This window comes from Labeo rohita, chromosome 5 (genome assembly GCF_022985175.1).
Source record: "Labeo rohita strain BAU-BD-2019 chromosome 5, IGBB_LRoh.1.0, whole genome shotgun sequence".
NCBI lineage: Eukaryota > Metazoa > Chordata > Actinopteri > Cypriniformes > Cyprinidae > Labeo > Labeo rohita.
The window spans coordinates 7799497-8087854 of NC_066873.1; the positions used below are offsets into that span (position 1 = coordinate 7799497).

At 35.8% G+C, this 288358-nt stretch overlaps 14 protein-coding genes and 1 long non-coding RNA gene across 24 annotated transcripts; 7 read left to right on the plus strand and 8 right to left on the minus strand.

Annotated features, from left to right (window-relative positions):
* Positions 1-894: 894 nt before the first annotated feature.
* On the minus strand, positions 895-8009 carry coq4 (coenzyme Q4 homolog (S. cerevisiae)). 2 transcript variants are annotated; one of them, XM_051110636.1, is made up of 7 exons: positions 7885-8009; positions 6249-6395; positions 5719-5815; positions 5481-5583; positions 5268-5397; positions 4890-4983; positions 895-1944 (listed from the first exon to the last, which is right to left on the minus strand). In XM_051110636.1, the coding sequence occupies exons 1-7, from the start codon at positions 7958-7960 to the stop codon at positions 1830-1832; spliced, it is 762 nt and encodes a 253-aa protein (XP_050966593.1). In that variant the 5' UTR covers positions 7961-8009; the 3' UTR covers positions 895-1829. The 2 variants fall into 2 exon arrangements, with proteins under 2 accessions (XP_050966593.1, XP_050966591.1); XM_051110634.1 differs by having other exon boundaries at positions 900-1940.
* A 4238-nt stretch (positions 8010-12247) lies between these two features.
* On the plus strand, positions 12248-32163 carry traf2b (Tnf receptor-associated factor 2b). Of its 4 annotated transcripts, XM_051109297.1 has the most exons (12): positions 12248-12542; positions 12701-12758; positions 17179-17399; positions 19088-19166; positions 19445-19543; positions 21180-21341; positions 23247-23321; positions 23527-23601; positions 25231-25584; positions 28044-28221; positions 29345-29493; positions 31186-32163. In XM_051109297.1, exons 3-12 carry the CDS (start codon positions 17179-17181, stop codon positions 31402-31404), a joined length of 1611 nt encoding a protein of 536 aa, XP_050965254.1. In that variant the 5' UTR covers positions 12248-12542; positions 12701-12758; the 3' UTR covers positions 31405-32163. The 4 variants fall into 4 exon arrangements, with proteins under 4 accessions (XP_050965254.1, XP_050965252.1, XP_050965255.1 ...); XM_051109295.1 differs by lacking the exon at positions 12248-12542 and having other exon boundaries at positions 12675-12758; XM_051109298.1 differs by lacking the exons at positions 12248-12542; positions 12701-12758 and adding an exon at positions 13201-13234.
* A 1866-nt stretch (positions 32164-34029) lies between these two features.
* Positions 34030-45466, minus strand: fbxw5 (F-box and WD repeat domain containing 5). The gene is made up of 10 exons (XM_051109294.1): positions 45358-45466; positions 42592-42787; positions 42168-42325; positions 40839-41022; positions 40612-40760; positions 40063-40392; positions 38393-38576; positions 38137-38284; positions 37437-37649; positions 34030-35804 (listed from the first exon to the last, which is right to left on the minus strand). The coding sequence occupies exons 2-10, from the start codon at positions 42776-42778 to the stop codon at positions 35534-35536; spliced, it is 1824 nt and encodes a 607-aa protein (XP_050965251.1). The 5' UTR covers positions 42779-42787; positions 45358-45466; the 3' UTR covers positions 34030-35533.
* A 62-nt stretch (positions 45467-45528) lies between these two features.
* On the plus strand, positions 45529-46636 carry LOC127166119 (uncharacterized). Its single transcript, XR_007827857.1, has 3 exons — positions 45529-45638; positions 46199-46279; positions 46370-46636. It is a non-coding gene; the product is annotated as an uncharacterized LOC127166119 (long non-coding RNA).
* On the minus strand, positions 46633-53642 carry alad (aminolevulinate dehydratase). Its single transcript, XM_051111204.1, has 12 exons — positions 53393-53642; positions 52134-52258; positions 51926-51976; positions 50907-51003; positions 50612-50747; positions 50089-50172; positions 49882-49970; positions 49740-49795; positions 49513-49600; positions 48384-48470; positions 47311-47440; positions 46633-47102 (listed from the first exon to the last, which is right to left on the minus strand). Exons 2-12 carry the CDS (start codon positions 52250-52252, stop codon positions 47044-47046), a joined length of 996 nt encoding a protein of 331 aa, XP_050967161.1. The 5' UTR covers positions 52253-52258; positions 53393-53642; the 3' UTR covers positions 46633-47043.
* A 415-nt stretch (positions 53643-54057) lies between these two features.
* Positions 54058-55559, plus strand: tmem203 (transmembrane protein 203). The gene is made up of 2 exons (XM_051108959.1): positions 54058-54222; positions 54618-55559. Exon 2 carries the CDS (start codon positions 54815-54817, stop codon positions 55235-55237), a length of 423 nt encoding a protein of 140 aa, XP_050964916.1. The 5' UTR covers positions 54058-54222; positions 54618-54814; the 3' UTR covers positions 55238-55559.
* A 1846-nt stretch (positions 55560-57405) lies between these two features.
* Positions 57406-80876, plus strand: tprn (taperin). Of its 5 annotated transcripts, XR_007827773.1 has the most exons (5): positions 57406-59552; positions 75199-75397; positions 76074-76189; positions 77189-77266; positions 77405-80876. XR_007827773.1 is itself a non-coding variant. In XM_051109943.1 (4 exons), exons 1-4 carry the CDS (start codon positions 57576-57578, stop codon positions 77213-77215), a joined length of 2319 nt encoding a protein of 772 aa, XP_050965900.1. In that variant the 5' UTR covers positions 57406-57575; the 3' UTR covers positions 77216-80876. The 5 variants fall into 5 exon arrangements, 2 of the variants coding, with proteins under 2 accessions (XP_050965900.1, XP_050965899.1); XR_007827771.1 differs by having other exon boundaries at positions 76074-77511; positions 77692-80876; XR_007827772.1 differs by having other exon boundaries at positions 76074-77266.
* Positions 80877-80933: 57 nt separating this feature from the next.
* On the minus strand, positions 80934-85840 carry ssna1 (Sjogren syndrome nuclear autoantigen 1). Of its 2 annotated transcripts, XM_051109945.1 has the most exons (4): positions 85686-85840; positions 85524-85600; positions 83769-83968; positions 80934-81270 (listed from the first exon to the last, which is right to left on the minus strand). In XM_051109945.1, the coding sequence occupies exons 2-4, from the start codon at positions 85573-85575 to the stop codon at positions 81175-81177; spliced, it is 348 nt and encodes a 115-aa protein (XP_050965902.1). In that variant the 5' UTR covers positions 85576-85600; positions 85686-85840; the 3' UTR covers positions 80934-81174. The 2 variants fall into 2 exon arrangements, with proteins under 2 accessions (XP_050965902.1, XP_050965901.1); XM_051109944.1 differs by having other exon boundaries at positions 85524-85840.
* A 330-nt stretch (positions 85841-86170) lies between these two features.
* anapc2 (anaphase promoting complex subunit 2) lies at positions 86171-95853 on the plus strand. The gene is made up of 14 exons (XM_051111215.1): positions 86171-86436; positions 86714-86969; positions 88136-88460; positions 88905-89037; positions 90594-90795; positions 90889-91008; positions 91096-91213; positions 91322-91500; positions 92377-92518; positions 93556-93631; positions 93778-93981; positions 94175-94307; positions 95188-95429; positions 95538-95853. Exons 1-14 carry the CDS (start codon positions 86371-86373, stop codon positions 95748-95750), a joined length of 2409 nt encoding a protein of 802 aa, XP_050967172.1. The 5' UTR covers positions 86171-86370; the 3' UTR covers positions 95751-95853.
* Positions 95854-98622: 2769 nt separating this feature from the next.
* npr2 (natriuretic peptide receptor 2) lies at positions 98623-140066 on the plus strand. The gene is made up of 22 exons (XM_051110623.1): positions 98623-99559; positions 108364-108551; positions 110713-110826; positions 111770-111905; positions 113613-113707; positions 114955-115078; positions 115776-115860; positions 119340-119460; positions 121031-121105; positions 123316-123393; positions 124904-125008; positions 125410-125481; positions 126893-127052; positions 127179-127334; positions 127415-127583; positions 130016-130162; positions 130746-130869; positions 134198-134266; positions 134415-134589; positions 135051-135149; positions 138901-138992; positions 139574-140066. Exons 1-22 carry the CDS (start codon positions 98860-98862, stop codon positions 139634-139636), a joined length of 3147 nt encoding a protein of 1048 aa, XP_050966580.1. The 5' UTR covers positions 98623-98859; the 3' UTR covers positions 139637-140066.
* Positions 140067-141226: 1160 nt separating this feature from the next.
* Positions 141227-144133, minus strand: spag8 (sperm associated antigen 8). Its single transcript, XM_051110725.1, has 6 exons — positions 143929-144133; positions 143609-143768; positions 143135-143180; positions 141978-142092; positions 141792-141854; positions 141227-141705 (listed from the first exon to the last, which is right to left on the minus strand). The coding sequence occupies exons 1-6, from the start codon at positions 143995-143997 to the stop codon at positions 141577-141579; spliced, it is 582 nt and encodes a 193-aa protein (XP_050966682.1). The 5' UTR covers positions 143998-144133; the 3' UTR covers positions 141227-141576.
* Positions 144134-157678: 13545 nt separating this feature from the next.
* Positions 157679-158310, plus strand: pmchl (pro-melanin-concentrating hormone, like). Its single transcript, XM_051110537.1, has one exon. It carries the CDS (start codon positions 157690-157692, stop codon positions 158173-158175), a length of 486 nt encoding a protein of 161 aa, XP_050966494.1. The 5' UTR covers positions 157679-157689; the 3' UTR covers positions 158176-158310.
* Positions 158311-173698: 15388 nt separating this feature from the next.
* On the minus strand, positions 173699-176979 carry ccnb1 (cyclin B1). Its single transcript, XM_051108717.1, has 9 exons — positions 176819-176979; positions 176217-176357; positions 176039-176137; positions 175188-175370; positions 174935-175093; positions 174567-174803; positions 174339-174479; positions 174140-174250; positions 173699-174024 (listed from the first exon to the last, which is right to left on the minus strand). Exons 1-9 carry the CDS (start codon positions 176837-176839, stop codon positions 173923-173925), a joined length of 1194 nt encoding a protein of 397 aa, XP_050964674.1. The 5' UTR covers positions 176840-176979; the 3' UTR covers positions 173699-173922.
* A 1677-nt stretch (positions 176980-178656) lies between these two features.
* Positions 178657-187838, minus strand: slc30a5 (solute carrier family 30 member 5). The gene is made up of 16 exons (XM_051111022.1): positions 187432-187838; positions 186739-186861; positions 186574-186640; positions 185760-185845; positions 185552-185639; positions 184200-184287; positions 183398-183474; positions 183068-183238; positions 182300-182582; positions 181882-182090; positions 181416-181573; positions 180276-180405; positions 179895-180144; positions 179568-179794; positions 179111-179239; positions 178657-178880 (listed from the first exon to the last, which is right to left on the minus strand). Exons 1-16 carry the CDS (start codon positions 187500-187502, stop codon positions 178710-178712), a joined length of 2328 nt encoding a protein of 775 aa, XP_050966979.1. The 5' UTR covers positions 187503-187838; the 3' UTR covers positions 178657-178709.
* A 21546-nt stretch (positions 187839-209384) lies between these two features.
* Positions 209385-232919, minus strand: pik3r1 (phosphoinositide-3-kinase, regulatory subunit 1 (alpha)). Its single transcript, XM_051108955.1, is given in 17 exon segments — positions 209385-212032; positions 212157-212327; positions 212413-212487; positions 212599-212775; positions 212865-213007; positions 213136-213261; positions 213385-213565; positions 213680-213774; positions 213868-213885; positions 213887-213975; positions 218512-218594; positions 218680-218881; positions 220359-220490; positions 221146-221220; positions 221322-221417; positions 230860-231471; positions 232585-232919. Coding segments are annotated over 16 exon segments (2184 nt in total). The 5' UTR covers positions 231191-231471; positions 232585-232919; the 3' UTR covers positions 209385-211842.
* Between the last annotated feature and the right edge of the window lie 55439 nt (positions 232920-288358).

Here is a 288358-nt window from a genome sequence, read left to right on the forward strand (position 1 = left end):
ATTATCTAATTGTGTAATTAAATTTAACAGCTGACAGCTAATTCGTTACATACCTTTTATTAAAGTTATCTGACATTATCAAGATTAATTAGTTCTGACACAGCTTAACTCTGAGTTCTTTGCATATTTTATACCATTTTCTAAACTATAGTGAATAAACTATGATAATATGAAAAATGTTGAAGGTGTCTGAATAAATTTCGGTTTGACTGTATATTAACCATGAGACTCAGACCTTTCCAATGATATGTATTTTTCACAGGATGAATTTTGAGTGTTTAAGTTTTAAAATGATATCTAATTTATTAAAATATGTGATGACTGTGATTATGATGATTACTAAAATATGTGATATGGAAAAAGGGGCAATTAAAAAAAAGAGAGAGTGTCAAGAGACACTAGCTGGGTTAAGATGTTTGAATGTGTGCAAGTCCAAAGAGTTTGGAAAAACGATAACATTTTCATCAAACAACTTTCATAATTACTGTGTGTCTTTAGAAGATATGTAATATCTTGTGTTTAGAAGATATGTAATAAATGTGCATGATTTGTATTGGCAACATTTACAGTACTTTTATGGTACTTTGTTGAAAGTTAGTTTGGACCTAAACTGTAATGTTTCACAGACACATGGTTAAGAAAGCTCTGTGATGCACTGGCCACCTGTGCAGGGTATTGTATTGCCCTTAGTTCAAGATGCTGGGATATAGGCTCTAGAATTCCAGTACTCCTGCAATCCTTCATAGACTGGAAGGGTGACTGTTAAAGCCCAAACAGAAGTCATCACCTCCTGTGGCCTTTACCAAGACAGCTGTTATCCGCTGTGTGTTACCATGGTGTTACTGGAAAACAACAGTTGCATATGCAACATAATGATTACACTTGGGAATTCTGACTTCATGTTATTTTTATCATTTCAAAAATGTTACATTTTACATTACTCCGATTTTACACAAAAATGAACCGCCTCTTAGCAGGAACCTACCGTTTAAAACACCACTGGATGGCAGCAGAGGACAATATTCACTTCCTTCTGGTTCACCAGAGAACAGACTACTCATGCTGCAGCGAATTCGAAATGAATACAAAATAGATGTATTTTATGCCAAGTTTTATTTACTGTTATATTATGCATCCTATCTGATTTACGATTCTTATTGTTATAAGAATAAGAATAACTTATTGTTATGTGAATGCAGACTACTGCACAGTTTTCACTTTGCATGGTGAACTATATTAATATTAATTTTTGAAAGACAAATGTAAAGAATTAGAAGAATATATAATCACACAAGATTTCAAACTGATTGATCATTATTTTCATTATTATTATTTATTTATTGTTTTTATTTATTTTGAGATAAAATTTAATTATAAATTGTACATCTTTGGTTTTCTTATTCAGGTTACAAAACTATGTATCCATCAAGTTGCCCCGCTTCATATTTATGAAAGTAAAAAAAAAGTTTAAAAAAAAAGTGTTCCTATAATCCGATAATTCAACAGTGAATAGATGTTTACAAAATTATTTATATTAAACTTCCTTCATTTTCTTTACTTCCTTATTCATGCCATAGTATTTTTACAATGTTACATGACATGTTTTGAGCATCATTTACCATCATAAGAGGAAGAAGGAAAATGTGATCTTTGTTACCATTAGGATGTATCCATCAAGTTGGTTCCTTGTGGGGCCCTCCCACAAGCTAAAATTTCCATCATTATTTCGGTTAGGTAGGTGAGCATACTACGAGTTTGAGGATGTAATCTTGCTGGATGGGAACAGATTGAGAGGTGGTGGCTCAATGTTTAACTCATGTCTCAGTTCATCAAGCTTCTGCTCCCAGCGCCGTTCGTAGAAGATGCTCAGAACACATCGGGCACGACCGCCATTGCGCAGAGCCCACGGTCCCAGAGACTGAACCAGCAACTGTAGACGACTGACTCCAACATATAGAGACACATATCAATTTTTACTTACTTACCCAAACTGCCACATGATTTATATGACTTTTTTTTTTAAATAAAAACAGCATAAGTTAAAGTTAATATAACAAATACTATTACAAGGTAAACATTTTGTTAAACATTAAGTGACAATTTTAAGGAAAATTACTGTAAATGACTCCTTTTGATTTTGAAACATGATTGTGAAGTATGATTGAAATATGATATGTAAGTTCATCCACATGTATTTTTTTAGAATAAATTAGAATCAAATTAATGTACTAGAAATAACATCATATTTATTCCCCAGATATAGTAATATCATACTAAGGGTCTTTACTTCAGAACATTCATTTTCTAAATTAGCTTACAAGCAGCATTTCCTCCATCAGGAGGAAATAGAAAATTAAGAAATATTTAGTAGGATGTATGTAATTTCCTTGTGGTGACACAGGAGCCAGTAAACCTATAAAACCGGTAAAGTACACAGTTGCAGTGTACAGTATTAGATGAAAGCGAAGGATGACAACACTAGGACGTCATCATAATAAAACCTTCTATAATGACCACAATAAAACATGAACATAAAAGTGGGAAATATTTAGTGAGGACAAATGTTGGTTATAATTATGGAATATTTCTGCAGATTTACTGCAATCCTGTTAAACAAGTTTTACAGTTTGAGATGGAGCAACTCCATAATTTATACTATGACTGAACACATTTCGGCACCTAATTCAAATAGTCACTGTGTTATATAAATACATTTAAATGTAGCATCTGGACCAATCAGACATACATTAATTGTTACATTTAACAAATAGTCTTTAAACCCAACAAGCCAGCTATATGCTGGAGCTCTGGAGACAACCCTCCCAAAGCAACTAACACCCCAAAAGGGCTCAATTGCCAGGACAACGATCTGATAAGAGGTTTTATTGCCCAGAGGAATGCACATTTGCCCATGCTACGTTTGCCCATAGGAAAGACACAATGCCTATAGAAATAGACTCTTTCCTATTCATTCACAGACAAACCTTTCTTTGACCTTCCTATCACACATAGCCCAGGTCATTGTGTACAGTATTACTGCATTGTATTTTAATTTTGTCTGTTGTATTTGTATTTGTCTTTCTACTGTTTTATGCATGCGTTATGATAGATGACTAGTCGTATAACCCACCTATGCCATATTTGGTCTCTTTTCGTATTTTGATTATCTAAAAGATGGTGCAAATTAGATGTTGATACCTATGCAACATATTAGTGTTTTAAGAAACCTTACTAGTTTTTGCATTAACACCCAATCGAATTACATATGCAAAATACCATGCTCACAGACAAAGAGTCGTAAACTTTCCCTCCAAAGGTGAAAGTTACCACTGGTTCGTAGACCTCCTGGAGACGCAGCCTCCAGAGAGCTTAAAGGCATCAAACGATTGATCGTCTCAGGATCCCGCTCTCTCTCTTCGCTCTCTTCTTCCAATTGCTGCCCGTGTGGAGGAACCCACAGGGAGCCTGAGCTGGCACTGGGCGTGCCCGGTGAGCCCAACAGGCCCCAACATACAGAGCTGTGGCTCTCGACCACAAGGAACACATTTTCACTCAACCCTGGAATTTATCTTCATGACTCGCCTCAGTCAGTCAGTGGTTCTTTTAGAACCTAAGAAGGTGAGCTAGAACTCTTCAGAACTTCCTTAAGCATGCGCCAGGCCTTGCGGCCTTGTCTTTCCATTCCCCAAAGATCACAGGACTTCAGCTGGGTCCCTCTCAGCTCTTGGTTCTTCTTCACATTTCACATGGGACGAAACTCCCAGTCACCATCGAGTCAGAACATCTTTGGAGTTCATCACTCTTCAGACCCGGAAGAACGTGATCACGATTCCAAAACCACCACTGCTCCAACCATCAAGACTTTCACCTGAGACTTCATTCGGACACTTGTTCAATGACCAAGGCAATGCAAGTATCGTACATTTAACTAAACAAACAGAGGTTTAATATAAGCTGTAGACAGCACTGATGGTTTCACTCAGGTGGCTAACTGACTCTTTTCATAGCTTAATTCCCTTGTCTCTCTCTAACTGCTTCTTACTGACCATCCCCCCATGTATGAGTGATTTCATGTTTGTTTGTTTAGATTAGTTATGTGTTAGTCTTTCGCTAATAAACTATTGTGCACAAATTACATGAGTTTTGATTCTGACTCTGCATTGCAAATTACTGTCCCTTTACGATTCCGATTCGGGCTACATGCTCTAATGCAATGGTACTTTAAGAAAGTTATTTTCTGTGGCCAAGAAGATATCATTTCTAAGAGTTGATATAAAAATTATACTGAATGTTCGCTGGGCGAACAGATTAGTTGATGGAAAATTTAATTCTGCTACAGTTACTACTGGCAGCTGATATAAATAATTGTAATTGATCATAATTAATTGTAATTATTTATATACATTTCCCTTTGAGCTAAATTCGCTACATAAATTATTTAAATTTGTCACTGGTTAGATATATACATAAAGGAATCTTCTGGTTTCATTACAACCTAAGCTCTACAGACCATATCTCTGTCATATTCCCAGTGACCAAAGACAATAATGTTGCCTCACAATAATGTCAATTGCTTAGACAGTATGAACTTAGTCACAGTCTATGGGGCAAGACATTCTAGAGGTTTACAATAAGATATGTGAAGCTTCCATATGAAAATGTTTTATATACTATAAGCTGTAAAGTTATCTTTTAAAACAACTTTTGATTTTGATTGCTTCCAATGTCCTATTTTTGTAAGTCACTTTGATAAAAGCGTCTCGCTCTATAGTATTCCCAATGTAAGAGCATTACTGTATATATGTTTTATGTTTGTTTGTTAAAATGATCAATTGTTTCTGCAGTAATTGACAACATGTTGCTGTGTACAGGCATATATGTTAACTCACCTGACAGACAGACGGAGGGGTCCAAGTGTTGCTCCCAGAACACACATGGGCAGACCAGTCTGTGCAGCTTCAAACAATTTTACAACAACCTCACCTGTGGGTAAGAAACAACAGGAAAATCTTTCACGATACGAAAAATGCATGCTATTATTTGATGCTTCTGGAATTTGAGATATGTACCGGCAAAATAAATTCACAAAAAGTATTTATTGATAGTGATCTAGGGGGCTCAGTGTACTTCAGTGGCAAAATAGGTCTGATGTAGCATTGTATTTACACAGAACCAAAAGCTTTTGAAGGATTGTTATATAGGTATACATCAAATGGAAACTATAAACACCTGATACTTTGACACTTGTTATGCTATCAAAGGCTCACCTAGCATATTGGTCGGCATATTAAGCAAGGTATGCAACAAGTCATGGACCTCACGATATCGTTGCATGACATACGCTAGCTCCTCATTGTCCACAAACTTCACATCAGCTCTCGAGTCAGGGGTGACTCTCTGAAACAAAGTTGAGATGATAATGGTTAATTTGAGGTATTGGTAAATGTTATGTGATAATTTGTGTTTTTCATTTGTCTTACATTTTCTTCTAGGAAACGGAGATACTCTCTTCCTAAAGTCCCATCTGGCAAAGCAGACATACAAGTGAGGTCTAACGTAGATAGACGGATCCTTGGACGCTCTCTAAACAAAATTTGAACATAAGGGTAGTAGTTAAGTTTGGCTTAGCAAGGAGATTTGGTGCCCATGATGGCCGTTATGAATGATGGATGCCATAAACAGTTTTAACAGTAGTCAAAGTAAACAAATGAGACATACATGAGAATGGTGTAACCTTCAGGGTCATTTCTCATCCGATCCCTTAACTTGATCAGGGCCTGGTGCCCTGTGGTTTCCCCAAGCACTGCAACCATATCTGTTTTGGTAAAATATGTCAATATACATGAAAGTTTTGAATCATGGGGATTACTGTCAGAATTCCATCTCAGATGATCTAGGAAATATTTTCCTCAGCATAAACAAAAATACCTTTCAACTGTTACAGGGTGATTCAATGTTTATATCTATGTAACAATAAAATGCCTCCATATTTTAGAAATTAATGTTCTAGTAAAAATTTGGAATTCCTAACTAACCTTTTCTGGCCTGTGTTATTAATGAAAACTAATGATAATAAGAGTTTTCAATAATAATCTCTTTCACCCAAACAATTTTGGACTTTCCACTGAGACTGAAAAAGAAACTGACAGGTGTTATTTAAATAACCCTTTATCAAGAAGGCAGACATCAATCAGTGTTTACTGTCAGTCTAATATTCAAACTTAATGACTATTAAATATAAGACTCACCATGTCTGTAGGGGTTCTTTAGAGCAGCCACACCAGCACCTAACGCCAAAACAGCCTTCTGGACAGAACTTGTTGGGATATGGCTTGGATACAACCTTCCATCATACTGCTTTGAATCTGAACTTGAGTACTGCTGTGCGGTGAGTACTGAATGTGGGAGAGAGAGTGATAGGTTGAACAAATCCTGAGACAGCATTCACAGACTTAACAGACTCTACTCTAGATCCATAATCCTCTGATCAACTATCATGCCTACAACCTTACTCTATGTTGTGAGTGTCATGAAGCTTAAACTTAGATTACTATAAAATGTAGCCTCAGAAACCTACTTGCTGTTGAGGGTACAGGTTTTATGCCTTAAAATGTGTTACACTATAACATATCATGTTGTTGTATGACCATTACTATATATATATATATATATATATATATATATATATATATATACACACATTACATAATTAAAGTATTTTCATGACAATTAGCATATCCTCAGAATGCCATTACTGTAAATAATAATTACAGCATAAATAAAAATAAAGAAATGTAGCCTCGGTGAGCATAAAAGGCTTCTTTCAAAAAATCTTAATTATTCTAGACTTTTGACTTACTGAGCAAATATGTATCAACAATGAAAAAGCATTTGCAAACATCAAAACAGTAAAAATTAAATACATTTTAAATTCCCCCCTTAGACATCAGAATGTGTCCTATTTATTTTTTTATTTAGCCTGTGAAAAATAAATTTAAATTTAAAATGTAATAAAATGTTGTATGATCACCTTTCTGTTTACATTTTTAATAGGTACAATTTAGAATAAGTGTTGTTTCATTTTTACATAAATATGTATATGGTATGCTAAATTACAATGTAACAATATTTCACCCATACTTTGACATTTTTACTTTCACAAAATTTGAACAATTAAAGTAGACACGCGCATTTAATATGCTTTCTATGTAGTGAAATATACTTTTGTAATTTGAAAAGCTTTATTATAGCTACTTTAAACGTACAACACTATATTTCATATAGCCATTCCAAAACTGTATCTGCAGATTCATTGTGTGGGCAAAAAAAAAAAAAACGCTTCAGACATTTCTCAAAATATCTTTTATTTTCCACATAAAAGAGAAGGGCATACAGTTTTAGAATGAAGAGATTAGGTACAATTTTAATGTTTAGAAATTTGCGATTGGAGACAAACAAAAATAAGGAAATTAAGTATTTTAATGTCCTTCACATCTTTTGCGTTTTAAACCTTTTTTTTTTTTTTTTTACTAAACCGAATTGACGTCAAAGAATGTAGAAGAACACTAGAATGTGGTCGTACATGTTGTTTGTTACTTAAAATAAATTGTGTCAGCTGCTGTATGTTGATCGGTGTAATGTCGTTTAAAGTTGTCATTTATTGACATGCAATATTTTAACCCCAAACACCGCAATTTAACTACCACATTCTGTATAAATGATCAAGGGATATACGTTGTGCTAGATGACAGATGAACATAACCGTTTTCATAGCACTGGTTAGCTAATGAGCTACTAGCAAGGTCAGACATTTTTGCCACAAAATTTTACCATGCAATTCAGCAGATTACTTCTAATTATGGAACTTTGTAAAACAAAAAATACCTCCATATGAACGTCGACAATGATATCCGCGAGAGATTTTTAAAAAGCTAAGAAAAGCACCCGATCGACCACGCATAATGGATTACAGGGTCTGCATGTGAGAGCTGTTACTCAGTAGATTACAGAGTGTATGGCAAGCCGTTTTAACATTTACTACTTAAAAGGGGTGGGCGATGGGGGGGTCTAATGCTATTTCATGCATTCTGAGTTATTTACACTGTTTACAAGAGTTGGATTCTAATGCTAAACATGGTCAAAGTTGCAAAAAAACAATTTTAATGTATGACAGAGTATTTCTTTGCCAAAAACTCTCCTTTTGGGTTTGTGTAAGTTTTGGAAAGTTTTTTCGAGCATGGAATTTCTTGTATGGGCACTTCTCCCAGCAGGGGCGCAGATGGGATTTTTTAACTGGGGGGGGACCAAGCTGTCAGCAAATGTTTTCAACTCAATTTGGGTTATAAAGGGGTCATCGGATGCCCATTTTCCACAAGCTGATATGATTCTTCAAGGTCTTAATGAAAAGTCTATGTTATACTTATATAATTCTCAATGGTTGTGTAAAACAACACTTTTTACCTTGCCAAAATAAGCTCTGGAAAAATCATCTCATTCTGGTCGAGGCTGCTTTAAATGCAAATGAGCTCTGCTCCCCACCCCTCTCTTCTCTCTGTGGAGAGAAGAGTCTGTTTACTTTAGCCGCTAAACTTGCTAACTAGCACATTAGTGAACGATGACCCCTTTAACTAATGCTCAAGTAGTTACTTTGCATAATTTGGGATAATGGTTTGCACTAAAAAATACTTATAGTGATACTTATTTGAAATCATGGATAAACAACAATGAACAAATGTAAACAAAGGCCTGTCTGATCCACACTAGCAATGCATGATCAAACTGTTATTTGTCTAGTATGCTAATCACCCACCAAAACGTCATGCCGTCTGCAAAATGTTTTATTTAGCTAAAATTTAACGTGTTCGCATTTGTGCGAGTGCATGGTCCACACTGTTCCAAAGCTTCTGCTCTATAAACAAGCGTTGCAGCAGGAGTCAGAATTCACTGATCACGTAAAGAGAGGCGCATTCAGTGCGATCACTTCGGATGTAGAGCCTGGTTTATATCACTAGCCACGTCAGGTGCAAAAATGACGTAAATATTGAGGAAACTATGGCGGACAGAGGAATTTGGTTTTTAAGTAAAGTAAAAAAAACAAATAAAAAAAAACGCTTCTTAAACAGAGATCATGTTGGTAAAAGTTAAACTTTTCTTATTGTTTTCATTTTGAAATACTGTCATTTACCTCACGTTACATTCTGGATGCTTTCTTTCAATTTTATTTGATTCCTCGGTGTTTGCTAAACGTTCCAAGTACGAGCACCCTCTGGAAATACTGCTCACTGCAGAGCCGAATGGCCTCCAGCTCCCCCTCTCTGGATGTCCAGCTCCACCTCTGTGTGAACTAATGGGTGGAGTTATGTTTAGGATAGGGTAAGGGGTAGGGTTAGGGTGTGGCTAGGTGTCTATCTCCACTCATTACCTCCAGCGAGGGGGAGCTAGAGCTCCAGCTCATCCCATTTGGCTCTGTAATTTATTAGTCGGTATAGGCTAATACAGCATGTGGTCTTATTCATCTTATTCGTTTTGTAGCCTGCTTTACTGTTGTTATGCTTTTAATAAAGAATAGGCTACCAATGAATCCATCTTTTTTTTACTCTTAAAAATTGAAAGGTGTATAAATGTAAGCAAAACAGACAATACAGGCTATTCTTGTAAAACGTGACAACATCACAAATTCGAAAGTGAAAGCGTCTGAAGCCCTACTTCCGTTCACAAAATTCAAACCAAAAATACTGAAAAAACCCCAAACAAACAAAAAAAAAATTTACAGGTTGAGAGTTAACCACTTTCGTTACCGTATAACTATAAACTATGATAAAAGTTCATCAGCATGCATTGATTAAAGTTTATGTGCTCCTGCAGCCAACTGAGAAAGTCGCAAATGAGCGACCCGTTGCGAGAATCACTGTGGGAACTCCTCCCCTTCTCCAGTTTCCTGAAACCTTATAGTTTAATAAACTGGCCAGTTGTTGCTACTTATGCAAATTGCATGCAAATACTGACAAGCTCGTGGGCAGTATAAATGCGCAGAGAGTGACATTTGCGTCAGAATCTGAAACTGAACATTGCAGTGCTGATCACGCAGCGAGCACAGTGAAATTCGCAATACCTCATTACCGCTCTCAGGGAACCATTACCACTACGACAGTAACCGGAGTTGTTCAAGCATGGGGTAGAACAACACACCATTCCCAACCAATAACGATGCTGCTAAGGAAGCCTGTGGCTGACAGGCAAAAATAAACCAATGAACATCTTAGTTGAGGTATAGCAAGTTAGCATATCTTGCCAAAATAACGAACGGCTACACTGACAACAGGGCAGAACAACAACATTAGCAAGTGCCATGAAATGTAACAAAAGCATATATACAAATGCACATAGATGTGCACAGTGTGAACAGCTAACCATGGTTACAAACTGCCTTCAACTCAACATTGCAAAAATCTGAGAAGAATAAGTAAGGTTAGTGACTGAAAGTACTTGGGGCAAGTCCAACTTTTTTAAACCTGGCAAAAGTATTCTGTGAACACCAGCCAGCTGCAAAGCATATATGCCTAATAGACATGTCTTAGGCTAGGCCTATGAAAAAGGCAATAGGCCTCAATATACAAGTTTGATTCTGAAACCCGTGAGATCAGGCCAAACCAAGACTTCACCAAACATGGGGTAGAACAACATGGGGGATGCAATCTCTTCGCTCCCCTGAAAAACCTGACCACCAATGCGTGCTTTCCAATCAATTGCTTGTCAGCCAGGGAACGTAATGAAGCAATGCCATGTAAACATTTAGCATTGGTTGTAGGCTCTTATCTAGCCTGTGCTGCAGAAAAAAGCAGAACATTAGATGCGGGGCAGTTCACCGGGTTGATATTCTCATCACAGCATAATTTCACAAACACTCCTCAATTAAGTGACTCTTTAAGTAGCCACATGTAAAGGCTCCACAGCTCCGGGCTGGGATGCCATGCCAAGTCGTCTGCTTGAGACAGCAGGTCCTTCCTGAGGGTAATTTTCTGCCAAGGGAGAGCCACCCACACGGTTCCCACAGTGATTCTTGCAATGTAAAGTAATCGTTTGATAGGGAACAACATGTTACCCTGGTAATGCAGAAGCTGATGTTTTACTTCATGACATTGATTTAATGCACTGAACTGCACTGATGCCAGTCATTGGAAATCCCTTTAAACACAGAAAGGTATGCTACGACAAAGATATTGCTTTTATCTTCTGACAACTGATGGCAAATTGTGTTTTTTTTTTTTCACAAATGTTTGACTTGTCCTGAAGAAAGACTGAGGCAGAAAATTGCACATGCTCAGCCAGTCACTGTTTAGTGCAAATCTATGGAACCTATGTAGAAATCACAATAGTAGACGTCTTAATAACGTAAAAATGAGACAGTTGGTCTAAAAACATTACTCTCTTCACCTATGAAGATTATTAACTTATTGAATATTCAATACACATGCATTAAGTGTAAAAAAGAAGGGCATAAAAGTGTTACTTCATTAAAAATGTTACCAGTAACAATACAATAGAATAGTTACTAGTCAATATTGAAAGAAGTATTAATAATATGTACTGAGAATATGTAGTATCTAAAGCAAGAGTAGCCAAACAGTCCTGGAGGGCTGGTGTCCTGCAGAGTTTAACTCCAACCCTATTTAGACACACCTGAACCAGCTAATCAAGCTCTTACTAGGCATACTAGAAACTTCCTGGCAGGTGTGTTGAGGAAAGTTGGAGCTTAAGGCCGTGGTCACACTAGACTTTAAGTCTAGTGCGAAATTCCCTCAGATAATGCAATGGTCGTGATATGACATCATGCTCTGCGGCGTCTTTTTAAAAAGTTAAATTCAACACGACAAATAATAATACATCTAAAATGTAAAAACATACGATCTACTACACTTTCCTGCAGCACTGCAGTTTAAATTTGTTTTTTTCATTCCGCTATGAGGTCATGCTGTGACGTATCGATCTGCTGCTGGTCACACGGTGTCACGTGATGCAAATTCGCAGGTCAGAGTTCACCAAGCTTGAACCAAGTTTTAGGACTGTCCTGATACTAGTATGTTTAAGATAATAATGAGTTTGAGGCTTGCCATAGGAGCGTGTTTGATGACGTGCACACTTCTTTACAGTGTTGCCAGATTGGGCGGGTTTTGAATTTGATAGGTCGGGTAAAAATTGGTTTGGACTGGTGGACAAAATTTTGGCTGGTTTGGGGTCATTTTGGCGGTTACAAACATCTTGTGTAGGCTACAGGTCATCATGACGTTACTAAACACCCATCCACTGCAGAGTTGGCAGATGCTGATGTTGAGGCGCCTTGCCTGCCGCACTTTTAGCCAATAACTAGGCATCAGCAAACAGACGTAATGATTCATGAGTGACAGATTTTTAGCACGATAAGTGATCAGATTTTGAACGTATAGCTGTATCAACTGATCACAATGCCAGAGTTGCCTAAATATACGTTACACGGAAACGTGAATTACACCTGTGGAGGCAGATGACACGAAGGCTCTATCATTGTAAGTCTGAAATCATAGCTTAATAATTTAATCGAAATATAGGATAGGATCCTGTCCTGCATCAGGACGTCATTCAAACTGTCCAGACTGGTAGATCCTTGGAAGCTGCAGAACTTGATTAGATTTTACTGTGTGAAGTTCTGTATTATGTTCTACAGTGTGTACTTCACGAAGGACATCCTTTGGATCTGTCTGAAAATAAAGTGCGACACGAAGGTAAGCACTTTATTGTTGTTGTTATTTATTTTTTTTATTGTCGGATTATCGCACAGTATGTATCAATGAATGGCACAATTTTGACTGCCATGGTACGTGCTTATTCCGATCACTTATATTGGGCACTTTTTGCATTTAAATTGGCTTATTTTGACTGTTGACTTTAAAAACGATGCATGTGTTTTTTAAGGGTATCCGTTCATTTCTTGATTGTCGTTTTGACAGGTCTGTCTTCATATTTTAGTCATATATTCTCTTTCATTTGACTTGATCCGTTTTTCTGTTCAATTTATTTATTTTGTATTATTTTATCATAATTATTTTGTTTAAGAAGTTAAAAATGGTTCATATCAACTTTGGCTGACATGGAAATAACATTCTATCGCTTTATTTTGACAGTTAACGTTTACGTTTTAAGTGGGAGGGTTTTAGTGAGCTTTAGGGCTGGTCCAATCCAATCTGGCAACATTGCACACGTAAGTTACTGACACAACCACTGACGATTAGTTTTTTCATCCTACAGTATTTTTAAGTATTTGGTGAGTAACTTTTGTATTCTTTTTGGTTGCTTTGAGAATCACGTTGATCGTAGTGTGCCGAATTTGAAATATATTGCCTGTAGTTGGTCAATGTACGCGTAGTGTGCGGGTGCTCGAGTGAGTTGCCATTTCTCATTGGGAGAGTAAGGAAGCAAACTAGATACATTGCTTTCAGCTGCTATTTGATTTTTTTTTTGGAATCGGTTTAAGATTGCTGTTTTGGTAGCTATAAAGAAAGCTGATGAATTCTTCTAGCGTAATCTGTTGGTTTTGATAATTAATAACGTTGAACGTTTTTATTGGCTGTAACTCGGTAACATATTTGTGAATACCAAGGTGAACACGCAGCCTACAGTTTAGGCCTAGACTAAATATGACTTTGGAGAAACACGGAAAACACTTGATGGCTTGAAAGGTTGAAAAAGTCTGTCAGTTGATATGTTGCGGTTTAAAACAGAGATGATCATACTTCCTGCCACCTAGAGAATTTGGCTAATACTCCATAATGAATAAAACTGAAGATTTTAAGGTTTGAAGTTTTGATTGACTGAAAGCATATTGCAACGGGTAAAAACGTACTATCCAATATACAGCCTAAGGTCTGTAGCCAACACTTCCTAAATTCTTTATATAATGATGTTATATAGACTGTATGGAAACCAGTCTCTGCCGAATGAATCCGCAAAAACCAGCCTAAGCTGGTTGGTTGGTTTTAGCTGGTTAAAGCTGGTCAGCAGGCTGGTTTTAGTTAGAGGGGTTTTGGCCACTTCCTTAGCTGGTCAGGCTGGGAGACCAGCTGGAACAGCTAAAACCAGCCTAACCAGCCTGATATTCTTAGCCAGACTGGGAGACCAGCTAAAACCAGCTACTTCCATCTTAAACCTGTTAAGACTAGTCAACCAGCTTAGGTTTCTTTCAGCAGGGGTGTTACATTACCTCAACAAATGGACTAATAGGTTAAAAAGGGTTTGTGTTTTGTGTTGAAAGGAATAGTTAAATAAAAACATCCCGCTTTCCCCAAAAGTGGTAATTTACAAATGCTTGTTTTGCTTAAAACCTGTATGAATTTCATACAGGAGATATTTTAAAGAATGTTCAAGTTGCTCTGTTACGTACAGTTGACGCAGACGCAGTTGGCTTTACTGTGAATTTAACAAATGACTCAACGATTGTTTTAAATTTCCTGAAATGAGGTGCTCTATTTTCTTAGCATGAAGAAAATGACAAATTTTACTTGAAAATGTGAACTGCAAAAGCATCATACATGAATCTCGTGTCATGTATGGTTGAAAAATTCTTAACTAGCAGAATATAAAAAGCATATGTGTTTCAGTTAGAGGCCAAACTATGTAGAATTTTTTTTTTTTTTAATGAAAAAATGTATGCTGCGTTTTTGTTAATAACTTTGCGCACCATTAGCAAACCATTGTAGATAGATTGCATATCTTTATTTAGAGCAGGTGTTTTTGATTCAAACAAGCCTAAAACAACATAAAAACAATACGTAGATCGAAATAAAATCCCCACAGAAAGGCACAATGTAATCCTTGGCTAAAGTTACTTCATGATCGCATCGCGATCATTGATCATCAATCAGGATCATAGTAGTTGTTGTTTATTCTATGTAATAATAAGTAATGCATATTTTTTAATATATATTTTATTGTGGATTTTACACATTTAAGTAGTTCTGATGTTCAGTAAAACACATTTGGGTTTAGGAGAGGCTACCTTGTTTTCAAATGAAATAACTTTAGATTGATTTGAGATATCAGTGCAAAATTTGGACCAGACATGATTGTGCACAAACCAGACTTGATTTTATGCCTAGTCACATATGCTTTCTATAGTCATAATGTTCAACATGAATAATGACAAAATAAATCAATAAATTGCATCACTTTTTCTTGGGTTTTCTGAGCAATGTAGAAACATAAGAGCTTCCAAACAATGATTTTTTTAATTTATTTTTTTAATTTATAAGGTTTTCTATCAAATGAGACTATGAACTAGGTGCTACTTTTTTGAGTTATAAACCCTTATTTTTAAGTCTGTAACTTAAAAATGAAATCTTACAAAATTAAAATAGGTGTTTTCCAAGCATGCAAACCTATGCTAGTACACACCAAAAACCAAATTAAAACTTCATAAAAGGGCATAATAGGACCCCTTTAAAGAAACTGAAACTAAAACTCTTTTGATGTCCAGGCTCACACTGCGTGTAAAGGTGCAACCACCACAGGAGTATAGGCTGTTTTGCATGCTTGGATGTTGTATCATATAACAATGCTTGGTTTATTTCATCATACTCCAGTATTGCTTGTTAGATGCTCTTTGTTGAAAACCATGCTTAAATGGTAACGTTTGACAATTGGGTTTAATTAGTCACAATTAGTTTTAGGTACTAACTTATGAACTAACAACAATGAACATTTCTTTACAGAATTTATTAGTCTAGGTTGATGTTATCCATGCTCATTTGCAATGCAATAACTATTGCTAATTTACATAAATTGAAATAATGTTAAAATATTTAACATATATAAAAATTTTGTTGTTTAATGCAATAACTATTGCTAATTTACATAAATTGAAATAATGTTAAAATATTTAACATATATAAAAATTTTGTTGTTTAATTGGCAGTTAATTTTTCAATCGAAATTTTGTTGTTCATTGTTAGCTCGTGGTACCTTAAATGTTTTTATATTGAAACTTTTATAGTGAAAGTTTTACCGTTTAAATGAAAGTTGGTGCGCTGCCCATGAGGCCATTAGCACTGACAGCATACAAATTTATATTAAATTTCAATTGCGTTAACGTGCATTATTTGTAACGAATAACAAATTGACAAAAAGATTCTGATGTGCTTATATATGTTTTGATGCTACTTGGGAGCCAAGCATCTTCTTCCGCTTGAGTCTGTGGCAGCCCATAAAACAGCTTGTAAGAAAGTTACGAAATTTGGCAATCAGATAGAGGACAGTCTCAATATTAACCATAGCAGGTTTGGAGCCTCTAGCGCAACCAACAGCTCAAATTTTCACTCATGTTTATGAGTAAACTTCTGAACCGTAAACTTCAGAAGCAAAATTCTTTATTCCTTGCCTCATGCTGAATACACACCAAAATTTTAATTTCTACTGGCTAAAATTTGTTGAAATTTTTAAATTGTAATTATTTGAAAAACCTACTTTTTTGAGTCTTATTTGTCAAAATTGGCTTAGATTATCTTCAGACCATGCTGGCACAAAGTTATGGAATTTAAGTTGATTAATCAAACAGTCCTTGAAAAACGTGTGAACGAATTTAACAAAAAGCACACCAAGATGGGCATGAGGCTTTATCTCTGCAATGTTTTAACATATTCAGACCAAATTTATTTTTTATTATGACAACCATGACTTGAGGTTACCTGCACAGTTTCGACACAGTAGCACGAAGTGGTCAGGAAGTGTGAAAAATGGCTTTTGAATGGTTTGGCCAAAAATCACAAGACTGGTCTCTTTCGATGCAACATACCGAGTCAAATGATACCCAATTTTCCCATGTCAGCCTTTGTGTTTCTTTAATTTTAATCTTACAATCTTCAAATATGTATTCAAGTCAACATGAAATTTAAAGGGACCCTATCTTAATACACCTTTCTGGTCTTACTGTGCACACAATAATTACTCTTAGTAAATAATGAATTAAAAAAAAATGATAGCAATTTCACATTCTCGACACATTCTGGTCTGACTCCATTTCCAGGTCCAACCCTACAATTTTATGTTGTTGAATATCCTCTTTCACACATAAATATGTCATATAATGGGAGTCAAATTAGTCGTGTTAAAAACATCTGTCGTTATTCTGCTTAGTTGTGCTTATTTTTACAGATGATCACCACTGCTGACCCTGTGGGTAAATGGAAGGCAATGGCACGTCCATCTTTACCATCCTCATTGGACTCCACATTACCTGGGATATCTCGAGAAGTGCTGTCTGTGTCCATGGAACCAAAATATCAGTGTCAGCAGTGCAAAGAGATTCTTAGGAAACCTTTCCAAGCACAGTGCGGACATCGATTCTGTGTGTTCTGTTTCAAACAACTCACCAGGTACCCGGGGCAACCCTCTGCCTCTTGCTCTGCATTAATTGCCACCCTCTCCATGGACAGTCCCAATCCCTTTAATCTACCACTGCACTGTAGCTAGATGGAAAAATATCCCTCCTTTTGCTTGATATTGATCCACTCTTTCGCCTCTTAACCCAAAGGGTTCACCTTCAATCTGGATATACTATCTTCACTTACCTCTGTGGATATGTCCTAGGATATTTTCAGTCTTTGGTGAGCTTTACCTTGGTGTCAGTCATTTAGTATATAGTCAGAATTATATAATGCAACTAATGTTGTGTTCCTAAACAAGTTATGTGCCTTTAAACAAAAAAACTTTTATTATTTGGCTAAATTACAATTAATTTGCTCCGCAAAAATTGCTGTGAGGATAATAAAAGACTAGGCTATTAGCTTACTCCTCGTTGAAAATGTTTTTAAAAAGTAAAAAAATAAATAAAAATAAAATAGGTCTGTTCATTTATACAGTGAATTATATACCTATAATTAAAATTATTAACACTGGAGTCATCAATGACAAATTTCATGCACCTTTTTTCCCTCATGTTTTTCACTGTACGGGCCACATAAGAAATATTAAGGGAATAATTTAAGATGGTTATATATGATTATCAGCATATGTTGAAGTAGATTCATCTTTTGTCATCTGAGAGAATATGCACAGTTAATGCAGCGTTAAAAACACAGTCATTTTCTGTATAGTGAATGAGGTGAGTACGTTCACCAGCATAACTATTGCACAAAGTTTGCACGTTACTTGTGTGATATCCATTGGCTCGCTGTCATGGTTTAAAAAAGAAATATTTCCAATAATGCGATGTGAACCCCCCCCAATATTTGTTCATGACTGAAACACCAATAAAAATTAGGCACTCTGTGGATGGCCCATGAAGGCTCTATGTGAGGCTAAGACTAGCTTGTTTTTTCTTCCATTATATGTTTTATCTCCCCCTTATGGTGAGCACAATTGCTATGAAAAGTTGTCAATACAGGCTTGTCTGTATAGTGATATGACAAATATAGATGTTTAAAAAAAAAGTTAAAATTTGTATTCTAACATTCTACAAGTCTTTAAATTTTAAGAAAAGTTTTAAATGTTATGTAATTTTCAGTTAAATATTGGCATCATATATGTATTGATAACCGTTTTATTGCCCTTACTTTAAAAAAGTTCCTGTGGCAGTAGTGATATGGGTACTTAAAAAAACTTTAACCGTTTTTTAATTTTTAATCAGATAAATGTCAGTATGCATGCGACCATTGAAGCTTTTTATATGTTAGCCAGTATAGGATGTAGTCTAAAACAGAAGATAAAATTTAGTGTAATGTTGTTTAGTAATGTGGGTAAATTGTTGTTAAATTCTTTCCAACATTTCTTGCAATACATTATCCTTCCTCGTGTTTCACTTTTATGTGTTATTGGGCACATGCTGCTTTCACTTCAATATTTCCATTATTAAAGCTCTACTTTCTTGCTGGCAATTAAGCTTAAAAGCTTTTTTTGAGTAGACTTAATAAATCGCCCTCAGGTAAGAGAAGGCTGTAGGCTGCTTTTGCAAATTTGTTGTGTTTTAGTGAGCTGCCTTTTTGAATCTGCCTTTTTTTTTTTTGCCATACTCTTCTTTGAAGACTGTACTGTTAAAGATTACAAAATCTTTCCTTTTCATTAGCTCAGGGCCCATACCCTGCGAAGCCTGTCGTGCTGAGGGTATATTTGAAGAGGCAACATCTATACTCAATATTGCAGTGGTAAGTGCAATAGTTGGTTCTCTTATCTCCGTTTATTATTGTGAAGCTGGTTTGAAACAACGATTTGTATGAATTAAAACCCTATATAAAAGCGTGACTTGACTTAACTTAATCTTGTAATTCTATTACTGTTTTTGTTTCCTGGTAACTCCTATTCAGTGTCTACATTCTTGGCACATGTACATGCACTGGTGTAATGTTTAGTAGTTACAGGAATACAGTTTCAAAAGGTACTGATTAATGAAGAAAATTCCATGGTCTTTGACAATCCCCCATAGGCATTTCCTGATAATGCAGCACGAAGAGAAATTGATAGCTTGCCTGCCAAATGCCCAAATGATGGATGTAGTTGGTCTGGAACACTAAAAGAGTATGAGGTAAGAACATTGTTCACCTGGCTTGTCATATATGTCTTAAAATGTTTCCCATTTCTAAATGCTAGCTCTTATGATTACATTTTCTTTAAACACATTTAAGTCTAACCCAGCGCTTAAGCAGATAAGCTAAACTGTACTGTCAGTTTAAAAAATAACATCCGCCCACATCCGTGAGAATGAAAGTCAGCACTAAAGATTGGGGTTGGGCGGAAAGTCCCAAGGCTGCCTGGAAAGTACCGGTGTTGCCACACAGCTTTTGAAAATAGCAATTGCAGTATTTGTCTTTCAAAACTATGTTAAAAGCATAATAATCTCATTTTACCATTTTGTGTAGTGATAATGGAAATAATTTTGTTTATTTGTACATTTTAGGCTGGGAAAGCTTTTTTTTTGCATTGCAAATAGGGTTTTGTGGTATTTCTAGTAAACTTTTCAGAATAAAACATAAAGATTTATTGAGTAGTTTAAGGATTTCAGACAGCTGGTGGTTATATACTGTTATAATAGTATGTGATTGTGTAAGATGAGAGTAATGCATGAAGTTATTTATAACCTGTGAACCTAGAGATTTTTATTGCTATCCAAACTCTTGCCAAGTTTCCATTCTGACTTTCAGTCTTGTTTCTAAATACCTGAAACATTTTCAAGTTCAACTTTGTCTTGTTTTGTTTTTTGTTTTTTTAAATTCTTTTTAGCTGGTAAAAGTACCAGCATGATAGAATTCTTCCCTTGTGACTTGTTTAGTGACTAAGTAACCTTAACCTTTACTAAGGCTATCATTGTTCTGAACCATTAGTCAGAGTCAGTGTTGATTCATCTTAAGTAAGAAATTCCCTTAAAGCCTCACAATGTTTTTGGAAGTATTTATTTATAGATTAACTTGATGCTAATCTTTTTTGCTTTTTCTGAGTAACAGATAAGAACTAAAAATATAAAGACGTAGTGAACCATAAACTAATATAGAACTTTATATTGGTTCCCTGTAATAGTTGTAGCTGTTGCATAAATGTTTATGTAAAACAAAGTAATAGAAAATAAAGCATATATATATATGCTATACAGCCATACACTAACTTAAAGGATACATAAACTAAAAGGATTAACTAGTACCTTTAAATTTCTCCTAGTCGGTCAGAAATGCAAATTATCGCTCTAAGTGGTTTCACAATTTACCCTAATTCATACTACTACTCAGGGATTTATGAAACTGTGTAAATTAGCAAAAATTCTTGTGCAGACACAGTTGTTCTGTCTTGTGACTGTCTGTTCCACAAGGTCAGTATACAGTAGTCAGCATTTGAAGTGGATTAAAACCTTTCATCAAAGTTGTCCTAAAACCAAAACAATACCCATTCTTGTCTTAAGATTAATTTTGGTTAACTTTTTTGATCCACTTCAAATGTTGACTACTGTATTCTTTCAGCCAGTGATGTCTTCTGACCATGTAGTAACGAAAAATCAGGAAATTCATCCCATCTCATGGGAATTAAGGTATGAGTGACAGCTATGAAAAGCTATTCACATTCTTAAGATAATTGTGAATGGGGCCCAATTTAAGAGTTGTCTCATTCATAATATACTAACTGGTGGTATTTTTTTAAGCTAGACATTTACTGGTACTACTTTTCTTAATTAGGGCCAACATGAAGGTCGTTGTGACTTTGAACGTGTAAAATGTGAAGCATGTCAAGGACTCATCTTGGTCAGTGAGAAAGATCGCCACAATGAGCGGGAATGTGAGGCCAGAACCCTGAACTGCAAATATTGCAAGGTCACATTCAACTTTAAAGAAATTAAGGTAAGCCTATCCTTAAGTTTACTGATTGGTCTGTGGTTTGTGTACTTTTAATGTTTGCTGTGTCAACTAAAGTTGTGGAATATAATCGCAATATAATGCATTACGATGTTGATGTGAACAATTCTGCATTAATGCATAAAAATAAAAGAACTGATTTTTAAAAATGCTATTAAATATAATTACATATATAGAATATAAGGAACACCCGCTGGTCCAAAAAGCGAAGTCCAGTGGCCTGGTTGAAAGGTATTCTGCGTGTTCGATCTTGTACTTGTGCTTCTGCAAAGTTCACATAAATTATCAGGATTTAGTTTCAATTTTAGTCTAGCTCCATGTGTAATCTGACTGCAATTTCAAGTGATCATTCAATTTGGAGTGTATTTCTAATCAAAAACTGATCACAGATATCAATTGTATATTAATTTAGATATTTGATTACCCTGGACATTCCATTCTTTCAATTATTCGTTCACCAGAGACCCGATGTTGCATTTGAATCTTGCGTGGCCTGAGAATGGGCGGCGTTGATCTTGTTCCTATGGATGAGGTCATTAAGTTTACTAACTATGCCCACAGTGATTCGCCTATCATTCATCAACCTCAAATATGGCTTATTTCAAAAGTTGTAGCAACGTTACATGGCCGCTGGCTGTAATGTTAACCTAGATAAATGTGTGCTGTTAGGCGCATATCTGAGAAACCTATTACACCGGCATGATCTTGTGAACACAACATAAAGTCTGCCATCATTTTTGCTCAGATAAGAGTAATACATCAATTGAAACAGTAAAGGGTCTACTTCTATTTGTATACACAATATTTTCGCGGTTTTGTAAAAAAAAAAGGATGACACTTTCTGCGGTCTTGGTCTCTGTAAACTGTACCGTGGCTCAAAATTTAACTGAATTTTAGCATATGGGCTACTTTCCTGACAGGCATGAGAAATATGTCTATAGATAGGTTCATTTAAAAGTAGATTCAAGCAATTCAAATTAAAAACAAATACTCTCTGATTATGTAATCCGTAAAGGTGCATTTCTCTCGAAAGGCTGTACTGTACTTTACTGCGGAGATGGCGAGCCAGCATCATCACTTTCTTCTTTGCAGCCAACACTGACTCAGAAAACACTAGTTTATTAAGAAGTAATTAAAATATCTCCTTGCTTTTTTTTTTTAATCAACACATTCATAGTCATCACTTTTGCCAGTACTTTGCGGAAAGCTGAGTGCGCTTGAGCGTGGAATAGGCAATAAAGACTTGACTACATGAAAAGAAGGACATAATAAATGTTTATGTTCCGAGGCGGATTGCCGGCAGTGGGATGGAGCAAAAATGTAGGAGTCCTAAAATTAGGACTGCCACGCCCATTATTTATCAGAGTTTCTCCTAAATTGGCAAGTTAGGGTCTACTTTTAGCCTTAAGATATTTTGTGATTATGGATGCTGATGTGTAACATTGTATTAGATGCATTAGGTCTTAATGAAATAAACCTGTTGCAGTCTGTGTCATTAATGTTAATCAAACAACAACAGAGGGAAGAAGGAATTACTCACTGATCTTGACTGAAATAACCTTTGTAGTTTTAATAATAAATCAGTTTATATAGTATATAATTAATACACTAAGGACAATGCTGTAGTTTTTACGTTTGAATATTCAGTTTCTGCATTATTTGTTACTTGAATGCTTCTGTAAAATGAAAAAAAAAAGTAAAGCATTGTTCATTTAATTTGTTTTTTATATTGTGTTAGATGTACTTTTACCTTATAAAGTAAATGTTGAATGATGATCAAGTAAATGAAATGCTTAGGGGTTGAAGCACAAAGGGTGAGCAAAATAGTTTGTTGTTGATGTATCATATCTTTGCTAATTGTCCCTCCTACACCACACTTTTCTGTCACAGGCCCATGATGAAATTTGTCAGAAATTTCCCATGCAATGTAAAGACTGTGGTAAAAAGAAAATCCCCAGAGAGAAGGTTGGTCTACTTTCTCAGCCATATATTATTTGACTATTTGATAATTTATTTGATAAGTTTGACTTAGTGTTTTGCAGTATGAATTTAAACATTGTTGAATATATATACTGGCTTTTTTTATTCACACAATTCATCTAAACATGTGTTGTCATAATCACGTGTTTATTTTTTTTTTTCTAACTCCCCCCCCCGCCTTTTTTTGCAGTTTCAAGAGCACATCAAATCCTGTGCAAAGTCCAAGTCGGCGTGCCAGTTCAGTGAGATTGGCTGCAGGGCAGTGGTGTGTATTTGTTTCTCATGAATATAGTTCAAAATAGACATAAAAAATAGAAGATGTGCAAGAGATTATTATTCAAAGTAGATCTGCCTATTTGCAGAGGAGAAGAATGCAAAGCACTTGTGAGTTGCTTAGTGAATTAGCTTCTTGAGAATTTAGTGTTACAGTGTTGGCTGGTAGAAAGTATTTTATTTCTTCTTTGGTATTTTCTGTTAGTTTTTCTGCAATGCTTCAGAACTTTCAAAAGCCTTGAAATAATTTTGGCACAACACTTAGTCAGAACTACGGCATCTACTTGAGTCTTTCAGTTTGAACTATGTCCCCACATTTGTTTAAAAAAAGAACCAAACTATTTAAATAGTCTGGAGTGTGGGTTGGAGAAGTCTCAAACTTAGTGACATAGCTGTGTGTTAAATGTATGCAGTACTGTAATATGTCTAGTTGCAAAGGTTGGTAAATCATTTGGATAAATTTGTAGACCAAAAAAACCCCTAAATCTAAAAGAGGTAGAGAACTGATGTAATATCATAAGTTCACGCCTCTGTTCTTTACTGTTAAGATCACAGTAATTTAAATTAAAGTGTCACCTACCTCTAAAGTCTTCAAGGGAAAGAGCAGAATAGGGGGTGGCAGTAAGATAAAGCACAAAATAAAATGTAAATTATTGCAGTTGCATTGTCAGGATTAACAGTATTAATGAGATTAGGCAGCAGCAGATCAAGAGACAGTACAGAGCTGTTAACATTCAGCTCCTCCTTAATGTATGTAGAGAATCTGCAATGATTTTACTTTATCATTCTTACACTACTTTGCTGAGTCTGTATGAAATCACATTGAAGGATTAGAGTGTTTAGGTGTGATTTATATCCAGCCCTACAAAATGTATCAGTGGCACAGTTTCAAACACTAGACAAACAATGATTTAGTGACAACTGCAAAACAACTTTTCAGTCAATATGGACATGACCATTGCCAACACAGTAGAGTAAACTGCAGCCTGTTTGAAGAATATAGCAAATGACACTTCACTAACCACTACCACTATCATTCAGTATTTTTAATACAGATTTTTTTGAATAAATAAATACAATAAATATTATCCTTAGAGTTCAAACTTTTCTTTAACTTTTCTAATATTTTAGGGGAAAATATATACATAATTGATAATATTTATAATCACTGTTCAATCCTTCACTTATTCACTGTTACCTGGTTCTGTGCAACAAGGTGAAAAATAATGTTGACTCTTTTTGGTATAATGGCTAGCAGTGAATATTATTTAGCTCATGCTGACTTTTCAGTGAGATGTCACCTTTATGTGTGCTTAAAACATCGACAACAAAGGACAAGCTCTGGACAAGCACATTCTTCTTTACTTATACTGCCATTCCAATCTGTGGATACATGCTTTAATCTGACAATTTGAAGATATGCACCTTTTTAGACTTAAATAATATCAGACACTGTTGCTAAAAGTATTACAAATTATAGTCCCTATCATAAATGTTACTCACCTGTAGTGTCTTGCTCTTTTGGTAACCAAAGGACATTTTTAACATAAATGAATAAGTTATTTTAACATCAAAGAAATGCTATTACATATTTAAAATATATATATATTTTTTTGCAAAGGTCGACAATGGTAAGCAGCAGGAACATGAGCAGACCAGTGTGATGGAACATTTGCGTCTCATGCTGGGTGTGCTGTCCTCTGTGCGCCTGCGGGCTGAGGGGGGTGGAGAGTGGCAGGAAGATTCCGGACTGGGATTGTATCGTGGACCCGAAGACGCACCTCCAGCGGGGGCTCATGCTGCTGCCCATAATGCAGGAAGAGGAGGTGGTCCTGGTGTGCAGCAGAAAGTCACAGCATTGGAGAACATAGTGTGTGTGTTGAACAGGGAGGTAGAGCGCTCGGCCCTCACCTTGGAGGCACTATCCCGTCAACATCGGCTAGACCAGGAAAAGATAGAGAACTTGTCAAACAAGGTACTACGCACTCTTTGCAGGAAATTATACACTAAAATAGTTCAGATAAAACGCTCGCTATGTTGGATTTATAGGATTTTTTTTCTTTCGGACAGCAGAGATGGTTTTGATGCTCTGCTGTGTGTCAGAGCATGATGCGAGGCTCTCACCTTGCAGGTAACACATTATGACGTATTGACCGGTCTTGTTTTATGATATGCTCGTGGAACATTTTACCTCAGCGGATAGTTTACACAAATTTGTCTGTCATCTTTTACTCTCCCCCATGTAGTTCCAAACCTTGTATGCTTTATTCTTCTGTGGAACACAAAGAAGAAATTCTGTACACTGAAACAAAATAGTTGCCCGAAACCTTAACACTACGTCATTCTTAAGTTACTTGTTAACTAATTGTACCTTACTGTAACTTTGTGGTTCCTGAAACTTAGCTATACCTTATCACTTTTGACAGTTTCTAAATTCTTCATATCTCAGTCTATACAAATATCATTTTTATTTTGTAATACATCCAGCGTTGAATTAGGTTAACTTAAGTGTTTTAATGCAAAAAAAAAAAAAAACAACAATAAAAAAAAATTGTCATTACACTGATTGTCGTTAGCTTTTATCCAAAGGTACATCACCTGGCAAACTATTAGGCAGTAAAGGCTTAAGAGTCTATTTGAAGGGAATGATTACTATGGCATTGATACAGAGAATAGCTGTGCAAAATCAAAGACGGGTCCATCCACGGAGCCATATAGGCTAGTGTATATGTGTACTACAATAGGATTATGCTCACTGATCTAATTATTGTGCCATCAGCCTATTTTGTGGTGTGTGCTTTTTTTTTTTTTGGTTGCCATAGAGTATGAAATATGATATTGAAAAAAATATGATGACATATGACGTACTGCCCTAAATAAAGGGACGCTTTTTTTTTTTTTTTTTTTTTTTTTTTTTTTTTACAGTATCAGTCTTTTTTTATAGACTGTCGAACTTAGCAAATAGGACAATGCACACAGCCGCATTGTGCCATCAGCCCATTTCATGTCGGTGTTTCTCTGCCGCCACAGAGGATGCATTAAATTGGACATTGGGCCTTGATATTAGACGTACTACCTGAAGGAATACCAAATTTTGAGTAAATAGATCTCTATTAAGTAATGTGCATCCATGCTGTCATTTTCTTCATAGTAAGATGGCCATGACGCACAACGGAAATAGGTTATAGTATACATAAAACTAGTAATTGTAATGTGTAAGCATGCAAAAAAAAAAAAAAAAATCCCATGCACATGTGAATAATTTCTGTGTGCGTGTGCTCTTAGGGGCTTTGTGTGTTGTCACTTTGAGAAAATCAGTGAATAAACCCCTGAAAAAAAGCTCCTGTGAAGCATTTATGTTAAATATGGTCTGAAAATCTGGTGTTTGGAAACTTGATTCTGGAAAAGTATGGAATTTTCAGATGGAAAATGTGTAGGAACCCTGAAAATAAATCTTAAATATTTAAACTTCTATTCAAAATGTATCTATTCAAAGATAAATGTGTACCAAATGTACCTAAAAGGTGCATATTAGTACCTTAGAATAGTAATATGTATCCTTAAGGTACTACTATGAACCTTTTACGGGTAAACAAGGTACAAAGATGTTGCTTTAAGTGTACTGCCCCTACAATTTTTGCACACTTGTACCGTAAGCATTACATTGTGTTGTGTTACATTTGGGTGGGACACAGTTCTGTGTTTTCCATGACAACAGTAAGTCATACAGGTTTGGAACAACATGGGGGTGTGTAAATGACGATAGCGTTTTTATTTTTGGGTAAACCATCCTTCTGATTCAACAGTGATTCAAAGTCAGTTTGTATGAAAAAGCTTTACCACAAAATAGTTGTAATATTTTCTTCCGTTCGGCTGTTATTTGTGAAACACGAACATGTGTTTTTCCTCCTGCAGAAGAGCCTCTGCTGTCTCTGCCATGAGCCTTCATTTACATGGGATATAAAGTGAAGACCATAATTAATCAGTTGATCAAAATTAAGATGAAATGTTGACAGAAATTGTCCTTCAATAGAGTAGTTCAACCAACAATAAAAATTTGCTGAGAATTTACTCACGTTTAGGCCCTCCAAGTTATAGATGAGTTTGTTTCTTGAACAGCAAAGATTTTGAGAAATTTAGCTTTACATTACTTTGCAGTGAATGAGTGGCATCAGAATGAGAGTCCAGACAACTGATAAAATCTTAAAAATAATCCACAAGTAATCCAGTTGATCAGTTAATGTCTTGTGTTTATAAGAAACAAAACTGTAAGTGTAAGAAAACAAATTTAAAACCATTAAGACATGTCGATACCAGTGTTGCAAAGGATATGTCCTTTGAATGTTAGTATGCCATTATTACATTATTACAACAACATTGCTGTTTGGCAGTTTCTTAACCATGTTTCTTGTCTGTGTTTGGTGGCTCTTGAAGGTACGACAGCTGGAACGAACTTTAACCATGCGAGATCTGCAGTTATCAGAATCTGAGCAGTCCTTGCGGGAGCTGCAGTTTTGTACATATGATGGAGTTTTCATTTGGAAAATAGCAGACTTCTCTCGTCGCAGACAAGACGCAGTGGGGGGCCGGGCACCTGCTATGTTCTCACCTGGTAAGGTTAAGATCAGATTAAAGAACTGCTGCAGGTGTAATATAGTTTAAGTTCAATTGACAGCATTTAGACAATTCTGTTTATTAATATTAATATTTTTTTCAGTATAATAATATAACTGTAAATTATTTTCAACACTGTCTTCACATGCTGATGATTGAACTTAACTTGTGTTCTGGGAATGTTCTAGGTTTAATGCAAGTTAGTCATACTTTGCTTTCGTAAATTGTAAGTTCAAGTTGTCTGGTTTCATTCTGAGGGCCTTGACCCTTTGTGCTACAATACCCTGACTTGGAAATTTTTCAAGCTTACTGAATGTAAAGATTGTTAATATAGCGGACCTATGATGTTCCTACATTCATTTTCATTTTATGAAATTTGGATCTTCCCTCTGTTTCCAGAACTGCTGACTTTCACTTTCGTAACGTCATTCAAGAGACTTGTGGTCTCTAGCCAGTCTGACATTTACTGAAAAACTTTCTGCTTACTGTCATCTGAAATCTATACAATACCATTCAAAAGTTGGTGGATTTAAAGAAATACTTTAATTTAATTGAAAAAGATGCATCACAGTTTCCACAGAAATATTAAGCAGCACAGCACTGTTTCAACATTGATAATAATATGAAATGTTACTTGAGCCCCAAATCAGGATATTAGAATCATTTTAGAAGGGTCTTGTGTAATATTTTACAATATTATATTATTATTAAAATATTATTGTAAATACCCACCGTTATTTTTCAGTGTGTGTTTGTATACACATGCGCACACTTGATAACTTGAAATGATATAATTATATCAATTAAATATTATAATGTGTATAAATTAAATTAAACTTGGTATAATTGATATAATTATTATTTTTTAAATTATGTCATTATATTTAACAGTGTAAAAACTCCTTGTCCTTTGTCAAGTTCAGTTAAATCTGTTAATTAAAACTAATTAAATCTGAGAGGCAGTTTTGCATTTTTGGGAGTCTTTGAGTTGAGGAAGGATTTTTTTCACATTCAGTGTTCAAATATTACCATTTTAGTCACCTTTGGCAATATTATTTCCTTGAGTCCCAGTTAAATTTTGACCCTGATTTTACAATCTTTTTTTTTCTTCTGTCCTCTAGCATTTTACTCCAGTAAATATGGGTATAAGATGTGCCTGAGACTCTACCTGAATGGTGACGGCACGGGTCGTGGCACTCACCTGTCTCTGTTCTTTGTGGTTATGAGGGGGAAATATGATGCACTGCTTAAGTGGCCCTTTAGCCAGAAGGTAAATGATCTGATACTATTTTACTCTCTCTTTTGGGCTTTTACTCTTTCCTTTCCATATTTTATTTATGAATGTGATACCAACTAAAGCATTACAGTATCACTTGTGTTGTTTGGATGCAAACTTTCATAGCAGGATGGAATGTTGTGGCTATTCTGTTGTACTCTATAGTTTATATAAAGATATTGCATTGAATATGACTTTTACAATGGACTATATTCATGGTTACTTGCAGGTTTTAGATAAGCCAGCTCAGTAATTTCCGGTCAAACTCAGCTGTGCTATGAGAAGCACCCTTTGGTCAGTTTCTCTACATAATTCATTCACAATCTGAAGAAAATTTTTGTTTGTATAAGAGGACCAAACATCCACATATACTGTGTCAGGAATGGCAAATGCGAGTGTAAATAATTTAAGCTGACTTGCTGCCTCGCTGCCTTATCAGTCGATGACTTTGCTGGCAGCATTTTTGCATGAAGGTACCTCATGAAACTGATTTCGGACAGGCTTCTGAGGCAGCGCCCTGCTGAGAAAAAAAAAAAAACAGTAGAAACCATCACAGAAATTCTAATGGTTTCCACTACAAATACCATTACAAACATTATAACCCATCAACTTTTAACCATTAAAACCATTTTAAAAAATTAGGATTTAGTGGTTTTAACAAGCCACCAGTAGAAGGCGACCAGTTACCAGTAGAAAACAACAGATACCATTACAGTTTCCATTAAACCAGTACAATTCCAATTATAAACAGTAAAACCATTACAAATTCTGTGAAGGTTTCTATTGGTTTCTTCAGCAGGGTGTAACGGTTTAATGATCTATAACATTTTAGAGCTTTCGGATGCAGCTTATATACCACAACATCAAATGCTTTTGTTTTATGGTTACTTGTAATTATGCTTAATTTACTGTTATTTTTCTAGCAAGTATGTGTAATGTTTAACTACGTGATCTTAAAAGTAAAGTGTTTCACACCGCATGCATAAGCAGAGCGTAAGCAATGCATATTTTTTTGACACCCATTTTAACAGGAAGTGGCATTGCTGTAATCGTTTTGGCATCGAGTCTATTTTTGCTGTGCTGCTTATGCTGAATTAAAGCCACAGTGCATTGTTCTTGGTTAAAATAGACCTCAGTTACTAAGACAAACTTCACCATAAAATCAAACAAGTCAGGTGTTCTGTCTCACAATCACTATGTGACATTCAGCTCTGTGAAAAAATGAAATAAAATCACACAAAATCTAGAGATATATCTTAATTTTAAGATTAGTTTTATCACGTAAAAAAAAATTTATACAGTATATGCATATGAGTGCAGGACAATGGGAGGGGAACACGGTCACATCACAGCAGAGTATGCTGCCCATCATAAGTCAAGACACATGACAGACTGTGGTTGGAGGAGAACACCTAAAAAACATGACCAAATGGATGATACTTATCTGTGTTTGCGGTACACAAGCTGTGGTTCAGCTGCACGCAACAAACGCTGTCAGTGTGAAAGCACAGTGTGCGGGTGCTGCTCCCGCTTTGCTGCAAACTTTACGCCTCTATGCTCTACTTGCACATCTAGTGTGAAACGGGCGTTACTCTATTCTTTCATCTGATGTCCAATATAACAGAACGTGAGCTTGGCATTACATCAGTTTTAATTTTCTGTCACTCTCCTGTTCTTTCCTTCCAGGTGACATTGATGCTGTTGGACCAGAACAACAGAGAGCACATCATTGATGCCTTCAGGCCTGACGTGAGCTCCACATCCTTCCAGAGACCCATCAGTGAAATGAACATAGCCAGCGGTTGTCCTCTCTTCTGCCCCCTCGCCAAGCTGGCAGGCAAAAGCTCGTATCTGAGAGATGACACCATATTCATTAAAGCCATAGTCGACCTCACCGGCTTATAAAGCATTGGAATTATTCATAATAATAATTGATATTATTACTATTATTATTATATCTCAGCTGCGGAAGCAATTTAAATATGATATGATATAAATAATAATAGAATATTATGATAATAACATATTTAAATATTGATTTATATTGAGGAATACAAATTCAGTGATAGTATTATGTGCACGTATGAAGTGGCAAACTACCACACCGATAATTGCACTATTTTTATATAACTCAGTAAATACAATATATATTTATATTAATATAATCATATTTATATAATACATATGTACAGTACACATTATATTTCAACTATACCTACTTCTAGTAATGTATGTAATCCAGAAATATTACATATAAGTTTTATGAGCTGAAGCTTTGGCTATCATATGCATACAGTACATGTAGCAGGATTTTCATGCTGTTAAAAGTGAGCACATTTTAGGGGCTTGAACAATTTAGTAATAAGTAATATATGTATAAATATATTATTAGTATAAATAGCTATATGTAAGTCACCAGTCTGTTTTTACCATACTAATCTGACTAGTTTAATAATAGAGAAGCTGTGTAAATCATTCAGCTCATAGAAATGAATCATTGTGCCGTTTGTACTTAAAGACAAGCTTGTGGATACAACCTGTGCGTGAGGCTACAATATTTAAAATTTAATTAAGAAAAAAAGTCAGAAACCTTAGCAGGATTGAAAAAACATCTTGACTGACCAGTGTTTAGATTCACTGTAGAACTGGCCCATTTGTAAACAACATCTGGGGCCAGTTGCATAAACTTAGCCTCTATGTTAAGACAGTGTCTTAAGAGCTTTTGACCAGCTAGCAGTTAAATGGCTTCAGTCTTGATTTAGAGATTCAACTTTTAATCTACATTTTTATGTAACTGAATTTAAAAAGGGACCAGCTTTAAAGAAAAAAATAGCTGGCTTACTTTTAAGACTAGTCTTTTTTATGCAACATCATTGTGTCTGGTTCCTTTTGTTTTGGCTTGAGCATTAAATGGCTTCACATGATTTAGAGATGAAGACCTTTAATTAGCTTCAAACCATAATAAAAGGGACCAGCATACTTATAGGTCATTTTTTTCTGTAACATCATTATGCGCTAGGTAGGGCTGGGCAATATTTCGATAACGATAATTTTCTCGATATAATTTATAAAACGATATGAGGAGTCCGATAAATGTTCGATATAACTTTTATGTGCCAAAAGCGGAACGAAACAGCACGACTCATTTGAATTGCGCCACATGGATCGTTTATCCGGCCGGACCAAAGTTCAAACTCACTAACATGCATTTATTATCTCGATGCGGCGCGGACGCGTCTGGAAAAACCGAACGCGTTGCACCGCATGCGCGTCCCTTCCGTTATGAGCGCAGCTCGTGCGCGCCGACATTTGAAATAACGAACTTCAACGCGCAAAAGACACGATATGGGAACGGCTCCGTCACTCCAGGACTGAACAGCGCTGTGAGATCCAGTGTGAAACACTTGAATTCAGCGACGAACACACATGACTCTGTGATTTAAACTAGTGTAAAGCAGTGTGCAACGAGACAGAAGCCTTTTCAGTCTACACATCGTGATCATTTACAGTGTTTTTAGACTACCGTTTTTCATACAAATAGGCTACCTATAAAACCATGTAGTTATATTTTTACCATGGTACTGAGGTACCATTATGTGTGGTTTTAACTGTTTATCATGATTTAAAATGTATGCTTGCTACTATGGGAGACCAATGCTTAATTTAAAAAACAACCCCCCCCCCAATGTTGCTGATTGATAATGAACAAAAATTGACCTCTGCATCCTCAAGCTACTATCAAATGTGCATTTCTAAGTGACAAAAAAGTGATATGACTATTAATATTATTATTATCATCATCATCATCATCATCATTATCAGACAACCCAAAACCTGTTTCTTGATTTTAAACAATATAACTCATTAGAACATGCAGAAATTAATTTTTCTGTTTAGATATTTATTTTGTTAAGGAAAATTAATGGTCTGGCTTCTACAACTTCCATTTTGGAGCAAAAATCTGACTTTAAACTGGAAAGAAATAAAGATTTGACATTTATCATGATAATTATGGATATCGACTGATCTGAAAAAAAATGTGATAATTTTTTTTGCCCATATCGCCCAGCCCTAGCGCTAGGCTAGGTTAGGATGGGTTGTTTTCTGAGTCAAAAGGTAAATCAGATGCAGTATCAATCCTACTGTTAAATACAAGTAAAGGGTAAAGGTGTAAAGGTAAACGCTTTATATTAAATTCTTTATAGTACTTGTAGTAATCCTTATAGTAGTCATTTACTTATTTATATTTTATCTGTCATTTATATAGCTGATCAATCAAGTGGTATTTTTTTGTATCATTTAGATATTAATATACCTTTTATTTTATTAGCATGATTTTACAGTACTAGACTGCTATATAATGAATGCCCTTGATGTTTATTTTCTTTTTTGTGTAAGAACAATATTGTATCTACAACAATAAACAAATTATGTGCTCTCTATAGAGGTATGTATATTTTATCCAGTTCTAGTCTTCAGTAAAAATACAAACTGTATATAAAAAGGCTAAGAAATTGACATTGCGCCTGGTAAAAGAAAAATAGTTTAATGGGTCAAACAAATTTTTACACATTCCACAATACAAAATCTACTAATGACAAATAGCTGAAGGGCAGTTGGGAAAATCAGATGCACAAGCTCAAACAAATGTCACAAAGGGAATCAGGTCCAAAAGTTAAAAAAAAAACCAACAACTGATGTTCTCGCATCTACAGAGACGAATGCTGCTCGTCATGATCCAAACCCCAACTAAAGGAGATCAAACTTAAATTGCTTTATGTGCATAAATAAAATCTTAAGGAGCCAAAATGAAATCAACAAAAAGTAATTTGCGTGAGTAACATTACAGCCGAATTTCACATATGTAAATCATATATGTGCGGCATGGGGGGAGCATTTTGTCACTTTTTCGTGATGTCTGAGATCATAACAAATGAGCACCATTGCTGAATATTTAATGCTGCTAAACAATGTGAGCTTATGACACAGGAAGGTGTATTGCTGGAGGTGACGGAAACATGCTTATGGATATGAAGTAGCAAAGCACCCTGATGCTGCATAGTATCTTAATGCTGTAAAGTCATAAAGCCCACCTACACAAACATGTAATGGAAAATGTAATGGTTGGTGTTGGACCTTTTTTTTCTTCAGATTTTGGTAGTTTTCATAAGCCAACCTACATTAATTCTCATGAAATGTCATACTAGATGTACATATAAAATAAATATTCCACCATAACAGAGGTGCAGCACTCGTGCATTGTTAAAATCAAATGATTGTATAAAGCCAACAACTAAAAGTTCAACATGAAGACTTGGAGTTTCTTTGGAACTTTTACATTTTCAATATAGTATGATCAATAGATTTCAATGATAAAATCATAGATGGGGTAGCTCAGGAGTAAACATCTGCATTGTCATTCTGTAATGATGTTAAATCAAACTGCTCCTCTACATAAAACTGGAACAGAGAAAAAACACCAGTGACACAACAGTGTTGTAAATCTGTAGCAAAATTTAGATTTTGTTAGCACTTCAAACACTCAGCCATGTCCTTGTTCTGATCATCAGGTTGCTTGTTTAACATCTACTAAAAAAGGTGCCAACAACAAAAAAATTACATAAAGTACAAACGTGCAGACATGCACAGGTGGCGCTTCATTCATTATGACAGGGTTAAATTAACTTTCAAACCACACACGTGTCACACATATATGTGAATGTGACCTTATCATCTTTCTTCAAATTCTTGGTTCTTGCTCTTGAAGTCACATAACCTGTTGATGTCAGTCTTCCATATTTTCATGTGCATCAGTGATCTTTTACAAATACAGCATACCAAGGAGCCCATTTTCTTTAGTTGTTTCTTTATTCAAAGATTGCTTTTCATCTTCACGGTACATCCTGCAAAAGGGCCACTAAGAGATAAAGACCCATGTGGAATCCTCAGTTTCTTGACCTCACACGTGTCCCTCTGCTCATGGAGTGTCTTTCCGTGGTGCTTCTCTCTTGCGTTACGCCCGCCAGGGTCTAGGTCAGGGTTTACCATTCAGATTAGCACTTCTGTGGCCAAGCAAGGAGGAGAGCAGTTTGCGAGCCCGAGGGGGCCGCTGGGGTGCCTCAGCGAGACGCACCATGCGTGGCGAGCGCCACACTTTAATGGTGGAGTCGTCGCTGGCAGACAGCAGCAGCTCCTGGTCTGCTGGGCTGAAGGCCACAGAGTTGACCACGTCATCATGTTTCAGGCGCGCCAGGCAGATGTTGTAGTGCCGGTCCCAGATGTAACCGTGCTTGTCCTCTGCACCACTACACAGACATTTATACAAAGTAGACAATTAACACTCCAAGTGCAGTTATGACTTATAAGCAATAATGCTTTTGATCTGTTCATCAAGTATTTTTTAAGATGAGTGCATAGCACGGATTTTACATTATTGTAAGCAGTCATTGCTAAGATTTAGTAGGATTAGTGTAAGACAGGGCAATTTACAATTGGCCCAATATTCTTTTGTTCAGGATATAACACTAATACTGTGAATAAAGCCATGATTTTAAAATGCTTCCAAGTGTCCAAAAGTAGGTTAGTTTCACTGCCGTTCCTTGACTGCTTGCAAGTATCCAAGATATATTTTCGATAGCATCTCAGCAGCAAAAACATGGATGAAATTAGGAAATTCATTTGTGTGAATCAATTATTCAAATTATCCATTTCAATCAATAAGTTAAATAAACAGAAATTTATTGTCATTCAAATATTGCTATATATCCTAGAAGATGCATGGCAAATGAAAAGAATGTGCTGAAAAGTAAAAATCCACCCCGACCATGATCATTGAGAATGATTTACACCAAAAATTCTCCTCTTGCAAATTATTGCAAAAAGCAAAGGGTGAAAAAAAACAAACTACTTTTAAAAGCCATTTCAAAGCCAATAATATTGACATGTAGCCTTTATATCAAATATCATCAAAATGTTATTATATATTACCTAGCTGTAGTACTATGTTGGTATGTTGTCAACTTAATGAAGTCACATATGTGACCCTGGACCACAAAACCAGCCATAAGTAGCACAGGTATATTTGTAGCAATAGCCAACAATACATTTTATGGGTCAAAATTATTGATTTTTCTTTTATGCCAAAAATCATTGGGGTATTAAGTAAAGATCATGTTCCATTAGGATATTTTGTAAATTTCCTACCATAAATATATCAAAACTTAACTTAATTTTTGCATTGCTAAGAACTTCATTTGGACAACTTTAAAGGACACTTTCTCATTATTAAGATTTTTTTGCATCATCAGATTCCAGATTCCATATTCAAATAGTTGTATCTCAGCCAAATATTGTCCTATCCTAACAAACCATACATCAATAGAAAGATTATTTATTCTAGCTTTCAGATGATTTATGAATCTCTATAAAAAAAAAAAAAAGACACTTATGACTGGTTTTGTGGTCAAATGTCACACATCACTATTATATAGCAGTGTGGATATGACTGTCTAAATTAAGAAAAGTTTCAAAGGAAAAAATAAATCAATAAATAAAAATCCCTTTTTCTTTCAGTATGCATTCATCATGTAAAAGCCTGAAGGTAATTGCAAGCTTACAATGATCTTAAAAGCTTAATAAGCCATGCAACCAACTGACAGTTAAGTAATTGTGAGCAATCAGCACTGAAAAGCTATGATGACTTTAATCTGCTGAAAGCTATTCCCACAACATAAAAACCTGCTTTTCAAAAACATTTTCCTGATGCTGAACCCTTGCCATTTGCTTGTCAGTATAAAGTTCAAGACCAGTGTCGTATCAGCCAGTGAAAGAAAAACTGACTCGTAAACCGCACATACTGTACTCCAACTGGTAAACAACCCCAAAAAAAATCAGTTTACTACTGCAAATAAAATGTGCTATGTTGGGCTGTAAGTTACCTTGCAACAAAGTCTCGGCTGACATCAAGGAAGATAAAGAAGCACTCATCGTTTGGTGTGAAGGCCCGGTGGGCTCGAAGGCTTCGGCGCTCCTCTCTAAGACTCTTCAGATCAATCACATGCAGGTCGATTTCCTCTGCGATAGGCGGAGGGGACATGGGGTCAGAGATCACACACCCTGTCGGCCACGCTCGACTGTTCACGTACAAGTACCTGTGAACAGACGAACGACAGTTGCCATTTTAATTGATAATGCGTTGATTTCAGCAGGGTTTTCATGAGTTGTTGTCCATGATTTTCCATGGCTATGTAGGCATTTTATATAAAACACTGTAGAGATTAATTAAGCGGAAATGAAAAGACTGAAATATAAAATGTACTGTATGTAATTTTTGACTGTACTAAAGCATAAAAATACCATAATGTTTGCAGATATTTAGGAAATTTAGAGGAGTGGGCAGGAGAAACAACTATCTCCAATATTTTTGAATTTGGACTGCAGTACCGATTTCAACCACTAGCTGTCAATATTGGATGCTGCACCTTTTAATAATAATAATAAAAAAAACTTTCTAAGCCTGCTTGCGCCCCCTGCAGGAAGACTGTGTGACTTTGTACTCCATAGAAACACAATAGCAACATCCTGCCAATCAGTTAAAAGCTCATGTTTGTTAGTCATCTACTGCTGCACAACACACACCTATGGTCAGGTGACAGACCCATGCCAATGATGTGGCCATGTATGTCAATCACATGATCCAGCGAGTCAAAGAATTCATCTGTACTGCGCTCCTCTCCCAACACAGGACCGCACGTTGTCATTTGATCAGGCATTATTCGCTTGATTCCTAAAACACATATAAACACATGAATTTACCATCCAGGCATGTATGAAATGAGCAGGTTAAGTAATCATTCCTACAGCGTCCAATCAAGAGACATAAACGCATGTTCACCTATTTGGTGAGGCGAGTAGGTAAGGCTGCCGGTGGTGAAGAGGAGGTAGGTCTTGTCCTCTCCTTCTTCAGGAGCTGAGGGAGACACCAGGTTTGGATCAGGAGCTTTGGTGCGTCTGCTCCCCATCAACCTGGCCACCTTTGTCTCCAACTCTCGATCACGAACAGCTATGCTCTGACGACCCTAACGCCAGCAAATACAGAAAATACATACATAAATGACACCATACAATAACAGCTGTAGAAGTGTTGTTAAAGCATGGCTTACTGAAATTGTTGTTAAATCTGTTGCTATAATTATGATTGCTGTATATTTCAGAAGTTAAGCAAGTTATTACATTTTAATTAAAGTGATTTTGGTCACACTTTAGTTGGGGACCAATTCTTACCATTAACTATGACTTTTGCCTCAATAAACTCCTAATTTGCTGCTTATTATTAGTTAGCTGTAAAAGTAACTATAGTAAGGTAGTTGTTAAGTTTGTGAATGGGGTAGGATTAAGGGATCTCAAATATGGTCATTTAAAATAAGGTATTATGTGCTTCATAAGACTAAATAAACAGCCAATATGCATGCTAATAAGCAACTAGTTAATAGTGAGAACTGGTCCCTCAACTGAAGTGTTATGACATTTTTTCTGCACAGATGAACCATTTAGGTAACATTTAAGTCAATAGTGTCAATTCAGACTTCCTGTTTGATCTTTTTCAAAAATGGGTATCCAAAAAATATCATGCATAACACTTGATTTTATCTTGCAGTATATCCAATCCAATGCTTTTTGTTGCAAGAGAGCATTTTCAAAAATGTGCAACAAAGAAAACACTTCCCATTTCCCCAGAAGATCAATGTATTCTGCATCTTTGTAAGTATGAAAAACACTAATGGCCTGTATTTCACCAAGCAGTACAGTACAGTATGGTACGCAATTACTTCCGTTTCCATTGTCAGAAGTTGTGAATGGTATCAAAATAGCAAACCGTACCACTTTTTTGATACCCTTCCATTGGGGTACCTAACACAGCAAACGGTACCAAAAGGGTGGAGCTAAACTCACTGCAGAACGTTGATTGGTTGACTATAATTGCCACTTGTGTGTGCTACAAGGGGATAAAGCATCCCGTTCACTCGGTTCCGCTATACTGTTCATGCGTGTTGGGCTTATTTAAATCAGAGTGCACAAACACAAAACAATATAACAGTGTATTTTATATTTTCACACAGACAATAGCCATTTCTCACTTGGCACTTGTGAAACGTCACCGCCCAAAATCAATGATCGCTACTTTCCAGCATACACCTAGCAAGTGAGGGTACTGTTGGCAATGAAATCGCAAGCTGGATCATGGTTCCATCCTGAAACGTACTGTACTGTACTGTTCTGACCTGTACTGCTTTGTGGAAACAAGCCATAAAAGGGGACCAGTGTCCTTTTGTTTTGACCTTTGACCTTTTGAAAATCTTTTTACTGTCTATTTTTATGACACAAACCGGTGGTTTAGTTTTATTATGAACAGTGCCGTTACATTCAGAGACAGTCAGAATTATCTAACAAAATGTAAATGCTAAATGTAAAGGCAACGCAACAGATGTCGCATTTTACTATCTAAAAATTCTCTACTAGAAATGAAAACAACGCTGTAGGTGCAGCACTTTCTATGGTGCTTACGTGTATAACGTGCTGAATCCCAGATGGGTTAAATGAGGGTAAATGTGCTGACACTTTTTTTTCCCCTCGCTCCACATTCTCCTCATCCTCTTCATCTTCATCCTCCTCCTCTTCACTGTCTGTGTTTCCCAGATCAAAGAAGAGAGGCTGGTGCTGCTGTGTCCGCTGGGCTTGAGCTTGGGCCTGTGACTGAGCTTCATAGTCAAGAAGGAGGTCAGGAGAGTCATGTCGACGGCAGTGGGCCACCATCACTGTGCGGATAGTGCTGGCATTGATGTTCTGGATCTTAAAGAGACGTTTCACAACATTCACGTTTTCGGACTCAATGTCCTAAACATGGAGAGAGGTAACACAGAGTGAGCAGTTAGGACAAAAATATCTAATAGCTACACAAATCCATAACCATTCAAAGTTTAGCTAGAAATATTTTGTGTTATTGGCATAACTTAATGTGACTAAATATTCTTTAATGGAATGAAAAATATATTTCATGTCCAATAGGTTAATTATGGACTCCACACATCACTTTAAGACCTTAAAGAACTGGACCTGGAAGGCTTTGTTGAGCCAGAGAACAGAACAGGAGGTCATGTTGCCAATCCAGTGCAGGTTACCAGAGATGAGGTGAGTCTCATTCAGCCAGCAGCCGAACACATCATATGGCTTATTTCTCACACGGGAGAGCAGAGTGTAGTTCTCTACAGAAACAACAACATCAATCAGAAATTTATTTACAGTGGGTATGTGCAATCTGTGTATGTAACAGCTGTCTCTACCCAAACTGATGACTGCAATCTCTCCAGAGGAGGAATGATGTGGGCCCAGGTAGACCCCTGACACCAGCAGGAGTGTGTCATCAGCATTAAATTGTGAGAACTGAGTGTAGCCCCAGTTAAACTGTCGCATGCTGGAGCTGTGAACCAAAGAGATGGTGCCATCTGATCGCTCCGTGTCCCAAAGCTGTGAAAGTACATGAAGTGAATTCTATTAAGTGAATAACAAAGTAAATAACATCAAATTTTTAAACATCAAGATTTTAGTTTACATGTTGTCTATGCATATGGGTAATTTGAGTTTTATTCAGGTGAATTTTTTTTTTTTTTCTTAGAAATGCAATCGGTATCGTGTTGGTTTCATCTTGCTGTAAAATCCATTCATTTAACAAACATATTAATGTAACAAATATCAAGTGAAATTGTTTCCTTACGCCCTTAAAATGTGAACATCAAAACTATTATTTTCAAAATCTTTTTAAAAATACATATTTTTTAAAGTAAAAAGTATTTTCTACAAGTATCATAACTTATGAGTTATCATAACTAAAATATCATTTTTTTGGGTGTGGCACTACATGACATTTTATAATCTAAACTACCACTGCCTGTCACATGACGGTCAAATTATGTTGTTTTTGGACCCTCAGTGATGCCAGCCTACGGAGATCCTCTCTATGATATCAACATCCTGTTTTTTCATTCATGTTTATCACAGCACATAACTGATTTAGCGGACAAAGGTTTGTCATATATTTTTTTTTACTAATAAATATTAAAAATATGCAGAGCTGTATAAGTTAGAATTTTACTTTTAATTTTACTTTATTTATTTTTTTACAATATCAGAAATTAAGTCATTATATCTATAAAATAGGGATGCCACAACACTCAATATAATATCGAACCATTCAGTACGACATCCACGGTTCAATATGCACGTGTGAATTGCGTTTTTTTTCGGTTTTGCCGAGTATGAAATTGCATCCCTAGTATGAAATGCATTTTTTTAAGAAATGTGTCTGGACAAGAAAAATTGTATGTCATGTCATACTTCTTGTTATCTGCTTTAAAAAATTATTAAATGCATAACCTATCATTTGTGCTAGAAACAGTCAATTAATCAATTAATTAATTAATGACGTCATATTAGGTTGAACATTTGTAGGCTGGAACAGTGTAATACACTACTATGATGTTGTGCCAACTATCCAGATGTTCTTTTTTTCTGCATATAACCATATAGATTGTATGTTATGACTGGCATAATCTGAAGAAAAAAAAATTCAATGTCGTTTTTATCTTTACGAAGCAAGCAGTAGGCAGTCTTACTTTAACAGTACAGTCTTTGGAGCAGGAAGAGAAGCGATGTCCACGGTGAGAGAAGGCCAAATGCAAGACCTGATCATGATGTTCCTTCAGAATCTGAACCTCCACACAGGGAATGCAGTCATACAACCGCCTGAACTCCCTGTACCATGACCCAGCCGCTGCACACATGTAGGAAACACATTATTACTTTCAGGGAGTGCCACTACAGTGCGGCATTCACACATGACAAAGAGGGGGAAAAGTGGATAACTTTAGGCACTGTCACAGTTCTTTTACTACTTGGGCCACATGTATATATTTGTTTTGTAAGATAAAAATAAATTACTTCATGCCACAGATGTGAAGGTGTGTGCTTATATATTTTACACATGAATTCATTGCCTATGATTCAGTTTAAATAAAAGTTCAGCTCCAGCTGTAGTACCAGGGTGGCGAGGCACAGAACGCGGGATGCAGTAGTAGTTGTAGAAGAGCTCCTTCCAGAGGAACTCATCCCGTGACACAGCAAACCACTGACGGCAGGTGAACCCTGCGCTCAGCACTGCCTTATGAGGGAGATGCAAGAAGATTTCCAGCACCAGGCTGTCAGGCAAGCCAGGGCCACTTGCCATCCTGACATCCTGAAAAAAACATTTACAATGACTTTCAGCGATTACATTAACAAAAGCCAACTCTGCTGTTGTTATATTAACAATGGCTAATGGAATTTTTGTGCTTCTTAACATTTGTTCATTAACTGGTAAAGAAACTTTTCTTCTGGACCTTATCTCTGATGATAACTGTGCTGTTGCTTACAGAAACCTGGCAAACACCAATTGAGGACTGTGAACTTAATCGCCTATCTCCTCCTGGTTTTTAATTTTATTTATTTATTTATTTTTTTAGGATTTTGGTCTGTGAACTTTACTTTGTTATGGATGTCTTATTTGCCTTTTTTTCTAAATTTATAAGACAACCTTGGGTTTTAGAAAGGCACTATAAAAATACAAACCAAAACAACAATGCACAGAACAAAAGCCTGTTTGTGCTTTATGAAAACCAGATATCTGAGATGAAAACAAATGTTTAAACCTTCTGATCCTGCCAAACTTGCTTTTGCAGATTCCAGTATTTCCTGGACACATGTGTCTAGACATCTTGTCTTATTCACCCAATGTAATGTGACAAATGTTTAGGTCATTTTTAGATATCAACAGGTAAAAAAACTGAGGGTTTGTTTACACTTGGCAGGTTTAGGTGGATACTCTTGAAGTTCAGCTACAATATTAATGTAGCAGGGACTAAAGATGTCAAAATTAAGAAAAACCTATTACATTTCAGTACAGGTGTCAGAAGTGCCATCTCCTTACAGCAGATTTTTGTGTGTGCAGCAGAAGAATTACTGGCACTGTTTTGACTCCTTTACACATTTTACAAGCTATTTGTATCATATTGTTAGCTGGTAAAAAATACCCCCATATGTACACAAATACAATAAGCACATTTAGCCCAGCACACAGCATGGTTTTGGTTGTTTGGCAAGTACTGTCACAAAATACGTCATCAAAGCTGTCCAATCAGGCTGTAACCTTATCTTTACACCTTTGGTTTTGTATCTTTCTGTTTGGTCAGTTTTAGTGTGAATGCAAAACAAACCAGGACTAAATGTTCCAAGTGAACTCAAACTACAAGAGTGAACCTGCCTTACACAGGACTCGGATCATCCTGGGATGAGATACTAATGAACTGTATAACCCAAATTTATTGTGCACCATGACACATAGATGGTCACCATGGTTAAACCAAGTTAAATAAAAATACCAATACACTGGTTGCATTTTATGTTTTAACTGCATGTTTCTCACTTGTGAAAGACTGGCTGTTACATAAAAAAAAGTTTACTAATTAAACAATATATTTAATTATTAAAGTTACTTTACCTATTGATCACTGTTGTTTCCTGTTGAAGGCACAGCAGTACAATGTTGTTTTTGGGTACTATTTAAAAAAGACAATCTACTAAATAGTGTCATTTATTGATGACTAGATAATAAATAATGAACTGTCTGCAAATCCATCCACTATAGTGGGTAAAAAGTGTGGCTCACCCCTCTCATTTCTCTACTCTAATTTAAGATCTGACAGCTGTAAATTATGACCGAGTAACACAGTCTCTCCTTATCCACCCATATGTTTATTTTTAGAGGTATTTTTTTAAGAGGTAAAAAGAGTAAACAGAAACTAGAAAAATAACTTATTTATAGCCATTACTAAAGTAGAATCTGTAGATTCTGTTTTTTTAATGATCTGAATCAACTGATCTAAGAGCATTTAACTCATAAAGGATACTTTCTTTATACATAAAAATAAATGAGTATGATATCCATACCCTTTCACTGCTGAATGTTAAAAGCTAACACATATGACCAAAAAATACATACATTTTTCTAGGGAAGCGCTTATTGTAGAAATTTTCGTAATTAGTTTTATAATAGATAGCTGACATGATGGTATAAATCTATATTGTTTTGTCTATTTTTTAATGAAAAAATATTTAGTTCATTTATGGAAAGTTTGATAATGAAAGATAAATTAGGTATAAATAAATAACTATGTAATGTTTGTAAGCATGCAGTGATACAGAAATTCTCGGTTATGCACATAACCAGTGTTATTATTATTTTATTTAATTTTTATTTTTATTTATTTATTTTTGTTAAATTTATGAATGGAACGTCCAAATCAGAGCAGATTTATAAAATGAGATATATTTTATTTTCTAGCAGTGCATCCATATACAAATTTGGTAACAGGTTTTGGTGATTGTTTTTATGTTATGTCAGATATTGAACAAATAAACTGTACTGCCTATTTTTAAACTAAATTTAACCCAAATTAAAGTTCCAGTCCAGTAATTTTCTTTATATAAGCGACCAAAAACATTATGATAAACATTATGATAAACGGGAAAAAAGACAGTTTTGTTCATCAATATATGTAACATCACAGATAACAGGAATATACAGTTTTAAGTGCACATAATGAGCCTGATATAATACTGCTATTTTAATATTATTATTTTTTGTTTGGAGCTAAAGCAGCTAATAACATAAGCTAAGCTCATTACCAAAGGTTAAGATAAACAAATATGGGCAAGCTTTATCAAAGTACATTATATTTCAAATACATGTTTAATTAAATTTGACATTACCTGCCAAAGGCCACAACCTGTGGAGTGCTTTGCAAGTTTATAACCAAGGAAAAGATATCATCCTCGATTTGTTTCAGCTCCGGTTAAACGACTAGCACAATCCCTAGTCTACATGAATCGAACGTCGATGCGATATGTGTTGAATAGGCCAGGTCACAATAGTCGATCACAGAAAATGTTTACGTGTGGTGTGCCGTAGGATGTCTCGAGTGCAGTAGATTATTAGAGCACCCATTTGGATAAGACAAAGTCAGCTATGTTACTATGACTGATTATGAGAGGTAAGTTTAACCATAAACTCAGCTCTCTAAAAGTCTAATTATTTTTCTGTTTAATTATTAGAAACATAATTTTACTCTTAAATTATATTATGTACACAGTTATAATTAAGGGGTTCATACAATGGAAATGTAAACAAATTACTAAGATTATTATTATTTTTTTTTATTATTGCAACATCTAATTTAATGGCTCATTCAGAACATATATGGATAAGAAAACTGACACTGGTCATATCACTTTACATGAGCAGGATCTGTAATGAGGTAATGGAGAAAAGCCATTTACTTGTAATTCTTTTTTATTGTTTAAGTCTTAAGAGATGTGTCATATTTATCAGAACCACACTACAACTTACTGTATATTGTCCCTTGGTATAATATCGTTTTCAGATTGCATCCATAATATTCCAACATTTGTTTGTTTACTGTCAGGATTGAAAGACCTACAGTATGTATGTTCATACCCAACAGTTCCATCTGTGTCCCTTTATCAAATGCTAGTATTAGCACACAGCTGCAGAAGTGTTTAGTAATGTGAAATATTATTAATGTGTTCTTAGGGCTTTCTTATCTGGCTGAGAGGTTGGCTTCGTGTCTTACATCCTCAAAAAGAGCCACAAACACAAGGTGACATGCTAACAGTAAGTAATATATGGACATTACTTTACAAAATAGTTAAACGGGATTTAGATTAGAGTTTACATACTTTTAAATTCTTCTTTCTTCTGCAGGACAGCAAGTTTGGTCAGTCTCAAGGGCAACTCTACCAAGTCACCCTTCCTCATTCAGTGTGGTTCCTATATAAGTTGCACTTTTTAAAACTCCATTAGGAATTGAAACACTTATTATAAATCCACATTTCCAGTATTTTTTATATACTGACAGCAATGATGAATTGCCTGTAAACTCTATAAAGGAGATGGGGAATTCTGATAACCTTTTCAGTAAATAAAGCACAATACAAAACTGAGTGGTCAATAATAAACAAATGATGTTTACCGTGGCTCTTGCTTTATTCTTATCTTTTTAGTTACAAACATTTTGAAGATGCACTACATGAAACAATGTAAAGCTTCCTATGTTATTAGTGCATTCATTTGAAAACTAAACAGCTGTAATTACAAACCTGAGGTCTACTTTCAGTGTTATAGAAGCACATTAAAATGACAACAACTCTGTGCTGTACTCAAACACATTTAGAAAATAAATGACCAATTTGACATCTGTAAACTACAAAAAGTTGAAAAATCAAAGCTGATTTAATGTGTTAATAACTAAATACATAAATCAAATAACAAAATTGTGGAAAAAAAGTTGTTGATTTGTGTAGTAATATTTGTTGTCAGATTTACTTCAAGTCCTAGTTTTCACTTTCAAAGTTCATTCATATGGGAAAGCCAACACATTACTCTGTTAACCATGTGAGCAATTGTGGGGCATAGTAGGTGATAATGATGTCAGCTCCTGAAAGAAAGCAAACAGTGTTAAAAATGCTTCATGAGTATTAAGTATTACCTGTAAACCATCAATTTTTTGAGTCAGTAAAGAAGACTAAGTAAAACACCAAGGTCCTGCACGAAAACAATGCAATCTTTATATTTTTGCAATTTAGAAAATCCTGGCCTTAACAGATTCAAATAATTTACTTTATCTTCTATATTCCCCTTCTCACCTGCTCGACGGAAGGCAGTCATAGACTCCATAACTGCAGTGCGCAGGTCAAAAGCTCCAGCTTCAGCTCCATGCCACAACATGGCAAACTCGCCTGACACATTGTACACTGCCAGTGGATGAGTAGGGTGCTGTTGGGAGACAGAGAACATGAAGGTATTTAGACTTGCAAAAACATTACTCACAAATTACACTGTTTAGTTTTTGCTGCAAACTATAGCGCTTTGAGACACTTTGCTTTCGGAGGGTCACTATATAGATGAGTTCTCAAGCACATCTTCCTGGCATTTTAAAGCAAATGTAAAGAAACAGTGCATCCAAAAATGCTGAAAATTGACTCCCCTCAGGCCATTAAAGATTTAGTTAAGTTTGTTTTTTCATCAGAAGACAGTTTGGGAAATGAGAATCCAAAAACCACACAGTAATCCGTAACTAATCGTCATGACTCCAGTCCATCAATTAATGTCTTGTGAAGTGAAAAGCTGCATGTTCGTAACAAATTAATCATTGAGGAGTTTCAACGGTAAACCGTCACTTCTAGCCAAAATACGAGTCCATAATCCATAATAACGCTTACTCCAATGAAAATGTCTATCCCCTTTTGTGAACTCACATCAAAATTCACAGACATATTTGTTTGAACTGTTTTTCCTTATAAAACATGCTTGATTTGTGCATTTTTCTCTCCTGATTCAGATGAGATTATTTGGAGAAAGCGATATTATGGATAATATCAGCTGTTCAGACAATTATTCTGACGTAAGCAAGTGATATAATGCTAAATTTCTAAAAAAGAAACAGACTCACCGACAGTATATTTTTGATAGCCTGAGGGTAAGTCAATTTTCTGAAAACTCTTTTATTTTTAACATTGTAAACTATAAAGCACTGCTTCAGGCCAACAGTCATATGCAGGTTTATGAGTTCATGCTTGATTAAACATCAGCAAGTTTAATTAAAGAAGTGTGACGCAAGTGCATATTGAACAATTTTCCTACAATGTAAAATAATGTTTTTCTGAGCATGAAGAAAATGATTTCTGAATACAGCATGAAGTGGCAGAAAAGTTATTACCTTATTCTTGACCTCTCTCACAATATCAAGGTATGGTAATCCAGGCTTCACCATCAGCATGTCAGCACCTTCTTTCACATCCCGGTCCTAGCAGCAAAGAAACAAATCCATATAGACCAATTTTGTGTTTGCAAACAGTGATGGCTTTTTTTTTTTTTTTTGTAACCGAAACCTACCTGGTGGCAGAAAATTACAGTTTTCAAGTAGCAATCTATGGAAGCCATGGAATTAAAGAATAAAAAAAATTAAATTGGAGTTTATATTTCAAAATTATGGCTTTATTCTCTCAGTTCTGAGATTATATTGGAACTTTATTACAATTCAGATAAGAAAAATAGATTGTCATTTTCTCTTTTCCCCTCAGCTCAGAATCATGAGTTTATATCCCACACTTCTGGATGTTTTTCCTCAGAATTAACAAACTTTCTATTGCAGAGTTAGATCTAGTTAAAAAATTCAAACTAGGAGATAAAATGCGCATTTGCGAGAAAAAACTTGTGAGAAAAAAAAAGAATTGTGAGATAAAATAGGTCAATGTTATGTAAAATGCTATAGATTTAAATTTTATTTCATGCTATAACTGTAGGGCTAATACAATAGGTCTCCTATGAAGTGCATATATGAATACTATGTAGACCTGTTGTTTAAATCAAATATATGCTTTAAAAGTAGAATGATCATAGCAGGTTTCATCCATAGTCTGTCGGTCTGCGTTTAGCTTCAAATGGCATCTTTGATGTCAGTATTCTATTGGCATTCAAATTATTTGCATTACCATTCTAACATCCAAAGGCACAATAATATTTTTTTTCTCTTATTCTATTTTTTTTTTTTTTTTTACCAGTTTCTCTCCACTTGTTACCAGTGTTCTTCTGCCACCACAATGCGTGCACAGCTGCAAGTGACATAACTATGATGTCTACTCCAAATTGGTCTATACTTCTAATTAATATACTGCTAATACTTCACTTGGAGCATCCCATACAATAGAAAAAAGACACCACTGGTCTAGTCAAAGTGCTCATTTCTGTAGTCAAAATTTAGATGATGTTTCAAAAGAAAATCTGTGAAAACTGTATTTGTCAGTCGATTTTAATTTGAGTGATAAATATAGAAGATATTCTCTTACACAGGCCCGCAGTGCTAGTCCTCTGGCACCAGGGGGCAGCTGATAACATCTTCTGTCTCCAAAAGCAGGTTTAGACTGTGCAGCATCTCTTAAAATGTTAAAAGAAATTCAGAGACAATTTTAAAATTGGCTTACCAAAAATAGTGATGTTTACATCATCTATACATTTATAAAAACTAAGAAGGTGGTCAACTATAACATTATAAAGGGAATCATTAGTACACTACCTGAATGGTCCATAGTAGCAAGAGGCAAATTTAGCACTGTAGCTCAGCACTGACACCTAAGAAAGAAAGAAGATACTGAGTCAGTATCTGCTGTTATTCGATTTAACTCTGTCGTTCACACCCAGAAGTGAGATTTCTCAACCTTGTTGCCAAGATCATTGGCAATTAGTGCTTGCTTAATGGCTGCAATTCGTCCATCCATCATATCTGAAGGGGCGATAATATGGCATCCTAGTGGGAAAAAAAAAGTGCTGACCTAATGTGATAAAGATGACTTCTGTAGACCGATTTACCAAAAATGCACATATTATGTGTAACTGGCTACAGATAAATAGAATTTAGAACTAACCTGCTCGAGCATAAGCCAGAGCTACTTCAGCCAACCTCAAACAGCTTGCAGCATTATCCAAGCTGCCATCTTCACGCAGGATTCCTTTAAGGTGCCATAGAGAAAGTCACAAATCATACACTAAAATAATATCACTGTAATGGGATCATTTAAAAAATAACAGGCAATTAGTTTATGTTTAAAGGTGTAAGGTGTATGTTTAAAATCTTAATGTAAATTTAGAATTTTAATCTTAAAATTACAATGTTACGATGCCTAAATTTACCTGATGTATTTTAGTTTTTAGTGTTTTATTCTTAATTTACTGAGACAAAGTAGAATAGAAATTTCAATATCCATTGTTTGGTTGTGAGCCATAACATGAAAATAATTTCTGTCAGGACCACCATCGTGAAAATGATTTTGGTTTGGCGGTATGGTTCTGTTCTGGGCAAAACCTCCCTGCCCATCCATGTAGCCTGTCATGAATGTCATGAAATAAATAATAATAAAAACAGTAAACAGATCCAGTACTGAAACTAACCACAGTGGCCATGAGAGGTATAGGGGCAAAGGCACACATCACATGCCAACATAAGATCAGGGAATGTGCTCCTCAGTTTCTTCACAGCCAGCACTGCAGGAGTGTCATCCGTGTCTGCCCCAGAGCCCCTCTCATCCTGAGAAAACAAACACGAAGACAAGAAAACGATCATTTTCTGACAGTGTCAGAAATTCAGCCTGATCATCACACGGTGTGTTGGCTGCCACGACTCACATTTACAGAGCAGAGACCCACATTTACTGAAACTGTAATATAACTGAAACTTCTCACCAACCTTTGCAACTTTTGCAGGAACTCCAAAAATAAGCACACACTTCAGGCCTTTATCCACAAGGGGACGAAGTAAACCCTCTATCTTATTAACACCATATCTGAAACAGACACATAAAACATCATTTGTCATAACTTGAGTAAGATGTCTTAACAATACATTGGCATTTTTTCTACACATGATATACTATCATGTGTATCAACACCTAGAGATGACCCCTATAGTCCTGAATGTCAGCAGAGACCATGTCAACTAGATGAGCCCCAAAGACGGTTTCCCAACGAAGACCTCGTCACCTAGGCGGCCATCAGATGCGATGACATGATGACTTTCTCAAATGTTGACTGGCTCTTTTATTTAGAGCTATTTTAATTAGAGCCGTATGCATGATCTTTGTCATTGAACTCATAATGCTATTTATTACGTAATGCATAATGTGCATTGTTTCACATAAATGATTTTAAAAAGTATGCAGTAACCAGAATGATAGTATTCCACTCTGAACACAATCTATATTACATGACAAAATAACCAGACACTGACTACTTATGCAATGCAAAGAGGACCTAACCACCCAGAATAAATGGAGCCTTGTTTTATCTTTGTGCTTTGTTGGCTACCTCCAGCTCCACCCTGCCTAAAGCTTATCTTAGAAAACCAGCCCAAACTTTACATGCACACACCTTTGTTATATCAACCATACACATCTTGTTAACTTATTGTCTTCCTTATAGAGACTCTTACACAAATTATATTAAAAACATCAAAATTAATATAACTGAAAGTAAAATTACTAAACTAATATATGAATTAATATATGAATGAATGAATGAATTAATTAATTGAATTTAAATTTTAATCCAGTGGCAAATTCAATGATACTTGTTACCATGTTACCAAATTACAGAAATAGTAGTACTTAAATAGACGGAATAAACACAAAACAGGAAGTAACTCAGTAAATCACAAGTCTAAAAGATCAAAGATGGAAGAATGTGTTTTGCGGCAGTGAAGAATAATACCTCGCTTGACCAGGTAGACTTGCAATTGGTTCCACTGCGTCAGGACTGTCACTGTTAAAATCATTCAGAGAGAGACAATATAACTATTTCTATTCATTCAAACAAACTGATAAATAGAAACTTTAAACCCGCCCCCTACTTTAATTAATAACATAACTCCTGAACCTATTTACCACTGTCAAATAAATATATATAGAGAAGACATTACGTAATGAAGACAGGATATATGAGGTTATTCGGTCTGAGGTCTGAAGCACAGGTCTGCCAATATCGGAGAGTAGGGTGAAAGTAACCGCTGTGTAGAATAGAGTCTGCTGGCTGTGTCATTGTCCTCTAGATTCAAATGGAAGACAAACACTTACTGACACAATCTACATAACTGCAAAATTATGAATCATAGTTACAGACCTTACAGAAAGAAAATTATTAATCAGTTCTTTTGTCTTGTTTTTCCAGAAAAACAAAACAAAAACAAAATAAATTCACCTGAAAAGCAAAACTGCAATAGAAAGCATGTTTTAGGGATTCACATATGTGGAACTGAGTAATTTTTTTTTCTTGTCTAAACAATAAACCTCAATGCATTTAATATTTTCTAAAACTAATCATTTTAAATACATTTAGACATCTTTAAAAAATAATAATACTAAATTATTATGTGCCTAAAATTATTCAATCATTAATTTTAGACTTAGACTTCTACATTATTTAAAAAACTAATAGTATTGACTTGGGAAAACCTGAATTAAAAAAAAAAGACTTATTAGGACACATTCAGAGTGGTTGAGAGTAATTATATTATTCTGTCCACTGATTTTATGAAAATAAGTCTTCTGAATGAATGAGCAAAGAGTGACATTCTAGCCATACAAAAGACGCAAGCATGCAGAAATTCTCTCTTTGCAGATTAGAAACATATTCATTCACCTGCCTAAGAAAACATATTTAAATCAAGAAAAATCTTCTTTTGTACCTAAAAATTATTTACGGTCAATCAATTACCTATAAATGTTTTGTATTTTGGATGTAAACTACGTAACACCAATCTGACACTATTGTGTGTCCGTGTTTGGTAAAAGTGCAGTAAAAATATATTTATGTAAATTAAACATTTTTATTGCAATGGTTAAGCAGGAGACCTTAATAAGCATGTGTAATGAATTAGGTTAACTCATGACTAATTTCACATAAACGTTAAAATGTCAATAATCATTCAACAGTTAAACAATCGTTTAAAAACTTTCAAAGGCAGTACTTAAATTACACCCTTGTTCTAACATCTCTAACAATACCGATACGAAATATTCTTGCCAGGTTTCTTTTAGCTAATAGTGATCGACCTTAGCACTGCATAATACTGTATATTATTAATGTTACAGAAACATGAAGCTGGTAAAATGCATAATAATTAATGCATTTCATAAATGACACAGAACATGTGAAATTATACAACTCAGATGAACTTACTTTGTGTTTAGTCACTGCTAATGGGAAACCATAAATGACCGAGATCTTGCTAACTAAAGTGCTACTCCTCGATCCTCAAATTTCTTTTTGAGAGGAAAATGTTGCTAGCTGTCAACTGTTTCCTGTTCCACGAAACTTCTATTCCTCCAGGTGGCGCTTGATGGCTCAGAAAGGCAAATTTCTTAATTTAGCTACACATTTCAATACGTTTTCGTACGTTTTTGTAAGTATAATTTTGTAAATATTTAAATGACATGCTCTTGTACCTGAGATATGAATAAAAATATCCCCCTGCAACGTTTACATAATGGATCAACCCTAAGCAGCGCGGCGAAATGTAACAGGTGCCACGTGATAGCGCTGTCTACGTTTTATTTCAGCGGCGAACTTGAAAGATCGCTCAAAGTAACCATTCAGCCATAGAATAGAAAATACTGAGTTAAAATAGGGAAATGTATGTTTACAGTGATTGCCTAACTAAGGGAGACTGGGACAGCCCCGCCCGTTGTATCATTCCTCAGTTTCATGGTAGTAGTCATTCTGGCGCTAATCCCTTTTCTGTAATTTCATTACTCTTTCTGCCTCTCGGCCACCGTAGAAAATACTCAATTTCAAGGATCTCGCGATATTTCTCACGACTCGTATTTCAGATCTCGCGATATTTCCTCGGGCTCCTATTGGAAGGTAAATAGCTCATCTCAGCTAGCTTGTGTCCATCCACCGCTGCTTATCCACCGCTGTCAACCCACCCGTTCATCAACGACCGTTTAAAGATGTAGCTTGCGGTGATATATTTGTCTTCAACCATCACTGCGAACGATATCTGTGAGGTAAAAGGTTTTTTTTTAGTATATTATTGGCATATTTAGTACTCGTCATCATATGCTAACTGACAGCTCGCTTGTTTATACTTACATATTCAATTCCGCAAAGTGATGGACGTTTCTATGACCTATAACATGTTTATCTACGTAGTGTTAACCTGGATTATGATGTATATTGAAGATACACTAGCTATAATATTATGATTAGTGAAATAAGCCATACTGACGTCTGTGTTGGTTTAAATGTTAATCATATACTCAGAGAATACAGTCAACCATAAACATGTACAATGTGACTTCATCAGTCATCATAAGTGTTTTCAATGCACTGATTTCCAAACTTGAATTGTAGTTACATTGCTTTTTGTCCTAATAATGAGATCTTGTTCTTCCTTTTCCAGGTTTTAACAGAGCCATAAGGTGGACCTAGTCCATCTGAAGAAAAACATGATGCTGCCAAAATAGTGAAACATTCATCAGTGGAGGATTTTCATAGACCTGAATACCCATTAAATGCTTCTCTTCACTTCCAGTTTCTTAGGGTAGTGTTTTGACCTTAGTCTCCCATTAAACAACACTCAGTGGTGTCCCATTAATAATGCTGTTCTCTCTGCGAGAGCTGGTGCAATGGCTGGGCTTTGCCACATTCGAGCTGTTCCTCCACTTGGGCGCGCTGCTGGTCTTCAGCGTGCTGGTGGCCCTACACATGGACGTGGACAAGCAGACTCTTGAGATGAGCTGGTGGCTCGTCTTCTCACCTTTGTTTGCTGCTGATGGCCTCAGCACTTACTTTACAGCCATCGTATCCATCCGCCTCTATCAAGAAGGAGAGAAGCGGCTGGCAGTGCTGCGCTTGCTGTGGGTGCTGACCGTGCTCAGCCTCAAGCTGGTGTGTGAGGTGCTGCTTTGCCAGAAATTGGCCGAACAGAACAAGACACAGGATTTGTGGTTTGGGCTTATAATTTCCCCACTTTTCATCCTTCTGCAGCTGCTCATGATTCGTGCTTGTCGTGTCAATTAAAGGACAAACCATCTGCACACATGCCAGTGGACTTGAAATGGACTCCTGCAGGTGTCATTCAAACAAAGAGAAGTGAATCATTGTGAACTGCAAAATCATTGTGAACTTTTTTGTATTCAAGTGGTTCAAGCATGTGAACATGGCATAATGCATCATAAACAATGCTTAAAGTAATGTGCAATTTTAATTATTATTATTGTCCTTAAGTGCTATGAGAGATTTGGTCTGGATTTTTTCTGAATACTGTCAATGTTGCTTTATGTGTTACTACATTTTATTGCTGTTTGTACAACTGTAAATAAACCATCAACATTCAACACTCTTCCTTGGTTTGTTATGACCATGCTGTGAAGTGACCTAAATGTAGTTATTTATTTAGAAAAGTTAGTAGGATGGGGCTTTTTTTTTTTTTTTTGGAAAGGAAAATTCAAAACAAGTCGATTTGTAAAAAATATTTGTACGTCCTATAATAGTCACTAGATGGCACTATATATTTAATTAACCCTGAATTTTTTATTGGTCTTATTGCAGGAGCCCCATTCAGGACAAACCATGCAATTTCAGCAAGTATATATTTACAAAATGTTTTAATGTTGTTTGGGGTACAATTATCATTCATATTCATCATATCAGTGAATGTAGTGAAACATATTCTCTAAAATACATAACTTCTAAAGAGAAATAAAAAAAATAAGCTCTAATTAAAATTAACTATTAAAAGGAAAGCAATATCTTATCTTAAACTAAAGGGATATATGACAACACTCCTGTTACAGTATACAGATAGTATAAAATAGATACACAGAAAACATTTATATTTATTTCCTGTTAGCAAGTGTGTGTTACTGTAAATAATAAGCCATGCTATTTTTGGACTTTGCACTCTGTTTGTGATAGCATAAAATAATTTCCTTGAACATATGTTTCATTTTTGAAATAATGACCTGTCTAACTGTATGCTGTACTTACTGCAAACCATTGTGGCTGTAAAAGGCAGCAACTGTACTAAAGGTCGTACAACCTTATCTTAAATGAACAAATTTTCCTGCCGTCCCTTCCTGATTATGAGGTTATTATGAGGTGCATAATAGGCTACATCCATATATTTGGATAAACAAAGTCTATAAATAACTTGACGTGCTGTACTTATGATGTCTTGGTATAATCTTTATTTCTGTGCCCTTTAATCTGATTAAAACTGGATTTTATAGAGTGACGATGACAGTAGTCGTACCACGTCATCACATGGCATAAAGAATTAAATATCAAAATTGTATGCTTGATCAAAGAAATCTAATAAAAGGTAGACTTACTTTAGATACTTATTTTAGATATTATTAGATCTCTTTGATCAAGCAAACCGTTTTGGTACTGTCAGTCACCTTTGTATTTGTTGCATTTGAAAAACAATAGGCCTACTATAATCACATATATTTACACATACATTTATTTATTTTTGTTATATTTATTTTAAATTAAATTTAAATTAAATTAAAACTGGATTATAACAGTGACAAAGCTGAATAACTTTCCAGTTTAACACTGTAAAGCTGCTTTGACACAATCTGAACTGTATAAAAGAAGGTGACTTGACTTAACCACGCCATGGTCGAGGGAACTTTCAACTACAACTTTCCACAGTTTAATTAACATAGATTTTAAAATCTTTGTTAATTTAGTAATATTTTACAGTACAGCCTTACGATATTTTAAAATGTAACTCTTTAAGATTTCTTACATTTTGTTTCTTTGCTTCTTATGAAAAACATTATGTGTAATTTAATGCAATTTACAAATTATTTATATTATTTTAACATAACGTTTAAAATAGAGAATTTGTTAAATCCAGAATTTATTAAATGAGTTTTATTCGCCAAATGTGTGCGCGCACACACGATAGAAATAAATATTTTATTTTCCACTTAATATTATCTTGGGTATTGTATTACTCCAAACAGCTTGCAGTTTTGCCCATTCATAACATAAACCATTCCGAAATAATGAGAGGGTTAAAGATATGAAATGGGCGGGTTTCGCTGTGTGACTGACAGGGCTCGCTTTAATAATTACAATAGTAGAAAGTAGGGGGCGGGGTATATGTTAAAACAAAAGGTGTGCCTCAAGTCAAAATGACCAAATGAGGTGTCCACCCTGAGACGAAAAGCTGACGTCACTTTCCGAGGGCGGGGTCGTGTCTGTAGACTGGCACATCATCATCATGCAGGATACATTGTTGCGGCTGCAATGATGTACGAGTAGGAATAAGAAGACGCGCTGCAGGTACGGCGAGAGATTCTTTGGTTTCACACGCACCCCTATAAAACCCGTGTCTCCCATAATGTCGGGCGGGGATCTTCGCGTTCTACGCCAAGAGCCAGGGCAGGAGAGCCCGAGGATGCCGGCCTGGAAACGCGAGATCCTTGAGCGGAGAAAAGCGAAGGGCGGCGGGTCCGGAGCAGGTGCCGAGTCCGTCGCATCTCGACTTAACGGCGAAGTAACGGGCAGCAAAAGCAAGGACGATATTACCAGCCCACATTCTAGCAGGAACTATACCATTACCGCTGCCAAACGCGCGACCAAAAGCCCAGATCTATCACCGGTGAAAACAAAAGAGCACTGGCCATCCGCGGACCCGAGCCGCACGGAGGAGAGAACGGCAAGAGACAACGGAGCGCAGGAGAGCCTGGTATTGCAAGAGAGCTTGGGTCCGCTGCAGGAAAACCCTTTCATTAAACTGGAAAAAGAACGCAAGAAGCGTCAGAGCCAAGACAACACGTCGCGACCTGTACAGCACATCCTCGAGTTATACGGCAGCGTTCCCGGGATACGGACTATACGCGCTGAGAATATCATCATTATTGAATCCGACCCGGAGTACTTTTCGGAAGGATGTGGTTTGAAGCATGCGTCGAAACTGCAGCAGAACGGCACCATGAGCGGATATAGCTCCCTCAACGACCTGTTAGACCGGAGAGGTAGTCCGGTTACGGAGATACGCGCGAAGGAAGTGGTCATTTACGATACTGCGCTTAGTAAAAGCGAGGAGAACCTCAGCACGCTGGGACGACCGGCTTCTGCCCCGCTGGAGGGGCAAGGAAGGGTGAGTCGCATGCTACAAAAATTTGACAGGAATTATGGCAAGTTGCAGCCCAAGTCACGCAGCACAGAAAACCTCCTGGACTTGGATTCCAGTCCTATCAGGCCAAGCTCCAGACCCAAGCCAGATGTGGTGCCAAAATGCCCAGTGTCTCCGCAAGCCGGCTCTCCACACAGCAAGGTCTTCCAAAACGTCCAGTCTTCCATGAGCAATCATCACTCCTCTCCTAGTGACTCAGGGAGTAGTACACCTGTTTCTGGATCCCCTCAGTTAATGTCTTCCACACGCAGACGTTTCGAGGGGAGCGGGGGAAGAAGCGTCACTGTGTATCCCAAGGAGGACACTGAGAGGCCTCTGTCCAAGCCTGTTAGAGAACGGGACTGGGACAGCACAGATGGGGCCTCCAAAGCCAAGGTGCCATGCTCTCCGGAGAGCCACCGTGCCCGTGCCGACTGTACTCCTAGCCCCACATCACCCCCCTTATCACCCAGCTTTGAGATCCGCCCGTCCCCTCGCCCGGATCTTTCTCTCCTTCCACCCGGTGATCTACAGGCCCGTGCACTCGCCAACTTGCGACTTCAGTCTCGCAATTCCTTCACCGTCATTCCCAAGAGTCGTGCAGCCATTTCATCACCTGGCAGCACTGCCCCATCCAGCCCTGTCCTTTCCCCCCCATCCCCACGACCCCTGGTGGGTGTGGCAGCTTCAGAGCCCGCAGTGCCAACCCCCTCGCCTGCTTCTTTCATGCCTTCCACACCAAAGCTTACAGAAAAGGTGACCATAGAAGCCAAAACAGGGTCTCCGCAACATACCCCACCTGCCACACCCACCTCTCCAACCCCAACTTCTCCACCCTCATTTGGCTCACCCGTCAAATCAGTTCCATCTCCAAAGGAACCTCCGGTTGATAAGCTGCCTGTCACAAACATTGATGACATAGTCGTGGAACCCACGTCGCACGCCCTGAGCCCTGCGGTGCAGAGGCGCAAAGGAAATACGTTTACAGTCGTTCCAAAACGGAGGCCCGAGGCCCAGTCTGGCCCTGCTGAGACACCAGAAGTTGTTAGTGAATCTCTGAGCACACCACAGGCCCCTTATGCCAATCTGGGAACCCTGATTAAAAAGCGTTACCCTGCTGCAGAGGAGATAGAGGTCATTGGGGGCTACCTCTCCCTTGGGCGATCCTGCCTCTCGAAGACTGGCTCAACAGGAAAAAAGGTAAATATAGTATCATATTTAGCATAATATCTAATGACACTTAAATTTTTGTTCTATGTTGCTCATTTACTTATTAGACATGTATTAAAGAAACATGATGTCCTTATGAAGTGGCTTAGTAGGTATAGTTTACCCAAAAACAAACATTCTGTCATAATTTACTCAGCCTGATGTCATTTAAAACCTGTATCACATTCTTTATTTTGTGGAGCACAAAAGGCAATATTAGGGGATCCCATTCACCTTTCATTTTCCTAATATCCCATTTTGTGCTCCACCAAATATATGAGTTCTTAATGTGTTTAAAATGACAAATACATTTTGTTTTTAGGTTGGAAATTTGTGCAAATACGCACGCACACGCACATGCGCACACACGCACACAAAATGCTTTATAGATGCTTTTCAGAAATAGTTGGGCGTTTATGACCTGTTCAAAGGTTCACCGTATTCTAAACCACAGCATCATTCAAGATGTGTCAGCATAGCTGGTTGGATGTTCCGCACACCTGTCATAAATCTTGTGGTTTTTGTAGTGGTCATGACACATGCAGGTTACATTGTGATACCTGCTGCTGACCTCCTGCAAGACGTCAGTCCAAACAAGTTAACTTAGTAACTTGTAACTTCCAAGTAACTTTCCAAGTTAGACTGCTGTCCGTTTTATTTCGCAACATGGAAGTAAGCTATTTTCAGTGAATGTTCAAAACTTCTGATTTATTAGCTGCTATAGGTAAATGACAAAGTACATTAAATGGTAAAACTATCTGAGCTACGAACAAGTGTGTTTATGATTATGATAATAAATACTAATTTGCAGTATCATGCAGTATAACACACTTTCAAGTTTGGCCACGCCCACTCTTAAATCAGGTGGATACAGTGAAACCAATTTGTATAATTAAGCTACACCAAAATATTTCTGAATGTTGCGTTAGATAACAAAATATCAAACCAAGCAGCATTTATTTTAAATATGAACAGTATAAGCACACTTTTGGGGTAAAATATTTCATTAAAAAATGTACCATTCAAAATAAAGGCAAAAGTTAACGGGACATGTGGTTGTCAAATGTTAGTATATCATGTTCTTATTTAATGTAATTAAATACACCTAGCTTGATTAGCTAGGGCACCTGTGTGAACTTGATGAGAAGTGAGTTAATATATCCACTAAAAATCACCAAAACATCAGGTAAAACATTAAAAAAGAAGAGTGTTATTTCTCAGAAAACAATAGAAGCCACTTGGTTTGATATTTTGTATCTAATGAAATGACGTTTACAAATATAGAAGGGCAACTTCAAAACTATAGAACACAATATAGAAAATGTGATGCCCTGTTATATACTCAGCCTGCAGTATATGATCACATTGGAACTTTAATTTATAATCAAATATAAACAGCAGTAAAGAACTTGCCAGAGAAGGTCAGGTGATTTTATGTAGGAAAATGAGTCATGTGTTCTGTTCAGAGTCAAATCTAGGAGTTACTGAGGTCTAATAAAGGTCTTTGCGAGGCCATACTTGAGATTTGTTTGACTTGTTAAATAACATTCTGCAGTTCACAGTAAAAATCGATCTCAAAACAGGAAACCAAACTAGCAGCAACAATCTGTTTCACTTCCTCTGCATAGTGGTTCTCTCAAACAGTCATTAACTTTTTGCTGATTAAATCAAACTAGGTGTAGATTCATAGCATGCTTTAAAAAGTTGGGATGAATCCGGATGTTTGACTTAAATAAAGCTTTATTTTTTTTTTTCTTATTTTTGAGTTAACTTTAAAATGTTATTTTTAATGCTAATGGGGATGAAATTAGAGACACTACTTCTCTGCATGGATTTTAAAGTGCTGACAGCTAGTTGTGTTAGACTGTCTGCACAGTAAACTCTCTCTGATAAGCATCATTAGTACTGCCAAAGCAACACTTTTGTCAAGAAAATGACTATCTGACTTTCCTGTTATTGTTTTCAGTCATTTTGCATTTGTTTATTGTGTATTTGGATGATTTGTGATGCTAAAGTCTTGTACCCTTGTTGTTTTTAAGACACTATGTCAGGTTAAAAGTAATTCATTTTCCTTTCTGTTAAAATAAGCATGCATCCTGTGACTTAAACCCTTAAAAAATGTGTCTCATTACTGTGTGGTGGATATTACCCTACATGGCCGTTTACACTGAGGACTAAATCAATAACTATAACTAGAAAGTGTTAATAATCATAATAATTCCATAAGAACAGGGAAGTCCAATCCATGGCTATAACAAAAATGATAGCAGTTAATGAATGACAAAAGCGGGAAAATCATAATCCACCAGACTTTAAAGAGCTTAAAGTTGCAGATACATTGAACATAACTACAGTGTGCTGAAACAGAGCTATTATCAGTTGTGGATGCTAATATAGTTTTGGTTGTAGTCGTTGTGCTTGGTGTGAATGGGCCTTAAAGACCTTAGGTACGCATCACTCACATTTTGTTGAATTACCTCAATTGGAAATGCGTTTGTGGGCACTCTTTTTGTGTACAATTGAATTCATAATGAAATCATGCCAAATTGATTAATGGCAGAAAGTCGTGCACTCCATTTTTGATTATGATGTATCTAATAGTTTTGTTGCCTCTCCCCTTTGAAACATCCAGCTGGTCAGGCCCAATTTGGGTTAGGTTATGTGATGCTTTTGTTCTCGCTCTCTGTTGTATATGTACTGTAGGTGATTGTTACGTGTTTGAGGATTGGCTCATGCCACACCTTTGTTTTGTTGGGCTTTAGAGGTTACATTGAAGCCCTTCCTAGTCTGGAGCTTAGTCAGGGCAGCAGCAATTATGGAAACATCAAGGTCATGTCATTTGTTTGAAATTCGCTCACTGTGTCCATGTGCATCTTGATTTTTTTCTGTCTCAGTGTTGCTCTCTTTTTGGTCTTTATTTCTACAACATTGAAAGGGGAGTCTTTATGGCCCACTTACTCCAAAAGCTCTTCTTATTCTTGAGGCCAGGGCTGTGTGTGTGTGCCCCTCCCCCTCTTTTTTTGAATGTTTGCCCATACATACTCATAAAACTATGGTTCATGTAAAAAGTTTTTCCTAAATTTTTCAGCCCTAAAAGAATGATTCGCAAACTTGGTCACACATTATTACTTTTGCTAATTTGCTACTTAATATTAGTTACTAAGGTAGTTGTTAAGTTTAGGTATGGGAAGAGATCTAAATTGTGATAATTCAAAATAAGGTAATAATCTTTGCTTCATACAGTAAGTACTAATAAACAACCAGTATGCTAGCAATATGCATGCTAATAAGCAACTAGTTAACAGTGAGAATTTGTCTTAAAAATAAAGTGTTGTATTTTCCAAAAACATCAGACTAAAAAGATTATTTCAGATACATCTACTATATATATTTATTGTTAACAAATATTGCAATTCTGATCAGAATTCTTTTTTCTGATATTGTACAGCCCTAATAATGAAATATCTTTTGTGTTATTACATAGTTATAGTACAGTGTTTTATCTTACACTTCTAGCATAATGATCTGAAACAGCCTGAGAAGCCTGGCTGAGGTCTGTCAGGGGCTTGTCTTTTCTGTTGGGGTCTTGTGTGAGCTGTGGTTGAGGGGGTTGGGCCAAAATCTCACCAGTGCTCTTAGCATATTGTCTGTGCAGGGTTTGTTCATTATGCTCTGGGGCTTGTCTGAATCCCGCTGTTGTATAGAATAGTCATGATGTTATGACCTTTAGTTTTGCTTGTGCCTTGAGGTTAAACCTCTATTAAGAATAGAGCAATGAGAGTGAATTAGTTTAAGAACCAATCTACAGACCCAAGTCTGTGCTGAACCATGGTATTATGTAATATTAAATATAATTAACATGAGCTGAGTGAGTTTCAGACAAGCTCAGATGTCTTTTGCAGCTGATATAGGTGTGTGTAGTTTAGTCAAGTCTGATTTCATGGGAAAGATCATGAGATATTCGCTGAATTGGATGCCACATTTACTCTGTAATTATGGTATGGAAGAATGTGACATAAGCCCCTTTTACACATACAGTCTTTACTGGTAAATTACTGGTAAATTACTGTTAAGAGATCATGTGTGAACAGGACCTTTTTTAAAAATACCAGAAATTTACAGGTATTACTGTTTGAAGGGGCTATAGAAAAGGGAGATAATAGCCTTAAAGTGTGTGGATTGTTGACTGGAAATGATAAAATAGCATTTTGTCTGACAATGCCTATTTGTAATACTGTTAGTCAAACATTGCATTAGTAGAGTTTACAGGAATCCAGTCAGCATGCAGAGAACATTTATAATTAGATCTTTGATCTGAAGATGAAAATGCTGATTTTTATAGTGTGTTCACAGGAAGTTAATATTTTTAACAGCCCAAGGCAGAATATGTCAGAGGATTTTAGTCATGGTTTAATATTAGCTTTTATGTCTCTACTGCTTAATCTTGAAGCCCTTGAAGAAGGAGTGTTTTAATGTCCACTGAAGGTTTAATTTGACATGGCCCAGCTTTAGAAAGTATGCTGGTGTGCATATGTGTTGGTTGTCCATTAATACACTCTAAGCTTATAACTCACCGTCTCTCTGTTTGTCTTTGGGGTTGCTGAGGATGGTTTTATTAGTGTATTATTCACTTGTAGCCACAGCCTTTCTGAACAAGGCACTTAAAATCTTACTTACACAAAAATTGTGGGCATGAGCATGATTGACACAAATCGTGTGGGTGATTGAGTAGAGGTGTGGGTTCACTTTTCTTAGCAATCAGACTTATAGTATAGGGTAGTTCACACAACAATGAACAATCATCTGTCATCATTTACTCACCCTCATGTTGTGAGTAACACCCAAAAGAGTTGTGTTCATCTTCTGAAACTTTAGTTTCTGCCCCTTCTTTCACCAAAACGTTCAAAAAGCATCAGATAATTTAAAAAGAAATTGCAAAAGCAATTCTTATTGAGCAGTTTAATTCAAGCGGTTTGTTCTTACAAGCAAGATTACTTGTTTTTGAGGGCATTATGCAACTCTCCAAATGTTACAATGAAGAAGAAAATGCCTCTTTTCAAAGGTGTTCATGAAAAGAAACCATATAAAGTAGTTTGACATAATGTACAAAAAACAGGAAGTGATGTCATAAAGAGGACCTCTGCAGACACTCACTGTTTGTCAAGGACAATATGTATCTTAAAGTGTCAAATAATTTGACCTTTTTGTATGTTCAATTCAGGTTGTAAAATGTCATGTGGTGCAACTCCCCATGCAAGAATGTAGTAATTTATACAGTTACAATTTATGATATTTGTAAAAATAATTGATCCCTTGGATTTGTCATGAAGTTTGTCATGGACCCTTTTGTTTGGTCAACTTTTATTCTGTTGTTTACAGTTATGTTTTTTTTTTAAATCCATAATTTCCCTACCGCACCAGAGGTTACACCTCTCATTGCAGATTCTTTTAGCCTGCAAAATTTATTTATGTCTGTAAAATGTCCACTTTTTATGATGTGTGTCTTACAAACACATGAGGAGGCAGATGGAAACCCTCCTCTACCCCTGTACGTCCTGCTACGAGTGTGAAAGTCCACCATGTTTAATTATTGACCAGTCAGAATGCTGTCTCCATCATGCACCACACCTCTCTCTCTCTTCTTATCCTCACTTCCTCCTCCCCCTCCCCCGCCTCTCCTCTTTTAACCTTACTGGTGCCCTCCAGGAAGTTCTTCTTGCAGACAGACACTGGCTCTTCAGCAGCTGTGTGTTTGTGTGTTTTTTACTTTGCCCTTAGTATGCACCATTGTGTTGTGGACGTTGAAGTTCAGATAATTTAATGTGTCTTACAGTCTTGACGCCATTGTGTAATCCCATATGGACCACTTTTGTGTGTGTGTGCCTGTCACATGGCTGCAGTGTCTACAATAGAGTCGATGTAATTAGAATTCAGACTGCAAAGCGCCACTGTCACTGTCATGTTTAATTCAAGAGTCACTCCAGCATGTGTGTGAGAGACAGAGAGAGGAGCAGAGAGAACTTAAGAGAGAGAGAGAGAGAAAGTTGTAGTCTGTGTGAATGTGAAAGTGTCACAGCAGTGTCATTGTTGCTTTTTAAGTTAATTATATCCTTAAAGATACAGTCCAAACCCATATGCTGTTAGTTTTTCTCTGGAACACGTTTTGAATAATGTATTGTGTGCTTTTTTTCCACAAAGTAGCAGTGAGTGGGGACCAATAATTTCAAGCTTCAAAAATAATGAAAAACTATGATAAACAGGGGGATGTACAGTGCACTACTAATCAAAAGTTTGGGGCCAGAAAGATTTCTTTTTAATAGTTATTAGTTTTATTTAACAAGGACACATTAAACCATGACATCATTTATAAAATGACTGTATAAAGACATATATATGATGTTATAAAAGATTTAAATTGGACAGTAATTGCTGTTCTTATGAACTTATCAAAGGAAAAAATGAATCAGATTTCCACAAAAATATTAAGTGGAAAAATATGAAGTGGAAACTGTTTCCAACACTAATGAAAATAATAATAAATATTCCTTTATAATTATTAGAATGATTTCTGAGGGCTCATGATTAAAATAGAACAGTTACTTTAAATTGCAAAAATATTTCACAATATTACTGTATTTTGATTTTTAAAAAACGTATCAACCTCAAACTTACTAACACTAGTGTATAAATGATATATATACACTTAAACATTTATTTCTAAAAAATATATATTTAATTAATCTCTCAAATGAATATTCATTTTTCATAAATTATAATGTTCTGATGCCTAAATTCACTTTTAACATTTACCTTGATTTTAACTTTAATTATAATAGAAGTCCAGAGACTGATGCCAGTTTCATTTTTGGGTGACCTATTTCTTGAATTTTAACCTGGAATATTCTTTTAAATGCCACAAATTGAAAGAAGAACATTTGTGTGAAATATTGGTCCTGGTGCTGACTTGCATGGAAGTTTGCACATATGCTAATTTGTTGTTCGCGAATCAGGCTTGAAATAGTCTTTGCAAATCTTATTCAAATAAACCCTGACCATAAGCTCAAGCTGCACAAAAATACCAGCTGACCACTGTTGGTCATCACAGAAAGAATGATATGACTGTATATTTATGTCATGATACAGGCAGCCTGGTTTTCCTGCTCTGGTGATAAGTCTGTTGATAGGAATCTTTTTTCTCTGTCTCTCCCCCCGTTTACCTCTGAGAGTATAGTGTACTTGTCTTCTTGCTGTTTGCATGCTCTCTTGCTCTTGCTATAGTTCCTCCTCCGCTCTTTCCTTTAAATATAGCTGTGGTTCCTGTCGCTGAGCAACAGAGACCGCAGCCTTTCTATCCTGTCATTAGAAATCCCAAATTAGGTATCTGTGCCTTTTTGTTTCCAAAACACTTCCTTCCCTCCCTTTGCCCTATACTTGCCAATGATTTATCAAACGCCCATATCAGGCAGCGTTACACACCATAACAACAGTGCTGTTCATGGGTGCTTATGTTAGGCCTGATTAATATTTCAAGCTTTCCATAAATGAGAGCATGCCTTAAATCTAGGCCCACATAGAATCTGCATGCTTTTTCACATTTTCTATACTGATTGTGAGGGAAAATCTTTGGGATTCAGTCTAGTCTAATGGTAAATTTTCATTTAGTGTGCATAGTGGGCTCAAATTTAGAATTTAATCATAACCTGTAAATATATAGTGACTTTTTTTAATGTTTTAAGTCTCTTATGCTCATCAAGGCTGCATTTATTGGATTAAAATACAGTAATTAAAAAAAACAGTAATGATGTAGAGCAGAACTTTCATCAGCCATTACTCAAGTCTTCAGTGTCACATGACCCTTCAGAAATGTTAATATGCTGATATATTATCAATGTTAAAAACAGCTGTTCAACCTGTGGTACATCTTTAAAGGGGTCATTGGATGCAAACTTAACTTTTACATGTTTGAACATTAATGTGTGTTGGCAGTATATGTACACATCTACCCTATAATGTTAAAAATCCATGCAGTGGTTTTTAATTAATTTGTAAAAATAATATCCCCTTTTTCAAATCGAACCATTCTCAGATGCCTGTCAGTGTGGGGTGACACCAACAGAAGCCGCTCCCACGATAGTTGATTGACATGAACGTCTTACCTCAGACCTGTCAGCTGTAACAGTCTGACCTCCATTGTTTCGATGCTGGAGCAAGGATGTAAGTTAGACAAGAATATCTCAGACTGAGCGATTGAGGTGTTGTGTTCCTGGATGTAATAATGAACATAGGGGTTGTCATTTACTCCCATCATCTGAGCCGCTGAAGATGCAGTGTTGTTTGTGAAGGGAATACGCCTCCCGATCTACATAAATCCATCTAATCATTCGTGTTCCAGCTTCACCTACAGCAGTATAAGGTTTTTTTCTTTTAATGAATCTCTGCAATCACCTTCCTAATAACATGGTAGTTACCAAGTTTCGCGGCTAAATGCGCTAAATGCATAAAGTAAACAATCTCTCAGAGCAGCAGAGAGAAGAGAGGGGGCGGGGTGAGCAGAGCTCATTTGCATTTAAAGAAACAATCCCTCAGAATGGGATGATTTTTGCAGAGCTCATTTTGACAAGGTAAAAAGGTGTTGTTTTACACAACCAGTGAGAATTTTTAGCCAAAGTATATTACAGACTTTTCATCAAGACCCTAAAGGATCATATCAACTTGTGGAAAATGGGCATCCGATGACCCCTTTAAAGGATTCTTTGATAAATAATAAGTTAAAAAGAACAGCCTTACCATTCAGGTTTGTTTGAGGTTAGAACTTTTTTTTTTTTTTACACAAAATAAGTTGAACAAAATTACAACTGAACATGCTAGCAACTGATCATAATGCATTTTCATTCTGTGGGAAAGAGTAGTTCTGACTTTTTTATAATACTGTAACTCCTTATGTAGAACTGGTCATGCATCCAGGGTGTTGGGATAGACTCTAGCGTCCCTGCGACCCTAAATGATATGCAAAAGCATCAGTTTAAAGTAAAAGCCAAAATCGTTAATAAAACAAAACATGTAAAGCTTTGTGGATGAAGTGGATTTGGCTTTTGTAGAAATCTGGAGATTCCATCAGACCTACTGTATTCATGTCCAATTCATTTATACTGTGACTGATGTGTAGAAACATTCTCCTAATTCACAAACAAACCAATGCGTTGTAATTTCTGATGCACACCCAGAAGCTGTGTCCTAACCAGGCATGACAAGATAAAGTGATAAAATCTCTTTCATTTCCATTTTCCATTTGTTTTTTTGTTTTGTTTTAACCAGCTGTGACCGCAACAACACACTGGCTATTTACATATCTGTCCTATATAGTATGTGAAATTACAGTTAGCGTGTCCCAATTTATAATTCACTGACTTTGGCCAAAGGCACCTGAATGCTGATATTTCAGCTAATATTACCCAAAAACCCTTACATGATGAACACAGAAACAAGAATATAACCAAGGTAGCAAACTGTGGACACGATCATTTTGGTCAATGTTTGATTTATTTTTTGTTGTTATACTGCGTAGAACACATTTACAGTGCTGTTGCTCTTGAGAGGTGCTATTCAATTTGATTTGATTTTAAAGCATTCCATTGATGAAAGCATGCAGTTATGTTATATATGATATATATTCCCTGTTGATATATTGAAGAGGAAACACCTGCACACAGTGGTAGACTTACACAGCATAGACCAAGTTATTTTGAGATTATTGACAGGAACCAATACGATTTAAAATTTTTCCCTCTTATGTTACTTTCAAAAATAGTCACTCAAAATTTGAGGGTAAATATCTCTTTTGCTATTGCATTATGTTCATTATATTTCCAAAATTGTATTTGCGCAATGGATTTCTTGCAAGCACAGTTCTTTATAAATAGTATCTCTACAGTGCAAATGACATTACTGAAATATTTAAATCCCCTATATTATATGATACACGTTTACACACATTTAATCCCCTATATTATATGATACACGTTTACACACATTTATCACCCTGTGTCGCCCAGCTTCTCACACTTATAAAACCATACGTGTGTGTGTGTATGTTTGTGTTTGTGTTTTGTAGGTCTTACCAGCTGTACTGTGCTGAGGGATTTCTAATATTAAACACCCTGGCAGCAGATTAGCTTTAATCAGGCATCTGCTCAGTCTGCTCTACACTTCATTGAGAGGCTGCAACAATCTTCCCCCCACACACAAACACAAAGACAAACAGCTTCTGTATTTACAGTCTGCTGTCAACCAAAGGTTGTAATTCTGGGAGAAACCCCCAAGATGTACTGTATGTGTGTTTGTGTGTGTGTGCAGTTACAGTCTCAAACCTGGTTCAAATCAGGATAGCATCTTTGGTATATTCTACTTTAATAGTTCTCTTTTTTGGCTCCTTTAAAATGATTAACATGAGGTATTACACAAAAGATATATAAAGATACATGGACATTTCTGAAAGTGAAAGTCTCTAGTTGAAAAATATTATATTAAAGAACTCATCCATATTTATATGTACAGACATCTGTGATAATCTGGACATTAAGAATGAAATGAGCTACTATTATAACCATTATTGCAGTTGTATATTTACAACTGTATGCTTGTGTACAACAGAAAGAAAGACTGTAAATGTGAGTTAAAGGGTTCATCGGATGCAAAGTTCACTTTTACATGTTGTTTGAACATTAATGTGTGTTGACAGTGTATGTACACATCTACCCTATAATGATAAAAACCCATGCAGTGTTTTTTAATTAATTTGTAAAAATAATATCAACTTTTTCAAATCGAGCCATTCTTCGATGCCTGTCGTTGTGGCGTCACACCGACAGAGGCTGCTCCCATGATAGTTGATTGACATGACCGTCTTACCTCAGACCCGCCTTAAATCAGCTGTAACAGTCCAACCTATATTGTTTCAATGCCGGAGCAGGGATGTAAGTTAGACAAGAATATCTCTGATTGAGCGATTGAAGTGTTGTGTTGCTGGATGTAATAATGAACGTAGTGGTCGTCATTTACTCCCATCATCTGAACCGCTGAAGATGCAGTGGATACGTTTGTTTGTGAAGGGAATGTGCCTCCCAATCTACATATATGTTCGTGCGAATCATTCGTGATCCAGCTTTACTTACAGCAGAAGTGTGTATAAGGTTTTTTTTTTTTTATGAATCTTTACGATCGCCTTTCCTAATAACGTGCTAGTTAGCAAGTTTAGCGGTTAAACGCGGCTAAATGCAGCCTCGACCAGAACAGGATGAATTTTGCAGAGCTGATTTTGGCAAGGTAAAAAGGGTGTTGTTTTACACTACCATTGAGAATTTTTAACCAAAGTATATTATAGACTTTTCATTAAGACCCTAAAGAATCATATCAACTTGTGGAAAATCCGATGACCCCTTTAAAATAAGGAGAGTCTGAAATCTACCACTGTTAAACTCATTTTTAACAATGCAAGATTTTACTGTTGTTAAAATGCATAGAGAGCAAAATATGGAGTGGATATGGAGCATCCTTTCCAGTGGTGCTTATTCTTCCAATCCCTTCATCAAGAATGTCTGTTAGATGAGAGGTCTGAAAATATTTGCTTATAATGACTGATCTGCATGAATGGAATTTGACTATTTTCTCACACCAAATAATTTTTCTTTCCAAATATACTGTATGTATAAATTGTGATGGGAAATGGTTGAAACTGCCAGCATATCATGCTGTGCTTAAATTTCTAATGCTGGCTGAGTGGTCAGGAAATATGTCAGCATGAGCCAAGAATGACCAAATAACTCCACACTGGAAACTTTGATTGTTACTGCAAGTGACTTATTCAGAGTTTGGGCAAATTGTGCCTCAGAAAGCAGTAGGTTTAGTAGCAAGAAACTACAGTAGTTGAGAGGGGAAAAGGCTATGGTCACAAGTGTTGTTTAATGTGAAGGCTAGTGCTAAATGTATATATTTATGTAAATTTGATGTAATTGCTGTTCCAAAAACCTAGTGAGTTGCCCATTGCATTTGACACACAGTAGATACTTCAGACACAAGTTTCAAAAGCTGGACATCTTAGATTCCTTAGATACCTTGCCTTGACCAATTCTGGGGCAGCATCACATCCTTTGCAAAAAAGACAATCAGAGACAAACTCAGTGAAGAAATAAATCAAGGGTGTCAGATGATTTGTTGTGCTGCAAAATCAAATAAAGATGTTTAAAATGATTTTTTTTTAGTTTTGCGATTACTATTATTTTAGGGGTTTGCTCAAATTACTAAAGTTGTTCATTTAACACAAAAATGTCATTTTTATATAATTATATAAAAATAAATATGCATTATACATCAGATTATGCAGCTTTTAAACAGAGATGTGCCATTACTTTTAGTTTTCTAATCTAATACAGAGACAGAATATTATTGTAGTGAGTTTTGCAAGGCCAAGCACCACTTTAGAAATCTGAACAACGTTGAATTAAAATCTCAGATCATCATGAAGTCCAAAATAATATTCTGTCTCTGTATTAAATGATGTCATAACTTAAATATTTTGTTAGGTGGGAACAAGCTTTGACAGCCTGATTGATAGCACTTCAGCCTGTTTGATCAGCTAGCATTTCAAGTTTTGTGATATGGTGCCTCATACTGACCTAAAAGACTATTGCATATATTTGGTGCAAAACAGATACATCTAAACAACCAAATAACAAAGCTACTTTCAACTACAGTACTGGCAGAATGAGGCTTTAGAGTTGCTTTCTAGTAGAGGAAACTGAAAAGGGTGTTGTTACCATGGTCAACTTGGACGTAGCCAAAATACAGGCAAATCTGTAAAAAAAAAACCTGATTCAGTCAGCCAGAGATATAAACTTTGGGTGGAGATTAAGTTTCCAGCTGAGCAATGGCCCAGAACACACACCAAAATCTGTGAAGGAATGAATCAAGAAAAGTTAGTATTAAGTAAATGCATGAACTCAAATCTAATTGAAAATGAGTAGTATTTTCTGAAAGTTGCAGTCCATAGATACTCAGTGTCAACTTTGGAGCTAGAACAAATTTGCATTTGCCTGTAGGATTAGGCAAAATTTAAATGCGCAAAACTCAAGGATGAATTTGCTTCTAAAGAACAGTGAACATAATTATAGACTATACACAGTGTATAATGACATAAGCTACATAAGTAACCATTAGGTATCATGCCTGTACTTGCCTGATTTATTTAATTATTTTTTTAATGTGTAGAGACTGATTTGACTACACACAGTCTATGTACATTGTGTTAGGTGACCACAAATGTTTTTTTTTTTAAAGCAGTAAGTTAATAAAAGAGAGCAAAGCTTGTACAACACCTATGAAAGCGTAATGGATAAAATGATGCTCAAAAGTCAAAGTCAAACGGCAACCCTGTTTACTGCCTTCAACATAATTAAATATGAAGATACATTTTAAAAGTAAAAGTGTCTCAAACTTCAGAATGTCTTCAAAGAGCTTTTATTAATGAAATGTACAAAACATTTGTTGCAGATACAAAAATACAATAAAAACAAATATTTGTAAATATTTTACAATAATTATTTTAATATATTTTATAATGTATTCATGTAAAGGTAAATCTGATTTTTCAGCAGCCATTATAACAGTATTCATTCTGTCACAGGCTTCACAAATCATTCTAATATAATGTATTTGTTTATTTGCTTAATGACATTTTCACTTTTTTTATACATTGACACATTTTTGTTCATTGACAAGTAAATGTATTTGATTTATTTATTTATAACAGTATAAAAGTCTTTACTGTCACTTTTGATCAATTTTTGTGTCCGTTCTAAATGAATAACTTTTGAATGTTGGAGTGTATATATATTTGAAACATATTACACCTATTGTAACACATACAACAAGGGTTTTTGGGCCAGTGACTTCAAAAGCACATGATTGTTAGCAATTAGATAATATATAATGTAATGTTTATTGCACCAAATAAACATCGCCCAATTACATGTGGCCTTTGTCCGGTTGTTTTGGTGGGTGTGCCATGTAGAGCCATGTTCATAGCCTTTGTAAATTAAGCGTGCATATATGTTATTGAGTAAGGACATGTGATTGAGATTAGAATAGATTTAGGACAGCGCTGACACGTACACAGGCCAGGGCACAGATTTTGACCAGGTGACTGTTACTAGGGTGCTTCGGAACATCACATACTTGCTAGGGTTTAATATCTTGTAGTAGTCCTTCACACTGAGTTTGAATCAGGCAGCACAGTATTTATTTGTCTGATATGTCCTTGATAAGGTTAACATGATGTTAAGGTGTTGTGAGTGGTTTCTAGAACATTGCCGTACTATGTTGCTATGTGAATGCTAGGCAGATAATAGTTTTTTCTCACTTGAGGGTTCAAGTCTATATGACAGTGTTTTTCTTTTTCTTTTTTAAACCAGGGAGCTGGGACCTATTAGGGCAGGGGTGTCAAACTCAGTTCCTGGAGGGCCGCAGCCCTGCAGAGTTTTGTTCCAAACTTGCTCCAACACACATACTATGCAGTTTTTAATTTAGCCTGAAGGACTTGATTAGTTTGATCAGGTGTGTTTAATTAGGGTTGCGTCTAAACTCTGCAGAGCTGTGGCCCTCCAGAACCGGAGTTTGACACCCCTGTACTAGGGGGTCTCAGGAAAGGCTGCAGGATACTTTAAAATTATTTTACGGGTTGTATTATTAATGTATTCCAATAACAAAGTTTAATTAAAATGCCAAAAAAACAAACAAAAAAAAAACATAAAATTAAGAAATAATATATATATATATATTTTTATATTTTCCCCTGTATAATAATAAGTGCCATGTATATAGGTACACAATAAGTGCATTGTATCAGAGATTCATTTAAATGTTAGTACATGGTAATTTTATGGTAATAATTTCAAAGTGTCATGATGCTTTGCCACTGTTACGCTACTTCCATTAGGGTGCCTTAAGTTCATTCGAGTTTCCCAGCATTGATTTGTGTGTCAGCATTTATGACCATGACTGATAGATTATCAGGCATTGTCAAAACTGGTAAAGCTTAAATTAACCATAGTAAGGAGTGAGAAACAAATAAAGCAATAAGGAAACCATGTTGTCTGTTAATGCTTAATTTTTGTCCCACCATTTCCCTTTCATTTGCATTATGCGAAGAGTCAAAAAATGTCTCTATTTGTTACCATAGATCCCCAGCGTAGATAAATATAATGTGCATAGGCCTGGTGAAGTTTTGCTAAACAAATGTTTGTTTTGGTCAGGACCTTCTAGTCTGCTGTAGTAACATAAACAAGTTTGGACACATTTGTTTAAAATGTTAAACAAATCAAAACTATTCTGTAACTTATCTTCTTCAAAGTCACCACACTTTGCCTAGATCACTGCTCACACTGATCTTGTCTTCTCATAAACAACGTCATCATTAGGTACATTCTAGGATGCATTTAAATAGTATTGAAACCGTTCACATGCATTCTGGGCACGTCCTTCACTATCCACTCCAACTCTGTGGAAATCTGAAGAGCATTAGCAGATTTCATGCTGGTGTATTTATGATTGGTGTAAAGCAAACTGTCCTCTGCTTCCACCACAGCTGAAAATATCCTTCAACGAGTCCAGCCTGCAGAGCACTTTCGAATACCCGTCCGAGAGCAGTGTGTGGGACAGCGGAGAGGATGAGGAGGAAGGAGAGGAAAAAGGAGAAGAAGATGATGGAGGGATCATTGCAGGGAGGATAAGCATTCCCCGCGCCAGCTACACCAGCTCTCCCACTCACTCCAACAACACCACGGGTCAGTAAGACGAGAAGAATGGCAGGAAATGGATAGAATGAGAGGAAGGCACAGCAACCATGGATGAGATGAACAGGAAATGAATCTATTTTTATGCACTAAATATATGGTCTTTTTGTTCTATCTTTTGGGATGCAACTCTTAGAAGTCCAGTAGTCATATGCAAATGCAGATTGTTTTTTGTGGTCTTACAGGAAGTGGGGTCAGTATGATGAAAAATCCACAGCAGATATACAGAGAAATTATTCACTTTCTATATTATAATACTGCTTGTTATAATGGTTGAACTGATGATGGTGATTGTTGGGATGATCTCACAGGGTTAGAGCAGACCACCTTCATCCTTACACTAAAGCTGTACAACTCTAGATTTGAACAGTGTTGACACCTACTGGTCAGTCATGAGGTGTTACATTTATTGCATTTAGATAGCTGTAATAAATAATATAAGCAATACTAAATTGGACTAACTTTTTTACAGGTTAAAATTTATATAAATGTACAAGGGAAAGTGTATATGAAGTGCTCAATGTAATGATATATAATTTTGTAATATTTTATTTTCATATAATTTCTTAATAATGATGTTATATAAAGCATTTTTAAATAGAGTAGAGTTCCGGAGATAGTTTTTCAGTCTGAAGTGACATTAATGCCTTTCTTCTTGTGTCCTCAGATCTTTCCAGTTACACACCCAAACACTCAGTGGAGTTTAACGCCTGGCAAGAACACAAGCTTGATGAGTCTGCTCACCAGGGGGAAGATACCTCACAGAGTACAGAAGAGGTCATGGTAAGAAATAAGAATAAGTACACAATTGTGGTGTAAAATGAGAAGAACATATTGGTTCCTGTCAATGTAAAATGAGGGCATTATGAGGTCTCTATGGAATTGCCTGCCAGTTGCTAGGGTGTTCTGGGTGTTTGCTTTCTGGCCCGAGTGAAAATATTCCTCCCTCAATTCTCTATTCCTCTATGGGAATGACACTCATTAAAATGCATTGAGTCCCATCAGTTATTATTTTTGTTCTGTGTGTCTACAGAATACAATAGTCACTCTTGAAGTCACAGTGGAATACAAGCATACAAACACTTAAGCAAACATTTAGCACATTTAGAAACTGCAAATAAGAAGCACACTTCCATTCAAAAGTTTGGGTTCAGTAAGATTTATTTATTTATTTTTTTAAAGAAATCACTTTAATTCAGCAAGGATGCATTATATTCATCAAAAGTGAATTTAAAATGTTACAAAATTACAAAATATTAATAATTTTACAAAAGTTGCTGATTATTAATGTTTAATTCGTCAAAGAATCCTGAAAAATGTATCAGTTTCCACAAAAACATTGAGTATATTAAGCAAATATTAACTTTGATAATAATACACTCTGATAATAAGAAAAAGTCCTTAGGTATAAAATCAGCATATTAGAATGATTTCTGAAGAATCGTGTGACACTGAAGACTGGAGTAATGACTGTACTGGGGTAAAGTATACATTTTTAAGTATATTAAAATAAAAAGCAGGTATTTTAAATTGTAAAAATATTGGCAAGATTACTGTTTTTACTGAAGGTTTGATCATATTAATGCACATTACATTTATTTATGCAAATAAAAATGACCATTTTTGACTCTAATATGTGAAATAGTGCATTCCTTTGAACATTTTAGGGTTTGTTATTGTCAGATATTTTTGAATGAATGAGGCATTTATGTAGCACTTTCATTGTGTGTTGCTGTACACCCAAAGCACTTTACAATCATATCTCTCCTCAACCACCACCAGTGTGCAGCATCCACTTGGATGATGTGACGGCAGCCTCAATACAGCAACGCCAGTGTGCTCACCACACACCAGCTACAGGTGGAGATGAGAGAAAGTTTTAATACTTCAAGAATAGAACAAACACTTGAGCAACAGTAATGACCAGTAAAGAACCAAATCCCAACAAAATTACATATTTCATCATGCAAACTCTCTCTCTTTTTTATTGTTTACCAGATGACTGAACAAATATTAGTGAGATGTATTACCAGTAATTTTATCAGCTTCAGATAGTTTGGAAAATAGATAGCACATCTCTCTTGAAGAGGCCAGAAAGTCTCAAGGTATTGATTACTATATTACTATATTTGCACAAATGGTACAAGACAAGTTGCACACCAAAGTTTAATACTTGGGTTCAAGAGTAGAACAAACACTTGAGAAACCGTAATGACCAGTACAGAATCAAATCCTGAAAAGTTTCCATATTTCATCATGCAAACTCTCTTTTTTTTGTTCACTAGCTGACACCTGCTGATAGCTCCTCTCTATCAGACTTCAGCAGTGAACCAGCCCTCTATTTCTAAACCTTCCAGAAGTCTGGAAAATACGGGACCAACCATTGCCTGCCAGCACGAGCCTGGATGCAAGGAAATAACTTCCAGAACAACGGGACCAGTAGCAACCAGCACGTAAACGTACATTGCATATTCCATGTCTGTACACCATCATCGTCAACAGCAGGACTGTCCTCATTACTGATCCACGCAACGGATGTGTCACTCACATTTGACCTCCTGTTGCCACCGATTGTGATTGTGATGGACTCTGTTAACATGGAAAATTCCACTCTTGAGCTTCATTCTTCCATCACGTACTTGCTTTACGTATGTAATCCTCACCTCATGAAAGTGACCAAATTTACAAAAGAGAGAACGATAAAAGACTGTTCATAAAATAGAGAAGGAACTTGAGTGTGTGTAATGGGACTCTAGAAACTCTAGAAAGAGGACAATAATAGGGTGAAGCAACAAAAAATGAAATAGTGACTTATGTATGACTGGTAAAAGGGTGCCACAATCCTTGTTCTTTGTGATGTTTTTGTATGTGCATGTGTAGGTCTGTACTGACATGACTCCCAAACTATAGAAGTCCTCCATTTTAGTTTCATATGTTTCCTTTGTATGTCTGTGTTTCATTCAAGGTAGACGTTTCTGATGCACAGACCAATAATATACAGCTGAAATACTAACAACATGTTAATGTTGACTTAGTGATTCTAGATCTGTTTTAAAGAGCAGCTCTTAATTGGTGAGCTGGAAAGCACATTCATATTGCTATTCTTTTTTTTTTATGGTAGTAGAATTTATTAATCACTCAAAATATTAATCATAATTTGGATACCAATGCAATCATAAATCCAAGTCAGTCTTGTGAAGACATGCCCAGGTTACATTTCACCCCAAAGTAAATTGCATAAATAAAATGAAAGATATTTTTAGGACTACCATTGTGACATTTTTGACATTTAAACATGTTTCCTTTCTAAGTTCTCGTTTTTACAATACATGTGAGTTTTTCCCCCAGTATTCTCAGTGATTTTCATGAACATAATCTAATGTTTTTACAGTTAAAAAAAAAAAAAAAATCCTGCAATGCAGTTTTCATTGTATTAATAAATAATTTTTCACATTAATGGTAATGATAATTTTATTGGGATGAGTTGTGATATTCACCTTGTAATAATCCTTAAAATACTCCTAAAATATCCAAAACACTTCAGTTTATTTATTCCCTCACTTTTGGAGTGAAATATGACCTGGAAGTGTTCTTGACAGGTTTTGTGAGATTTACGCTGTGCGAAATTGCACTGGGATTGACCTACATATGCTTTAGTATGTCAGTTTAAGCAAATGCATCAGTTTGTCAATATTCATGCTTAAATTTATTTACTTAATGTGTTTTGAACTGGACATTGCAGTACGAATGGGGAGCGGTCAGTTTTAGTTAAGATGGAAACATTATTTTGTGGTTTTGTGAGTGGGCACGCTGTATGCATGGGCCGTGTGTGTGCGAAACATGAAGACTACATACACACAATGCCAACTGACTAGAGTGTGTCATATCTGTTAAATGACTTTGGCGTGTCTGCTCACGTGTCTCCTCAGTCTCTCCGACCAGTATTGATGTATAGTTTGTACACTCCAGGATGAAGTTTTCTTAATTTATTCCATTCGTCTTTTATCGCTTTTTCATATTTGTAGTCACAGGGCAAACAGTAGCACTGAAGTGCTTGGGCATTTTTTTTTTTTTTTTTTTTTTTTTTTTTTTTGAATAATTTGACATCATGTACAAAGTTACATGAGTGTTATTAGGACAGCTTACATCTTAGTCCTATGCTTTTGTATTCATCCATTTGCACTGTTTTGTTTTTGCTTTATTTTGCACCTTACACAGTTCTTGGTTGGAATAATGCTTTTCAGGAATCTAATATCACTTTCATATTTGAATTTATTATACAAAAATTAGTATGTGTCCATTGCGAGCATAACATTGACTTGAAGCACCAGCTATAGCCCTTATCAGCTTAAAAACAGCTGATCAATATTTTCTGCCTGATTTCTTTGAGACACTGGCTTTTTTCACACCATGCACAATTCTGATTTGGTTTTCTAATTCAGTCATTAGGACTGACTGTCTGTACTGTTATTCTGAAGGTAGTGAATTTTGATTGATTTGTTCAAACAGTGCAGTCAATATCTAGTATATCTACATCACAGCTGATGTCAGCTTGTGGATGTCAGTGGTGATGTAGATATACCGGACATGGAGAGCTTTTATTCAGCAAGGATGCAATCAATTAAGCAAAAGTGACAGTACAAACTTTAACATTGTTACAGAAATGTCTATTTCAGATTAATGATATTTGTTTGAACTTTCTGTTGAAGTATCACAATTAAGCAACATTTTCAACATTGACAAGAAGAAGAAATTTAACTCGAAAGCATGTTAGAATGTTTGCTGACAATTCAGCTTTACCATGTTTTTACATTTTGAAATAATATTAAAATATAAAATGATTATTTTAGGTTGCAATATATCTGTTAATAATATTACTGTTTTTACTGTATTTTTGCTAAATGCAGCCTTGGTGAGTATAAGAGATGTTGCAAAAACAATGTCTTAGTGATGGTTTTTATTTTGAATTTTTTTTAATTGCTGCCTGTCTGAAAGCTTTTGAACCCATAGTTTTTTTGTATATGTCACATAATTAAGGGCAAATTTTATTCAAGAGAATGTTCTAATAAGTCTATTTCACCAAGTGTTAGAATTCAACCAAGTCTTACTGTACATTCTAATTCAGTAAGTCACTTTAGTACTCAGCTTATCCCAGTCTACCACAGAACCTCCGAATATTCTTTGCAAACGTGAAATATTCTTGAGGGAAGTATATTAGATGTTTAGAGGGTTGGGAACTATTGCTTTTGTGTCTTAAAATGTAATGCCACTTCAAGTGCTTCATTAGTTCCTGTAACTCTAGTCAAGCTGCTCATTGCTCTGGTGGTTAATGTACTGTATGTTAAAATGTCCTCATCCTTTCTGTTTTCTTCATCAAGAGAATATTAAATGTACAATTTGGTTTTGATGAATTTAGAGGGGAAAATGTCAAACACAAGAAAATGTTCAATAAACAAATTAAAGATATGAAGTGTTCACAGTTTAAAGTGGGGATATTTGCATAAAGAAATACCATTATAAAACATCAAAAATTCACAATATATCTTTATTAAAACATTTAATTTAAATAAAAGCATTACATTAAACACTAATCCATATCAAAACATTTAATAAACCTATACATTACATATAGAACTTCCAAACAGGAATGAAAAGTTACATTCTGATTTTGTTTGGTGATTACAAGAGGGAATGCTGGTAAAAATGAAAGAGAAGAAGCGAGAGAGGAGAAGAATGGAATATAGACAGATAGGAACATTCAACATTATTCAATGATCTTTGCTGCTTCTTGGTTCAGTGGCTTTAGTCAGATTCCCTGTTTCCTTCTTTAAAACACTCAAAAGTGTCTGAGAGCTTTCAAGAATCTGAGAGAGACAGAGAGGAGAGGTTTAGTCATACCATACATAGATACACACCACACAGTAAGACACACACAGACACACATAAAGAGTGTTTTAAATTATTATGAAAGTGACATATCCAAATTCCAAATTTGGTTTAAAAGAAACAAAGTGTTTATTTCTTATATCTTTTTAGATCAATTTCAGACAGGTTTGTTAAGTAGTTTGCCAGCTCTTCTTAGGTAAATGAAAAACCTACTTAAAGAGTGCATTATTAAGCAAGTCACAGTTCTCATTCAATATGGGGAGGAAGAAAGATTATTCTAAAGATGAAAATCATGAAATAGTGCAATGTCATGCAAAAAGCATGAAAACAACTAATATTTTGCAAAAACTGAATAGAGATTACCAAACTCTCAAAAGATTTGTGAGAATTCAGAGCACAGAAGAACTCTAATAAAGAATTATGGCAAGTTTCTGTTAAACAAATTAATAGTATTAATAGCTATAAAAAGCCATTGTTTAGCAGAAAACAGGTATTTGAAGCTGCTGGTGTCTCTAGAGTCTCAAGAATCTCATCATGCAGGCTGGCATTTCTGCATAGCCACCCCTAACCAAATGTCAGAGAATACTTTACAGTACATACATTTCCAAATGTGTCTTTTGCACAATGGGATAGTGTGTTGTCCTGCATGAAAATCACTGTTTCAAAAGGTACAGTCCTTCCTTTCATACTACGGCATAACGGTCAGTTAAGAACTCCACATATTCTAAAACAATCCATTTTATGCAGTGTTCGAATTGTGTCCAAGCTTTTTAGCGTTCCCCTAACCAAACACCTCCCCCATGCCTCCAAAAACTGTATTAACACTATGGTATTGTGGCAGAAATGTGGGATATACACTGCTGTTTGGGATCTGTTCTTTTTCCCCCTCACAGAATCCTAAAAAAAAAAAAGAATCACAGGCTCCAAAATAAAATATGCGGCACAACTGTTTCCGACATTGATAATCAAAATAATAAATCAGCATATTAGAATGATTTCTGGAGGATCATGTGACACCGAAGACTGGAGTAAAGGCTGAAAATTCAGCTTTGAATATAAATTATATTTTAAAATACATTAAAATAGAAAACCATTATTTTAAACTGTACAATTAAACAATATTACTGTTTCTTCTGTATTTTTGATCAAGTAAATGCAGCCTTGATGAGCATAAGATAATTCTTTAAAAAGCATTAAAAATCTTACAGATCCCAAATGTTTAAAAAGCAGTTTACATATGTCATTTTATTATTAATGTAGACATGTTTTAAAGGAGTAATGGTTGTTATTAAGCAATATCACTTGTGGATTTGTATTCATACTAAATGTATTTAGGCTAATGTTTTTCATACAAATACCACAGAAACCATATAGTTACATATAGTTACATGAGGTGCTTTGTGTGGTTTTACCTTTGGATAGTGTGATCTAATTGTGTGATACTATAGATGACCAATGGTTAATTTTAATAAAAGTAGAGACCTAACTTAAACTATAAGAATAGTTAAATTTTCCCCTATAAATATGAGGTTGTTACAATATTTAGAGATTTTACTGTTTTTGTTAATGAACATAAATTGTAGGACTGGCAAACGATTAAACGTGAGTAATCACATACAAAATAAACGTTTGAGTTTGCCTAATATATGTGTGTGTACTGTGTGTAATTATTATGTATATATAAATACACACAAATTAATGTATATATTTAAGAGAAATAGGTTTTTTATGTACAAAATATTTTTATTTGTATACATTATAAAATAACTGATAGTTACACTACATAAGACCCTTCTTCCTCGGCTGGGACCATTTAGAACCGCATATGAGATCCGTTTGAAGCCGCAATTAAACTGCATTTTGGAAGTTCAAAATCGGGGCACCATATCAGTCCATTATATGAAGAAAAATGCTGAAATGTTTTCCTCAAATGTTTTCCAACAATTTCTTTACGACTGAAGAAAGAAAGACATGAACATCTTGGATGCCAATGGGGTGAGTACATTATATGTGAAATCTTTGTTTTGGAAGTGGACTTCTCCTTTAAGATATTTTGTTAAAAAAAATGGACTGAAGAAGAATTTTTTTACATCAGTTTACTCATGCATATTCTGTTATGGTTTCTACAATATTGTCCTTTAAACTTAAAAGAAAATCAATATTGTATAAAAGATTTTATCATGATAATTTAGCGGCCATATTGCTCAGCCCCAATTTAAATATGTTATTAACAATTAGTTGTTCAGTACGGTTCCATACACACTGCATTAAATTTCTGCAAACGTGGTTGTCACTACCTTCATTTTTTGGAAGTCAGTTTGGTTGTAGAATGTGGTTGTTGCTACCATAAACTACTCAACTGTGTGTACAGAACAGGATTAAGCACTAAAAGGTGAACTGACAACCAAATTTTTTGTACGTGGCCATAATCAGCTAATAAAAAGCTAATGAAATATTAAAAACTATGTGTCCTTACCTTCATGTAAGCAGCTTCTGTCTCCGCAATAGTGCGGTCAAAGTCAGCACGGGCTGCGAGGCGTCGTGCCAGGCTCTCATTCACACGACTCAGCTTCTCTGTCAGCACACGGATATCATGCTGCAGACGATTTTTCTCTGCTTCCTCCTGCTGGATCAGCCGGTTCAGCTCTTCTCTCTTAGAACACAGTTCCTCTATGCCTGAGAAAGACAAGGAGGATGAAAAGGGACACTTCTTAAAAAAGAAATTAAAAGGCTGCTTCAGACACATGCCAAAAAATGTCTTGACAGTGTTTTCCTTGCTTTTCTTTACATTCATGTTGTTATAGCTGAAAGGGAGTGTGTATAAGCTGCAGATTAGAGCTTGCTCAGCAGTTCCTCCTACTAATTAGAGCAACAATGTGCAGGACTTTATTAACCACTCATTCAAGCAGTCAGGTCACTCTATGTGAATTCTAAAGCATCACACCATGTTCAGTGATTGTGAAACAAAAAATGTACTAATGGACTGGCCATCTGTCCAGCGTGTTTCCCAACTTGCAGCCCCAGACCGTACAGTGTCTATGTGTGTGCATATATACATTGCTGTTCAAAAGTTTGGGATAAGTAAGATATTTAATGTCTTTTACATTTCTTGAAGTCTTTTATGCTCTTCAATGCAGCCTTTATTTGATTAAAAATAGAGTAAAAACTGTAATATTGAGAAACATTGTTACAGCTTCAAACACCTTCAATTTCAGTTTTCAAAGTTTTCAATTTTAATATATTTTAAAATATAATTTATTCATGTGGAGGCCAAATTCATTGGAAACAGTTTAATATTTTTGGAACCTGTTATTTCAGGATTCTTTGATGAATAAAATGTTAAACAGAACAGCATTTATTCAAAATAGAAATATTTTGTAACAATACTGTTCAAAAGCTTGGGGTCAGCATTTTTAATTAAAAAAATAGTTATAATAATAATAATTATTAATAGTTTTATATATAATATTATATATAATATATATAATAATATATAATAATTAATAGTTTTATTCAGCAAGGATAAGTTAAATATTTCCACAATATTACAGATTTTACTGTATTTTTGGTCATATAAATGCAACTGTCATGAGCATATTAAAATCAATATGCAATACAAATAGCACTAGAATACTTTTTTTCAAAGAGGACATTTTTGCTAATTAAAAAGTATTAATTTTAAATCATTAAACTAGAACAGATATAATGTTCAAAATGAGAAAACGTTTTGTGACACTTTCTGCTTGTCATATGTTGGTAAATCATGTTCACAGTTCTTGTGATGAACTACACCTGTGGTTACTTCTGCTGGGAACCTGTGTTAACTTTAAAAGAGAACTGACTTCTGATCTGACTGACTTATTTAATGCAATGAATGACACATGTCCAAATACTTTTTTGAAACCACTGAATGAATTCTTTGCGTTTCTCCAAAAGCTTTAAAGGACATCATATGTGTGTCTCTCACAAACACACACATGTTCTTTGCAGTCAGTTAGTTATTAAAGCTGTTCTTTCAGGGAAGGAAGAAAGGCACAGGTTGTTGGGTGTCACACTAGTCTTCTAATCACTTCTAAGCTAGTATAATGACTACAAATGTCAGCGTAGACTAGCTGCATACAAGTTTCTTCTACCCATGACAAGTACATACAACTAGAAAAAAATAATATCAAAAAGAAAATCTACGTTGCTCCGACAGCAAAATGATACATCTTAGTTGATGACTACTTACACTTGACAAGTTCATTGTTGTAGGTTTGAAGTGCAGCTCCTTGCTGGGTCATTCTGATTAGCAGGCTAGCTCGCTAACTACAAGAAAAGGCCCACCTGCACTAGTTTAATCACTAAAATCGTTTCATGCAGCTTAGCGGTATAGTCTGTTTGCTGGTTGTACCTTGTGAGTTAGATTCTTGCTTGAATTTGCAAGCCACGAACTTTACCGGGCATTAAATGGCATACATCTGCGAGGGGAGTAACTTTAAGGAAAACATTCCAGAAGCGCAGAAGCGGTTAAGTCAAGTCTCCCTCCTGTTTCCATAGGAACGTTCAAGAAAGGACATCACGACGATTTCCGCTAGACTTTTATCTTAGTATTTAGGATAAATTTGTATAAAAATGGTTTTCATTATTAATAAAATAAACATAAATACCATAAACAACAACATTATAAATAAAACAACAACAACAAAAGACAATACTTTCAGATATTTATATTTTTTTGTCTGACAGTACCAAAGTATGTGCGTCCTACCTGTACCTATAATTTATTATTATTATTATTATTATTATTGTTATTATTATTATTATTACTACTACTACTACCACTTTTATTATTATTAGGAACAATTTTTAGACGATATCAACATCCGTCAACTTGTCGTCATCGGCACGCGACAGGCGTTTGAAGTAGAGCGCTATAATTATTTGGTGTAATAACTAAAGAGGATCTAAATGGCTTTGATCTTATGATTTTAGATTAAACATTCATGGAGTAAAATGAAAATTCAAGTATTGTAACGGCACAGGACATTATACTTTTGACCCAAAGTATATGACTGTTGTTTACAGTCTGAGACGGAATGAACGAGGTGCAGTTAATGCCGCAGGGACTTTCAGCAGCCTGGGACACAGTGACATCTGCACTGGTGAGTGTTAAACATACTACAGTGTAACTAGGCGGTAAAAATGGATGCTGGAATCGCTTCTGATCCAAATCCAAGCTAAGTCCAGCTCCTAATGGTAGCTACATCAACAACACACGCATATATATCTTGCTGTTCATTAAAACTCTAACATAACTTAATGTGCATAAAACTTCTAACACATTAAGTCTTTCTGCATTGCAAACCAGATTTCATGATTAATACCATTGTTGAAGTACATTTAAGTGCCAAAAGCTGAAACCCAACCATGACTCTTTAGGTATCTGCTGTGCCGCCAAATGCTTCTACTGATGAGGTTCTGTCTGAAGCCCTGACTCTGCTGGGTGTACATGGACTGGGGCAGTATGTGGAGGGTTGGCTGCTAGAGACTCTACAGGTGCGTTTGACCACTTCTGTTGCTCCAGAGTTCTGGACGGGGCTTAAGCAGCCAGAGGGGGAGTCACAGGAGAGGCACAGGGCAAAGGCTTTACTAGAAGCCTTCAGAAACCTTCTCCAAGAGCTACAACCTTTCCTCGGTATGTCACACCCTACTTGGTCGCAACTGTTTTATTAACTTATTAACAGCCTATGTGTATCTGAAAAACTGATGTTAGACATGTATAGAGTTTGCTTATTGTTACAGTTGTGTTGTAGCAGCTTTATTGGCAAATTTAATTAGAAAAACTGTTAAGCTAAACTATTGGACTTTTTAAAATGTACTAGTTTGTTTCTGGATGGAATGCAACAATCAAGATCTTTTAGCATAGTTGTTCCCAACCTTTTTGAGTCAATGTCTGCTTAACACAATATTTGAAGGCCCTTACTCATATATTGACATTGACATAAATGGGATTGTTAACATAGGTAAATAAGCCACAATTCACAGTAAAGTTTCAATTCAAGAACTGTACATTTTTCAATAAAAACAAATATGAAATAAAATAAATAAAAAAGAAATATGATTTCAGTTTACATATCCTGATTCTGTGCTTTTTTAAAATGGAGATAACTTGTTTTAATATATTACTATGTAACAATATCAATATTAAGTAAAATCAGTAAATGAAATAACTTTATGTCATCCTGTGGTGCTCGTAGAACTTTGCAGAGACCCCTATTTGGCCCTGCATGTCTTAAAATGGTCTTAAAATGTCTTAATTCACTTATTCACAAATTAAGGTCTGAAAAGGTCTTAAATTATAACTGAAAGTCATGCTGTTAAGTATTGCTTGCACCACAAAAAATGAATATTTCCTCAGTATTTTTATCTTGTTTTCAAGAACAAATATCTAAACATCCTTAAATCAAAATACATTTACTTGAGTTGCAAAATGAAGATATGAAGGCTGAGAAACAGAACAAAATTAAGTGAGTTTATGCTTAAAACTACAACAGATATGCATCTGTCAATGGGGTATGAAAACTTGATATCTAAATCGAACTTGATTAATTGAAAATGAGTAAATGTATCTTAATTCATGAATCTTTGGAAACAAGACAAAATACTGAGGAAAAACATCAAACATCATCAACATTTTTTAAACTTTTAACTTAAGTGTTGCTAAAACAATGCATTGTGTTTTTCCTTGACATTTAGACATATTGTGTTCCCTTAATTTTTTTTCCTTAATTTTTTTATTTTAAATTTCCATAATGTAGGTCTAATCTGTGTTAATCTTACTCTCCCTTTTTATATTTCAAGATGGTCTTGAGAGACTGGGCTCATGGCAGGATGAGAGCCGTGGGGGTCTGTCTGGTCCAGGGGCCCGTGGTCTGACTGAGAGAGCTTTCTCTGTCATTCGTGCCATTCTACTGTTCTCCCCCCCACCTGTGCTGCAAGAGCGTGTGTTGGAGTTCTACAGCCGCACGTTCTCTGTGCACATGAGTCAGGCAGGGGAAGCTGTGGAGGCTGAGGAGGGCACAGCGGAACATGATGAAGGCGGTTTATGCCCAGGCTGCGCCACCCTCCCTCACCTGTGTTGGTGTCAAGAAGCTCTAGAGCAGCTTCAAGAGCTCAGCCATATACTGTGAGTTGAAGAGAAGTACCATTCTGATAATACTTACTGCTTTGACACAGTCTGTATTGTAAAAAGCACTATAAATAAAGGTGATTTGACTTGACTAAAGAGAAGTATTTACAATATTTTATCTAATGAGATTAATGAACTCAGAAAGTTCACTTAAAAATTATTATGCCCTCAATAGCATAAAATATTAATATGTGTGCTAACATTCAAAGACATCCACCACAGCATTTTGGAAGAATACCAAATACATCACACAGGGGAAGCGTGCACTCTTTTGCATATTGTATGTTGTATTGTTTTGCATTGAATTGCATATTGTAAGATGTATACTTCAAAAATAGCTCAAGCAGTATGGCTGTCCTGTAAATATCCTAATGTGACTTTCTTGGAGAGGTGGATTAATAGGATATATAATGTCTTTATAAATGTCTTTTGTGATTTCAGCTCCAGACTACAGCTGTTAGAACGTGTGAGTTCGGAGGCCGTGACCAGCATCCTGCACCAGCTGATAGAGCAGAGGATGGAGCAGCGCTGCAGGGGAGAATACGAGAGTTCTTTTCTCACAGACTTTAATGATGTACGCACATTTAATTCAATTCGACTAAAATGTTGATGCTTAAAATTATGCACAAGGATTTAAACTCCTGTAGAAATTCCATTAAAAATCCAAAATGTATAACTTGATCCATGTAGATTTTAAGTGAGGCTTATTTGTCAACACAAAACCTCAGCCAACTTGACTTTAGTGTGCAAATTCTCTTATCTTAGTCTTATCTAGCGAAATGATCGGTTAATTGATATTATTTAAATATGGTTATTTAAATATTTTTTAATCTCAAACGCTCGTCTTCTCTTGCTCTCCCTGAACTCTGTGTATTCTGGCTCAAGACAGTTAGGGTATGTTGAAAAACTCAGATCGTATTTTCTCCCTCAACTTCAAAAATCATTTCAAAATCATCCTACATCGCTGCAGAAGTTCCGACCCAGTCTTTGCAAAGTGAACATGCAAACAAGATCAAACACCCTTAACAACAAAGGTAAAACAGCGATATAGGACGATTTTGAAGTTGAGAGAGAACATGAGGTGGGAGTTTTTCGACATACCCTAACTGTCATGAACCGGAAAAAAACAGAAGTCGGGAAAAGCAAGACAAGATGAGCGTTTGACATTAAAAAGTATATAAGTTGTATTATTTTTATGAAAATAACCAATCGTTTTGCTAGATAAGACCCTTCTTTCTCAGCTGGTATCAATCACATTTGGGATCGTTTGAAGCTGCATTTAAACTGCATTTTAGAAGTTCAAACTTGGGGCACCATATCAGTCCATTATCAGTCCTGAAATGTTTTCCTCAAAAAACATAATTTCTTTACGACTGAAGAAAGAGTGACATGAACATCTTGAATGACAAGGGGGTGAGTACATTATCTGTAAATTGTTGTTCTGGAAGTGGACTTCTCCTTTAATGATAAATTATTTTGTAAGATACACTTTTGATCTTTTGAAAAAAAGATACAAGAGTAAAAGCTCCACAGTGAGCATATATACATATGAACATATGAGCAGTAGCAGTATGTAACAGACACCATAAATAATATGGGCTAGGGGTTGTCTAGACTTAGGAAGACAAAATATTTAATTTCTTTATTCTGCTACGCAAATTAGTCAGAAATGTTCTATTCAAAATGGTCAGTTGGTTAACAAAACAGTAAATCATAAGAATCATAGTTGCACTTTATTTTAAATTATGTAAATACAAAGTGTTCTTTACAAAGTGTTATTTAAGGTAACTAGTTTAAGTTAAGGTAAGGTTTAAGGTTAGAGTCGGGGTTATTATATAGTTATTACCCAGTCATTGTAATAACTATTGTAAGTACATAATATGTGCCTACAAAATAGGACTGTAAAATAAAGTGCTAACATAATCATAGCATAAATTGATTAAATATATGTTTTTATATGTGAAGATAAGCAAGGTTTTGAGCTAACTGGCTTAAAGATTATAGTGAATTTGGTTTTTGTTTTTACATTTTAATATTCAAGCTTAAAATGTCCATTTAAAGTAATGTAATTAAGAAATTTTATTGATGGATGCTGAATTAAATAACACTGATAAATCACTGCATTTCCAGTGGTTGGGGCAGGTTTTGGGATGGCTGAGCAGGGTGTTTGCCAGTAAGGTGGAAGAGGTAGGGAGCAATGCCACACCTACAGGTGGCACAACGGGTCAGCCAGCCAATGCTCTCCTCCAGCGCTGGCACTGTCACATGCACCAGTTCTTTTGCCGTATCTACGTAAACATGAGAATTGAGGAGCTCTTCAGCATCATACGAGGTGAGAATGAAACTCCATTTATGTAGTATACTATGTGTAATCTCATCTTGGTTGTTTCATGGGAAATTTTTTACTTCTGCTTAATTGTTGCAGATTTCCCAGAGTCTATTCCTGCCATTGAGGATCTTAAGTTCTGTCTGGAAAGGACCAATCAGAGACAACAACTTCTTGCCTCCCTCAAATCAGCCTTTGAAACACGACTTCTGCATCCTGGTCAGTGATTCAGGCTGTTTCACATTTGCTAAGTACTAAAGTATAAAAATGTTTTGATTTTCATCACGTTTTCTTTTCCCACTTTAGGAGTCCACACATCTGACATTATCACTGTATACATTTCTGCCATCAAAGCTCTAAGAGAACTTGATCCCTCTATGGTGATCTTGCAAGTGGCCTGCCAACCCATTCGCAAATATCTCAGGTTTGTCTACTGCACTGGGGTTGCGTGTCTCAGGATAGTTGTGCTTTTTTGTAAACCAGTTCCATTAATGAGGTGGTTAATCCTTTGTCGTAATGTTTCAAATTACAGAACGCGTGAGGACACTGTGCGTCAGATAGTGGGCAGTCTGACAGGTGACGCAGAGGGTTGTACTGATCTAGCCAATGAGCTCTCTCGAGCGGACCCTGTTACCTTGGAGACACAGGATAGTGAAGATGAGGGGAGTGATCCAGAGGACTGGACCCCAGATCCCACTGATGCTCTAACAGGTAAACTGGCAACTTTTTTTTTTTGTGATACATTTTTTCAGGATTCTTTGCTAAATAAAAGTATTTATAAAATAGTAATTATAAAATATAATTCATATGTTAATAATATTGATATCTAAAGTAAATAATGCTAAATGGATTTTTATGGCCAGTTTAAAGGAGAACTTCACTTCCAGAACAATAATTTACAAATAGTTTACTCACCCCTTTGTCATCCATGATGTTCATGTCTTTTCTTTCTTCAGTCGTAAAGAAATTGTTTTTTGAGGAAAACATTTCAGCATTTTTCTCCATATAATGGACTGATATGGTGCCCCGATTTTGAACTTCCAAAATGCAGTTTAAATGCAGCTTCAAACGATCCCAAATGCGGTTGTAAACAATCCCAGCCGAGAAAGAAGGGCCTTATCTAGCGTAACGATCGGTTATTTAATAAAAATAATACAATTTATATAAGTTTTAATGCCAAGCGCTCGTCTCGTCTGACTCTGCCTGGACTGTTTTTGTTCTGGTTCATGACAGTTAGGGTATGTCAAAAAAACTCCCATCTCATGTTCTCCCTTCAAAATCATCCTATATCGCTGTTTTACTTTTTTTGTTAAGGGTGTTTGATCTTTTTTTTGTATGTTCACTTTGAAAAGACTCGGTCGGAATTTCTGCAGTGACGTAGGATGATTTTGAAATGATTTTTGAAGTTGAGGGAGAAAATACATTTTTTCGACATACCATAACTGTCTTGAGTCAGGGAGAGAAAGGCAAGACGAGCATTTGAGATTAAAAAGTATTTAAATTGTATTTTTTTAAAAGTCTACAGTCACAGAAATATTCTAACAGCTAATCCACACTTCAACTCTCTCACTGCCTTTCTCTCTGTAGATAAAACCGGCTCTAAACGGCGCTCTTCTGACATTATCAGTCTGCTGGTAAGCATTTATGGAAGTAAAGAGATCTTCATTAATGAGTACAAGACTGTACTGGCTGACCGACTTCTGCATCAGCTCAACTACAACACAGCCAGGTAACCCACTTTACACACATTAACGTATAATAAACTATTTCAACTATAGTCCTTTACTTAATGCTCTTGAATCAGCTAATTAACTTTGGTATGGTTTAAACTGGTCATATCATATACTTTTTTTCAGTTTTGCGTTTACCATCCTCTCCAATTGTTTTTGCTGCTTTAGCTTTAAGACATCCGTGAACACCCTTTGTTATTATTGGTTGATGTGAAAAAATATAAACGCTTGCTCATCGGCTGCTAATTTGTTGTTGCATTCCAAAATAGTTTGCAATGTTCCGTTCTTCAATAACAACCACTTTACAGAGCTTTACATTGTGATCAATGAGAATTCACAATATTACCAACAGTCTACAGATAAAAAAATACAATAAATAAAGAGTATTAACACAAAAAAATAATATAGAGTATTTTTCATATATAATGAAATCTCAATTTCGAAATTTCAATTTCAATATTGTGAAATCATTGAGTAAAGACCAATTTTGTTATTTATTTATTTTTTTAAAGTTTAGGTGACTGTTGATAGGATTTGTTTTTATAATTATAAAAAAAACTGTTTTTTGAATATTAAGACACGTTTGGAATTTGTATTTGATTTAATTTAAATAAAAAATAAAAGTAGTTGTTATTGACATTTAAATGTATAGTCATGATGCACATACATGTGTTTAAATTCCCAGGGAATGTATAAATTGTCAAATGTTAATAACATACACCTTAAATGAACTTTAGGTCATGTTGGATGAATATCTCCCAAATGCATAAATGTTAATGTAAATGTATGTATGTATCTGTAAGAAATTTGCAGAATTAGGAAACTGATTCATTTTTACAACCTTGTTTCAGCCTAGTAAAAATGTTGGGGAGTTGGTTTTGAGTTCTGATAGTTATTTGATGTTTTCATAGTATAATGGTTTTTACAAAAGATCATGGACACTTTAAAGCAAAAGAGAATGGGAAGTGTTGTTTACCAGGTTTTTAATATGTACACTACTTATGTACTTTAACTCCCTGTGTTTTTGTGTTTATAGAGAGATTCGCAATGTAGAGCTGTTGAAACTGAGGTTTGGCGAGTCCCACATGCATTACTGTGAGGTGATGTTAAAGGTATGCTTTGCGCTCTTCTCAGCTCTGGTTGACACATTCACTTCTCTTAGTTATCAGTCATCCTGTTATGATAATGTGCAACCTCAAATGGATTTACTTCCATCAAGTGAGCTATTTATATTGAACATGTCTATCTTTCGCTGCAGGATGTAGCAGACTCTCGGCGGATCAACACTAATATTCGTGAGGAAGATAGTCGTCTTCCTGTAGAGGAGCAGTCTACATTACCGCTGTCTGCCATGATCATCTCATCTGAGTTCTGGCCCCAGCTAAAAGAGGAGAAGATGGAACTGCCTACGGTCATATCTAAAGCCATGGAGGACTACACACACCGCTTTGAAAAACTCAAGGTACTCCCTGTCCAGTGGTTTTGTTTAGGACCCAGATGTTATGTTAAGCATCAAGTGTTTACTCAACACATTACCAAGAGTTTGTTTAGATTCTTCAGTCATGCCATTGATAATACGTGCCTGATTTTATCTTATCCCAGTGTTCTGTGGAAAATATGTAAAGCCATATATATTTTTTCTTCTTATTTTGCAGGCCATGAGGACTCTGAGGTGGAAGCCTCACCTGGGTTCTGTTACACTGGATGTGGAGCTGGAAGACAGAACAATCGCAAACCTCACAGTGACTCCCATTCACGCTGCCATTATTTTACACTTCCAGGACAAAGGTGTGGAGAATTAGTTCACCAAAATTATTTTTTCACCCTTATGTTTTTCCAAATCTGTTTGATTTTCTTCTGTAGAACACAAAGAAAGTTACTTACCTAAATATCTGTGATTTTTCCACATAAAATGAAAAATAAAATGAAAAATATAAAATGGCTGTCAAGCTCCAAAAATGAAAAAAAGTGCTATAAAGTGTTTTAAATTATTCACTGAAATCTTTTGAAATTCTTACAGAATTTCATTTTGGGTGAACAACAATACAGTCGTACTGTTTTTGACTTTTGATGCCATTAGACTTCACTAAGCTTTTAATGCTTTATGCAAAATGGGAGAAATCAATGCGATTGGACTGAAACCTAAGTAGGCCAACCCTGGTTCCTTCAATGAAAAACCCAATAGGGTTTATTAGCTCTGTGACCTACAAAAGTCCATGATTCTTGCGTGTTTTGTTCTTCATGATAATCTTCACAAATTAACATAACCTAAGTTTTGAACCCTAAATACAATCGCTTTAATGTCACCATCGCTAAGCTTTTGACAACGCTTCAAAAACATTTGCCCTGATTTAGAAAATAGTTTGCAAAACCATGATCATGAACACAAAGGGTGTAAAAGAGAACAACTGGGTAGACAGTTTTTTCTTGTTTGGTGTGATGACGTTTAATTTCCCTGACAACCTGTGTAGTTCCATTAAGCCTTGTTATTAAAACACGAAAATATTTTAATAATCTATTAACCACAGACCTTATTTTCCTGTACTGGTTTCCAGGTTTTGACCTATTAAAATATATCTGCAGCAATTTTATGCATTATAAGCATGTGCGCTACAATGACACAGTCTCAATTATTTGCTGGCCAATACTGTTTGTTTTCCCTCATTAGGCACATGGACGTTGGAAGAGCTGAGTAGTGTCCTTGGCGTACCACAAGAGATGGTGCGCAGGAAGCTAGCTCTGTGGCAGCAGCAGGGCGTGGTGCGGGAGGAAGCCGGAGGTCGATATACTGTGCAGGAGACGAGCTCTTGCAGAGAGAGGTCTGACAGAAGTGTCATGCTTATAGACAGTGATGAGGAGGGAGACTCCAACACCGCAACACAGTCTGAGCAGAGAGAAGAGAAACTACAGGTTATTTATACACTTACAACTGGTCATAACACTAATGTAACGCTCCTCAGGACCTTACTTGCCATATAATGCTAAGACAATACTGAACTGTTTTCCTTTATTTCTCAGCTGTTCTGGGCCTACATTCAGGCCATGTTGACTAACCTGGAGAGCATGACTTTGGAGAGGATCCACTCCATGCTGCGAATGTTTGTGGCTGCAGGATCTGGTGTCACTGAGATGGATGTGAATGAGCTGCAGGCTTTCCTGCAGAAGAAAGTCAGAGCCCACCAGCTTATTGTGTCCACTGGTGTCTACAGACTACCCAAGACCACTCAATAGTCAGAAACGAGTGATAATGAACTTTATTATCTCATGTCAAAGACACAAATTATTCTGGTTTGTTTGTTGTGCAAAATAATAAAATGACAAGTTTGTAATAACATCTTGCTGTCTTTTTAGCGTAAAATACAGTGCTGTGAAAATGTCTTTGCCACCATCCTGATTTCTTCTATTTTTGTGTCTATTTTATAATAAATAGTTTTAGATATTCAAACAGAATGCAAAATAAAACTATGGCAACCTAAGTAAACACACACTTTTTATCATTTGTTTATTGAAGCAAAAAAGAGTCATCCAACTCTTATTGCCCTTGTGAAAAACTAATTGCTCCTTTTAACTTAAAGTATGGTTGTGGCCCCTGTAGCAGCAATAACTGCAACCAAATGCTTCCAATAACTGTAGATAAGGCTTTCACAGTGCTGTGTTAAAATTCTGGCCCACTCTTTTTTGCAGAACCACTCTAGTTCAGACACAGACTGGTTTTTGAGCATAATCTTAAAGGTCCTATCACAGTATTTTAATTGGGTTCGAGTCATGACTTCAACTAGGCCACTCCAAAACTTTAATTTTGCTTTTGTGGAGCCATTCACACAACTTTCTCCTCTGCTTTGGTTCATTGTCCTGCTGCATAATCCAGTTGCACTTGGGATTCAACCTGCAGAATGAAGATCCTGAAAACTCTCCTTTGGGATTTTCTGGTATAGAGAGCCGAATTAATGTTTCCTTCATTTACGGGGGCTTGCTGGGAAATCTTGTCTGCACTCTGTGCTCCAGAAGTTGCCCTAAAGGTTCAAATGTTGTAATCTGGTGATTCTTGGGGCAGCAGTGGATGATCAGCACATGAACCAAAGGCCTCTTACGATTTTCTCCCAACATATGAAATAGGATGAGAGCTGACTCATCAGACCACAGTGCTTTTTCCACTGCTTAGTGTCCAAGATTGAGCTCTTGACACCAGGTTATGCATCTGGGTTGGCCTTGGATAAAAGTGGATTCATGGCAAACAACATGCCGCAGTTTCCAGCTCTTTGGAGCTCAGTGGAGTTTTTGTTGATTCTGGATCACAGACGTGCTCTTTTAATTCTTTAAAAGACATGAAAATTATGTAAGTATCTAATCCATCCGTGAACGTTGATTTCAGACTAGTGATCTAACTAGTAGTCTATTTTGTTTATATTATTTATTTGTTTGTTTATTTATTATTTATTGTTTTGTGTAGTTTATTATTTCTAAGATTTTGAGTGGTGTGTGTGCGTTTGTGTGGTAATGGTAACGGTCCTCCCTAGTTACAAATGAAGTTGTCTGACCTCTACTGGCAGTTTATAAAATGGCAACCGTTCACTGTTCAACAGGGATTTGATCTGGTTCTATTGCAAATTGTTTCTTCCACCATCGCCGTTTGATTAAATAAAACAAAACAAAAAACATTGTCACATTAACATTGCACAAATGTAATTGTCCCAACAATACTGTATAGGTAACACAGTCTGTCATATACACAATGTACTGAACAAAATGCAGAGTATAAATCTGAGTGCTAATATAGATATCATTAAATATAATAGCTAAAACAGGTAGTGTTATAATGTAGCACATTTATGTTTTAGCATGCTGTGTCTCAGACAGAGTTTTTTGGTTATATAGTTAAAACCTAAATAACTATAGCTAGATGACGTTCAGAGTTAAAGTTTACATTTTCTGCATGGATTTATTGTGGTAATCAAATTTACTTGTCCTATTGTATGGGCTATTTATGCCATCGCCCATCACCAGCCCAAAACCACCTCAATAAAAATTTTGGCATTTTAATTAAAAATGGTAAACATATTAAAAAAAACAAAACAAAAAAAAAACATTAATTAACCATTTTAATTAATTAACCCGTGGGTTTGTAACATATAATCATATACACTACCAGTCAAATGCTTTTGAACAGTACGTTTTTTTTTAATTCTCTTCTGCTCACCAAGTCTGCTTTTATTTGATCAAAAAAAACAAAAACAAAAAAAAAAAAAAAAAACAGCAAAAGCAGTAATATTGTAAAATATTTAAAGCTAATAGTTATTTTTGCTATTTAAAATAACTGCTTTCTATCTGAATATATTTTAAAATGTAATTTATTCCTGTGACCAAAGCTACATTTTCAGCATCATTACCTCAGTCTTCAGTGTCACATGATCCTTCAGAAAGCATTCTAATATGCTGGTTTGCTATTCAAGAAACATTTTGTTACTATTATTATTAGCCTATTATTATCAGTATTTAAAACAGCTGAGTACATTTTTTTTTCAGGATTCTTTGATGAATAGAAAGATCAGCATCCAAAGATCAGCATTTATCAGAAATAGAAAGCTTTGGTAACATAATGTACTATATCATTCAAAAGACTGGAGTCAGTATCATTTTATTTATTTATTTATTTTATTTGAAATGTCTTTTTGCTGTACTTTGAATTAAATAAATGCAGGCTTGGTGAGCAGAAGAGACTTCTTTAAAAAACATTTAAAATCTTGTTCAAAAACCTTTGACTGCCCTGTTGAAAAAAATAGCATATGCTGGTTAGGTAGGTTTTGATGCTGGTTTAAGCTGGTCCTTAGCTGGTTTATGCTGGTCCTACAGGGTGGTAGTTTTGTTCAACTAGACGATCAAATTATTACGCCATAGGCCGATAGCAAGGGGAATTTAGAATTGTTACCATGTAAAATTTCTTACAGTGATAAAACCCCAGAACTTAACCCTAACTGCACAGCCTACAGTAGAATATTTGACCTGCAGACAGAGGGAGCCGTTAACTAGAGTATCGGTTAGTAGCTGTCATGACGTGTAGGGGCAGTGCGAGGGCCGCGAGCGGTGAAGTTGCGCTCATCTGGATGTTCACACACGTACACACGCGCACCGAGTCTCACTGAGGAGTCGGACTCGAGAAGTCCATCAAATAAAGCACCAGGAGACTCTGCCAAGCAATTTAGTTGGGCTACAAGGAAGAAAGGCGCCACGAATGGATTGTACTCTTTATTTAACAGAGGATTTTTCTCACTGATGTTTGATTTGAGAAGAATAAATCCTCTTACCTGGCGCGCACCCTTCAGGATTTGTTTGTCAACTTAAGATGGGATCGGGACTTAGGATGGGATATAGTTTTTTCATTGTGCTGCTTATATACGTACTCATAGCGGGCTGCAGAACAGAAAAGGGGAATATTACCGTAGCGGTGATGCTGCCCGACAATCTGAAGTATTCGTGGGCATCGCCGCGCGTCCTCCCCGCGATCCGTATGGCGCAAGAGAAAATTCAGAAGAGCGGACTTTTAAGGGGACACACAATCAACCTCCTTAACTTTAGCACGGAGGATTCCTCAGGTTCCTGCTCGGAAAACGAGGCACAGATTATCGCCGTGGACACAAAACTTTACAACACACCAGATGCGTTCATCGGACCCGGCTGCACTTACTCGGTCGCGTCCGTCGGACGGTTCGCGTCCCACTGGAAACTCCCCCTGATAACCGCGGGAGGACCAGCGTATGGTTTTGATAGCTCGGACGAGTTTAAAACTATTGTCAGGACGGGCCCGACCACTACGAAACTGGGAGACTTTGTCAGTTATCTGCACGCGCATTTTAACTGGAGCACTCGCGCGCTGATGATTTATCACGACCTCAAACAAGACGACCGGCCTCATTACTTCCTCTCCGAGGGCATTTACATGATTCTGCGAGACGAAAATATCACCGTGGATGCTTTCCCTTACGAAGATCCACAGACTTTCAGTTATAAAGACATCATCACATTTATAAAGGACCACGGGAGAAGTAAGTTTAGATTCAGTTCAACAAAGATTCGATGATTCGAGCCACTAAAATAAAAAAGTACCATCGTCCTTTGATGTAAAGGTACTGAATTCATATAGCATGGTGTTTACATTTTACTCCAAAGCGCTTAAAAGATTATCATGGTACTTCCACAACGCATGTCCAAATCATTGCAATACAACTATTATTAAAAAAAAAACAAAAAAACAAACAAACAAAAAACTCAATGTAGCTATTTTAAAATACACAACGGCCAAGTAAAAAAAGCTCTGATGATGTTATTTGAAATGCCATGATACATTAATAAATGCCATCTAATGAATACTGTCCCATGCTACCCTACTGAAATGTTCAGTTATAAACATAATATATAGATATACAAAATGTGCCGGATTAACTTTATTTCCACTCAAACTGACAGTTAGAAAATGACTTTCACAAAAGGTTACCACATTAAACACCCTTTTTTATGTAAAATTCAGAATGCAATAAAGCTATAGTCATACAGAATTTATCTTGATTAACTTTCTGTTTTAAAGATACAAATATATGTTTAGATTAAGTTTATTTGCATATTTATACTGTATGTTATTGTACATTAGTACATCATATGATACTTAAAAGAAATAGTACTACCATGAGTACTACCTTGGAAAATACCATATCAAAACACCACAATATTACTATGTGGTTCAGGCATTGTTACCCCTCCTGTCCACACACACACACACATGCAAACGGATTACCTTTTTTAAATCAATAAAGCGTCTTTGTGTTATTGCATAAAGCATCCCTCCACTGCAACCACATTGATATTCTTGATCCAATGCATCTAAAATCTGCAGACTACAATGATGCATTGATCGCTTTGGTTTAAGACTGACACCACCTGTGTTCCCCCAGGCTGTATTTTTGGCCCTGTGGTGAGAGTTATTTACAGCACCACCAAAACAGGAGGGCATGCACCCTATTCACTGTTAAAAAGCAATGTAGTCAACATCTATGGACACCTTGTGTATAGTTACCTACCAATTTCCAGTTCTTTAAAACTTCTTCAACTAAAACTGATTGAAAATGTGAACACAGATTTCAGAAGAAAAATTCAGCAAAAAATTCCTTGGGCAAAAGAATAACTTAAGAACTTTTTATTTTTCTTTCTTTGGGTTCTTTGTTGAACTTAAGGGGCGGCAGAGAACCCTTGAAATTTGTTATTTTCAAGAGTGTGGCTTGATTCCTTGCTTTGTTACAGTGCTTGACATTCTCATAACCCCTTGAGCTGTCAAACACAATTATTGCAGCAGGACTGCAATAATGCATGGAATGAGGAGAACTCATGTATGTCACTGAGGTCTTTGTGTCTACACTTTGGATATATATAGTGTCTTATTTTTATTTAATTCCCTGAAGATTCATACAGTACAATATATTAAACATTACAATATATTAATGCACTTTAATTTAATTTGTAAAAAAAATATTTGAGAGTAAATAAGAGAGGACACAGCTGTTCGCTGAGTTGTAGTTCGTCAACACTGATTGTGTAACAATACTGAAGGATATGATGCATTAACTCCAAACTTTTTAGATTTTGTTTATATGCGGATGTTGAGAAAGGCCAAATGCTATTAGTCTAAAATGATGATATCACAGTTACACAAGTAAATAATGTTTTATTTCCCCTTTTATTATTTTTTTCTTTTAGACAAAAAATATTTTAGATGAGAGTACTTTTGGACAGTGGAAGAAACGCTTGGTAATAAAGGAGTGTTGCAACAAATAAGCAGATTTTCACATTTAGACTTGTATGTATCTCTTTCACTATTGTTTTCTCATATCTCTTGCTAAATATATGCGCATATAAAAAGTTGCCTTGGTCTTCTAAATACAATTTAGCCATGGAAAAAATTATTTTCACCCCTCCTGGTTATCAGATGTAATTAAAGTTTTTGTTCCCAGCATCAGGACAATTGTGAACTGATGCACAATGTATATTTGATCATAGAGCTATACCAAATAATAATGTTTTGTCTGGTGAATGTTGCTCATGTATTTTTCACTTTAAAGTAAGGCCATTATTACTGATAAGCTAAATGAGACATCATGCATTGTATTTTCAGGGAGGCACCAGTGTTGCATGTGCCTCCTTTCTATGTGATGACAAATATTTGTTAAATAAAACTTGTTGAACTTACATATTTGACATATTTGTGACCCTGGATCACAAAACCAGTCATAAGGGTCAATTTTCGAAATTGACATTTATACATCAGCTAATTATAAATAAGCTTTCCATTGATGTATGGTTTGTTAGGATAAGACACTATTTGCCTGAGATACAACTATTAAAAAATCTAAAATCGGAGGTTGCAAAAAAATCGAAATATTGAGAAAATCGCCTTCAAAGTTGTCCAAATGAAGTTCTTAGTAATGCATATTGCTAATCAGTAATCAAGTTTTGATATATTTACGGTAGGAAATTTACAAAATATCTTAATGGAACATGATCTTTACTTAATATCCTAATAATTTTTGGCATAAAAAAATCAATAATTTTGACTCATACAATGTATTTTTGGCTATTGCTGCAAATATACCTGTGCTACTTAAGACTGGTTTGTGGTCCAGGGTCACATTTAGTATACAATCCAGACACTGACATAAGCACAAGAAAATTAATATTGATAAGGTTTTTTAATCTCGGCAGTGTAGCTCTTTTGATTTCAGTGACAATTAAAATCAATAGAAGATTTTGTCTGGTTAGAGGCTAAAAACAGCTGCAGCTGGCAGGCAAGATGCAGCCCATTCAGTACGGTCAGAACGCATTTACTGGTTAGATGGTCTCACTGTTTCCCATGTTGTATTTCAGGTGCCTTAAATATGCATTTTGTGAATAATTAACTGATTACATTGTATTTGCCACAGTTAAGTCATTTTCCATGAAATATCATGTATGATGTAGGAAAATGCACTGACCTAAACACAACCTCAGACTACTCATGAACTTGCAGCTTAGTTGTTTAAAAAGTCTAAATGATTCATGATTTGGAATTCCTTATCGTTTACGAACTAGGTTTGCACAACATAAATGGCTGTCTTAAGTTTTAGTCGTTATAATGTTACAAATGCGGTCTTAAGAAGAATGTTTTTTTTATGTTCTATGCCAAGTGATGTCTTCGTCAAAAGTGTAGTATTAATGTGTGTTCGGGAGTCTTCATCCCTTAGTCTAAATAAGTCAGATCAGTGGCTTTCGTTGCTGAATCCACACTGCCATGGCAACACAAATCCATGTCTCACAGTGTCTTCTTTGAACATGCAAGGCAAAGGAAAGCCCCATGCTGCTTACAGCTTTTCACAAAGATGTTAATTGTCATTTACAGCCACGTTTTTGGCAGTGTTTGATAAAGAATACTTACAATATGCTTCTTCAACACCAGCAGATAAAAAATGAAAGAAGGTTGTTTTACAGTCATTTTAATTGTATACTCTTACTAGACTGCCCCCAGATTTCTGTTGTTATCATAACCTCACTCTCTCATGTTTGGTTTTATTAGTGCTGTAGCCTATTTACTAAAGTAAGTACGTCACAAAAATAAGCGATATCATCAGTACATGACTTTTATCTGATAATATTTACCGTATCCTTTAGTAGCCTTGGAAGCAGTTCACCATACCTAGATAGTTCTGACATTTAACTACGCTGTTATAGTGTGTGAACATTTAGAACACTTTTATGGCTAATTGCTTGCAGTTGCTGTTTTACTGTTAGCTTGATTGGCTGCTCGCAGATCCTGATTAGCCATGTCTTGTACTCATTGGTAAGATGCATTTACTAACATTTTGCAAATAAATAGTGAGAGAGCGCCATGTACAACGATTTGAGCTGGATTTAACTTCAGTAATGTTAAGGTAATAAATCCAAATCCAAATCTGAAATAAGCTTTTGTAATAATCCAAGCTGTGGCAGAGAATGTAGTGGATATGATTGTGACAGACAGAACACCTGCTATTGTCAGACTGGTGGTCTAAAAGCAGCTTAAACATTTGTCAACCCTAACCCATTCATTAATTACATTGTCATAACTAATTACTAATAAGAGTCCCCACACAACATCAATGAAAACAGCAGACATTTACGAAAATTGGGTATTGAGTAGCTGTACTAACGAATGCACCCTTTTAATGTTAATGGGCCAACTTGAAAACAGCCCACAGATATGTTAAAAGAAAATTGTAGCTTTATAACTTAGTGGAATTGTTTATTTTGATTACTAATAATATATTTGCCTTTTTATTGAACATAACTGAAAAGTATGTTTTATATTGTCATTGCAGTGTTTTATAAAAGCATGGTCACTGTAAAATCACTAACACAGTTTAGTGTGTAAGAGCCTGAGGTAAATTCACTGTAGAAATCTCCAGTGTTTGGTTTTTATATATTGGTATCATATAGGCTTTACATATGAAGAGTTCAGATGCAAAACCAGCTAAAAGCCATCTCGGTCAAAAGTGAGATAATGATACTGAGTGAATGCTCCTGACACATAGTATAAGTCCATCAAATACTTTTACTTCAAACTCGTTAAATTCCAGCCTCAGGCCAATCAGAAGTACCAGTGCTTACATAGAAACCTATACAAAGTAGCCAGAAAGAAATGCTAATTTTAAAGAAATAGGTCAGATGGATTTAGAGGCTTTTGCATCTGAACTCTTCATGTATAGCTGCATAAACCATTTTAGATGTGTAAAACCTTCAATAAGGGGATAATTATTTATTCTTTCAATAATACAGCATTTCTGTTTGATGTGCTGACGATCTTAAAGAATATTGTAAAAAGCCTCCGAAATGAATTGCAAAGCCATCTCAAAGTAATAGTGGTTTCTATCCAGAGACGTCAGAATATCTCTCTCCCCTTATTCCTCAATGAGTTTCGTTGCTATGACCCTGAGGTCAGATTAATTCATGTTTTTGGTTGTTGTTGTTTGGACTTGTTGAGTTTGTGAACTCACATTCCATGCATTGATGAGATAATGATCCGCTCTAGGCTGTGAAGTGTCATCACTTTTTCTTCCTTTTTTGTTTTTGTGGCCTTTTTCCCTCTTTATTGGTTAGACGCATAGCAGTGAGACAGGAAGTGATGGAAAAATGGGATTAGAAAATGGGATTCAAACTCTTATTGCCCACTTAAGTACCGCAATTCGTTTTTTCAAAGGACATGCATCTTTTCCCTTACTTTTGGTTTAGATGTGGGAAACATACAGAGGCTTTTGTACTTATGTCCAGCTTGGTCTTATTGTTTATACAAATATATTTGTACATAATATTAAAATGTACAAAAATATGCTTTTTATGCTTGGGTAGATGCTGAAATGTACAATATAAATGTACAGGCAGCATGTCTTTTAGTTGCCAGTCACTGAAAATCCTATCTTGATCCACTTCATGAAGGTGTGCATATCATGCATTTGATTTAATTGACATAAAACCTTTGTCATAACTCTTCTTACAGGGCCAAAATGTTTCATTTTTAGCAAGTGTGGGATTTTGTGGATGCAGTTGCTATTTAGATTAGATTCCTGAATAAAGACTTGAATTTTTTTTTACCTTTTCCTCAACATAGTATTATGGATTCTAAAAGTGCTTTTTAGCATGTTCCAGTGCTGTTGCAGTCATTCAGTGTTTAATTGTTCAAATGTCAATCCATCAGCGTGAGCAATAATAATGATGCCTTCCTGATTAATCTGTTTCTAAATCATAATTTAAATTATATTTTTATAATGGTAAAAGGTTCAGTTTGACAATTAGACGTTAGAAATCACTGAAAGCCTTGATGAGAACATTTGGGATTTCAAAATTTCTGATTTTCTAAAGGTTACGTTTCTTGAACCTACATATTTTCACCTCTCAAATGAATGAAAGCAGATTAAAACCAAATGTCCAATAGCTGAATAGGAGACAATGCCAAGCTGTGTTTGTGTGTGTGTATATGAAAGAGCGAGCATTAGGTCGCTCAAACGTTTGAACGATCTATAACAGATGCGGGGTGCTACACAAGCTCCAAACACACACCTAACGCACAAACAATAGACCAGAGTGTGCATGTTTCACTCTTAAAAAGACTGCAGTTAAGGGAATTATACAGTCCTTTTTAAAAATCCAGCTCACAGCACATCAAATTCAGATATGTCTGAAAAAGATGATAGGGTGAATCAATATATCTTTTATATTTCTTTATTTAATATAAGCATATTTTCAAAGAGTCAAAAACAGTGATGTCAGTGTTGTTTGCCACCAGTTGTGACAATTTCGAATAAACAAAGCACCACTGAGCATCTTTTGTGTAGTGCACAAAACAAACAAATGATTTTGGCACAACTAACAAAATGACCTAGTGCAAACATGCAACAAATCGCAAAAACCACATGCACATTTCAGAACCTCATCATAGACTCTTTTGAAACAAAATGTTCTCAGACAGTTTTCATGGGCTTTGTATCAGCCAGGCTCAAGCAGATCCTTATAAATTCTATAACACCGCTGAACATTTTCCTTGCCTTTTTGTACATTTGTCTTGGAGCATGTCCAGGAGACAGCAGGGCTACTTGGCATGCATTTGTCTACACTATGCTGGAAGAGCTGAGGATTTGGGGGCTGAGAAGTAGACTGGGGCCGGCTTTGGTCTAACACTTAAGGAAATGTCTGCTAACTGGGAGTCTGGCCCCTGAGCTGGCAGAAGCAGTACTGAAAGACACTGCTAATGGAAATAATGCCCATAGCGTACACGCCAAGGAAAACATACACACACATATGTAGAAGATTTCACGTGTGCATCAATATGGAGCCATGCAGCGAGGAAGAGTACACCTCTGTGCTTCGATCCATGCTCTTAAGAGCTAGGAGCAACCCACAATTTATTTTCATTTGGGCATCCAGCTTTTAGCAGTACTTGAAACCAAAATCAACGAATACAATTTTTTTTTTTTTAAAAAAAAAAAAAAAAAAAACGTAGATAGAAGTCCTGTTATCAGATCCTACTCTCCGTAATTACCAAAACCAAATCACAATCAGCCATGATAAATCAGACATACCATTTTGAATAATACAAAAATATATTTAACTTTTTAACAACATTCCATGTCATTTTACAGTAAAATATGTACCATTTTTGGAAGTAAAAAAGAACAATGGAATTTACAGTGAAAAGCATTAAAGGGGTCATCGGATGCAAAGTTCACTTTTACATGTTGTTTGAACATTAATGTGTGTTGACAGTGTATGTACACATCTACCCTATAATGATAAAAATCCATGCAGTGGTTTTTAATTAATCTGTAAAAATAATATCGTCACACCAAAAAAGATGGTGTCACACCGACGGAGGCCGCTCCTGCGAAAGTTGATTGACATGAGCATCTCACCTCAGACCCGCCCTAGATCAGCTGTAACAGTCTGACCTCCATTGTTTCGATGCCGGAGCAGGGATGTAGAGTAGACAAAAATATCTCAGATTGAGCGATTGAGGTGTTGTGGTGCTAGATGTAATAATGAACATACTGGTCATCATTTACTCCTGGCATCTGAGCCGCTAAAGATGCAGTGGATTAACGTTACGTTTGTTTGTGAAGGGAATGTGCCTCCTGATCTACATAAATGCGTCCATGTTTGCGCAAATCATTCGTGATCCAGCTTCACCTACAGCAGAAGTGAGTATAAGGGTTTTTTATGAATCTCTGCAATCACCTTTCTTAATAACACGCTAATTAGCAAGTTTCGTGGCTAAACGCGCTAAATGCGGCTAAAGTAAACAGGCTCATCACTCCACAGAGAGAAGAGAGGGGCGGGGCGAGCAGAGCTCATTTGCATTTAAAGGAACAATCCATCAGAATGGGTTGAGTTTTGCAGAGCTCATTTTGACAAGGTAAAAAGGGTGTTGTTTTACACAACCATTGAGAATTTTTAACCAAAGTGTATTATAGACTTTTAATTTAGACCCTAAAGAATCATATCAACTTGTGAAAAATGGGCATCTGATGACCCCTTTAATTGACATTCCCAGAATTCCGTTTGTGACACTTCACATTTTGTTATTTTGTTTAAATAAGTTTCTTAATATATTTTGTAATCTATTATGCATATTAAGATTTTATGTTACAACTTATGTTTAATTAATGTTTATTGCATTAGTTTAGTATGTGTTGCCATGATTGTGTTTCTGTTTTTAGTATTTAACTTGTGATGAACTTGTGGCTTTCTCTATACTACTTGTGTTATTACAGTGGATGTTAAAGTATATGTCAAAGCTAACAGATTTTAGTAGCAGCGTGTTTTATTTTTTTGTAAATTCCAAATTTAGACTAAAGCTTACCGTTTGTTCTGTAAATGTGTTTACATTTTTACAAATGTGTTAAGTATTTTAACAGAACTATTCTTGCAATTACCCCCTTTTTTAACAGCGTACTGTTGCTCATACATTTGGTAATGATTGCAAGAAACTCCAAACCCCTAAGTATTAAACTTTGCACAACTTGTCACGCACCATTTGTGTTACACACATTGATATGACATCAAACTGTGGCATTAAGGAAAGGCGTGCTATTACCTTTTTAAATTATATCATCAGACTTACATTTTTTCCCTGAACTGCAATAAAACTGGCAACTCAAATATGCTTACACTGAAAGAAAACAGCCCAGAAATGTGAATGATTTAGGATATCATAAGAATACCAGTTATATTTGTGTTTAAAAAAGTAAAAATATTGTTTCTATCGAAAATGTTTTTTGATTTTCCTTTTTTTCTACCACAGTTGTGTATGTCTGTGGGCCTCTACAGACATTTTTCCAAATAATGAAGCTCTTTGAGGATGACGTGAAGAACCCAGAGGACTACGCCATCTTCTACCTTGATGTGTTTGCAGAGAGTTTAAGTGGCGATGCTCCATTGCCCTGGCAGGGTTCAACAATGCAGTGGAATGACCCCATCAAACTATTTCAGGTATAATTAATTATTCAATAATCAATAATAATAAAATAATTCCGATAATAACTACTAAGCTTTAGCAAAGTAGAAACAGTGGCATTTGTCTGCTTTAGAGATTGATCGAGTAGGTGCTTAACACTTTAAATTGTCTTCTACCTTACATTATGATTCTTTTTTTTTTTTTTTTTTTTTAACATTAATGTACTTCTTTAATGCAGAATTTAATTTAAAGGTTTTTGCAAAGTTGTTTTGACAGGTTTTATTAATTTGACTAATACTCAGTTGAAAAGCTTTCCTGGTTGCTTTGATTGTGAATAATCCATTAGGCTTCCATTTACTTAAATGAGTGTTTTTGCAGTCATTTCTCTTGAGGTTGATTAATGCAGCTAGAATGAAGAACCATGAAATGTATGTTATATAAAAATATTACTTTTAGAAGTAACAGTAATATTGCACAGTAAAACCAAGTTACTTTTTCAGACAAAAAGGTCCAATTATGTCCCTAGAAGCATGTTTTTGGGACCAACCATCTTTCACCGACCCAACCTTATCTCACTTAAATTGGCAATGAAAAGAAGTTGTTTAATGAAAGGAACATTTTATTTTATACTTGCACTTAAATCAGCAGAGAATGTATATTATTTGTAGTAAATGTCCACATCAGCACCACATTTATTGATTGTTTTTTAATTGTCAAAAGGCTTTTGTTTTGCCATTTTTTTTCTTAAACCATCTTCAGAGTTGCCATCAAAATAATTTTGTGCCATTAAATGTACCCTTTCTTGTCATGCTTTTTAAATTTAGTCTTTACAAAAATGTTATTGACAGATAATTGAGTCTTAGGGACCATGTAGAGAAGTCTTTTAAACTTGATTTGGAGCTGTTCCTTTGGCAGTTTAATGTGCATTACACAACATCCTACTGTGATCAGCAAGTTCTAACCTTTTTTAGGTTGAATTCTGTTGCTAGAAATGTATTGAACATAATTTCATTGTTTTAAATATTGAGGACCAACTAGGACTTCACAGTTTAAGTCAATTAATATTAGTGTAGTAAACATTTTTTATCTTTACAAAATGAATGACAGAATATTAAAAATATTTGTATTTCGAACATGAACAAAAGTCTTATGCGTTTGGAACTAAATAAGTGTGATTAAATAATTTTTGGTACTATCCTGGTAATTTGATTTTGCTACCACATCTTTGAATACATTAGTTAGTCATTAATGGAGCATTCAGTGCCTGAACCTTATGTTCGAAAATGACTGACTTTAATGTGTCTTACATTTTCAACAACTCTTGTGTTTTGCCACTGAAAACTTTAACATTTGAGTATGAAAAGACAGTGACCATGTGTATGTAGTGTCAAGGTGTCAGTATCATAATGCAGTGAAGAATAAAGGTCTGTACTTAATCCTAGGGGTGGATGGTTTGACAAAAATCAAGTATTACATCATAGCATGAGTAATTTTATATCCTACATGTGTTTGTTTGTTTGTGAACTGAATGCATGCAAACTGAAATTAAACATATTAGTAAAAGATGTCTCTGGTAGAAGGAACAGCTTCACATGTAATACTTAAAACTATGAATCATAAGAGTATACGCTAAAAGTATGACCAGATGAAATATGCACAAAGACAGAAGGATGCATTTTGAATTATGTGTTTTCAGTACAATTACAATGAAAAGAGAATAGTTTAAAAATAAAGGTTTCATAAAATGGTCTATATGACTTGTTAACTATACATTAAATACTCTGAAGATATATAATACACTGTAAAAAATAGACTGAAATTTAAGTTGTTAAATGTGTAATTCATATTTTGAAGCAGTTGATTAGGTTCACAAATCCAGACTAAATGATTTGTTCACTGACTCAACGAATGAGTTTAACTGCTGTCTATCAGTAAAAAATTACTTACATTTTAATCTTCTCTTTGCACTAAGCTATCAAATGATTTGAATTACGCACAAGTCAGGAAGAAGTCGACGGGAAAGTGACAGAATTTACATTTTCGGATGAAACATCCTTTTAAAAAGTTTTTGTCAGTTGAAAAAAACAAAAAGCAAAAACCAAATGGGAAATTTCTCAGTGAATATTTGCCTGGGGGTAATCATGTTGTGTTCTTTTCTTGACTCTTAGCTATCTGCTTTTTTCTCCATCTCTCTAGTCTGTGTTCATTGTAACGTACCGGGAGCCAGACAGCCTTGAGTATACCGCTTTTCGCAAAGAACTCCACAAGAGAGCAATGCAGGATTTTAATGTAAAATTGGAACCCTCAATGGTGAGTTGCTCATAAACAAGATCAGGTTTTGGCATATATGCACAGCCATCTGTCACATCAGATTTAATCAGAACATTTGTACAGACTAGCGTAGTTCTCTTTTGGCTTTCTGTCACTGTCTTGAAAATATTGAACATTCTGTTCAGCTCTATAGGCTTCGGGAGCTAAACTGTGTTTCCTTTTACCGCAAGATCAGATATGACACTTAAAAGCGCTTGAATCATAAGTTTGGCTTCCTCATGTCAGTCCTATTTTCCTGAATCAGCTGTACCCTTTGACAAAAGTCGGAAACAACTCCCCGAAACCCTAGATCCACACGTAGCTGCCAAATTAAAACATTCAGGAAATGAATCCTTAAAGTCTTTGAGTACATACTAAAATGGACTGCAATTATCAGAAATTTATAAATCAAATTTCTGCTAACAATAATTATACCAAATATATAATACCTATCCAGTCTATCCTGAATTCTTTCGATGTCTACAGCTTCTCCAAAATATATTTGGGCACATAATCTCTTAAACACACTTAAAAATATCTCAGTGTCACTACTAAGCTATTTTTGCAATGACTTTTAACCAGCTTCTCGCAAGGTGATTTTTAGTACGTCTACAAAGTTACTTCTCCTCAAGATTACACAGAGGTGTCCTCATAGAGGAATTTTTAATATTCATATGAATTTAATTTACTTACAATGGCATTACAACTTCCAAATGTGGCTTATACTGTTTGGGGTCACTGTATGTCGGAGTAAACATTTCTAATAATGTGACAATATTTTTAATTTATGTCTATGGTTTATAATAAAATTATAATATCATTTGATTTTATAAGAAATATAAGGGTATCTTACAGTACCCTCCCCATGTCTGTACAGGATGACATGCAGTTTTAGGTTCCTTGATGTTTCCCTGTAGTAAATCTCTGTTTTGGTATTCCTCAGATGGATTTTATTGCCGGCTGTTTCCATGATGGTTTTGTGCTATATGCAAAAGCCCTCAGTGAAGCGTTAGCAGACGGCGTGTCTCAGAACGATGGAATCAACATAACTGTGAGAATGCAAAACCGCAGGATCTGGGGTGTGTTGAGTGTTTTTGATTTATGAATGCAAAGATATATGTCTGATAAAAGCATTCAGAATATGACCCTATGATGATTTGACGTTCATTTCAATAAGATGATCGTAGATTACAACATTTAAGCCCTTCACAGTTTAAGGACGTGATGACAAGTAACTCAGTTTTTAACAGCAGTGTCAAGCTGGAGTGTTTTGGCAACTCCGCACAGATTCTTTTTAAAGTGAGCAGAGGACTTGTAAGAGCTCTTCTGAGGTTGATGTCGGTAAACTCGCAGCCTCTCTTGCAGGGAGTGTAGAGGTCAGAGTCCTTGATTTAAAGCATGTCCCAACTAGCTTGTGGATGGAAAATCTGTTTCTAATACACAACCCATCTGCTGAGCCCTCTCCCTGGAGGAAACTACACACATTGTGCCAAACACATACAGGAACCAGGCAGAATACTTGAATGCACTACAAAAACAATTTTCCTTAATCAGTATTTCAGTAAAATATTCAAACATACTTAAAACAAGATAATTTTAGAGAGAACAGAATATATCTTGAATTACATATTTCCTGCTCATGTAACTGTGGCCACAATGTCTGTTTTTTTTCCTTCTGCATGTCATTTGCGGGGCTCCGTAGAAAAACTGAGATCAGTTCAAGACACATAGATGCTTCTTAACTAAATTGATCTGAATTTCAGTACATTCAAATATTTTTCTTCACAGCTTTCCCCCACGTTATGTGTGGGGCTCCGTATTTTTCTGTTTTCAAAGAAAAAACTTAATTCAAGATATGTTCAAGATAGATTCTCTTAATATTTAAAAAGTCTTAAACGAGACCTATTATTGTCATACGGCATGAGCAATAAACTAAGTTCTCTTTCATGTCTTATTGCACTTAAACTGTAAAATGTCTTCTCTGAGGCTGGAACTCTAAACAGTGTTCTGTGCTGTCCAGCCAAAGACTTTTTATCATGCTTTTGCTCAAACTTTTGCCATGGCGTTAGAACTGTTACACTGTTGTCACTCGCGAAAACAAAATTATGGCGCTGTGGGAGGAAACGTACAGATTAAGGGGCATTAATATTATAAACAAATCCCCTTCCTACGTTGGGGGGGCAAATCTGAGCAGCTCGTTTTTTTCACATTCTTGTAGATGAACTGGAGACCCGATTATAGCACTCAAACATGGAAAAAGTCTGATTTTCATAATATGCCCCCTTTAATTATTTTACACAATTTTGCTTCTTCATGTTTTTTTTTTTTTTAAATACTGTCATAATTGATATCTCAGTTACTTCTCCTAAAGAGGAGTGTAAGCTTTCACACATCTCCTTTAGAAAATCAAATGAGAGATTCCAGTGTCCACGAACATTTGAGATTTTGCAATGAACTCTAATATAAAATTCTTCCAGCAACAGAAGATCTGAGCAGTGCTACCCACATCAAATGTTTCTCTATACTCTTATTGTATATGCACAATTGTCTCTTTTAAATTTTATTTAAAATATTAGAAACAGTTCATATATAAAACAATCGAGAACTCTAGTAAGTGTCCTGTGGAAGCGCTTTCCTCTAAACAATAATTTTTTCTCTATGTCTTAGACATTTTTGTTGGCTTACAAAGAGGAAACAATGTGTGACCTTTTTACTTTATAACTTTAAAAGCAACATTCAAATAGAAATGTTTATGTGATCCCTGGGTTTGTGTTTGTTTATCACAGGGGTGACTGGCCTTGTTAGCACAGATCAGAACAATGCCAGATACACAGATTTTAGCCTTTGGGCAATGACTAACCTGAAAACTGGACAATACGCAGTAAGTAGAATGTCTACAAATTCAGTCAACTCATTAATACAGAACAGATGGATTCTTATTTAAACGTATATAACGACAAGCTACTCTGTTTTGGGAAATACATTTAAAGCTGTTGTTATATGAAATTGGCTGTTAGGTATCAGTAAATTTACTAGTGTACAAAATGTTGTTAACAAAATGTTTGAAAATGCTTTTTTTTTTTTTTTTTTTTTTTTTTTTTCAACTACAGCAAAATACTATAGTTTACCTTTGGAATCAAAAGGTCTCTGCTGTTGCCAAATAAGATTTTCAGAGCCCCTGAGTTTTAGCAATAGTAACTGTGATGTCTGCTTTTGCAAGCATCAGAAGTAACATTATGAATGATGCAGCTTTCCTGTGGAATGTTTACATAATAAAAATCTTTTTGATAGACAGGGTGACAATAAATAACAATGGTTAAAGATTTGAGCATATGTAGAACAACAGTCTTATTTAACCCACTTGCCACATTTTCCATAATTACTGTACATGTGGCTGTGGTTGGACGGCTCAGCATACCAAATAATGTGTTGCTTAAAAATGAAATCCTTTACTTGCTGTTCAGTCCTAATCAAAAGCATGTGTTCATGAGCTTGTAAGTGTTTTGTTCATTTTTCAGTTTGACTTGTTCATTTATAAATGTACCGGGAGGCTTGTTTGAGTTAGAGGTCTGTTGCAACAAAAATACGAAAAAGAAACTAATGGTCATCTAGCTGGTAACAAAGCATTTGAGTTATCTGTGCATTGTTGCTATAGTTACCCCTTATGTCACCAGTATATTCAGACTTTCTTTTCATTTGCTCACTAGACAATGTTGAAAATATGCACCGTGAATCATGTGCAGAAAAACATAATATACCATAATTATGTACTTTAAATATTTTCTATCACTAACCATAGACTAAAAAAAAAGTCTGATGGGCAGGTTTTGGTATCTTTCTTTTTAATATGTGCTGCAATACAGTATGTTGGATTACACTTTATTTAATGTATCCTTGTTGTAGTGTAATTATTTTACATATAAGTACTGATATAAAGTACTGTAATGCATTTTCTACAGTATTAGAAATAGGGTTTGGTTTAAGGTTAGTTGCATGTAATTACACATAATTTACTGTTATTACTATAGTAGGTATATACACCATGTTACAAGGACATAGAAAATGTGTTACTCTGAAATGTTTTTCCAATTACGGTAAATATACTTATGAGTATTCTTTGTTACTCAGATTGTTGGTCACTACAATGGGACCAGTAAAGAAATCCTGTGGTCCCCAACAGAGAGAATTCAGTGGCCAAAGGGTTCCCCACCCCTGGACAACCCACCATGTGGATTCTCACCATGCAAGGAAGGTAGGGACCTTTTTCACTGTAAACTCACACATCTGACACTTTTGGAGATTGCTCTGACCCTTTACTCAATTTTATTGGCTCAACTGAATTAAATTTGTTTTTAGTTTGGTTTTATTTTTGACTGATGGACTTTCTATATGATGTAGTTTTCAGCGTTCGTTGGGAGATCAAGTGCTATATTGTCTGTATTAATCAGACTTACTGTAGATTACATCACAAAACTGTATCGCTTTTTTATGTTTGGGAACCTTTTCTATTCATAGTATCAGCAGTGATTCATCAAGTGGTGTAGAAGAGTGGTATAATGTGGCATATATCCAGATGCGCAATGTCGATGAGCTCACTTTCAGCATTTTAAAGAGACGACTCAAGTGCCTGGATCACAGTGGTGGAGTGATGCTTTGCAGTCCTAGTAGAGAAATGCCTGATGGGTTTAATCTGCTGCATCCTCCACAAGCTGGCACTTAGATCAGGCCCACAAAATTGGGAACTGAACAGTGCAAGCTGCATTCAACAGATTTTGTGGGCATGTTTTCGTCTTTCAACGATTTGCATAATTTCTTAAGTGAATCAAGCATCAAGTGCAAATAAATGCTATCAGCAGGCTTGATTTATTTGTTGTCAAATCCTCCTTAGTGTACCCAACAAGTTAGTTACTGAATTAAACGTTTTATGTAATTGTTTTTCAATTCCCCAGATCATCTTCCTGTCCTTGGAATAGTGGCAGTTGGGTCTGGACTGGCCCTCATCATTTTTGGAATCTCTAGTTTTCTCATCTACAGGTACATTCTTATTAACTACAAGATTTACTGTAATTACTTTAATTTTCAAATGAATTACAATACACTGCATACCTGAGGGAGGTGTTATTTAAGGGTTCAGAGTAAGACGACTTGCTCAAACCTGCAGCTGTTTCTTTTTTCAGAGTATTTACGGGAAAGGTTTCTATAGGTGCCAGAGTGAAATTTACATGATTGTTGCCAGAGCAACCGCTCAGCAGTTGTTTGAGTGAAAACATCTTCTGAGGCAAATGCGGAGAGTCTAAATATTTCAGTGCTTGTTTCGCTTGGTCAGCCAATATTTTCAACAAATATTAAGCTGTCCTATTGACCTCATTGCCTCAATTATGACTAGACCCAGATGAAGTCTGTGGACATTGAAATCTGTGGAACTGATTTTGGAAGGCAATCTGTGGAATGGGTTTTGAAAATGTGTAAACAGTGCAGAGAATTCTGGCTTTTCATTACCTGAAATCATAATGAAATTACTATAGGCATTTTTTAGACAAAAAAGGATTTTAACTATTTTATAAATGATGGGCACTCCATTTCCGTACTAAGCTACAGATATTTCTGGAGTTGTATTGGATTATAACTGATACAAGATACACACAACTTCACATACAAATTCACTTGTAGCATTTAAAATGACTGATTTTAGTTTTTAGTGAAGTAGATCTTAAATATCTGCAGTTATCAACAGATGTATATTGATAATGATGCTTCCCTATATAATAATAATATTAATAATTATAATAATCTTATCCAAAATGTTTCAAAAGTCTTCTGCATGTAGATATATATTATATATGAATTTTTCCAACTTTTTTAACATTACTTCACTTTTTAAGGTCTTTTAAAACAGTCTAGAATTTTAACGAATTTTAGAATTTCATTTATTTTTTTTCTAAAATCAGAGAGGATACTACTGAATAGTCTGGAATGACATCTTGTGGAAAAGGGAATTGTAGAAGCTGACTCACAGGTTATATAAATGGGCTCATGTCCAGTATAGTCAACACTATGAGACAAATATTGATGTTAGCTCCTCATGGCTACTAGAATAAATATTGCAGTTGCAGCAGAGGTAGACGTATTCTTGGACTTGTCATTCTCTCATCTGAGCTTGGTTTAAAAAATGTTTCTAAAATGGAAATTATATTTAAGTGCACCCGCTCACACATGGAGCACACATTCACACACAGCAGAAGTGTATCAAGTCAGAATATAAGCCGATCGACATAATTCTGCTACGATTATGCTTTGTAACAAGAGCAGTGGAATTGTTATGCTGCTTGCCCTTGAATTGTCCACTTAATTCTTTCAAAGGAAACACCATAGATGTTAACCTTACATAAATTCATTTGACAGATTATTTTCTCAGAAGTAATATACACTGAATGTAGTTTTTCATGGCACTCCCACCATGTTTTACCAAGAACAGATTGTTGATTATTAATGAATTATTGGTTAATATTGGTGCTATAATAGTAACTGTTGACAAGGGTCAAGGGATAAAACTAAGAACGTAACATTTAGCAGGAATGGCGCCATGCTGGTGCAAATGAGAGGAACCATTGATGGTTTTTCACATGGAAATTATGACCAACTTGTGTGGAGTCCCATAATTAATATGTCATATTGCCTTAGCCTGAAAACATTTTGATGTAATATATTTGTTCTATTAATTTTTTACAAATAATTATATTAGGTAAATATTAACCACAGGGTGCTTCGGTCTATATTTATTATGTATTTGGAAAAAACCTTTATATCTCACAAAGTCAAAATAAATCTTGTGGTTTACCATCACTGAGAGCTGTTTATGTGAGGAACAGAGCAAACTTTAGGTCATTATTCACTGTAATTCTGCCCTTAGTCCTCATTTACTTAAAAAAAAGAAAAAAAAGAAGCATGTTCACATTCTCAAAGAAAGTCGTACAGATTATTAAAATGATTAATTTTTTTAATGCATAAACTATTATTTTTATTAAAAAAACAAAACAACAACAACAACAGCAATGAAAAAACACCACAAATACAATTGCAGTGAGCAATGTTTGTAGAAAAACAACTGAAAATGTAATATTCATAAGAGCTACACAGACCACAAATGTCAAAATAGAAATATGCCATTTGCATCCACTTTCCTATACACTATTGTATGGTTTATTCAGGATATTTCTGCTGCTCTGCTGCAAATCCAACTATTTCTTGCCACTCATCCAAACAGTTTCCAATCTACAACATTCCCTTAACCCGATGCTTCATAGAATTTCAGCATTTTAGAACAAGGATTTTCCTTTTGGCAAACAGCTGAGCATAAATTTTTGAACCTGGCTCTTTAATATAAAGATCCTGCCGAGGTTTTTTCCAACTCTCTGCCTCCAAAATCTGGTCTACAAAAACAAATAAAGGTGCTTGTTTTGGGGCTTACCAGGGTGGCTCTTAAATCGAGTAAAACCCTGTTGAAATGCAGACGCTGCAGTACTTACACACTACCATCTGGAAGTGTTTTACACCTTTTAGATTGTAGTGGAATGTGTGGGGGTTGCTTTATTTTCTTGTACTTTGTTTTGAGTGCTCTGAAACTTAATTACGATTCTCTTCATTGATATCCTCCTTTCGCAACTCTCAGACCACATCCGTAAAACATTCAGAGATTGATTTGTAATAAAAAAAAGCAATCTTTGCTTTGAATAGAAGCTGTTGAGAAATAGCAGGTCCTCTGAGAGCTCCTCCAGATGTGTTGATTCACTTGGAAGTTGCCCATGTATTTATCCACATGGCTGGCTGGACTGCTTGGTTTACTTGCGTTTAAAAATAATATGCTGGAAAGGGCACGACATCAGTGACCCCAAGACTGGCTCACATTTTATCGCCCCATCAAACTTCAACTCAGTCTACTGCAAAAATTGTTTCCACCTTAGTTTTATCTTACATGGACTTTTAGTGCAAGGGTTATTTAAACTAATTGTGTTAAATGAAATGGTATTTCCAAAAAATGTTCACGGTTCTTACAAAGGCACATATCACTCTTACTATACTATTTCAAAACCACTAACCCACAATATTAAAGTTTAGCCATCACTCGTCCTGCACCGTTGATGATATACAAGATCTAAAATCTTAAATCCAGCAGATTATAGCAAAACACACACACACACACAATCCCATAGATATTAAGGGAAGCATTTGAGCCACAACTAGAAACCATAATATCATAGAGACCTGAGAGTGGGGTCTTCTGGCATGGGACAAAACCATCAAGAACACCCTAGCAACCACATAGCAATGCCTTAGCAACCGCTCGGAACACATTAGCAACCACATAACAACATAAAAACTGCTCAGAAAACCTTTGCACCCACATAACAACACACTGGAAAATGTAAAAATCTAGTTCAGCATCTAATGTTGCCAAAACAGTTTTCTGTTTGCACTGGTCTTTCATAGTTTTAATCCAATCTGTTTTTTTCTAGGAAACTGAAGTTGGAAAAGGAGTTAGCTGGGATGCTTTGGAGGATACGGTGGGAGGAACTGCAGTTTGAAAGTCCTAACAAATATCACAAACGCGCAGGCAGCCGTCTCACTCTTTCCCAGGTACAAGTACTCTCTGGTATTCTCGTATTTTGGATAGAGCTGCATAAAACTGATGTGTTTTCCAGTTGGACACCTCCAAACCAGATCTAAAATTCATTTTAAAAGTACAAGGATCAAATCTATATTTAAAAGACGAAAATGTCTTTAAGTTTCTGTTTTTGTATAAACAACGTTGAATAAAAGAGGTTTCCTCCTGTTTCAGCCCATGTCCATATGGTTTTAATTTATCTCATAAAAATGCCTTTTTGGACTTGGCTGTAATTCCTGGCACTGTTTTGCCATGTCCATTTAAAACGGCATTCCTTGGGAATTACAATGATGGCTTAGTCAGTTAGCTGGCCGCAAAAGGTAGCCTGATTTAGTTAATCTGAATTCTCTTTCTTTTTAAATAGAGAAGAAACAAATTTATAACAAGCTCACAGGTTTGCTCCTATTTACAAATCTGTTTGAATGCCAAAACAATTAAAAATGGAATAAATACCCTGTAATATTTCAATTCATGTAAGATAAATGGAATATACTAGACACAGATCAGACTTGATCAAAATCTTTACAGTTTACACATTATTGACACATTGCACATTCTTCAGTTTTACAGTAACAGACTCATATTAAACAACTGTTAAAATAAGCTTCAGTTTGACTGCCTGGTCTCCTACTCAAAACACATTATGTGTCATGATCTGCTGTGGATTATTAGCAGATGTATTGTTTTCCTAGTAAACTCACACACATGCAGACACGGACACATATACAATGGTTTTTATTAGGTTCTTTTGGCCTCATACTTGGAACATGCGTTTTGAAGGCCAATGCGTTTTCCAGACCACAGTATACAGTATTACACATTTTGGAGTCCCTTTCCAATTTGTTCCACACCATTGGACTGAATGTATGATTCATTCTACTCCCATGATGTTATTCAAATTAAGCTTTTAATGCTTTCCTTCTCTTCGTAGAATAATTTTTAATGCTAAATTGTTTAATATTTCTTTTTCCTTTTTCTGTATATTAAGAAGTGCCACTCTGTCTCAATTAAGCTAATGTCAGTTTTCAGAGTCTTTGGAAAAAAAACATTTGGTGTGAAGCATTAAAATGCACCTTGTGTCTTTTAGTCAGCTAAAACTACAAAAGAGTCCAAAAGTGCTCTGGATATTTTCCATTAAACCTGGAAGTAAAATGTTAATTTCATTTTAAAGATTTGGTGTGAAATTAAGGATAATATTTATTATTGTTAATAAATTTTTTTTTTTTTTAATTATTGCAATTATTAACTGTTTTTAGGTCATCAATTTTGTGACAACTGTGACTCGGATCATGTAAGCTGTATACAAAAATAAATCATTGTTAATTTTAACAATTACATTTTAACAAAATTAAACGTTTTACTCCAAATGCTATTCTGATCATATAATTTGCAACAAACAGTATTGTATATAATTTAAAAAACAGAAATGGTTGTTTCAGACATTTGGACCCCACTATATATGTTTTCTTTTCTGATATGCATAATGAAACTACTTTGTCTTAAATGCTGGTTAGTATTGCATTCTCTTTATTTCCTTTCCAGAGAGGTTCCAGCTATGGCTCCTTGATAACAGCTCATGGAAAATATCAGCTATTTGCAAAAACAGGCTATTTTAAGGTGCGGCTGAGTTCTTCTGACATCCTCCCTCTGCTGTACACCCACACACATGTGTATTCACTGGAGAAATGGAGAGTGGGTGCACTACCAACTCAATGTGTTGCTTTAAGATCACACTTCAATGTAGCTTTGCAGCTCCAGAGTCGATCCACAATTCTAGGTGTGCTATGATGGAATAATTGGATCACGAATGTTAAAATAGCAATAACGTAAGTTACGTAAATAATGTAAGACTGCAGTGTGCAGGTGTATTATTTATAGAATTTTATAGAATTTTTTTGTCATGACATCTTCATGATATCTTTGTTGTTCATTAGTTAACATTAGTTAAATACATTAGTTAATGAACTAAGAATGAACAATACTTCTGTGATAACAACCAACTGGATGTGCATTTTCCCTCTTATTTTACATGACTAAATATTTAAATAATTAGATACACAATATGGATTTGACTTAAAATTATTTAATAGCACTTTAAACACAAAGCTTCCGCAAAGTCAAGTCACCTCTGTTTATATAGAGCTTTATACAATACAGATTATGCCAAAGCAGCTTTATGCTGTTAAACAGAAAAATAGTGTCAATTTGGCAAACAAAATTATATTTTGCTGTAAAAAAGAACAGCATTTAAAAAAAAAACAAATCCTAACAAACGGCTACAAGCCTAGACAAAAGTTCAGACAAGATGAACATTTAAGGCATAATACACAGTCCTATCTCTAATTACACAGCTTTTCTCCACATAAATAATAATGAGGACATAAATGTCTGTTTATTATCTTAAATCCAGTGTACAAAACAGACGTTCTGGCAACAAGACGAAGACTTCAACAATATTTCTACAGACCTACTATTATAACTGAGGTCCTCTGGTTTAATTTTACAGTAAATACAGTTGATAACTGAGGCGCAAGATGATATAAGTCACATTTGAATGAAACAAGAGATGTAATATGACACATGTGAAAGAAGTACCGGAATATCAGAATATTATGACTAACAATCAATGTCTCTTGTCCCCATAGTTATGTATGTGGTAAAAAGTTGTATAATAAGTATACCTATACCTCATTGTACCTATTGTACCTTACCTTTGTTTGCTGAATATATACTGTAACAAATATATTTCTCATTGTCAGTTCATATATTAACTAGTGTTAATTAATGTTACCTAAGTCATAATGCATAGTCAGCCTGTAATTATTGCAAAGTAAAACCTGACAGAGTTATGACCTTGACACAAAGCAGAGAGATTGTATCATTGGTTCTGTGTTAATTTTTTTATAATAATGACTGGCTGACTGTTCATTATCCTGCTTATTACATGACTGTTTATCAACTAAATAAATTAAGTAATAAATTAAGATTTGAATTGTTTATCAATTGATATGAATATTGTGTCAAGTATACAGTGTAGGGTCATTATCGACAACAATATAGACTGCAGACTGCCATGGCCAACCAATCACAATTAAGTATTCCAGAGAGCAATGTAATATGGCAGCATATTTTTGCTACCTGCTTGTTTGTAGTGTCTAAAACTGTTGTCTAGGTAGGAAGCTCACTAGGTTTTAGTACGTAACCCGTGTCTAAAGCAAAAAAAAAACATATTTGGTGGCTCACCCACCAAGAACTATTAGTTTTAGTTATGGGGAAATGTGAAATATTTATGTACACTGAATAAGCAAAGAAGTCACTCTCACCTCTTTTGTCCTACAGTGTAAGCTAAAACGGACACTGAGGCATCAAATGTCTACTGAGCCAGCTGAATATTTCTGCTGTCACTGTGGCCACTGCCAAGGACAAAGTGATCAAAATTGAATGATCAAATTCATTATTTTGCATGCCATTATTTCAGTATCAGTATAGACTGTCAAAGAGATAAATTTACTTTGTTCATAATACACAGTGAAAATTTTTATTGCTCCAAGGTTATTTTATAACTCATGAGCCTAAATGGAGCACTCAGTTTCACTGATGTTTCATTCAAGTAGCTTTACCTCAGATGTTCTTACCTAAAATGCAAAAAATAAATTAATTACATAATTACTTAAATGACTTAAACTTTACTTTGTTTCATAAGCTATGAAAGAGCAGCAATAATGTTTTTAAGATGTTAATTTATCGTATCAATTTTGGCAATCATGGCAGTCTGACATTACCTTTTAGGTCTGATTATCTTTAAATCTTGTTTCCTTCCACAACAGGGCAATCTGGTGGCTATCAAACATGTGAACAAGAAGAGGATTGAGCTCACCAGACAAGTGCTTTTCGAACTAAAGCATGTAAGAGAACACATTTAATCATTTACATTTGTGTTTGCATCCATATGTTTGTATTTGGGAAAAGAAGACAAGGTATGCACGTTATGTGTTTAGACCATTGTTTATGACCCCACTTGACAGCTTTGCTGCCCAAGGTGGTTAAAACACATACCCACCCTCCCCCTTCTCTGCATATATAAATACACACATGCAGAAGGGGGCTGGTTTAGATAAGGTTAGGCAATTTCTGGATTTTTACAAGGTGTTTTGGAAAGGATATACTGACTTCAAACATGGAACACGGTCATGTAATGGATGTTAAAGAAATAAAGTGAAAGTAGGAGACAATTTTTTAAAATCTGAATGATATATAGTAACTAGGGATTGTCCATCTAGTCCAACAGCCAATAAACCTATTGATATTGATTTTTTCCCACTTTTTTATGGTTTTAGCAGTTAGTTTATATGTTTTTAAATTTATGTTTTTTAAATTCATCTTCTGTAAAGCATCACCGCTACACTCATACACATTCACAAAGATGTCTTTGGCCGTTTCATGTTTTTTGAGCAGCCCACCACAAGCGTTTTAAAGATGTCATGTCAAGTTAAACATTAAAACATTTAATGTAAAGATTTAAAAATGTATTAGTATTAAAAGAAGTATAAATTATATTTATTTGTCCAATTTAAAGCTATTTTTTGATAAACCACACAGCCCACCACAAACTATCACAAACTAAATCATGGTTGAAATCAAGTACATTGCATTGTGAGATGCAGTACTTTGTTCTCAGTGCTCTGTTGTATACTTTTTGAACAAATAGAATATTCTGTGTGTACAGAAAATTCACACGCTATGCATAGTTTGTACAAAGCAGAAATAGTAGGAGTGATGTTGTAGAATGCTATTCTGGTCATCTGTTCTCTCTGTCTGTCTGAGACCACCATGATTGAGCCTGAGCCTAAAAAACCCTTAAACATGCAGTCCAGGCTTCCTATAACAGGCTATTTGAAGCCACAGTTTATTATGATGGCCTTATTCTGAGGGAAATCTGATAAGACCAGCTGATTTGTGGCCAGTTCTAACCTGCTTAGCTTTGATGGGAAATGTGGCTTGGTGCATATGTGGTAAAACAGAAGTTGTCCCTGAAGTGTCATCCCTGCAGACTGTGGCCCTGGCAGTCTGACTAGCTGTCGGGCCAAAGAGAAATAAAAGGCCAGACAAAGACAAATGGGGGTAGGGGGTAAGGATGGGGCAGTGGAAACTTCCTTCATTCCCACTGACATTTGCCCTTACTGTTATGGAGCTCAAAGGTTATACTAAGTAAAGTTTACATGACCTCATACAGATTTTACCACTGTAGCTCCATGATGTAAATATTTTACCACTCTGTCACAGACCTGGTCTGAAGAAAAAAAGCAGTTGGGAACACGAGAGTTGTCATTGAGAGTTCTAAAATAAATGGAAATCGTACTAACTGTGAGCATCATACTGGTAATAATTCAAAACTCATTTTGTTGCTACTATTAGATGAGAGATGTGCAGTTCAACCATTTGACGAGGTTTATTGGCGCTTGTATTGATCCACCGAACATCTGCATAGTGACAGAGTATTGCCCCAGGGGAAGTCTACAGGTAAACACAAGTTCATCTGCTTAAAATAACCATTAACATTATTAACCAATAACATTTTTGTTAATTATTTATTAATATTATTTGGTGATTGCAGACAGTGTGAATTGTTTATAAAAAGGATGACATTTGTATTGCTAATATTATAATGCATTTTGTTGTGTCCATTTCTGGCAAGTCGTTGGCAACTGTACATTTGTCTCTATTATGTTGTTATCGCACTTCCTTAATTTCCATATTAATGACCTTGTTTATGCTAATTATCATACCGTATTTGTGTATGACTTCTTGTTTTATACAAATTAAACACACATATATATAATTTATGTGATTCATTTGTACGAAAATAACATCTGTATATTTAGATGTTTGTCAGTGTTGAATTCCAGTTTGTTCTTTCACAGGACATCCTTGAAAATGAGAGCATCAACCTGGACTGGATGTTTCGATACTCACTGATCAATGACATTGTGAAGGTTTGTGAGACAACTGAAAAACTTTATAAATGTGCATACAGAACATACATAAGCCCTATTCGTTCACAAATATTTTATTATATTGTTTAGTTTAGTCAAATAAGGATGTCTTTTCAGTTCTGGTATTAAATGCATAAATTCAAAACAACACTTGCCATATTGTAATGGCTTTTAAAATCCAGTAACTATGGTGTGCCTTTTAAAATGTGTAATCTATTGTTGAAAAAGCCAGATGGGAAACAGAATCATAAACCAGTGTTGGTTTGATTATTTGCTTTTCTGAGAGGAGCCCCATTAGTGAAAGAAAATGGCCTGGCATCAAAGATAGCATGACATTGTTTTTGGAAAAGATGTTTGAAAATAATTCCTCTCTAAATTCTCCCTCCATTAAAGTAAACCAATCTTCTGTTCAGTGTCAAAGGTACTTGAGAGCCCAGGCACATAAAAGCATTTGGCTTTTGCTGGAAAATTGGCCTGCAACTACAACAAAGTAAACTGTCGCTTAAATGAACAAAACATATTTTTGCTATTAAGCTGGAAAAATGCTTTAAAAGCATTGTTTAAAAATAGCACTTGTCTGAATTTAGTAGGCCAAGGTCACCTGAATTTGGCTGACAGACATAATTGTCTTAAATTGTTGATCCTGAGTATTATATATATGTGACCCTGGATCACAAAACCATAAGGGTCAATTTTTCAAATCTGAGATTTATACATCATCTGAAAGCTGAATAAATAAGCTTTCCATTGATGTATAGTTTGTTAGGATAGGACAATATTTGGTCAATAAAGTTGTCCAGATAAAGCTCTTAACAATGTATATTACTAATCAAAAATTAAGTTTTGATATATTTACAGTAGGAATTTTACAAAATATCTTCATGTGACATGATCTTTACTTAATTTCCTAATGATGTTTGCCATAAAAGGAAAATCTATAATTTTGACCCATACAATGTATTTTTGGCTATTGCTACAAATACAATCCAGCGACGTAAGACTGGTTTTGTGGTCCAGGGTCACATATATAATAGATGTATGGGAAAGACAATTACCCTTTAATGTTTATTTCTGTATTGTGTCTTCCAAAAGCAATCATGAAATATGTTCTCTGGCTTCTATCAACCCAGTAATTGTCTTAAAGCTTTAAGTGTTCACGGAAGTATTGTTAAGAGGTATAATATGGAATACAGTAGTCAACATTTGAAGTGGATCAAAAAATTTCATCAAAGTTGTCCTAAGACAAGAATGGGTATTGTTTTGGTTTTAGGACAACTTTTATGAAAGGTTTTGATCGAATTGAAATGTTGACTACTGTACACATGTTTAACATTCAGTGTGTATTCTGCTCTATTTGCCCCATAAACTGTGGGTAAAGACATAATGTTCTGTTTAATGCTTGTCCTGCCAGGGGATGAATTATCTGCATAACAGTTACATTGGCTCCCATGGCAATCTGAAATCATCTAATTGTGTGGTGGATAGCCGCTTCGTTTTGAAAATCACAGATTATGGTCTGGCAAGCTTCCGTTCGTCTTGTGAAAATGAAGACTCACATGCACTGTACGCAAGTAAGAATCTGTTAAGGTTTTCTGTTTTGATGCATAAAATGTCAGTTGACATCTGGCCAGTGCTGATGAAATCCCTGTCTGACCAAATTTAGTGACTGCTTACCTAATGGATTTTTTTATTTTCAGAAAAGCTATGGACAGCTCCAGAGTTGCTTATATATGATAGGCATCCGCCCCAAGGAACCCAGAAAGGAGATGTGTACAGTTTTGGGATCATACTGCAGGAGATAGCACTAAGGAACGGCCCATTTTATGTTGAAGGCATGGATCTCAGTCCCAAAGGTAACAGCCCCGAAGATCAAGTACATTTAAACTAATTTGTTGCACACCACTAACAAGTGTTTGGTTTGGTTTTGTTACAGAGATAATCCAGAAGGTGCGGAATGGCCAGAAGCCGTACTTCAGGCCTACCACAGATAACAGCCGGCACTGTGAGGAGCTAACCATCTTAATGGAAGGCTGTTGGGCTGAAGACCCTGCAGAACGGCCTGACTTCAGCCACATTAAGATTTTTATTGCAAAATTTAACAGGTAAGCACTGCATACTGCCACACAGCACTTATATTTGTTATTTACATCAAGTAGTAGCAGCGTTGTATCTTTGATGCATCTGTCCTAGAGCTGACAGCTCACTGATAAACAATCCTTATTGATGTGAGTGAAAGCTTTATGGTTAATTCCCCAAAGGGGCACTTGACAGACATTGACAAAGTTCCACTAAAATGCCTGGTATGTTTCATGTAAAAGAAGACCTTAATGCCCAGTCTTCATTATATAAATGCATCTTGTTGATGATTTTAGACATGCTAGTGATTGGACAAAGTATATATATATATCAGATATCTAAATATAAACCAGGTTAGCATTTCCCATCATAAGCTATAAATAGATCACAGAACTGATTGTACGGGCCAATTTAAAATTATAGGCTTCACAAAAGCATAGTAACTTAAGTACCCGAAAATCGTCGTAGATCAAGTGCTCTGGAGTAATCGTAAATTACTAAAGTGCATTGTAAGGAGACAGACTTGTGCAGTCATCTGCAGGAGAACTGCTATAAATTACATCTAAACTCAATACCGTTTAGAGGTTGTCAAGGTGGGACAAGGAAACGAGGACAAGAGGGTCTAATTGCAACTAGACTTTTATTAAAACAAAGAAGCTGCTCCATAGATGGCTGGAGATCACAACAGTTTTATAAAACAAAGTCAACACCAAACAAATATTAAACCAAACTGAGGACTTATATACGCATGATAATGAGAAATGAGAGCATGAGAGCAGGTGCAAAAGATAGTCAGTGTCCGTTGCTTCAGATGGAAACGAAAGGGAACAAAAGAAAACAGGAACACAACACACGAAATGCAGGTCAAAGAAATTGAAGTCTATAAAACAGAAAATAACTGTCACCGATGCTTACCTTTTATGCACCGTAGCTATAATATAAGTGTAATATTGGGAGGCTTGTATTAATATTCTTTTACCTTAATTTAAATCAATAGCCTGGGCAGATATTTCTTTAACCAGGTGATGGAGTAATATTAGTGTCACAAGAAAAAGGCATAGCAGCATTTTTCAGCATACTAAAGGTACAGAGAGGCCAACATAAAGTGCTCTAAAAGTCTCTAAAATGTATACATGCAGAGTGAAGTTTTAAATTGGTGTAAAACATTTTATTATTATTGTTTATGTATGTTATAGTTATATCCAGGGGTACACATAAGTTTAGCCTGGTTCTCATAAGAGTACCTGGAGATTTGGTTTGGTCCATTAAATAAAACTCTAAAAAAATTTATAAATTTATAAAATTTATAACAGCGATAAAAATATCATTTGTCTTTATTTAGTTTTTTTTTTTTCTTTTTAAATAAAATAATAAGGTGTGGTAATACCATTATATATTTAAATTAAAAAAAGTATTAATAAAAATAAAATTATTTTATAGTAAATTTAAAAATAGAATGATAATATTTATTTTTATATATAAAATCACATTATTTTCAAACCTAAAATTAGCAAGCTTTTATTTTGACGGGTTTGCCGGCAAGCATGTGCTTTGAAAATGGCACCAAATAGCCTACAATTATGCTTTCAGTTCGAATAGAAATCTTATACAGTATTACAGTTTGTCGATCTAAAATGGTAATAGTTCATTAACAGCTGTCAGCCATGTTGTTATGCAAATTTAAATTTAAAATCTGAAGTTATTTACGCAGCACATTTCTTATTTTGGTCACGCATGCGGATCTGCGTACCACTTATGTGCACCTCTGGTTATATCTTTTAAGCTCATAGAGGTCCACAATAAATATATTTTCTTACATTATTAGCAAAAAACTAAGTATGACCAATATATTGTTGTCTGTTATTATTACTGTGATTAAATGAATTAATATAATTTAAAATATACATATATTACATGAATATAAATGTAATTATTAATAAATGCATTTATTTCTTCCCTATTTTCAATTGGCAAAGATTAAACTTCAAAAATTAAGCATAGAGAAGTGTGGCTCATTAGATGAATGCAGTCCTGCAGGTCTGTATGGGTGTGCTGCATGTATGTAGGAGTGAGCTCTCTGACCCCTAAATAGAACAATATGATTCAGCAAACCACACACCAGCAGCACATCATTCAACCAGAATCGACCACACTTCATCATAAGCTCTGCATTTTACTGCCTCATAAGATGCAGCTATGCTATACTATTCTTATGAAGTACATTGCATTATAGCTCTTAACTCCAGAACTGAGTACATATTCCTGTTTTCAGTACTATTCTCATGCTTTATATATATATGTAAAGCATGAGAATATTGAATTTTTAATGGGTTACCAGTGATTTCACATAATTGTAATCTTCTACTATAATCTGTCTGCTATAATTATAATCATATATATCTGCTGTAATTACACATTGTATGTGGAAGCAGGTGTCTAATGTTTTTTTCCTCAACAGAGAAGGCAGCACCAGCATTCTCAATAATCTGCTGTCCAGAATGGAACAGTATGCCAATAACCTGGAGAACCTTGTAGAGGAGCGAACACAGGCCTACCTCGAGGAGAAACGGAAAGCTGAAAATCTTCTTTACCAAATCCTTCCACAGTAAGAAATGTGTTGTGTAATATTTCCTATGCAGTTTCCAAACTTTTAATTGGAGATTGAAAAAGGGATAGCTATTAGTTCAAGAGTTCTCTTATTATGAGATAAATTGCAAATGACGTAACTTTTACCATATTTTTTGTCTTATCTAAAAATGGCTTATTGTTCTTTGAGTGTACAGTCTGTTTTTCAGATAATTATGTAAGCGGTAAGAACTTTTAAGATTGGCTTGAGATGAAGCAGACAAGCTGACTAATTATAGGGTACTAAACACTCTAAGGGAATAGCTAAGAATTAACCGAGCTCATTCATTCTTTAATTAAACTAATTCTCATACTAATTGATCTCAAAAGTGATCTTGGGTCTTATTAAGAAAAAAAAAAAAATGCTGTACAAATCTCCCATATTTCAACATGCTGTAAATCTTTTTGATTTGTTTATACCTTTGTTTAGTTTTTAGATAAGGTTTTCAACTATGAATTGTTAAAATAACTGATAGTTTGCTGCTGCATGTCTGCTATTGTGTTTGGACTTGTGTATGGAAAATAATTTCATGGTTCACATCATAACCTAATTCTTCTCACAGTTCAGTGGCAGAGCAGCTCAAGCGTGGGGAGACTGTACAGGCAGAAGCCTTTGACAGTGTCACTATTTATTTCAGTGACATAGTGGGCTTTACGTCAATGTCTGCTGAGAGTACACCATTACAGGTCTGCATATTAATTTTTAATTATCCTAAAACTTTCTGATTATTTCTAGGTTCAAATTAGATTTTGAATCATTGATTTTCAATGTATCTTCAATGCAAAGCTAATAAAAATATATATAGTATATAATATTACACACTGTAAAAATGAATGTGATTTTAATGGTGAAAGATTGTAAAAATGCTACGATAAAAACCTTAATTGATTACACTAAATTTCTGCTATGGTGAATATCTGTAATAGATCCAACATTACATTTAATGTAATTTTAAAGTAAAATGCTGTCATATGTAAGATTTTTTTGAATTGATAAAGAACTATTTTCATTGTATAACTTACAGTGAAAAAGCATAAATTAACATTCCCAGAATTCCATGTGTGACATCTCAATTTTTTTATTTATTTTTTAATAACCGTTTCTTAGTTTTTTTCTGTTACCCTTTTTTTACAGTAAGTTTTCAATACGTATTTTTTTTCTTTTTTAACAGTGATTTATATTATATTATATTTTATTATATTCGGAAATAATGTAAAGTACCAGTAAGCAAAATGAAACATTTATAAACATCATAAACATTTTATCATTTTATTTTCTTTCATAATAATGTAAAATACATTAACATATTTAAACATAAAAAAACAATAATGCAGCAGTATGTTCATAATTTTTTTTAATAAATATTATATACAGTATCTCACAAAAGTGAGTACACCCCTCACATTTCAGCAATGTTTTTAGTATATCTTCTTAAGGAACAATACTATAGAAATGAAAATTATATATATTTCAGAGTAGTCAATGTGCAGCTTGTATAGCAGTGTATTTACTGTCCCCTGAAAATAACTCAACATACAGCCATTATTGTCCAAGTTTCATTTCTCTAGTATTGTCCCTTGAGAAGATATACTAAAATGATTGTTGAAATGTGAGGGGTGTACTCACTTTTGTGAGATACTGTATGTTATTTTAAAAATCTTAGAGGCAATACACTGCCATTTAATTTGGTTATGAATAGGAAGTGGACGTTGCAGTACACTACCATGATCTGGCATATTTCACTGGGAATGTTTGCTCAACAAAAACAACAAAATGAATGATCAATGCAAATATTTCATATTGTGTCTGATCTGTTTATCTGTGGTTGGAGCGAACATAACCATATTTAGTATGCAACTATCCTACAATATTTTATGATTATCCAAGTACGTTTTGCCCCAAGATGGTCATATACTCTCACTTGATCCTCATGTATAAATTTTGTGCCAGACGTCCATAATGTTTTACAAAGAAGAGACTTTAAATTAATTTGCAAATATAAAGACAGTCACAACCTTCATTTCCCATGTAATAAATCTTGAATTATACTTTGATACTATTTTGCCTGAAACATGGTTTCTGGAATCAGTGTGAGAGCACTCAAAAAAATAATTCATTGGATGAACTCAATTTAATTAAGGGCAGGATTTCCATCCAATAAATATGTGTAACCCCAACTCATAAAATTAAATAAAATGCAATGAAAGGTAATTGAGTTGGGCCAACTCAGTTTGATCAAATATAGTTTAAATGAAATTGACACATTTATGAAGTGATTATTTTATGCTCAAACTAAAACATTTAACTGGAAAACAAATAACTAGGCAGAAACCCTTTTACACTAAAATAATTATACATTTCATGTACTTAACTTTAGGCATTAACCAACTTGTTAGGCATTAGCCATAATATGGCTTTCCATAGCATGCACAAAGTAGTTGTTTATTTTATTATTAAAACAACTTAAACTCACGTTAGCAGGTCCTCAACCCAAGCTCATGCTCTACACTTCACCACAATGGTAACCCCCAAAAACATTAACTCTCCAGAAACTGTTTTAAATACAAACATTAAAGAACAGTAAACATTAACAAGTCTCCCAATTGTATCATCTTAATTAAAAAATGCACAAAATAACATTTTATTTCAACATTGACTCTCTTTGTACAAAGCATGCAAAGCATGATGGGAAGGGGAAATCCACTTCCTAGTTACACAAGTAAAATAATTGATGTACTCTCAACTCAAATAATTAAGTAAAATTGTGTTGGATTAACTTAATTTACTTAAGTAAATTGAACAAGCATCAAATGGTATTTTTGGCCTATTTAATTGAAACATGTTCTTTCAAAATGAAAATATTGAGTTGTACCAAAACGCAACTGTTTCAAGTCAGTTTAACACAATGCAACTGTATAAATGGGAAACGTAACACAATGGTGTTAAATGAAAAGGATTTTTTAAAATAATCTGAACAGTGTTGAAGAATCATTTTTATGAGTGAGGTTAGATTAAGGCCTGAAACATTCACATGCTGTGTGCTCCTTTAAATTATGAGACATTTGAGGCTATTGTTGCAGATTTTTTTAGCCTTCTCATATGAATTCAGACCAACTGAGTTTGGAAAGTTACTCGGAAATTACACCAAATGCAGACAACTAAACTGAACCATCATGGTGTTTGGATCACAATGCAGTTTAACAGCTGTTTAAATATATAAATATGAAATCCAGCAATATTTCATTGATTAAGGATATAGCATGACAACTTCACTAATGAAGCTGGCCTACATTGTTAATTTATCATATTTTCTGCTCTATGTATGCAGATATGTCTCTCTGTAAGGCCTCTTTCTGGGCATACATCCAGGGATGGGATGGGGGAGAGGATGGGGTTGGGGGGAGAAAGTATTTTAATTTGAGGGATCCACTGGGAGTTCAAGCAGAAACACATCACAGCAGTCATTTCTAGCTTAACCTCTAAGAAACATGGCAAAGCTGCAGACACAATGGACATTTATTATACATTCAGTTTGAAATTTTTTTTGCGGGGGCACAAATGTAGAACTAATTCTGTTAGGTTCTCATCACACCTAAAAAAGAAAAAGGAAAAATTCTGGATTTGGAGGAAGTCTCGTCTGAATAGTCAAAGTAATGAATTTTAAAGAGAATGAAGAGCAACAAGTTTTGTATCTTGGCTGATTTCAAAGAAATCTTCTATTCCTCCAATCCTCCAACACTTTCATAGTACTTTAGATTTTAATTATAGACAGTGGGTTAGTGGGGATATTGTCACGTGTATTGCCTCAAATGTGTCATAATTTAAAGGAGCATGCAACTTTCTGAGCTTTGTTTTATATAGTTTAATTGGTTTAAATACAAATACAAAATTGGTAGATGGCACAACATATCACTGTACTATTCATAAGTTCTGTGAAACTATTCTAAGAATGGTTAATAAAGGCAAAATTGTGTTATTTTTTTTTAACAATTTGGTTTCTGTTACTCTGTTCAGGTGGTGACACTGCTGAATGATCTGTACACATGCTTTGATGCCATCATTGATAATTTTGATGTATATAAGGTAAGTGTCTTTTAATAGGCAGTGCAATCATTATATTTTTTCCCATAAATTATTGTATTATAACTAGTTATTTTTATTTTAATCTTTCATCATAACTTTCTTTTTTGAAAGCTTAAAATTGTGCAAAAACGTTTTTTGCTGATGGCAGGTGGAAACAATCGGTGATGCATACATGGTGGTCTCAGGTCTGCCTGTGAGGAATGGGAAGCTACATGCACGTGAGATAGCCAGCATGTCATTGGCTTTACTGGAACAGGTTAAAACTTTCAAAATCAGACATAGGCCCAACGATCAGCTACGGCTACGAATAGGAATCCACACAGGTATAGTTACACAGATTTCAATAATAATATTCATTCATTTTAGGCTGAAGGTCTTTGAAGTGTTCAGGCCAAGTAATCACTGTGGATAACAAATGCACATGAATATTTGTACAGTAACACATTAAAAAATGTTAATAGGTTTCTGTTAACTTTGTCTCTGATTTTTGTCCTAAAATTTCTTAGTAGACATAAAAAACAGGCTATTTATGAAAGACTGTTTACAACATTGATATTTTCTGTTCCACTGGAGTATCTGTATGCATCTCTTATATAAACAGATGTGCAGTTGAGATACAAAGTGCTTATGTCATGTACAGTATATGTGATCTCATTGCAGCCTGATGCTTTTCTTCAGCTGATTTTTTTCAACCTGTCAGGAAGCATTAGGACTGTGTATAAGCAGTTTCTGGATTCCTGCAGTGAATTAATCTCACTCTTTGCTGCATGTGTGTGTTGAGCAGGCCCTGTTTGTGCTGGTGTAGTGGGTCTTAAGATGCCTCGGTACTGTTTATTTGGAGATACTGTCAACACGGCATCCCGCATGGAGTCTACAGGGGAAGGTTTGTGACAGAAATGTTTTTGATCTTTATTCGGAATGCAGATCTTTTCCACACTATGACAATACAGTATGAGACTAAGTTAACTACATACTTTTGTTCAGCAAGGATGCATTAAATTGATCAAAAGTGACATCAAAGGAGAAGTTCACTTCCAGAACAAAATATACAGAAAATTTACTCACCCCCTTGTCATCCAAGATGTTCGTGTCTTTCTTTCTTCAGTCGTAAAGAAATGATGTTTCTTGAGGAAAACATTTCAGGATTTTTCTCCATATAGTGAACTTTTATGGTGCCCGCAAGTTCAAACTTCCAAAATGCAGTTTAAATGCAGCTTTAAAAGGGCTCTAAACAATCCTCTAAATGATTATCTAGTGAAACGACATATTAACACACGAGACACAAGAATAATTTTGTCGAGGGAACGACATCCTTATGTCGTGGCCACGTGATGTGAAGTCGTGGCCTCGTGATGCTATGTTGAGAGAACGACATCCATTTCTTGTGGCTACGACTTCTTATGTTGAGGGAACAACATATTTTTCTTGTGGCCACAAGTGTAATACGTAAACAAACCTGCGTGACCATACCATAGCAACCCGGTAATTTTCAGAGATGAATTTATTAATATTTTATTTTGAATTAAGAAATGATTATATTAATTATTATAGAAATTATTACATTATTAAATTATTATATTAACCACAGACTATGCTGTCTACGCGAATGCTGTCTACACATGAAAGAAGTTTATCATGAATAAATGTTACATCAAAAAGTATATCAAATAAAACTGGCCTGCAAGAAAACATTTTTATCCATCCCACAGTCTTCTAAGTCTTCTAACTGATCGTCTTTTTTGTATTATTATTATTATTATTTATCATATTATTATTGGTTATATTTATTTTTATTCATTTTTTTCCCCTTCATTTCGATCTGTTTACTTAACTTTCTGAATGTAAATGCTCGACATGACAATAATGCTTTGATTATGCTATATGACTGGGATTTTTACTGGAATTCAGTTTAAAGGTTGAATTTAACATATATTTTATTTTATTTTATTTTGTCTAATTAGCCTATATAAATACTATAGTGTCTCATTGAAGAATGAATCAATCACGTAGTTTCATTTGTAAATGAAAACACGCTGATTCATCATCACACATGGACATAAATACAATCATAAAATCAAAACTTTATTGGCATAATTGTCAGGTTTTTACAGTATTTGGAAAATATGGTAGCAAATACTAGCATATACAAAATGTTAATTAGGTATAGCAATACACAATAAATATAAAAACATAGCCCTAACCAGTTATTATATCATTTATTATTATTATTATTATTATTATTAGGCTATTATTATTATAATAACTGGTTAGGGCTATATTTTGTAAATGCCTGACAATTATGCCAATAAAGTTTTGATTTTATGATTGTATTTATGCCCGTGTGTGACGGTAAAAGACATCAAAATGAAGGGGGGAAACGAATATAAAAATAAAACTAATAATATAATATAATATAATATAATATAATATAATATAATATAATATAATATAATAATACGGAAAAAAGATAATCAGTTAATGGACGTACAAGACTGTGGGATAAAAATGTTTTCTTGTAGGCCTGTTTTATTTGATGTACTTTATGTAACATTTATTCATGATAAACTTCTTTCGAATGCTGTCTACATCGTGCATAGACAGCATTCGCGCAGACAGCATCGCCTGTGGTTAATATAATAATTTAATAATGTATTCATGTCTATAATAACAATATAATTATTTCTTAATACAAAATAAAATATTAATAAATCCAGCTTTGATAGTCCCAGGTTACTAAGGTTTGTTTACGCATTAAACTCATGGCCACGAGAAAAATATGTCATTTCCTCAACATAAGAAGCCACGACTTCACATTGCATGGCCGAATTAGGACATAAGTATGATGTTCCCTCGACAAAGAACATAAGGATCTTGTGACACTGAAAACTGGAGTAATGGCTGCTAAAAATTCTGCTTTGTCATTACAGGAATAATTACAGTTTAAAATATATTAAAATAGAAAACAGTTGTTTTAAGTTTAAATAATACTTCACAATATGACTTCAAATAAATGCAAAGTTTTGATCAGTAGTGTAAAAAAAGTTGCAACCTACAGGAAGGCACAGGCACTTGCCATTATGTCAATATTTGTTCGAAAACCTAGTGAGGTGCTTACCTAGACAGCATTTAAAGGTATCGTTGGAGTCATGATTGTCAAAAAAGATTAATTGGATACTTGAAATGGAGAGCTGAGCGAAATGGCAATTGTACAACACCGTTACCCAAGGCTGCTTTTATTTGATCAAATTAAGTACAGCTGAATTTTCAGCAGCCATTACTCCAGTCTTCAGTGTCACATGATCCTTCAGAAACATTTCTTAATGGTAGTGTATTTTAGTCAGTACTGAAAAGTAAAGATAAATCTACTTCCATGTCATTAAATTGCATCCATTATTTCTGAGTTATTATTTTTGTGCTTATTAGAGTATCACATTGTTAGTTTAGAAGCTTGTTAACGGCAGCTCTATTGGAATCACCCTGAAGTGTTGATATTCTCAAACACATCACATAATAATCACTGTATGTGTTTTACATGTGAATGCTCTGCGAGAGAGTCGCTGCTTAGAACGTTTCAAATGAGTCACTTCTGTGATAATTAGGATGATGCCTTAGAAGGTAGCTGCCTATGCGGACAGTATACAGTGATGCAGATCACTAGGGTTTGGAACAAAGCAGCTCAGTAGTGTTGTATACTTGTTCACCAATTCACAAGCAACAGCTGTTGCTCGTGGGACATACCACAAGTATCGACTCACAGTCCACTTCCTGAGGTGGGTTTATTAATAATTAATAATTAGTGACAAGGACCCAGTATTCAATATCCGGTTTGATTTATAGCATGTAATAATATGTTTACAGCTTGTTGGAGCTTAATGCACACTTAGCCATAAGGAGCCCACACTTTATGGAGCATGTTTCAGATTAAGAGCAGTATGTTGTTCCTCCTATAGACAGGACAGTTTGCTCATTGCTTCATATGTGCAGTGTGTCTGTTATCGTTCATCTTTTATCAAGGTGTCATCTCACTCACAGCTGTGCACTTATACTGATTGGCTTTGGTTCTTAAAGGGATAGTTCACTCCGAAACTGTCTTCATTTGCTCACCCTCATTTTATTTCGAACCCAGAGACTTTCTACTACTGAATAGGAAGATTTTCTTGTACAGCAACAGTACATGGTGACATAAAGTTATCATACAGTAAAAGTAATCCATACAGTTCTCTGAAATCAAACAATAGTTTGTGTGATGCAATTTCAGCTGTTATTCATTTTAAATATTCCCACATCTCTCCTCAAAACTCATTAAGCTTGCACATATTCAAACTTGGCTCATTGAGATATGTTATGCTAGGTTGTCATCTATGACAACAAAATACCTTCAGTTTGAATATGTGCAAATGTGTGAGTGAGATTTTTAAATTAGCGCAGAAGGAAAGCTTAAGCAAATAATGAATACCAAATTTGACAGCCCCTAGTCACTGTATGATTTCATTGTATGGAAACGAGCAGCATTTACTTTCTTCGAAATATCTTCTTTTTGTGTTGTACAGAAAAAACATGAGGTTGAGTAAATGATGGCATTTGTCATCTTTTGGTTGATTGTTGACTATTTATGATTATCATTTCCTCCACAGCTCTGAGGATACATGTGTCTTCAGCCACCAAAGAGGTGCTGGATGAGTTCGGCTATTTTGAACTCCAGTTGCGAGGAGACGTGGAGATGAAGGTATGAAGTTTCAGTTGTGCTTGCTTTCTGAAATGATGTACCATGTGTATATGTGAGAGAATAAATATTTTTCATGAAATTATTTTTAAAATATATTTGTTTATTTGTGAGCTATTTTGTATGCAGAATTTTTTTAAACCATGTTCCTAAAAAATCTGAGTGGTAATTTTCTTTTTCCAAACAGTTTTAGAACATTTTATAACACAATATTTAATGCTTTTAAAACTCAACCAGAATTATGATAAAGATTAAACAATATCCAATGACAATTATTTAAAATCCTGCAGTATTTTAATTAATCCAGGATTTTGTTCAAGTCTTTAGAAGATTTCTGAGAGGATACTATTTGAATCCTTGAGGATTGGCTCCACAACATGATTTTAACAGAAATTCTGTGTAAAATTCTTTAGGGTTTTTTGAATAGGCAGTAGTTTTCCCTCAGTGAAAATAAGGATTCTTTATATTCTTTAGTCATTTCATTAAGAAAGAGCATATTGCTCATTGTTGATTAGTTCCTCCAGCAAGCTGTCTTGAGTGCTCATTGATGCAGGCTATTGATCGGTGCTGTTCCTCTCTTTTAGGGTAAAGGCAAAATGAGAACGTATTGGCTTCTGGGAGAGAAGACAGATGTCTATGTTATCTGAGAGCACTGTTGATGACAGGAAGTCACCAGGATCAGAGCCACTGTTTCATATATTTGTTCTGTGTCTGAAAGAGTTTCTTGCTCTTGCATGGAACAACACATTATAAAACCTTTTGAGGGAGGTCAATTCAGGTATATTTCATACCTGCTTTAAAACTGCATAAATTGTATATTTGATTTTTTTTTTTACAGATATGTTTTCTTGTGTTCACAGTTAAGTATGTCTTTCCAGGTGAAATTTTTATTTTTTGTGCTTTCTATATTGAGATTTTTGGAAACTGGTGATGTGTATTTGACATTTTCTTAACACGTCCAAATGCATTGAATGATGGTTGTCAAGACTGAGGACAGAGTGAAGTTTTATCATAATGTGATATTTGTATATATGTATATCCAAGACATTGTAAGATATTTTGTTCAATAAACTGAATTAAAAGCAGGTTCTCATGTTGTCCTTATTATCAAAAGCTCTTGTAGATATAGTCTTGACAGTTCTAAAGAATTGTGAATATGAATGAATCCTTCCTGAAGGACTCTTTTCCACTCAATACATCTTCCCAAAGGGCTTTGTAGCTTATTAGCACAATAGAAAAAGAGAAAATTGCACACTTGAATATCTCACTTCTTCACAGAGCTCCATTAACTGTAACTCTCAAGCTTAATACTCCAGTTTTTTCCTCATCATTGTATTTTATCTCATACAGGTCAGCTTACAAATTATCCAGACTTTAAAAAGTAATAATATTAATAGACTTTAAATAAGTCTCTTATTGATCACAGCCTAAAAATATACTATATAATATTCTAAAATGTTAGAACTGCATTTTCAATATTTCCATGTCATAAAGCATTTAGAGTTACTCTTTCTTTGAAACCATATACTGTCTGCTCGTTAAAGAACTCCATGATCATTACTGCTCACTCAATAGTTGGTGGTAAATAGGGATGACGTCGTAGTCTGATCATTAAGAATCCATTTGGCATCTGTGCTTTCAGTGGACTGCATCTGTGTGTGTGTGCAAACTCATGTTCACAACCGCTTCTCACTCCCATGATTCTTAATTACCGCCCACTAGCAGCTCTGTCACAGTCAGTCCTGTTGCCAAGAGGTCATCCTGTAACGCACTGATATACTCAGTAACAAACATGCTTGGCCAGGGCTTTATGAATTATAATAGCAGCTTTCAATTTGTAATTATGGTACAAAAAGGCAATTATTAGCAACTTAACTAAAAGTAAGAATCACCTTCTGTTGGTTTCAAATTAAGCCTTTGTTTAGGAATCTGTGTAAGACAGCATAAAAACATTGATACTGTTTAGGAACTGAATTTTGGAATTTTAGACCCCCCCAAAAATAACAACAACAACATGACAGAATAGATCTAAATGAACAACTTAAAAAATAGAATTTAAACACTTTTAATGAAGCAACAGCATTAAATTGTTTAGGAATCAAGCCGGTTCAAAGACCTTCTGTCGAGTTCCTCAGAGAAAACTAATTTTGTGAAAACAAAGGGAAACACTGAATTAATGAAGTCTAAAATTACTTGTTGCCATAGTTACCCAACATTAATCCCTGCTGAAAGCATGAAGGAGGAATGCAGTGACAGAGCAGCTCTGATTGACAGCACAGCTGTGTGAAAGTAAGCCATCCTGATCCATCAGCAAATGGTTAGAGCTCTCCTCTCTCAAGGTGAAAAAAGCTGCCATCTGCACCCAAATAACTATTTTCTAATTTGGCAGCAAAGACAAGTAAATGCATTTTATTAGAGAAGAATTAACTACTCACTTGCTTTTCATTAAAACATTTGTTAAGTCAGGAAGTCATAGTTGGCACTAAAGATGTTACACAACTTTATTGTTGGTTATAAACTCAGCTAAAATTAAGACATGAATGAAGACAGGAAAAATCAAAATCAAATGAGGGCATTTCTACATTCATCACAAAGCATCATTTTCTGATGGGTACAGCATTGTTTCGTTGAGCTGATCTAGTTGTTCACTGATTGGTGTACTGAAAGTGGCATTTCTTTTAAATGGATGATCCTTAGTTTTAACTGCTGTCACACCCTGTAAAAAGAAAACATTACTCGTAAAACCACTCCAGTACTTCAATAAATAAACATTCTGACTGAAACCTCACAGTAGATGCTGACCTGAATCTTCTGATAGTTATCACTCCAAAATGTGATGGCCTGCTCAGTTGTGTAATCATGATCCTGGAGGAGATAAATGGCAGATTAACTTGGCACACAAATGCACACACACCAATATACACATATGCAAAAGTACAGTCACAGCAAAAATATTATATTTAAACATTATGGTGAATAGAAAGAGACCATGGTCAGTGGTGCACCGACAGACTTAAATCCCCCCGCCTTGTAGTCTGCTTTGGTCACAGAGCACAACTCAGGGGCTGGAGGCTCTGCGTTCATCTCTGCATGTATCTGATCACTATAAAATAGATTACAATGTTATGTTAAAAAACTGCGTAGTTGGATTGTATTTGCAATTCAGTCAAGTTCATATATACCTAGAGAAAGATATCTATTAATCTCAAAGGCAGTTCAGATGACATGTTTATCCTAGAAGTACTGCATACTGCCATGTTTGCTTCAGGCCCAGTAAGTTTTGAAGAAATTGTTGACTTCCTGCTATTGATTTTAGATATTTAATAAAGTTCATCTGCTTGAAAATGGTTAATATCGCAAAATACACAGTCACTATGATGTCTGGAGATGATGAAGTAATGACTCATGACTAAGTGAAGCAGAAAGAGTCTATCTAAATTAACAGATGGTTGAATCAAAACAGATTGAAATATATGTAGGCAAGTCTGTCTAACCATTATACGCAGTGACAGCGATCTGACATAGAGGAAGAGCCAGCTAAGTCTTGATACATTACAATTACATTAAAACGAGAAATGAATGCCAAAAAAATAGATTAAAAATTTATATCTATACTCATATCTATACTTCATGTTAGAATTACTTAAATAGAATAGTATTTAGATTCCTTTAGATTGACTGTTTCTCTAAAAAGTGAAGTGGTTTAGCTAAAATTATTTAATGTGAACTTTCTGTTGATAAATATGAAGTTAAGTACAACAGTATTTGTCTTTCCATATACCCGCCTCTACCAGCTCTATGGGTATGAGGTACTGTCTCACTTCATAATGATATTTTTCCCGTTTCTCTCTCTTTTAATTTAAAAACAATATTGCAACCACTTGTCTGGGGTCAGAGACTCGTTGTCAAGGTTATGTTCAAAAATGAAGTAAAACGTTGCATGTTAAATAAAAATTAAAATGATTTAAGTGAACTATGAATCTAACCATGACACAAACATTCTTACATCACTCCTCTCCCACTGTTTCCTCTACTGACACATGAAACAAGAAATGTGGGAGGATCATAAAATGTCATTCGTGTTTTACACACGATGAGGTTGTTAAACATTAAACTTTAAAATAAATGCTTGTTTATTTAGCTACCTTATTCTTTTGATGAGGTCATTTTCCAAAATTTCAGCTCGTCTTCCTAAAATGAAAACAACAGTGAAGTTTATTAAAAAGATTTATGCAGAAGACAGAACAGAGGGCTTTTATTTGAAAGAACCTCTGTGGAGTACTATATAAGCTGAAGAACGAAAAGGAATTTTAATAATTAACTTTAATAAGTCCAACAAATTTTATAAATACATTTTAATCCCTGGGTCAGTTGACAGAACTGCCACTATCCTCATCAGTCCAACTCTGCATTTTTACCCTGTGTTACATTTGTGTATTATGCATGTGTTTTATGTCTTTAAAACATTGATTGATTTTTTTATTTTTTTATTTTTTTTGGCTGACACATTGAACAAAATATAAACGTATCACAGAGGTAAACAAATACAATATGCTGTGTCGTTTTTAAGCAAATATTTATTTATGAATTTATAAAATCCCTGTATTATTTTAACTTACCTTTTTGTCGCACCCCAAGACTTTTAGGAGAATTGTAAGCAGCTTTGAATGTACTGATCCCCTCTATTGTAGCAGCCACGTCCATGGTAAGAATCCCTGTGTGCCCGTACTTATAAACACATGATCTGGGCCCGGTCCTGTCTAGCAACGCAGTAGCCCTCTGAAGAGTGTGAAAGAAAAGTGCAACATATAATTGTTTAGGTGAAGTGTAGTAAGAATATAAGCGTTCATGCTGTAACTATAGATGTACCAGGATTACAAGCAAAACTTTACTAAACCTCATCCTGCAGGATCATTTAAACATTCTGTGTGAAACTCACCTCCTCAACCCAGTTTCCCAGTAAACACCTTCCACACGGTTTATTTTCCTCATTAACCTCTGAAGTCATAGCATTCACGTTTGTTTGCTTTACGACGCTGTTTGATAAGCAACAGCCTGGGTTAGTCTGAGACTTTTAGTAATATAATTTAATTGCACTTGTCTATACTGTTTTGTTTACACCTCTCAACTCTGCACAGACCCTGAGAGCGCTGCTTCCGCGTTTCACCATGGTAACGTAAACAAACCCATTTTGTCATCTCGCTTTTCAAGACAAAAAGTATTTTTTTAGACAAATTTCTTTCTTTCTTTCTTTCTTTCTTTCTTTCTTTCTTTCTTTCTTTCTTCTGTAATATTAAGATCTTTTTTTTTTTTTTTTTTAATTTTGCAATTTTTTAAACGATGCATGCATTTTATTGCATTAGCCTAGGCTACCTTGTTCCCACACTTTTTTAGGTAACACTTTATTTTGATAGTCCACTTTAGACATTCTACTAACAGTAAATAACTTTGCAACTGCATGTTAACTAGTCATTAGAGTATTAGTAGACTGTCTGCTTAATATCTTCTAACACTCTTCTAAACTTTGCAAGTAAATGTCAATTTATTCTACTAACCCTAAACCTAACCTAACAGTCTGCTCTGACAGTTAGTAGACATGTAGTTGCAAATTAATGGGAATTAGTTGACATGTAGTTGCAAAGTTACTTATAATTAGTAGAATGTCTAAAGTGGACTGTCAAAATACAGTGTAACCTTTTTTATTTTTACACATTTATGAATATCATGAAATCCTAAATACATTGTGTGTTCGTGTGTTTATACTGGCTGTATGTAATTAGGATACATAAAAAAACATTAGTTATGGAATTTAAATAAAAAATTAGACAAGGTATGATAAGGTAAGATATATATTTTTTTCACAGAAATTATGTTTCACTGTAATCATTCACCAAGTAGCATGGATGAATGAATGAATGAATGAATGAATGAATGAATGAACAAACTAACAAACTAACAAATAAGAACTTATAACAAATAACAACAGAGTATAGTTGCATTGGGACACCCTTTAGCCACGTCAAATGGATAACTTCTTTTTTTGCTATAACTTTTCTCTATCCTCATCTGTGTTCCATAATCTGCCTGTCTGTACTCTACATGCTACATCTGTATGAGATATGTAATCATAAGCGCATGGTGGATTAGTTTTCACATCACTCAGTAGGATGTCACCAGGCATTTCCCCAGACGATGGATGGATAGGACTTTCTTCCAGGAATCTGGGAAACATTTGGAGAAAGTTGAACTGGTGCATTCTGTTAAGTCACTTTCAGACAGTAACTTAATGTTGTACACTGTGCTGAATGTATTCATACTTTCTCTGAACTCATCCCCAAAACCACAAACCAGTGGGCTCCAGACTGTTAAACTGAGGTTAGAATAGTTACCAAAGTCTCAAACTTACTGAAGAAATACACAGACAGACTGAGAAAACAAAACACAGAATGTGTAAAATTCTGATCAAATAAGCCTCTTGTTTATTTAGACCTAGGTTTTACATAAATCAGTATCTCATTCTGAACTTTCAAAAACAACAATCAATTTCTGGATGAAATCTACACTCTTGAAAAATAAAGGTGCTTTAAAAGGTTCTTTACAGCGATGCCATAGAATAACCATTTTTGGTTCCACAAAGAACCACTCAGTCAAAGAACCTTCTTTCACCACAAAGAACCTTTTGTGAAACAGAAAGGTTCTTCAGATGTTGAAGGTTCTTTATGGAACCATTTAAACAAAAAAGGTTCTTCTGTGGCATCGTGAAGCACCTTTATTTTTAAGAGTGTAATTTGAACTTGAAAACAAACAGATTTATTTATTTATTTATATATTTTTATGTAACTTATCGTTATGCAAAAAAATATAATTTTTATGGAATGATTTAAATTAAAAATGAAATGAAAAATAGAAGAATTTTTACTAGTGAACTCAGACACATCTCTGTGGATATTAAAAATAAAGAAACAGATTTCCAAATGACATTTTTTATTTTTTTTTTAAGTTTAAGTTGAAGCTAAACAATTTACTTTTCCCTAAGGCACAATCTGATCCTGCTGTGCCTGAGTTGAAAGAAACTGTCTGTTTGTCCACAGTTTTGACAATCTTTTGCATGCTAAAGTTGTTGTTACAAAGACAAATTTACAGCTTTTACCAGTAGGAGGAAACAGTATTGTGCCTTGAGGAACATCTTGTGGTTGTGATATGAAAAACGTCTTTTACCAGCACTTTCGTATCCAAGTTAGCAATCAGAATATTTACAGGCTTAAAACAAGACCCCTTAATTAAAACATATTATGGAAATGCAGATGGAATTCCTAATGGAATGGAAACCCAAGGTTTCATTTAAATATCACTCATCTGTGATTTTCCTTTCTCATGAGACCTTAAACAAGATCATGTAAGAATCCAATAAAGTCAAAATGGTTACAAAATACGCAAATAATTCATTTTCCCACAGTTCCAGCTTATTTAATGTCTTAGCAGATTCTTATTGGATCCCTTTAGTGCTGTTTCCAAATTGCGATAAAACTGGTGTTTCTAGGTATTTCTAGGAGAAATGTATTGTGAAGCCTAGGAGACATTGTATTGTAATAGGAAACATCCAAACTAGCTTTAGGGGCTTTGGACCTCCATGTCTTTATCTAACTTGGTGTTGTCAAAAAGTTTTCCAAGTCTCCCACCAAACACTTACCTCTGGACCACTGAGCAGCGTAAAAATGTTGATCCTCCCAGTGAAAAGGTTTTCCCAAAACACAACGGCATTACTATTTGCCCCAGTTTAAAAATAGCGTGTCTATTAGCCAAAAAGTATGTGCAAAACTTTTTTCAAACTGCACCATTTCTAACACCCACTGCTCCAGGAGCTTAAAACAACATTTCCCCACCCAGAATTCACAGTGTGTCTTATGTGTGGTCATTCATACTGGCAGGAATTGGTCAGGGATCAAATTTACCCAACCTTAATTAATTCTTCCTTTGCTTAATGGACAGACAGGTCAGATGCTGATTAAGTCTCATCACCTGACCCCCTCCTCTTTTCCTGTTAGATGCACTGCAGTTTTGAGTGTCAGACATAGATAATGATGCACACATACACACATAAATTCACCACTTACAGAAGCTGTTTTATAATGAACATTCTTACATGCTGTTTTAGTGTAAGAATCTAATCCTTACTTTGGTTGTAATTATTTTGAATACACCATGGGGTCAAAGCAGTGCATAAGCAGTCATAAATGGTAAAATTTAAAAGAATAATCCTGTAAATTCATTTTCTGAAGATTTTGTGAGTGCAATAAGCCTGCACCTTAGCAAACACTAAGAAAATAATGCTGCATTACTTTATTATTATTATTATTATTATTATTATTATTTTTGTATGCAAAAGCATTAGCTAGTTATTTAATAGTAATGATACTGATTCAACAGCACTGGAGAACTGTCAGATGAACATTTGAACTGGATTAAGCTGGATAATGACAATAACTGTGTAACATCAACACTGATATTGACCAGAATTGAATCACCACTGATCTGAATTGTGCTAAATAATGACACTATTATCTTCTATAGAGCTGTTTTACAGCTAAAATTGAACTTGTTTTATAACTGATGAATTTGGCAACATTAACACTGTTATTTTTCTGTTTATTACTGTAAAGCTGCTTTGACAGTCTGTACTGCATAAATACATGCCATAAATGCTATCTAAATAAATGTGACTTGACAGTTTTGCTATGTTGCAATAATAGTTCAGACAAGGTCTTGAGTCCGCGGTCTAGGTCTTGCCATGGATTCAAGAGCATTTGGACTCACTTTTGACTCCAGTCTCAAAGTACTACAACACTGTGGATGTGTTTTGTGGTCTGCGCTGATTTGCTCTGCCCTATCGGATCTCTGCACGAAGGAACAGTATGTGTATGCGTGCTGCGGAGGTTTGTGTGACACTGACATGAAAGAAAGCTTCATTCACCACGAAAGCTTATTCATGCTTCATTCAGACCTTCCTCAGGTCTCAGCCTTGATTCAACCTACTCAGGTCTCGACCTGGACTCAGATGATGACTCAGATCATCAATTTGATTTCTTGTTGGTATTTCTTGCTGCATGAACTTTAAAATAAATAATCTTTTTACGTGTGTTTTAATTTTAAAAAAGAAATTATTTTTTATTAATATTACAGTAAATCCAAATGTTGGGTTTGTTTCAAACCTTTATTTTGAGAAAAAAATTAGGTTTGGTTTAAACCTTTATTTTGAGAAAAATAAATAAATCTGAGTGTTTAACAAATTAGAGCATTTTACAAGTTGGCCCAAAGTATCTTTTTACTTCTCAGTGTATTAAGGATAGCAAAACTTTTTGTTGTTGACAGCAAAGGCCATGAGTCTAATTAAACTCTATGATTACGGTAAGTGTTAAATTAGGCACATTCCAATAAAGACATCATGTGTGACATTCCTTCATCCTCAAAAAATCCATCATCCACAAAAGTATTATTTATTTATTTTTTTTTTTTTAACTTTTGTACACTAAGCAATTCTTGTAGGCCTACTATGTTGAGCCCACTCTTGATGTCCAGCCATTTTTGCTACTGTGCCCAGGGAGCAGTTGGGGGTTCAGTGCCTCGCCCAAGGGTCTCAACTTAGTCATAGAGCATGCAAACTTTGGGTTACAAGTCCAATGCTCTAACCATCTGGCCACAACTGCCCTAACAAATAGGTGTCTTGTACAAAAAGCTGTTGAGTATTTAGTTGATTTTCCATCAATATAAATGGACATTTTAGTGTGATTATGCCTCCTTTTTGATTTTAAAGTCTCTGGATTCCAACAATGAAGGTTACATAAACATTATTGAGCAAACTGGAAAACCTGAAACTTGGAAAAGTATTTTATTACTTCACTAAACCACTCTGCTCTTCTCAGGCAGAGCATTACTATGTAAATTACTTTGCACCACTTTTACAACAGTATTTTTACAATTTCATTGTTTTTGAAATGTCAGAATTGACACATTTATTATTGTGGTATCAATAAATATGGTCCATAATCCAGCCGAGAAAAATACTAGGAGCTGTCAAAACACATACTTCCTATAAACATTATAACTTTTGAAAATTTCGTTCATCCTTGAACGACATGGCTGTGTATTGTGTCTTCAGATATGATCTGACAAAACGTAAAAGAATGAATTTGCTCATTTCCATCCATATTGGGTTTTAGTGAACTGCCGTGCACAGATCTGAGGAACATAATAGAATTTTTGGCTGTTGATATGTGCTATTCATCACATGAAGAAGGGAGCTCTATTATTTAGCTAGCTGGAATAACACTTCAGCTCGGACGACAGTGCAGCCGGCTTCTTCGTGTTGTTTTAACAAAGTTCTGCTGCCGTGGGCCGAGTGGTGGCTCAGGTTATGTGAGAACCACTGTCTCCTTTCCAAGTGAGGCTAAGTTGCCTTTCCTCCGGCCCCTGAGCCAGGGTCTTGTGTTTTGGTTGGCAGCTACAGGTATAGTCAGCTGGTGTGCACATTTCAGAGCAGAGTCTACGACCTCGGAGACTCTTTTCTCTGGTTGGGACGGTGAGGTGTGGCGGTAAGACTGTTAACGGGCCAATTCTATAACACACAAACACCTTCAACAGTGGTCTGTGAGTGCTCAGGGTGCCAGGGAAAGCAAAGAGTGAGAAGAACTGAGAAAGACAAACTAGTATTTGTCTAATTTGGTTGAATCCAATAAACTGGCTATGTTTTAGATTAAGAAACATACTCCATGCAAGCATTTAGAATGTGTTGTCGTATTACTGTGGTGGAGACAAACGCAACAAGCGGGTTTGGTGCTGCTAGTGGCACAAATACCACAGACGTCACTATTAAAATCTACAGTAATCAGTAACATGAGCTATTCTGATCTTTAAACAGATTGCAGAGCCCTGCTCCAGTTATGTTTAATGGAGGCAGGGTTACAGTCCAGTTGGATATAGACAAACAGAGCATGGTTAAAATTCTTCAACTGTTCCATCCTCAATTTATAGTTGTAGAAACAGCTCTGTTATGAGCATATGGCCTGCAGCTGTCTTCAAATAACCAAAAACCAACCCACAAACACCTGCCCAGGACACACACAAGAGAAACACACTCTTTTAAACATACCGAAAGCTGTTGTGACAACAGTAACCATAACATTCCTTGATACACAGGGGTCAGTACCTGTAAACCTCCACAGCTAACAAATCTATTTGACAAATGAGCCATTCGAACTAGATTATTACATTTTCGGAATAAAATGTGAATAGTGTTTGTCCCTGCAAATCACATCATGCAAAGGGCATTGCCGGAGTGTTGATATATGATTCCCAGGGCATTCTAGAAGACTGCTATAGCCCATTTCGTCAGATGTAAACAAACTGGTCCCGATACACTTCCTGTTTCTTTTTTTTAACTTTACACAAACATCACAAAAAAATACAACCAACATAACATTTGACTGGATGAAAATGTTACATTAGCACCTTTAAGATGTATTTGTATATGTGAAATAAAATAAAAAACAAAAAACAAAAAAACAGGAAGTGCTTCTGGACCAGTGTTGTTTACATCTAGCGAAATGGTCTATAGGGTGTTCTGGGTGGCTACTATGTAGTTACATACATGCTTAAGTAAAAAAGGGCCTCCCCCAAGTATATCTTGTCTCCTAGTTATCCTTCTTCCATTCAAAGTAAGTCTGTAGTTGTATCCTAAATGACTAAGGATTTTTGAATCTTATTTTGGTGCTAAAAATGTATTTATATTTGAATATTGTCATTATAATATAATTTTAGTGATTTTCACATATTTGGAAAAAATATTTAAAAAAAAAAACTCGAAAGCAATATGAACTATGCAACTGTTCAATATAAACAGTGTTTTTTTATGCTATATATGATCGATTATATGTACCCATGTATGTACAATATGTGTGTGTCCTAAATTACGTTCTATACACTGTGCCCATTAAGGGTAAAGGAAAAATATAATTACAATGTTTATAGGAAGTATATGGTTGCTAGGGTGTTCTAGGAGGTTGCTAGGGTGTCCTGAGTGGTTGCTAGGTGGTAACTTACAGGCAAAAAAGTATATTTATGTGCACACTATGCACTCTCCCATTAACTATATGAATTGTAGAATGGTAGTATTATCTCAAATAAAAGATGGACATTGTTATTGTTTTTTTTTTTCCACACAGAAACTTTTCCATGTGAAGGAAACAATGTTCAAATGGTGTTTGTAAACACTCTACCTGCAGGACTCACTCCAAAATGACAGAATAGTACAATAGTATGCAAAATTTAATGCAGGTGAGATTTTTTTTTCTCCTTCATAAGCCTCACAATTTGAGATATGAACTAAAAGACAAGTTTTACCGCTTTATTTATTGTACTTATTTAATGTTATTTAAGTGTTTTACATGTTTTTTAGTCCATTTTATTCCTCTTAACAGGAATAAGTAATGTATGGTTGGTCTGTCATGTGACTAGACACATGACAGGAAGCAAGAAGTACAACTTAATAAGAGAGCAGCATGACAAACAAACAGGACAGTCACCAAACTTACCTGGATTGAGGAGTTGCACCTTTCCAGACACCATCTACAAACTTTGGATTATGAGCTTGTACTGTAATCAATGAATACATTCTGTCATTCATTTGTGGGTTCATTTCCTGAAAATAGTTAATAAGCATCACTTGTACTATAGACACATTGTGACAAGATTCAGTGTATTAGAAATTATATTTTGAAACAGAAACAAATAATAGAGTGTTTAAGGCCAGTGCAAACCTCATCTTCAGAGGCATTTTCCATTTTCTTCAAGTAAACGAAAGTTATATCATGGTGCTGTGGTTTTGTTTCTCTCTATATTGGTGAAGGTTATCTGTCATCATGATTCGGTTCCACATTCTCCCTGATTTTTTTTTCTTCATGCTGATTATTTTTTCCATCAACAGTCAAGGGAAGACCCATCATGTTTATCTGCTTCCTGCTTCCTTTTCCTTTCTTTTCCCAATCAGAGTTCATATTGTGCCTCATAGAGTGTATAGTACGATTTGATTTTGGTTTATTGTCAGGCCAAGTCAAGTGTTAATGGACAGAGATTTAGTACAGGAGATGACTGTTAGGTTTTTTACTCAGGATTTCCCCCAAACAATCCCCATGACTCAATCAACATCTGCCACTATAACTGTACTCAGACTTGCCATTGAGTTCTGGGTAATCCAGTCAGGATCTGAAATAATTTAAAATAATTGTTGTACAAAACTGTGCCCAAATGCCAGATTTGTGCTCAAACTATACACAAAGCTCTTAAAATAATGCTTTTAAATTACTGAGAATAAAGAATAAACATAAGATTAAGTATACAGTTAAGTAAAGACTCTAAAAGTAAATGTTACATGCCCAAAAGACATTTAAAAGAAAGTATATGTTAAATAAAGAGTTTTCTTTTTTTTTTTTTTTTTTTTTTTTTTTTTTTTAAATATCCTGAAGAAAATGTAAGCGTTTTGCTTTTGCAAAACCTGGTGTTACGGTGTTGTGGGTGGTTTCCAGGTGAACAGCACATTCCAAACCCCTCTGACTGCAGCAGTGGAGAAAGGTTTGCTACATTTTAGGACTACGTGGACTAACACAAACAAATGTCCAAAATGTTGCTATCAGAAAAGGATGCTATGACAACAGCCAGAGAGCTCTTAGAGGGCAAGAAGACCTCTGGTAACAAGCCCGTGAAGGACAGAGCTTCTCATTGGTTCACATGCAGTTTCTGGCTTTCACCCATCAAAAGACTAATTCCTATGGTTTTGGCCTGTGACTACCATAAAAATTCCTTAGGACCTCAGGATGCAGCAGCACTGGATGAAACAAAGGGAGGCAACAGTGATTCATTCAGATCCATACTAACCATGCTTTAAAACCTCGAAACTACAACACATTTCATACTTGTTTAGAGAAATAAACATTCTCTCCTTTAGTCACCTTTATTTATACAGCACTTTCAAGAGTACAAACTGTTTCAAAGCAGCTTTATAGTATTAAATAGAAAAATAGTGTGTCAATAAAAGGACAACAGTAAACACTCAATTTTCAGTTAAAGGCAGTTCATTATTGAATTCAGTGATGTCATCATCCATCTCAGGTATCTGTGCAGTCAAGCCGACAATATTGCTGCAAATGAGTTCCACAGAGGGAAAGCATGGGCCAGTAGTCACTCACAGCACTGAAATGGAGAAGTGCCAAATTGTAATCTCCTCCTCATCGGAATTGGTATACATGCACCTTTTCAACAGAAACTCCTTGTTCTGAATCTTCAGCCTGTGTGGTGGGTGACACTAACAGAGACAAGAGGTTTTCAACCCACACCTGAAGACCCGAGACCTGGGGACCCATATAGGTTTGGGTCCATATTTTAAACAGTCACCTGGGTCCAGGTCAGGTCCAAAATCTATTACTTTGAGTTTCAGTTCTTTTTAACATTGTGTGTAATATCATATGCGTGTTCCTGATTTTAGGACCCTTTGGTGTTCCAGAAGATCAGCATCCCACAGTGCTTTAAATTCAAGACTGCTGAAACAGATTCATGCTCCTTTCCCCACTGCACCCACACACAACCAGCAGAAGAAGTCACTGCGATTGGACTGCTCACTCAGTCATAGGAAACATAAATATCAAATTGGCATTGTTGTATATTATCAGTAGGGGAGAGTTGGGTAAGTTGAGCCAGAGGGTACATTGACCCATCCCCTGTATCTTGGCAACTGTACACTTTTACTGTCATGTGATCATGTATTTTGGAATCACACATCATTTCTACCAGACTATGAAAAGGAAAGACACATGGGAGTAGTGAAAGGCACCCATTTAAAATTTAAAAATTTTAAATTTTAGCATAACATATGTAATGGCTGTTACGTCAAAGCAAATTTATCCAGGTCTAAAAATATTTATGATGCATACAGGTAATTTAGCAACCTATAAAACCATGCAAATCGTTTAGCTAAATACTAGCCTGAATTGGTAAGCTAGCTAGTTTTTTTTTCCCCAAAATGCCAGATATTGGGCAAAGTGAGCCAAATGCTGTGGGATAAGTTGAGCCAGCACTTTAACTTACCCCATCATAAGTCACTGAAGTTAAGTTAAATCTCTGAAGTAGAAACTGGTATTTTAATGTTAATATTACGCAACTGGTTTAGTTTATCATATATATATATATATATATATATATATATATACATCTTATTTATAGTTTATTTAATAGGGACAGGGTACAAGTGCACCAGATCCTTCTCTGAGAACCAAAAGATGCTTTTCACCACATTATAATCATATATCTTACCATATATATTCTCTAATGGGCTGTTCGACATTGCAAAGCTACCATGCCAAGAATCATTTGACTAAAATGTTTATTAGTTTCAGTGACATTTATTCCTTCATTCTAGTTTAGATTTAATGTATTTACTCAACAAACTCTCTGTTTAGTCTGTTTTTGGGAAGGTTAAAACTTTGGTGTTTCAGAAATGCAAAAAATTAAAGACTGAAAATCAAACTTCATTTGATTTTTTTTTTTTTTTTGTTTAAGTTAGCTTTAAGACAAGAGCTATGACTGTTTGTAAAATTAAATTAGATTATTAAGGTATCATGTACATATGTACAAACAGTAGTAGTGTCCCAAAAGTGTTCAATATTCAGTGTTTATTTAATCTAACACTTTTTTTTTTATGTACAGCATTTAGGTGTTTAAAGTTAACTTTTTTCTTTTTGGAATTTTCAGTGTGACCACATTAATTGCAAATGTAGATGTAAAAAGAGTCTTTTAAGAAGTTGCTTTAAGCGAATAATGTCTTTCCTGCATCTTGACCAATAAGACCATAACATAATCTTTGTGAATGATCCCACAAAGAGCAAACCAGTCATTCAAATATCTCCTCACAGTACATCTGCACAATCAATCAACTCTACTGTGAATTTTTTCTCCATTTATTTTGAGTGAGAAAGTTCATTTCGTCATATTGCTATGTACAGAAACACCCTGTGGGAGAGGAAATGTGGTGGCAAGGAGTCCAGTCTTTTTCAAAATCCCCCAAGACAAGAGGAAAGAACATTTAGAGCCCACAGACCATCTAGTAGTAAAATCCACCCACCTTGTTCTTAAATGCAGAATGCTCACCAGATGAGTTGTTTGAATGTTACTAAAACAGTCTAGAATGCTTTCCCATTTTGGGTCTTCTGTTTCTTGTTCCAATTGTGAAACACTATTCCCATGGTTCCAAGCCTCATTATTGTTTTACAGTTGCTCTCTCTGTTCACCTCAGTGGAAATGATTCTTTGGTAGATAATCAAATGATACACTGTGGACACACTACATGGGAGGGAAATTATACAGGAACTATACAGTGATTTGCTTTAAATGGACCTTTAATTGTTTATGTAATGTATATGTTCTCTGCAAAGATGTCTGAAATGTACATGGGATATTTATGGAGACTATTGTTGCTCTATGTTCTTGTAATATTAATTGTTTGTTTCTGTAGTCCTTAATATGAAAGATTTGCCTTAAAAATGTCTATTTATTATTTTGTATCTTTCATCTTGACAAGATGAGCCCAAGACTTTGCACAACTGAATAATATTTTGCTTAAGATTCTCTTGTTCTCTTAGTTGTCCTATTAGCAGACTTGCTTCCAATTATTTTTGACATTTCTGCTTCCACAGTACAATGTGACTCGGCCTTTGATTATAGAAAATGACTAAGCCAGTCAAAGGGCTGGAAGAGGGTCTACTGTCTTATTTAAAACCAAAGTGGAATTCATCTGACACAAAAAGGCGATTATCCTGTTGAGAACAATTCTGGGACTATTGTGTTTTTGAATGAGGGATTTAAACATAGACGTCTTAAAAATCCTTTGGGTTTTGGAGGTAGACCAAAAATCAGAAGACAGAAAAAGAAAAGACCGGGTACATTAGACATGGAAGATTAAATTCTGACAGACTGCATATATTTTTGAGAATAGGAGAATTTAAAATGGAAAAGTTTTGGAAGTATTTTCTCAATTCACATTTAAAACACTATAGCAGAAAGAGTTATGGAAATATAAAACTGCTCTTTTCCATGCAACAAAAATGCTTTAGATATTGGTTTTGGAATTTTGTTTTATCAAGAAAGTATTTGTTAGATTGTGATGCAAACAGGTTGAACTAGGACGTAAATCTTACTCTCAAGAATGGTAATGTTAAAAAGAAAAATATTTACACCCCGTGGTCAAGTTTGTTTAGTAGTGAAGGATTACAAATTTAAGAATCTGTTTAAAATATGCTGATCCTATGCATATTTGTTATAGGTTCCAATATAACAACATGAATTGAAAAAGTTATGTATATTGTGACAGTCTAAGAGCAGGCAGCCCAGGCCCTGAGACAGTAACCTTTCAATTCCTGAACATCTGGCAGGTTTCCCAAGTTAAGTGTGAATTCTAATCTCAAGGTACAACTGTGCCTTTTGTTTAAGCACCTATGCATTTGAATGACACTTGTATGCTAAATAGATCAAGGCTGGGAAAAATCTTTAACTGAGCTGTTTTCCTGTACCACATTTGCATGCTTTGTTTAGATTGCTTCCACCTCTATGTACTCCTCCCCCTTCAAACCTATATACTCTGCTGTGCTGAGCTTTGAGAAGACTTTTTGAAGACTGCAGTGCCAAGCAGCGAGTATCTGAATAAAGAGAAACTTCTGCTTCAAGATATCCAAAAACGTCTCCTGGTCTCTAAGAAAAAATTCACAACAGTAGGTGGTAAAAAATTTAGTTCTTGTATGCACTAAAATATTCTGTAATAAACTGAATATATTGCATTTTGTATTCATTCAAAACAAGGGCATCGTATGATGATTAAAGTCTCTAATTATTGACTCAGTTGTTAAGTACACAGTTTTGTATCAACACCTTGGCTTAGTAAGATTTTTCTTTTTCACTTTTCAAGAAATTCTGATGTTTTAAGACTTCAGGACTCTAGACGTCATGCAATAAGTATAGTAAAACAACAACAACAACAACAACCAAACCTGCTGTGCCACGATGTCAGTGAATGTTTTCAATGAGCAACCAATGTGATTCATTTCAGTGAGTTTATTCAAAGTATGATGAATGTATAGATGTTCTCTATATTAAGAAGCATTTACCAGCAGGAGCCCCATTTAGGCTGCACTCACATGATGCTTGATACAAATTGAAACACCTGCAACACTGTCATGAATCAGCAGTACTTTTTCAAATCAAATAATAGAACCTCCTGCAGAGTGTTGATCTTTATTTTGGGCTACTAGGGCTAGAGCCTCTTTTGATGACTTTGTCTTGTGATTCTAATGAAAAACAGTTATTATTAACTTGGACTCTTCAACAGGTCTGTAATCCTTTCATATTGTTTCAAAATATGAGGATTATTCTAGGGGTATTATATCCCCTCTTACAATGTCCACTCAGTGGAACCCTGCAGTCCACTCGCTGAACACAAGCCATGTTGGAGGAAAGCTTAATCAACTTTCCACCAAACAAAACACTTGAGCTCTGTCAGTGGTCTCATCAGGTTTTCAATGATATTTTGTGTTTTTGTTAATATCCACATACTCATGAGAAAGCAAGACAATGACGAATCTAAGGATAACGTGGCACATTGCAGACTATGGCTGGTAGGCCTATAAAAATGAACCAAGTCACCAGGAACATCAGACCAGCCTGCAAGAGAACACAGGAGACAGCAGCTGAACCTCTAAAGAAACACTCGGGATCAAGAATGAAGCTTTCCGTCGGTACCATCCTCATCACTGTTGCACTTTTGTCAGAGTGTTACTTCAGAACCGCTGCCATCCCCATGACCAAAGCTGAAGACACAGAGCCAGATCTGGAAAGCTTGAGCGAGAGCTTGGAGGAGAACGCTCTGAGATCCGCACCAGGCAACTCCAGGATCATTGTGGTGGCCGACTCCAATCTGCTGAGGACCCTAACATCTCTGAACAGAGGAGTCCCTCATCTCAGTCTTGCCGAGAACCTTCTCAGCACAGAGCGCAGAGATGTCGGAACAGACCTGAGCCCGAGCATCGCCATCATCAGAAGGGACACCATGAGGTGCATGGTGGGAAGAGTGTATCGGCCATGCTGGGAGGTGTAGATCTTCTGGGACAACGAAAAGAATGCAGTCAGATTCCCCTTCTTCTAATCCAGTGTTGCTTGTAGAGAGAATGTAAAAGTTTGTGCTGTTTATCTGAAATTTATCTTGCAATTAAATGCTGAAAAGATTATTCTACCAAGGTCTTATCTGTTCTTGTCTGTTCAATTTAACACTTTCCGTTTTCATACTTCTCTTTCATTTGTGTTGCATTTGAATATGGGCTGTGAGGGTGTCGTGATCAGTGCTAATACCATACATTTTTGACTAGGTAAAAATGATTATGTTTTTAGCACAAGTCATAATAATGCTGAACTACCATACTTTGTAGTTATCATAGTTTTTGTTTAAAGGATATTTTATTTGAATGAAAATATACTTTAAAATTTAGTCTAATATTTAGCTTAATATTTTGTCATGCTATGCTCATTAACCTTAGTCAGTTTTACTCTGACTTGAAAAGCATATTATTTTAGTTGATGAGAAGGTGTAAAATGAAACCAAACATTTTATATATTCATGTAGACATGTTCAAATTCAAATTCACCTTTATTTATATACCACTTTTAACAAGACAGAATTGTGACAAAGCGGCTGTACAATATTAAATAGGAAATAGTGCATCAATAATGCAAAAAGGCAACAGTAAACACTCAATTTTCAATTACAGGCAGTTCATCATTGAATTCAATGATATCATCATCCAGCTATCCAGCATCAACCTTTAACAAAAACACTGTGAAAACTATACTGAAATATTTTTGCCAAGTAATTAACCAAGTAAGTAAAAGGCCACTTAAATACAGTTAGGAGTTTGGGAAACAGACAGATGTACAGTCATTGTTCATGTTTCAAGTGTTGTATTGTGTTGTTAGTTCAATTCATCTATTTTCATCTATTATAACATTATGATTAGATTAATCTCAATCTCAAAAAAGCCTGACATTATTGACTTTTATTTTATTTTATGAAACAATGGCATTTTTATATGGTTTTTGAATATTTCTGACAAAATAATTAATAATTTTAAAAAACCTTTTATAATAACCATTTACATCAGCAATACACTGTGGTTCCGGCTCAACCAATAGTGAGAGTCTGGGGGCAGGACTACCTGTTTGTCAAACCAATGAAGGATGGGAATTGTGAATCTTTTAACAGCATTAATGGGCTGAAATCCAATTTGTAGTCAGTGATGTGTGAAGTAATGAACGCTCTTTGTAAGTACACCTTTTGGCATGCAACAAAAGGGAAAGTAACCTTTGTCTGTGGCTTTCTATGTCATTTTGTCATTACCAGGAATCTATTATACTTTTTGGCAGCATTCGTTCAGGCTTTCCCTTCCTTCACAGCCTCTAACCGCTTTAACCTTATGGCTTTGATTAGTGCCACACTTCTGTCCATCCAATTACTTTTCCTCCAGCCCTTGCAACTCTTTAGCTGATTTGTGACCTGTTTAATCGGTTCTTCCTGTCTCCTGTCATTGGTTAGCGGTCAAACACAACAGTAGAGGGGATGAATATAATTTCTCACCTGATTACCTCTGTTAATAACACATGGGGCATGTCATGGGGGAGGTGATGTTTATTATAAGATAACAACAAGAAAGACACATTAATTAAGAACAAGTTATTCTGTTGTTGTAGCTCTCAGCTAATAAAATGTGGTTTCACCTTTCCTAGGGGAGACTGCAGATGATTTTCATGTGCTTCATTAATGGGAATGCTGAAACTGAACCTTGGCCATACGTTTTAACCGTGTAGTTTAGCAAACAAAGCTCCACTGGATATATATTACTTAACTTGTCAAATCTTTACCTACAGACAGGGTTCAATTTATGGGGGCATCTGTGGGGACTATCCCTAATCCAATCTACTAATTTGTGAGCTTCCACTGTCAAACTGTCAGTGTCAAAATAAATATTTGTGCGGGGGTGGTCAACCTCTTAAAATGAAAATAGTTTAAAATAAAAACAGACTCAGAGATCTCCATTTGTGTTTCACAGAAGAAAGAAAGTCATATAGAGCTGGGATGGCATGGGGTTTATTTTTGGGTGGAGAATCAACCATGCAAAGGTTGTATCTCAATATATATGTACATTATATATACATTTAAAGCATTTAAAAGTTTAAATCAAATTGGGGATTAATAATTGTACTTTGTTAGAGTCACTTCATCTTAAACTAATTAGTCTAAGAAAAAACATATCACTGAGCTTATTGCCAGCATCTGGAAAATGTCTGGCCAGAGGAGAATGACTGTCCTTCTTATAAAACTCCTGTGCTTATTGATGCTGGTCTTTAGTTGCTGGTTGTTCTTACCAAGATTTTGTAGACCACATGGGCATTTGATAAGACAGATCACAACAGACAATAAGCACATAATGGTCTCTCTGATTCTGAATGCTTTCTAAATGGTGGTGCTAGTAAAGGAGTCCGTTTTAATGGCATTTTCACAAGTTGAGCAAATCTTATATGGAAAAAGCCAGTGCAGTGTTCAAAGTCACATGTTTGTTCTCCTTGATGAAAGTATCAGAGCTGACCAGATAATCTCTTGTATTACATCCCCTGTAGTATGAGAAAAGAGGAGGCTCCTTGAAGATTTTGTATCCAATATCATCAGTTCTCAGAACATGCCAACGTTTCTTAATGGCGAAAGACACAGATGGCCTTTTTTGACAAAGAAGATTATCTCTTTCAACTATCTTAGTTTTAAAGAATTTCAAATTTAAACAATTCCATTTTGAGTCTGACAGAGTTGTATGTGTAATAGTAGGTGTGTTTACCATATTCTCTTCAGACTCAGACAAGTTCAAAGAGGTTAAAAGTTCATTTCTCCTCTGTCCGTGTCTGGTGATGCTTTTCTTTCCATTATTTACATTTTTACATTTTTTTTTTTTTTTTTTTTTTTAATCAAAAACTCAGTCCAACCATGCTAGTTGGATATTTACATGTGACCATAAATAGCACATTTTTAGATTAACTGTCAAAACATTTTCACAGTATATTCTTTTAAATAATGTTACTTGTGTTTGTATTGAAACAAATAGTTACACCAGACGGAACATTTTAATTGTGCATGACCTTCAATCTGAGGGGGGCTACTGAGAGGGGGATTAACCTTCTGCGTCTTTCTAATTAAAATGTCTGCCATGATCAGACGAGAGCAACCCTTATCTGCATGTTGTGCTAAAATGCTAATCCTGTCAAATGCAGAAGGTAAAAGAGATGACAGGCTACCTTAAATGGAGGTTCACAATGCTGACTGAGAAAGAGAAAAACATTTCCATCATACATGTTTTATGCAATAAAAATAGATCCAAAATAATGAGAACTCATGTTTAAGTTATTGCCCCAAATATTCAAATGAAAAGAAAGATAATTATTTTATTTTTTATTTATTTATTTATTTATTTATTTATTTTTTGAGTGGTTGCCAGGGTTGCTAAGATGTTTTTAATGGTTTCCAGGGTTTTGCTAAAGTGTTCGGGGGGTGGTTGAATACTAATGCAAGCCCACTTTACATTCAAAGGAGCCCACAAGTATCTATGATATTCTGGCCTCTAGATATGGCATGGGTTTCTTCTTCAGTGAAAGCAGAGTATTTTTCACACAGTTAATCATCCACCAGGTCAATAGTCAAATCGCTAAAAAACAAAACAGCACACCTCTTCTTCTTAACAAGCCATACATTTTGAAGTATCATGCAACCATGACACAATCATGCAGCACAAACATTGTGAGACCAATTACATGCCAACATTTAATTTACTTAGCATTAGGGGTTTATTTTAAATAAATGAGGTCTATAACACATTCAGAAAGCTATCTGTTAGCACTCCCATTGATCTCAAAGGCATCTAATCAAGTGACTAAAGTAACAACAATTCCAGGGCTCTATTTATTTTTTTTTTGCACCCACCTGTCTGCTGCTTCTGGAATTGCATTATTCACACGTGCTTTATGAATATCTGTGTGTACTAACAACCAAAATCTTGGATTTTATTTCAAAATCCTTATATGTGCCAAAGGTAAAATAAATGGCTGGGTTGCTCCTTTCTTGTGTGACTAAATCAGAGTGGAGGATGAAAATGGAATTTCTTACACTGAGTATGCTAATGAACAGTTGTTTATAGAGCATTGTTCAATGAAGATAAAGTTTTTCATAATAATTTCAAGTGCAGTCAGATGCAAAACAAAATTCCACCTCATTGTGTGGCAACTGTTTGTGGGTTTGTTTATTGTATTGTGTACTTGGAAATTCATAGCACCTGCAAAAGATATTGCTGCTTACTTATAAGGCTCTAAATGGTTTAGCTTCTGTGTGTTTAACAGATCTTTTATCATGCTACTATCCATCACACTTTGTAAAACTCTGAAGTTTTGGTAAAAGGATATCAAAGTCTACTAAGGAGGAGAAGCGTTTTTGCATTTGGCTCCAGATAATGTTTCGTGGCTCAGACACACTCTCTCAGTTTAAATCTAGATTAATGACGCATCTCTTTAGCCAATCATTCACATAACATATGTGACCCTGGACCACAAAACCAGTCATAAGGGTCAATTTTTCCAAATTGAGATTTATACATCATCTGAAAGCTGAATAAATAATCTTTCCACCGATATATGGTTTGTTATGATAGGACAATATTTGGTCGATATATAACTATTTGAATATCTAGAATCTGACGGTGCCAAAATATCAAAATACTGAGAAAATCACCTTTAAAGTTGTCCAAATACAGTTCTTAATAATGCATATTATTAATCAAAATTTAAGTTTTTTATATATTTACAGTAGGAAATTTACAAAATATCTTCATGGAACATGATCTTCACTTAATATCCTAATGATTTTTGGCATAAAACAAAAATCAGTAATTTTGACCCATGCAATGTATTTTTGGCTATTGCTACAAATATACCCCAGCGACTTAAGACTGGTTTTATGGTCCAGGGTCACATATGTCATACTAGGGATTGCACCTACACTGTAAATCCAAATGTTGCTTTATAAAGAAAGATTTTGAGCTGTTTTTCTAGAAGTATAGAAACATCAAGAATCAGCGTATGACTCTCAACAATGGTGAAGATCAACAAAAAGCTTTTTTTGTGATTTTATTAGCTTGCTTTGGATGTTCAGAGTTGATGTTTATGATCTGAATATTTTGTCACCATTGCTGAAAGTCATATGGTGGTTTGTGTGTGTCTGAAAGACCTTGAAACACCTTAATACAATTCTTTAAAATATTATATAACTGTATAATTATTACGCTTAAGATCAGAATCTGGATCAGGTTATGAATCAGAAACCATATGATGACCACATCACCAACGAGTAGTTTAGCCGACCTCAGCCAATCAGAGATTCTCCTGCATTTTTGCCATAACAAACATGCTTTAAAAACGCAAACCTAAAGCAACAAATGAAAAGCTTATGTTAGAAAGTCAGGAGCCCAACCACAGAAAACACTGTTCTCCATCATGGCAACATCAAACTTTATTATTTTAAATAAAACTTTTATATCTAAACCTCTGTTCATTCTCAATAAGAATTTTTTTGATGTTTAGATATGCATCAACTTGTGCATGTGTGTTTTTGTATTTTACAGTGAAAAATTAATTCTGGAGAAAAAAAAAAAAAACTAATAACAGTGCTTTTCTGTTAAAGTGTTTAAAGAAAATTCTGTTTTGTGATCTAGTCATTGAGGGTATCACATTCACATTTATAGACTATTGATACCTGCTGATATAGACAGTCTCACACTAACAGGTAACAAAAAGTAACTATATTGTTACATTACAAAAATTAATCAGTAAGTACTTCAGCAAGTTTCTACTGGTTGGAAGTAGGTGTTCCTTAGTTAGCTGGTCACTGTCTGCACCTCCACTGGATAACCCCATATCCTAATTTGCATAAAGTTAAACTCACACTTCCAACTGATGAAACTGACGACTCTCAATGTCATGATTAATGGTCAGTATTTGTTCAAAAAGTTTTTCATTTTCAGATCATTGAAAGAAATCTGAGGATTCCTCTTACTGAAAAAAAGTAGGCATAATAAATAAACTGTGAGTTTAAAAGTAGATTAATGATTTGCAAAAATGCCAGAACAGCAAGTTTGTGTATGGAGATAACCTAAACACCAGTGCATGTAAAATGACTGAAAATTACTTTGGAAAAGAGCTCACATTTTTTCAAGTAATTATACCCTTTTTACAGTTTAAAAAAGAAAATCTGACATCTGGAAACATTTTATTCTTCTGTTATTCATCTGTCTCCTTGAAGGAAAATGTAGAACTTTCTAGGAAAGCAATAATAAACAATTGTTAAAAATCTGGCTAATGTTAAGTGACTACTAAGTAATTATTCTAATTGGGATGGCTGTGTGCCATACCAATAACTTTGGTATTCAACAGCTTAGAGCTTTTTGTTTAACAGAAAACTCCTGATAACGGTCTGGCACTACTGACCTATAATGACATTATAAACATATTCATTTGGCTAATACTGTATGAATGATACAACATTCTGTATAAATCCAAAAAACTATACATCTGAGATTAAATGTACTAAAATAAGCATTTTCACAGCTAAAAAGGAGCAGTCATTTGTAACATTATCTTGATTTGTCATGTAATTGTACTAACACCAATCAAAACCCATTAAACAATAGCATTGCCATCTATACAGCTTGATTGAGCATGGCGCCATAGTATTGAGCAACAGCCTGCGATCGAATATCCTGTTTCTCATCTAATAATTTTTAAATAACTCTTATCTTATGAAAAGTGTTTATAGCTTTTCACAATAGAATAACGACTACAGAAAACCATGTGTTTGTATAAATAAAATCAACATGGCTACAGCTGCTTAAGTTTTAAAAACCAATTTTCTGGGATTTGCTCTGCAAATTTAGTTCATTTTGACTGTATGAAAGACAATAGCACTTAAGCATTCGACAGAAATTGTAGCATTTTAAATAAACCACTGGGATAAATTCCATGTGGGATGCACATAAAATGAAACAACTCAAAAGGTTTATCCAGGGTTTCCCGGTGATTATAAAGAACAAGAACATGGATCACTGCTCAAGCCAATAATTTGGAGGTTTTGAGCTCTTAATATCTGCCTGGCAATCCAGGGGCCCTCTGTTTCAGTGGCACACACTCCTGGCAAAATATTAGTCTTTTCTATGTTGATTTTCCATGTCCAAGAAGAATACTTTCAGCTGACTTCCCAGAACTCTAAGCAGACTGAGAGATACAATTCATCCTGCTCTGCTGCTGTTAACTGTTAACGCTACCATCTGACAATCTGTCTGTCTGTCTGACTATCTTGATCTGATTTAATGATCTTGTAGAAAACATTATTATTTTAATAAATAATTTATTACCAAAATATGTTTGGTAACAAACACATTGTTTCTATGTTTGTGATAGCAATATTTGTATTAGATATGTGTTTTCTTTGTGTTGATTCATATAGGAAAGCTATAGCAGGCAAGGAGTCCTATAGATCAGCACCCCCACAGCAGCAGTGTCAAGCATAACATCCCACGGGACAGTGTCTGGCTCCACGGGGTTGGGTGACATCATTAATGGAGGCCTGGGCAGAAGCACGGCTCCTGAATAATTTATGTGCTCTGCATTCAGCTCTGTTATAACCTGGCAGCATTCATGCAGGCAGGGACCTTCTCCCTAAGTGCATAAGGATCAGAGTAGAGGAAACCAGCCCTTATTGACTGAATCCAATCAATAAGTGCTGCTGCTGTGTGCGTGAGGGGAGAACAAGACATTTTGGGAAATGAAGTCAAGGCTGGGGTATAACTGAATTGAATTAGCACCCATCGCTCAAATGTTTGACTTGATCGTTTGATTTGCTGTATTATTTGAGCTGCTTTAATGAAATCACATTGGTGATGAGTGACAGAAGCTCCTGCATCAGGTTACAAGGCATATGCATCTAAAATAAGACAATGGGGGTGTGCAGAAATGAAATACAAGCAAGAGGAAATTTGATTCTTTTATTATGGTGTCTATTTTGAGATGGGTGTTTTACAAACGAGAGAGAATAAACCTTGTAAGGTTGTGTCCTTCAGAAAATCAATTCATGAATTAAGGATTGCATCATTCATCCTAGCAGCTTTAGACAGAATATCCATTGATAAATAATAAATAGATCTTTTGTTTATGAAAGAGAACAATCATTTTGATGCTGAGAATCATGCACAGCATTGTCTGAAACAGCACATGACCCAGATGTCAGCATAAATGACCGAGTGACCCTGAGTAGTAATTTACTGTGTCAGCAAAAACACACAAAAAGCTTCTTTCTGAAGACTGACAAAAGTAATGCAATGTAAGGCAAATGAAAATAGTAATAATAATAATAACCCTCTACTTTGCTTTTCAACAATCTTGAAAATAGACAGAATTTGTGTGAACTTTGTTTTTCTGTATGGTGTGTTTTTGCTTTCATGTATTTTTTTTAAATGTCCAACAAAAGTGATGTTATGACATTATCATATAGCCATTTCATTAACATAGCTGCAGTAAATGTTTCTTCACCACATAGGCAAAAAATTTACATTTTGATCTAGAATATGATTTACCACATCTCAACTCATATTGAGGAAGAGGTGCCAAACATCTGTGTTTATATATAGTGATTGGAGCTAAATGATTCAAGCCATGATTCAACAATACATCCATCATTGCACAACTCTTTATGAGGTAACAATTTAGAATACTGTTCCATCATTAATGAATAGCTACACAAGAACAAATGACTAATGCGTTATTAACATTTTAATAACTACTATTAACTAACGAGAAACTCTGATTAATGAATCAGTAAGTAATAGCACTCAGTTGAAAGTGGTAGTTCAGTATTAACTACTATATAACTAGAATTTTTTTCATATCTCCCTGAGAACTACTAAGAACTACTATATACAGGTTCATAATTAATGTGAATTATGCAAAATGTATAATTTATTCTAAAGTGAAGATTGTGGTAACCCACTAGTAATGACTCAAGTATTACCAAATCTGTCAGAAGAAATTACTAATTATTTGGATCAGTATTCTGAAGTGAATAACATGATAACTCAGTTGTAATGACTGAAATCTGAAAGATTTTGAGGTATATGTAAAGTTTTGGATAGTAATTACTCAAGTATTACTACGTCCTTCTAAAGGAATTACTAATTATTTGGATCAGTATTCTAAAGTGAAGATCATGGTAACCCACTAGTAATGACTCAAGTGTTAGCAAATCCATCGGAAGTACTACTATCTAGAACCTTACAAAATCTCAAAAGTTTACAATGACTTTAATGATTACTAGGGGGGTTATCATGATCTTCACTTTAGAATACTGATCTAAATAATTAATAATTCCTTCTGATGGATTTGGTGATACTTGAGTCATTAGTGGGTTACCATGATCTTCACTTTATAATTAATTATACATTTTGCATTATTCACATTAATTATGAACCTGTATATGGTAGTTCTTAGTAGTTCTCCTGGAGAAATGAAAAAAATATTAGTTACTTATTAGCTAATATTAGCTTATTAGATGAACTAATGAGTTTCTTGTTAGTTAATAATAGTTACTTGAATGTTAATAGTGCATTAGTCATTTGTTCCTGTGTTATCTAGTTATCTATAAACTTTGCTGTCCTTCCCACAGCTTAAGGTTTTGGAACTACTGACTCACTAGTTATTTTGTTCAATTTTCAAGTAAAGCACCTTGGTAAACTATGATTAATCGTGTACACTGCCGTGGTACTCTCTTGTGCATTCTCTTGTTAGGATGCTGCTATGCGGTTGATAAGGTGGTTTTACGTGTTGCTATGCAGCTGGTTCTGGATGGTTGCTAGGTGATTACATACTGGTTCATGTCAAGAGCCCACCTTTCACTCTCTTTTATCATCTGGCAAGTGAAAAGGTCTGATACGGTAAAAGCACACCTCTCCTCAATAGTCTATACAATTTTAGCCATCTTTTACAGTGCATGACAAGTTATTTATTCTGAGAGTTCAAAAAAAAAAAAAAAAATACTTGCTAACAATTATTAACATTCTGTGTTAAATGCAAATTAACCTCCCTGCAAAAGATGCTGTAAGTTAACGCCGATAACAATTTAGGAAAATACCTCAAACACCAGATGTCTATGGGACAAGCATACAATGGAGTAGACTTGTATACATGAATAATACATAAATAAATAGATTATGGTTCTGTTCTAAATACATTTTTGTTTACACTGTTTTTAAAAACTGAGGTATGACTTGAAATACTATTATTATTAATAGAGATTGTATTTAACCTGGAATATTCATTTAAGGATTGCTTTATAAAATAAATTAGTGGTGATTCTGTTTTCACTGAAATCCCTCAAAAACACCAGTCACCAGTCACAGTCCTCACAGATGTCTTTCAGCAAGCATTATCACAGGGGAAAAAAAAACACTTGTCAAATTAAACTAAAACTAAATAAAAATTTAATCTGAACTTAAAAACCGTATATACATGTACCTTTCATTTGCACAGTCAAGATGCTTCTGAACATGACAGGCTTAATGTCTGTTCACACCTGAATGAAACCAAACACTGAGGCTTGGGCACAAAAGAACACTTTATTCCCTTCATGTGTCATAGAACAGCAGAGGTCTGTAAAGTTCAGGAAGAACATTGGGCTTTTACTTGAAAATCTATAAATTGTGAAAATGAATGCCTCTGTGTTTATTTATGCATGGGGTTCCAGGCACTGAGAGACTGCGGCCCAGTTGCCAGCTGTGCTCTTATTAGTGTCTCTCCGTCCACTCCACATGGTTGTGTCAGCACCTCATTCAAATGGGTTCCTGAGGTCTGTTTGTAGATTGAGAGAAAAGAAGCACAGGTAGAGTAATCAATCTCACCTGGAGACTGCAGTTCTCTGTTCACTGGAAAAAAATCACTTCTTAATTTATTAGTTTTTTACCTCGTTTTTCAGTAAAAACCTCTAAGAATCCTTAAAAATGTCACTATTACATGAAATAAAGCAGTTTTGAAAAGCAAAGCTGTAATTTTGAGATATAAATTCACATTTTAAATTTTGAGATAATATAAAGACAAATTTATTAAAGATATTAAGTGATTTTATTAAGTGATAATAATAACTAACATTTAAGTGATAACTAATATTTTATTACCTTCCTCTAACTATTGTCCAACTTGCACACTAGCTTACACTTGGAACTTGGCATTTGCTTGGCATTGTGCAACTTGGTACTTGCAAATGTTGTTACCTCTTATGATAAATTGTTTGCAGTTTTCCTAATTCATAAGTTGCTTTGTATAAAAACATTTGCTAAATGACAGTGTGACTATATTGAACATGTAACTCATTGTGTGATAATGGTTTACAATTGCATTATCAAAGCGTACTCTCTGGATTATATAAAAATGAGTTATTACTTACAATAGTTCAACAGTACATTGAAAAGTGGATTTCATAGATTATTTAGACATTTTAAGTGAGATTTCAAATTTTTGGAGGTGGACTTAAATAAACAAAATGAAAGAAGTTTCTGTGCTGTTTGTTCTCGGGTAAAATGTGAATATCATAACCACGTAAGCAGTCATGTAAAAAGCTGCACAGCTAAACAAGACACTTAAAATATAACCAAATTCTATGTATTTTTATATTAAACACTGTAAAGACATTTATTGCTAAATTTAGAGGTCTTGAGTATGAAAACGTATATTAGTCAAAATATAATAATAATAATAATTACACCACTGGGCCTATTAATGCTTAATTCTGATTGGTTGATGAAAATTCCAAGCTGTGCAATTATTTTTCAGTAAACGTATCCACCTTATTTTTCCTGTAACAGCGGATGCAACCATTTGTAAATTGAATGTGTCTGACTTCTAGTCTCATCCACTTCCAGCTGTTTCTTTGAAAAATGCAAGCAAAGAAATATGACTAACAATTTGATAAAATGTTTACCTTTTATTTCTCTCCAGTAACTGCATTAGTCTGCATATCAGTGGCTCAGGCCTCCATTGGGGGTTGGGAGACAAAAGCATTTTAAGGACAAAAACTGGACAAATATCTTGAAATAAAACAACATATAAACAATGGTTTAAGGTCTGGTAATCACATTATATATATATATATATATATGCCTATATATATATATATGCCTATTTTATGAATTAAATAAATATAAAAAAATATATATATTTTTATGGATTAACCATTTTTATAAAAGCAAAATGCTCTGTGAAGCTGTGGTTTACAACAAATTTAGAACAGCTAAAGGGGTTCTTCGTCCTGATAACTCCCCTTAGCTGTTCTAAATTCACTGTAACCCATAGCTTTGGGTTATTGCTTTAATAATTCAACGTCTCTTCATCAGTTATTCCTTACATATATATGTTTTAAATCACAGGTCAGAGGGTCAGGATATCACTTGAGCCATACTCAAACACAGGCCGGACTCATCTGATCATAAATACCATTGTACATGTTGGAGTGTGCACATTAACTGCCAGGCCATGTGTGACAAAATTAATCAATTTGATGGATTAGTTTATTCTATATCCTTGTTTTATGCTGGCAAAGGTTAAGGATATGGTTAGAACTGTTTCTTTACAAAAATGTTGATCCTGGACCAACAAGATAAGAAACATGTTGTACTTGGCAATATTACTATTCATTGTTTGACAAAAACTGAAGTTGGATATTTTTTAAAGACTCTATGGGCATTTACAAACATATAAAGAACTGATTTCAGGGCCAAATCAATTTCTAAAGTAGAGTGCTTGTGTGAATTTCCTTAATATGATCATTTTGCTTTGGGAACGTTGTGATAGTGTAATGCAGACAAACAATGGTGTACAATAAAACATCCATTTCAGTGGTGGAGCTAAATTGTTGAACTGCTGCCCTATGGCTCTTCTTTTCACAAGGAATCTGTCTTGTAAACTGATCTCACTGGCCAGTCATGACCTCAGCGTGCAAGTATGAGTTCTCAGCCCGGACCTGCATTTACCAGCGCAGCCTGCCAGAGAAACTGAGACTCATTATCACCGGTCCCCGAGGAACACAACCGCTAAGGGTGGAGCAAAGGAGATAAGCCCTTCCCTCTTAAAGAGCAAAGACTTCATAGTCAGTATGGGAAGCAGCAGCTGTGTGCACATCCTAGACCCGAACAGGGGGAGATTTTGATGAGCTGCCATATGGCCACAAGTGATATTGTATCTCAGTACCAATGTGGTTTTGAGCCAAACATCCAAGTAAACTATATAAATACGCCATATTTTACTTAAAGGTTTTTGGAAAAAGGGTATTTTTCATAAAAGTAAGGTCAGAGCAATTTGTAAAACAACTGATTTTTTACAATATCTTTTAGTCAAATTAATGGTTTGATTTATTTTGTCACATTTTTGCAGCTGGCACCTAGCACCAGTCTTATGGTTAAAACCTATAGTTATATCAATAAAATTGTCATTGGAATCAAAAAGAAAAGGTTTTTGTGTGTGTGTTAGCCCTACTGGCAAAAATGTTTAGATATTTTCACCATGGCAAAATGTCATATACATATTTAATGTATTAATATATACATATTTGTCATATACAAATGAAAATTTTCAACTTATATATTGACACTGACTGCTTACTATACAAAAATGTAGTTTTTTTATTTATTTATTTTTTTATGTAGCTAAGTACCACACTGAGCTGTTTAGATACAGTTTTCAACAGTAATGTTCAGTGTTTACTGGGAAAAGTCAATACTGCAGTACACAGAAAACAAATACACACGTGTATGCATACAGTACATGTGAAGGCATCTATAGAGAACAGAAATTTGTTTGATTGGTGAGATTGTGATTGCTATTTCATTACTATAGTAAATCATTTGCCAATTTAGCAGACATCACAAACACTGCATGTATGTCAGATATTTATGGAATATATTTGTATGTCTGACATATTTTAACAATAGAATGGATCATTTTGCATGTGATGGCTCACACAATGAAAGAAGGTTTAGAAGTGAAAAGTTTGGCAGTTTTAATAGGAATCAGCTCATCAGTTTTGGTCAGCAGGCCATGTGCATGTAGTTATTGTGCAAACTGTAGACAGTTGTACTTAATCTTTTGTACACATGCGTCAGACAACACTTAAATAAGATATCCAAATCTGAAGTGAATAACAAACTAGTTGTTCGGAGATTTAAATGTAACATTTTAAGGGGCAAAAAGCTAATGCGCAATTGAGCAATTGAGAAAACTCTAAATAATGGTAACGTTGTTGGACATGCAGCCAACCCAGAGAAACAGACCTACACCGGTCATAAATGTGTATTTTCAGGATGTTCTTTTAAGGCCTTGGATGAAATGGCTCCATACCACAGTACGCTTCTTATGGCTTCCAATGAATGAAATTATCATGGAATAAAATGATACGTGTCCTTGGGGTCTGTCAATTCAGCCTCACGCTATATATATATATATATATATATATATATATATATATATATATATATATATATATATATATAGTACGGTGCGTCTCATATTGCCCATTCAGCACTCTACCCACAACAGTGGGAGGGGCGATCGACGTTGTCACAGTGTACGGGTTGTATTAAATAATTGTTTTTTAAAACAACAGAAATAAACAGTAAAAACAAGGGACTTGAGTATAAAGACCTATAGGCAACAAACGTTAAAAAGCAAATGATATAAACGGGTTCACTCAGTCATACATAATTGTAAAAAGCCCCCACTGTTTACGTCTGCGAAACGCATCTCACATGATTAAAAGTGAACGGTCGCCGCCTACAGGCCAGTAAGTGCACTACATTTTACTGAAGAGAAAGCTGTTAAAAACAATCGAAATCATCCAATAATTTTACGTTGTAAAACTTATGCTTGCTCAGTACTTTGAAATTTATGAAACATCCTTTTTCGTGAGGACTTAATTACATTAACGTAAAAAACGAATATCGCTTCTTAGAATAAATTGCATCGTTGTATTCCTTATTTGCAAAGGCCTAAATAAATCAAATGCGTCTGCACCAGAAACGGCACGTTATTGAATTACTGTAGCCAGTTTTCCTTATTTCTTTGCCCTTTTAGCATTCATTTGCACCTCCAAGTTTAAAAAAAAAAAAAAAAAAAAAAAAAAAAAAGCCGCAGTTAGAATTGTGCTTACAGACCCCAACAAGCGGTTATATTTAGCTAATTGAAAGAGCATGGTCCCAACAAGAGTCAACTGAAACAAGGCAAAAGACTATTAAACTGAGGAGATTCAATGTGTGTAGTAAAACATGTTGGCTTTTCCATTTCTAAAAAGTTTCATACAAGTATAAACAATTAATAAGTTAAGAATAGGTCTTCAACCCTGCTCCTGGGGACCCACTTTACTGCAGAGTTTTGGGAAAAAGAACCCCCCCCCCCACACACAACCCCCAAACACTATTGTGGCTTGCTATGAAGGACACATTGCTGAAGTCTTAAAATGTTAAAATGTTTATTTGAAAGTTCAAATGTACAAGATTGCATAAACACTTTGAAATCACCCATCAACATTGAGATCACCTTTACTCAGGACATGGCAGTGCAGATGAAAAATCTGTAAAACATCTCAAACGATAAAAGTTGCAATAGTAAAAGCATGCATAAGTTACAATTTTTACAAGGCAGCACACAGTGCTTGAGTCTCTTCAACAATCCCACACTATGAGATTTGCTTGGCCAGGTCCTTGATCAAGGATGACTTAAGCTGAGAAATTGAGGCAATTCTCATCTGCTTCTGACTAGAGTACTTGTTCTTCACAGCCTGGAGAAGAAAGCAAACACTCTTTAGCAGGTCACATTAACAAAGCCTCATTCTAGAGGCCAAACAGCTACTTGAATCAAACAGGCCAGTTGTGCGTCTGGCTGAATCCACTCACCAGATGCTTTGAAAGCCCCTCATTGACTCTAACAACATTTTTGGCAATATGCTGCATCACAGGAACCAGTGTGTCTTCGGTGTAGCCCATATAATGCTGAAGAGTAGGGGTCTGCAAGTGTCAGATGGAAGGTTCAGAATTAAAAGTGCAAGTACACCCAACCCCAAAGCCAAAAGAAAAATACTGCCCAAAAACTGACCCAGTCACCACAGCTGAAGACCTTAAGAGTGAGGGCATAAGCTGCGCTAGCAACCTGGGAGGGAGGAAAGTGGACCATATCGTAGTCAACCATGGTGAGCTCCAGGAAGTACTTGGCCAATGTGTGATGCTCTGCAGTAACCTGCAAAACAAACCAGTTGTTAAAATGCTAGGAGAACACGCAACTTAACAGAAGTGCTTCAAGAAGGAGACAGGTAAACAAGCTTACATCTCCAATCTTGGAGGCTCTCCTAAGGAACTGTAGTGGCAGAGGTCTCCCAAAACTGAAGTTGAGGACTCTGAGGATTTTCATTTCCATCTCCCGGATCTGACCGGTAGTATAGGCACGGTCAGTCACAAAAGCGAAATCTGCAATCTCTGGTGGGTACATCTCTTCATACTTTGAGGCAATGAACATGGCTGTTACACCAACAAGCTGGAGCTGCTTCTTTGGAACTGGATGATCCTGATTGAGGGACAAATTGAGGGCGTTTTTATATTTAAAAAAAAAAAAAAAAAAAAAAAAAAAAAAAAAAGTATATAAAATCAAAAAAATAAAGCTTAAGACACACAAACCAAAATGGGAACAGGACCAACCTGAAGGAAGCGGTCGATGATTGCGACAGTCATGTACATGGTTTCCTGAAGCAGCCTAAACTTAATTTGGACTTGCACAAGCCAGTCAATAAGAATTGCACGCATATTTCCGGTAACTTCCTTTCCTTCCAGGTATTTTGGCTTAACAGCTTGCTCAGTCTACAAGAGAAAAATGGAAGAGCTTAACATTTTTTCCCTCCCCCCCAAAACAAAAGTTAAGATAATCTAAAGCAGCAGCATATTCTTTGCAAACCTCAAGCTGACGGAGATACAAATAGATGTCCTTGACATATTCACTGCAAAGCATGGGATTATCATAGTCATCTGCATCCACATCCTTGATATTAAGCAAAACATCAGAGAACGCCTGACACAGGTCATCCGAAGCACAGCCAGAGGTCTCCATGGGAACAGGAGAGGAGGGCTCGGATAAAAGCTACAAAAAAAAAAAAAAAAAAAAAAAAAAAAAAAAAAAAAAAAAAAAACTCAAATTCATATTTGTGCATCAAGGTAGAACAGGAGAACGGACACTTCAAGAATTCAAAACTTAGTCTTGCATCTGAAACCTTCAAGGCCAGACACAGTGGGCATTGACCCCTGCTGGCTGATATTAGAAATACACAGCAGTGAGCATGACAGCCATTCAGAAGGACATTTACACCAAGAACAAGCAGGAAGTTCTAATCTAGAGGATTTACCAGTGACTGCTTAGTTTTAGATTGATATTTTGCCTTTTAAATGGCTTAATGCATTGAGCAATTTAAAAAAAAAAAAAAAAAAAAAAAAAAAAAAAAAAAAAAAAAAAAAAAGGCCCTCAAAAACGTGGCAGTCCATCTCATGTATTTCAAGGGTGCCCAGAACTTTAGTCACAGTGGTAAATAGTTTAAACTTCGCCTTTTACATTTTACTCCAAGTATGCATTGGCCCCATCCCCTGAAATGTGCCAGAAGATTTGGGAAGTGATAACATTAAGAAAACGTGTCCAAGACACCTGTGTCTATACAAGTGCCACAAATGAGTGTGGATATTACAGAAGCACCAGTAAATCTCTCACTTTGTGGTTTAGTAGGCTACCATTTCCCATAATGACCATCTGCTGCTCACCTGAACATCATGCTGAATTTTAGGAGACTCCTTTTTGGGCTGTTGAACCACAGGTGCCTTCTCAGCCACTACCTCCACCTTGGGTGCAACCTTTACCTCCTGTTTTAAATTGTACAACAGGGATTAGACAAAGACAGACAGCTGAAATAAATGTCTGGAGAACACGGGCAGAAGTTACCTTTTTCTTCAAAGCCTGTCGTGTCTGCGGATTGTTTCCAATCTCCCCCAGCGCGGCCCGGGGTCTGAGTCCGGGCTTGTTCGCTACAGCTGCTTTTCCGGGCAGAGCGCTCTGATTCTCGCTGCTGGCCAGGCGAGTGTTCTGGAAGAGGACCACAAGTCACTCGTGCATAAAGAGTGGATTGGTTTATCGGGTCAGTTATCTTAAACTGAAAATCACACTACATTTCGCCATTTAAGATTCAACAGGATCAAGTTTGAATTCTAACGAGTGCTGAATAAACTTGAGCTCACACGTAACGTTACTAATTACACGAGGATGGAAGGTATATTAGCACAAACCAATTGCAAGAACACCAGAGTAAACCAAACATGCTCTTTAAATAACGCAATGCCACTCAAGTGTTCTAATGCAAAACCTGCATAGGAAGACCTCTCGAATACTTAGAAGTACTAACACGAAAACAAAAAAAGCATGCTAACGCATTAACGTGCGAGATAAGAGAAACATTTCCGGGATTATCAAACCATTTAAAAACACCAAAAAGGGTAAACTGTATCGTCATGCAATAAAATAATCGTGATTAAACAAAAATAACTTACCCTTGTGACACGAAGAGCCATTATTAATTTCTTTTTAGAAGCTTGTTGCTGCGACTCGATGAACAAACTGATTGATTGTACTCAAGCGAGCTCGATATAACACTGGTTCTCCACTGTGGTTTAAATTGTCGCTCTTTCGAACGTGATTCGCTGGGTTCGAAAATCATTGAAATGTGATTGGCTCAGTCGCAGCTGCTTTCAATGCGTTACCAAGACAACTAATGACCACGTGACGTCAGGGGCGGGGATACCAGACGAACATGTTCTTCTTGTAGGGTACCGTAGTTTGTGTGCTTTCCACTGCCATCTTTAGATCTGGAGCGCGTGGCTGCAATTGCATTACCTAAATAAATACATTCCCGCCCTCGACAAGCTTTGTTCTCAAATAAATTGTATTTCTATGTTATTGCTCAAACTGAAAACACTGAGAACCCAATTTATGCTCCTCTTATGTGTATAACTACTTTATATATATTACTACTAAACTTTTAAAAAATCTGTAAAAATATAATTATTTAATAAATATAATTAATTAAAAATTTAAATAATACTATTTACTGCTACTATTACTAAAATCATTTAATATAATACAATTTGCATGGACCTAAACAACTGCACATACCACTCTAATGTATTTAGAGGCTTACACTGAAACTTTAATTGACAATACTTCTGTTGATGTGTTGTTGCAGATTAGACAAATAAACATTGACTTTAACTTGTAGTACATTTGTATTGGTGGTTTAATACATGTATTCAGCGTTTGAGCTTCCTTCATGAACTTTCTTCATGCTATTAGAAAATTTTTACAAATATTAAGGCGTGATTTCATATTCCCAGCCAACCCACATATCAGGACTAATGTCTTAACAATGAAACATAAATAAATAAGTATTTTTTGTCATTGTATTGCAGTTTATACTTAAATTTTATATTTATACACTGCCGTTCAAAACTTTGGGATTAGTAAGATTTTTTAATGCTTTTTAAGTAAGTTACTTATGCTCATTAAGGGTGCATTAACTTAAGCTAAAATACAGAAAACAGTAATATTGCAAATTATTATTGCAATTAAAATAACGTTCTTCAAATTTAATATACTTTAAAATATAGTTTATTCCTGTGATGTAAAGCTGAGTTTTCATCAGCCATTACTCCAGTCTTCAATGTTACATGACCCATTTTTATGTGTTAAATTGATAAAAAGACTGTAAAAACTGTTGTTTGTTAGATTTCTATTTTGAATAAATGCTGTTCTTTTAACTTTCTATTCATCAAAGAATCCTGATAAATGTATCACAGGTTCCCCTCCAAAAAATACAAATAAAAAAATAAATAAACCAACACTGATAATAAATCAGCATATCAGAAATCAGCTTTGCATTGCAGGAATTTTTATTTAAGTATTTTCTAATAGAGAACCAGTATTTTAAATTGTAATAAGATTTTACAATATTTATATCAAATAAATGCAGCCTTGGTGACCAAAAAAAAATAAAAAAATAAAAAAATAAATCGTACTGATCCCAAACTTTTGAATGGCAGTGTATAAATATAACATTTAATTATAAACTGCAATACAGTGACAAAATAAACAAACAAAACTTTTGATAATACCCATTTAAGTATTTATTTGTTTAATTTAATTTTTTTCACAAAAACATTACGTCATTGCTAAAAAAAAGAAAAAGCAAAATTTGTGGTCACAGTATAATAGAATATTTTATTGTGTTTATAACTGTTAGGAACAAGACAGACATTATAAAATAAGTTCTATACAAAAAAAAACAAAACAAAAACAAAAAAAACAAACAAAAAACAAAAGGAAGAGAGTAAAATTCCACCTTAAATCCCTTTATTTCTTAATATTTATATGTGTTAAAACAGCAGTTTACATGATACATGTGCCATCTTTATAATATTTCATGGACTCCATCTGTTGTGTCATAGTTAGAACTTCGTGGAATCCAGTGCTTAGGCCAGACATGTGCTGGAAGTAGGCTTCTTTTTCCAACTGAATAGTCAGATTATTAACACCAGCATCTTTCAACACGGCAGACACCTGAGAAGAATTTCAGTGAACACAATATGAATTGGTCAGTTAGTTATACACTGTTATTTTTATTATAAAATGTTAGAAATAACCAAAATAAAAAAAACGTCATTAATTTTAATTAATAAATAAAAAAAAAGAAGAGGAACAACTAATTAAATGTCTAACCCTTTGGTAAAATGGTAATACAAGCTGTGGAAAGCCCAAACAAAATACTGTAAATTTATAAACAGGCATACCTGTTGAATAACTCGCTGTTCCACTACATCAGACATGAGTTGGAGATGGATGGTTCCAGCAATGACACTGGCGGAATGTCTCCAGAAATGTGGATCACGGTAGGATAAAACACCTTCGATTTTCTGAATCTGTGACAAGCAAGCAAGCATTAAATAATATGCAATGTAAAGCATTCAATTTGATAATCCAAAATTTTAAGACACATTACCAGTAAAAAGTTTTAAATAATGTCTCTTATGCTCACCAAGGCTACAGCTATTTGATCAAAATACAGTAAAAAACGTAAAATTATGAAATATTATTACAATTAATTAAGAAATTACAATGAAAAACATTAATATACACATAGAAATAGAAAACTTATTTTAGATTGTAATATTTTACAACAGTACTGTTTTTACTGTATTTACACTTAATGTACACTTTTGACCGGTAATGTTTTTTTTTAATTTATACCTTTTCAAGTGCAAAGTTAAGGTCCTTTTCATGCTGAGGTGGCGTTCTCAGGAGAAGAACCTCACAGGCGTCCTTTAATAAAGGAATGACACTGAGAAAAATCAGTGTGGCAATAAAGAGCGAACAAATGGGATCTGCGATCAGCCATCCAAACTGTCTGATGAGAATAGTGGATATAATCACACCGACACTGCCCAGCGTGTCAGCAAGCACATGCAGAAACACTCCTGCAAATAGGAAATGGAAAATGTCATTCTTAAAAGGCAGAAAATCGGATTGCTAAATGATTATAGACCTCATTTCTGAACACACTCAAAACAGACCTACCTCGCATATTAGCATTCATTCCCCCTCCAGCAGACCCGTGAGAATGCCCATGGCCGTGAGAGTGACCGTGTCCTCCATGACTATGTCCATGTCCTCCATGGCTATGTTCTGCACTTCCATGCCCGTGCCCGTGGTGCGAGTGGGCGTGGTCATGCCCAGAGCAGCTACCTTTGGAGGCCCCATGGGAGTGTGCATGACTGAAGGCACAGATGCCCACCAGATTAACGAGGAGTCCACCAACCGACACCGGCTTTAAGGAACAAATGGATTGAGGACACGCATAAACATGAGGTGACATGATTCACTTGTGAAAACTGACTTTGTGTTACTTTTGTTTGTTCAACAACTGACAACAATGTCTTAGAGATTAGCTGTACATACCGTTAACATGTCTGTATTGATGTTTGGTGGATCGATGAGTCTGGTGACTGACTCCACAAACACAAAAAAAGCTATGACCATGAGGAACAGGCCATTGATAAACCCAGAAAGGATCTCCACACGACCGTACCTGAAATGAGACAAGCCGCACTGTTACTAAAAAGACAGAACACAACTGCATCATGTTCAGCAATCAGCGCTCCTGCACCAATGAGCTTCCAAGGCTTTTCCATCAAGAATGATTACTGGATCATTAAAAAAAAAATTATTTCTGATTCTGACTAATTTCTTGGTGAATCATTCTGACTGTTATGTGAACCAGTTTGATCAACTCTCAAAACTACAACTTGTTCACAGATTAAACACAGCTATGACAACAATCACATTTTCAGAAGTGATCACAGAAACACAACTCAGGATGTAGAATCAAACTTCAAAAGGGAAATTGGTTCATTTAAACAGAAATCAGTAAACAGCAATTACACAAGCAAACTAATTTTTTTTTTTTAAATTTTCTACATTGCGGTGTGGTTACTAATGTGTTCTAGGTGGATGCTTACTGGATCCACTCCCAGGTATTTATGACTATTTGTTCTCTGGACATGTCTCAGGTCCCTCCTTCACTAAAAAGTTTGAATTACACTACACAAATTTTGGCCAGATTTTTGCTCTCATTTGCAATCTGAAAACTTGTGTGTGACTTGCTGAAGGTCAAAGCAAGACTGCAGATTTTGCACAGATCTCACAGAATATCAGGTAGAGTACAACATCAGACTAGATTCCATTACAGTCAGTGGTTAACAAACCTGTTTGACATTTTCAGCCAATTTAAAATTGTCACGTCCTAACAACGAGGTGTGAGTTTCAGTTTGGAACAACTTGAAAGTCTGACAGTGTGTGATCCCCAATCATTCAATTTTTCTTTGTAACCATTTGCAAAGTAAACAAGTCTATGATGGCCCATGTTTTAAAACCGGTTAAGCTCACAAACGAGTCGCTTTCAAACCAAGCAGCTTTTTGATGGTCAGTGTGACTAACTTGAAAATAAGTGAAATCTGTAACTCATAGATTCCTATTTCAGTGACTGGATTTTGTGAAATTTCACAGAGCAATTTGTTCTTCAAATTAGCACATCCTTACCCATAGGAATAAATCCTGGTTGCTTTCCATCTGGTCATGAGGGCAGCAAACAACCCCAGAACCAAAGCCGAGCAGTCAAACAGCATGTGGAAGCCATCAGAAATCAGCCCCAGACTATTGGTCCACACACCATAGAAGAGCTCCACAAATGTGAAGGCCTGAAATAAGATCAACATAATTGTTAATATACTGTTAAAAGTTACATCTTGGAAAGTTAAATCAAACACACAGTTAAAGTAGAAGACCACAGGGTTTACAATTTCCATGAAAAGAGGGGTTAAAATTTTATTTTAATGCTACAATGCTCTGTAGACTAGAACATTTGAACTACATACAATCATTTCCTGTAAATATAACTTATTTGAAAAAAAAAACAAAAATTCTAAGCTAATAATATTAAAGAATTTAAATTAAGTGTTCTCTACACTCATTGATTAAAATCGAATAAAAACATGAGCTAATGTACCAGGTTAAGACATAGGAAGTAGAAGATCTGTCGTGAATCATATTCCTCTAGGATCTGTTTGAGCGAGTCTTTGATGAAGCGAGGCAGAGACTGGGACGTGTGCTGAAGCGCATCTCCCATGAAGTTGTAAAGAGGAGTTCCTTCAGGGGAATAACCCACCAATGTTCCCTTCTGACCCTTTGAAGATGGGGCTGACAGGATGCTATCAGCTGAAAACATCAAATGGTTCAGTCAGTTAGGAAGAAGCAAAATGTACTGTTTCAATACAGTAAATGGGTTAACATGTAAAACACTGTTATAAGAATTTTTGCTTCTATTTTTTAGCACAAACTCAGAGTGGTTCTATAATGGGGAAAAAATATAAATCTTTCAAACACATTCTTTACATTAAACCTTTTTTTCAGAGATACTAACTTACCCATGATGAAGAAGCAGGCGCTAACTAGTACTCCACCAGATAGCACATGTTCAGTGCTACTTTGCGGTTTACTCATGGCTCTGAGCTGGTCAGTTAGCGGGTGGGTCCAGAAGTTTGCCAGCAGCAGGCCACTGAGGAACAGGAAAATGGAGCCATATCGAGCGCAGCGTGAGGTTTCCAGCTTTGCTGTGCAGATGGACTCCACGTAAAAGTCCAGTATCATCACAGAGAAGATGATCATGGCGAATGGCAAGATGAGGCCAGACCAGGATTCCACCTTGCTCTGAGGATTTTCATTTTAGAAATGTCAAGAACTTACAGAACTGTCTGCATCATTCAAAATGTATTTCATAATTTTACACTGATTTACACTCTCAACTAAATGATTTCCATTGAAATTGAAGTTTTGAGGTTATTCTAGATATCTATAAAAATATCTAGTGTACTTCTAGAACTTGTTTAAATAAACTCATTTAAAGACTGCAGTCTCTCTCATGCAGTAAACAGAATAAAAAAAATAATGATGTTACATGGTCACAGTGGCACAAACAAAGCATAAGCTTTGTAAAATGAGGATGTCCCTCCTATTAAATTAGAAATACTGTCTCCAACTAGTAACAAGAAAGCTAATTTTAATTTGACACTTTTTATACATTATGTTGCATCCCCAATGTCATTTTCCAGGTCTAGAAAAAACAGTTTTCAAATTTGCTGAGCCCCCTTGCTGAGTTGAGAACCACTGCAAAGAAAGCTTCTGCTGGTCCTTACCTCAGTGGTTGCAGACAGCACTATGACCCAGGGAAGTAGAACTACAGCTGACACCAGGTTAGATAAAGCATATAGGCGTTTTGCGCCCCCAATCTCCACTGATAATTTTCTAGAAGCTGTGTTGAAGGCCACCTTCAGGCACAGAGCTAGAACCAGAAGAACCACTCCACCCTGTTCAGAAAATGAAAGTTAATCACCATGATCTCGCTGATCCTTCATCTGAGCACAAGATCAGTGAGTAAATGAGTCTGTATTGCAGTAAACAATGACAACACTCAAGAGCAGCATTAAAGGTTTTTTTTTTTTTTTTTAAAGTGATCAAAAACACACCTTGTGGTCCGCCACACCTAAAAATGCAATTCCTGTGTACAGCGCATGGGTAAGAGCACTGTCATGGTGTCCTTCAGCTATATTAAATAGGGTTAAGGATTCTACTGTTGTAGATAGCACCAAAATGTAAAAATTGCCAAATATTAGGGGTGTAACAATATATTGCAAATCAAAAATTTAACAATATATACTGTGAAGAGTGACACTCTTTCTTTCTCTTGATATATCGTGTAAAGTTCACCTAAAATGAAAAGTTAGAAATTTAATTTAACATTAATTATGGTAAATAAGTAAATTAAAAATAAAATACATTATTTATTAAAATACAATATTAAAACCTTTTTTTTATTTAGTCAACGACAGAAAGCAAATGTGTGTGTATTTTTAGCTAAGCAGAATCATGAATATTTCTGTTCTGGTGTTACCACTGCCCTGTGCATGGTGGAGAAGAACCAAAGTCCAAACTTAAGTTCACCCTGATGTAATACCAAATTTTGTTAACTGTTTATATACGTCTTATGATTAAAAAAATAGCATTTTACTTTATTTTGCCTTTGGTTTTGCTTTTGAAAAGTATTGTAAGAGTATTGTATTGAGAGACCAAATCATGACTTGAGTGGATTGTTACACCTTTACAAAATATACAGTCATGATGGTATTGTGAACAATTTAACTGTAAATGTTGACTTTCCTTTCCTGTAAACAATCATTATTTTAATGTTCTGCCTGCATGGTGTCATAAAATTACATATTCTACCTTGATGTAATAACAGTAAACACATTTCTGGTCCTTAAAGGATACGGTGCTCTGCCATCTTCGCCATGAGATCATCATTATCAAAGAGCAAAAGGCAGATCACAGCAATTATGAAGAAAGCAGCACCCCTCGTCTATAAAAAGAAACAGAGCACAAGGAAATGCATCAGCTAGTATATATGGCTCATTCTACATTTACATTTATTCATTTAACAAACGCTTTTATACAAAGAGACTGAGAACTGAAGAATACAAGCGATTTATCATAAAGAGGCAATAAATATGAGAAATGCTTTAAACACACAGTTTCACAAATTGCTTAGAATAGTATAAACTAGAACAGAGAGGGATTGAGGAATAGTGAAATGCAGGATAAAGTGCACACAAAAGAGGTGAGTTTTCAGTTCGTTCTTCTGAGAAACAGTTCAGGGCCCATATTCGTAAAGCTTCTAAGAATTTTCTCAGAAAGCTCCTAATTTAGCTAAAAAAATCCTACATAGGGGTCTTAGCTTAAGAGTGATTCAGGACCAATCTAAGAGCAATTCTGAGTTAGGAAAAGACAAAAACTTTTATCTTAGTAAGAACCCCGTTGCTAGCTATGATACAGCCGTTTGAAGACTATGATTGGTTGGTTGTCCAAGAAGGAAATAAAAGAGTAAAAGTGAAATAAAAGTGTAGGGTCTATTATAAGACTTCACTTTGAAATTATAGGCGTAATTTTTCCTGTTAAACCATACACACACACACACACACACACACACACATTTGTGTGTTTATATATTCTTTATTTTTTATTTACCATGCTGTTAATGTTGAACTTAACGTATTTGATAGGAAATTAACAGCGACACAATAAGGCAATTGTTTGTGTGATCTCTTTGGTTATAGAAGGTTGTAACAGACTCAAATCATCACTGCTGCATAGTTGCATTTTTTCCAGTTGCCAAATATCTTAATGTAATTAATGTAGTGATTACTTCCATTTCTGGCACTATGGCATTTCTGTGCTGTGTCAGGGATGTTAGCACATGTCTAAGACATTTGGTCACAAACATGATCCCTGCACGATCTAATGTGCAGCTTCTTATTAACTTACATGCATTGTGTGCAACATATTTCTTTTCCCTCTTCAAGTTTTGCCAATTTTCTCCAATGCAAAAGAAACTCTTAAGCCTCTTAAAAGTCTTTGTCCGTACTCCTGACAATTTTAGACCTTAAGACCTCTTTTAGAGTTAAGATGCTTTCTGAATTACTTTTTCTTTAGTAAGATCTTTTTTTTTAATTTTAAGAGGAAACAACCACATTTCTAAGAATTTTCTTTGAATTTTGTCACTAGGAACAACCCTTTGCACTATGAACTTTCACGAATATGGGCCCTGATTTCTCTAGAGTTCTGACCTTAGAGGGTCCCCCTCCAGAGCTGGTGAAGAGAACGCTGAGGAGAGAGATCGCCACCACGTCACTGTGCTCAAACAGCAAAAGGGTCCTGAAAGAAATCACATCTGTTTAGGCCAAATGCTTGTTAAATAACAAGACAGAGAGGGGAAGATTTTTAGATTTATAGGTTATTAGATTGAGATATTTTAGATTTAGGCCAAAGACATACCTGAGTGGTCCACAGAGTGTCAACCCAAAGAAACCCAAGAGGGAGATGACACAGCTCATGACAGCATGCTTGAGGATTTTAATCCACTGCAATCAGATGTTAAACAGATGAAATTTTATGTTCAAAATAGGGACAAAGTCCACATGAAATGGCATTATCAAATCAACATCTAATTCTATAACATTCTAACTACATTTCTGCTATAACTTTTGATACAATAAACATTAAACAGTACTAAATAGTTGATGTCAGTTGAAAAGAAAAGCTTTTTCAGAGGTTGAGCAAGTTAATTCACAACAACACTTTTTTTTCTTCCTTTGGAACAACGTTCATTGATGAATCGTGTAAAATTAGATCAGGAAACAGTGTCTTATTGCCTCTAAATCGTTAGTTCCCCTAAACATTTCGGTTGTCATTTACTCACCCTCATGTTGTTCCAATCTTCAAAACACAAATGCAGATATCTTTAATGAAACCTCAAATATTTCTGTTCCTTTGTTTCAAACAACCAAAACTTTGACACTTCAGAATGTTCATAAAGCATTGTAAAAATAATACATTGCATTATACTACTTAATATGGATCACTCTTACAATGTTTTTTTGTACTTTTTAATGTGTGAAAGTTTGGGTTTTGTGTACTTTCAATGGATGGACTAAAAGCATGAGAGAATATTAAAAACACGAACAGAAGAGTTACAAGGGTGAGTAAACGATGACAGCAATTGACTTTTTGCTGAACTAACCCCTTAAGCATTAAGAACTTCAAAATTGAGGAATTTAACAGTTAACCTAGAACGAGAAGAACATTCTACCTGTCTCTTGGGGATAATTTTTCCAGATGAAAATGGCTTTTGAAAGAAAACCAGTATCACTGCACACCTATGCCGAAAAGTGGAGATATTTATGTTAGCAAAAAACGTAAACAATCATGGCATTTAAATTCCTTAATATATTTATTATTTGATGTCATTCCTTACCCCATTTTCAAAATAAAAAGAAACTGTACAATGTGCACAACTTTGAGGAGGTCATATGACTCAAATATCCCAAAAGCCTTCAGCAGCTTGGTAAAGTAGAGTAATACTATGTACCGGGTCAGTCTGGGAAAAAAACAAAAACATTCAAGTACAAAAGTAAAAACTGACAAAAACAAGTTGTGCTGCTCTTACTAAAAACTACAACGTTATCACAATAACAATACCACAAAACTCATTGCAATGCAATGGGTTTTGGACACTACCATCATGGTAAAACCACAGTAAACAAGCAAGGCAATGAATATACCTTACAATAAAGTATTGTGGCTGTACCATGGTATACTGTCAGTCATGCATCACATAGTAATATTGGGGTACTTTGAAATCATACAATGAAGGAATTGGTACTCGTAGGTACTTCCAAGAACACTAGAGTATTATTAGTAAGGCATCCATTAGTTGTACTGTAAACGTCATCAAGGCAACACCATATTTTGCACATTACCATGATGGTAAATTAACGTTATTCCTTGAGGCACTATGCATACACCATGGCTTATAAATACAATAATCATACAGGACAATGCTACAATATATATTAAAGTAACTTGGTATCACCACCTCATAACATCAATGCAACATGGTACTGCCACAGTACTTGTTTATGAGTGAATACACAGACTCTAGTCTTACCTGGCATTTGGAGCCTCCACTCGCCCCAGCTTCCCACCTGAGATAACATTACTACTGTATTTTTCATCCATGCTTCTGATGTGTGCGTTTATTTCTTAGATCGTTCACTGTTCTTCTATTTGACAGCTCATCATTAAGAAGGAAAAGCTGTTGTGGCTTACTGTGTTAGCCTGTTTAGACAGCTGAAACCGATAATAACCGCACAATTGAAGGCTCTTTGGTGGTACCGAAATCGCTCATGTACTGCTGACCCACAGCGCCAAAGCCTGGAATAAAAACCGTTGATTTTCGAAATACATAGTTAATAAAACTAGTCTGTTTTTACTAGCTAGCAGCTACATAATAAAGTGATGTGGTAGTTAAAGTGACGTGAACATTTCCCCACATATGGCTTCCATCTGTGACGCATTTCAAAATAAAAGTCAACTTCCGTGTAACGCTCAGTATAATCATCGAGTCAAAAATATTTACATTAAATATATTCTACTATAAATAATAATTATCCATAAAAATCTGTTTCTAATTTTGTTTTATGTAAAGTGAACCTTGACTATATAATTTTATATGTCTTCTGAATTAAACATTGTGCGTTCAGTTGCTTTGCAAATCGATTGTGTATTTAACGAATGATCCAAGTATGAATATGTTGTGATGTTATTGACAAAATATGCTATTTTTATTATTATTATTATTATTATTATTTGCCTAAGTAAAATAAATGTATATGAGTGCCTCATGATTTTCATTTAAATATTTTTGTTTACGTTTATATTACTATATAAATATACTATAAATATACTATACAATATAAAACTCTGTGTTCGCGCCTCCCATACAGTGGTGGGGAATCAGCGGTGGTTCCTTCTGTAGGTTAGATGGTTACAGTATAGCAGCATGTGACTGAGTGAGTGAGTGAGTCATTAAATAATTTATTCAACTGATTCGGGTTAATGTTGCTCTAAGACGCACAATGGTTGATCCTGGCTTTGACTGGAACTATTTTCTTTGGCGGAGCAAAATATATAAAGTAACAGGCAATGTGTAAGTTAGGCTACTTAGTATGATATGCCTATTAATATTTTAGTAGGAATTAGCTCAATAGGCTAATTTATACATTTTTCAGGTTGCAGATCATGGTTGAAAGCAAGATCATGGATATTAGCTGACGTCTAATAAAATTAAAAGGTAGGCCTACATCTGAGGTCTGCTCACAATCTCACTGCCAAATCATTCAGTGCATAAAACAACATTAAACATGTTTATTTGTATTCCTACAAGGTGAATAATGTGTTGAATGTGTTATTTGTTTAGTACAGGTTCTAGATGGAAGCCATGACGTCAGAGGTACGTAAATGGCCATGACCTTCGTATTGCTCGCTCATATATCTCCATAATGTTCTGCACAGAAAAGGTCAAGTGAATAGACTGTATCCTTAATGTCTGCAGTTGTCACTTGATTTTGTTGCCAAGAGCAGTGGCCTTTTAGATATGGTTAGAGGTCCTAAGAGTCTGCTGCAGAGGAAGAAATGTGCAATTTTCTTCCTATCTTAAATTATTTTAAGAGGTATAAAAGCATGTAAATGCAATTAAACACATGAAAATGAAATACACTGAAAACAGCTTAGGAAGATCCTTGGAGTTCCTCATTGTACTCATGAGGTTCAGTGAGATAACATAATTAATTTTTCAACAGGGGTGATTAGAACAGCCTGATTTATCTCAAAGTCTTAATGTCAGTATTGCTGCATTAGGCATTTATGTTTTCTATATAAAAAAATGGCAGGGAGATGTGTAGTAGTCCAACCCCCCTCAGAGGGGCAGTGCAAATAAAATAAAATAAAATAAAATAGCTACAATTTTATAGTTCTATAATTTTATAGTTATTTTTATAGTTTTTTTTATAGTTTTATATTTATATTCATTATCATGAATATGCTTCCTTGTCTACTCAAAATGGGCTTATGTAATCATTTTCAAAATACAACCACTAGGTGGCAATATGGTGCTTATTTTTCAGATGCAAAACCAGGCTTCAAACCCCTCTCAAGAGAGCCACGTGTCAATCTATGAAGTACTGGAGACAAACACGAGGCATAGTGTTAAAGTTAAAATATATTCTATGGATTATAATAACAGGAATTGCTTAGATACATTCTTACATCACATGTTAACTTTCGCGTAATCAACTGCAATATTTTCTTAGCACACAAAAGATTATTTCATTTTGTGAAATGAACGTGCTGCAACTTTTATTTATTTAGGGTGTATTCAGAGGTTTTTGAATGTTGTACCGTCATTAGTTCATGTCCCCAGTAAGCCCTTTTTGTTCATTCTTGAATGATGTGACCACAGAATTATATAAGATTGCAGTAAAACCGGTTTCTCCTGCCAGAAAGGGACGCTGGGTGGAGCAGCAATGACATCACCGAGTCACTCAGCGTTCAGCATGCATGTAGAGGAACAGAAAGGCAAAGCACACTAGAGTTTGTCAGAGGAAATGAGTCGCTTATGGGGAGAACAGCTATATTAAGTGCACGGCAAGACTCTGCTCTGAGTGTGACCATTCATGCTTCACACACATTAGCTGTATTTGGCAAGAGCCACAGCTTTCAGTGCCAAGATGGAAATAGAAAGGAAGAAAAGAGGGGAAAAGAAGCAGGGGTTGAATATGTAGTAATTAAGTTTTTCTTCCTCCCTTACCCACTTTTTCCCAGTGCTCTGCTTCTTGATTGACTTTTGGCCACTTGGAACAAACTGTTCAAGGAACAGGCGAGGCCTTTGAAGGCTGGAGGCCGCAAAGACAGAGCAACTGTATCAACACATTTCTCCCGCTTAGAACAACACAGAACACATTACAGTCAACTATGTTTGCTTTCTCTGGCTAGGTAAACATTTTCCAGTGTACCAGTCTTACAGAGATCAAACCAGATAACTGTTCAAAAACCATGCTGGTTTTGAAAGAAGGCATGGATCATTATTACTATTGCTCATACTCAATTTTCAAAATACTCCCAACTAAACTTTGGCAATTAACTTCCCACACTATTAGTCCTACAGACATGAATATTACCTTATATTGTCTTGTTAAGTAGAGTTGTGCTATGACTTTTGTAAGTCATTGGACTTATGATTAATTGCCACAAAACATCATGCAACAAAACCCTGACACAACACATTAGCAAAACCAGGCAACCATCAATAACACCATATAAAATACCCCAAACACACTAATAGCTGCAGAGCAATAAAAAACATAAAAACCCAGGTAACACCCAACACATTAGCAAAACCAGGCAACCATCAATAACACCATATAAAATCGTCTCCTTGGGAAGGGTTACACTATTAGTTTTGACAAGTAATTGGGCTTCTGATTGCACCAAAACCACTCAAAACACCTTAGCAATGCCTATGCAACTATCAGCAATGCCCTAAACACCCTATCCACTACTTAGCAATGTGCAGCAAATCCAAATGGTGGACAATAAATCAAAACACACAATTTCTGGGGAGTTTAGGATGGGCTGACCAATAAGCATCAGTCTAGGAGACCATAGCAGCTACCCAGAATGTTAAATAACTGCAAAGCAACACTACAAAGCCACTCTTAGCAACTGCATAACAGTGCCCAGCAACCACTCACAACACCTAGCAAAGTGGCAGTGGCTTCTGCGTGGGTGAGCAAAAATCTAGATAAAGCTGATATTATTATATTCATTGCGTAGCTATGTTTTGACTGCACAGATCCTGACTGTCACATGACTTTTACTTTCCTTGAGTTATATTATTTGCTCTGTTTACACAGATGCGTTGCAGTCCCGCATAATGCTGGATTATGAGCTGATGTTTTCCATGGAAAGAGGTCTGAGGCAGATGGGTGAAAGACTGTGATGTGGTCTAATTTCAGCTCTGTGACAATTTAAGTATGTGACTATGTAAAGATGGCCTTAATCTGGATCCTGCTTTTACTGGTCTTCAGTGAACTTCTCTGCAGAAAGAGACAGTTGACTTAAATCAAACAGATCTAACAGACTGAGACGATTTCTTACAGAAGCTTCAAAACTGAAGCATAGAGAAAAAAATGAATAAAAAAACAACCTTGATAAAAAAAAAAAAAGATAAAACACCTTAATCAAGTTAAATTGGTTCTTTGCTTAAAATTTGGTCTTTTGTAATTTCCTAATGAAAATAGGAATTGTTTTCACACTGAGCTATAAAACTAGGAATTTGATGAAAGAAGTGCATCCCAATCTTATTAGAGTTGACAAATTAATATGAATTTGTATGATTTGATGCATATGAAAACATATGAAAAAAGAGTTATTATTTAATAAAAATAACAATAAAAAATATAGCTGCTAGCAGCGATTACCCAGGTTCAAGCGCTTTAAGGCATTTAAGCACATATAAAAAAAGATATTATTTAGCAAGCTTGTAACCACCTAAATTATTGATTTGAAAAAGCATTTTTGATAAAACCAGGCAATTTACCAAAATAAATATTATGTTTTTTAATGTTTATGACTGTTATAGCGCCAGCTGTAGTCTGATCCCCTTAAAACTTTGCATGCTTGTTTAGAATCACCTGTCGCATGTGCTCAGCAGGATTTGTGAAGTTTTGAGTTTTCTTTTAGGCTTTATAGGATTTTTGGTAAATTCGAACAGGCCCCTTTTCTAAACGACCGACCCCGTTATAGCTTCCCAAAGGGACATCTTTTTACATCTTCTCAATCATTTAACAAACAATTTTGTTGATAGCGGTGGTTCTAGAGGTAAAGTTGTCCAGACTGAGGAGTTTTATTGTATGATACGAATATTGTGTGTATGTGTGAAAAACCGCGTGACGTACAATCGTTTACATTTGTGGCTGATTTCTTTCAAATCACGCACAGGCCCACTAAGTTTCAATCTGATTGTCCTCCGTTAATCTTGTCTAACAAGTGCTCAAACTTCACGTTTTTTGAGATACGTAAATGTCCTTATAGACCAAATGATTTTCATGTTGATAGGATGAATGGTTGTGCGGTTATAGTCATTTTTATGTTTTTTTCCCCCCTTATAGCTCCACCAAGTGGCCAAGCTCTGAAATATTTTTCCTTTGACCTCAGATCTAAAAGTGGCCCTACCCCATTTAAAAGTTTTGGCGCCCCTTTGCGACAAAGTTCAACTTTTTTTTGGCAATTATTGATATTTACTCTCCAGGGAATCTTTCTGCACTGGGTCAGTTCTGATCGTCAAAAAACTGATCGAATCTGAAGTGTGCGTTTTTTCCAACGAGATAAGACACTTGAGCCTGTGACTGACAGTTTAGGAGTTATGAGCGATTTTGTAATTTTGTTCGCTTAAACGCCCCCATCAGGCCGTTTGGGCCTTGGTCACATTGTTGGTGGTGTGAGTATTACCATCCCTTCAAGTTTCAAGTCTCTACGCCTTAAGATTTGGTCTGCACGTGGAGATCACTGATCCATGACCATTCTAACAATTACAATAGGGTTTCAGCGCTACACGCTTGAACCTCTAAATACAACAGCATGGAGGTCCACCCCTAAACCTAATCCTGAAATATTATGAATAGCCATCAGAGTATGTTGAAAATGTTTGCATTCATATTCAAATCTATGATTGCAGACTTTAGAATCTTCCGTATAACTCAACAGTGTGAGACATTTTTGAGACCTCTTCTAAGAAGTTCTAAAGGAGACACATGCTCGATTAGCAAGATATTTTTCTCAGGAGAAACATCAGAGTAACAGGATACTTTGGTAATGTTTCCATTTGTTTTTATCTTGTTGCAAAATACCTGAAGATACTGTTAGAAACTTAAAATGTGTGTCACTAGAAAAGTCAAAGTTCACTTTTTTAGAACCATTGGGATAAGAGTTGAGGGCAAAGTCAAGTCAAGTCAAGTAAAAAAAAAAATCTACGTGCCAAGTGTCATGCTGTTAAAGTAATGATTATAATAAAGTAATGATTATTTACTCATCAACAGCTTTTTGTTATATGCCACAGAGTGAAAATTACAACTATTGCACTTCTTAGTCCACCAAAGCACAGAGTGATGTCAGAATAATTTTAGAAAACAAAATAATGCAAAAAATGACACTCATCTGCAAACCTTCCTAGAGCATTGACATGGTGTTTGGTGATGTTGCTTTCATATGTGACTTGGTGAGTTAAAGGGCCCATCCTACTGGTTCTTAAATATGGCCTTCCTTCAGTTATTTTTTGGCCATTTTATCATTCACAAGGTGAAACTTGTGAGTAAATCATAATAGCACACTCTGCTCAACAAGCCACATGGTTTAAGGTATCATTCATGTCTGTACCACAAACAATGTAGGACAAGGTTTGTTCGAATGTCTAGCCGAAAGTATGAGTTACAGCCATAGCGAAGCGTGCCTTAGCAAGTACCACTAATTAAATGTTATCCTGGAATGGTAAAAAGGTTGGGCTGTCCAATGTGATTTTGTAAACAATAATTTTAATTTAAAATTGGTATTTTTTATAATATTTGGATTAAGTGTTTGAAATACTCAATCCAATAATATCTTGTTGACAGTATCTACAGATTTGAGGATTAGTGTTAATACAGATATGCTATCTGTATAACTATAATTTTTGTTCTTTTTTTTATTTTAAACAAAGCCAGCTGAATCTTTCCAAGATTTTATTTAAAATAAATAAATAAATAAATAAATAAAATCATGAACCAAAGCCTTGATTACAGTTAAGGGATCTTAGCAGTGTAAAGCTTTGGTTACTACCACACAATATAGTGCCTGGGAAATAAGGTGATTTCCAACTCGATGCTTTAAAAAGTAAAGGAGTCACAAACACATCTGGTATTTGTTGTTTTGATTGCTTTGCATGAAAATGCACATGCTACTTGCATGTTTCCACTTGTTTTTAACAATCTGGATGCCTCCCTTAAAAAATTTTGTACACGTTAGAAGTAAATTTACAAAACACTATTCAGGTTTTACATATAAAGGTTGGTAGATGGGTCAATGAAATATTTCTGTCCAAGATAAGATAAAAGAAAAATCATTTTTAAAATGGTTTAAAACAGCTGGGCATTTCTTGGCCGTTTTTAGTAATGCACTCTTGCATGTTGGTTTTATATGGTTTAAAAAATTGTTCAGAAACATCCGTATTGTTAAAAATACATTTTAAAGAAAGGTTTAAATTCAGTGCCATGAACGTGTAAGTCATAAGGTCTAACTGTCAAGTAAAAAGTAATGACATAAATTACTTTTCATAATTTATTTGCACCATGTTAAAAAAAAAAATCAAATAAAACTTAATCCAGCATCATGTCATTGACCCACATGTTTTATTCTGTCAGTTGATTTGAAGAGGATGATCACTTTCTTCCCAGAATTTCTTTACATTTGATGAATAATAACAGATATGCTTGCTTAGCATGCACCAAATAAATTGATAAGCTTTCCACCGTTTGTTAGCAGATGATTCATGGAACCATCAGCACACCACATTACAGCTGCAAGTGTTTGCTGTCAAATGTTATGTAATTATTTGCTCATTGAGTTTCATCCACTTTCGACAATTTGCCCTCCCGTAAAGTTAACACCACCATGAAGAGTTATGCTTTTAAAGTGGCTGATGATCAGAATCAGTCTTGCCTGTGGGACTGAGAACACTGAGAATTGTTTGCTCAGCAATCAAGATTCCAGTTGCAATGACAAATGAGAAATTAAGAGCAAATGCAAATAAATTAGGAAAGGTTTTCATATGTCAAGGTTTACTGATGATGTAACCTTATATTGGTACATTTCTGACTGGATCAAACTATTTCACCACACAAATGTACTCATGTACAAAGGTTGTACGTTTTTTTTTCACTGATAACTAATGCTAGTCTGCTTGTGAATTGGCATCCATTATGGAATAATCTTTATGTAAAGGCCTGTTTACACCAAGAATGATAACTGTTAGCATCCATAGTAACCAACACTATATTTAAACACCAATTAAATATAGAATATATTTTTATATTTGACTTATTATTTTTTAAGGTTTGCATGGGCCAGCATCCTTCTAGTTTACTAAATTACTCATGCTACACAGACCAACAAAGACTACAATTATCAAACCAGAATTTACTAATCATCCTGAGGTCTAAAATGGGAGATTTGCTGTTTTGGTGTGCATGCTTTGGAATGACCTTCGTCTGAGTCTGACATCAGTACTTTTGGATATTTTTAGAAATCTCATCTGTAGAAGTTGTCTTATACCTAGCCTATGATGGTGTGCTGGTTGTATGAGGTCATGTAATGTTTTATGGTTGTAAGTAGTGTAAAATATGTTATTGCCCTTTTATGTTTTTAGTGGTTAAGTGAACAATGTGACAGTTGTCTAGAATAGTGCTATATAAATGAAAGTTTATACCAAGGAAAACTATTTGGACTAGGTATGTGCAAGACTAGTCGAGTAAACGATACTGCTGCTGCTAGTCGACATTGGAAATTGGAGTCATGTACATTATTATTATAATTTTTTTTATGTATTTCTTTTTTATTCAGTGTCAAACTGGTGTATAACAATTAAGTTTGTTTAAAGGCTTGTTAAGGCGTGTTCACACCAAGGACCATAACTATAAAGATAACGATAAAGGTACAGTTCTAAATCATTCCCAGTATTAAAGAATAGCATAGTCCACACCACAGCTATAACAATAAAGGCACAGAGAAACAATATTGTTGTAATCACATTCAGAATTATTTTTTTCCAACTGATGAATGATAAAAACATTGACACTCAATTATGAATCAATCCTGCAATGACAAGCTTGAGAATTTAAAGCAGCAGACAAGCGTGTGTTTAGAATAAACAGATGATATTGCCCACTGCTGTGGACGCTAATGTAGTTATCGTTTTCTTTATAGTTACCGTTCTTGTGAGCGGGCCTTTATACTACTGGTTATGAGGGACAGTTTATAAAAATTGAAACTTGACAACAACTGATATATCAATGCCCTAACTAATGGAATACTCCTAAATAATGTGTAGTTGCTGGTACACAGCGAGCTTTTCTCGTGATTTTGCCATCTGTCATTTGTACTTTTAATACAAGAAGCCCAGACGCACAAAGCTGTTGCCATAATAAGGAACATTATATTTTGACCTGTTGACGTACACTACCGTTCAAAAGTTTGGGGTCAGTAAGACTTCTAATAGTCTTTAAAGAAGTCTCTTATGCTCATCAAGGCTGCATTTATTTGATTAACAATATAGAAAAAAAACAGTAATATTGCAAAATGTTTTTACACTATAAAATAATGTTTTTTATTTTAACATACTTTAAAATAGAATTTATTCCTGTGATGAAAAGCTGAATTTTTGTCAGCTGTTACTCCAGTCTTAAGTGTCACATGATCCTTCAGAAATCATTCTAATATGCAGATTTATTATTAGAATGATCAATGTTGGATAATATCAACAGTTGTGCTGCCAAATATTTTTTGGAACCTGTGATTTTTTTCAGGATTCTTCATGAATAACAAGTTTAAAAAGTACAGTGTTTATTCAAAATATAAATATTTTATAGCAATGTAAATTATTTATTATTAACTTTTAATAAACTTTTAATTATTAACTTAATACATCCTTGGTAAATAAAAGTTTTAATTTCTTAAAAAAAAAAAAAAAAGAAACAATAAAAATGTACTGACCCCAAACTTTTGAACGGTAGTGTATGTTAACTAAATTTTATTTGAGAAATTCTGTTTATAATAGGCCGCTGAGTTTGTACTAATTGGTCACTAGTTTGAATTTTAATCTACAAAATATGTAGACTTTGATCAAAAGTTGACGATCACACGAGAAACCTGCGTCTTGACCTACAGTCCAACTATCCCTGCATTGCACGCACTGTGGGAAGGATGCGACAGATGACGCATTTGAATATGAAAGCTTAGGCATGCCAGCCTTGACGAAGTTGACGAAGGTGATAAGGCAAAAAGGTGATAAGAAAAGAGGTGGACAGTGTCTGTGTGTCAGCATTAAAAATTATACCAGACCATACTGGCTTGATCAAAGGCAGCCAAGCTGGTTTTTGAAATGTAGTATTTGGCTTGATTCCAGCTCTAACCAGCTTGATAGAAGTCTACCAGACTCACAGTCCAGTAGATGAATCATCAAGATATCTAGATTAGTCCAGGAGATAAGAAAAGAAGTAGACAGTGATTCTAGGACAAAGGCCAAATTATAGCTCATTCTAGCGTAATACTAACATACTTTACACATTCTATGTACATGTTCATACTAACCATGCCATTGATCTAAAGTGGTCAAGTTCTTATTTTTTGGTTCTTATTTTTCTAAATTTTGTTCTAAATTCAAATCTCTGCTTGAGCAGGCACAAGATCTGTATCCAAATGGCAGTTACCAAGGCACCTTAATTCAATGTGTAGTCCAAATGTAACATTCATGTGTTTGCTCATGCATTGCCTAAATAAATACTAAAAAGATCTATGCACAAGAATTTAAGACTTATAGCTCTAATTAGTAAAATCGAGCTATAAACTACACGCCACTCAAAACACTTCCAATTAGTAGTATTGTTATTAGATGACATCATAGGGACACACATAAAAATCGTAACAGAGCTTTTGCGCTACTTGACGTTGAATAACATTTCAATGATCTTGCACATGCTTTTTCTATGTTATGGTGTCATTACCTATAGACATTTTGATTTATACCCCTTAATGGCTTTCATGGAATCACTGCAGAGTTATGGGGCTGCTTATTTAGTTAATTGCTCTCGTCAAATGTATGGATTCCAGTTCTATTGTTTCTCACACCAAGAAGCGACCCAATTTGCACACCCCGTTAAGGGGTATGTTCACAAGAGTAAGAACATCCAGATAAAGTTAAACAACTTCATGACATTTAAAGGCATTCATGTTGTCCAAGGGCAGCTAGAACACACGCTTTTCTCATTCATGCTTTCAATACAAGGCTTGTGGTTTCAGGGATAAGCCTTTTTTGGTGCCCCTCTTATAAAGGCTAATGAGCTTCAGTTCATTTCAGTTTACATTGTACAGACTTTGAGTTTATAATGTATATTTTAGTAAATGACAGGTGCAACGAATAAGGCTTTTAGTTTTCTAATTTAACACTAGAGTTAAGATAAATGCATAGTGCTTGCTTTAGATAAATTAGTGGTGGTGAGGAGAGGTGTGCTGTCAACATATTATTTTCTTCTGATGCATGGAAGAAATCTCATACAGTGCGTCTGAAAGAAAATGTTAAATCTATATTTGACACATTCTATGTCACAGTAAACGCTGCTGAATGGTAAACCAAAAACTGTGAATTTCAGCTCTGTTCTAATCTGACATAAGTGCTGTGACATCATCCAGTGAGCCAGTCTGGGTAGTGGGGCACTTGGATTAAAACTCATTGCATAGTGAGTTTATTTTGGGACTACCAATGGATACAAAAAGGATTAGAGCTCAACAAATCCCCCAGAACTCTTAGTGCTAAGGTCCTCAAAAGCCTGCTGCTGTGACATCTCATATTCTCAAATCTCCATCTGGAAATGATAGTCTTCTGCTAAACATAGATTTGACATCCTATCTGATGAGAAGATTTGCTGTTTTAGGTGTGATTGACAACTATACTGGCATGCTGTATGGAAATCTTTAAGAACAGCATGTTCAGCCTGTTGGAGTGCTTTAGATGTTTGATGGAGAGAAGGAAGTTACTAAAAATAAGATGATAGGCGATGACTGTAAAAGATGGCCTTCAAGTTACATCTTTATTAACTCGAATACACACAACTGAATTTGGACTACATGAACAATGTTCCCAGCAAAGTGTAGCATTTGTAGCATTCATGCATGACTTGCATGAAGTAAAAAAGGGGATCAGGTGACCTTTGTCATCTCCATTGACTAAAGACCCTTTCTGTGCTTAAAGGTTTGGTGCAACAATCATGTGAACAGCTCATATTAATATTTATATAGTAATATTTATGAAAAAAAAAAAAAGGTTTACGTTTACAGTTATTTTTGTGCTTTGAATGTTTTAGGGCTTTGGTGGTTAAAGTGTGTGCCTAACATGTTAAGCTATGGTGCAGAGTTTAACCTTTTTTAACCATTTTCCCTCTTTTTTTTTTTTTTTTTTTTTTTTTGAGCTCATTATTTATGTTATGAAAATGTGAAAAGAACTAGGCAAAAGTTCAGAAAATAAAAGAAAGGAAATCAAGTCTTATTTCCTTGAGCACTCAGACTCCATATTCAGATGGTACAGATGTCGTTGTGACAGCATCCGCTCAATTATTCATAGCTTATAGTGATCTGTGATAGGCTGCACTTTTTCAATTAGGCACAATAGCCTAGTGCGCTGAGTATTTTTTTTTCTGTTTAAGTGAATTAGGAGCCCTACAACCTCATCTCCAGGGATATTAATCTCATAATCTCTGGAGAGCATTAAACTCAATGTACATCATTTTCTGAGTCTGCTTGCCCATGTAATAAACACAGATTGAGCTCTGAAATTATTGACCTGATTTGACTTTTTTTCCGTATTACCACAATGTTCCCCCAACTCGGTTAACTTGTTGATTTTTCTTAAGTACATAACGCTACATAAGTGTTCACAAGCTGTTTCATTTACAGTATAAATGCTTGGAAATAACATTTAACGTTTTCAACATTCATTATTTGTGGCACTCGAGTCTCAGCCTATAAATTCTGTCAATTTTATGATAAAATACAAATAATAAATGTGTTTTTACGCTCTTTAATTTGTAGTGAGATAATATATTTGTCTCAGATCAAGCAGCATGTGAATCAATGATCTTTTCCTCTTTAATATTTGCAGCACAAAATAAACATGAAAAAATACTGAATGCATGTTAAAAAAAATAATAAAAACAATGTCTCATGAAATCGATAAAAAAAAAAAAACCTCCATAAAACATATTGTGAATAGTCATAATAGTAGTAACATAACATTTAGCCTACCTCAGAAAAGCCAACAAGCCTACAACATTGCTTTATTTTTCTCATAAATCAGCCAGTTAACAGAGTTGAAGCTTATGTTTTTATTGTTGTTTTTCATGTTAAAGATGAAATATTTTGGGGGGTGGGGGGCAGAGTAGGTGAAATTTTCACATAAACTTTAGGCAATATAACATGATTTTATTACATGATTTTTTTTTTTTCATTTTAAAGTAGTAATTTAAACCATTCTATAGATGTATTTATTGTGTCTGTGAGGCAAATATTCGCTGAGTCTCGGATCATTTTTGTGAAGCGTTCCTCCTCAAGAGATGGCAGAAAGCACTTGTTTGTTTTATTTATTTTACGAAAGCACAACATTTTGTTGATATTGTGAGTGCACACAAATAAAAGTAGACCTTTTACAGTTCTGAAAGACGTATTACTCTTACCTTTATGGACAAAAATAATGGCATATGTTAGGTTTCCACTGTTAAAGGGGTCATTGGATGCAAAGTTCACTTTTACATGTTGTTTGAACATTAATGTTTGTTGGCATTGTATGTACAAATCTACCCCATAATGATAAAAATCCATGCAGTGGTTTTTAATTAATTTGTAAAAATAATATTCCCTTTTTTCAAATCGAGCCATTCTCAGATCACACCGACAGAGGCCGCTCCCACGATAGTTGACTGACATGAGCGTCTTACCTCAGATCAGTTGTAACAGTCCAACCTCCATGTTTTGATGCTGGAGCAGAGATGTAAGTTAGACAAACATTGAGTGATTGAAGTGTTTTGTTGGATGTAATAATGAACGTAGTGGGCGCCATTTACTCCTGACATCTGAGCCGCTGAAGATGCAGTGGATTACGTTTGTTTGTGAAGGGAATGCGCCTCCCGATCTACATATATCTGGCTATGTTCGCGCAAATCATTTGTGATACAGCTTCACCCACAGCAGAAGTGAGTATAAGGGTTTTTTTTTATAAATGTTTGTGATCGCCTTTCCTAATAATGTGCTAGTTAGTAAGTTTAGCGGCTAAATGCGGCTATATGCAGCTAAAGAGTGGGGCTCATTTGCATTTAAAGCAGCCTCGACCAGAATGGGATGATTTTTGCAGAGCTGATTTTGGCAAAGTAAAAAGGGTGTTGTTTTGCACTACCATTGAGATTTTTTAACCAAAGTATATTATAGACTTTTCATTGAGACCCTAAAGAATCATATCAACTTGTGGAAAATGGGCATCCGATGACCCCTTTAAAAAGATGCAAGTGATCACGGTGGCGCTTCCATGTCCTGCAAAGTGCGCTTTAGCTTCCACTCTCCAGTCAAACGATTGGATATGCGTCTAACAGCGCACATTTATCTAGGTTAAATGTTTAAATTAATATTGTGAAATGCATCAAGTGTTTTATGTCTATAGATTTTATTTTAGCCAAGTTGTGTTGATTTGAGCATCAGTGCTCAACTCATTGCCGCTGGCCGCTTGGTTGTTACTTTAAAAAACTGTTCTGATAAGTTGTCGGACAAGGGCAGGGCTCGGGCTTGAGCTTCTAGGGCCAGGGCTGAGCCCGTGCAGGTCTCTATCATTTCAGTTAAAAGTTCCCCCTCGGCTCGGCGGGCCCCCAATCTAAATGAAGGTTGTGTCTTCATTTATGTATGTTATCATATCACATACAGCCAAGGCACATTGCCAAAGACAAGATGAATGATTAATCTTGAAGGGAATTACCATGACAGATAGCAGTAGAGTTACTGAAGGGCATGACTACTAGAAAAAGGAAAGAGAATCCTTTTTAAACACTTTCTGTTTCTGTTCATGGTTCTTGGTACTAGCACTGAAGTTTTTGCGCCTGTATTATATTTGGAAGTGCATAACCTCACAGGCTAAGCAAGATTAGTGTCTTGCTCAAGCAGAAAACAGCGTCAAGCTAAATCCTTTTCCTAGAAGCTAACTTCAGTGGCTGCACTGGTGTAATGACACACACATAGAGAAGGCCATGGAATGATAATCATGGCTTATTATATGAGCTGTTGGAAATGCTTGACATCAGCTTATAACCTGCGTAACCTACACAGAACTGCCAATCTGTTGACAGAACTGTCAATCAGTTTTCATTTACTGAAGACAATAATGATGTAATATATAGGTTCAGAGTGTGTATATTGTATTGATGACTGGGTTTGTTCACACCTACAAATCTTTCCCAAATCTTTTGAAGCCAAATAATAGCTTTTTCTCACACAAAATTATCTTATGTCTTCAGAACACTTGGAATATACTACTAAATATTTACCTTTTTGCCACACGTCAATCACTTTCATACATTATATGGAAAAGTGCAGCAATATCACTTTCAAACTTGCTTTTGGAATTACTTTCAGAGTGGCCATATTATTTAACTATTCCTTTAAGGTATTTTTGCTTAGTAACCCCTAAATATGCATAAAACAAATGTACACAAATTTAGTGATTCATTCTTTCCACAAGGGCTTTTTAGATAATTCTTACAGATACGATGAAGGAGCAACACTTCAATATCATGGATATGTCTGGCAAACCATTAACAGCTTATTGCATAAGAGTAAACTAATGGTCTGAGCTCTTTCAGGTGTGCACTTTAAACCTTTATCTTATCTTCATAGCACACATAGTAACCTCAGGACCCTCAGTCGAGTCAAAAGCACCCAATACATTCAATGCCAGTAAGAGTCAATATTATAAAATACAGGGAATAAAAGGATAAAAAAACAACAACAACAACTAATGCATCTAGCAGATGTAACAAAACTTTAATGATTTGATATTAGTTGCTAAATTATGTGTAAAGTAATTGAGGAAAGCACAATTTTTAAACTGTGAACTAGTTTTGAAGTAGAAATATTGTTATAAACGCTGTTCTCAGCATTCTAATCAGATTTGAATTCTTATTACTTATTACTGTGAACCAGTGGCAGGGTTATTGCCATGTAGAAGATTAGCTATGTATCTAGGCCAACAGGTGGACCAGCCAGGGCTGGCTTGTCCAACAGGTGATACGTGTAGTTGTCTGGGGCCCCAAAGTGCCTGGGGGCCCTGTAGGGAGATGTAAATGTAACTGTTTTTGTACAGTTACTGCCAAGTAAATATTCTGCGTTCTCTATTAAAAAATGTCCTTGGCACAACGACCACACACCATATTTGCATATACAAGCAGATGCACTGGACCTCATACAAATAGACAACAGTGCCACCAAAAAATAAAGCAAAGTAAAAGATAAGCTTTCAGTCACCAAATGACAAATAACTGACAAATAACTCAAGTCAACAAGTGACAATAATTACAGCAACAGTATTAAAAAAAAAAAAAAAAAAAAGGTACAAAATAGGTCATAGAAATGACTGCAGATATTTGAGATGCTTTCTGTGTTCCAAGCATGTTTGGATCGAAGAAACAGCCCTTCTGTTGTCAAAGACTTGTCATGTTTTCTCAAGAGTATTCTGGGCAACAAATTCAAAAACTGTCAACATAAAAATCAGACATTTAATCTATCTACTAAAGATCTGCTATGGTAAGAGATAGGTGTATATAGTCATTACATATTTATTAATTTATTATATATTCACCCATGCATTTTTCAAACCGCGTGTCCTAGTTCTGTCCCAATTTTTGCATACACACATTCATTTTGCTACACTATATACATGTTCATATATAGTTATATGGCTGGCATTGAATTTCAAGCACTGAAGTGGAATTTAAAATTATCCATCAATTCTATACTAAAAGTATTATATAAGCAGTTTTTAAGACAGCACATTAATCTTTGCATGATTTCTATTGCACTTTCAGTAATTATTTGTGACACCACTACTGCTAAAAGCTAAAAGGTGATTAAAAATAGTAAAATACACACTGATAATTATGAATTTACATAGATTTTAACTTAATGTTAAAAAAATTGGACATGCTATTTGTCAAGAATCTGTGTACATATTGTATAATACTGAATAATACTGTAATTTTAATATTGTTAGTACCCATAAACCCATGGGCCAGCCTTGCAAACAGCAAAGCTCTTATAGCGGAATACTCTGTTTTCTCTCATGTTGAACATGAGAGTAAGAAGTAACAAAAACAGAAATTATATAAGGCATAGCTCCAGCATACATTGAAATACATTGTATAGTATCATCTAATACAACTGACATCTGATCAATCGCAACTGTGTTTATTTAAAGCACATCACACATAAGTAACCGTGAATGTTGCATAGCACTTCAGCTATGTTGTGAATAAAGTCATAGCTGTGCTTAACTAAGAATGAATTCTTCTTTTTGATGCTGTCTCTGCTGTTATTCCCACAGTCCCCTGTGCAAGCCTGCCTGCCAAGAGAAAGAATTAGAAATGCTTGTTTTTATCACTACACTCCAGTGTACATATATAATCAGAACAACCAAGAGTTACTGTAGCAGTGCAGTGTTTTGTACTGTTGATATGAAATGTCATTAAGGAACACAAAATTAATACTCGTGGCTCTTGACAGTTAATTTGTAATTCACCAGTTTGTTTATGTAATCATGCAATGACGTAACATATACGTAATAATAAAATTAAAGCAAACCATAATGATGTGAAATGTGTATGTTTTACATCTAAATCATATAGAGTGAATAAATTAGAGTTCATCAGACCAGTTTTTTTTACAGAAACAATAAGAAACCATAAAACTTTCATTTTGCTCTTTTATTCATTTTCTCTTTTATTCATCAGCTCATCAGTTCTTTGATCCAATCTGTACTGTTTTCTCTGTTTAGTGTACTGTTGGACAGCTTCATAGGATCTTTTATGCCAGTATACTGGCTCGGAGCGACTGTTAGGTACATTTGAAAGATAGATCTGTGTCAGCTCTGGTTCAAATGGTTCAGTCCAATTTGGTTTATCTAATTCACTAAAAATAGCCAGTTCAAAAGAATAATTTGTTTGCAAACAACTCTAGACCATCTGCCTGAGGCTACAGGTAATATTGTTGTAAATAGTGTTCAGTTTCTTGCACAGACCAGTCATTTTGCTTCATGAGACCTCAACATATTGGTATTAAATTTGTGTACCTTGACATGCTTTTTTTTTAATTCTTAAAAACCAGTAGCTGCTGACTTGCATTTTATTAATCACCAACGACCATGGTTTAAGCTAAAAATTTTCTTTACTGTTGTACTGAAGAAAAAAAGTGAGCTACATCTTGGAAAGCCTGGGGGATAAGTAAATTTTCATTTTAATATATATATATATATATATATATTTTTTTTTTTTTTTTTGTGAACTATCCTTTAAAAGGCCTTAAAAGGCCTTGGTGACAGCTGCAAAATAAATTTGTTTCAGAGTTGGATGAAATGAAAGCTTTCAAAAGACTTTGTAATAAATGAAGGAAGTACTTTGAAAAAAAAAATGTTGACTTCAAATATGTTTGTTAACACTCAATGTTGTGTTGCTAAACTAAATATTTGAGTTGGTCTCAGAACCTTTTAAATGCTTTGGATTGATCACGTCTTTTCAAGCTGTAAGTGAAGAGCCTGCCTTCTGAAAGTAGGTTGAGAGCTACCAGGAAGTGCAAAGTCTCTAATGAATATTTAACAGTGAGAGATTACAGCTCGACACTCTGACATTCACCACACTTATGCAGAACTGAGCCTCTCAGTCATACTAACAGATCAACAGCTTAGTATAAGATACATTATAGGAAACCAACCCTGCAAAAGAGATGTAGAATGAGCTGAGACAGCTATTTTGTATTTTACTAATTTAGTACAATTTTTAATGACAGCCGCACACAATCTGCATGAACAAGTTTGTGTACAACCTGATTATCATGTTCACAGTTCGACTTTGTTGCAGCCTAGAATTAAACTGCTGGTTTCATCTGGCCAGATGAGAACGGATCACTATTTTGACACACTACTTCCTTGATAATACTGTAAAGTTGCTTTGACACAATCTACATTGTAGAAAGTTCTATACAAATAATGGTGACTTGACTTCTCCAGCATGATTTAAGAATGATCCAAAGAACATCTTATGCTTCAGCAAAAGCATATGTACAAAGAAGTTCGCATGAACAATATGAAAACGTCTTAACTAATTTTATCATAATTAATATCAAAACATTTTTTTTAAAGCTTAAAATGTTCTGTTTAAAAATTATAGGTTAAATAAAATTAATTTGCTTATTACGCTGTACTTTTCTAATTATATATTAAACATATTCTGAAAAGATTTAACACCACACATATCCGATGTGTTTGTTAATTCAATTAAAAAGTTGTAATCGTATTTGCCATTGCTCTGTGAAATTTCATGGGAGAAATTCAATAATTCCAGTAGGAATTTGCACGATTGGGAGTGCACAAAAGTTGGTCATGTGAATTTGCTACACTGACCATCAGAAAGCTACCTGGTTTGAAACTGACTTCAGTGTGAGCAATGCTTCATACATCGCTACTATTTACAATACAAAATAGACCGTTTTTTTGTCTGAAATTTTACCTAAATTTTGCAAATGTGACTGCACCTTTATAGGAAGTCCTTCCACTAGATGTTGGAACATGGACACAAGAGCATCGGTGAGGTTAGTCATTGACGTTGGGCCTCAGTCGCTTACTTCGTATCAAAGGTGTTTAGGTCTGGGCTTTTGTTTAGGCTAATCAGGTTCTCAACAGACTCAACAAACCATTTTTATTTGGACCTAGTTTTGTGCACAGGGCTATTGTCATGCCGGGACCTTTTGGGAGCACACAATTCTCTAAATTATCATTGTAAACTTTATCATTAACATTTGTTTTCACTGGATATAAGGCTCCTAGCCAAACTTGTCAATCAATCATTCATGTGGGAGTCCATTTTTTTGTCCATGTAGTCTGTTAAAAATGTTGTTGCATGATATAATGACACCAGCCTGTTGCATCGAGTCAAAAAGAAAAATGAGAGCCATATCCTGCTATGCTGACGAACACAGTCAGACAGCTTCTGTGTACTGTGTATGCAGTCTCACAGTCGGCCAGTCATACTTCAGATTTTTTCTGCATGCCATTCTGAACCTGTGTTACAATCTACATGCCATGGTGGCAAATGCATGGTATGCATCTATATCTGACGACTTTTTAGCTGTGGCCTGATTTAATGATGTGAGAGCACGGTTTGACACTCTTCCCTTTTCCTGAGAAGAGTGCATTTTGACGCTGCTCATGAGTGTGGTTTACTGTTTCCGCCTTTCTTCTCTTGCTACAGACTGGTGTGGTAAAGAACTGCATGGTCAACCAAATCCTATAGTACAAAAAAGTAGGTCATAACTTTTAAAGCCACTTCTCAAGTCTTTCATTATCGATGTCATTATTTTCTTACACAATTCAAAAGGTAAAATTTGCAAAAATCATTGCTGTTTTGATGTCGGTCACAATTGATATCCGGTTTTTGAAAGTACACGCTATTGTTAGAGGGGACACAAATGCAGTCTGTGCTATATGAAGTCTCTCTCAAAATAATCTCTCTTTTAGCAGTACACCAATATGACTCCTGACTTCTGAGTACTTCAGTTACGCAAGAAGTTATGTGAGACACTTTCTGTTTCTGAACAATCAATTGCTCTGTTGCAAAATAAAAAGAAACTACAATTTATACAATTTAAGATACAGCGAGTGTGGATCCTTTAGCTGAAATTGTATTGTTTATAAAAATTTGTATTACATTTGATGATAAAAAAAAATACCGGTGGGAATGCGGTTTTGATAGGGTCATGGGCAGCAGGAGAAAAAATGCTAATGATGTTAAATACAAATAATAAAGTTAAAAGGATAGTTCACCCCAAGCTGAAAATTTTGTTATCATTTACTCATCCTTGTGTATGAATTTCCTGTAACCTGTATGGATTTCTTTCTTCTGTTGAACACAAAGGAAGATATTTTGAAAAATTTTGGAAACAGCTGCAGAAAAAAAAGGTACAACAAAACTGTATCTGAGGCGGTACCTTTTTTAAAGGTTTAAAGGTACATTTTTGTACCTACAAGGTTTGAAAAGGTACTGCCCCAGTTACAGCTTTTGTACTTTTTTTTTCTGAGTCTGAGAGTGTAGTAGCCATTGACTTCCATAGTATTTTTGACCTCCATTGATGGAAGTCAGTGGCTACCAGACAACAAGTTTGTTTACCGACATTTTCTATTTTTCAAATTTGCATTAAAGTGCAGTGATGTCTGTATGTACCTGTAGCATTTATTTATTTTTTTACTTTAGTTTTTAGTTTCTTTAATAAATTTTCAGCCATGGAAATTTTGGTGCATCCCTAAAGTCACTTCAACTATGTGACTTGTGTAGGTGTAAAAAAAACAAAACAAAACAAAACAAAACACAAAAAAAAAAAACTTAGTCAGAATAGTAGTCAGACTCTTAGGTACTTTTGGATAAGTATATATTTGCATTGTTACATTTAAAAAAAACAAAGTGAACCCAACATTAATATGCTGGGTTCTGAAGTAAAACAAGTGAGGCTATATTGTTTAATGAAATATCTTCGCTATTTGTTAACCAGGAAAGAAAAAAGAAGAAAAAAAAAGTAAAAGCAACTAACTATTTAAGTAAACCTGTTGCATTTCTCAATGCGAGAACATCAAGTTCTGTAACCTTCAGCCTGTTTAGCGACTGACGACATCAATGCCATGCCATCATATCACACCACAACATTTGCATAACCTCAAAAGTCTCTGAAACGGTACATGGAGTTCAACAGCCAACTGTCAAATTCTAGAGATCTATAAAACAGTCTCATAAAAAAAATTCTCATAAAAAAACAAAGACTTAGTTGTTTCTAAAACATCATTTTATTTATCTTAAAAAAAGCCAATACAGATCTGAAGCATTTTTTTAGAACTGGAACACACTGGTTAATCTCAATTTCAGAATTCTGGTAACAATGTCTGTAAACCAATGCTATACAATTTCAAAGAGGAAAAAAAAAAAAAGGATTCATAAAATGCAAGAAATTCTGAGAACATGGACTGCAGAAAGAGGACTACCATGATAATGTGAAACACGGAAGTTTGTGGCCTTTAAGCGAGAGGTGAAAAGAAAAGTACAACACAGAAGAAGGGGAGACAAAAAGAAAAAAAGCCCCAGATAGGTTACCATGAATTTTTTTTTTCATCGAAATTAAGCGGGTATGTTTAGCAGAGTTTCAGTTTACAAAAAAAAAAAAAAAAGGGTTAAAAACAAAATCTAAGAATTAGAATTTGTAAACTTAGATTCCTGATTTCTCAGACTTTCAAAATCTAAGCCTGTGAAGTTCAAATATTTCCCCCAAACCACGTGCTAGTTCACTCAGCAAGAAGGGAACTCAGAAAGAGCCCGTCTTATCATTTGAGAACTATATGCTAACTCACTGGGCAAGTCATAATAGTGTAGGACAATTGTGCGTATAGACGTGGCAAACGCAAGAATTACCATTCCTCTTGAAAATCTTACATTAAAAACCATCAAATATTCACAGAATGGTCAAAATGGTGAAATTCAGCAGTACTATCTGCATAAAAATAATAACTGACTCATTTTAAGGCAATCAGGCCTAGTTAAAACAGGGAGTCAAAAAATCTAATTTGAAATATAGGAAAAGAAAACTTTACCAACAAAAGTGACATGAAAAATAAAAGTAATTACTGATGTCACATTGATGTTTATTTATGCAAAACATCAAATGCAAATTTGCATTTTCCAAGTGTAACTGCAATGCAGACGAAAGGGGAAGGCAAAAGCAATACTGACATCCCTGATGATAAAATCGCAAATACTGTAGCTAGATTTGAATGTCAAGCTGGTAGGTTTCCCTAACTTTGTTGCATCCAAGTAATACATTTTTTTTTGTTGTTTTAGAGAATGTGGCGCAAACTAGAACGTTGGGTACTAGTCGAACTGAGTTGATCCATCTATGTAAACACTATTAAGGATTTTCTGATACAGAAAAAATACTATGTTGACAAGGAATGAGAGGGAGTTATGTCACCGAAATGAATGTTTTCTTCCATCATTCCAGAGGATCAAATCAATACGCTCTCGATTACAGGACAGATATCACAAAATAAACCTCTATATTGGATCGGGAACCTGCAGTATTGTGTTGCCGTGACATTAACCATTCACTTGCAGTTGTTTCAAACGTCATGGTTTATTCGTTAATGTTTGCTCTAGTGAAAATGTTCAGATATATATCACCATTACTGTAGACAGAAGCAGCACTAATGTCCTCCAGGCTCTGCCCAAGAGAAAATCAGCTCCAAGTGAAAAAGACTAATAAAATACTCTCTCTTTAATTTTACCAGCGGCTGATAAAGAAATATGTAATAAAGTACTTTTTCCTCACTTCTTCTGTAAAACTGAAGCCACCTTTCTTGGCATTTTGACACTTAAAATATCCTCTTAGATACATAAAAAAAGACTTTAAGCAATAAAAACAAGTTTATATTATGGGTAGCAACATGTAAAATAAAATCACAACTCTGCAGAGAAGACGGAAAATACAGAATTTGCATAGCAGATTAGAATACAACTGAGAAGGAACTGCGTTTTTGGTACAATATGGTTTTGTCACATAGCTTTTGATGCTATCTGTATGTACAGCGTGAAGTCCTTTTCAGTTCCTTTCTTGCCAGTCCATAAAGCAAAAATGGATTTAGAGTCTGTCACTATAATGCTCACAAAAGAAATGCCAAGCATCTCGTTTGCTTCTCGTCGCACTGCTCCTTTCAGGCGAGACGTGTCATATCAACGTTTGTGTAGGAGTCTCTTACGAGAAAACTAGTACTGTTTCGAAAGTGCCATCTTGCTACATTTGATCAGCTGATTCCATGGTCTGTTCGTGAAAGTTAAACACATCATGTTGAACATCCCGATAGCTTTCAGATACTGTGAGTTTTGGTCACATCACATTCTCTCATACACACGCACACACACGCACGCACGCACGCACACGCACACACACACACACACACACACACGTACGTATACACACAAACAGGGACCTGAACTGAGCAGGTCCAATGGGTAGAAGAGGTAAAAAAAAAAAAAAAAAAAAAAAAGATGCACTCTAGAGGTTATCATCAATGTTCCACATTCCAGCAGCAGGTAAAGCTTTGAAATGAACAAGCACCATTTGGAAAAGGCCTCCGAAGTCCTCCAATTTGGGAGAGTGAATTTTAGCAGTTTCCGCTCAACAAAGAAAACTACATTCAGACTGGCAGAAGTCTCAGTGGCTGAAATGTTCGTTTTGGGTTTCGCTTTCTTGTCTTTCCGACATGGTCGTTTCAAGGCAAAAAGCAGCCCTCTCGGAGGCCTCACTGAAGGAGTCTCCATTCGAGGGGAGGCCCTTTCTCAACTCCTGTGTTCGTAACGAGTCCCAAGGGTGTGTTCACGAGACCTCACCGCCTCTGGTGTGCGTAGACTGGGTATGCTAATGTGACATTCAGAGAGTCATTGTGCTGAACCAGGGACGTATGCTGGTAGTGCAAGACCAGTTCTTTCAGAGAGCTGTAAAGGTTGTAGGGCTCAGCGAAGCCATATCCTGTGGGTGTCTTGTTGATGACGCAGTGCTTGACCTCACCATCCACACTGCAAGAAGAGATGGTTTTAGTCATCAGTGCCTTTTGCAATTTCCTATTTCAACATGCACTCTCAAAGTCTAGTCAATGAATTGCAATGAATGTTGAGAGACAAGCATAAAAGTGATACGTACACAACACTACAGGCATAACATCCAGCTTTGCTGCTGTCCCTGACCAGGAATGTTCCGTCTCTCTTGCCCCGCAGAAGAGCCTCTGCCTGGATGCGGTTAATGTTACCCAGCTTCCAGGAGCGTTCATCATGGTGTGGCAAATCCTCATCGTCATCCACCATTGAGTATTGACTAGCGTACATTGGAAAGTATGATTTAGTAACCAGGAAAACTTTTAAATACCAAGTGACCATAACGTGACAAGCAGAATACTCACTCGTCCTGGTTGTCGTTTTTGATTCCCAACCATTCGTTGAGTTTCTTCTGTCGGACCCCTTTCTGTGTCAACCACCTGTGCAACAAGAAAAAAAACAAACATTTGTTACGTTACATTGTGCTCCATACAGCCATTTCTGAATACAGGTTTCCTATGTGTTAAAACCTATGAGTATGAGCTACTTACATGAGGTACTGATCCCTGGTCTTCCTGAGCTGGATGAGGTCAGGCTTAATGCTGTTCATCCGCTTGTCGATCTCTCTGTAGTCCGCTGCCTGCTTCTTCAGATCTTCCTCAAGACGCCGTTTGCTGTCCACAATTTCGCTGATGCGTGATTTTAACTTTTCATAGTTGACCATAATCCTGTGTTAAAACATTGCAGAGAAGTTGGATTACACTTCTGAAATCTTCCGCAAACTACAACTTTTGAAGTTCTCCGCTTCGGGACTCACCTTTGGATTTCCTTCTCATTGCCTTCTCTCCTAAACTTCTCAATATATTCTTTGCTGTACCGTTCTTGCGTCTGGCACTGCTCTTCGAAGATCTTTATGGTCTCATTAAAAGCTTCAATAGCAGTCCTTTTCATTTGTATTTCCTAGTGCGCAGACAAAAACATATCAGAATGTGAGCTTTCCCTGGAAGAGCTTTTCTCGAGCTCTGCGTGATTGCTTCACTGAAATACATGTAGTCAGTCATCTAATATAAACACAATTAAGAACATACCTGTGATGTTCTAGTGTATTCCTCATAGAGCCGGTCGTACTCTCTGTTCTTTTCTTGGTACTGCTGGTGGTATTCGTGCAACTTCTTTCCAACAGCTTCAATGTTGTCCTCCTTTACCACCTGATCCTGTAAATAAAAAACAAAACAAAACAAAACAAAACACACATTCAATAAAATGTTTCCAACTGAAACGTGATCATCTAGAGTGAAGTTCTTCAAGGCACACACTGGAAATTAGAGGATTATTACCTGTTGGTGCTTGGACACAGGATACAGTAGCTTCACATCTAGTTTGGGGTTGTACTGGGCGAGAGACTCGTGCCGATAGTGGTTGATCAACTCAACCACAGAGTTGAAGGTCAGGGGGTCTGAAAAGCCGTATTTTCCATCACGATGGAAGATTTTGATCAGCTTGTTGTTACCTCCCTTCCTATACGGCCAATAAAAAAAAAGTATTTAGAACAGCCCTTTGGAATTCAGAGTCAAGCACCCTGAATAAAAAGAAATGCTGACATACATATGGGTTTTACAAAGGAGACCGTACCTCAGTGTCAGTGTGTAATCCCCATGCATTTTAGTGGAGGCGTCTCGGACCAAAAATGTACCATCAGCAGTGTCCCTAAGCTTTTCGTTGACCTCCTCCCTGCAACAGAAAGAGAGTCAAAATTTTACATGAAGCAACATTAATTAGAACAATAAAAAAAAAAATTCTGACCAAACATTAGGTTTAACTTGCCTGGAGATGTCCCCCCCAGTACCATTCAGCATCTTGCAGAGCCATGTTGTTGTTCATACCGTTGTTAGTGACAGACGTTGGTTTGGGTGGCTTGGGAGGTAGTGCTGTAGAAAGAAAAAGAGAGAAACTGGTTGAGACCAGAACGGCTGATGAACCAGCAGCACTCAAGGTCATTTACACAGATAACATGTGCAGGCATGCTCAAACCTGTGTGTCGATACGAAATATCAGCATAACTAAATGATGCTTTAATCTGATGAGGAGAAATGAAAACCCCTAAAACATCCGTTGGCGTCTTTCTGTCAAGTTAGCGATGCATGTTTCCTACCAACTGTGACAGTCATGTTTTAAAAGCATGCAACGGTTACTGCAGCTTTCTAGAATTCTTGCCTCCTCCCCTTCCAGCGCTTTCCATTTCATTAAATGCAGTTGAGCACATGCCTCTATAGCACTCAGCAGGGAGTCGGATTCTTTATTCAGTGAGAACGCATTTTATTGACCCTTCCAAAAACCCCTCATTTTCAGATCTGGCCAGCATTATACCACATAAGCTGTTCTTAAGATGCACGATCACACACATGTGGATGCATCATGAAGATGCAAGACAGGGACAAGGAGCTTTAATTTGGAAATTGATGATATCAGTTAATTGAAGCATCCTTCGATCTTTACAACTAGTGCTTCAGAACAGAACTGCCCTGCAGAAATGCGGTTCTAATGCAGAACTGCATTTAGAAGCAATGACATCTGACAGCATGACAATATGCTTTTCATTACAATATGCACATTCATGCAAGAATCCTTAACCATTGAGAACATGTTGCTTTGCTGGATAGAGGCAGAGGTTGCATCTGATTGGCTGCTGGGCAGAGTGACGGGAAGCAGCGGGGGCAGTGCAGTCTCCGTGGAGCATGAGGCAGAGCTGAAGCGGTGGGCTATTTTTATCTTCCAACCCCCCCCCCCCCCCACCACCTCCAAACCTCATGCACACTCACTGTCTCTCCTTTGTTCACTTTAGTCACTATCGTCTCTAAGCATTTTCTGCCTAGTGCAATCACAGAGTATGAGACAAGCAGACAAAGATATTATACCAGGTACACCTACAAGAATATATTCAGCAATTCATCCAATGCTCTGTGATACCTAAAGCAGATGCATCCTTCACAGAAAGAGACACACACAATGATCAACGCAACGATTAATGTATCTGTCACCATAAGAACAAGTAGAGAGCAAATGTTAAACCAGTTTTGAGACCAACAAATGCATCCAAGACCACAGACAGAGTTTTCACCCATCAAATGAAGCCTTAAGAATGACACCTTTGTAACACCAACTTCAACAGTTACCTGGCGCATCTATTTCTATGTAAAACAGCAGGTCTGATCCAGCTCCTGATCCAGTATCAAGTCTCAGGCTCTCTAAATCTGCCATGCTTAATGGTGTGTTGCATATCTGGAAGGATTCGCATACAGTTTTCTTGGCAAACCTTCTCTGAATGGATACTATAAATCCAGGTTCTTCTTGCTCATCGCTTTGAGATCAATTTTCGAAAAGCCTTGGAGAGTGGGGCCAGTGAAAACCATTACATCACTTACCCCAGCCAATGGTGCAGCGGGACTGTTGCTGGCCACTCCTGCCTCATCACCTGCCTCTATTTCTTCCAAGTCCTGAGTGCAGTGATGTCATTGCAACAATGCATCATCCGTTCAAAAGTCGATAATGAAAAATGTATCAAAAAGAAGATGTATCTGCTCCAAAGTATGTGATCCAGCAATGTCTTTCATCCGTGTGGAACAGAAGCGTTGTCTAAGCAGTTTCAATGCTGTCAAATGCAGGGAGGTAAATCACAGACAAGGTGCACTGCAGCGCAACATCTTTCGAATGAGGAAAGGAACTGAAGCTTCACTGTCTTTCTCTGTCACCCCCTCCCTTCCTGTATCTGTGATGCAGCTTTGGTAAGCCCCGCCTCTCTCTCTGAGCAGAAGCGATCAGTACGGCCCCTCTGCTGGTAGGCAGACAAAAGCAGAGCACTGATAGCTGCTGCAGCGGCACGTAGGCAGTCCCTACGTCAAAGACATGGCCGGGTCAGGAGGCAGGCACGGCTTGCAAATACTTCGTATAATCCTCAAATGCGACTCACGGAGGACTGTAGGAGGGGAGAGATCAGCTATTTGAGCTTGAGAGGGTACCTGAAATAGCCGCAGTTCTAAGTAGGGTTAAAAACGGCCCCAGGAACGTGGGCCATTGTCATGCTCAGCACTCAGGACAGGTCAGATAGGCACTTCAGCTGGGGCCGTTAACAGTCATGCAGTAGGTCAAGTGTAACTGGCTGCTTCTGACACATCAACAGATAAAGCAGCATATTAAAAAAAAAAAAACCTGAAAGTTTTAGTTTTAAGTTGACTGCTTGCGTTTCAAAGTCATTCTATACCCTAACTTTTTTTGGAGCCAATGAATAATACAACATGTTCACCTCGCGTGTTCAGACATGCCAGTGTCAGTCAAACAGGTTAACCCACTTTTCATAGCAGGTTGCACTTGTGCTAGTCTTGATACACACAAGCACTAGCCAGTAGCACAGTGGAAGAAGCATGGACATACAAGTCTGTCAGAGCTTTAGCAAAAGAGCCGAACAGGACACAAAATAGGACATCTGAGAAGAGCAACTATCATGCCCTCTGGAAAAAAAAAAAACGGGTATCTCCCCAAAGCAATGACACGCTGCTTTACTTTAATGCATTTTTTGTTTGCCTGACTGATTTTGAGAAAAGTAACCAATCATTACACCAAACTTCCTGAGACACCAAAACCACACACTTACATTGCAAGTTGTGCATGTTCAGCAGAAGTCAAGCTGCCTTTTGTTCAGCAAGTCCGCCCGGTAAGCATTTCTTGTGATTCTTGGTAAATCCAAAAGACTGTCCTTTTGAAAAAAATATTCCCACTTGACAGATGCAGGAGTCTAAAAGTCACCGTAGCAGTCTAAAGTTCAGCAAAATCCAAGTTGACAAAGAGAAGCTGAGTGCGACAGGTTGAAACCGTAGAGCCCGAAGAACTAAAGCAGGTCTGAGAAGGGGTGGAGAATGATGCCTGCTCTGGGATGGCTGGGTTAATGATTGCTGGGGTCGCGCTGCTGCTAACCAACTCTCTCTCTCTCTGTGCTCATTCACTCTGTCTGGCTCCAAGGGTTCAGTCTCATGATTAACTTGCTCAGGTTCAAATATTTGCTGAGCTGTGCACCCTTATGTTTTGGGAGGGGAATGTGGCACAGGCAGGAGGGGGCCAGGGGGTGGAGTAAAGTACTCGGAAACGAGTGTTTGCGAGTGTGTGAGAATGCATGCAAGACAGGACAGCCGCCGTTGCGAGTGAACAAGAGAGCTCTGTGGAGCAGACCACACTTCAATCCAACCCAATCCAAGTGGGCCTTTTGCCACCATCTTAAAATAGTCACCCAGTAACTAGGAACATGCGCACACACGCACCCTCACGCTCAAATTAACACACACATCCGCAGCTACCCATCGCCACATGTGCAGGAATCGTGTATGGGCAGGTCGGCGAGGCAACAAGTACCAGTTAAAGGTGACACTTGTGTGATTCGTGTTTGTGTAATAGCTTGTACATAAGGTACAGGAGGAAATAGAGCTGCCCGAGCAGAAAGGAGGCAAGTGTGCTTTTGAGTCTGGGCTCGCCCAACCTAGCCTCCTGCAGGTGCAAATTACTGACAGCTGAGCTTGCTCCATGCCAGGGCAAGGTATAAATAGGCCTTAACAGGTAATAAAACATTTAAACAGTCACACAGCCAGACTTGGGCCCCTGGCAGCCTGAGAGAGATAGACGGATAAAGACAGGGAGAGAGACTTTACTACTGCTATAAAAGCCCAACTAGACAACTGGTCTGTGTTCAGGGCTGCATGCACACAGCTGAAGTGTCTCTGTGGTCTGTCCCATCTCTAAATGAACCTGACCCACAAAAGCAAGGGAGTGGAACACAGATTTTGAGACAGAGCACTCCCAGCCATTAAACATTCATATCAAAGTGCTATACTGCAGCCAAGACTACACACTCCTAAAGTGAGGAGGCACAACTTCATATAAGAATTAAAAAAAAAATATCAGTGCTGTCTTCCTTTTGCTGCATAAAACACATCAGAGCTGGACACCTCCATTTTCTACATGTTTTTTCTGTACATTTCAGCAATATTCTTTGGAGCAGTATTTGCTTTCTGTTTTGATGTACAAGGTGTGAAGATAAGTTGGATCTGTGGGCTAGCACAGTTATCTGCCCTATCTTCCTCCTAATGTTGTCTACCCTCCATCTACTCTAATACATTATAAAAAGGTGCATGTGTGAGACATTGAGCTTGCCATGGCTATCCTATTCCCCCACCATGTGTCTCTTGTCCAGCCAAAATATTCCTATCAATAAAAGCAGCATGTCTACACTGTATGCAAAATCCTTTTAACTTTAACACCACATTTGAATATCAAGTTGAAAGTTTTATGTATTTTTTGTGTGTGTGTGTTTTCTAGCATTGCAATTAGGATTGTTAACATAGCTCAATTTAATTTGAAATAAAGTATTGGTTGAGAGCCACTGCCTTAGTGGTTTGTAATCAACATTACAGTATATTTACCTGGAGCCGCCTGACTGTCACTCCATTCGCTGGTCACCAGGACTTCTATTATCCTGATGTGTGCTTCTGGGCTGGGCTCACAGCTGAGAGGGAAATGAGACATCAGTTTATTTGCTAACAAACTAGCAGGCAACAATGTGATTCATTAGCATATGTGTGAGGGTGTACCTGGTGGGCTGTTGTCTGAAGAGTGCTGGGCTGAAGATCTCAGCGAGGGCACGAGCACTAAGCAGGTTGGCCGCTGAGGCCTGGCATACACGGGAGAAGTGGCGCAGCAAGCTCTGCAGGGTCAGCCAGTACTGTGGAGGAAGTGCAGAGGAGCTGGCCACCAGCCGCAGGTGATGTGCGCATTCGTCTGTACCCTGCACTTCTGAAGAAACAGAGAGATAGATTGTAAAAAAAACAGGGATCTCTCACATCAGAACATGATGCACGTCATCAGAACATAGCCCTTGAGACAAAGGTCATGGGACATGTATTTATAGTGAGCTAAACATACCACTAATCAGCGAGGACATACGTAAAAAAAAAAAAAAAAAAAGAAAAAAAAAGTGTGTATATGTAGTCATGTGGAAAATTGCGCTCAGCGTGCAACTAACCACACAAGATCTTAAGCGAGACAGAGACAGAGTGAGTAAGGTACTCTGAGAGGTGATTGGCTGACAGCGTTGATGTCGCAGATAAGTTTTCAGGTTTGCTTTAGGTCTATTAACCACAGATATCCTGTTTCCAGCCACGTGACTGTACACTACCCAAAAGAGAACTGCGAAATGAAAAAAAAAAAAAGTGTTCTCTCTCAAACTAGGTACATGCTAGTTTACACCAATAAAAGTTTGTTCTGCGCACGGACAGAACGTTCAGTCACACAGAGAGGGCAGATAAAGTTAACACCCTTTAAGTCAACCACCAGTACAACACCTGGAATACTTTTCGCTGATGAATTGGCTGGGGTTTGTAGACACAAAATCAGATAACCGTTGGAACATGTGTACTCATAAAAGCACGTACTGTGATGATACAACCACACAGTCTTGCTAGATGAGTCGGCACTGCTGCTTTTAGAAGTTCATGAAACTTTGCAGAACTTTCTTTTATGAGGACTCCTTGTGTTACTTTATTACCATTGTAGGAGGCTCACCATCTGGCTAACACACATCAGAACAATAGCACCACCCTGTGGCTCTACTAATGAAATGAGATCAATAAAAAATGGTCTGATTATTTTCAAGACCTCTAAGTTTAATTTGAAGGACCACAGGAGTTCTGTCACATCAGAGAGTGACTTTAGAATGAATCAGACCACTCATGACAAATAAACAGGAGAAATCATAACTCTGAACATAAGAGCTGAAAGCAAGTCCTGCATTTCAAATGAAGTAACTGAAAGCCTATATTCTAAAATATGCATTAGCAGGACCAACCTGACTAAAATCCTTTAAAAATACATATTTTGGCCTGACTTGAGCTGAAGTAGCACATTGAAAGTTGCTGTGTTATTGTGAGATTTTATTGGTAATTTGTGATTTGCTGGAGCTATTACTTGAATAGCTAGAACATAATATAGGAATGTTACCAAGATGACCACAGAATGAACCAATTTAAAAAGGACTTAAGCCACAGCATTTTTAAACAATAGTTTAGGGCCAAACTGACAACTGGCAAGTCATCCCAGTGTAAATCTAATGATTCACATCGCTGTACTAATATGGATTATTACAATAGCATAGAAATACGCTGAGAGTTGTAATCTAATGCTGATATGCAGTAATCCTATGGAAACCCACCTTGAGCGAGGTGCTATGTTATTCCTACGCAATCTGATATGCAGTCATCCTGTGGAAACCCACCTTGAGCGATGCGCATCATCTCACTGTAGACCACAGAGGGGATGACAGGCTGAGGTAGATCCTGAAGATACCTCCTCAGACCATCGCACAACATCTGAAGGTCCATCTGCTCAAGATCCACCGAGACAGGGTCTATTTCAAAGAACACAATCATTAGTGAGCTAGCACCGTATGCTAACCAGGCACAAAGAGACAAGCAACAAATCTTTTCAATCTATTGATTTTCACCTTAACCAGATTTAGCTACAGTAACCAACAAGACATTCCTTTTTCTATTTGTAGTATGTTGAAAATATGAGTGGTGCTCAATGTAACAATGCTAGCTTACTCTGGGTGGTTGCCAGAATGTTGAAATGTGGTTGCTAAAAAGATTAACTGTTAGAAGCTGCAACTGTATGTGGTTGCTAGGGTGTCCTGGGTAAAAAAATTAATTGGCAAGTCTATGTGATGATCTGGTCTTCAGATATGTTCAGACCTCCTTCAGTATAAATCCATGGAATTTTACCTGTTTCATCATTTGCTGGTGAAAATTGTAAATCTGTCTGCTTAAACAACTGACAGAAAACCTCTTCTCAAGAAGCCACATGGCTGTAGCACCAATTGTGTGAGATGTGTAATGTAATTTTTATTACTTCGGGTTGAAGTTTTTGAAAAAGCAGCAATAGTAATATTTGGCTCTGCTGGTTATTTTGACGCAGTTTCGCACTCAGCATGAACGGAAAAGCATTTGTCGCATCACACCAGTTTATGACAGCAGTAGCAACACCTAATGAAATGTGTCACTCACCACTATCGAAGCATTGTCTGACATCCAGCCCTCCTCCAGCAGTGAAGTTTCTGTAGAGTGTAGGGTTGTCTAGACCTGTGCAGAGTTTATATGTGAGTTAATACATGTAGAAAATGCAATAATTACGGTGTGCACGTACACGTGACAAAGAAATATGCGTGATGGATTCTATTCACCTTTCCTCTCGATGGCCTCAAGGAGCTTGAGCAGCATGGGCGGTGCTACCTCTGGAGGTGTGAACTGCTCCGTCAGGTCTAACAGATTGCTTGAGCCTAGAGGAGAGAAAGTTGAACACTCACATCAAAAAGCCGCCAGGTAGCTTTGAACAACTACTAGCTTTTCATTAAGCACCAAATGCCATCATTTCAAAGTCTCCAAGGAAAAAACGAACTTTACACCATGACCCACTCCACAGTCACGGCATGCTTAGATCAATAATCATCCTCATGTATTTATGTGGTGCGGCAAGAAGCAGGGTTGGACGGCACATCTAAGCGCGGCTTGGGGGGGGGGGGGGGTTAGGGCTGGTGCTGACCAGTAGGATATGATTAAGTGTGCAGTGAAGGTGGACGAGAAAGCTAAGGCAAACAGACCGCAATATGCAGCCGCTGGTGTAGGGTGGAGGTTTACCGAGATCTACAAGTCCAGGTGCGGGCATGAAAGGGCCGCGGGACTGGCTTGAGCTTTATTTGGATTCGCTGCACAGCATTTTAAAAGGCTTGGATTTCTAAAAGACTTGACTGTTAGCAGCGTCCGAGGCAGCAGATCCACACACATCAGATTATGAATGGATTCCCTTTACTGAGACTTTTTTATAGAGGTATCAAGAGTATCTTTACAGTGTGCACAGTTTCTTAGAAGGAATGGCTCAAATAAAAGTTTGGAGGCTGCCTAGATCGGAGGAAAATAAATCCAACCACACATGAGGAAATGGGGGTTTAAGCCATTAGAAATAATAGTCTTGTTTAGTCCCAAGGCACTGGGACTTTTTTTTGCTAGCCTAGGAGATAAGCAAAGAAAGTTGTAGATATCACACCACTTCTCTTGAACTTAACTTTAAAAGACAACAGCCATCTGGACTCCATTACTGGCAAAGCAACGTCGAGCATAAGGAGAGTTATTTATTTTCTGAGAACTGCTGAACTTGAGGCAGGGAGAGTGAACGACAGATTCCTCATTTAGAAATTTAGAGTGTAGTGTCACTTTGGTACGCCATGCTGAGTGGTAACCTTGTGCCCAGACAGACACCTTATCCAGCCCACTGCTTCTTAGAATCCAGATTCAAAGCACTGGGCTAATTTTACCTTAGCTCAAAATGTTCCGGTCAAAGGCGACAAATATGGCCTTTGAATTGAACAGATCCCTACATTTCCCACATATGTTTGTTTAAATTGCAAAGTCACTATATTATCATGAAATTAAAAGTGTCAGTGATAACACCATGGTGGTCTGGAATCACAAAATAAAAAAAATAAATAAACAAAAGTCACAACGCACACCCCATTTCACAGTAAAACTGTATATTCCAAGAGTCTTGTGTTTATTTACATGTCGGGCATTTCCACGGAGACGAGAGACTGGGATGGGAAGGGGGGGATTGAGTTGCTTCTGAGTAACTCAGGGTGACCTGATAGTGCTGGCCTTCTACACGGCTAGATTGAATGACATTCAGGATTGATGATCGTGGAATAGTCCAAATGTTTTGGTTCAAGGTTCCACTATGTCCCCGAGACACCATCTCCAGGGTCTTTGAGTAACCGAAGAGGAACTAGAGTTTGGTTCTTTGATTTTGACCATGCAAAACACAATCGCAACGAGTTGTTGCTCACAGGTCCAAGTCAAAAGAGCCCATCCCAAAGTTTTCGGCCTGGATCTGTTCTTAAGTGTAATTCAATGAGAATTCTGACTCTCCAAAACAATCTACGTGATGTGTTACATGCCAAGTATAAGCAAGCGACACTAAGAACTGGGCAGTCTGGCAAAAATGAATGCACTGTGCTGTGAACTCACGCAATACTATACTCACGCCAAGCTCATCAAACCACTGCGAGTAGCAATAGTGGAAACTTAGTGAATGAGTGTTTCTGTGAACAATGCTCTAGATCCACATGAAAACACCTTCTGTTTTCAACTACTAGGCTTAATTTATCCAAGCTGTGGAGTTGAGATCACGCAATCAACCAGGCAATGGAAACAATTAAAGATGCATTCACGGTGAAGTCCAAGTTCTGTAAGACTTTACGGGCAAAGGGTAAACATTAGCAATATTGGTGCGTGAAAAACAGCTTAAAATGCCAGTAGATCTGTGCGAGCATATTAAACAAACAGAAAACAGGCAGAAAGCAGCCCAGCTCAGATTCAGACAGCCAATCAGGTTGGCTGCAGATTTCGGTTGCCGTAGCAACTCTTGGAAGAGAGAGTCAGTGTGCAAGTCTGAACATGCGTAGTGTTTGAATGTGTGGTGGTCCTGTTGTTTCTATGCCATGGGATGCAAGGAAAGGGACCCCAGGTTAAGGAGGGGAAAGCAGCTGCCAGTGTTCTGTAGAACAAACTCAGCACATCTGAACCACAGACTAAAACCACAGAAAGCGCAAGACAGTTTGTTCAGCAGCTAATTTTAGGGGTCTACTCGCCTATCTAGTTCTTCTGACTACTGACTAGTTCTTCGAAAAGTCATTCTAGCAAAACAATAAATGATCATATTTCCCCCAGTGATTAATAAGGTACATTTAAGTCCCTAAATCTGCTTTTGAGGAACCAACTTAACTACTATCAATCAAGTTGCCAAGGTGTAGCAGAAAACAGTGTTTTCATTAGAGTCATCAGCTGCTCTGGTTACGGTGAATATTTGCGCTGTGTATGTAAAAATGGTCCTCCTGGTAGCTTGGCTTTTTTTTTTTTTTTTTTTTTTTTGGAAGGAGCTCTTTTGAAATCTGTCTTTTTGGGGTCTCCCACCCTCCACATTCATCTCCTATACAACATCTTTAAGTAATTTATTTTATTCATTAAATATTCAGTAACATGCAGTTAAAGAAATAAGCAAGGCTATTTTATTACAATTATATAAATGAGGAAAATTTTGTGTTGGCCTGTTGGTTAAAAGTATAAAAGCTCAAATCATCAGAAGAAAAACATTTTTGAACAACCCACTTCTCAGCAGAAAGACAGAACAAAAAGGCACTTGTACTTTACTGTAATAGCAGTTTGAGATAATACAGTGATGAAACATTTAATGTAGGACAGTGTGTGAAAATGCCTGACCTCTGATAGCACACGTCAAACGATCAAAGCACACAAGACATATCTGAGGCTACTAATTCAGGGTTATGCAGAAAAAGAGTGCTGAGACACAGACAGGCTATTTTCATGCTTTCAGTCTTCATGCCCTGAAAACAACACTTATTTATTGTGATATTACATGAAGATAACAAGCTCCTTGTTTTTATCCACTTGCATTAAGAACCTGTAACAATCTCAAACCCCTGGAGTGAAAATCCTTTTATTTCTCTTAATGAGTTTAGCATTTATGGTTTAGTTTGCATGCAGGGTTTAGCTGTTCAGTGCTCGCTCGCTGATGGCAAATCAATATTATATCAGTCAACACAACACACTCCTGCTGCAGACCAGCTGGGAATAATGAAATCAACTACAGATCAAATATCAGATCTTATACTTACTTAATAGTTGTATAATTTGAAACAGTTCTACAAAATACGGTAATGGTCAATTCATAAATGAATCAGTTTTTAATAAACATGCTTTAAAACCATTCATAACCATTTTTAAATTACCGTACTGTAAGGGAGAACTTTGCTTGTGAGTAAATAAATGGTTGCAGTACGTCAATTATAATCAATGCAGTTGGGGAAAAAAAAAAAAAAAAAAAAAAAATCTTTAAAACAAATCAAAATTAAGTCACAAGACATGTCATACATTTTTCCTTAAACATTCTTGTAAATTGTAACCTTAATTTTGCTGAAACAAAGTGTGCATTTTATGTCAACTACCATTCTAAACCTATGTGGAAAAAAGGTTCCGACTTCTAGGAAAATCTTCCTCTTGTAAACAAACAATCCAACAGAACTGAATTAGTAACTCCAAGTTGGACTTCAACTCTACTACAAGGGCTTGGAAAAGGCTTTACATCTGCTGTGAGTTCTCTCCCACCACTGGTGTTTAGTTTGTATTATATACAAACACTTCCATGTCTCTTCACATCACCAACACGCACGGCAACAATAAATGGGCGATGGGGTAGTACCAAAACTCAGTTATCCCTTTGTGCATTTTTCAGTTCTGCTTTTTTCCTGCTGCTCTTGCTCCACCTCTTGCAACGTGTTTCTAATCCGCCGAGCAGACATGCTTGTCCTTCAGTAAGAAGATTTGCCAATTCAGCCCCGTGTCTCTGGAGGCGATCATTAATGAAGACCACATGTACACACTCTCACGCACATCCCAATAAACGCCAGCTTTCACCACGGTACCACCTCCACTGCAGACCAGATCTCATCACAACCCTCTGCTGCAGTCCAGCCCTTTCAGTTTGAAGACATTTTTTCTTTCCAGGTTTTGCATGTTACCGCTGGTAACATTATACAATTTCAATACACTTTTGACCCAGAGGCGTTGACAAATGATCTCTTATGACTGTTATGCAACACAGCACTTTATCCTATAGAAAGAGCCATAGAGACTTTTTCTTGCTTTATCTGGACTCAGAGAACATGCTGGTTTAAAACAGTGTATGTGTAATGGCCATTCCATACCATGCCAAATTTTCTAGAGCACTTTTCCGCCGCCTACTGCAAAAGCACTTAGAGATGATTGTACTGATTCGTCATGATGCTAAATACGGCGACCGGGCACAAGCTGTTCAGGCTAAGCCACAGGAACGTGCACCATTACGCCCACGGCCACAAACCAGTCCTGCCCCGGTTACAACCACCATGATCTAATGAGCGCCATTACTAGGAACGACATCTTTAGCAGGGAAAGAAATCTAAAGAAACAGCAGGATACACCTCACAAAGTTGTTTGAGAAAATGCCCTGTGTAGCATTCTAGACAAAATTGATGACTTTGAAAATTGAAATTTCTTTAAATCTGTAATTTGTCATCACTTTGATGACTATATTACTATAAATGTGAAAATAAAGAATCATATATACAATAATATATGCTTATCTCAATCTTGGTATTCCAAGGTACCTGAAAGGATTTATAAAAGTATCTAAACAAACTTCATTAACTTAATATATATATAAATATATAAACATATATAAATGAACTATTTTAATACACATTTTATATATATTCTTTTTTTGGTACCTTGCCATATATATTGGTTTACCGCTTGGTTAGGAGAAAGTGCACGTTCTTTACAAAACCCAGCAACAATTCTCTCTCAAAGAGCTGCTCCATGCAGCAGATGTTCAATCGAGTACTGAAGAGGCCCTGAAAAGGAGAGAAGCACATTATCTCAAATACCAGCAATGCCTTCCCCCAACCAGCTCACACTTTCAGTTAACTGCCACAGCTCTCCCTGTCAGTTTTCACATGTACTTTTTTTTGTTTTTTAGTTTTGTTTCTTGTAATTAACTCATTTGTGATGCCCTGCATTCTTCAAATAAGTGCATAACATGAACTGCACAACAACCACAAGACAACTGTAAATAAGATTGAGATAAAGTTAAAAGAACAGATAATAAGGAGATAACATCTCTTAACTAAATGCACAGCATCACCTTTGCAAACTCGCATGCTAAAAGACTGCCATATCTCATGAAGCACAGGAATGCGGGCCTTGCATGGACTTGTATGTACTAACCAGTTTTTGTCCAACCATGCACAAAGTTTGATCACATCTACTTTAATTAGCCATGGAAATGGAGAATCCTGAACTCCATAATACTGGAACAAAGAACATTTAGTGGTCTTACTGAAGGTTTTATTTCTAAACCATGCCTTACATAACAAAAGATCTTGTTGTTGTTTTTTTTTTTTTTTTTTCAAACTTGATAAATCTTATACATAACACTTGTGATGGAACACTCAAACATTCAGGTGGAATATTAAATTAATAAAATGAATTACATTTAATAATGTAAAAGACCTAACATCTTTAAGCACAGCACGCTAACTGCTAAAAATATCAAAACTAAAAGAAAAATACTAGATGTTGTTGCAAGAGGGAGGGGAGGGTACAGGAGTTCTTTAAAAAAAAAAAAAAAAAATAATAATAATAATAATAATAATAATATGTGTATATATATATATATATATATATATATATATATATATATATATATATATATATATATATATATATATATAAAAATAATAGCACACATAGATTTATAAAATTTATAAATAAAGTGCAAATTTATTTATAAGAAAATTTATAATAAAGTGCAATATTACATAAAAATGGTCCAATTTGATTTCATGTTAACCAAGTGTGTTGTAGGGTTGTCGCAGTCGAGGAATTTAATTTTGAGTGGATCAATAGCACAATATGTTGTATTATCGCCATACGTGATTTTTTTTTATTTTATGCTGATCCTCGAATCTGACTGGACAAGAGACTTATGTTGATATTTCAACTGCAAGTTCTGTGAGTCAGTGCAGTTTCGTTGTTTACTGCATTGAGTCTTTAAACCGTTCATTCAACTAGACTTTTCTTGGACATGACAACCTATTTTCACAAATATACATGACTCAGCCTGAAGGACAGACGCAAGTAATCGCTGTCTGCTTAGGCTTCTTAAGTGCAAATCTACTGAGCCTCTGTACAAATCAGCATAGTACACATTATGGTATCATTATTAACTTAATATCCAGTAAACATGCACAAAGTGTAAAACAGGAAGGGCATAACCTTACGAAAAAAAGAAAACACGCAAATATCGTATGCTCGTCAATAACGTGGTATTGCGATATTGCGGGTATCGCGACAGCCCTAGTAGGTTGGAAAGTATTCATAAACATACCAAATGTTTACCAGCTCAGCTCTAGCATTCTCTATGCAATAAAACAGAATAGCGGTGGATAAAGAGGAACTTTAATTTCCATAGTACAGAAGAAGTTAAAGCCATAAAAGATCTCATTCCCTCTTTGGAGTCACGCACAGAAAAAGTCAACATCCAATTTGAAACCCAACTGAAGGAAAAACTGAGCAATACATTTTGTGGACCCAGAATGCAGTTAAAAGCTTTACCGAGAATGGGTTAACAAATAAAACAAGAATTGTGCAAAAAAGTTGGGCTGGGTACATACGGATCCTCTCACTCCAGAGGCCCACAGAAAGGAACATGTTAGTGTTATAAAAAAGCCTGGGAGCCGGAACGGACTGGAATTCCACATCTGCTGTTCTCTGAAGCAAGCCCCCGCGGCTCAACGAGAGAGAGAGAGAGAGAGAGAGAGAGAGAGAGAGAGAGAGAGAGAGAGAGAGAGAGAGAGAGAGAGAGAGAGAGAGAGAGAAAGAGAGAGAGAGAGAGAGAATGCTAGAGGTCCCAAGCTGAACACTCCCCCTTAATCTCCTCTGGTTAGGTCCGACCCCAGAAGAATAATCCAAAAATTCAAAGAGGATGATGGAGAAATGAGAGAGCTAGGGAGGAGAGAGAATGAGAAAAATCTGGAAGACCATTCAGAGGCTGCTAATAAATCTGAAATACAGCAAGGCAATGAGAAGTAAAACCTGGGTGCCTTAAATACACAATACATTCAAACTGATCTCAGTACTGCTGTTTAACAGTATGGAATGGATGGTGCACAGTTTAGAGAGAAGGAGAAAAAAGAAGAAAAAAAAGGTAACACTAAAATAATAAAAGAAAGAAGAAATAACATTTGTCACAATGACAAAAACCTCAAGCTTCAATACTAAGAGACATTTTCTGTCATTTCACTTCTCTCTGCGCTGATTCTTTGTGCAATAGTAATGCAAAAAGACTAAGGGAAATTTAAAAAAATACATACAAGTCATCTCAAATGAGGAAGAAAAACCAGAGAACCAAGGACTAAAATCATACCCCTAATAGTGTACAGTGTAAAGCTGCCTAAGGTTTCAGTCATTTAAATAATTACTACCAAGACAAAACCGCTTTTGTTTTAGAGCTGGAATTTTATCTAGAATTTTATATGGTTTAAGTGGTGGTGTGGGGGATCAGGGTTTGAGTTATGTTTCTAGTGTGTGAGAAGCATAATGCCATGATCTCTGGCCATCATCCAGATCTGCTTCTGGTTTACATTCCGCAAAACTCCATTCTCTATTCCTCTCTCTTCCGTTAACAAGGACACAAATCGGAATAGTCATTGAGAACAGAAAGAGGCCATAGCGCCACTTCATCCACAGTCATGCTGCTTAAGCAATCTTGACCTCCGGGAAAAGTTAGTTTGGTTTCGTCAAACAAAAATAGCTCTCACCCAAAGATTTAAAAAAAAAAAAAAAAAAAAAAAAAAGGTATGTGCTCGTGTTTTTATGCATCAAACCACATAGGACAAGGAAGTAGAACACACGTTTGCCACTGCTTTTCAACAGCAATGATTTTGAGTGGCATATCTCACTTATGATCTATGTTCCATAACCTGATAACCTCTAAGTTATGTCACCATGGCAACTGAGGCAAACAAGGAATAAAAGTAATAAGAATACTGGCTGTGTATGAGAATCTGAGGTCAATTTAATGCACTTTGTTTAAATCCTAAATACTTTCTGTGCTATTAGTATCACCAAACAGCAGAGCAAAGATACTGACTGCTGACAAACATTGCCCTACAAACTGAATCAAATGGAAACTCATCAAATAGATTTGGGTCCACAAAAGCTCAAGCGTGAAAACGCCTTTAAAATCTGTATTGCATCATATACAATAAATATACAGATCAAGCCTTTTTAAATGTTGCATCACTAGAAAAAAAAAAAAAAAAAAACAGTTGGCACAAAAAGGCAGCATAGAGCAAAACTACAGATTAAGAGAGCTGGCTGATATGTTAAAGGAGCCATAGGGGGCTCTAAATGCTCATACTGTGGCTGTGCGAAAGATGTAGCCACGCCAGACAATTACAAACTACTGTGTGCAAGCCTTCATCCAGATCTGGGCTTCCTGCCATGTTTGCAATTACGAACCATAGCCCAGTGCAAACCTAAAACAGCCTTAAATATTCAGGGGACATTTGTGTGCTACAGCTATAAATCCAATCTCTTGATGAAATGGTGGTGTAAAATCTGGTCGCTAGTTACAAAAATGGAACAAGTGGCGAGTGGGTATTTTGAGAGAGGCACGTGGGTTTGGCATCAGCATGAATGGATCTAGTTAAGAGGAAAGAGGGTTCATTAAAATTATGCACCCCGAGATCCAATGAAACCAAGCTAAAATGGTTGACGACAATTTTTATATTGTCAATAAAAGAAGATCTGCTTTGTGACCACTGGTTAAGGTCAACTCTGGTGACCAAATATTAATCTAAAGGTTAACTATAGACAGCTTATGTGGAATTAAGCAACTATCTAAACAGCAGCTCAAAATGGTAGACAGGTAGAGGGTTTGAGACATAAATATTTTGAATTCACAAGCTCATTCGCATCATAGTGCACCAAGCTGCGGTGCCTATGCACCCAATGCATGTTTGAGTCCAGTTAGAAACATTTCCTGAGGCCTCAATGTGACAAAAAAGGCATTAAAGAAAATAAACAAAAACAAAAAAATAGCTCACTCACTTTGCTCAGAGTCTGAGTCTGGCCTTGTGGGCCCCGGGGCCACCGGTAGAGGCCTTGGGGGTCTTGGTTTGGGAGTTGGTGGAGAAATCTTTTTCTTGCCAATGAACTCCACGTACGTACCAGGAAAGTCCCCTGTCTCCTGAGTCGTTTCATTAAAGCCAGGCAGCCATCCGATTTCATCTGGTCTCTCCTCCAGCCCCTCAGTGTATCCAACTGTAAGTAGCGCAGCTTTATTGACTGTAAGAATGTCCCCTACATGCAGGTCAATATCCTCATCCCTCTCTTTCTTATAGTCATACAGCGCTCTGTACTGATATCCTTCCGCACTCATTTTGATTGTGTCGTCTCAAACTTTTGGTGTCACAAAAATGATAACGATCGCTTACAAAGGTTCTTTGAACCAATATTTGAATGAGAGACAAGTGTCGAAAAGTTCTTTTTCTTAAGACTTTAAACCTGTATTATCATCATCCACACTGGATAGTCTGTAAAGATGAGTGGATTATGTGAAACTAATAGTCCAATGATTGGGTGCACCTTCAAGGTGCTTTTTACACACTCTTCCCATTTGTGTGAGGCCTTATCCTGTGAATCTCACAGAGTAACTCAAACCTGAAACACAGAAGAGAAGCCATTTTACACACGCCACACAAAAAGCACTTCAACTACACAGACTCAACTTCCATAGGGAAAACACTGAAAATTACGTTACACATTATGTGTTCAAGTAAAAACAGATAATATAACAAATAACATCAACAATTAACAAATAATTGTTTATATTATATAGTATCTTAATAATATAAACAACAATAAATTATAAATACACTGCATCTTTATAGTAAATGCTTGGTTTTCGCTTTTTTTTTAATATAATATTTAGTATATTAAAATGAATTATGGCATGATTATTTTTCTTTCTCTGTTACGAAACAATAAACCTCCTTCAAAATTCCTTTAAAAACACCATATGCCTAAAAAAAAAAAAAAAAGAGAAAGCATCAAAAGGATAAAACAAATGTAGATACACACTTTTTGGACAAGTGCGAATAAAAGAACATAGCGCAGAAGAAACTCCAAAGAGTCGCAATGCTGACCGAGCAAAACTCTCGATTGAGTTTCATGTTACAGATTACGATTAATAATCACCGCTACATTACGATCGAATGTAAACAATTTAGCCAAGCATAAACTAACCCAGTGTGAAGTAATTAAATAAATAGGCAGTTAAAGTGCAACTTCATAGTATTAAAGTATTAAAACTGAAAACCACAATTAAATCAGATACAAATCACATACCTTAGATGCATTAAAATCGAACTGATTGTGCAACGTTAATCTTATAACATACGGCATTAATCTAAGACGCTTTTATTTATAGATTCATATTCATTTTGGGTGGTCGGGGTTAGCATATTTGCTAACGTTAGCCTTTTAAAATATAGCAGATTATAATTAGAGCGAAGCACATCAACCTACACGCAAAATAGCCTTAGAAAGATTACAACTTTAATTAAGGCGCTAAAACGCTCAGTTGCGGTAGAAAATAAATCGCCGGTGTCAATGTGAAGTAAGCGGAGAGCCTGTAATAGGATGCAGTTGGGACACGCCGTACTGGAACAATCGACACAGCAAAGCGATCCTGCTAAACCTCCCATAATCTCAACATTACAATACACACCAGTCCTAAATACATTGCATATTTCATAAAACAAACATACGTACCGGGGAATGGGGAAAATAGAAAGAAACTGAAGTTTATCTGCGAACTTCGGTAAGTTGTAAGGGGCCCGTTCATGAAAACCAGGGCCGAGAAAATCTCCTTCGCTTCCCGTAACTCCAGTTAACGCAGCTCTCCAACAAATCCACCCAACCACAACCGCTATAAAACACACCTCATACGACGCGTCTTCGGGGAAGTAACATCCAGTAGTAGGATAAATTTCAACACGGTAATTGAGTGTGTGTGTGTTTTTTTTTTTAAATACTTTAACTTAATGATTGAGCTCGTTTCCCGACAGTAAAGCCGACTCCGCCCGAGTCACCACACACTGAATCCTCTCAATGGCAGGAACACCAGAATGCAAACCACGCCTTCTGGGTTGCGTCCGCGACAGTCCCTCTTTCAGACCCAGCCTCTCTAGTTAATATGTAAATTCTCATACGACAAACGGCTGGACATGCCTGGTTGGGCCCGCGCCAATCGGTCGTAGTGGAGTTACATAATTTCCTCTTGTGGAGTGTTTGTAGAGCAAGATTTTAGCCGCGATTTTAACCAATACAAATGAAACAATAGCTGTTATTTTAATCATAATGTAGCTAATGTGGATCTTCTGACAAAAATGTGACCCTGGACCACAAAACCAGTCATAAAGGGTCAATTTCTCGAAATTGAGATTTATACATCAATAATAGGGGTGCGCAGGCCACAAACTAACGCGGGTTAATTGTACCACACGTGGTTTAAATATTTCCACACACGTCACCATAACCAAATTTACGGTATTTACTAGTTGCCACAGGAACACTATGCAGAGAAAAAAGTGCGCCAAATTTCAAAAGCCTTTTGAAGATATCGCTGAATATTTATTTTACCATAGTAAAAGTAAATTTCTGTCTGAAGTAAATTTTTCATCTTAGTTTTTAATATGCATTTAAAATGAGACAAATATGCTTTTATTTTAATCGCCAATCTGTTATTTAGTTCAGTTTAGATAGTTTATTAATGCTTGGCAAGCCAGCAGAAGACACTAACCAGTTTTATATTCCAGTATAGTGTAGTTCATGTGTTCACTGTGAACCTCAAAAATTTTATTTTTTTTTAAAAATGCCATTAATTTATTTGAAAAGTTAATCATTTTATTGACAAAATATTTTAGTTTGTGGTGTATATATATATATATATATATATTCATTCGATTGGATAACATTTTAAGCTGTCATATGGTCATGTTAACGTGCCCCTCACATGTTATAATGTACCCCACATACGGGGCATGTTGTCACTTTTCACTTCCTTTCTTTTGAGGTAAATAACGAAAAACGTATACACTGTAGGTGCGTTCCAACTTGTAGAAAGCGTTCACGTCCTTGTAGAACTCGTAATTACAACTTGTGAACTGGAAGTCTACTGAAAGCTACGACTTGTACCACCTGACCGCTGTACCGCCTGACCAACGCAGGCTCTGTTTAGGCGTTGATAGTGTTGCCATAGAAAAGCATAATTCCGAGTCTGAGAACAGCTCCGAGTATAACGTCACATGTTGTCATCTCGAAATTACGGTAATTACGATATGGCATGAATGCAGCATGTAATTATGAAACAAACATATTTGTACCAGACAATTGTGAAATTAACGTGGATTAAAAAATATACTCTGAACCCCACGTGGATTTACACAAACTGAGAAAATAAAGTTAAAAATAAAGTTGTCCAAATGAAGTTCTTAGCAAAGCATATTACTAATCAAAAATTGGGTCTTTTTTTTACAAAATATCTTCATGGACCATGCTCTTTACTTACTCTCCTAATGATTTTAGGCATAAGAGAAAATCAATAATTTTGACCCATATAGTGTATGCTATGTGTTGGCTATTGCTACAAATATACCCCTGCTACTTATGACTGGTTTTGTGGTCCAGGGTCGCAAATGATGATATTCCGAATTGATATTGTGGTACTGAATAACACACAGTTATGTTGAAATAAAATAAATAAAATGACCATGATTTTTTTTTTTTTTTTTGGTACAAGTGTCTCCATAATTTATCAATAATATGTTTGATTGCCACTTGATGTCCAATGTAAAATCTGGGTTGTGAACTACAATCAGATGAGAACCACTTGGTTATCCAGCATAGTACCAAGGTAATGTTATGGTATTTTATGTTCTTGAAATATATAATGAGGTGCATGAATATGGAAATCATTCAATGTCATAGTAAAAATCAAAGTGATATAGCTTTTTGTGTGTATTATCAAAAAAGACATTCCACATGACTCACATTTTTAAATTGTTTATTTTCCGACGACTTTGTTAGAATGTTCGCTGCATTCTTGCAGTCTATGGTGCGTAAAGAGAGATTGTAAGCATAAGAGTCTCATGCAACATTTTCTCTCTAACTCCCTGTTCCGTTTGCCTAATTAAATCAAGCTGAATTTCTTCCACAGTCACCCTGTTTCTCAGTACTGGAACACAGCCTTCTCAGAATAGAGCAGAAAATGTCCTCAGTGTATCACTGTGCTCTAAGGATGGTGTACTAAAGAGGACGCTGTGAAGAAGTGATATTGCAAAAAAAAAAAAAAAAAAAAAAAAAAATTAACTGGGGCGCTTTCGACTTAATTTAGTCACATTTTCCTCATAAAATACACAGTAATGAATTTCAAGGAAAGACAAAAATTGAATTAAAGTTCAATAAAATTTAATATACCATGCTGTGTCTGTGAAAAAAGATACATGCAATGTGATTTTATCACCTGATTTCAACTTTTCATTCTAAGAAAATACTTTTTTTCTTTCTTGTTTTGCATGAACTTAGAACACTAAAACTAAATTATTTTCTATATATTGTTTTATAAATTAATTGCTTTAAAATAATAACTTTATGAGGAAAAAACACAAATTTCACACATCTACATTTAGACAGCTTCCATCTGAGCTTAACTTTTCTTTCTCTGAAAGTGATAAGAAATTAGATTTCCTTCAGTCTTTTGAGGGCAGATTTTTTTCAACATCCACAAAATCTATAGCACTCCAAGATAAGTTTAGTGGTCATATTCAAAGCGGGGGCCATTTCCTGTGTTCCATTATTCTCTGTCAGTCAGGATTCAATATGGAGTACACTGGACTCATTTAGAATGGCCAATCCCAGGCACATGACTATGAATGTGGGTGGCCTGATCATGGGGGAGGTTAACTTGCAGAAATCCCCTGGTGTGAGTAGTTTACCATCCAAAGGATACAGAGAGAACTCACAGCATTCTGTGCTACAGAATACGTTTAACAAAGTTATATTGTAAAAGAATTGCAACCAACAATACTGTGACATCAGAATGTAAAGCAATATATTGTTTAGATAATATACTGATGTGAAAGAAAGTTCTAGAATTCTTAGAATTTTCTTTAATCCTTTATATCTGACCACAATTGGTAAAGATACACTTACTGTTTTCCGTGTAACCGTTTTGATGCAAGTGGCACCAGATTTGAAACCTGGTAAATGTGAACAAAACTGTTACTGCACAATTCTTCAGATCAAACTGGTGTTTCTTTAAGTGGTCTTAAACACACAACTGTAATACTGATCATGAACTTGAAAGTGCTTCTTAGGACCTACTGTAAGTATATGTTGATATGTAATTTCATAGTTATTTCTAATGTGCATAATAAATGGTTATTAAAACTTTTAGTTGACATTATTACAAGGTGTACTTTGTGACAGTGTACTTGAGTGTGTTAAGAAACATATTTATGAAACTCCCTTTAAGTACATTTAAGACTTTATTTAATAATAATAATGCTAATAATAAATCTACAGAAAAAAAAAAGATTTCAAGTACACTACAAGTGCACATTCTTTTTCGAAAAGGTCTGATTGTGCTTTACAAATCCAGTGCACAGCTAGAGAAGACACTCCACTCATATTGCATAATGATAAATTAGCCATCACAACTCATCGTGACATACGAGTATCCCTCAGAAGCAGACCAAAAGAGTACAGCTTTCTGCCTAATGGAAGTGTGTTGAGGTTGGCGGCATTCCAGTCCATCAGCTCCAGGCTTTCAATTCGACATTGCAAATGCAGACCTTGGGTCGCCCAGAAGCATCGTCCACTGATAGAGGCTGTTTATGACTTGTGGAACAGTTTGTCTTGAAATGCTGCTGCTTTGTTTTGCATTTTCACCTATACCACTCCATATAGAGATGAATTACGCAATGTTAGATAGCACAGAGTTACTGTAGTTTGCAAAACTTGAGCAACAACATTCACACAGTGCCTGCACTTTGGAGCTGAGCAGACAGACCTGCAGGCAATATACAATTTTAGGTAATTACACCACTATCATCCTATCCATGGCTCTGAACTTCAGGGCTGTAGCATAATGATTTGAATTCTTTCTGTTAATTAGCATTATTAGCAGTTGCACTGTCAGCTCACTTTTTTCATGATTTAACATGTTCTTGCATGGTACCATGGTGTCAGTTATGGTTTATTTTTATATATACCATTTCACTGATATGGTCCTACAATTCTCCACCCCGCCAATTTGTTTTTGATGTTCCAAAACCCCAGGAACGTGGTTGAGAACCAATGTTATAGAAGAAGGAGAATGAGGATGAATAAATGATGTCAGATTTTATTTTCATTTTGCATTCAACTATTCCTTTATTGCCTTTATTATTAGATATTTGTAATATTTCATAATCTTAGAAAAACTCCTTTAATAGCCTTGAAACACTCTTGTATACTGAACATGTGCATCATAAATGAGAACGCTGAACTTGACTGCTTGAAATGTGCCTCAATGCTTTAAAACAAGTTCAGACATGTCTAAAAAGAAAACCCTCATCATGTTACTAGCTGCAGTGCCTCTTTCTCTCTATTTTCACCTTTGTGTTTACCATCTGCATAGACATTAGCACCAGATGCATTTTTACATAGGACAGATCATTACAGTTTTGAAAGGAGCTACATTTCATTATTACAGTTACGTGTAGAAGAAACTTCCCATGCTTTCCAAACTAAAGAACACATCCCCCAGTTCACCCATCTTTTTCTCACAGGCTGAAAGCAAAGCAAATCAGTTCTGTCCGCAGACTGTTGCTTTTGGCTTTTGTTAGTTAGTGTAGTTTCAAAATGTGTTATATCAATGCCTGTACATGACCACAGAGGGGTGTACTATAACATTCAGTGTATGCATGTTTGACACTTAAATAATATACAGAATATACAATGTACTTTTGACAGGTTTTTGGAAAGGAGTGAGTGAACCATTTCAAAGTCTAACCAATTTTGACTGGAACTGTCAGCTGGTCTTTTGTGCTTGCCGTAGATTAGTTATGCTGAGGCTCCAAACCTGTGTGGGACCATCTCATAAAACTGGGGGGCCACCAAACCAGGAAACTCTGCAGCGATGGCTATTATCATGGTAATCAAATATGGATATCAAAGCAGAGGTCCTCACAGACCACCAACTGCCACTCAAAGATGGAGATGGGAAGTAGGGCACACACACAGCACAAAAAAAGGGTGATACCTTAAAGAAGCAAAGAATGTTCTCATGCTCAGAGATCCCAAAGACTAATTTCTACTTTTACATTTTATAGTTTTTAAATACAGTTTTCTTTAATGATAACACCTAGGTGCAGGGCACATACTAACATGGGATTAAAGCATTTTGGCTCGCTTATGTATCTCATGTTCTATGAGAGCTGTGTGTAGAGGGAGGGGAGTGTATCTCTGTGTTTTTCTGTATGTCTGAATGTGTTTTCTACATCTGCGCACAGCGTTTTGAACTATACTCTATAGCTGTGTGTTGCTATCAGGGCCATCTCAAACATGATTATTATTATAAAATGGCAGAAGAAAATCCCATAGTATTTCAGAATATAGAGACTTGTTGTGGTTGGGCTGTTATGATTTAGGCCACATGCAACCACCTCACAAAGAACATTCTGATTTGAACAACCTGAACTGAAATTGAGCAGTCACTGTGGTACGATGATTGCAGTTTTAGCTGTACAGTAAGTACATATGTTAATTTATGACTCATTCCTAGAAGTTGCAAGGTATAGCATGTGTCTTCTGGACTCATTAATTCTGAGAAATGAGAGGGAGGTTCTATATCTGCCCTTGAGTGTAGTACAAACCTTTTGCATGTTTGTTTATCTTTCTAGTTTTTACTGAATGCTGCAGGTAGGCCGTAAGGTCTCTCCACACCCCCTTAGTGAATGTCTAATCTACTAAAATCACTTTGCACAAACTGGGCCCCCTAACCCATTAATCAGACCTATTTACTGCTTATTCCACTGCTGCAGTGACGGCTCTTTTGACTCTGTCCTTTCATTTTGCCTCCCATTCACTGATTCTCCCACTTTTGTGAGCAAGCTGAGAATTCTCACACAGTCTATCCCATAATACCCAGTGACATAAGAGGAACCTGTGAAATGCATCACCCACCAACGCTTATTCAAACAAAACTGGATAAGAGCCCTTTTTCTTGCTTTGCATCTCTATGTATTTTTTTCTTTCTCCCCATCAACTATTGCTTTACTGAACATTATACATGCATGCCAAAGCTTCCATAAGTCCCATAATTCATGCATGTCAGCGCTCCCCCACACAGACGTTAAAAGAACCATCCTTCTTGCAAGACAACACCTTGGTTGTCAACTTAATATAGTGAAGAATATATCATACGTTGACATTTATATGGGCAAATACGTGAAACAGGGCTTTGAAGACACCAAACTTATCTTAAATAACATTACTGGCGGCTAAGTTCACAACACAGTATGGTGAATATTTATTCTCATAAAACCTTAATGGTTTTTTAAAAAATATATATATATAACTCCAGACACTTTTAAGTTCAAGGGGTTTATTTTTGTATTTATATACAGGCCAGTATTTTAGTATTTTACTCTTGCTCCATACCCAGACTTTCAATCTTTAAAACCCATCATAAAAATATCAATTACATTTTAAAAAGTCTTCTAAACAAAGAGAGTAAACCCCCAGTTAAGATAGATACAGGAAACATTTTTGTAACATTTGGTCTACATGATTCTAGGTCTAGAATAAATGTACTTCCCAAACTACACTACGTATAGTTTGATTGCACATTAGATTGTTTGCATTTGCAATACAGTAAATAAAGTAAAAAATAAAGAAAACAGCATGTAACATTTAGTAACTTAATGTGTTTGAAGTGTTATCTTGTAACTGAAAGCTACAATGCTGTAGACCCAAAAAGTGTAGTTATTACTTTTACTTAATTTCTCCCTATACTGATCGGACCTCAATACACAGTACTATTTACAAAGCATTTTCTTTATTCAGACTCTGTCAAGTTATATTGTTCCTCAGTGTGCAGTGCCAACATGATACTTTAAACCAAATATCACTAATGCTTTGCACAAAAAAAAAACATTAAAAGCAGGAAAGTACAGTGTTTTTAAAAAGGCTCAGAGCAACAGACTGTGAGACGCTGTGTTTAAAAAGACTCATTGGGAGGCAACAGTCTGGTGGGAACTATGACTGATGGATCTTCTGTCTGTTCTGCTGCCCAACAGTTTTCTTTGACAACTGAGGAGGGAGAAAGAAAATTTGCATCCTTGATTGATGTAGATAACCGTGGCTGCCATGATTTAAATAACTGTAAGTCCTCAACTCCTCCTAATCCTGTGAGGGGAAAAAAAGATAAAAAGGGGAGCTCAAAATACTTTCAGTTTTTTTTTTTTTTTTTTTTTTTTTTTTGTTAAGCTTTAGTTCTAGGGTCCTATTATGCTCTTTTACAAAGTCTTGATTTTGTTTTGGGGGTGTACTAGAACATTTAAAAAAAAAAAAAAAAAAAATCACGTTATTTACATTATTGCAATAGCTTTCTCCCCAGCCTGACACAAATGGCTCAAGTAGTTCTGGAATTGATGAAGGCCTGCCTTCCGAAAAACATAATGTGTTGTGATTGGCTAGCTATCCCACTGTGTTGTGATTGGCGAACAGCTTAGACCAGAGTTTAGTTCCAACCCTAATCAAACACACCTGTCTGTAACTATCAAGTGCTCCTTGAGATCCTAATTAGCTAGTTCAGGTGTGTTTGGTCAGGGTTGGAGCTGAACTCTGCAGGAAAGTCGATCTCCAGGACCAGGGTTGAGCATCCCTGGCTTAGACGGCGTTTCAGCACTGCCACGCCCCTTGCCAAAGCAGCAAGTGTTGTCTGCTCCGTTATAGTTAAGGATATATTAGGTATAGTTGATGCTACAGTAGTGTTGGGTCCTATCGTTAGCCTGCAAGATCGCTAATACACGATATTATCATGCTAATTTAATAAATTATTTACTTACTTAGTTTAATTGCTTGTAACCAGCTCCAGCATAAGGCTAAAAGCAACCTAGTGTTTTTAATATGACTGAATTTGTATTTAACATGACAAAAATTGAATAAAAAACATTGTAAGTTACAAATTACAGTATGCTTATTTGAAAAGCAGCTGCAGAAAATGAGCAAAGAACATTAACATTATCAAAGAACATCATCACTGACTAGGCCTAGGCTTGTCTAGTGTAAGTTTATGCATTTTAAAATACACTTGCGTTATAAGTGAAGCTATCTACACTGTATGATGAATAAATCTCTTACCACACACTGCACAAACTGGTCGTTTATGCAGCTATTACACAGATATATTTCTCATCAAATTCATCTAATGATTGTCTGAAGACCTATAATGATTAGTTGCTCAGTTTTACTTTCCAAATTTATTGTATAGCTCTATTCTCTGTCTTTATGTAATAATTTTATGTTTCTCTTAATGAATTCTAGGAGAGACTTTCTAGGAGAAAAAGTTCTTCTGTCTCAAGTTTTCCTGAAGTAATAAAGAGCAACTTCTGAGCAATAAAATTCTACTCTGGGCAATATTCATGTTAGAAAAGAGAGAGAAAAAAGATTTAAGCTAAAGACTAAAACTAAACCCCTATAGATTTGTCCAAGCCATGTTTTATGCTGTCCTCTGCTTCATCTTTCTCTTTTTTTTTCCTTTTAATCACACTTCATTTGACCTTTAAACTGTAATTCTGGATTTCACCAGCATGCACAGATCAAACGGATAACAAACCATTCCTCTACATGACATAAACAAGTGCAAGAACTCAATAAAGAATAACAAATTCTACAAGTACTAGATGAAAACTTAAAAACATAAAATGTTCAACAAACCTAAATTACGGAGAACTTTCCAGTGCAATTAAATTAGGCCTTTTCAACTTACTGGCAGACAACAATAAACAAGGAAATAAAGCATTAAACACAGAATAACATTTATTTTAATTTGTTATGCTAAAACAGATTAGATTCAAACTGACTACATAACACTGGTAACACTTTACAATAAGGTTCATTAGATAACATTAGTTAACTACAAAATTTAACATGAACTAAGACTGAACAATGTATCTATAGCATTTATTAATCTTAGTTAATGTTGATTTCAGCATTTACTAATGCATTATTAAAATCACAAGTTGTGTTTGTTAGTTAATGCACTGTGAACTAACATGAACAAACAATTAATGACTATTTTTATTAACTAACATTAACAAAGATTAATAAAGATTGTAATAAATGTATTGTTCATTGTTCATTCATGTTAGTTAATACACTAATGTTAACAAATGCACCTTATTGTAAAGTGCTACCAATAAGTTAAAACAAATTTAAACAAAGTTTCCAGTAAATATTATTAAAGTCATTATATGAAAAAATAAAGGAAATTATGCAAATTATTACTTTCAAACATAGGTCCCTCTCTCGGTAATAACAAAACAGTTATTCAGGGGTGCATTTCCATCGTTACCATTAGAGTTCAATAAATCAATATATTAAGAAATCAATATATTATTTTTCAGAAGACCTTTATTTATGCTTTATAAAGGACTGTGTGACTAAATTTAATTCATACTATTAGGTCATCATGTCAACATATGAAACTACTGGTTCAATAAATGTGGGAAATTCAGATATGTTGCAATTTTTGATTGTTAAAACATAAATTTAGGGCATTTAGAGAATAATAATTATCAAGATGTGACCTGATTAGACACACATGCAGTTTGCATGATTTTGGCATATGAGACTTTATAATAAAGCAATCATGACAAAAAGACCAATGTGTCAGTACAAAAGATTATCAAGTCTTCACATCAAACACATGAAATACGTGTTTCCAAGAGGTAGTCGCAAAATATTTTTAAACCTCAGTTGAAGTGCCTGTTCATCCAGTAATGACATACAAGCCTTTCTGAGCTGAATGTGTGGGTACATAATGTACCTTACGGTGTTCCAAGCAGATCTGGCTTATATAAACCTGCATTTGTACAAATGAGTATATGTGTACTTAATCAAATCAAAACTGCCTGAAGCTAATACTGTTTACTTTCCTACTACTAAATGAAAATATGGACCTAAATGGAAGAAAAAAAAAAAAACCCTGTTTTGAATCGATCCTGTTCTGTTCTCATCTTTGGATTCTCAAAGCCAACTCCTGATGGTTTCGTTTGGTTCCAGTGGAAAAAAGATTTAACTTTGTTACACACACGTTCAAGTAGGATTTACAGAATAATCATAAGCATTATTTATGAACCGTTAAAAAATTTAGGCCCACAGTTGGAACCCATTAGCTTCTGAAAATTTGGAGGCACAGAGGGAAAACAGGTTGTTTTATGTTTTTTGTTGCATCATGAGAAATGTTAAATCATGAGTTTAAAAATCAGTCAGATGTGTCCAAACTTTGGTAATGTTAAAGGACACTTCACAAACTTTAGTACAAAATTATAGTTATGTCATCATTTATTTACTCTTATGTCATCAAAACAAACAAAAGACTCTCACTGAGTCCACTACAACTGCAGCTTCTTGTCTCATTTTAAAGGAGAAGTCCACTTTCAGAGCAACAATTTACAGATAATGTACTCACCCCCTTATCATCCAAGATGTTCATGTCTTTCTTTCTTCAGTCGTAAAGAAATTATGTTTTTTGAGGAAAACATTTCTGCATTTTTCTCCATACAATGGACTGCTATGGTGCCCCGAGGTTGAACTTCCAAAATGTAGTTTAAATGCGTCTTCAAACGATCCGAAATGCGGTTGTAAACAATCCCAGTTGAGGAAGAAGGAAGAAGTTATTTTCATAAAAATATTACAATTTATGTACTTCATAATGTCAAACGCTCATCTTGTTTTAATCTTCCTGAACTCTCTGTATTCTGGCTCAAGACAGTTAGGGTATGTTGAAAAACTCTCATCGTATTTTCTCCCTCAACTTCAAAATCGTCCTATATCGCTGTTTTACCTTTTTTGTCAAAGGTGTTTGATCTTCTTTGCATGTTCACTTTGCAAAGACTGGGTTGGAACTTCTGCAGCGATGTAGAGTTATTTTGAAATGATTTTTAAAGTTGAGGGAGAAAATATGATTGGAGTTTTTCTACATACCCTAACTGTCTTGGGCCAGAACACAAGACGAGACGTCTCAAGACAAGACGAGTGTTTGAGATTAAAAAGTATTTAAATTGTATTTTTTTAAATAACCGATCGTTTCGCTAGATAAGACACTTCTTCCTCGGCTGGGATTGTTTACAACCGCATTTGGGATCATTTAAAGAAGCATTTAAGCTGCATTTTGGAAGTTCAAAATCGGTGCACCATATCAGTCCATTATATGGAGAAAAATCCTGAAATGTTTTCCTCAATAAACACTTTTTTTTTACGACTGAAGAAGAAAGACATGAACATCTTGGATGAGAAGGGGGTGAGTACATTACCTGTAAATTGTTGTTCTGGAAGTGGACTTCTCCTTTAATATCAAGCCCATGTTCTTTTCCGCTTTCTCCATCTTTGCTGTGTAATGTCAAACCGACCAAAACTCTTCTGGCCTCTTACTCTGCAAGCAAACAGTGCAAAAAGTGCAATGAAAGGAATGGTAGCAATGAAGTGAAGGTTATGCACACACACATATTTTGTGCAGGAGGGATATATAGGCAAAGGAAGGACAAAGGGAGTAGTGAAGGGATTGGGGGCTGAGTAAAACCCTGGAGAATAGAGCAGCAGTTTCACAAGCACACTGAAGTGATCTGGTTGATCCATGAAAGGAAGGGTTGACCTAGTTTTGCTCTGACGTGGTTATGGGTGATGGGCACAGACTGAATTCTCTAGCAGACAAGGCAGTATTGCTCTAGGCATTCTTCTCTGTTCCAACAGCTATCCTTAAAAAGGATGCTGAGGTGACATAAAATCGTCGGGTCACATGGAAGGACTTCAGCTTCATGAACATGGCAGTTCAGATTATACTGTGAGGTCATATATATATATAAATATATATATATACTGTGTATGTTTTATGCTGTGTGAATACCTAGAATTGCAAACAAAGAAAAAATCCATCTCTCAAACGCCTTTCAATGTTACAGTATGTGATCTTTAATTATAGACTATTTTTTTCTCATGAAATTCTGTTGCACAATGTGCATATAAAGCTATTTTTAACATCTCCATGGACAATGAAACAATGAAAATGACTGGTGCTTGCCAATGCTAAAACTGCTTTGGTAAGCACCGCTCATTTTTAGTGTTTCATTGCTGCAATATTTGCGAAGTATTAGCAATGACAACAGTTAGCAAGTGTCTTACTGCTTACTTACTTAAGGTCTTTGAGTAATATTTCCCACAATACAATGCTGAAAGAAATGAACTCAGTAGAATGTATTTTTCCAGTGCATCTCAACTGCACACTGCAAGTACTTTCAGACTGAGAAGCCTTTGCATGTTTGGTGTGCCTAATTAAAACAATCATGTGGAGCAAATAATTCTAGTCTAATTGGCTAAAACACTATTGACGTAAAACCTTGTGAGTGACCTCCAAAAGCCTTGTTTTTCCTGTAAAAATATCAATTGCAATTCATGGAAATGGTCAAGACAGAAACCAATGTACATCATGGTCCACATGAACTGACAAGCTTCGTTGTTTCAGTCTTTTGACATGCAAATGCTAAATTATGCTTTAAAATGAGGAAGCCCTTCTTTAAAATGTCCCTAAATATACAGTTTGACAAAGATTTTCTACACAAAAATATTTTTCCAGTTTTCCAGTAAAGCTAATCATCTGTAAAACAAGATGAACAATATGCAACATTTCTGAGTATATAGTTTGAATTAATCATACTTTTAATTTTTAGGACTTTAAAATAGGGTTTTTCTCCAAACTACTTTTTCAGTTAATGGATATCAATACACTTATGGTACTGTATGCTACTTCAGAGGTTTTACTGTATAATTTCAAAAGAATATGCAAAACACATACACTGCTAGGGTGTTATGGGTAGTTGCAATTACTTACTGAGTCAAAAGTATGTACCCTTAGGTCCACCAGGTGATGCAGTAACCTCCGATAAAGTTATTGCTTAAAAAATAACAGCACACCTCTGATCAACAAACCAGCCAAGTTGAGAATTACAAGTTTTTCCAAATGCTAATTGAGTGGTGGTTGTTTTAGGGAACCAAAAATATTGGCAGATTTAACTTCCCCAGATTAAAGCTAGCATGATAAATCACTGTGTAATTATAGGCAACTACAGAGCCAACCACTGTGTTCATTATGTCACCAAGGAAACAAGGAATCAAATGGTTTCTGATGGGAGGTGGTAAATATAGTTCCCCATGTTTACTGGAATCCTTGTATCATGAGTGCATCATCACGACTGAGATCTCTCCATGAGTTACTTACTACTATGAAGAGGATAAAAGCTCCATACCACATGAAACCGGACTGCTATTCACACTGTTTTGACTCATCCACTCCAAAGGCTTATAATAATGTCCCTCTCCATTTCATTAAAGTACTCATTTTTCCTCTTCCCTCTTCAGATTGAACTTGTTTTTGTGAATGTACATAGTTGTTATCATGTGTTTTAATTCTGTTTTAGAATTCAACAGTTAACAATGTCTATTTCAGAATTCTATCCTTACATTACATTAAAAGTTCAAACAGCATGCATGTGAGTAAGAAATGAAATTTATTCATTTGAAATTTTCATTTCATTTTTGAGTGAACTATGCCTATCCTTTAACGCCAAGATTGCAAGTTCGATTCCTGTATGGGCCAGCTTCTTTGGGGGGCAGTCATGATTAGAGAGTCGGACTTGTTACCCAAAGATCACAGGTTCAAATCTCAAGCCCGGCAGGAATTGGTGGCTTAATGGTTAGAGAGTCGGACCTGTAATGCAGAGGTCATGGGTTCGAATATCAGGTCTGGCAGGATTTGTTGGTGGGGGGAGTGAATAACCAGTGCTTTCTCCACCCTCAATATCACAACTGAGGTGAGACCCTTGAGCAAGGCACTGAACCCTTAACTGTGCTGCAGCATTGACTGCCCATTGCTGTGTGTGTGTAGACTCTTCATCATTTACACCTGTGTGTCAAAGCATCACTTGTGACCAGATTTCTTAAAGTTAACTTTGTCATAAACTGAGTGTTGATAAAAGCATGAAAGTAACAGAAAGAAAATAAAGCGAGTGAGAAACATCACCAAAAGTGCACAGTTTTTCCCTGATGCACTTGAATTTTCAGTAGTTATTTTAGTGGAATACCTGTAATAACTTTAGGTGTACTTTATGAAGATGAAATTGAGATGAAATTGCTCTATCCAAACTTAAATTGTTATAATTTATGAACAAATACATTTTGTAATATGATTTTGAAGTACCATTTCTATGGAAATGCAATGTCAGATTTTACAATGGCGTTCACAGGATGAATTTTGAGGTTTTAAGCTTTCAAATGATATAGAATTTCTGATGATTTTTAAAACATGATAGTCAACGAAAGGCAGCGAAAAAGACTTTTGGTGACAAAGGTCAGAACTTCTTTTATGATGTAGATTTTTGAGGTGCACTCTTTTCATACATTAATCTATTAATGTTCCTGCATAATATGCAACAAAAAACAGTGGTAAAATATCCTTAACCCTAAGTATAGCAATGATAGCAAAAAAGATGCTTGACTTAAGGCCCAATATACTTTCAACAGATGCTACATTCTGATGAACATTCTGATGCTATTCTGAAGAGCATTTAGATGAGTTATGTCAATGTGTTGTGCGCTATTTACTCAATAACACAAGAAAAATGGCAGTGCTGAGAAAATATCAGTTAAGATAGTGTCAGATCATGTGGATGTGGCTATGCAGCTCTGCAATTTGAACTCCAGTGTATTCATTCTTTTAATGTCTGACCTTGATAGACTGAGTAAAGAAATTAACCTGAGAAGATTTTTATGTTAAAGTCCCCAACAGGTGCTTGTGGAATCCCAGAGCACCTATTACATAATCATCATGACCTACCAATGGCAGTCTGAAAGGGTTTAAAAGTCAGCACAAATTTGTCTGGAAAGTTCACACTAGTTAGCTGTTTTAAACTACTGAAATAAACTTAAAATCCTTGAGTGCTTTGAGTGATATTATTTTAAGCAATTGGAAAAGAGTTTTTAAAAATTTGCCATTATACTTGATAAAGAAATGACTGAAATACATTGGCACATAGCAAATATAACTGTTCTGTCAGATGTTGGTGCCAGCATCTAGTTAGAGATGGTCCAGGAATTGTTTGAACTTTCTCACTGGTTAAGCCACCCGACTAGTCTAAACTCTTCACCTGATGTTAATCCTGCATGCTTGTGGCCGACATAGTCAACAAGTACTTTAGCGTGAGTGCTGATGGAAGACAGGAGACAGCACAGCCTCAGGCTACAGGCCTTAAAGAGACAAGGCACATACCACACTGATCTGCTAAACCTAAAGCTGGAGAAACAGCCAAGGTATTTTTCACCTTGTCCTCAACAACGTCATGAACCTAGTGGATGACACTGTAGGCACGCATCCAGTGCATAAGGTCAGACACTGTTGGAGCAGTGTCCTAGATGTTAGCACACATGCTTCAGACAAATTAAGCAGTGGTTCTCATGCAGGAAATACAAGTTTGAATCTGATGCTGTAATGAAAATAATGATTTCAGACAAACAGAAACAGATAGCCCTGTCCAAATTCAAGCCATTGGTTGAATCATCTTCCAGTGGGCTCAGGGGGTCAAGGCTGTGATAAGCATGGCCTGTAAGTCCCTACCGGCAGATGCTGTGTCTACTATATCATCAGGCTGCAAAAAGAAAGAAAGAAAGTCATGAGTGAATGATAGCAGAAATTACATTTTTTTAGGCAAACAATCCCTGTAATGATAATGGTAAACATTATGTACCCTTTTTTTAAAACATACTTCTCAACTCTAAAGGCAAACATCCGAATGTTCACAGAAATAAGAATATAATTATGAGAAGTATTTTCCCTGCAGTGCTGGTAATATTTCATTATGTGATTACTGTCACTATAGAACATTACAGAATGAACTTTACTGTGACAAGGCACATGATTCTTATTAGTCTCGGTCCTTTTCATAGGAAATACTAGCAAAGGAAAACACATTATAAATACTTAAACACTTAATAGGCACTTGCACTTGTACTTAACTGTATTGAATACTTATTAAGGCTTTTCATTTTCCCCTGACCTGGATAAACCAAATGACCTGCATGTCACAATGAAATATATGTGTTATATTTATACAGAGAAGAGTGTATGTAGAGCAGCACGCTGCATTCTCTGTCTGTGCGTGTTCTGCCAAAAGAGCATTGGCAGAAGCACCACTGTTGTTAATGGAAAAAGCAAACAGTGGTTTTCTCAGTCCCCCAAGGTTCTCTACACTTCCTTGTGGTGAAATTACATGAATTTAAAGCCAACTCAAAGCTCATGTTTCTTCTGAAACATGAGCTTTGATTATATAGGTTATATACAGAGAGATCTGAGTGATAGCTGTAAAGCAATATTTCAGCTCAAACTCATTAAGCCATATGATTTTCATATTTTGAAGAACTTTCCCATATAATGAAAACATACAGTGACCATGCACTGTCATGTTCCAAAAAAGACAAACAAGCACATTCCACATAAGTTGTCATATTTTTATGATACTTTTTCTCATTCTTGAATTAAAACCTCTGCTCAAAAGTTTCAAATAATTAAGATTTTTTAAAAATGATTTTAAAAGAAGTCTCTTATGCTCAACAAGGCTGCATTTATTTGATCAAAAATACAATAATAACAGTAATATTGTAAAATATTCTTACAATTTAAAATAACTGTTTTCTGTTTTAATAGAAAACATATTCTCTTATTTTCTGTTTTAACTTCAAAATAAAACACAAAATGAAATTGTATTTTAATACAATTTCATTCATGTGATTGCAAAGCTGAATTTATGTTACGTGAACCTTCAACAATCATTCTAATATGCTGACTAATTATTAATAAGTAATACTGAGTACTGAGCACCAATAATAAGTATTATCAGTTAGTCTGTATCAACAGATAATTAAAAACAGTTTTTGCTGTTTAATATTTTTGTGCAATCCATGAAACTTTCAGGATTTGTTTTTCCTAAATTTGATGAACAGAAAGTTCAAAATAACAGGATTTATTTGAAAAAAAAAGGTCTCCTGTAACATTAGAAATGTCTTTAGTGTTATTTTTTTATCTTTTGTCTTTTGTTGCAATATGATATAAGTGGACAATATGATATAGGAAGTCTTGCCAGGACACGGCATAACATTCAGATACAAGAACAAAGGAACATGTCACTCTGCAGCCACCAATCCACTAGCTTCTTTCATAAATTCTGACATTAGTAATTTATCTTCTTTATTTACATATTGTTGATGTTCCACCTTTATGGGATGGGATGTGGAATCAAAGGTGCTGGTTTATGAGGCAATCAGTGCCTCCTTTTGTGTGAGGAGTGAAGGCCCATCATTCAGTTTAATTGCATGTAAAATGGACAGATAAATCCATCCTTTATTTAAACCTATTCCACAGAATAAGGATATTTACATAAATTATTTGGCTGTATTGGCATATAAAAAGATATTGCTCCAAAGGTCAAGAGGAGATTTTAACCAATCACTGAACTACAGTGAAGCAAACAGCTTTTACAATATATTTATATTATATTACAATGCCAGTTTATTGTTGATAGGAATTAGGAGCTGTTTTGGATATAGGCTATTCCTACTTGAGATCTTTGACTGTCAGCCATAAAAGTGCTCCATTGTTCGATGCACAAAAGATAACAAATTAAAAAGCAAAATGGTACTGGCTCTGTTTGGTTTGCAGGTGTTCCATAAAGTTTCTTAGCACACCGCAACCAATTTGTGGAGAGTAAGTGATGCTATGCAATGTTAGCATTTGTTCTGCAGGTGTGTGATTAGGCCTATCAGCACGTGCAATTGTACAAATGTTTACTAAACTGATTTCATTATCATGTAACGAAGGGAGGTTTATTCATTGCTGCACTTTATTTACTTGAAACTGAATGTCCAAAAAGCATATCAATAAGTGTGTACACAGGGAGGGTTTTGCTGCCACAGTTGTGTTACCATCATATATCTGCATCGCTGCGGTCTTGGAGTAAATGTCTGCATGAGTTTTCAAGTTGGAGGTATAACATCAAGTGCCATTCATTTGAACTTTTCCAAGTAAGAAGCTTGAAATCCCGAAGTTAAATGGAATGCAGCACAAGTCCAGAAGACAAACATAGAGTTGTGAGACTGTCATTAAGGCAGCTAAATGCATTCTTTCTGTGACTGGAATGTTTTAATTTCAGAGTCATAAAAAGATTGAGGACAAATTCTTGGGTCTGTGTTTGGACTACTCCATTCAGGTAAAAGTGATGCATGTAGCTACTCTAGTTTGATTTGATGTGCTATTGCATGCTGAAATATTTCAAAACATTGTTCATACACAAGTCTGCAATGCATTTTCAGCACTGCCACCTGGGGCACCTTAGCAGGCATTAGCATAAACGATTTCCTTCTGAGATGAATTTCTGTTTTGGGGTTTGTCCAACATTCAGCACAATATTTGAAGAATGCACATGTGCATATATGCACAAGGGAACCCCAGAGTATGACGTAAGTAAGATGGAACCCACAGTGAGTTCCAACAAAGCAAAATGACTGGGGGGGGTTAAGTTATGTAAGTTATTCGGCAAGTGAAATGCTTTAATGCTTAATGCTTTTGGTTTTAAGGGATTGAGTATCTGGCACAGCTCTAAACAACTTCTGCAACAACTGCACAAACATCTCCACAGCTCCCCAGTTTGAACCATTTAATTTAGGAAATTATTTTACGTTTGCATTACATGTATTTCTTGCACTGCTATGATGCAAAATGGTACATTTTTACACTATAGGGTTAAACCAAAGAAACCACATAACATCTGGTTACAACATGTAGAATGGTTTAAAACTTTTGACAAAATGTGCTAATTCTAAGGTATTATTTCCCGTTCTGTGTCATATTCCCATAGCAAAATCTAGCTACATATCTTTGTAGGTCAGTGAGGGCTGTCAAAAAATGTTAAATAAGTACATGCTTTGTTCTATTCCATTTGCATTTTAAGTTGGATGCTAAACGTTTAAAAACACCACAGCTTGGTCTAAATGGAAAGTACCCCTGTAATAAGTACCCTGTGGCATTATGGATCATTGAGTGTTGTATAAAAGCAATGGGATGGCTCAGTGCAGTGCAGATTGCATGACTGCAGCAGAACGAGTTCCGCTGAAAACAATGCAGAGATAAAGCAAGCAATTATTTAAACTTGGAACAATCTGATATCAGACTTTCAGTGACATTGTGACATTTTCAGTGACAAAGGCAAACATATGTATCACAGTAACCGAGTAAAAATGATCAGTATCCATTCAACTGAAACTAATCTCATTCCTCTGTTGGTTTGTAATGTGAGAGTTCACAGTCTTGACAGTGTTCTGCTTCCTGACCTGCAGCACAGATGAAATCAAACACATGGCTGAACACCATTCATACATTCTGAGCCCAGCGGGAGTGCAGATGGGGGAACTTAGACTGAAACGACAGGCTGAAACTTAAATTATTCAAAGACAAAGTTCTCCTGAAGCTTGTTTAGCTATTTTAGCTACACCCTGTCTACACTGTAAGCACGCAGCAAAATTAGATTGCTCCAATTATAATTTAATTTGCCTAGATTGAAAGAGTATGGCAATGCATATAGCTTTGTTGATGATTACAAGGAAACTTCATGGTTGGCAAATCAATTTTGATGCAAATAACTACTTTTTTAAACTTACATGAAAATAAATACGGTTAACACTTTACAGTAAGGTCCCATTAGTTAACTTTAGCAGATGCATTAACTAACAATGGGCTATGTTTTTGTTACAAACATCTTTGTTAACTTAAGTAAATAAAAACACAAATGTTAATTGTTAGTTTATGTTCATTAATATTAACAGATACAACTTTTGATTTTAAATTTGGAAAAGTAATGATAGCAATGTTGGTAACAGTTCACAGTAAGGTTTATTACTTAACATTAGTTAACATTAAATTTTAGTTAATGTTAATTTCAACATTTACTAATGCTTTATTAAAGTCACAAGTTGAGTTTGTTAACATTCGTTAATACACTGTGAACTAACATGAACAAACAATGAACGACTGAATTTTTATTAACTAACATGGACAAAGATAATAAATCCTGATAATAATAAATGCTTTAGAAATGCTTTTCATTTAGTTCATGCAGGGCCAAACAGTAACTAATATTTTTTAAAATATATTGTTATAAAAATATATATGTTGACAAGATAAAAAAAATGCTGTATGTTCTAATCTTGATATATTAATGATATTTTATTTTATTTTGATATTTAATGTATTATTTATTTATTTTATTTTTAAATAGTAAGTAGTACACTCCCATCTGAACATGGTGTACACAAGTGTGCTGTTGTGAGCCACTGCAACTCTTAGGAAGGCTGCGGTAACTGGCAAACTTAACGCATTTCTCACGAGGGAGGAGCAGCCTGAACGGGCAACACTGGTGCCTGCTGGCTCCCCCACCTCCTCCACTTTCACAAGAAAACTAAAAACTGAACATACAAAAGGATTTTAGAGGGAGATTATAAATTAAATAAGAATTTAAGATGAGACATTTTAAGACAGAAATGTAAAACTGGCCATCTGGCCCCATCGAAGATGAAAATTAACAACATAAAGACGGAAGCATAGAGTGTAGTCACCAGTGAACGACTAGCTGTGGTCATTATCGCGTGCTACACAAGCAAAGGCGGTCAAACTCCAACTGCTGTGGTGTGTGATTCATGCCTCTCATAAAATATTTAAGCATCCATGCTTTTTTATTTTCTTCCAAGAAAACCATCTAGTATAAATAACTTTAAAGCAATCCCTGTTTGAGACTTTAAAGCATTTCTTAGACATTTAAGGAGTTTGGTAGAACAGGAAAGGGGGCACAAATGTTGTGGTGGGGGCATGGTGGAGTTTTCACAGGCTTATCATTAATGTTTGATAAATTGTCTTTGGGCTCAATAAATCAAAATTAAAGTTTGCTGGCTTTTGGCTGCATCTGTCAGTTTCAAAGCCATCTAAACTGTTAGCAGAAATACATTTTTAAAGCAACTTAAAGCACTAATGAGAAATGCTACAACTTCTACCTTAAGGACAGCAGAAATGCAGCAAAGCAAAAATACAGAACAAGAAAAGTACGTATGAGTGGACAGATAAAAGACATAAATTGAAAATACTGACTGTTTTTTTTTGTTTGTTTTTTTTTTTTTCTAACAGTTTGTTGATGCATAGAGTGTGACTTACATGCTTGGCTTTTGCATGGCTAAAGCATTCACCTGCACAGTTTCACAGAGACGTGCACACCTAAAAAAGATCCGTCACATCTCTTATCTGCATTTCCGTGGAACAACACCTACATATATTACTCAGTGTGTTTTTTACTGTGGAAATACAAAAGCTATAGATAAAGAATTGAAAACGTTGTGCTTTCATGTCTTCATTTGCATTAGATTTGCATGTCTGCTACACAGTGAGCACAACTGCTTATGTCAGACCATCTGAAATGGAAGGTTCCCATTATAAACATGAGGTATTATATCATTTCTCACACTGCCATGTTATAGATCACCATTGCATTGTGTCTACCTGTGTGTCAGTTACATTATTTGAAAAAGAAACACAGCAACTATGCAGCTGTCTTACCATATGCACCAAAGGGAATTTTGCCCAAAGGGAATTTCAAATAAATAAATAAAGTTTATTTTAAACACTGTGCATGTTAGTGGATCTAAGTAATGCCATTGATTAAATGCCATTGCAAATATGGTTCAGAAAAACTTGAAGTTCGTTCTGAGAAAGTTCAAGCATTTATTTACAGAAGACACTTTGATAATGATATCTAATGTAATGGCATTCATAATTTCTCTGAATTTGAGATACCTTTTGGGACAGTGCAGATTAAAACTGTGAAATAGAATGAAAGAATGACAATTTAAAAATAGCTGCCACTGGAAAATGAACAACTGATGTTGTTCCCCGAGCAGATGATTGTGGGAGGTATTTTATGGCTTCTGATGAAACACTCTGTGATTGGTTGCTCGAGACACACCCACTCTTCCACATCTGAATGAGCACTGACCTGCTAACACTGTTCAAAGGACGCATTCACAGAGCCACAGGAACAGAACACAGAAAAAATAAAAAACCCAATCACTCAAACACAAACAACAGTCTTATCAAATGTCTGTTTATTTCTCACTGCAGAAAAGAACTGACAGATGCGTTTACCTCTATATCTGAGTGTTATTTAAAAAGACCTAGTGTAAGAGGAGAGTACATTGGGAAAGTGGTTTGTTTATATTGTGACTTGTTGATGTGTGCATGTGAGATTGAATAACTCTCTGAGACATATCCTTATCTGACATGCAAGTTACTCCATTACTAAAGTAACAGAGGCAGAGTCTTACATAAGGACTCCTTTTATGTAACTTGCGCAAACTTTTCAATTAGCATCTTGCATTTTTAATAGCCTACAGTTATATAAAAGCCTAAAAGAAACCGCTTGGCGGTCCAATCAAATAATGAGAAGATGTCACGAATAATGGTTATTAGTTCCAGTTAATGGTCTAGATGAGTGAACTATGTAGTGAAACATATTTGGGAAAATGCTGAAGGTCTTCTATATATCATGCATGCTGCAGAAATTGTGAACATGGTCTTACCAAATTAACAAGGACATTTTATTTTAATTAATTAATTTTCTAAGAAAATGCTGAGAATAAAATTCTAAAGGTTCTAAATGTCTAAATGTTCAGGGGCCAAGGTGGCATTATGATATTAATTATGAATGTTGCCATATGTATTAATTCCTGTTGATTTGTAATAATTATGACATTTATGTAATGTCATACACTCCATTTACCCATCATCTAATTATTAAGTTGTACAGTGATTGAGTGTTTGTGTGTCAGTCACACTTAAACACTAAATAACATCTGCTAGCACAGATTTCTGACACTAATTAATATTTATGAATATACTCCAATGGCACATAAAAAATGCACTCAGAATCGGATCCAGCAAATGGATTTTACTCTCATCTGACTGGAAGAAAAAGCCTGCAAATCAACTAGCTTACATCAAGTGATAAAGGAAGAACAGAAATATCAGAATCTAAGCAAAATGTCTGTGTGTTTTAACTTTCATTTAAATATGCATATATATATATATATTGTGACGAGTCGACTGCCTCCCCCCTTATTGTCAGCTGCACCCCGTCGGTAATCGCCGCCCTTCACCAGGCTCCCGACGGGAGTGGGCGTGTGGGAGGAGGAGGGGCGCTGAAACATCCAGGTCTGGCGGCGTGTGATGGGGCACACCTGATGTGAATGAAGCCTCATCACCGCCGCTGTTAAAATGCCGAGCGCGCCTCTCCTCAGGAGACCGGTCTCTTCCCCGTGCATGCACACTGGTGTCCTCGTGGGTCCAGGAAGGGGTGAAGAGGGAACCAGCGCCGCAGGACGAGTTGCCGGACCCCGTGGGTTCGGATGAGGACCGCACCCGTGACGGCTGACGGGCCAAGATGCCGGGCCGTGATATCCCCCAGAAGCGCCACGTAGGTGGAGGAGGACGATGCCGCTAGAGAAGCCGCCGCCCCTCGCACCCCGGACCTGAGTGGGGAGCGCGTGCGGCCGCCGGACTCCGCCCCTTACCTGGACCCTTCCCTTCGGAACACTACCCCTCTTTCACGGAACCCCGTCACATCGAGGACACCAGATCCCCCTTTTTCTTTTGGACACTTTTCCCCCCTTTTTGGACACTTTCTGTTTTATTGTTTAATAAAAGCCTCTCCGAGGCCTGACGTCACACCCACTGTGTCTGTCGCTTTGCTCCGCCCCCGTGACTATATATATATATATATATATATATATATGTGTATATATTTGGCTTTAAATGATGCACAGTGTTGCGTGTTGTTCTGCAATCATAGTGTAACACATACATTTAACAAATAATACAGTGTATCTTTTTAAACACATTTCCAATGAATTTGAATTACACGTACCAATGCTGAGTTTACAGCGTCCTTTTCTCATGCTCAACCCTGCAAGTGTTATTTCTGATAGTTATTTTTCTGCAATGAGTGAAGGAAATGCAGTTTTCTATAAATCTATTTTATCCACTGACTATGCACAAATCCTCACACCTGCGAATATATCTAATAGAAATACTGTGCAACTTTATCAAACTGCTCTCCTGTCTCCAACAGAACAAGACAGCTTGTTTTTAACTGTCTGCACATTACATCTGCCACAAAGCCCCATGCATACTAAGTAGCCCATCAGGCTGGATCGAGGCCCTGTGTGCTATGGTCGGAGATGGAAGGCTTCAGATTGCTAGCACAGAGCGTGTGTGGGCGGGCTTTTGAGAAGCAAAACAAGGTCGCTTGGGAACATTTGGTACGCTGCATGTTCTTGTCAACTAGTGGTAATAGAGTGAGTTGAGTCATCATGCAAAATATATGATTGTCCATCATGGATAACTCTTCTGTGCAGAGAAAGAGAAATTGGGAAAGTAAACACTGACTGATATCAAATGTATTCATGAACATCTGATATGCATCATGCGGGAGACATATTTCAGCATGCACAGCTTGAGTATAGGGTTTTGGCCCATCCTATGTCATGAAATGTTTATTGAATACTACAGTGGTCGTCAGTACAAAGTATTTATTATTATTCACTTTTTTGTGGGAATACAGTGGATCAAAAAAGTTCATCAAAGTTGTCCTAAGACAAGAATGGGTATTGTTTTGGTTTTAGGACAACTTTTGATCACTTCATATGTTAATTACTATATATATAGTCAAATGTTTTTGACTAATAATTATTGAAGCACTGTGTTCGTATTGATCATTTTAGCTTGTTTTAACCTTGCTTTTTTAGTCGTTTTGTTTCGGTCAAGTTGTTTGGGATGTCTCTTTAAAAAATTCTGAATGAAGCTGTTCCCTAGCATAGCTCCATTGCATAAAACTCTGGCCTTGAATCTTGCCCCAGAATGTGGAATTCAGTGTTTATTTTTATGCCTGTAAACAGTTGTTAAGCTTTCTTTATTTTTTATTTTATTTTTTTTTTTGTTTGTTTTTCCGAATTAGACATCCTCTTTGGAATAAACTTCACTGTGTTTGGAATAGAAATACTATTCTAATACTACTAGAACTTCTTAATAAAAACTGTGCATATATATAATTATTAATAATAAATTACTCATTGTTATGAATTACAAGATGTTACAGTCTATAACAGTATAATAATTTCTGCAAAAAGTGTCTTAAATAGCTGAAAATCAAAATTTATTGTTGTACGAATTAGTGTGCATTTTTTCCATCATGTTTCATTGTGTAATCAAAATATTTTATTGTACTTTTGTTTTGGTAATATTTCATTAATTTTATTGATAACGGCCCTAAAGAGTAATTTACCTAATTTTACAACATGTATATATTTTTTCGGGGTTAAATACATATTTTCTTATAAAAATATATGTTCGTAAATCTTGCATCAACTCTGTTACCGTACCATACTTTGCTTTTAAATTAGTAGAATTATCTCACACAACTATGCAAGATACAGGAAATGATGTCACTTTCCCTCACTGATAAGATCTGAAGCACTGTTAAGTCTGTGTGCTCTTTCTGAGAAAATATTTAAATCTCAAAAGTTCTTACACCAAGAGTTATTTTATAAAGTGTCAAAACTGTTACCACAATATCAGAAGAAAAATAATTTTTCACTGATCACAATTTGTGTTATTTAAAGGTCTTTTAATCATGATTTCGTTAGTGTCATGTGCTCTTAGCATTTATGCTAACAAGTTGAGTCTATGGAAAAAAATAAATAAAACTAAATTCTTTAAATAATTTAACCTGAAATCAATTCTGTTACCATCAAACTCTGTTGCTAAGATAGAGTAACAATGCTAACAATGTGGTAACAGAATTAACAGTTCTGTTACTTAAAATGTCAACTCTGTTTATGAACTATTTTCACAACAATAAATGAATAAATAAATAAATAAAAATGTTGTTTAAAATCTCATAAACATTATTGATTTATTTTTGCACCCTTATAATATTTCAAAAACATTTTTTTTTTTTTTTACCGGATATTGCATATAATACATTTTCAAATTAAAAATATTTGCTCCAAGTGGACGGTTCTGTGAAGACATAAATATTTATTTAATTTTGAAGGTATGCATAGGTGAAATATTATCTCAGTTTCAAGTATTGGAATGTAAGGACTGTTTGTCTAATGATTTATTGTTATTTCTACACATTGCCTAATTTGTCCGTAAGAGAGTTGACAAACAATAGTACTTTAAAAAGTAACAACACTGTTATCAGATAACACTGTATGTCATTTATTGAAAATAAATACAGTAGGTTTGCATTTGATTTCAATTTTGTGTAGAAAATATTAAATATTTAAATAAATATTTTATTTATTCTGTAATTACCTCCAGTTCATTTGTCACACTGGAAAGGTTAAAGTCAACTCTGCATAGTACAATTTTTGTTGTAGTAGGTCATAGGCATTCTGAGCATGCATACAGAAACTTTGTTGACAGTATACCTACAATATGCTGCAGAAAAAGTAAGAGTAATATGTTAGTATTCAATTCCAAACATACAAATTCATGCTACTGTATGTCTCACTCTAGATTTGTTTTAACTGTGCATCAAATACTATACAATTCTATAAACATCCATATATCACTAGAAGTAAAATTGCAACTCATATTTAGAGTTAGTGTTTTGAATCGATCACTTCATCTTAAGCTTTAAACTGATCTTGTTTTACTGATCAAACATGAAATTAGCCTAAAATTTGGTCAGTGAAGCCAATGGAGCAGCTAAATCTGAGATCATCCACTGGGGTTCAACATCTGTTTTCCTAATAAACTCACAATGTTACTTTTTACCTTCTCTCTTGCCCCTCCACACTGGTCATTTTCCTCCCATGCTACTTCTGGCTGGATGTCTAAGTGGTGCCCGCAGTATAACATAGGTTTCATAGACAATTGGACAAGTTTTTGGGGCAGACCTGACCTGTTGAAAAGAGATGGTCTTCATCCCTCCAGGGGTGGTGCTGCTCTTCTCTCTAGTAATATGGCATATAGTCTTAGAGTTTGCACTTGACTAACTGGGGCCCAGGTCAGGAAGCAGACAGACTGGCTAATCCGACCATCTGCTAGCCGCCTCACGTCACCAAAATCACTTAATTCTCAGCACATAGAGACCCTTACACCTAGATATCATGCTATAGAGACTGTGTCTGTTCCCCGAGCTAGACAATACAAAAGACGTCCAAACCAATTTAAGAGTAACAATCTAATCAACGTTCAACAAATAAAAAATGTACATAATACAGAGAAACAAATGATAAAACTTGGCCTTTTGAATATCAGGTCCCTCTCTACAAAAGCGCTTTTTGTAAATGATATGATCATTGATCATAACCTAGATGTGCTATGTTTGACAGAAACCTGGCTAAAATCAGATGATTACATTATCTTAAATGAGTCTACCCCTCATGATTACTGTTATAAACATGAGCCACGTCTAAAAGGTAAAGGGGGAGGTGTTTCTACAATTTATAGCAATATCTTTAGTGTTTCACAGAGAACGGATTTCAAGTATAACTCGTTTGAAGTAATGGTGCTTCATATAACATTATCCAGAGAAACAAGTGTTAATGATAAATCCCCTATGACGTTTGTACTTGCTACTGTATACAGGCCACCAGGGCACCATACAGATTTTCTTAAGGAATTTGCTGATTTTATATCTGAGCTGGTGTTGGCTACAGATAAGGTCTTAATAGTAGGTGACTTTAACATCCATGTTGATATTGAAAATGATGCACTGGCAGCTGCATTTACAGACATTCTAAATTCTATTGGAGTTAGACAACACGTGTCAGGTCCCACTCATTGTCGAAATCATACTCTAGACTTAATACTGTCACATGGAATTGATGTCAATGCCGTTGAGATTCTGCAGCAAAGTGATGATATCTCTGATCATTATCTAGTCTCGTGTATTCTCCAGATGACTAAAACTGTAAATTCAACTCCTTATTACAAGTATGGTAGAACCATCACTTCTACTACAAAAGATTGCTTTCTAAGTAATCTTCCTGACTTATCTGAATTCCTCAGCATGTCCAATAGCTCAGAAAAACTTGATGATGTAACAGAAACTATTGACTCTCTCTTTTCCAGGACTCTAGATACGGTCGCTCCTCTGCGCCTAAGGAAGATTAAGGAAAATAGTCCGACCCCGTGGTATAACGAGCACACTCGCGCCCTAAAGAGAGCAGCCCGGAAAATGGAGCGCAGCTGGAGGAAAACAAAATTAGAGGTTTTTCGTACTGCTTGGCGGGAATGTACCCTATCGTACAGAAAAGCGTTAAAATCGGCCAGATCTGATTACTTTTCGACTCTTTTAGAAGAAAACAAACATAACCCTAGGTATTTATTCAATACAGTGGCTAAGTTAACAAAAAATAAAGAACCAACAGGCACTGACTATGCCCATCAGCATAGCAGTAATGACTTCATGAACTACTTTACTTCTAAGATCGATACAATTAGAGACAAAATTGTCACTATGCAGCCGTCAATTACAGTGTCGCATCAGATAGTGCGCTATAGATCTCCTGGGGAACAATTCAACTCATTCTCTACTATAGGTCAGGAAGAATTGTATAAACTTGTTAAATCATCTAAACCAACAACTTGTATGCTAGACCCTATTCCATCTAGGCTACTAAAAGACTTGCTTCCAGATCTCATAGATCCTCTGCTAAATATTATTAATTCATCACTGTCATTAGGATATGTCCCCAAAACCTTCAAACTGGCTGCTATTAAGCCTCTAATTAAAAAAAACACAACTTGACCCCAACGAATTAACTAATTACAGACCTATCTCGAATCTCCCATTTCTGTCGAAGATATTAGAAAAGGTTGTATCTCTCACAGTTATCTTGCTTCCTTCAGAAATATGATATCTGTGAGGATTTTCAGTCAGGTTTTAGACCGTACCATAGTACTGAGACTGCTCTTATTAGAGTTACAAATGATCTACTCTTGTCATCCGATCGTGGTTGTATCTCTCTGTTAGTGCTACTGGATCTTAGTGCTGCGTTTGATACTGTTGACCACAACATTCTCTTGAATAGACTTGAGAATTATGTTGGCATTAGTGGTAGTGCATTGACATGGTTCAAATCGTATCTATCTGACCGCCATCAATTCGTGGCAGTAAATGAAGATGTATCATATCGATCACAAGTGCAGTATGGAGTACCGCAAGGCTCAGTACTAGGGCCATTACTCTTTACGCTTTACATGTTACCCTTGGGTGATATCATCAGGAAATATGGTGTTAGCTTTCACTGCTATGCTGATGATACCCAGCTCTATATTTCTTTGCGGCCCGGCGAAACGTACCAATTTGAAAAACTAATGGATTGTGTAGTTGAGTTAAAAAATTGGATGACAAGTAATTTCTTACTGCTAAATTCTGAAAAAACAGAGGTGTTAATTATTGGGCCTAAAACCTCAGCGTGTAATAACCTACAACACTGTCTAATACTTGATGGCTGTTCTGTCAATTCTTCTTCATCAGTTAGGAACCTATTTGTGCTATTTGATGGTAATCTTTCCTTTGAAAACCACATCTCTAGTATTTGCAAAACTGCATTTTTCCATCTCAAAAATATATTTAAACTACGTCCTATGCTATCAATGTCAAATGCTGAAACATTAATTCATTGTAATGCTTTATTGGGTGGTTGTTCTGCTCGCTTAATAAACAAACTCCAGCTGGTCCAAAATGCAGCAGCTAGAGTTCTTACTAGAACCAAAAAGTATGATCATATTAGCCCGGTTCTGTCTACACTGCACTGGCTCCCTATTAAACATCGTATAGATTTTAAAATCTTGCTAATTACTTACAAAGCCCTGAATGGTTTAGCTCCTCAGTACCTGAGCGAGCTCCTATCACATTATAGTCCCTCACGTCCGCTGCGTTCTCAAAACTCTGGCAATTTGATAATACCTAGAATATCAAAATCAACCGCGGGAGGGAGATCATTTTCTTATCTAGCGCCCAAACTCTGGAACAATCTACCCTACAATGTTCGGGACGCAGACACACTCTGTCAGTTTAAATCTAGATTAAAGACCCATCTCTTTAACCTTGCTTACACATAACAAATCCACATTCTTATAATTCAAATCCGTTAAAGGATTGTTAGGCTGCACTAATTAGGTCAACCGGAACCGGGAACACTTCCCATAACACCCGATGTACTCAGTGCATCGTCAGAAGAATGGCATCTACGCTAATACTAGTCTGTTTCTCTCTTATTCCGAGGTCACATTAATCACCAGATCCAGTCCGTATCCAGATCAGATGGTCACTGCAGTCCCCCGGATCCAGTCCGAACCCAGCCCAGATGGTGGATCAGCACCTAGAGACGACTCTGAATGTCAGCGGAGTCCACATCAACTAGATGAGCCCCAGAGACGGATCCACAGTGAAGACCACATCACCTAGACGGCTGTCGGCACAAGACCACGGGAACTTTGGCCAGAGGAGAACTGGCCCCCCGACTGAGCCTGGTTTCTCCCAAGGTTTTTTCTCCATTTGTCACCGATGGAGTTTTGGTTCCTTGCCGCTGTCGCCTCTGGCTTGCTTAGTTGGGGACACTTTCTCTTAACACAATATTGCATTTTATTTTATTGTTTTTGATTAACTACCTTTACCTATAATGTGAGTGTTTAATGTTGCCTTTGGCATTGTTGATGTACTGTTTCCTATTTAATACTGTACAGCCGCCTTGTCACAATTCTGTATTGTTAAAGGCGGTATATAAATAAAGGTGACTTGACTTGACTTGACTTGACTTGACTTCAGCTCTTCTCTGATCTGGAACTGGTTCTGTCAGAAAAACAAAAATACCAGTAATTTTCTCAACAGATATTCCCTTCCATATGTCTGAAGGTTGCAAATCAATAAATCTGTTTTTTACTACTTTGTTGATAATAATTGCAACAAATTTCAGTGACTGATTCTTTAACTTTAACATAATTATTTTTATGTCAGATATCAATGATGCTAAGAGCATTATTCTTGAAAAATCTAATGATCTGGACCGTACTAAGTCTGTGCTATTGCTGTACAGCAACCTTTGTCTGATTATTGTATATTTTTATTGCTCATATGGGTATTTTAAGAGAAACATCTGAGACAAAGTTACTTAAACCATAAATGAGAACGCCAGAGAAGTCTTCTGAGCTATGAAAAAGCAATTTTTGAGCAATGAAGGTTTCCTGAGGACCAACATATGACAGCAAATCCTTGGCAAGACAATAAAAGTCCTTTCATCACATGAGTGAATATTGAATAAATAAAAACTCTTGACTTCTACTGAGCTCATTTGAAGTTTGAGACCCTGCCAGTTCACTCCAGTCCCATGACCAATGCAGAGCAAATAATTTAAATTTGACACAGCATTTTCTGTGATTAACTACAAAGTTTGCGCAAAGCCTTTTTACTCATCCTGCATACTGGTGTCAGTGTCCATGTCCACACAGAATCTTTCTTCTAAAAATGGACTGTTTTCCGCAGTTTTTTTACACAGATCATTTCTTAATTTCTATAAATTTGTGATTGTTTATAAAATATGTTTTTGCTAAATTATGCATATAACCACCAATACAAGCATAACACAAATATAGCATTCTCAGCTCTTTATCATGTTTACCTTCTTAAAATATATTCTACAAAACTCCACAAAGCAAAAGAGTACTTTACAGTAAGTGTTGTTTTAACATTTATTAGATTTACACAGTTAGCAGTAAAGCAATTAGCAGTTTTGTGTGATCTAATGCAGCTTTCAATCTACGGTGGGTCCAAAATATATTTGCACACTTAATTCACCCTTAAATATAGAAATATCTTTTGCTTTGTAAATATCTATTGCTTTAGTTAAACCACAGAGGCATTTAAGAAGCTTAGACTTCAAGAAAAGTTTGGACTATGTCATTGACGAGAAATCATAAAGTGAGCTTGGTAAAATAGGATAGACTTCAGAGCCTTCTTTAAATATAAAGTCCAGCAATTTACAATGCATGAGATAAAAATAGGAAAGCTTATTTTGACAGCTAAAAACAGCATTATCACTTTTTGGCTGAAAGAGAAAAAGGCCAGAATTATGAGCTGAAAATATATGCCTGAATTGAAAATAAAAATGTGACTTCAAATGCGTCATTCAAAAAGGTTGGGAAGTTCAACCAATCGAAATTTGATCTTTGGCAAGGTGGGTGGGTTAAGTGACTAGGGATGATGAGTAAAGACCAGTTGGGGAGTGTTTTACAGTGGCAGCATGCTTAGATTCGACTCATCACATATATTGACAGCTTTTGCATTTACCATTCAACACAGAATGGAAGCACAAACCCAACAGAATCTTATTGCTTATTATTTTTGCTTTTTACATAAATAAATCACATTAGACAATATTGCATGCATTTTCCTTTGAGGCTTTGAGCCTATATAAGAGTGTTGTAAACATCCCAGAGAAAAAGTTTTTTTTTTTTTTTTTTTTTTTTTTTAGCAATCAGCGTAAATATATGTCCATAACATGGACATACCAGGGAGAGGTCTTTACATGAGTGGTGTACTGAAATGCTTGCAGTCCTTGGCATTACTCGAAGCTTAGAATTTAAAGATACCCTGTACTCTGTGTCCCAGCATGCGTCCTGTACATGTCATTGCATGTAAATTAAAAATATGATGCTGCCCCAGTTACCAGGCCTGGAGGTAATTGAATCTTCAGGTTTCAGAGAACTGGAAACAGCTGCAGAAGAAAGATTTGAAATATTCTATGAATGCAAAACTCAACATAACCTTCACAGCTCATCTCTTCTTGCTGAGCAACACTGAACAAACACATAATGATACAGATGGCCACATACAACAGAAGGCAGCTTGATAGAAAAGTTAATAAAAAAATGTCCTAATAAATATGTAAAGCTTGAGCATATAGTGTTAATACTTTAACTTTAACCTTAAAACCTTTTTCAAAACAAATTTTGTCATAAAACTTTTATAAGTAGCATATTTCTATACTTTGATTCCATACCTTATTTGTACTTCTTTTCTGTTTTTGCTCATGAGATGCTGGTCTTGCATCTAATGTCTACACTGCAAGATAAAACTGTTGACTTACAACATTCATATTCGTAGTTTACAGCCATACTGTTATTTATGTTCTTTCCATGTCCATGTGCCTTTGCTGCCTGACAAATACAGTCTGTATGTAAAGTGATCTTTAGGAATGTTTCCGTAATAGTGAAACAGAGGTCATGTGTTGCTTCCTGAGAATCACAGATCTAAAACTAGGATCCTTCTTACAGAATAATAAGAAATGTCCATGTCGTAACCCACTAGACCTCACTACTGGGAACTCTGGGTGACCCTTACTACATAATATTTTTTATTTCATAATGAAAACGTGTCAAAAGCAGGGTGGGCTGAAGAAGGACCTCAAAACCTTTAACAGTCTGCTTAGTGTATAAAAATGTCAGCCCTCTACAACTTTAAAACATACTTTCTTAATGTTTTGAATTTATTACAAGCTGATTTCTGTGATATTATGTGGAAAAGAAAATGATTTTGATCTTTGAATTTATAAAAGCATACACAAATCATTTAGAGCAATGCACTTCAAACTGAAGTACATATTAAAACATAGCAGTTAATACTAAATTAATTCATTAAATGAAAATTAATTTCCAGCACCAAACACTCATTTTCAAACACTTTACATAATTGTATTTCTTAGTGATGTAGAGACATGAATACAGTTTATGGTCTTTGTTTCTGATTGTATATTTTATAAACAGTATAACATGACACTAGCAATGGGAAAGTCATAAGCATGAAGCAGTTGCAAGGTAAGTCACTTTGGATAAATGCATCTGCCAAAAAAAAAAAAAAAAAAAAAAAAAAAAAAAAAATATATATATATATATATATATATATATATATATATAGATCAGTGGCGGCTACTGGTCTGTCAAATAGGGGAAGCTCATTTTCGGCCTACATCATAAAATTGTCTATTTATTTATTCACAAGAATGTGCCTTATTGTCATAAGTAAGTCACAATGCAAACAATCGTAAAAAAAAAGCTTTAGTTTTATTATGCAAAATATGATGTATTTTTTCTTTTAGTCAGATGCTACTATATAGTATAAATATTTTGCAATTTAAATAAGGTTATTATGGAGATTTATTTATGTATAAAGTATTTTAATAGAAATATAAGGTTTCATTATGTTATGTTAAAATTTTTCAAGATTACTATATATATATATATATATATATATATATATATATTTATATTAATTTATAGTCATCCTCCATGTTAATATTTAATGTAGTAATCTATATATATATATTGATTACTACATTAAATATTAACATGAATGAATGAACGATCTAAAAAAAATATTAAACTCTGTAAAAGTGAAACAAGGAATGTGGTGTATAATTGTGTGAAATGTATGATGAAAATCAAGCAATTTCGCCAAGCAAATATAAAGAAATAGGTTGCAGCAGTTTTTATTTTGACTGAACTTGAGAAATCCGCGATGGGACTGAGCGCGAATAGCTTCAGCGATTCCTTATAGTACAAAATCGCTGTCAGTCAAAAGGAGATGCAATCTTTCGACAGACCCTCCAATCATCACGCAGAAGCTCGGAGTCCAGGCCAGCCCACTCCTCATTTGCTCCTCATTCACCCCCAGAGACGCTGAGCGTCCGTGGGCGGGACATAATCGCAGCGTTTATCCAATGACCGTCTAGTTTCAAAGCACTGAAAAAAAACGTTCAAAGCAGCCGCATTGAAGTCAATGGACGCTGGGCTTCAACGTGGAAATGCACTGTGACGCTACGGGAATGTATGAGAAGAAAATCAAGTCAGCCGACCTGCTATATCTAACTGATTCTGAACGAACTCGTCTTTGAGATGAACGTTTTCTAACGCATTTTTAGTCAATAAAATGTTAATACAATAGTACATAATTTGACCATTAATTTTGTGACATTATAGGGGAAGCTGAGCTTCCCTTGCAGTCTTAAAGAAATCGCCACTGATATAGATATAGATATAGATATAGATATATATTAGGATAGAAAAAAATTGTTTAAGTTTATATATAGGTCATTGCACTTTTTTGTAGATACAGTTCCTTTATTTTGTTATTATTATTATTATTATTATTATGTAAAATACAACTTATTTAGCAAATAAAACAACTTTAACAATAAACAAAAAACAAAACAAAACAAAAAAGCTACAAAGACACGTCTAGTACAAGTGCCCTTTTTAACCTTTGTCACTTTATGACTTACAGCAAATCTTGACTTAACAGGTCAGCGGTACTAAGCATGACTGAACCTTGTGGATTTCACATATATGGTGTCTTTACATGGATAAAGCAGAGGATAAGGTAAAGCAGAGGTTAGATGAGAATTAACACAGCTCATCTCCTCACCTGTAAACCTGCTGCCACTCATTGACCCCACTCTCCACAGACATGTACACAGATGGCCGGCTGATGCTACAGACCACACGCAAACCCTGAGCTGGAGGTGGAAGATGTAAACTTCAGCTGAATGCTTTGGCACAGAATATAAAGGAAGATTGAAATGTTTATGGTAACTCAGCCTTGAAGTTTCTGACGTCAAACGTCTGTTGAAGAATGGTGCTGTGAGAGGAATAGCCAATGGCGAGGAAAAAGTCTAAATTCATCCAGTCATATCCAGCCAAATGAACAGAGGAAATAGTCTGACTTTAGATAGTTTATTACATTCACTGCATACACTAGCGGTCATACTTTCGGACACATCTCATTCTGGAATTATGGGAATTGTTAAGAAACGAGATTTTTTTTTCAACAGTCAAAAATTCTGTATATTACAGTTTTTCATAACCACATTTACAGTTACATATTCAGCCATCCATTATCATTAAGTAAACAGAAAATTTTAAACAAACCTTGTATTTAAACTATTATGTCAGCTCTGCATACTCAGCACATTCTCTCAACCTTAGGTACATTCTTGGATGTTTTAATGGGAACTGCTGAAGTTCCCATGTATGCTATACGGTTGTTGCTGACTGTCTTGATCTAAAATCTTTACAAAACTATTTTCAAGCATTTGTGCATAAACCTTTAGATCAAAATTTCTTAAGAATTACAAATGCACTGTTTCAAAATTTCAGACTGGTGATTATTGGCATTACTGGTATTATTTGTGAATGTGGTTCCCTGTGTGTTAAAGTGCAAGACTCTTTAAGCAGTGACATAATTGGTGATATAATCAACAAATAACCTGCAATGCTGTGAAAGCCCCTTAAGTAGCTCAGCGGCGCTGTCTGTACCCCTAGACAGGATTTGCATTATCATTCAGTGGAAAGAACGTTAAGAGTTTGGCTGGACTGTACAGGATTACACGCGCCCTGTCACCTATGAGCTTCGAAAGGGTTAATGACCAACCCACTATTCTGTTTCAGCTGGTTGGGTGGGTTGGGAGCAGGAGGGGGGGAGCTACTGAACCCTGGGTGAACCCTTTGTGCTATGATAGCCATCAGCATGGGCAAGGGAACATCCAGCAAATGTATTATTAAAAGACCATCTGCTGAGTTTCACACAATACGATAGCCATCAGCCCGCCTCCACCTGTGTCTGAACACTATACTCATCACTGCCTGTCTGTTCTCACCCATTTTGAATAATGCCTTTTTTGTATTTCCTTTTTTTTTTTTTTTTTTTTTGGATTATTCCATATCCAAATTGTTTGGTTTAAAAAAAGAATAAAAAATCCATCAAGTTCAAAATAGTACTCGGAATGAGTAAGCATCTGGACTGAAATGAAGTTACATGAACCAGCTTCTCTTTAAAGCTAAAGTGTGTCATTTCTGCACTAACAGTAGAACCAAACAGAATTAAAATAGGCAATGGTTATTTGTGATACATTGCAGCAGATATTAAAATAGTAACATTTTCTTTGCACAAATAGTTACGTGTTGTATTTATTTAAAGTGTAAATAGCGTTAGATTCTATTTATACTTATAGTCCAAATAATGGAAGATACTATTGCACCTCAGTGCCATGTAGTACATTGTAAGACAGTATGCAATAATAATAAAATATTCAGTGATCCATGAAGAGAGCCACGGTTTTGAGCGTGGTAACAGTATGAGCTGTAGGCTTTGTGGATGTGCCAACCCATTAATGCAAGGACACCACAGCAAATTTCAATTATACGCCAACTTTGTTTCCATTATTTGAATAGTTCCTACATTTTTTTTTTAAATAAACACATCTCCCAGCTGAGGGAGGGAGAGGAATGGAATAAGAAAAGGACATTTGAATTTAGGTCAGCCACATCGAATGTAAAATACACTATCCCTACTCTCCACACCACTGTTCCAGTTACCAGATAGGTTTCTTTTGTAATTTTGTCTGGCTCAAACAGACAATGGTGGGCGGAGCTAGTGGCCCTTGCCAACAAGATGGGCTATTTGCACTTACTGTAAATAGACACTTTAATTAAGGAAACTTTATTTTTCTAAAGAAAATTTGGCTTGTGATTTCACGTGCAAAACGTTCTGCCATGATGCTGGTGTGTGCCAGTAGGTGTTCTGGATGGATTTTAGCATGTTGCTATGCTGGTGCCTAAAGTCTCTATGATATTCTTGTCCCCAGATACAGCACCAGTCTCCAAATTCAATGTAAGTCATACTATCATTCATCAAGCAGGTTTATTTGTAGCCTGATATGTAATTGCCCTATTTTTGTCAAAATGTTTATGGAAATGTTTGTGGACTCTCAGGACACCGCATGCCATGGGTGCAGGATCATATTATGTGAGCTGCAGTCAGAGAGGACTGACAATGGAAATTAACCCGTTATTCAGTAACGGGCACGCTAAATTCTCCAAAGCATGTCCAATTTAGAATGGATCAGTTCATCTGAGGGTTCATGTCTCTTGGCGACTCAGAGAAACCTGAGTGGTCGGGGGCACACAGGCCTCTTCCAGCTGCGCAGCTGGGCTGAAGTGTTGGCCTATGGGTCACAGTTCGCACTGTTTCTCATAAGGGGCGTAAGACCTGAGAAAACCCTGGTGGAAAGAATTGGCATGCACTGCAATTTGATCCTGTGTGGAAGTATTTATGAGCTGGCCTCATAACTGGAAGAATGGATTAGTTTTATATTTAGATATTGCAATTAACATGCTGAAGTAGGTAAGTCATGTTATTTCCATACATATAATTATGCATGCACTTCATGCAGGTCCAATGTTTTGTCATGTTTTTTTGCAAACAGGAAAATATTTAAATGCTACTTCTCATGGGACCATGAGAAAAGGGGTGAAATGGGACCAAAATAAAAATGTAGTGGGAAATTTCAGAAGTGAACTACTTCAGATAAAACATTTGTTCAAGATAAGAGTAACTGGAAAAACATTTAAGCAATGTGTGTATGTGTGTGTGTGTGTGTGTGTGTGTGTGTGTGTGTGTGTGTGTGTTTTAATTTGAACCGCTCAGATTAATGTGATTCATGGCTTCCTGTGTGAATGTTCTCCCGTGATCTGTATCTCAGTTAGGGCAAGTGGATGCAACTCTAAAGAGCTGTTCTTTTCAGAGTTTGTTTAATGTCTAGCTCATAAACCTAATTCATTTTGAGAAATGAGTTTAAAAGGCACAATTTTACATGTTGAAATAGAAAGTTTACAACAGAATACAAATGCAATTGCAGTTGTCAGTATGTCATAAATTTATATTTTTATACTAAATTAATTTACAATCAGATTACAATCAAAATTTGAACAGGCCTGCTAATTCTTCATTAGTACTCTCAATGTTAAAGCCATCAAAATGAAGGAATAGCCTAATACAGCAGTACAGTAAGTTATGTAGTGATTTAACAATCTAGTATTTGAGCTTCTCCAAAGCAGATCTGAACACTCTGGACATTCTCTTGAACAGCTTTATTCACGGATGCATTTTTAAAAATGGTATTGTATAGATTTTCACGTATGTTGCATGTTTCTTTTCATTTCAGCTCATTCATTCATTTAGTTAGTTTGTAAATAAATTATTTGCTGACACAATTGATTTTTTTACTAAAAGTAATGTCAAGCAGTACAATGAGTTAAAGGAGAAGTCCACTTCCAAAACAAAGATTCACATATAATGTACTCACCCCCTTGTCATCCAAGATGTTCATGTCTTTCTTTCTTCAGTCGTAAAGAAATTATGTTTTTTGAGGAAAACATTTCAACATTTTTCTCCATATAATGAACTTTTGAACTTCCAAAATGCAGTTTAAATGCAGCTTCAAACGATCCCAAATGCGGTTGTAAACGATCCCAACTGAGGAAGAAGGGTCTTATCTTATCTAGCGAAACAATCGGTTTAATGTTATTTGCATGTTCACTTTGCAAAGACAGTGACGGTACTTTTGCAGCGATGTAGGACGATTTTGAAATGTTTTTTGAAGTTGAGGGAGAAAATACGATTGGAGTTTTTCGACATACCCTAACTGTCTTGAGCCAGAATACACAGAGTTCAGGGAGAGCGAGACAAGACGAGCGTTTGAGATTAAAAAGTATTTAAATTGTATTTTTAAATCAAAATAACTGATCTTTTTGGTAGATAAGACCCTTCTTCCTCGGCTGGACTCATTTACAACCGCATTTGGGATCGTTTGAAGCCACATTTAAACTGCATTTTGGAAGACTGAAGAAAGAAAGACACGAAGATCTTGGATGACAAGGGGGTGAGTACGTTATATGTGAATCTTTGTTTTGGAAGTAGACTTCTCCTTTAAGCATAAGGTTTTAACATCATGAAATTCAGTCAAGTCTGCCCAAGCTTTTTTGACTGTCAATGCTGCTAGATTGATATTGTTGATGTAACAGCAGCAAGTGAAACTGGATTACAGAGTACATCTGTACATATCTTTAATTGGGACAGATGATATACTGTAGAATAGAGAAAATGTTCTTTTGTTAATGTACTAGTCCATTTAATTATGCTCTGAGGCTATTTTGTTAATTTCTTAAAAACATCATATGTGACCCTGGACCACAAAACCACAAGGGTCACAAGGGTCAATTTTTTGAAACTGAGATTTATACATCAACAGAAAGCTGAATAAATAAGCTTTCCATTGATGTGCGGTTTATTAGGATAGAACAATATTTGGCAAAAAAAAAAAATCAAAATATTGAGAAAATAAATTGCCATTAAAGTTGTCCAAATGAAGTTCTTAGCAATGCGTATTGCTAATCAAAAAATATGTTTTGATATATTTACGGTTGAACATTTACAGAATATCTTCATAAAACATGATCTTTAATTATATCCTAATGATTTTTGGCATAAAAGAAAAATCAATAATTTTGACCCATACAATGTATTGCTGGTTATTGCTACAAACATACCCATGCTACTTATGACTGGTTTTGTGAAAAGTGAAAAGTTGAAGGTCGTCCTGTAATATCTGACATAGGTCAAGTGGAAGATAGAAGGAGCTAATGAGAGTGACAGGCTGAAGAGAAGGAAAGCACATTTTCCCCTCAAGCTGATTAGAGCACAAGCCCATAATTACAGAACATCTGCACCCCGTGGCTTCTGTCAGTTCAGTCCCTCTCTCCAAACCAGCAGAGCCTCCAACAGAGGTCCAGACTACTTTCAATTTTTCAAGGGTCTGTTCTGATCAAGACACACATCTGAGGTCCAAACTATTTCAAATATACACATACCAGGGGATTACACGGTCACATGCTTAACGGGATGCTTGGCCTGACATGTCCAAGCAAGGAAAAATATACACAAAGTTCAGTTACAGAAACAATAGACGGGTCTCCACTCTGTGTGCCAGCTCTGGGAAAAGGACATGGTCACTGCTTCTAAAATGTTTCAACATAGATGGAATACGGCAGGTGACAGCTGTAATTCCTTGCTGTTAAGCTTAAATGTACTAATAACACCTGTTGTCCTCCATCACAGTGTCTGATGAAAAACCTTTATGTGCCGGAGTCATGTGTCTGGACAAGCAAGAGAATTTCTGGCTGATATACTTTATCTCCTTTCTATTTCTGAAATCATAAACAGCTATGGTTATTGTTTGCAGGAGCCCTGACTTGAACGTAACAGATAGCCTGGAATGAAAATACTGTTGGAATGAAAACCATGCTGTTTTATATATAAACATGTGGATTGATTCTACATAATATTTAGTAATAAATTTAAAGTATAAAGTCCCAAATATCTTTTGGACACAAGTTAATTGCAAATACAACAAGCTATGAATTCTGTTTTGTGAAATGTTTTAATATAGTTCCAAATATACAGTATCTCACAAAAGTGGGAGGTTAAGCTTTTTTGACCTCAATGGGCCAACAAATCATCCATACCCTCCACCTCTGCGTCCTCCATCTGACAATGGCTTATTAGTGTTGAGGGTATCAAAGCCTCTTTCACTAATGGCTCAGGCAGAGGCTGATGAAATGCACAGCTGTGGCCCACGTGTCATAAAGCCAACCCTAGTTATTCACTCATTCACTTTCTGACGCAGATCAGCAAATCCAATGTATTACTATAATACACTACGTACTTAACACCACTTACCAGAGTAAGTGCATTAGCTTCTGATCAGTGCCCGTCCGTGCTTGTTAGCACTTCACCTCTCCATGCTGGCATGCATGGGCTCAGTGCAGTCACCCACTGGAGCATGCAGTTTATGCAAGAATATACAGTACAGCTTATTTATTCAGAATCCTATTATACTATAATGCCACACATTCTTTGAAAGGCTATGCAGATAGCATTCTTTGCAAATTTTCTAATATATTATAATAAATTCATTTAATCAGTTTTCTAATTTACTTATATTTATTTATTTATTTATTTTTGTTATCAACTTCATACTTTAATCATATTTATTAGGTGTAGTCAAACAACTTCCCCTCAAAGGGTAGAAAAACTATTGTCATCATAGTGGTGGTTAAGGAAACCCAAAAATTACAATTCTAAATTTCTCACATTGTCATTTCTTCTGTGAAATAAAAACAGAAGTCAATAAAGAATTGTTACGCAGCTCCATATATATCATGATACAACTCATGTACCACATTCCAAGTCTTCTTGGTGTTTCTTACAAAAACCTATTATATGGCTTTAGAGGGATAGAGCACAACTTATATAAATTAGTTTTATGGTCACTATTTTGTGAGAGTGGCACGACATTCTGCAAAACTGTCCATTAAAATAACATATGGAAAGTAATATTTTACAATAAATATAATAGAAAGAAAGAAAGAAAGAAAGAAATGTGTGCTATATGTCTGTAATCTCAACCTGCAAGTGGGTACACTTAATACCTTTATTAAAAGCAGTATAATGACTCAAGTCTGAAATCTAAAACTTCTGGTCAAGTTGAGGCCATATTCTTGCTTTTCAGTAGATCTGGGCACAGCCTTCTGCTTTTGTTATGTGGGGTAAAAGGTCGTGGAAAAATTGAAAATGAAATGTGTCCATAATACCAAGTCCAAAGTAGCACAGCCATTTAGAGAAATCACCCAAAACTTTCCCACTGAAAGCAGAAAGTTAAGGCCATAAAGTGGTGTATGGAGGATTAGTCTACTTTCCAGCAGACATACTGTAGTACTTTGACCCAGATATTACATACACACATTTTTATGAACTGAGCTTTAAATCTGAGCAATCGCTTTCTGTCCCATAATTTACAGAAATCCAGGACAGCAAACTTAATCAAGGCTAATCCACTCTGGGCAATGGCAGGAGATATCACTGCCTGGGAAAGCTTGGGAAGGCATTAGATTGGCAGTGCTCACTCTCACCACTTGACATTCTCTGATTATGCAAGACATACCAGCTGTGGCTAGTGCATGTTGGGATTGGCTTTACATAACAGTCCTTGGGTTTTCTTTTCTTTCTCCTAGACACAGACTACAGCGCAAAGAATAACAGAGGTACTGAAAAAGACAACAAGTGGTTGTGAATGGACAAAAGAAGCATTGTTATAGAGGCCCTTGGTTATTATATCAAGAGGAAGGTCAGATGTGCTGTCATATTTCTCCCTTCTGGAAAAAATTGTGTGGGCAACAATTCAGCTAGAGTGACACTTTTTATGCCATCTTGATTATGCCACCCATGAATAGTTTTTTTTTTTTTTAATTATTACATTTATTACAATTGGGCTGAGGCTGGAATTTAGCGAGTTTGAAGTAAAAGTATTTTATGGATGTATAATATATGTCAGGAGCATTCACTCAGTATCATTATCTCATTTTTGACCAAGATGGCTTTTAGCTGGTTTTGCATCTGAACTCTTCATATATATATAAAGGCTTTTAAGCCTTTTTTATTAGATAGGGCAGTAGAGAGCAGACAGGAGGAGGCTGGGATCAACAAAGGACCTCAAGACAGGAATTGAACTCAGGTTGCCACAAGCACAGTTGTGCTACATGTTAGCAAACTAACCACAAGGCTATCAGTGCCAACCTACCATGCACATTTTGTTGTTGTCACATAGCTTATCTATTATCAGCTTGGATGGGGATTGACCAAAATTGGCAAAACCACTTGTCAAATATATGTTTTAATAACATGGGTTTGAATATGCCTACAGATGTTGCAAGTCACATGACAATGCCAAATTAAAGTACACTTTTTTCACAATGCACAGAATCACAGAAATCATGTACTTTAAAATAATATGTGCTAGGCAGATCTTATGGCCTTATGATTCTGAAATGGTTTAAAATCGAAGCCTTTGTAAATCTGTGACTAATAATTTACTCGCTCAGTCTTGTCCAAATAATATTTTCTTTGGAGCCCGTCCTGAGAGTGCTGTCTATCATTGGGGAACTCTCTCATGTCATCTCGCTCTCATCTGACCCTGCTTTAGCCTTACTAATCACGTCCTTTGCAGTGACCTTAATAACACACTGGGTGACTCCTCTGTCATGGTCATGTAATTGCATCTGCAGAATGCTGTCCTGATCTGTGCTAAGCCTAAGGCCTAAATCCTCCTCAGTCTGTCTATATATACTTGCTGTGGGCCCACATTGGACGTTTGGCGCTCCTCTCGGCCAAAGGTCTTGGCCTAGTGTCTGAGAGGGGATTTCCCCTGCTTCTTCCTTCCCTTCCTCTATTTTACCTCTATACTCAGTCTAGAACAGGGCTCTTTTCTGAGAAAAAAAAACAAAAAAAAAAAAAACGTAAGCACCACTTCATCTTCAGAAGCTTTGAAGAATTAACTCAAAGCCCTTTAATTAACACAATAATGTGCAGCTGGTGACTCATATGCCATTACAAAATTAAGTGTTGTAATGATGAAATGAGGGTTGGCATTAGCACAGAGCAACTGTATAATTAAAATCTCAAGAAAAAAAAAAAAAAAGAAAGAAAGTTGTTTCGAAATGACTCTTTCTGCCTATTATTAGTTTAGGAGCCGAGCAGTATTTTGAAATTAAACGTTTTGGGTCGGTTTTGGGTTTGTAGAGCTATGCCCACATTGTTCAGGCCAAACACACACACCACAGTTTCATTAAATTTCCCAGGACAGAGCTGGTCATTGGCAGGTCAATGCATGGCTTCCAAGGCTTAGATAAACAGCCATTATTATTGTTACATTTGGCCCTTACTGCGAGACCCTGAAGAAGACTATGTGTACAGCTGCACCTGAGACATGACCTAAGAAGATGTTGAGCTTATGTCATAAGAAGTCATTTATAAGCTTTAAAACAATAGTGTATTTAGAGTAGCATCAGTATCACACTTAGAATTAGGTTTATAGAGATATATAGAAACCAGAAGATCAGTAAGTTAGTACTGTAACCATCTACATCTGTAATAACCACAGAGAACCAGGGTTGTGAGTTTTTTCATTTATTTTTATTTCTATAAAATACAATTTTATTTTTTTGGTTTAGTTTTAGTTTAGTTTGGTTAGTTTTTAGTTTTAAGTTAGTTTTAGCTAAGTGTTCTGCCCTCAGTTTGGGGACTAATTCTCACTATTAACTAACAATCAACTAAAACTTTTGCCTTAATAAAATCTAGATTTGCTGCTTATTATTAGATAGTAAGGTAGTTGTTAAGGTTAGGTATGGGGTGGGATTAAAGAGTGTAGAATACGGTCTTTCAGAATACGCTATTAATATGTGTTTTATAAGTCAAGTCAAGTCAAGTCACCTTTATTTATATACCGCCTTTAACAATACAGAATTGTGACAAGGCGGCTGTACAGTATTAAATAGGAAACAGTACATCAACAATGCCAAAGGCAACATTAAACACTCACATTATAGGTAAAGGTAGTTAATCAAAAACAATAAAATAAAATGCAATATTGTGTTAAGAGAAAGTGTCCCCAACTAAGCAAGCCAGAGGCGACAGCGGCAAGGAACCAAAACTCCATCGGTGACAAATGGAGAAAAAAAACCTTGGGAGAAACCAGGCTCAGTCGGGGGGCCAGTTCTCCTCTGGCCAAAGTTCCCGTGGTCTTGTGCCGACAGCCGTCTAGGTGATGTGGTCTTTAATGTGGATCCGTCTCTGGGGCTCATCTAGTTGATGTGGACTCCGCTGACATTCAGGGCTGTAGAGGTCGTCTCTAGGTGCTGATCCACCGTCTGGACTGAGTACGGACTGGATCCGGGGGACTGCAGTGACCGTCTGATCTGGATACGGACTGGATCTGGTGGTTAATGTGACCTCGGAATAAGAGAGAAACAGACTAATATTAGCGTAGATGCCATTCTTCTGACGATGCACCGAGTACATCGGGTGTTATGGGAAGTGTTCCCGGTTCCGGTTGACCTAATTAGTGCAGCCTAACAATCCTTTAACGGATTTGAATTATAAGAATGTGGATTTGTTATGTGTAAGCAAGGTTAAAGAGATGGGTCTTTAATCTAGATTTAAACTGACAGAGTGTGTCTGCGTCCCGAACATTGTAGGGTAGATTGTTCCAGAGTTTGGGTGTTAAATAAGAAAAAGATCTGCCGCCCGCGGTTGATTTTGATATTCTCGGTATTATCAAATTGCCAGAGTTTTGAGAACGCAGCGGACGTGAGGGACTATAATGCGATAAGAGCTCACTCAGGTACTGGGGAGCTAAACCATTCAGGGCTTTATAAGTAATTAGCAAGATTTTAAAATCTATACGATGTTTAATAGGGAGCCAGTGCAGTGTAGACAGAACCGGGCTAATATGATCATACTTTTTGGTTCTAGTAAGAACTCTAGCTGCTGCATTTTGGACCAGCTGGAGTTTGTTTATTAAGCGAGCAGAACAACCACCCAATAAAGCATTACAATAATCTAACCGTGAGGTCATAAACGCATGAATTAATGTTTCAGCATTTGACATTGATAGCATAGGTCGTAGTTTAGATATATTTTTGAAATGGAAAAATGCAGTTTTGCAAATACTAGAGATGTGGTTTTCAAAGGAAAGATTACCATCAAATAGCACACCTAGGTATAAGTACTAATAAACAGTCAATATGCTAGTAATATGCATGCTTGTTAATAGTGAATTGGTCCTTAAAATAAATGTTCACCTTATCTGTTTTTACTTATATTATTTTATTATTATATACTTTTATTTTTTTATTTTATTATTAACAACATTCAGTTTCGCAGCACAGTACAGTGTTGTTGCTAGTAAGTGGAATTTTCATCTTTCAAGACAGTGTGAAATGAAAATTCACCCTATCTACTTTCTACTTTAAGGACGTCATTTGGCTTAAACCTGCCTCCATTTTTGAGTGCAATGCCCACATATCAAAACCCAAACATAAACCATTGCACAGAACCAAGAGGAACTGCTGTGAAAGGCTCGAGGCATTTAAAGGTAAAGGTGTAAACTCATTGGCTGTGTACGTGACATGAACCAATCAGCTTGTGCCAAGTCGTGTAAGGCTGTGAATATTATCAGTTACGTTAACACCCGTCAGCCTGCGCTAGTTTCATGAAAGAACTAAGCATTTGTGGACATTTTTAATATTATTACTTTAGTTTTAGAATCATGAAAATATAAGTTTAGTTTTTACACAGTTTTTATTTTTATTTCAGTTAACAAATGTTTCCATTTAGCTTTCTTTTTTAGTTTTTGTTATAAATACAACACGGCACAGAACACCTTAACAACTGTATTGATTCACAGACAGGTGTAAACATCTGGTTTAAGGGACAATCTTTCTGAAGCAAACAATGGGTTAGCCCACTGTTTCATACCTCACTCCTGGTAACAATCAAACCAGTAACCAGTGCCCTTCTGATGATCTGTCTGGAGTGTCTTACAGACTGCAGTTCACACATGTGTCCTTGCAATTCACAGAAAACTCATTTGATAATATGTTGCTATCACCTGAACAAGTTCATAAGGTCATGTAGTTTTACAAACTAAACTATATGGTGAATGGTTTGGGCAAAGTCTAAGAATAGAAAATAATGAAGAGCTTTCATCTGCATTGTGGAAACTTTGCTTAAGCCCAATAGGTCAAAGGTTTTCTCTGGCTGGCATTGCAATAACCGGATTCACTTCTTTAGGTGCATGACACCATTCCAGTGTTCTGATAACAGGACGCTCATCATGTGACTGTCATAGCATTTGAGATTTGTCTTTAGGAATCTGCAGTGATCAACGTTATTTCAAAAAGCATCTTTGGTGTGCAATTTAACCAATGTGCTATAACTGCTCAAGTCATATCTCAGGAATGAATGGCATGATCAACTGTGAGCCCAATCCACAATGAGGTATACGTCGTATTGCAACTTTCCTGATAGACGGCCAAATGATATTATGAAACATACGAGTGTCATCCAGCACCTGGTCTAAAAGATCACAGATGAAACATATCCCAGTGGCCATGGAACCCTATGAATTCAAACACTCTGAATGAAATTTAAGCCAACACAACCACTTTGATCTCTTTATAAACATGATGACAAGCCCTGTCTCATAGTCATAATAAAGGTTTCGCTCAACAAAGAAAAAACTGTTCCACGTACATTAGTCTTATCAGTACAACATAGCCTTGGGCAACAGGTTGTATAACCTCATTGAAATTAAAAGGTGCTTTCCTAAATAGACTATAAAAAGAACAAACTAGGGGCCAGGAAAGTATGAGAGAAGAAGGAATTTGGTAATACGCCATTTCCCCCAAAGGTGAATTCGAAATGTTTGTATTAGAAACTGGCAGTGAGAACAAACTGACGTTAAATGACACTCTTTGGTTCTTACATATCTTTTCATGGCATTACTTTCCAAAACAACCTCTTCAGATGTTGTCGCTTCTACTGTTTGTGAAGTTGCAATGACCAAACATAGTGAAATATGTTTTCCGTGTGGCAGGTGTCATATTGTTAAGCAACATCCATCCTGTTAGTCAAAAGGCAAGAGGCTGTTATGAAAGGTGTAACTGCAGTTGTGCAATTCCAGATTCACATGCTGCAATTTTTTTTTAGGTCTAATAAATGCATATTGATGTGTATTACATGGCATTATTATGACTATTGGAAACTCATATCAAAGTGTTTTGAACGCATATATCAAACCTGTCACGTAGAGGCATGGTTTAATTGTGTATATGATATCATAAGCCTTTATTTTAGAAACACTTTAATATCTCTTAAGAACAAAAAGCTGATTGTAGCCAAAACAACGGTCATTGTGCACTCTTAAAAATAAAGGTGCTTTAAAAGGTTCTTCACAGCAATGCCATAGAAGAACCATTTTGGGTTCCACAAAGAACCATTCAGTCAAAGGTTCTTTAAAGAACCATCTCTTTCTTACGTTTTTTTTATAATCTGAAGAACCTTCTTTCACCACAAAGAACCTTTTGTGAAACAGAAAGGTTTTTCAGATGTTAAAGGTTCTTCATAGAATCATTTAGCCAAAGAGCTTTAATCTATGGCATTGTGAGGCACCTTTATTTTTAAGAGTGTAAACAAAATCTTTGTGAATTCTTTTTAAATTTGCTGTACTGACCTTCATATCAAACACTAAATTAAATATTAAATATTGATCCAATTGACTAATTTATAGTAATTGATACTTCTTTCAGAACCTTTAACACTAAGCATTGCATTTCAGACATTGATGATACCACATATAATCAAACAATGTCCCTTTTTGAGGAGAGAAGAGGCAGTGGTTTTCAAAGTGATCACGTTACGTAAAATGCTTCTGTTTTACATACTGTCAATATGCAAAATGCACGTTTGCTAGAACCACACTTTGCATATGAATACTTACAACTACAAAGATCACTCTGGGATTTGGGGGAAGGTTCTTTGGATTTTGGCCATTTAGAAACTAGCTTGCAACAACCCAGCTATGACCTAAATATCTCAGAACACCCTAGAAATCAAACTTTGGCAATCATCCACCATTCATCATGGCAACAACTTGCATTAGCAAGTATCACTCACATTCCTTAAAAAAAAAAAAAAAAAGGTAAAAAAATATATATTTTATTTATTTATTAATTAACCAGAAGCTAGGACATTTTTGTAAATTATCAGTGAAATTGGCATTTTTTGATCAGGCTACTGATTGCTTGAAACAATTAATGTTAAGTTAAATTCATAACATTAAATGAGATGGGAAGTCTGCCAGCTCCCAGTCCAAAAGCAAACATTAGATGAATGGTTGAGATGAGTGCTGGAAACTCTTCCCCATATGCATCTGGAATGTTTTCTGTGCTTTTCTAGCCAACTAAACACACATCGATCTTAGACTATTCTACACACTGCAATGTGTTTTTCTTTCAAAACTCTCATGTAACAAATTGTCTCAGACTGATATGTTTATTCTTGTATTTTAGTACAAGCAGCCAGTGTTTCCATTTTTAAGACTGGAGCTTTGACTGTTAATTGCAACATAGGACTGTTGGGCTGAAGCTTGGCTTGTTCCCAGTTCACAAAATGTTCTTGAACTAATTCCATCTGAAGTTAATACAGGCGAAGGATTTATCTGTCTCTCGGATTGCTGTGTATACAACCAGTCTGCGTCGAGGTTAAGCACTGCCTACTCTGTTACCAAACGTCCTGCATTTTAAAAATGCTTGTATACATAACCGTTATATTTATTTAACCAGTGGCAGAGAGAGAGGGAAGTGAGAGTTTCTTTAGACCACTTCATCCCATGAAAAACAAAACACAGTTGATTCAAAACTTGTATCGGTTTATTCTGCAATACACAAAAGAGATATTTATAGCGTAAGACTTAAACTACAGTGCAAAAGCCTTATTGGGGTTTTTCTTCTTCTTCTGTCTTACACTTTTATTTTATAAAAAACAGCAGCTCAAACATTCTGTTAAACATCTGCTTTTGTGTTCCAAAGAAGTTATAAGAGCTAAAAACAACATAAGGGTGAAAAAAGTATGACATTTGATTTTAGGTCTTCGGACTTCTAAAAAAAAATAAGTCCAAAGAGCTCTAAATATTTGGCATACTGTGCTCAAAAAGTTCTGTTTTTTGAAGCTATCTGTCTTATACTGGTAATAGTTTGCAAGGACAATGACAGAATTTACATATCACTGAATGGCCGTTGTAACCTGCAGCACAATGCAACAAAGACAAACATTGTTGTCTTAATAATAAAGCCACTGTGTTGAGTCTCACAAGTGTCCTTGTCCTCAACAATAACTTGTTTGATAGCCATTTGTTAAATAAATGTGCATTTTTGCTCCATTTTACTCAGCATTTTTGCTTTGCCAATGGACATCTGCTACCTATCACACTTTTGCATCGGCAGATTGCATAAAGTCAACTATTTGGAACATACATTTAGTCCTGGCAGGCCTGTGAAAAGTGTTATGACATCAGTGTGTGAAATGCTGGCCGCCCTATCTGATATACTGAGTGTGTACTCGTCTGTTCCATTTGCCTTTCTAAGATGGTGTGACTCTGTTTTTTAACCCCCAAACTGATTATTTAGAACTGCTTTGCTCAAAGCTGATATGTAATTTTTTGGATAGTAAAGTACTTTTTCTTATCCCAGCTTGATTTTACAACAGTACATAAGCAATTCATAGGTTGATTCCTGTTTTGCTATCAAAACATTTCTAGAACATTGATGTAGCTGCTACTTGACTACAATAGTATGATGCATTTTCAGAGAAACAAATTAGCTAGTCACAACTGTTTCCCAAATATGTAGAAAACTTTGTCGCACATCGGTTGTCCGAACAACAATGGTTAGAACTGTCGTTAATGTCAACGAGCATGTGGTGGAGTGATCATTTCTGCTAATGAATCAGTTCAAGATCAAATAATGTCAGATTATTGCTATAAAACACAAACACGTCTTCATTTATGGGTTCCCTTCTGTCACCGGCCACTTTATTAGGTACAGATTGTTGAATATATAGTGTTGGGTCGAGTCCTCTTTTGCCTTCAGAACTGCCTTAATTCTTCATGGCATAGATTCAACAAGATGCTTGAAATATTCCTCAGAGATTTTGTTCCATATTGACATGATAGCACCACAGTTGCTGCAAATTTGTTAGCTTTACAGCCATAGTTTGAATTCTGTTCCACCACATCCCAAAAGTACTTTGCTGGATTGAGATCTGGTGACTGTGGAGGCCATTTGAGTATAGTGAACTCATTGTCATGCTCAAGAAACCAGTCTGAGATAATCTGAGCTTTGTGACATTGTGTGCCATCCTGTTGGAAGTAGGCATCACAAAATGGGTACACTGTGGTCAAAACGGGATGGACAGGGTCAGCAAGAATACTTACAGTAGGTAGGCTGGCCCATAACACCATCACCAGCAGTCTGAACCATTGATACCTGGCAGGATGGAACCATGCTTTCATGTTGTTTACTCCAAATTATGACCCTACCATTAAATGTTCTGGCAGAAATCATTAGCAAGACCATCATCCAATCATCCAATTTTGGTTAGCCCATGCAAATTGTAACCTCAGTTCCTGTTCTTAGCAGACAGGTATGGCATCCAGTGTTGTCTCCTGCTGCTGTAGCCCATCTGCTTCAAGGTTCAACATGTTGTGCTTTAAGGGATGCTCTTCTGCATACCTCGGTTGTAGCAAGTGGTTATTTAAGTTACTGTTGCCTTTCTATCAGGTCATGAACCAGTCTGTTCATTCTCCTCTGAACTCTGCCATTAACAAGAACTGTCACTCACTGGATATTTTTTCTTTTTTGGACTTGTGGTTGTGCATAAAAATCCCAACAGATCAGAAAGTTTCTATCCACATACACTGTACCATCAAACATATTGCCACCAACAGAGACTTTAATGACATCACATTCTAAACACATAGACATTAATGTTGGATTTGGTGCCCCCTTTGCAGCTATAACAGCTTACAGTCATCTGGGAAGTTTTTCCACAAGATTTTGGAGCGTTTCTGTGGGAATTTTTGCCCATTCATCCAGAAGAGCATTTGATAAGTCAGGCACTGATGTTGAATAGGAAAGCTTGGCTTGCATGGGGTTGAGGTCAGGGTTATGTGCAAGCCAGCCAAGCTCTTCCACAACCATTTCATCCAACCATGTCTTTATGGACCTTGCTTTGGGGGGTACCGTCATACTGGAACAGAAAAGGGCCTTCCCCAAACTGTCCCCACAAAGTTGAAAGTATATAATTATCAAAAATGTCTTGATATGTTGAAGCATTATGATTTACCTTTATTGGAGGTACAGTAAGGGGCCTAGGCCAACCCCTGAATAATAGCTCCATCCCTCCTCCACCCAATTATACAGTTGGCACATACGGGTAACATTGTCCTGGTATCCACCAAACCCAGACTTACCCATCAGATTGCCAAGCAGAGAAGTGTAATTTGTAATTTGTCACTCTACAGAATATGTCAGAGTCTAGTGGTGGCGTGCTTTACATCACGCCATCTGACGTTTGGCAGTGTACTTGGGGATGTGAGGCTTGCATGCAGCTGCTCAGCCATGGAAACCCATTCCATGAAGTTCCTGCTGCACAGTTTTATGACAGTAGAAGTTTGGAACTCTTCAACTTTTCAAATCATATGAATATGCACTTCCTGATAATCTACAAATGATTTTAACAGATGTTCTACAATTATTAAAAGTTTTTGTTAATGTACAATTCCAGGAATTTCCTGTTTAATGATATAGAGTAGTGTACTGATATTAGTGTTAAGGCAATAAAATCATATTTTGCACCCACATTACAATATGTGTTACCGTATGTCTTTAGCAAGCATTTCGCTAAACTTAATTAGCCATCATACACAGACATACAGGAGCTAAAAGCCCAATCCCGATAAAGGTAAGAAATGTGACCCTGAATAAATAAGCTTTGATGTAAGGTTTGTTGGGATAGGACAATATTTGGCCGGGAAACAACTATTTGAAAATCTGGAATCTGAGGGTGCAAAAAAAATCACAATATTGAGAAAATCGCCTTTAAGTTGCCCAAATGAAGTTCTTAACAATGCATATTACTAATCAAAAATTAAGTTTTTATATATTTACGGTAGGAAATTTCCAAAATGTCATGGAACATAATCGTTTCTTATTCTGATTTTTGGCATAAAAGAAAAATCATTAATTTTGACCCATACAATGTTTTGTTCACTATTGCTGCAAATATACCCATTTGTAAATGTGTGTAAATAGGGTAAATTCAGGTCATTTGGGACACATTTTGCCATTGAGATGACTGTTCATATGATTAGTAAACGTTTATAAGCATTCACAAATAGTAAAAAATAAAAAACTGCAAAAACATGAACAAATATTAAATGGTTTGGAAATATTATGTTTAATAAGTATATTTAAATGATAAGCTAATGTTAACGATTATTAATGAAAGTTATTATGATGTATTAGCTACTTTTGTAGTGTATCATTTTAAAAAGGAACTATGGTTTCGACCACAGGTCAAAAGCTGTAGCTCCAACCACACAATTTTGCAATGCTGTTTGAAGACCAAATCAATGAACTATGTTGTTAACTATGTTGGAAATTATCATTGGATAGCCATGCTTGAAAAATGCACCCCAGCCCAAAACAGCAACAGCAACTATTTTACCAATAGGAGACAGAGAGGCTGTTCAGAAAATCTGTTTCTCAGAAAAAACAAACAAACAAAAACAAACAAAAAAACATACTAGTAAATCCCGCATGTGTCTCATTTAAAGTTTCAGAAGAGATCTCAGTCATAGATCTGTGCTTAGCTTTGCCAAAAAAACAATACCAATTGAAATACAATATATGAATGCCAGCATTCCTTATCTGATGCATTTTTCCCACACTAAAATTGGAAAGTATATTTTTAATCTGACTAGCTGGCTTTATACATCTTCTGGGAGTAAGAGCACACAGGTTTCTTCATCAGTCCACCTGGTAAGAAAGTCCTGTTTACATTGTACAAAACTGATACATCTAGCATGGATGACATAATCACTGGATTTGCCAAAGTTTATTACACTATATATCAGCACATATTTGAAAGACATTCAAAGTTTTGTTTGAGGCAGTTGTAGGAAGTAGTTGGTTACATCAGAATACACTTTCCTTATTACTTTTGCAGATTATACACGTTATGCTATTTTAACAGCATTTTATGTATAAGCATTCTCAATGTTGCCAAACGGTTATTTGTATGATCTATTTTAGATAAACTTGACCCTAAATGAGATGTAAAACAAAACAAACTATCATTGATTGTTTTAAATGTCAGTTACATGGTCTCTTGCTGTAGTTGTTGGTTCTTGGCTGGAATAAACTGTAGTGTGGATCAGACCTTATGCTGTTTAATAGCCACATTAATTTTCTAGATACTAAAGCATTTTAGGAGGAACCTAAGAGGCAAAATTCGGTCACACTTTATTTGAATGTGTCCTTGTTACAATGTAATTATATATTTGAATAATGAGTAATGTTACTTAACAACATGCACTTACTAGGGTAGGGGCTAGGATTAGGGTTTGATTTAGGGTTAGTTGCATGTAATTATTCATAATTGATTATTATTACAGTGCAATTAGTAACAAAGACAATGTAAAATAAAGTGTTACCAAGCCTTTTTTTTCCCTCTGGGGAGATAAAACAGTATGCTATTCAGTCTAAATTGTATTT

What these genes read in the sequence shown, in the direction of transcription:
- coq4 (XM_051110634.1), bottom strand. Translation starts at nt 7,960, where the DNA reads ATGCGTGGTCGATCGGGTGCTTTTCTTAGCTTTTTAAAAATCTCTCGC. An exon ending in GAAGGTTACACCATTCTCAT is followed by an intron (nt 5,584 to 5,718) that starts GTATGTCTCATT and finishes AATTTTGTTTAG; the next exon opens with AGAGCGTCCAAGGATCCGTC. An exon ending in TCCGTTTCCTAGAAGAAAAT is followed by an intron (nt 5,398 to 5,480) that starts GTAAGACAAATG and finishes ACTTTGTTTCAG; the next exon opens with AGAGTCACCCCTGACTCGAG.
- traf2b (XM_051109295.1), top strand. Translation starts at nt 12,690, where the DNA reads ATGTTCTACAGTGTGTACTTCACGAAGGACATCCTTTGGATCTGTCTG. An exon ending in AGAAAATCCCCAGAGAGAAG is followed by an intron (nt 23,322 to 23,526) that starts GTTGGTCTACTT and finishes CTTTTTTTGCAG; the next exon opens with TTTCAAGAGCACATCAAATC. An exon ending in AGTGGCCCTTTAGCCAGAAG is followed by an intron (nt 29,494 to 31,185) that starts GTAAATGATCTG and finishes CTTTCCTTCCAG; the next exon opens with GTGACATTGATGCTGTTGGA.
- fbxw5 (XM_051109294.1), bottom strand. Translation starts at nt 42,778, where the DNA reads ATGGCAAGTGGCCCTGGCTTGCCTGACAGCCTGGTGCTGGAAATCTTC. An exon ending in TTCTGTGCCTCGCCACCCTG is followed by an intron (nt 42,326 to 42,591) that starts GTACTACAGCTG and finishes ACATGTGTGCAG; the next exon opens with CGGCTGGGTCATGGTACAGG. An exon ending in AGCCGAGACTTTGTTGCAAG is followed by an intron (nt 35,805 to 37,436) that starts GTAACTTACAGC and finishes ATGTCTGTGTAG; the next exon opens with TGGTGCAGAGGACAAGCACG.
- alad (XM_051111204.1), bottom strand. Translation starts at nt 52,252, where the DNA reads ATGACACAGCCAGCAGACTCTATTCTACACAGCGGTTACTTTCACCCT. An exon ending in AGTCTACCTGGTCAAGCGAG is followed by an intron (nt 51,004 to 51,925) that starts GTATTATTCTTC and finishes TGTCTGTTTCAG; the next exon opens with ATATGGTGTTAATAAGATAG. An exon ending in GACTGCCTTCCGTCGAGCAG is followed by an intron (nt 47,103 to 47,310) that starts GTGAGAAGGGGA and finishes GCTTTCTTTCAG; the next exon opens with GAGCTGACATCATTATCACC.
- tmem203 (XM_051108959.1), top strand. Translation starts at nt 54,815, where the DNA reads ATGCTGTTCTCTCTGCGAGAGCTGGTGCAATGGCTGGGCTTTGCCACA.
- tprn (XM_051109942.1), top strand. Translation starts at nt 57,576, where the DNA reads ATGTCGGGCGGGGATCTTCGCGTTCTACGCCAAGAGCCAGGGCAGGAG. An exon ending in TCACTCCAACAACACCACGG is followed by an intron (nt 75,398 to 76,073) that starts GTCAGTAAGACG and finishes TTGTGTCCTCAG; the next exon opens with ATCTTTCCAGTTACACACCC. An exon ending in AGAGTACAGAAGAGGTCATG is followed by an intron (nt 76,190 to 77,691) that starts GTAAGAAATAAG and finishes TTTGTTCACTAG; the next exon opens with CTGACACCTGCTGATAGCTC.
- ssna1 (XM_051109945.1), bottom strand. Translation starts at nt 85,575, where the DNA reads ATGACCCAGCAAGGAGCTGCACTTCAAACCTACAACAATGAACTTGTC. An exon ending in CAACAATGAACTTGTCAAGT is followed by an intron (nt 83,969 to 85,523) that starts GTAAGTAGTCAT and finishes TGTCTTTCTCAG; the next exon opens with GCATAGAGGAACTGTGTTCT. An exon ending in CAGAAGCTGCTTACATGAAG is followed by an intron (nt 81,271 to 83,768) that starts GTAAGGACACAT and finishes TGTCTCTCTCAG; the next exon opens with ATTCTTGAAAGCTCTCAGAC.
- anapc2 (XM_051111215.1), top strand. Translation starts at nt 86,371, where the DNA reads ATGAACGAGGTGCAGTTAATGCCGCAGGGACTTTCAGCAGCCTGGGAC. An exon ending in CAAGAGCTCAGCCATATACT is followed by an intron (nt 88,461 to 88,904) that starts GTGAGTTGAAGA and finishes TTGTGATTTCAG; the next exon opens with CTCCAGACTACAGCTGTTAG. An exon ending in AGAGAGAAGAGAAACTACAG is followed by an intron (nt 95,430 to 95,537) that starts GTTATTTATACA and finishes TTTATTTCTCAG; the next exon opens with CTGTTCTGGGCCTACATTCA.
- npr2 (XM_051110623.1), top strand. Translation starts at nt 98,860, where the DNA reads ATGGGATCGGGACTTAGGATGGGATATAGTTTTTTCATTGTGCTGCTT. An exon ending in TCTAGTTTTCTCATCTACAG is followed by an intron (nt 115,861 to 119,339) that starts GTACATTCTTAT and finishes GTTTTTTTCTAG; the next exon opens with GAAACTGAAGTTGGAAAAGG. An exon ending in TGATCAATGACATTGTGAAG is followed by an intron (nt 125,482 to 126,892) that starts GTTTGTGAGACA and finishes TTGTCCTGCCAG; the next exon opens with GGGATGAATTATCTGCATAA.
- spag8 (XM_051110725.1), bottom strand. Translation starts at nt 143,997, where the DNA reads ATGACTTCAGAGGTTAATGAGGAAAATAAACCGTGTGGAAGGTGTTTA. An exon ending in TCGGTGCACCACTGACCATG is followed by an intron (nt 141,855 to 141,977) that starts GTCTCTTTCTAT and finishes TATCTCCTCCAG; the next exon opens with GATCATGATTACACAACTGA. An exon ending in ATAACTATCAGAAGATTCAG is followed by an intron (nt 141,706 to 141,791) that starts GTCAGCATCTAC and finishes TTCTTTTTACAG; the next exon opens with GGTGTGACAGCAGTTAAAAC.
- pmchl (XM_051110537.1), top strand. Translation starts at nt 157,690, where the DNA reads ATGGCTGGTAGGCCTATAAAAATGAACCAAGTCACCAGGAACATCAGA.
- ccnb1 (XM_051108717.1), bottom strand. Translation starts at nt 176,839, where the DNA reads ATGGCTCTTCGTGTCACAAGG. An exon ending in GAGCCTCCAAGATTGGAGAT is followed by an intron (nt 174,480 to 174,566) that starts GTAAGCTTGTTT and finishes TTTGTTTTGCAG; the next exon opens with GTTACTGCAGAGCATCACAC. An exon ending in AGGGGCTTTCAAAGCATCTG is followed by an intron (nt 174,025 to 174,139) that starts GTGAGTGGATTC and finishes TTTCTTCTCCAG; the next exon opens with GCTGTGAAGAACAAGTACTC.
- slc30a5 (XM_051111022.1), bottom strand. Translation starts at nt 187,502, where the DNA reads ATGGATGAAAAATACAGTAGTAATGTTATCTCAGGTGGGAAGCTGGGG. An exon ending in ACACTCTGTGGACCACTCAG is followed by an intron (nt 185,640 to 185,759) that starts GTATGTCTTTGG and finishes GATTTCTTTCAG; the next exon opens with GACCCTTTTGCTGTTTGAGC. An exon ending in TGCTGTCTGCAACCACTGAG is followed by an intron (nt 182,583 to 183,067) that starts GTAAGGACCAGC and finishes GAAAATCCTCAG; the next exon opens with AGCAAGGTGGAATCCTGGTC.